This window comes from Scyliorhinus canicula, chromosome 12 (genome assembly GCF_902713615.1).
Source record: "Scyliorhinus canicula chromosome 12, sScyCan1.1, whole genome shotgun sequence".
NCBI classification, from domain to species: Eukaryota; Metazoa; Chordata; class Chondrichthyes; order Carcharhiniformes; family Scyliorhinidae; genus Scyliorhinus; species Scyliorhinus canicula.
In genome coordinates this window covers 64237966-64526323 of record NC_052157.1, presented here as the reverse complement: position 1 = coordinate 64526323, position 288358 = coordinate 64237966, and the positions used below count along the sequence as shown (strand labels likewise).

Sequence of the window (288358 nt, the reverse complement as noted above, 5' to 3'; positions counted from 1 at the left end):
TCCCGCGTGACAAGCAGGGATTCTAACCACTACACTAATGAGGAATTGCATTAACGAGGAATTTCATCAGAAAGACGGAGGCTGAGGGGTGACTGATTGAGGTCTACAAGATTATGAGGGGCATGGATAGACTGGATGGGCAGGCACTCTTTCCCAGGGTGGAGGGGTCAGTCACGAGGGGGCATAGGTTTAAGGTCCGTGGGGCAAAGTTTAGAGGAGACGCGCGAGGCAGGTTTTTTACGGGGAGGGTGGTGAGTGCCTGGAAAGCGTTGCCAGGGGAGGTTGAAGCAGATACATTAACGGCATTGAAAAGGCATCTTGACAAATACATGGATAGGATGTGTATAGAGATATACAGCACAAGGAAGTGCTGGGGGCTTTGGTCAAGGTTAGTATCATGACCGGTACAGGCTTGGAGGGCCGAAGGGCCTATTCCTGTGCCACATTTTTCTTTGTTCTTTTGTTATGGGATCAGGGGAATTCAGCACAAATTGCTTGTCTTCTGTGTATTCATGGGAATTAAGCAACTTTTGCCAGAGTGGTACAGGAACCCTGGACCGTCAGATTAAATGTTTGATGCTAACTTTTGAGTATACTCTTTTTTTAATAAACAATTTTAATGAGGTATTTTTCGGCATTGTAAACAGTAGAATTACAGAACGAGAAAATGAAAGGGCTGTACAGTAAACAAAGTACATAGTGCAATTGCCGTAGCCAGCCCCATCCAGATCTACCTAAATGACCCCCTATACTACATTCCCCTAACCCCCCCCCCCCCCCCCCCCCCCCCCGCCCCACCCTGCTGACGATTAATTCTCCGCAAAGAAGTCAATGAATGGTTGCCACTTCTGGTCAAACCCTAACAACGTTCCTCTCAAGGTGAACTTGATTTTCTCTAGGCCCAGGAAACTCGCCATGTCTGACAGCCAGGCTTCCGACTTTGGGGTCTTTGAGTCCCTCCAAGCTAGAAATATCCGTCTCTGGGCTATGAGGGAAGCAAAGGCCAAGACATCGGCCTCTTTCTCCCCCTGGACTTCCGGGGCCACTGAAACCCCAAAGATCGCCACCTCTGGTCTTATTGCCACCCTCGTGTTCAATACTCGAGACATGACGTCCTCGAACCCCTGCCAGTATCTCCCAAGCTTTGGACAAGCCCAAAACATGTAGACATTGTCTGCCGGCCCTCTCAGACAGTTTACACACCTGTTCTCTATGCCGAAGAATCTGATCATCCGGGACACTGTCACGTGGGCCCAGTGGACAACCTTAAATTGAATCAGGATGAGCCTGGCATATGTTGCAGTCCCATGAACCTTGCTCAGCGCGTCCGCCCACAGGCCTTCCTCAATCTCCCCTCCCAACTCCTCCTCCCATTTATGCCTCAGCTCCTCAGTCTGCATCTCCTCCGCCCCCATGAGCTTCTTGTAAATATTTGAGACACTTCCCTCCCCCACCCATCCTCTCGACACTACCCTATCTTGGATCCCCCCTTAGTGGCAAGAGTGGAAAAGATGGCACCTGCTTACTCAAAAAGTCCCGCACCTGAATATACTGGAATTCATTCCCCCTCGTCAACCCAAACTTGTCCTCCAGCGCCCTCAAGCTAGGGAAGCTCCCTTCCAAAAACAAATCTCCCATCCGCTCAATCGCCGCCCTCCGCCATACCCGGAACCCCCCGTCCAACCTCCCCGGAGCAAACCGATGGTTGTCACATATCAGGGACCAGACCGATGCTCCTGTTGCTCCCACATGCTTCCTCCACTGTCCCCAGATCTGAAGGGCCGCCACCACTACAGGACTGGTGGAGAAGCGCGCCGGAGGGAACGGCAGAGGCGCCCTAACCAACGCCCCCAGACTGGTGCCCCTACATGAGGCTGGGTCCATCCGCTCCCAAGTCGACACCCCCCCCCCCCCCCCCACTTCCTTACTATGGCTATGTTAGCCGCCCAATTATAGTTGCTGAAATTTGGCAGTGCAAACCCCCCCCCCCCGGTTCCACTTTTTTTTACTCGCGGGGACTTCCCAGCCCATACAAAGCCCAAAATGATCTTAAAAAAGGAACATGGAATGAAAATGGGGAGACACTGGAAACGAATAAGAACCTTGGGAGGACCGTCATTTTAACTGTCTGTACCAGCTGGGACAGGTTCAGCTTGTGCAGCCGACCCCAATCCCGTGCTACTTGTATTCCCAGGTACCTGAAACTGTCCCAAATAGCCGGAACGGCAGCTCCCTCAGCCGGTCCCCTTGACCCATCTCCTGAACGACAAACATTTTACTTTTAGACATATTCAATTTGTACCCTGAAAACTGGCCGAATTCCCCCAGGGTCGCCATGATTCCGTCCATCCCCGCCATCGTGTCCGAAACGTACAGGTCATCTGCGTACAATGAAACTCTATGCTCCACCCCCCCTCCGAACTAGCCCCTTCCAACCCACTGAAGCCCTCAGAGCAATTGCCAGTGGCTCTGTAGCTAGCGCAAACAGCAGTGGGGAGAGGGGGCACCCCTGTCTCGTCCCGCGGTGCAGTCTAAAATAGTCGGAAGTCGTCCTCTGTTTGTTGAGTATACTCTTTTAAGGTGTGACAGCCCATGCTGGGGACTGTAACGAAAAAAAGCGTAACTCACCAAACCAAAATATCAGGTCCTGGGGTGATGAAGCAGCCCAGACCCTGAGGCACCCACAGGTCACAGAAAGCTTGGAGAATTTATGTGTAAATGCGTGCATATAGAAATAATAGAAGCTTTCTTTTACCAATTTTTATTTGCATTTATATCTTGACTACTTTGAGATACAAAATGCTAAATATTTTTGGAATTGCCATCCTGCTAACATATAATAAGCTGAAACACGAGAAATCTAAAACATCATCGCCATTCTTTGAAAGAGGTGTGAAGCTTTAAGTCAACTTTCTTTTAAAAGGTATTTTATTCCAAATACATATAACATCAACAAAATATACAGTCCATTAAATTGCAATCCAGTGTGTACAATGTTTCCCCTTTTATCCCCTCCCGCGATAAACAACACCTCGAGTAGCGTCAAGAACAGCTACCACCGCATCTCAAGCCCTCTTCTGATTGCCTCAACTCGAACTTAATCTTCTGCAACCAAAGAAAGTTGTATAAATCCCCAGCAAGGCCGCCACCCCCAGCGGCAATCTGACCTCCAATTTAGTAGGATCCTTTGCTGAGCAATCAGAGAGGCGAAGGCCACAACATCGACTCTGTTCCCCTCTAGAAGCCCCGGCACTTCCGAGACCCCAAATATCACCACCATAGGGTCCGACTTGACCTCCACCCCCACTATCTTGGACAGCATTCCAAACACCGCCTCCCAATAGCTCTCCAGCTTCTCACAGCCCCAGAACATGTGTGTGAATGATTCGCTGGCCCCCAATCTATACTTCTCACCATCAACCATCCCCTGGAAGAGTCCACTTATCCTCGTCTGAGTCACGTGTACTCTATGCACCGCCTTGAACTGAATCAAGCTCCTTCTCGCTCAGGAGGAGGTTGAGTTCACCTGCCGTATCGTCTCACATCACAACCCCCAACCTATTTCCTTCCCCAACTTCTCCTCCCATTTACACTTGATCCTCACCACTTGCTCCCCCAACCACCCATATATATCTCCAATCCTGCCCTGCCCCAAGTCGTCAGAAAGCAGCATTTGCTCCAACAACGTGTACAGGAGTAGTTTGGGGAATGTCCTCCACTCCTTCGCGTAAAGTCCTGCACCTGCATATACCTAAATTCACTGCCCCTCAGCAGCTCAAACTTCTCCTGCAGCTCATCCAGCCCCAAATATTCACTCTGAGAACATATCCCTAACCCGCTCCAGCAACCTATCCCTCCACTTCCCATACATCCCATCCATCTCCACAGGCTTAAACCTGTGGTTCCTACACAGTGACGGACATGGCCGGTCGGGACCCGCCCCGCCATCAAGGTAACGGATCTTAATTGGACATAATCGATCAAGGTGATCGAGCTCTGATTGATTGATTGGACACTCACCTGGGACCACCCAAAAGGGTGCAAGAACCTCCAGGGGTAAAAGATGCGGCATAGCCCACCACTTGCTCTCAACTGCAGCTTTCGACAGCCAACAACAACAGTGACCTCTTTCACCAGCCAAGAGGAAGACCACCCACGCCATCGGAAGGACCAGAACCAAGGACAAAGACGACCAGCAACAGACTTCCAACACTGCCAGACAGCGGATATCAGATAGGGTCATATCTGCCAAGTACCAGTCACCTGGAAGTTAAGTTAAGGTCTTGTGTGTATTAGCTTAGAGTTCAACATGCATGTGTGTAATGATTAATGTTAACAATTGTGTGATAGTGAATAAAGTGTATTATTGTACCAAACAACTTGTGGTCATTTGTCCATCATATACGGGTTAAAGACACACTGCGGTTTAGGCACATTCAGAGGGATTAGGACCTGAAAATAGCTACAAGCCATACCTACTGTCCGATTGTTCCCAAAATATGGCCGCACAGCAGCCAGAAACAGAGAGGTGTCCCAAATGGGAAGAGGAGATATATTAAAAGGAAAGGATGGCCTCTATGGGCAAGATTGTGTTCTCACACCGAGATGGGCCCCGGAGCAAGAGGGCAGACTTGGTGGGAGGACTTGGCTAAGGTGCAGGCGAAACGTGCACAGAAAAATGAGAAACCAATAGCTATAGTGTGCTGTTTGGCGCAGCTGCTAGACAGCGAGGAGTTCCTAACGACCATCCGGGCAGCTAATAGGCAAACAGGACAAATTAAGGGCATTGCAGGAGGACAATCAGGAGGAAATAAACACGTTAAAAGATAACAGTCAGGCGGAATGAAAGAAATTAAAGGAGGAGTTAAATAAATTAAAAGACGAAAGGCAGGAGGAATTAAAGAAATTACAGGACAAAAGACAGGAGGAGATAAGTAGATTAAAGGAACAGCAACAGGAAAAATTGACTGAGAAAGACAAAAGATAAACGACTTGAAGCGAGTGAACCTGGCACATTTAAGCAGCTTCCAGAGCCAATGTGACAAAACCTACCAAGACACCCAACGGGCTGTTGCGGTAAGAGAGGAGGCAGAGCAGAAGGTCACTCGCCGAGAAACTAAGTGCACCAACCTGCTGGCAGCACTAAGAGCAGCAAGGAGCAGCGACAAGCAATCGCTGACCATTCTAAATGCCAGCGAGAGAGTAATAGACTGAAATCATTACTCTCGATTCAAAATGGATTTATGTGTACCTGCGGGACAGATGAGGGAGAGGAGGTGACAGATTGGGCAGAGTTACAGGAAAGCACCAAAATATATGTTATAGGAACCGAGAGTTGGGAGCAACAACCGCCAGAAATAATCACACTGACCTCACCACCCCACGCTGCAGAGAAAGCACCACCAGATCCAACCCCAGTATCGATGCAGCCAGTCACTATAGAAAGGATAGGGAATACCCCAGGTCCGGCTACCACAAACACAACCCTGCTCACAGTGGCCCAACTGAGTGACGCCTGCAATAAAATCACAACGTTTCAGCCGGCTGCTGACCCACACTGCTTTTTTGAGGACATCAGGCAACAGAAAATAATGAATGGGATATATGAAAGGGAAGAGGTGAAGTTGATAGTGATGTGTCTTAACCAGCCCAGGATATCAGCCCTACCATCCCCCCAAAACGTGGGAGGGGGACGTTTAGACAAAATGAAGGAAGCGATAGGCTACAACTGGGGAGACCCAGTCAACGGCTTAAACAAGTGTAGGCAGAGGAAAGGGAAACAACCGGCTGCCTTTGCCAGCTGCCTCTGGACACACTTTAACGCAGTGCATGGGGAACTAGAGAGCTCCAGCTTAGATGACGCCGAAAGCACTAAAGTGGCATAAACTTTAGTCTTCCACGTCACACAGCAAGGCAAGAAAGCTCGTATAAATTTCGACCCAGCAGAACACGAACATAATGAGGCATGGGTTGTACAGCTATCCCGGGTATGGGAACAGTCACTGCAGGAACAATCACCCCAAACTGGGCAGGAAGGCACCATGAATCCGATGAGGGCTAGTCAGGGAGAGCAATACCCGAGAGAGCCCGCTCCGCCATACGTGCCCCCGGGGAAGGGATAGAGGGACCTGTTGTAGCTGTGGGCAGCCAGGACACTTCGCCCGCGACTGCAGGAAACTTCCACCACCATATAGTCGAACCCAGAGACTGCCCGGACACCCCTTCCCACTACCTAGAACAAGCCTGAGACACGACCAAGAACGCCACCCCCACCAGTTAGAAGGACCTGTCTGCCCCATGCATACCGTAGACACCTATACGCGTGACCTCGTGTACGGCTCCCTGGATTGACGGTGCTTGGCGTCTCCAAACTGGGTCTGCGATACCGGATGTGACAGCGTAGGGAGACCCCAGGTCACCGTCGAGGTACGAAGCCATCTTGTCGAATTCCTGTGGGATACCGGTGACTCCCGAACTACCCTGAATTCATCCACCCTACACATGGGCTCCCCATGGCTGACCACAAGCATTATCATCCTCAGCGGATTTACTGGACAGATGCAGGAAGGCCACATCATGGAACCGATACAGGTTCACAGAGACAGTGTAATCATAAATCACCCCGTAATGTTAGTCGACCTTCCTCCATCGGCCAAACACATTCTGGGAGTAGATTTTATGAATAAAGATAATCTCTCCTTTGACCCAGTAAATCGCTGCATATGGCAGATGGCAACAATCACCAGAGCCCCGTCAACTCTTTCTCTCGGAGCATATGCTAATCGGGTCTGCACAATAGGGGATTATTGGTTTGATCCCTTAGCGATCGGCACAGAATCGACGATTAGGGAAGTCCTTGAAAGGAACAAAGGGGTGTTCCAACACACAAACATGATTGTGGTCAGATTGCAGGGGAGGTGTTAATTGAGGGGCCGGACCTGAAAATCCAGAAACAATACGGCTTCCCCAGACCGACAGAGACAGAGATAGCCAAGGTAATCGACAGTTTATTGCAGCAGGGGGTAATCAGACCAGTAGCCTCCACAAATCAATGCCCCGATTTGGCCCGTCAAGAAATCATAGAACATAGAACAGTACAGCACAGAACAGGCCCTTCGGCCCTCAATGTTGTGCCGAGCCATGATCACCCCACTCAAACCCACGTATCCACCCTATACCCATAACCCAACAACCCCCCCTTAACCTTACTTTTATTAGGACACTACGGGCAATTTAGCATGGCCAATCCACCTAACCCGCACATCTTTGGACTGTGGGAGGAAACCGGAGCACCCGGAGGAAACCCACGCACACAGTGGGAGGACGTGCAGACTCCGCACAGACAGTGACCCAGCCGGGAATCGAACCTGGGACCCTGGAGCTGTGAAGCATTTATGCTAACCACCATGCTACCCTGCTGCCTTGGTGTCTGACAATTGATTACCGAGAATTAAACAAAGTCACCCCACTCACAACTCCTGCTGTAGCAACAAACCCTGCAACCATGATGAAACAAGGGGTGCAGGTGAAATACTTCACCGTGCTGGACATCAGCAGTGGTTTCTGTCTATACCACTGGACCGAGCCTGTCAGTATAAGTTTGCCTTCACATTCCAAGGCTGACAGGACTTTTGGACGTGTCTCCTGCAGGGCTTCCACACAATTCCCGTCTATCTTCCACAGACAGCTAGCCACTGGCTTATCTAAATACTCCCATCCCGATTGCTTAGTGCAGTATGCGGATGATCTACTACTGCAGACTAACACCAGAGAGGAGCATGTGGCTTTATTAGACGAACTACCAGCACTGCTTTCGGATGTCAGGTCAACTCGAAGAAGGCGCAAGTAATGAAACTAAGGTTTTCCTATCTAGGCACCATAATAACACGTGGAAAAAGGATTGAGCAGAAAAGGATAGACACCATGGCCGGGATTCTCCCCTACCCGGCGGGGCGGGGGTTCCAGCGTGTTGGAGTGGCGTCGGGCCGCCCCAAATGTGCGGAAGTCTCCGCACCTTTAGGGGCCAAGCCCTCACATTGAGGGGCTAGGCCCCCGCCGGAATGGTTCCCATTCCGCCGGCTGGCGTGAACGGCCTTTGGCGCCACGCCAGCTGGGGCCGAAAGGACTTCGCCGGCTGGCGTAAGTCCGCGTATGCCTGGGAGCGTCAGCAGCTGCTGAAGTCATACCGGCGCATGCGCAGGGGGGGGAGTCTCTTCCACCTCCGCCATGGTGAAGACCATGGCGAAGGCGGAAGAAAAAGAGTGCCCCCACGGCACAGGCCCGCCCGCCGATCGATGGGCCCTGATGAAACAAGGGCCCCGGAGCCCGACCGCGCCGCCAATCCCGCCAGTCAGGTAGGTGGTTTAATCCACGCCGCAGGGGGGCCCTCCGACCTGCGCGGCGCGATTCCCGCCCCCGCCGAATCTCGGGGAGCGGAGAATTCGGGACACGGCGGGGGTGGATTGACGCCGGCCCCGGGCGACCCGGCCGCCGGGTTGGAGAATCCCGCACCATGCGAAAGTTCCCACTGCCCCGCAATGTCAGTGCCCTCTGTCATGATATGCAGACATGCACATAATGAGATACAGACGGGCAGCTAATGAACACAGAGAACAGGACACAACCAATCAGCAGGCACAACACTTGGGGGTGATTTCCCACTATAAAAGGCACGAGGCATTCACACTCCGCCTCTTTCCGCTGGGGAAGTCAACAGAGTGAGTCAGGATATATATCACATAACACCTACAGCACGTGGCTAAGAACTAGTCTGGTTCAGTCAGACAGAGTAATCACACTTCGGTTAACAGAGAGTCGAACTCACAGACAACTGAGCTAACTGTGCTACAGGTTCAATAAATCAAATTGAACTAACTTTAAGGTCTGGAGTGTATTTCAGTTATAGCTGCATCCAGTTGCAACCCGTGTTATCTCAGTGTGTTCAACACAACATGGTACCAGAAGACTGTTATCCCGAGGTGGGTTTACCTCAATCTGTTCCATAACGATCAGCAAATGTATCTCAGCACCATGGAGAAGATCCAGGCTCCTCAACAGCTGCGGACCTCCGGCAATCTCAGTGCCAACTGGCAGACTTTCACGCAAAGGTTTCTGCTCTACATCGAAGCCTCAGACTTCGAGGGTGCGTCTGATACAAGAAAGATCGCGCTTCTCCTCTCAACTGCGGGGGATCAAGCCATCCAACTCTTCAACTCGTTTAACTTCACCGAAGGCCAGGACAAGACAAAGTTTCAGACCATCCTAGACAAGTTTGATAGTCATTGTGAAGTGGTCACCAATGAAATCTTTGAGCGCTATATATTCAAACAACGCCTACAAGGTAAAGATAAATCTTTCAACTCCTTCTTAACTAACCTCTGCCTGCTAGCGCTGCCCTGCAACTTTGGTGATATTGCTGACTCCATGATCGGAGACCAAATGGTTTTTGGAGTTCACTCTGATCCTCTGAGAGAGCAGCTTTTAAAAATCAAGCATATGACCCTGCCAGTCGCCATTTAAACATGTAGAGTGCATGAGCACGCCAAAATCGGTATTCCCAATACAAATCGGCTGAAAATGAGAAACTTGTCTCCCACGAGGCAGAGAGTGTGTAGGCCATCGCCCGGATGCAGCCATTTTGAAAGCGGCCATTTTGTGCGCTCTTCCCGTGGCCCCACGCATGCGAGATGCGAATGGGATAGCGAAGCGGCCTATCATGACACTGCGCAGGTGCGAACGTCTGCCAACCGCACACTGCGCATGTGCAACAACGCACGGAGCGTAACGACGTCATGACGTGCCCGAACTGCGGCACTGCCCACTTAAAGAAACACTGAGCAATAGGCAGGCACTGTTTAAATTGCGGAAAGCCTGGACACTATGTAGCCTTGTGCAGGTCTGCACCACCAGTCAAGGGCCAGTGCTCCCAATTCCAACGCAGGCACGTTCGGAGTGTTCAACAAGGTTTCCAGGATTCTGATCCTGGCGGTACAATGGATCTAGAGGACGATTGCCTGGAGTCCCCCTACCATGTGGACATCATTACCACACGTGAACATGCCTCACCAACATCATCACGGAGCCTGCCAATCCTCACTGTGGATTCTGCGGGCGAATGGCGTGCGGTGATGCGAGTAAATCAATGCTCTATCCAATTTAAGCTGGACACAGGTGCTTCTGCCAATCTCCTCTCACAGGCAGATTACAACCGCATCAAGAAGCCACCCAAACTCCTTCCAGCAGCCTGCCAGCTCCTGGACTATAACGGCAATGCCATCACAGCACTGGGATCCTGCCATCTGCTCGTCTCCAACAGGAGCATTCACACAAGGTTAAGGTTTGAAATCGTCAAGCCAGACAGTGCCTCCCTGCTCGGCGCACATGCATGCAAGCAGCTAAACCTTGTGCAGTGGGTCGACACAGTGACCTCCCCCAATGTGGATCTTCAAGCCAGCACTGACGACATCCTCGCTCAGTATGCAGATGTGTTTGACGGGATGGGCACTCTGCCATATCGGTACAAGATCCTGCTGCGGCCTGATACCATGCCTGTGGGCCACGCACCATGCCGGGTCCTGGCTCCACTGAATGAGCGCCTGAAGGTGCAGCTAAAGGATCTTCAGGACCAGGGCATCATCTCCAAAGTTACATAACCGACTGACAGGGTCAGCCCGATGGTATGTGTGAAAAAGCCTTCGGGGGAGCTGCGCATCTGCATTGATCCCAAGGACCTTAACCAGAAAATAATGCGGGAATACTCCCCCATCCCGAAGCGGGAGGAACTCACAAGTGAGATGGCGCACGCCCTGTTTTTCACAAAGTTAGATGCGTCACAGGGATTCTGGCAAATCCAGCTGGATGAGTCCAGCAGAAGGCTCCGCACCTTCAACACACCGTTTGGCAGGTACTGCTATAACCGTATGCCGTTTGGCATTATCTCGGCATCGGAGATCTTCCATAGAATCATGGAGCAGATGATGGAGGGCATTGAAGGGGTTCATGTATATGTGGACAACGTTATCATATGGTCCACGACCCCCAAAGAGCACATCTCTTGTCTCCAGCAGATATTCCTCCGTGCCCATGCCAATGGCCTCAAGCTGAACAGGGCCAAGTGTTGCTTTGGCAGGTCGAGACTTAAGTTCTTAGGTGACCAGATATCTCAGCAGGGTGTGCGCCCAGACGCAGACAAGGTCAAGGTCATCGAAGCCATGAAGACCCCTGAAGACAAGAAGGCGGTGCTGCGCTTCCCAGGCATGGTAAACTTTTTGGGCAAGTTTATCCCAAACCTGGCCTCACACACCACGGCCCTCAGACACCTGGTGAAAAGTCTACTGCCTTTGAGTGGCAGGCAGCTCATCAGAGTGGTTAGAGCTGAAAGCCAAGCTCACCACTGCAGCTGTATTGGCATTTTTTGACCCTGACAGGGAAACGAAAATCTCGACAGATGCGAGCCATGACGGGATCGGTGCGGTGTTGCTCCAGCGCGAAGACACCTCATCCTGGGCACAGGTTGCCTACGCATCTCAGGCGATGACACCCACCGAACAGCGGTATGCCCAAATTGAAAAGGAATGTCTGGGCCTTCTCACTGGAATTCTCAAGTTCCACGATTATGTCTATGGCCTGTTGATGTTCATCATTGAGACAGACCACAGGCCTCTGGTCCACATTATCCACAAGGACCTGAACGTCATGATGCCCCGGCTGCAGCACAGCCTCCTCAGGCTCAGCAGGTATGACTTTGACCTCATGTACACACCTGGCAAGGAGCTCATTATTACGGATGCCTTGTCCCGCTCCGTAACCTTGCCTGCTAACCCGCCGGCATTCATCCAACAGATCGAATCACAGGTGGAACTGTGGGCCAGCAACCTCCGGCGTCGAATGAAAAGGTGATCCGCATGCGCGAGGAGACAGCCAAAGGCCCTCTTCTGCAGTGTGTCATGCAACACCTCGCCAATGGCTGGCAAAAAGGGCAGTGCCCTCAATTCTTCAATGTGAAGGATGACCTGACGGTGGTTGATGGCATCTTCCTCAAGCTGGACTGCATTGTCATTCCACTCAGTCTCCAGAGCTTGGTGCTCTGGCAAATCCACGAGCTGTACCTGGGTGTTGAGAAGTGCAGGTGCAGAGCCAGGCAAGCGGTCTACTGGCCTGGGATTAGTCAGGACATCTCAAATATGGTCCTCAACTGTCCCGACCTGTCAGCGCTTCGAGCCAACACAGGGCAAGGAGACCCTTCAGCAGCACAAAATCATGACCTCCCCGTGGTCCAAGGTGGGCATCGACCTCTGTCACGCCAATGGTCGTGATTATGTGCTAATCATTGATTATTTTTCCAACTACCCAGAAGTCAAGATCTCGGACGTCACAGCCAAGACCATCATCAAGGCCTGTAAGGAGACGTTCTCCAGGCATGGTATTCCACTCACTGTCATGAGTGACAACGGTCCTTGCTTCAGCAGCCAAGAGTGGTCAAGATTTGCCCAGATATATCAGTTTCATCACGTCACTTCCAGCCCACATTACCCGCAGTCCAACGGGAACGTTGAGAAAGGGGTTCACATAGTGAAGCAGCTCATCTGTAAGGCCGCGGATTCTGCTTCTGATGTCAACTTTGCGCTGCTTGCGTACAGGGCAACCCCTCTGTCTACCGGCATGTCACCGGCTGAACTCCTGATGAACAGGGACCTGCGGACGACTCTTCCAGCCATACACTTGCCTGACCTGGATCACCTCCCGGTGCTGCAGAAGGTGCAGAAACCCGGGGACCGGCAAAAGCAGGGCTACGATGCTCAGGCCACTGATTTGCCTGTGCTATCCCCGGCGGATGCTGTTTGGATCAAGCTACCTGATGGAGGCTGGTCAGCTCCAGCTGTCGTTTTCCGACAGGCTGCTCCACATTCATATGTTGTGCGTATGGCTGATGGCTCTGTTGTGCGGCGAAACAGCACGCACAACATGGTAGGGCAGCATGGTAGCATTGTGGATAGCACAATCGCTTCACAGCTCCAGGGTCCCAGGTTCGATTCCGGCTTGGGTCACTGTCTGTGCGGAGTCTGCACATCCTCCCCGTGTCTGCGTGGGTTTCCTCCGGGTGCTCCGGTTTCCTCCCACAGTCCAAAGATGTGCAGGTTAGGTGGATTGGCCATACTAAATTGCCCTTAGTGTCCAAGATTGCCCTTAGTGTTGGGTGGGGTTACTGGGTTGTGGGGATGGGGTGGAGGTGTTGACCTTGGGTGGGATGCTCTTCCCAAGAGCCGGTGCAGACTCGATGGGCCGAATGGCCTCCTTCTGCACTGTAAATTCTATGAAACAGACGGGCACTGTGCATAGTTGCCTTCCCGCAACCACATACTTCGTTGTTTCCATCCGTTATTGTGCCACCTCCTGATACCTCGAACCATGAGGCCACCAGTCAGGTTTCAATCCCGCCTATCAAGGCCCCGTCGTCCCCACCACCACCACCTCTCCGGTGGTTGACCAGGATCAGACGCAAGCCCCAGAGACTGGATTTATGAACATTTGTTTTGTTTGCTATGTTCTGTTTTCGCACATTAGACACCTGTTTTCACATGTACATAGAACAGTACAGCACAGAACAGGCCCTTCGGCCCTCGATGTTGTGCCGAGCAATGATCACCCTACTCAAGTCAACGTATCCACCCTATATCAGTAACCCAACAACACCCCCCCACACCACAAATTAACCTTATTTTTTAGGACACTAAGGGCAATTTAGCATGGCCAATCCAACTAACCCGCACATCTTTGGACTGTGGGAGGAAACCGGAGCACCCGGAGGAAACCCACGCACACACGAGGAGGACTTGCAGACTCCGCACAGACAGTGACCCAGCTGGGAATCGAACCTGGGACCCTGGAGCTGTGAAGCATTTATGCTAACCACCATGCTACCGTGCTGCCCAAATTTAATTTGGTTACTGTGGCTGTGTGCTGTGGTGACAATTTCCATGGAGCGTTTTTCTTTAGGAGTTCAGATAGCGTGACGGCTGTGGTGGCAAACCCATTGCTGTGGTTCCTACAGTATCCTACCAGGCCTAAAATTGATTGGAGGGTGTCGTGTTAAGCACACTGGGATAACACGGGCTGCACCTGGATGCAGCTATAAACGAAATACACTCCAGACCTTGAAGTTAGTTCAATTTGATTTATTGAACCTGTCACACAGCTCAGTTCTCTGTGAGTTCGACTCTCTGCTAACCTAAGGGGCAGCACGGTAGCATGGTGGATACGTGGGTTTGAGTAGGGTGATCATTGCTCGGCACAACATCGAGGGCCGAAGGGCTTGTTCTGTGCTGTACTGTTCTATGTTCTAAGTGTGGTTACTCTGTCTGACTGAACCAGACTAGCTCTTCGCCTTGTGCTGTAGGTGTTATGTGATACATACACCTGACTTACGCTGTAGATGTCCCCAGTGGAAAGAGGCGGAGTGTGAGTGCCTCGTGCCTTTTATAGTGGGTAACCACCCCCAAGTGTTCTGCCTGCTGATTGGTTATGTCCAATCAGGGGGGGAGGGGGAGAGGGGGGGAGGGGGGGAGGGGGAGAGAGGGGGGGAGGGGGAGAGAGGGGGGAGAGGGGGGAGGGGGGAGGAGGGGGGAGGGGGGAAGGGGGAGGGGGAGAGGGGGGGGGGGGGGGGAGGGGGGGTTGTTGGGTTACGGGTATAGGGTGGATACGTGGGTTTGAGTAGGGTGATCATTGCTCGGCACAACATCGAGGGCTGAAGGGCCTGTTCTGTGCTGTACTGTTCTATGTTCTATGTAAAACACACCCTCGACATAGCCCCAGCCCTACTGGTTCCTGACCCTGACTTACCCTGTGCATTAGAAGTTGCAGCCACACAATTTCAGCCCACTCCTGCAAGAACAGCACGACCAATTAGGCTGCGTAGCATACGCTTCCCGAATTATAGACCCCATAGAGCAAGATTTCTCTGGGTGCGAACAGCGCCTGCTCGGAGTCTTTTGGGCTGTCCAATATTTTGCATATATCACTGGGCTCAATCCAGTCACTACCCTGACAGAGCACACTCTGACCCAACTTCTATTAGAGGGGCAACTCAAAGACGGTTGGTTAGCCAGGTCTGTGCTGCACATTGGACACTACTCCTGCAGGGTAGGGACATTTCGGTAAAATGCACTAAAGATCCCACATTCCTTGTGGACAATTTACATTACGGAGGAACCCCACATGAGTGCCAGGTAATAAAGACCAAACACTGCACGGGACCCTTCATTCCCAAACCATTGCAACCACGAACAGGCAGCAGAAACGCAGCCACCCAGCACAGAGCAGTGACATTAAGATTTATGTAGATGGCTCCTCCATGATTGAGGATGGGAGGATAACCGGTTGTGGCATTTATATGGAGAACATGCAGGGACGCCCAGTAGAAGAAGTAGCCCTCAAACTAACCGGACACCTGGGAGCCCAGGCCGCCGAAAGCACAGCAATAGCTTATGTGGTCACCCACCCCGAATCATTCCCAATGCCCGCCGATATCCACTCAGGCAGTATGTACGTGTGCTCGGTGTGTAATAGCTTGACAGAGTTCGCTCCCCTATGGCAAACCTGCAATTTTGTATCAGCAGACGGCAAACCCCTACCATCAGCCCCATTGCTTAAATACATAATAAAAGAAGCCATTGGCCACACATACGGCATTACCAAAGTAAAGAGCCACCACCGGACCTCCCCACCCGGCACCTACAAGGCCGATGCCTTAGCTAAAGCCAGTGCCTGCAATGGGCACTTCTGGCAACCACCCGGAGGTGAACCAATAAGTGAGTGACCGTCTCCCAGACCAACATGGATGACTTGGCTTAGGCCCAACGCAGGGAAGAATCCCTCAGACAGATTCTAAATGGAACCTACTCAACCCCGTACAAGAAATGGAATGACAAACAGGACAGTTTGATTCTGAAAGATGGGAATTATGTAATCCCCACCCAGGACCGAAACCAGTTAATTTATCAATTCCATGACGGATAGGGACACCAGGGCATAGACACCAACACGGAACACCTTAAAACATTATGCTGGTGGTCAGAATTACGGGATGATGTGACTCATTACATTGAGAACTGCCTTATTTGTGCGGAGAATAACCCCGATAGACATGCCAGGAAGGGACAATTGAGACACATCCGTCAGGTGGAAGGCCCCTGGGCCAATCTCCAGGTGGATGACATTGGTCCGCTCCCACCATGTTGAAAAGGCTTTAAGTGTGTCCTGGTCGGGCAGCACGGTGGCACAGTGGTTAGCATTGCTGCCTACGGCGCTGAGGACCCGGGTTCAAATCCCGACCCTGGGTCACTGTCCATGTGGAGTTTGCACATTCTCCCCGTGCCGCGTGGGTTTCACCTCCACAACCCAAAGATGTGCAGGTTAGGTGGATTGGCCACGCTGAATTGCCCCTTAATTAGAAAAAAATAATTGGATACGCTAAATTTATTTTTTTTAAAGTATGTCCTGGTCATTATTGACACCTTCACTAAATGGGTTGAGGCATTCCCTTCCCGCACCAACACAGCTAAAGCAACAGCCAAGATTCTGACACACCATATCGTCACATGATGGGGTCTTCCCCACAGTATAGAGTCCAATCAAGGGACGCACTTTACTGGGGAGTTATGCAGAATGTAATGGCTATGTTCGGGATCAAACAGAATTTCCACATAGCATACAACCCCCAGTCCAGCGGCATTGTTGAACGGATGAACCGAACCCTCAAATCCATCATTAGGAAAACTGCAGCAGAATAACACAACCTGGGACACAGTGCTTCCCTTCGCCCGAATGATCATCTGAATTATCATTTCTAGCTCCACTGGCTTCACCCCTCACACACTCATGTCAGGCAGACCTATGAAGGGTGTAGAATATCTGTTGGGACATGACATAACCGACCCCGCTATCACAGCCCTCACATCTGAAAAAGCTGTGCAACAGATCACGGAAAATATTAAAGCAGCCCAACTGGCTGCTGCTGTCCGACTTGGTGCTAGGAAGAAGCAGAGTAAGCCTACTTCAACACAAAAGGTCCACCCGGTCGATTATGCAGTCGGGCAGCAAGTCATGATCTTGCTGTACAACCCAGGGTCCTTCCTATCCCCCAAATTTTCTGGCCCCTACACCTTTGCAGTCAAGGTGAGCCCCTCAGTCGACAAAATCGCATACCCTAATGGCAAGACCGGCTGGTTCCACATCAACCAACTCAAAGCCTACGAGCCCAAGGTAGCCACGCCCACCACATTCCATTAGCAATGGAGAAGACGCCCCACCCCCCCAGTCCTACGTCACGTCTCTCTCACAAACAACGGCCCCTCCCACACCTACACGCACCCAGCCTGAACCTGCGCAGAACGTTCCTGTTGTGCCGTGCACTCTTGAAAACTGGCGGGACTTACAAGAATTCCCCCACTCACCGGTTAGTATAAGCTCAGCCCGCCCCGGCCAGTAAAAAGGCGCCACCGCACCAAGATCACCCCCTGAATCCCCTTCGTGGACAAGGGATTGCACTAGAAAACTGGTTAGAATCGAGGAGGAACACGAGGGTCAGGGTGTAATGGCTATGAATCTGGTGAATTAGTGTAACCAACAGACGCGGGTCTGGCGAGCGGGTGAGACACGTTTCCATGGAAGAGTCTCTGCTGGGACTACTACAAGATCATATGTGGAGTACAGAATTCTGAGACGCCCAGATGATGAAATTCGAAAGCCTATAAACATTGCAAGGTACAAGAATTTCTGATTCCTGCTCCTGTCACCTGTGCTCCACGCACATAGTTTTTAAACATCTTCGACATCAAGCATGGCTACATTTTAACCGTCGTCATCCTATCCTTTTTCGTCATGCGATCTGCAATTCTAACTGCACCATGCCGAGTGTTCACACACCCCACTCCTGGATTTGCATTCCCCTGATTGTAATGTTCTCTGTATGCACGGTTGGCGAGGTCTTTGTGGTTGGAGTGATCAGAGAACATACGGCTTTGTAAATGAACAAAACTGTTTATTAACTAAAACACTAAAAGGTTTCTATGATGTCTACTAAGATTACATTTAGAACATAGAACAGTACAGCACAGAACAGGCCCTTCGGCCCTCAATGTTGTGCCGAGCCATGATCACCCTACTCAAACCCACGTATCCACCCTATACCCGTAACCCAACAACCCCCCCTTAACCTTACTTTTTACACTACGGGCAATTTAGCATGGCCAATCCACCTAACCCGCACATCTTTGGACTGTGGGAGGAAACCGGAGCACCCGGAGGAAACCCACGCACACACGGGGAGGACGTGCAGACTCCCCACAGACAGTGACCCAGCCGGGAATCGAACCTGGGACCCTGGAGCTGTGAAGCATTTATGCTAACCACCATGCTACCGTGCTGCCCATTTGGAGACGATGACTAAATATAAACAACTATGATTAACTATTATTAATTATTGTTGACTCAGGAGCTGCTTCGTGCCTGCTATCCAGGTTCTGTCTCTGCTGTCCAGGTTCGATGTCTCATATGTGGGTATCTTTCAGTGACGTTCTCCTGTCGCCACGCCACCTGTGCTCGGATGCTAGAATACATCCTACCTCACCTGGTGGGTGTCTTCCAGTGACATTCTCCTGCTGCCGCGTCACCTGTGGTCGGATGCTGGTATGCGTCCTGACTGAACATGTAGCCGCCTTCCAATAACGTTCTCTTGCCGTCATGCCACCTGTGGTTGGATGCTAGAATACTAATCTATACATACAGGCACGAATGTTTACATACGGTTTGGTTATTATATTATATACACAGAGGATAGTTCACATATCATCACACTGATTATCTCTCCTGATCCCATCTCCCCAACGGGATGATAATCGACGCCCCTCCTGTATTTATTCCTACATCTGGTACTAACCCCCACATCTGGTACTAACCTCCTAAATCTGCTCTTACATCTCGTCTTACCACTCACACATACTGTGGAGACACCACAGTTCTATATATTCCCTCATATCTGGTATTAGTACCCGCCGTCAGACTCCCCTCCTAAATGTGGTTTTATATCTGGCGTACATGGATCAAACTCCTAAATTTGTTCTTATATCTCAGATGCACCGACACCAATCCTGAATTTGCTTTTACATCGGGCATACATGCATCAAACTCCTATATTTGTTCCCATATTTCAAATACACCGACACCCAAGTAGGGATAAGGGCACTTCCCCCACCCTACCATGCGAATACCCACTCCTGGGGTATTCACTGGGGCACCTGTTCACAGCAACTGTATTACATGCTACCATCTTCCTCACAAGCAGTTTTCTGTCTGATAACCATTATCTGGAATGGTACTTACCACCAAACTTAACCCTCATGTATACTTGGGCAGGGCTCAACCCACTCCACCAATGCGCCACACTCCACAACTTGGTTGTGGGACGCAGAATGTATTTTTCCCGTGACCTGACTCATTGCAAGTTTAATGTCATAGACAAGTGCCATAATGAAAAGCAGCTTGAGGTATGTTTTTGTTAACACAGAACTAAACACAGACAATAAATTGTTTCTGCCAACAACAGTGCAAGCACATGGTTCAGAACATTTTAACATGAACTTCAACCACCTCATGCCACCTGCTGAGTTCCATAGCTTTGGTTACAAAGCCATTGACAAATGTTGCCATGCTGTCATATTACTGCACAGACAAGCAACGATAATGCTCTCATTCCGTTCCACTTTCTCTTTCTCCACTTTATTTTCTACAGGTCATTTTTGACCAATCCCACTTCTGACCTTTGGTGATTGCTGCTGCACGAAATCGGGCTGCCCTAAAATTCGGCCCTTCAGTGAACCAGTGTGCTCCGGGGACAATCCTAATAAAACCGACCACCCTAAAATTCGGCCTCTTAAGAAAAAAACCCTCAACCATTGTAGTTATGTTAAAAGATGGATGCGTCGAAGACAGTTTCCGACCACTCCAAGCCTCAGCCATTATAAGGCTGCGTTTGTTTCTTGAAAAAAAAAATAAAAGGCACAGTGACTATAAAATGCAGACATTAAGCGTACGATAACAACCAAAACTATGCCTGATCTCCTCAGGATGGTAACGGACGACAACACAGGATGAACCCTGGAATTCTCATCACCGGAATCTCTGGACTCAAACCACAGGACAATATAAACTTTCTATACCCTGGATATCTGTGGTTCGCTCCACCTAGCGTGGGGAATGTGAGGATGGTGTGCTTTGGATACACCCAATTAAAGTATTATGTGCGGTGCAATAACCAGAGGGTCATTTACAAAAAACCCAATGGGTCCTCAGATGAGTGCAATACGAGTGTCACAATAAAAGGGGGTTGGTGGGGATTTTCAAGCAACGGGTGTCCCAAAATTGGATGTCTATCTAATAGCCCCGAGAAAGGATTGTAACTTGGGAAAAGATGCCTCGGGTTACTCATAGAGAGTAAGTTTGCCCTATATGAGATCAGGACAGGACTAAAGCCAACCCGACACACCTCACTCCATTTGTCCTGAAGCCACCCTCGGACCCACAAAATAGTATTAAAACACACAGGGAAAATCCCTTACGACAACATCGTGGTCTTAGATGTAGCTGGGACCCAATTACCAGAGTGGTGCTCTCCTCAACTTAAACGACTATACCTCCATTTGGTATGGACTATATGGACTATAAACTCCATTTGACCCGTAGGCTGCTAGGATGCAAGAAAGGATGGACGAGAGACAGGAGAGGGTAAGGAGGGGACTGATAAATGACACAGCCACAGCTTATGGGGCAGGTGTATCAACAATTAACTACCTTGATTTGGCTAATCTGGATAACAAACTCAGACTCCTGACCCGCCAGGTTAGACAGATCCTAAATTCCATTAATAAGGACAACCAGCAAGATGCCGAGGGAGAATTGTCTGGGAATGCAGCTAACATCACATGGTAGCTGTGTTAGAAGGACATGTTAGGACCATTAACCAAATTATAAAAGAGAGGTTAGAGGGCAATAACCAACAGCAGAACCAAACTCGCTGTATCGTGTATGGGCAGTGGATGATCGAGCAGCTAAGGGAAAATTTAGACCAGGTCCATTGGGGACAGGTTCCATCTTGGATTAGTGACGAACAGATGGAGCACTTATTTATAGGGAGCAAAGACCCCAAATTATCTGGCTGCCAAATGAGACAATTGACTAAAGTTTGGTTCAACAACGACTGCAGGGGGACTCCAGGAAAGCCTTAGGAATGATCCTCGGACTTCCAATAACGGATGACCTGACTGGACTAAGGGTTTTTGAACATAGGCACAATCCACGATGCGATCTGGATAGGGCATGACAGCACTCTACAGTACGCAGTGGGAAAAGAAGGGAGGCTCATCTGCACTAATGGATATATGTCAGCAAACTGACAAGATAATCGCATGCCCATACCCAGTCTATTTATACAAGCATGCAATGTATGCCGTCTGGACAAATACCACCTTAAACTGGACCATAGAGGAACGCAGCCTGGACAAAGACATCACATGGGTAGCATTCAAGGGAACAGGGGAGTATTGCCTGACTACTTCCATGAAACAATATCAATACGGGACAGTACACTGCGGCATCATCAATAACACATTCTGCATCAAACCCAATATACCGGACAAAGTGGGCCTCATACATCTGATAGATATGCACCATAGTGAAAAGGGTGGACATCAACGCCACCGATGAGCTCCAGTAAAACCTGGGGGATTATTACGAAGAGTATGACACCAAACTAAAACCCCTGACTGAGGAACTACACCAAACTCGGCAAAAATTGGCTACAGCCCAAACTTTCACCAAAGTGATCCAGCAAATCAGGATGTGAAAAAACAAATCGCTGAAATCAAGGCCACCACTTGGAGGGATGTTTCTGGGACTGGGGCTCAAACATTCAGATACACCCCATCAGGCACCTTCTCTCACACATGGCTGTAATCCTGACACTGTTCACAATCCAATTCTGTAAGTGGAAAGCTAATGTAACCAGGCGTCAGGTCTTGGAATCTATGTTTGCAACACGGGCCCCTTTAATAGAACCAAATTAGAGGATTCCCTGGGACTCACTTGTTTTTGCACCTGTAACAAAAATCGCTACATTTGCTGGAATTTTGTCCTACTGTATTAGTTTCCTTTACCTCTTTGACTTTTGTAAGGGTATTTTGTTTTCATTTTTACCTGTGTATATTTCATAAGGACATTTTTCATTTCATATAATTATGCTGATTCCTCTGTATGTCATTTTATTATAATTTACCTATATATAGTATGTAATGTGTAACTGAGTTTAGTGTTGGGGCCTTCCTTGACGGACAGGTGACTGGGGATGCTGGACAGGTATTAATCCTGAGTCTATAATCCAAGACACACTTTTCGTTCAGGATCAAAAGGAGGGATATGTGGCCACCTAAAATGGCATCCAGCGATGGACGCTGGGAAAAGTGGCCAAGTTCAGGGACAGACAGACTGCAGCTTGCAAACAAACAAAAAGCTGCAGCTCAGATTTTTCTACCAGCCCAGGAAAAAGGCCATTGAAGGGCCATCCCATGACAATGGGCTTAAGTGGAAATCGACATAAAGTGGCAGACTTGGTGGTTCGATTTCCTTCTTTGAGAAGGCATACGTGCCTCTGACACCAACGGCCATGGCCAATAGGGGCATGGCCCACCATCAAAGACAGCACGGTAGCACAGTGGTTAGCACAATTGCTTCACATCTCCAGGGTCCCAGGTTTGATTCCCAGCTTGGGTCACTGTCTGTGCGGAGTCTGCACATTCTCCCCGTGTCTGCGTGGGTTTCCTCCAGGTACTCCGGTTTTCTCCCACATTCCAAAGATGTGCAGGTTAGGTGGATTGGTCATGATAAATTGCCCTTAATGTCCAAAAAAAGGTTAGCAGGGGTTACTGGGATAGGATGGAGACGTGGACTTAAGTAGGGTGCTCTTTCCAAGAGCTGGTGCAGACTTGATGGGCCAAATGGCCTCCTTTTGCACTGTAAATTCTACAATGTGATTCTATGATCAAGGTAGCGGATCGTAATTGGACATTATCGATCAGGGTGATCAAGCCCTGATCGATTGATTGGGCATTCACCTGGGACCGCTCAGAAGGGCACGAAGCTCCTTGGGATAAAAGGTACTGTACAACTCACCACCTGCTCTCTCGACAGCAACCAACAACGGTGACCCTTCATTGGCCAAAAAGGAAGACCATCCATGCCATCAAGGACCAGAGCCAAGGACAACGACAGGCAGCAACAGGCTTTCAACACTGCCAGACTGCGGACTCCGGATAAAGGCCTTATTGCCCGGTACTTGCTAGTCACTTGGAAGTTAAGTTAAGGTCTTGTGTGTATTAGCTTAGAGTTCAACTTGCATGTATGTGTGATTGACTAACAGTAACAATTGTGTGATAGGGAATAAAGTGCATTATTGTACAAACAACTTGTGGATATTTGTGCACCCTATACGGGTTAAAGACACACTGCGGTTTAGGCACAACAGCCGTACCTGAGACTGTCTATGTTTCCAAAGTCCGTAGCCCTCTCATCCTGCCGGGCCTCGTCCAGGTCAAAAGTCCAAGCCAGTTTTTTGCCTCCAGCAATATTTAGCGGCCGTTATGGGATTTGTACTTGTGGATAACTGGCCCGTTAAATCCCGCCACTGTGCTGTAGCGTGATGCCACAGGACCTCTGGCCCTACAGCCACACAAGCCCCTCAATCTGGGTTGCTGTGGGAACTTTTTAAATTAGTAAAGAAACATCCTCTACATTTGTACAGGTTTCCGAATAGCTAGTTTTACATAACTGAGACTCAAGAATATTAGATTACTACAGGAGCATAGTTCAGAATGATGTTTATGGGAGATCAAGGGAGTGGAGAAGTGTTATGGGTTCTGAGGAAACGTCCTAGCAGGGTACACTTCTTCCCTGTCATGTGTTTAATAAGGTGCCCAAATGAAGACTTGCTGCAAGGTTTTGGGCGTGTTCTAGGAAAGTATAGTAACAGAAGTAAAAACACTTCAAAACGCATGATTATGGGTAACTCTTTCTTTTCAGTTACAATCCCTCCCCACCTCACTGGAAATGTCGTGATTGTGTTTAATATCTACAATGAATTGATTGGTATCCACTGAGTCTTTTTTTAAAAATATTTTTATTCTCCTTTTTCACAATTTCTCCCACATTTGCACCCACCAACAATAAACAATAATCAGTAACGAATATAATGTCAATCCCCATATCAATAACAACGATCCCATCCTCCCACCAAGCCCCAAACATTAGCCCACATGTTAACATAAACAAATGACAAAAGGAATCAGGAATCACCCATAGTCACCATTAACACACCCAATCCCCCTCCCCCCAACCCTCCCAACCACCCCCCAAAACTAATGTTCGATGTTATCCATTTCTTGAAAGTGCACAATGAATAATGCCCATGAATTGTAGAACCCCTCCATCCTTCCCCTCAGTTCAAACTTAACCTTCTCAAGAGTGAAGAATTCCAGCAGATCCCCCTGCCACGCCAGGACACAGGATGGAGAGGCCGCTCTCCATCCCAGCAGGATCCGCCTTCGCGATCAACGAGGCGAAGGCTATGATATCTGCCTCTGCACCCGTTTCCAACCCTGGCTGGTCCGACACCCCGAATATGGCCTCCATATAGGGCCCGGGTCAAGTTTCACGTGCACCACTTTAGAGATTACCCTAAAAAACTCTTTCCAGTAATCCTCCAGCTTTGGACAGGACCAAAATATATGATCGTGATTTGCGCCCCCCACCCCACAACGTTCACCCACATCTTCTACCCCTTCAAAGAATCGGCTCATCCTCGCCCTTGTGAGGTGTGCTCTGTATACGACCTTCAGCTGTATCAGCCCCAACCTCGCACACGGGGTGGAGGCATTTACTCTCCGGAGCACCTCACACCAGAAACCCTCCTCCATACCCTCTCCCAACTCTTCCTCCCACTCCCACTTTGCTTTGATCCCTTCCAATGGTGCCTTCTTCTCTTCCAAAATAGCTCCGTACACCGCTGACACTACCCCCTTCTCCAGTCCCCCTGTCGTCAGCACCTCCTCCAGCAATGAGGAAGCCGGTTCCTCCGGGAAGCTCTGTATCTCCTTTCTGGCAAAGTCTCGAACCTGCATGTATCTAAACATTTCCCCCTGCTCCAGCCCATACTTTGCTTCCAGCTCCTTCAATCCTGCAAACCGACCCCTAAGAAACAAATCTTTTAGCGTCTTAATCCCCTTCTCCTCCCATTTACCAAAATTTCCATACACTTCCCTGGCTCAAATCTGTGGTTCCCCTGAATCGGCATTTCCCTTGACCCTGCCTCCAACCCACTGAGTGTCTTCTGATAGAAAGTTTAAAGTTGAAATTTGGCAATGGGTGTGAGACATGCCTCGCTATTCTAACCCATGATATTAACTGAGGAGATGGTTGCGTAGTGGGATGATACTCGACCAAGGACCTGGATTCAAATCTCACCACAACAGATGGTGAAATTTGAATTCAATTAAAAAAAAACATGAAACAACCATCGTAAAAGCCCATCTGGTTCACTAATGCCATTTAGGGAAGGAAATCTGTCGTCCTTACCTGGTCTGGCCTACATGTGATTCCAGGCCCAAAGCAATGTGGTTAACTCTTAGCTGCCCCTCTGAAATGGTCTATCAAGCCACTCAGTCCAAAGGATGAGCAGTAAATACTGACCCAGCCACTGAAGCCCACAGCCCACGGGCGAGATTCTCCCACCGGGAGGGTAAGTCCCGACGCCAGAGTAAAAACCGGAGTGTTTCACTCCGGCATCGGAGGCCGCTCCTCGCCCCATATTCTACCACCCCCGGGGGTCTAGGAGTGGCACCGCGTCATTTACGTGCGCCGGGCCTTGGCGTCACGTAAAAACGGCACCGCGTCAATTACACGGCGCGGACGTCACCCGCGCATGTGCGGTTGCCGTCCTCCCCGCGGGCGCCCCGCAAGAAATGTCAGAGTGATCTTGCGGGGCGGTGGAGGAAAGGAGGTCCTCCTTCAGAGAGGCTGGCCCACCGAACAGTGGACACCGAGCGCGGGCCAGACCCCTTTTGAGCGCCCCCCCCGGTGTGCTCTAATCGCGTGCGGGTGCCGGGGCAGCGTAGCGGGACTCGCCCGGCGCCCCAGCGAATCTCCTACCCGGCGTGGGAGGGGGGGGGGGGGGGAATTGTGCCCCATGTTTCTCATTCTGCATTCTTGCAACTATTTGAATTGAGTTTTCACCAGTTGAGTATTCATTTCTTCTGTTTTAGAATTGTCAACTGTGCCAGAAAGGCGGAGGGTCAGAACCTTTCAGCACCTCAGGACCGGCAAGCCTGAGAGCTGCTGGTCGGGCACGTTGATGAATACGCCAAGGAGCTTGGAATGGACTGTAACGTGGACAGCAAAACAAGAATCAAAATGTGAGGTTTCCAGACCAAAATTGGGAACCTAAGTCATTTTCTGATAGAGTATCAACGTTGTTTGATAAAGTGCCACGTAGTCAAATTGAAGCCTGTTGGAAGCATGGATATGAAAAAGGCTAAGGTGCAGGAAGCAGAGACTAATGTTGAACGGAAGGAAAGATTGGTTGTGCTGCGGTTGTTTTCCTTAGAACAGGAAGTTGAGGGGTGACCCAATTGAGGGGCAAAGAATGAGGGATTTGACAGGAAGGGCCTGTCTCCCCACCTCAGAAATACATCAGCAGCGGCGGCAGGGGGGGGACCAATTTAAGGTGATTAGTAGGATAAGAGGGGACATGAGGGAATACTTTTTCACCCAGAGTCGATGGGCGCGCACCTGAATTCACTGCCTGAATTGGTGGTCGAGGCACAAAACACTGAACTCATTTACCCAGCAGCTTGAGCTGCACCTGAAGTTCTCTCACCTGCAAGCCATGGACCAGGAGTTGGAAAGTGGGATTAAAATGAGTAGATGATTTATTTTATTTTCCCATTTTTTTTTTGCCCAGGCGCAAACTTGATGGGCTGAATGGCCTCATTCTTTTTCCACAACTTTTGTATAGATCAATGGACTGGTGTCAATCATACTGTGGGTCACCCAGTGGACAATGTTAGAACTCCTGATCTTTTTGATATCTGGACTTGGATAGAGAGGGCATTATTTTAATGTTTACAGCTGGTACAAAGCTCAAAATGGAGTAAACAGTGAAGAGGAGAGAAGCCAACCTCAAGATGATGTAGATAGACTGGTATAATAAGAAGTCACCGAATAAATGAGATTTATTGCACAGATGTGTGCTTAGAGGCAATATAAATTAAATAGTACTGTTAAAGTGGCTGCAGGAACAAAGGCCTGGGGCGGGATTCTCCGACCCCCCGCCGAGTTGAAGAATCGCTGGGGGCCAAGGTGAATCCCGCCCCTGCCGGCCGCCGAATTCTCCGGCACCGGGAATCACGCCGCGCCGGTTGGTGTCTCCGCCCCGCGCCGATTCTCTGGCCCGCGATGGGCCGAAATCCCGCTGCTTCTATGTCGGTCCCGCCGGCGTGGATTGAACCAGGTCCCTTACGGCGGGACCTGGCTGCATGGGCGGGCTCCAGGGTCCTGGGGGGGCACGGGGCGATCTGGCCCTGGGGGGGTGCCCCCATGGTGGCCTGGCCCGCAATCGGGCCCACCGATCCACGGGCAGGCCTGCGCCGTGTGGGCACTCTTTTCCTACGCGCGACCGTCAGCCTCCTCCATGGCCAACACGTAGGTGACCCCCCCCGCGCATGCATGGGGATGACGTCAGCAGCCAATGACGCTCCCGCGCATGCGCAGACTCCCGCCGGCTGGCGGAGTCCCTTCGGCCCCGGCTGGCGTGACGCCAAAGGCCTTCCACGCCAGCTGGTGGGGCGCCAACCACTCTGGGGTGGGCCTTGCCCCTAAAGGGGCGGAGGATTCCGCACCTTTGGGGCGGCCTGACCCCGGAGTGGTTCACACTACTCCGTCCCGCCGGGATCCCCCACCCCGCCGGGTAGGGGACAATCCCGCACCTGGGGATACACATAATCTAACCTTTGAAAGTGGCAGCCCAAGTTGGGAAGGGAATGAGTAAAGCACGCAGGATCCTAGGCTTTATAAATATAGGTACAGATTACATAAGCACAAAAATTATGGTAACCCTTCATTAAACAATGCTTAGGTCTCAACGAGAATATTTTTTCCCCAATTCTAGGCTCGAGTTGAGAGACTATAAGAGGGTTATGAAAAAAAAGGACATAGGGGAGCTGAGGAGAAATCATTTTACACTGCGAGTTGTTATATTCTGCAACGCACAGAATGAAAGAGGATGGAAGCAGTTTCAATAATAACTTTTAACAGAATCGAATGTACATCTGAAAAGGAAAATAATTGTAGGGATGCGGAGTGTAAGGGAATGTTAAAGTCGTACATGTCCCTGGAAGAGATAACGTGATAGCAGATGCGCTGTTGCTGGTTTAAGGGCTGATTAGTTACCAATGTACAAGTTGGGAATAACGGGGTAGGATGAATGGATATGTTTGTGATTTATGTCTTACATGCCTCATAATTAAACATCCATGCCCTGATGTTTCATTCCTTTTAGAGAGGGAGGATTGTAAGGGCCCTTCCGGTTGATTCCCTTAATTCCTAATTTACTTTGTTGTTATCATACTTGGTCCATGAATCTTTAATGGAGACATAGCTTTAAGTCAAGCAGAGGAAATGAGGAACTCAACATTTGCAAAATAGTACACCGTGCTATGAAGATTTAGATTTTGAGCAGAAGAACCCAGACTTTATGGCACCCAAGAGATTGGAGGGGTTTGGTTCAATTGGTTGGTTGGTTGGTGACCAATGGACTGGCCCGGGACCGTATTCTGCCCGGCAACAGACAGTGATTGGGTCCCGCCAGGTGGATATATTTTTCTCAGAGAATCAAGCAGATAACTCCGAGGAGAGGCTGTGTGTTTCCCAAATGTGTCCTGCCTGCTGTTTCTGGATTGACAGAGAAGTCTCAAAACCCTGATGAATGTACAGTCAAAAAACATGACAGACAGAAAGCCAAGACCTCATCCAACTGGAAGCTGGGATTGAAAGAATCTAACTGGAAGATCTACATCTGAAACAGAGACTTTTATCCTTTTACTATTATTTAGTATTGTTTTTACACTGCTCTTTCCACTCTGTGTTTGTTTGGCTTGTGTATGTGTGGGGAAAATTAAAGAAGAAGGGGTTAGAAATTAGAATAGTTAACCAGTTGTATTTGCTGCCTATTTAATACTGATTCTTGCTATTAATATAAGTTAAGTTTACAAACCTGGTGATTGTAAGGTAAAGTCGCCATAGTCCCAAATGACCATAGGCTGCTTTGCCCTTTGAGAGGAAGAGCTGACTGGTGGTGATTTAACCTGAGGGTCACCACATCTCAGGAGAAAAGCAGGTTGAGAAAGCGGGGCCTTCATGAATAACCTCAGCCAGTACAGGAATTGAACCCGCGCTGCTGGCTTCACTCACACGAACCAGCTGTCTCGCCAACTGAGCTACTGTAGTTATTGGGCAACCAAAGACCAATGACTTCAGATATCTCTAAAATTAAGAGTTAATTTCAACTGTGTTGCAACTCCATATCAAGTGGGGGTTGTAATTCACCGCGCACTAATCCAGGGTGTTTAGCAGGAGTGGTATTAATATGATAGCAGGGCTAGCACAGACAGTGTCCTGAGTGGCCTTCCGTTGTACTGTGTATTTCTGTGATAATTTACGAACTGTAACGTTTATGCTGTAGTCAGATATTAGGAAATAGGTGAAAGCTTGAGGTGCAGCTCAGTTCTGTATCTGCCCCACTATCTTTGTCTGGACAGTGGGTGGGTGGTACGGTTACCGTTAATATTCCTGCACTGGGAAAGAGTGAATGCAGCAAATATTCCCTTTCCGATCCCTAAGCAGCTACACATTGGTGTGTCGACCATCCTCAGCCGTCTCTGACACAAAAGTTGCATGTATTGTGAGATGTTGTGTGCAGTTCAATAGGTCTCATTAAGGAATTCATTGTTTTAAGACATTCAACAGTATTTATTAGATATTTGCAACTATATACAGTAAAAGGTCTAAGCTAGGAGTTGTCTCCATGCTTGCTTCTACACATGGCTGTAATAGACTAACCACTAGGTGTGAGTCACGTTCCTTTACAGCAGTGTAAGCAGTACTGAATTATACTACATCTCCCCGAAGTCTCAAATGTATTTACAATCCATTCCTGCTCACGTAACATATTTACACAACCCTCCCACCCAAAGTTTTTGAATTTACAGGTTCAGGGGGATTGGAGATCGTATATATATTTTTGTTCTTTGGTGTTGAATGACTCTTTGTCAACACCCACTTCCCCCATCTGGTGTTATGGATGGTCGTTGGGTTTATTCCAATCTTTACGGGTATAACGAAAGGGGCTCTGCACATCAGCAAGGCGTATTTTATTTTTCTGTTACATCCAGCGCACCATGATGCGTGCTTGGACGGAAGCTGACTCTTCTCATTGTGTGCAAACATCTGAATGGTTGGCTGGTCTGACCAGCTAGGGATCTCTAGCAGCTATCGGGAAAGTGGACAAACCAGCTCTGCAAAGAGTAAAGTCAATGCTGAGCTGAGCTCCCGGTCGAGAGCATCTTTCTTGCTGAAGCTCTCAGGAACTCTCAGTTCTGTATAAACCACAACAATGGTAGTTTGGTGCTTTCAGGCAAAGATTCAGGGCTACCACAGGCTCAGGAGAGAAAAGGATTGGTTTTGGATGACGTACGCAACTTCAAAGATTTGTTTGCCTTAATGGTTCCAGAAGTATGCCTATAGTCAGAAGTAGGAATCCTCCAAGCCCACAGAGTGTTGTGTCTGAAATTTGTAGCCAGACGTCTCTCAGCTACAGTTCTTCACCCGATGTCCAATTTAAAGTTTGTGAGATGGCCATTAACTCAGATGCCCATGTTCCAGAATGAAAATTCAGCACCTTTTATTCACCCAACAAGTATAGTTGTGTGTCCTCTTGGTGTGATATCTCGACCTTGTGAATCGCATACATTTGGATGCTTTGGCCTTGCATAGTTTACCAAAGTGCCTCATACTGTTATGGCATTATGCCAGACATTGATCCCACACGTGGGGGTTCTTAGCTGCACAGCGCTGGCATGGTCGCTCTGCTGGTCGGTTAGCCTTCCCCTGGCTTGGAATAGCTTTGTTTCTCTGCTGTTTCACTCAGTGGCATGTCATGGCATTCTTTAAGATGGATCCATGCTGGAAATGGATTTCAGATTACCTGGCAATCTGAATGGCCTTCTCAAGGGTTGGATCTTTCTTTGCTCTAAAGATGTCGGAGAGTGTGGCGTCCGCCACTCTGACCACAATTCTATCCCCAATTATCTCTGATTTCAGGTCACCAGCCTTCATCCATGCTGTACATTAATGCAGGAGTTAACAGGTTCACCAGGCTGTTCGTTAACTTTACCTTTCCTGGATCTTGTGATTTGAATGCGTCAAATAATTTTAAAATTTCATCACACTTTGTTGAGGATTTACTGATTTCTTATCTGGCCACCGTCTTGTTGGTTATTGTGCCTATCGGGTAAAAACAGTGTGTTAAAGCTGCTCAGCTTTTGAGTTTTTATCTACACCCAAGCAATCAAGTAGATAAGAAATCTCTTTCTCCAAAGTCTTCAATTTTGTGATTGATCTATAGGCCTTGGATGAATGCAAAACGATCTGGTGTAGATTTGTGATCCATGGCCTTCAGCTTTTAGAAGCAGGTACAGTTTTAAGAGCTGTTTGAAGATCCAAGATGGTGTCACTACATACTTCTTCACAATGGATTTTCCTGTACTTGCTGTTTGTGGCAGGCAATGGTGTTTACAAACCGAGAGCTTAAATTTTTTTTCAGCAGTGACTCCTTGGAAGGATTTCTCAGAGCATTCTCTGCCCTCAATAATTACTTTCAGGTGTTCGAATCCTGGCATTTGCTGGGTGTTTTTAGCTGCCGGATATTTTTTCCTTAATTATTTTTTGATTGGAGTGAACTCAGATGTTCACCCTGCACTTTAAAACGGCAATTTTGACGACTGCAGGCACAAAAGCTGTTCTCCCCTTGCACAACCCTGCTAGTTCTTCTGGCTCCACACTCTTTGGGTGCTGAAGCTGCACTTCCACGGGATCCAATGGAATCTGCTGCTCCAGGTTGGAGTTTTATTTGTCTTCAGTTTCCTGTCCTGTTTTGGGCCTTTTCTCAGGCCTTTGTTTCTTGAATTTTTCATTAGATCGGAATTCTTCCATTTATTTCAATCTTTCAGGTTTTTCAGTTTTCTACTGCAGCCTCTGTGAGGTTCTGGGTTGCTCCATTCGCTGCCACCATGCTGTGTAGAGTATGGTAAGCCTCGTTAAGAGATAGTTCAACAGTAAGTATTATTAGCTACCGGTAACATTTGTAGAGTCCAAGTGAGGAGTTGCATGGCTCTGTTCAGTAGACAGCCTCCAGGTGTGAGTCATTGTGTTCATTACATCACATTGTGGGCAGTACTGTACTCAGTCCGACGTTAACCCTTTCTGTTCCAAACCCTTATATTACAGTATCCATAGTAAAATAGACACTGTTGTCAGGGGCTGCTCTCTTAAAAACCATCCTGCTACCTCCTGAAAGAACTGCAGTTAGAAGCATTTTGACGTGTAGATGGTGTGCCAAAGCTCTTCAGATCCAATGCATGACCTTTAGAGGTGCAATCACAATTGTTATTATGGCAAATTGAACAATTCAGTTTGCACATAGGAAGATCCCAACATCAGCAATGAAATAACTAATCTGACAATCCGACCTGGTCAGATGGATGAACGTTAGCCAGGACAACAGGAAAACTCCCTGCCCTTCTTTATATCAGGTCAAGTAGTCGTTGTTGTTTATCTTAACAACAGACACAGATGCAGCATGGCCCGCTTTGAAAAGATGACACCTCTGACAGCACAGCATCTCCTCAGTGTAAAATTGTCGTACTGGCTTGGATTACAGCCAAAAGTCTCTCCAGTGGGACATGAATCCACAAATTTGGACTCGGAAGTGAGAAAATTAACTGCTGAACCAAGGCTGACAGAAGTGAACAAAACTTCACTTGCAAATATACCAAACCCCTTGATGTTTCAACACATGGACAACTCTCCTTTGTTCTCCTGCAGGGGGACAATACATGGTCAATCTTTGTCCTCATTGTAATGTTGTATTGACTACTGCAGATTCTCTTCAGAAGCACATCAGAAGATATTTAGGATCCAGTGGACACATTTCAACAGGACAAAATTCTCCTTTCAGCAACAGTCTCTTGCAGCATCAAACTGAGCAGAGATCATTCAAACAATTTAGAGGAGAGATCTTAAAAAATCAAATGATCTTCACTGGCATCAGCGGATCCACACAGGAGAAAAGCTGTTTTAATGTACTGAATGTGAGAAGAGTTTAATACAGGCTGAGGACTTCCATAAGCAGCAGATCCACACAGGAGAGACCTCTTATAAATATGTTGAATGTGGAAAGAGTTTCACACTGGCTGGCCACTTCCATAAACACTAGCAATCCACACAGGAGAGACCCCTTATAAATGTGTTGAATGTCCCCACTGCTGTTCGCCCTCGTGATCGAACCATGAGCGATCACTCTCAGAAAATCAAAAGACTGGAGGGGGATCCAAAGAGCAGAGTCTCAACCTATGCCGATAACCTGTTCCTCTACATCTCAGACCCACAAAGCAGTATGGAAGGAATCATCGCGCTCCTGAAAGAGCTCGGTGCTTTCTTGGGTTACAAACTCAATATGAGCAAAAGCGAGATCTTCCCACAAGGGGGAGGGGCAGTGCTGAGGGGACTGCCATTCAAACAAACTCGACACAAATTCTGCGACCTGGGGATCCAAATTGTCCATGACTGGGCGAGGGTTCACCAGTGGAACCTGAACAGTCTGACAGAGGGAGTCAAAAAGGACCTGTAAAGATGGAACACACTCCCACAACGACGACGATGACGGCGGCGGTCCAGGAGAGGGCTCCCAAACCTACAATACTACCACTGGACGGCAACAGCAGAACGAGTAACGGGATGGGTTAAGGAGCCAGAAGCCGAGTGGGTCCGCGCGGAGAAGCCCTCTTGCAGGGGGACCTATCTCCGGTCCGCGCCACAGCGGCACTCCCATTCTCACCCAAAAAACATTCCAGCAGCCCACTGGTGGTAGCCACCTTCCAGACCTGGAACCAGTTACGACAACAGTTCGGCGTGACCGAAATATCCAACAAAGCCCCCATCTGCAACAATCATAGGTTCGTACCAGCGTTCACCGATGCCACCTTTAAAAGGTGGAGACAGGATGGGGGATACTGACAGTCAGGGACCTATACACTGACGGAAGGGTCACAACACTGGACAAAATGATGGAGAGATTTCAGCTAGCTAAGAATTCAGGTCCCTGCAGCTTAAAAACCTCCTATGAACGGGACAAGGATGTACCCACGACGACCATTACTGGAGGAGTTACTGGACGCAAACACTCTAGGTAAAGGAAACTGTAGTGACATGTATGAACGACTGGTGTATATACTGTCTTTGTTAAAGACATGTATACATGTATAATGTAATTGTCTCTCCGGTGCTTCTATGTATATACACTTCCCCTGTTTTTACTTTCCCACCCCATGGTCATTTATGTATGTTTTTTTATTATTGTAGTGTTTTTGTTTATATTAATCTCTTTTTTTTCTCTTTATGTACACCTGTAAATATACCATGTGCAAAAAACCCAAAAACATCTAAAAAATAAATAAATAAATGTGTTGAATTTGGAAAGAGTTTCACACTGGCTGGCCAACTCCATAAACAGTGGATCCACACAGGAAAGAAGACTTTTCAGTGTGCTGTACGTGGAAAGACTTTGGACAGGCCGAGGATCTCCAGAAACATCAGCAGATCCACACAGAAGAAATACCCTTTAAATGCATTGAACGTGGAAAGAGTTTCACAAATTCCAGGAACCTTCATACACACCAGCAGATCCACACAGGGGAAATACATTTTCAATGCACTGAACGTGGAAAGAGTTTCACAAATTCCAGGAACCTTCATAAACACCAGCAGATCCACACAGGGGAAATACATTTTCAATGCATTGAACGTGGAAAAAGTTTCACAAATTCCGGGAACCTTCATAAACACCAGCAGATCCACACAGGGGAAATACATTTTCAATGCATCGAACGTGGAAAGAGTTTCACAAATTCCGGGAACCTTCATAAACACCAGTGGATCCACACAGACCTGAGGAACATGCTGGATGTAGAGACAATTACAGAGTCAGAGCACCTCCATAGATCGACACAGAGGAAAGACATTGTAGCAATGTACAGAATACACTTTCTCCCCGTGTCTGCGTGGGTTTCTCCGGGTGCTCCAGTTTCCTCCCAGAGTCCAAAGACATTCGGGTTAGGTGGATTGGCCATGCTACATTAGCCCTTAAAACTTTAGGTGGGGTTACTGGGAGAGGGTGGAGGCGTGGGCTTAAGTAGGACGCTCTTTCCAAGTGTCAGTGCAGATTCAATGGGCCGAATGGACTCCTTCTACAGAGTAAATTCTATCATTCTAATACAGGGGGAGCTTTGCTTATATTCGCTGAAATTTCACACTGGTTTTGAAACTTGTCGTCATGATGGGAAAGTCTTCAAAGACACTAGTTTTCAATGTTGAAATGAGAAAGTTTTGAAAGCTAATGAAGAAAACAGCATCTAAATCATAACTTTACTAAATTTGAATATCTCTTTCTATTCGAATGGCCTTGAATAATTACTGCTTATCTTAAACATTAGTATTATTGACATTTGCCTTTCACTCTTAATATTTCTGCATGGACAATACTGGAATACAAGTGTAAAAGTCATGTTCCTTCAGTGAGAATGGGACATTTGCAGCTCTGTTGTTCCAGCCTAATATCAGATATTCTCTGAAACAGTATTGTCAGTCTTAGTTTCAAAATGTTCCCTCCCATATAAATGCAGCATCTGCAGAATATATTTAATCTCTGAGAATGTTTATCCCTCTGACATGTCACAACCTCTATTCTGATAGTGAAAGGCTGCTGAGATCGATGTTATCTTGATGCAGTCTGGTGACATCTGCGTTGTTAAAAGGTGCCCATCACAAAATATATGGGTTGGAATTCTCCGGCCGTTGCGATTCACTTTTTCCGCCAACGCACCCTGCCCGCGGGTTTCCGCGTGGCGAGGGGTGGCATTGACAAGCAGCAGGAATGTAGAATCCCACCACCAGCGAACGGTGTATCACAAAGAAACAGGTGTCTGGGGATCCACAGCATCCAGCCCATGGTGTTATTAAGTGTGGAGACTGAAAACATAACTTTTGTTGGAAGTGCTGAAAACTGTTCTGTGCTGTGGACTCAGTGCTCCAGATACCTTGTTTAAAACTTCCACCCCACATGGACTTTTCAACATTTAACCATGAGATGATCAGTGAAATCCTGCTGTTGTAGTTTTCTCAAAGATTTGAGAAAACATAACTGCAATCAGAGTGTGCAGCTGAAAAGTACTCAGCTGCATCGTCATTGCAATCTTTTCAGTCCACTTTACACATGCAAACTGTTTGATCTGTGTCTATGTTGTCCAATTATAATCGGCGTTGGTGTTCAGTGTCATTGAAACGTTTAAAAAGAAAATTGCAATCGGCTCACCACTAAGCTAATAATATTCATGTTCTTAAACCTCGAGCTGGTTTGAGATCAGAAGGTTGCGCTTTGTTAAGTATCAGCCTGTGACAAAGCCTCAAGACGGTTGTGTAGTTGTGTAATTGTGATGACTGTTCCTTTAGGGGCACAACAGCCGAGTAAGGGCCACCTGGCCTTGGTGATTAATCGGGACTCAAGAGTGTGGAAATGACCCAGTGGTGTGATGATATGCAAAAGCAATCATATAAATATTAATAGATACGACCTCCAACCAGCAGGTGGCAGTAAAGAACAACCATGTGACACTGTTACCTCGGGGAGTCTGGAGATAGTCGTTGTAGTGGATAGTCGCATTTGTAATAGCTCTTAGATAATTTAATAATAGTAATATAGTAGTTAGTAGATTTTGATTGTTTTCTTATTGTATTCTGACCCACATTATTGTTTAACAATAAACACACAATTAGTCACGAACTAGATGTTCTCCAGTGCACTAATTCTATCCGGCCAAGCACCAGAATGTAACAAGGTGAAGTTCTCTTAGGCAGAGGCTTTCCAGAAATGAGCTGCAGACAGTTGCTGCTCTTGTGGATCCTTGCAAATAAATTATGTTGTTGTTGACTAATGAAGTCTCTGAAAGTGCATGACTGCAGTAATGGAACAACATAAAAGCATCAAAAGACTCCAAAAGATCACTGCAAGCCAGGGCCTGCTGTTACTTTAAACGAAAATAATAAAATGCAAGTGATTTACGTCAGGCATTTGTTTTACTGCCTTAAATTGAATGAAAAACAACCAAATGAAGCCAGGAACCGACGTCAGTGGATAAACCTGGGGTCCCAAAAGACCACTCCCCAAATGCAGACAATTTCGACTAAAATGGAGGCTGCAAACACTGCAGCCCAAAACAATTGTATGGCAGAGGCACACAAGAGGAACTCGATGACACTGGCACACAATTAATGCTCTAATCTAAGCTTGGAAATGCCTGAAAACGATGGGCGAGTTTTCCTGGCAAACAATGCTCAATAAAGTTCAAAGATTGCTTCCCTCCATCAGTTCCCTCTTGTGTTACCTCAGTTATTGGCTTGGAGTTCCAAAATTGCTCTCCATAAATCACATTCCTTATGTTAATTTGTTGTAGAATAGTGCTGCAATAATTCCCATATCAAAACTTTGCTTGTTCCGTGGGACAAGGTAATCGGCAAGAAAACATCAGGGAGAAGAGTGTTATGCAAATAGCTTAATACCAACAACTTGCATTTTTGGAGCAGGTTTAACGTGAGAACGTGTCCCGTGGTGGAAAATAAAATAAGGACCTCCTTCAGTTCAGCAAGGCTGTGTGCAGCTGGATGTTGGAGTTCAGAACCAAACATTTTGGTCTTAACTAGTTCAAAGTAACTTTGAAACTCAAGTGATCGCTCTTGACTTGCAAGGTTGCTTTTCAAAATCTACTGTTGATATATCGAACAGAATAAAGAAATTGCTTCATTTTTTGGTGCAAAACTTTTTTTGTAATCTCAATATTTTTGGGAAATAATTTTGTTCCCATCCCAAGCTAATATTTATCGTGGGTACTCTTTGCTGCCTCCACCAACTACAAATAATTTAGTTTTAAGGTGGCTTGATTGCTGTAGCTGGGGGGGGGGGGGGAACATTTGTGGTTGGGGGGAGCATGTAATTTATGGGGTATATAATGGAGGGGTGTGGTGGAGCTGGGGAGGGGAGTTTCTCTGTGGGGGATGGGGGTGGCGTGTAGTCTCGGCGATACGCAGTAGGTGTTATGATAATTAGGGTGATTGTGATAATGGAATCCAGTTATAGATACCGTGTGGGACACCCTGAACTTCATGGGGTCACCTGACTTGGAGGATGAAGGTCAGATAGCACATGTAAGAAAGATTCTAACAAAGCTGTGCAGGTGCCCTACAGTGGTGTGTTCATGATCCAAAAATGTGTTAGTAATAAAGTTAGTTCACAGCTATGGTGTCAGTCGACTTTCCGTGGCGGTCATGGAGTGAGAGGTCGCTTATTTGGTCGCTCCCGCTCGTGGGCACCTTTTTCCCCAACCTATGGGAGAATTTGATCAGTAGAATTGGGGACTAGTGAGGTAGAGGAGAGGATTCCCCCACCAGTTTATGGAGTCATGGACTAGAAGTGGTCAGCAAAAGAGAGATCATTGGGCAAAGAAGGGAGTGGAGTCCGCAGCACAGGGAAACATGGTGGAGGCTCGTGGACTGGGATTGCCGGCCCAGTGGTCAAAAGGTCAGCCATGATCTCATTGAATGGCGGAGCAGGCTCGAAGGGCCAGTTGGCCGACTCCTGCTCCTAGTTCTTATGTTCTTCCCATTTACAGCTCTTCGTCTGCATGGCCCACATCAAGATCTGTCCCTTGTCCAGGAATCGGCGCATTTGTGCCACCATCGCCCTCGGCGGCTCATTCATGTGCGGCTTCCTCACAAGGATGCTTGGCGCCATGGGCGAGGGCTACCACCTGAGCTGGGCGGGCTAGCTCACGGAAGCGCAGTGGGAGGCGAGCAGGTGACCAGTTTGATATGGGGGGTTGGGATTGTTGTTTTACTAGTGGGACTGGGGGTGAAAGGGAAGGGGGTGGGCGACGAGGCTGATCACATGAGAGGGCTGAATGGGCCAGTCAAGAGAGCTCGCATGTTCGCGCATTTGAAGAGGTTGAAGACGGACGTGGCAATGCTGCAGGAGATACATCTGAGGGTAGTGGATCAGAGTAGGCGGAGGAAGGGGTGCGTTGGGCAGGCATTTCATTCGGAGCTAGACTCTAAAACTATGGGGGTTGCGATCTTGATCAATAAGCGGGTGTCATTTGAGGTAGGAATATAGTGGTGGACTCTGGGGGTAGGAATGTCATAGTAAGTGGGATGTTGGAGGGGATGCTGGTGGTGTTAGTGAATATTCACGCACCAAATTGGGACGACACAGAATTTATGAGGCGGATGTGAGGAAATATTCAAGACTTGGACTCGCATAGGTTGATCATGGGGGGGGGGGGGGGGGGAGGAGAACTTTAATACGGTCAGTGATCCGAGGTTGGATCAGTCGAGTTCATGGGCAGGGAGGGTGCAGCCGCGGTGAGGGAGCTAAAGTGATGGAACGGATGGGGGAGGGGTAGACCCGTGGAGGTTCGGATGGCCAAGAGAAAGGGTTTTCTTTTTACTCCCATGTACACAAAGTGTCCTCTCGGATTGATTTTTTCATTTTGATCAGGCCATTGCTGGAGGAGGTGGAGAATGCCGAGTATTTGCCGGTTGTTGTTTCGGACCTGCCCCGCACTGGGTAGATTTACGGGTGAGCAAAGGGGGGGGGGGGGGGGGGGGGTCAGCGCCCTCAATGGAGATTGGATGTAGAACTGTTAGCAGATGAGGGAGTATGCGGGCGGGTGAGGGAGACCATCCAGAATTATTTGGAGATAAATGATATGGGGAAGTTTCGGCAGCAACGATATGGGAAGCGCTAAAGGCAGTGGTTAGGGGGAGCTAATTTTGATACGGGCTCATAGGGAGAAGGTGGGGTGGGCATAGATGGATAGGCTGGTTAGGGAGATACTCCAGGTGGACAGAAGGTATTCTGAAGCACTGGAGGCGGGGCTGTTGAAGGAGCAGCAGAAGCTACAGATGGAATTTGGTCTGATATCCACAGGGAAGGCCGGGGGGGGGGGGGGGGGGGGGGGGGGGGGGGGGGGCAGTTGAGGAAGGCGAGGGGGCGGTATATAATTATGGTGAGAAGGCCATGTGGTAGTGACCACTGTTGTGTATATATCACATATGAGGTCTATTACGGTAAGGCTCCTGTACTACAGGTACAGGGGTAGATCCCTGCCTGCTGGCTCCACCCAGTAGGCGGAGTATAAATGTGTGTGCTCACCGAGCTGTAACCATTTCGGCAGCAGCTGCGGGAGGCTCCACATCTGCGTAATAAAGCCTCGATTACTCTCTACTCTCGTCTCGTCGTAACTGATAGTGCATCAATTTATTACGCATATCAATTTATTACGCATATCTTACAACGATGGATCTCCGCATCAAGTATGATCGTCTGCAGCTGCACCCTGAAGCAGACAACGCCAAGTCGGCCTTCGCACTTTGGCTAGCTTGCTTTGAAGCCTACATCGGATCTGTGACAGAACCACCCTCAGAGACACAGAAGCTTCAGATCCTGTATACGCGGCTGAGCTCGATCAAAAGCGTTAACTATTTCAGCAGATAATTAATTGCTTTTTAAATTGCCCAGAAACTCGTGTGTTAAATTATTCGATATAAGATTTAAGTGTTGATTTATAGGAACTCAATGACGGCAGTTAAAAGCAGGAATGACTGACTGAACCTTACGAGCAAATGAATACGTGGATGTTGTAGTCATGTTATGGTTAATATGTATGTGTGTGAATGATGTTCATGTGTCTCTTTTCAAGTGTTGGATTGATCTTGAATTAAAATTTCTTGTCACGTTCAAAAAATAAGAATTATTCCTAACACCAATGACACAAGAAGAAAGACGGGAAAATTCTGAGATCAGAGTGTAAAGTTACGATTATTAAAATAAACGGGTCCCCTGAGAGGTGGCGAGGTAATGACATCCAATTGAAAACTTTTACTCCGTCCCTTTTTCAAAGGAGCAGAGAATTAACCCTTGCCTGTTAACTGCTAAAGTTGTATTTATATTTTTTTACAGGAATTGGGAATTACATATTTTAAGTTTAAATTGTCAGATATGTTCCGATTAATTAACCCATTTTGTCCCATGCAGAATGGATTTTTGTGTTTTATTTTACAGGCAATTGCAAGTTGAACAAGATTTGCAGTTAGCTGGTGTCCATGGACATAAGGACAAAGCCTTTGAAGAAGAGGAGATTCTACAATTTAAGACAAAGAAGAGATGAACTGGACATTAATTTTTTTTAAATCTGTTGTTTGAATTTGGGACAATTCTGGGATGTAGACAGAAAATGTAATTTAGCAAGCTACGTTAAAAAGATTTAATTTAGAACAAGCAATCAATATATTACTGCTTGGAATCAAATGAAATTGTTTGATTTCTGTTTCAAACATAAAGATATTATATTGGACTGCAAGGTTTCTCCAGGGCTGATAGTTGGGATGGAATTAAGTAATAGAGGGTGGACAATTGAGACAGGAAATCAAAACAGGAAATGGGAATTGGAATACTGGGTGCAGATCAATGGAATATTTCAATCAGGCAATAATACGAAGGAGGAGGCTAGTAAATTGATAAACTTTATCTTCGTAATGCTTGTGTCCTTGTCTATGCTTTTATTTAAGAGAACAAAGTTTGATACTCTGACCACCATCCAAGAAAGCGAGACCATACGTGGAGAGATAAGCAACAACTTTGCGATCTTTTGATAAGATCACAAGAGGTTCACGAATATGTGGTGTGACATTAGGGGCACTGCATGAGTGTGCACATGAGTTATGTGTGAAGTAACTAATAGGTAGGATTGCCATTATGCACTGAAAAACAGGCCCCATGCATGCACACTACTTGACAAACAGCAGAGCCGGAAATGGTCAATGGGGCTAACAAAGTGAAACAACATCATTAAGTGATCAAGAGAAACTGACTTTAAAACAACTGGGATAGAATCAAACACAGATACCTGTCAAAATGAGCACAATTGAATTGACAGGGTAGATTATTGGGATAAGAACAAGTAATGAGGATGAGAAGCAAAGCTTAAGAGCCAGAATGAATGGGATACATTAGTGGAAAATCACAAGTGGAGGAGCTTGGTATTGAAGGATAATGAACTTGCTGAGATAAGGGAGTTGATATTTGAAGTTGTGAGCCGACTCATGACTGTAAGCCGAATAGCCTTGAGAAACAAGGAAGATGGCCAGATGACAGGATATGAAATGTGGGAGCCGCTTGCAACTATAGCTAACACCTGCTAATTAAGCTAAGACTGCTACATACTCATGTGCCAATAGATAACCCCAAAGTCTGTAAAATTATATACGGAACTATTGCAATAACAAATTTACGCTTTGTAATGGGGGTGAGTTCAAGTGAATGTAAGGGACAGCCCCCTAACAGTACATATAAAAGAAGGATGTTTTGAGCAAAACTTTGGCACTCTCCAAGGTGGTTCCCCAGAATACCTAGAGGGCAGCCCCGATCGTAATAAAAGATATTCCAAAGTACGAACGTGTTCGAGAGTACTTTCTTCCGGACTGAGAGACAAGTAAATAAATCAGATTCACATTTGGTGGCAGCGCTGGGATCTCAAAGAGTCTCCGCTGAGACTGGCGGCATAAGCGACTGATCGAGTTCGGGAGTGGAGGAGGAATTGGGCCCCCACTGTGAGTAAAATTTTTGCCACTTTGGTATTCCCCTCCGTTGTACCGTCCGCGATTTGGCCCCGCTGTCAGTACTCAGGACACTCATACGAGATCCAGGTCAGTCCGGCGAACCCGTTTCTAGGAGGGAGAGTGGGCCCTACAGTTATAGCCATGGGCACGGTCAGGGACTGATGCATTAAAAAATTAAAGGAAGGAGAGTAGCCCCTACAGTTATAGCTACAGAAGAGGTTTTGGTATTTTCATGATCCTTGCTCTTATTTGAAGAGCCTCCGCGATAAGAGGCCTTAGAGGGAAACGCTACCACCCTAGTTAATCACTATAACGAGGACGCTATAACCTCGTAAGTAGTCAGTTTTGCAGGTGCGGATAAGCCTGCCTGATTGGCCAACAGGGTAGGATTACCCTGTTTAAATTCATGATTGAAGAAATGGTCTAGAACCATTACACAAAACAATAAATAATCACAAGGATCATTAACTACCAAGAGTAACGAGATGGGTAACACGTTAGATACGACCTCTGATAATGGAAGCGCGCTCCAGACTCTGAGCAATATCCGGAACATTCAAAACAGTTGAGACAATTGTCAGGAGAATTGAATAAGAATCTGGGACAGGGAAAATGGCCTTTAGGAGGACCAAAAGACTTGCCAACTATGGTTGAGGCACAACTGGTTATTTGGCGTAATAATCAGGGATCGGTAGCCAAGAAATTAATTGCTCTCTGGCGCGAATATTGCCAGAAGCTAAAAGATGCCTCCTTATTGACAAGCTGGCAGGCAAATGCCTTGAAATTGGGAATCGAACTAATAGAGGGGGGGGAATTGTTAAAACGGCGGAGGTATTGAGAAAGGAATGCCAAAACCATAAACCTCCGCCTTCAAAGCCGAAACCACCGGTTGTCAGTAATGTGAAGCAGGGTTGGGACGACGGAGACGATGGGGATGAGGAGCACCTATTTCATTGGCCAGGGCACCGTGGTGGGCCTTTCCCACCGGCACCACCATTCTCCTACCTTATTTTTCGGTGCCTCCAGAATCAACTCCAAACATTGCAGTTACAGGGAGGGTCTACCTTAGTCCAGTATGTTGACGACTTACTTGTCGCTAGCCCCTCTGAACAGAGTTGCAAGGATGACACTAACCAACTTTTGAACCACTTTTCTTTCCTCGGATATGTAGTCTCCCCATCGAAAGTTTTCATTGCCCAGCCTATTGTTAAATTCCTTGGTGTTGGAATATCTGCGAGTGCCTGCTCTCTTGAACCCGCCCGTGTTCGACCTGTCTGCGATTTTGCCTCTCCCAAAACGACGAAGCAAGTTCGACAGTGGTTGGGCATGATTAATTATTGTCGCCAATGGATTCCTCATGTAACCCTCGACACCCGTCATCTGACCTCCTACACTAATCAGATGGACACTTTTTCTTTATCCTCCGAGGCACAATCAGCCTTTGAGCGGCTCAAGTCTGTCCTACTCCAGGCTCCTGCTCTCTGGCGTCCCCTTTACGATCGCCCGTTTCAGCTCTATTGTACTGTACTCTCTGGCTGTGCCACGGCAGTTCTCACTCAGAAACACGGCGACCGACACCACCCTGTTGCCTACTATTCTTCCAAACTGGATCCCGTAGCCCTCGGTTACCCCGCATGCACCCAGATTTTAGCAGTCATATATAATAGCCTCCAGTCAGCTGCCAATTTAACCCTTCAGCAGGATATCAGGGAACTGTTTACAGTTCCCACTCTGTTACGGCCCTATTGGGCCATTTGCAGAACCAACACCTTACCATGGCACGGCAGAATAAGTATGAAATCTATCTTTTAAATAACCCTAAACTCCAGTTTCGTCACTGCATCACTATAAACCCGGCAAATTTTCTTTCCCATCCACCCCTAGACGAAAGCACTCCCTCCCACGACTGCTTGCAGCTTTTGAGAGAGGTCTCTGTTGTCCGAGAGGACCTTACCGACGTTCCTTTGGACGGATGTGATTGTACTTTTTTTCACCGATGGAAGTGCATCCATCGGCGAAAGTGGGGAGCGATTATCAGGATATGCTATAGTCAACCAGGGTGGGGAGACAGTAGAATCAGCAGCATTTGAAACTCCATTCTCGGCCCAGCAAGCAGAATTGTTTGCGCTAATACGCGCATGTGCATTAGGAGCAGGAAAGAAGGTAAATATATATACAGACTCCCGATATGCCTTTGCAGTTGTGCATGACTTTGGACAATTATGGAAGAATAGAGGATTTTTAACATCAGCTGGAACTCCGATTTCCCATCAGCAGCTAGTAACCCAGTTACTCCAAGCCCTTATGCTCCCAGAAAAGGTAGCAGTGATAAAGTGCACTGCCCAGACGAAAGGAAAAACTCCAGTAGATGAAGGAAATAGGCAGGCAGACCACCAAGCAAAAGAAGCCTCCCATTCAAAGGGAGTAACTATGACTCTCGTAGACAGGTCTCCTAGGAGAGTCAATTCTGGATAGTTACCTTTGTGGTGTTTTTACACGTTTTTTGATCACCGCATTGATAGGCGTGCCTCCCCGTGGCCCCGCTGGTAAAGTTAATAGTCTTCAGGACTATTGACTAACTAAACGCGGAGAGTTAAAAACGTGAGACGGCTGTGATCCGAGTGGATCTGATATCTTAGGATATTGATATTGAAAATACTTTGAATTATGCTATCAATGATAGATAAATCCGGATGGGCTATGTCCCGGACAAATAACAGCCCCGCAGAAGCATCAGCGGCAGCGCTCTGTGAAAAATGCCGATGTTGCACATGTTCTAGCCGGCCCGCCAGGCTAGCAACAACGTCTTCCTCAACCCAAACGTTAGAGGATGACGAGAGACCAAATAGACGCTATCTCATACCCTACTGGGAACTGGATCCGGGTGCCAGACCAAAAAGACCAGTATCTCCGGTAGTTGAGGACTTTGACTGTGCTATAGAAGAACCTGAGCGGAAGACCCAACCGAAAGGAAAAATAGTCACACAGATTTTCTATAGCAAGGCATTTAAAAGAGGGAATTCGGGAATGGAAACTTTAATAATTCAAGATACTCAAGATATGAGTAACGAGACAATTGATTCAACGGCCTTCTTTGAAGGGGTTGTCATTGAACCAAGTGGAGACCGAACAACAGCGAAAACGGTTACTATCCATTATCCCACAGATGGGTCATTCTGCGTTGTATGTAATTTGGTTCTCCCCAACATGGGATCATTTAATGGTCACATGTTGAAAATTCACCAAGTCAAATCAATCAAGACTAAGTGTTCCAGATGCGATAAAACGGGCGAATACCATTCAATCGCCTGTCACTATCCTAAATGCAAGGGAGTAAAGCAAACAGCTCCGGCTGGTGCTTACGGTTGTAGTCTCTGTGAAAAGAGATTTACAACGAAAATAGGTCTCGGGCAACATGAGAGGCATGAACATCCAGCTTTACGTAATAAGAAAAGACTCGAGACCAAGAAACTCGTAGTTGGGAGTGGGAGAAGAAACCTGAAATGGTCGGTAGAGGAGGTTGCCCTCTTAAGACAACTTGAAGGTCAATATGAAGGCGAACGGTTCATCAACAAATTGATTGCTGCAACCCTGAAAAGCAAATCTGCTAAACAAATTTCAGATAAGCGCAGAATCTTGCCAAGAGAACCCGTACCTGCCACAGCAACTACTGAGGATAATCTTTTGGAAGATATCCAAGTACCCGAAACTGAAGAGGAAACATGCAGTCCTCATACGTCTGATGAAAGACCTCGAAGAGTGATTAGACCTCCGAACTCTATCCCTAAACATAGGGAAATCGATGATCAGCTCTTGAAAGCTGAAGAATTAATGGACGTACGAAATGATCCCAACAGTCGGGCTGCAGGTATTGGGATAGTGGATAGCATTACTATTTCACTGTTAACAAAGGGGAAGAAGCCCCTGAAGGATAAAAGGCCTGACAGAGGTCAGGAGAGGAAAAATAAGAACAAGTGCATCCCTAATAGTGGAGCACGGAAACGATGGGCAACAAAGAAAGCAGTTTTTAAAATCAACACAACTGCTATATAACAATAATAGACGCAAACTTGCAAGACAGATTATGGGTGCTCCGGCTACAATTTCTTGTCCACTATCCATTGAACAACTGGAACGCCGTTTTACAGAGAAACTGTCAACACACAACAATAAGGCGAATCTGAGCAAGTTCGCCAAATACAGCGGAACAACAGATGAGGGTGATTTGATGGCTCCAATTAGAAAAGAAGAAGTATCAAAAGCTATTGAAGGCATTGATAAAGGAAGTGCACCTGGCCCGGATGGCATGACTATGGATGATATCAGGGAAATACACTTGAATGATTACACTCGACTTCCTCGTCTCTTTTCTCTTTGGATGAAATCTGCAACAATCCCTGACACACTCAGTCGGACTGTCTTGATCCCAAAGTGTGAGGATCCAGAACGCCTAAAAGATATAGATAACTGGAGGCCAATTACAATCGGACCCATGCTGCTTCGTCTTTTTACTAAGATAATAGCGAAGCGTCTCAGTGAGACGGTATGGATTAACCCACGGCAAAAGGGTTTCCTTGCAGCAACTCCCGGATGCAATGAAAACATTGCGATCCTAGAAAATATCTATAAGGGAGCTAAAAAGAACAGGAAAGACCTTTCAGTTATTTTTGGCGATTTGGCAAAAGCGTTCGATTCGGTTGGACACAAACTGATTATGAAATCACTACAAAGGATGAGGCTACCTGATAACTTCATCTCAATGATTACAGACCTATACTCCGGAAACACTACCTTGGTGGAAGGTAGGAAGACTAAGACCTCAGCAATACAAATCAAGAGAGGGGTCAAACAAGGTGACCCGCTTTCACCCATATTATTTAACATTGCACTGGACCCACTGATTTGCACCCTGGAGGAGGCCAACTCAGGAGTTTTATTACCCCTGGGAGAGGATCGTGTCAACTGCTCCGCGTTGGCCTTTGCGGATGACATTGCCCTGTTTAGTGACTCACATGCCGGGATGAATCAGAACTTGAAGATTCTCCAATCGTTCTGTATCAACACGGGTTTGGCGATCAACGTCAAAAAGACTAAAGGCTTTCATTTTACCTACAAGTCTAAGTCCTTTATTTACAATCACCGTGATAATCGGAGACTCGGGGATGATGTTATCACCTACATCCCCCCAGGTGACACCGAAAAATACCTGGGAGCCCGTATAGACCCATGGGCTGGCGTGACAGAAGGGGAGTGGCTGGACAAACTCAAAACCTGGACTGCAGCTGTGCAAGCGGCGGCTCTCCGTCCAGCGCAAAAAATTGAGGTCTTAAAGACCCATGTCATCCCGAGGATGTATTTCCACCTGATCCTGGCCGAAGTTTCGCAAAATACAGTTTGCAAACTGGATCAATTAATCCGAAATTCCACAAAGGAGATCCTACACCTTCCACCGCACGTTTCTGATGGGATCCTATATTCATCAAATAGGAATGGTGGACTTGGCTTGCCGAAGCTCGAAATATTGATTCCATCTGCGGTCATCCGAAAGCGTGAATCAATGGAGATGTCCACGGACACGATCATTATAGCATCGTTCCAGTACAGGAATGAAAGTAACACTGATACCATCGGTAAATTGAGAAGGCTCAAAGTGCTTAAGGAGATAGAAGATTTCTCTCCTTGTACTTAAAATAACAACCAGAACGAGGACACCTCTAATAACACCCAAGATGAGGTTAACTCAATGAACATGATCGCTGCGGTATGGCCAGGACTGAGAGCACAAGACCAGGCAGCTGAAAAACCGATGAATAGATACGCTGCATGGAGGGAGTGGGAGTTTCATAAGTGGAAATATTTAAAGAGCCAAGGAGCTGGAATTTCCTATTATAAAAATGATAAGATTTCCAGTACTTGGATAAAGCCGTTTCACAAATTAAAATCTCACCACTTAATTAATAATCTACTGCTTAGGGCAAATTTATACCCTACAAGGGCTAACCTATCAAGGGGACGTCCAAATTTCATTAAGACACGCAGAAGATGCGAAGCACCAAGGGAAACACTATCCCATATTTCTGGTTGTTGCCCATTCGTGAAAATGGCAAGGATCAAGAGACACAATAAAATCCTTGACCAATTACGGTTGTTTGTGTCAAAGTATGGCTGGACATCGTACATCGAGCCAAGACTCGTGGCCGGCAATGATTCATTGTGGAAACCCGACATCATCTTCCGCAAGGAAAACAAAATTGTTTTGTTAGATGTCACAGTAAGATTCGAGGACGATAACCTGTCGCTTGAAAAGGCATGGCGAGAGAAAAAACTGAAGTACCAACACCTTGGCCAAGAGATTACAGAACTTACTGAAGGCTCTGAACCAAAACATGATGAGCCAGGCTAAAAGCTCAAAAGGCAAGTCTCCCTCTGAAAAACCTATGCCGACCATTACTGACGTAATCCAGCTACAGGAGGACGCTCCTGCTAGCGATAAAAAGTTATGGGAAGAATTAGGGTGTACATATGATAAAGAAAATAAGCTGTGGGTCACCATGGCAGGGCAAACCTGTATGCCCGATGCATTAGCGGCCTCGGTGACCGAATGTGTATACTTTGCAGCTCATTGTGGTGCTCGCGCTACAGGTGATATATTGTTAAAAACCTGGTGGCATCCCAGACTGCAGGAGATAGCCCAACGAATTAGCAGTCGCTGCTTGATATGCCAGCAGTATAACCCTGGTAAGGCAGTGACCTGAGAGCCGGGAAAGACACCATTGCCTGAAGGTCCCTTTGAGACCCTGCAGTTGGACTACATTGAGTTGGAAAGATGTCAGTGTTACAAGCATGTATTAGTAATTGTTGATGTATTTAGTAAATGGATAGAGGCCTATCCCACTGTAGATAATAAAGCCTCGACTGTGGTAAAGGTTCTCATGCGAGAGATTGTACCAAGATTTGGAATTCCATATCGTTTAAGCTCTGATAATGGACCTCACTTTGTGGGACAGATCAATAAAGAATTCTGCACTCAACTGGGAATTAAACAGCAGTTACACTGCGCCTACCGGCCCCAAGCGACTAGGATGGTGGAAAGAGCTAAGCAGACTTTACAGACTAAGCTTTTTAAATTACAAGCTGAGACTGGAGCCACTTGGCTCAAACTATTACCTATTGCACTCTTTCAAATAAGAGCCACCCCAGCAGGAAAGACTCGATTAAGCCCTGCGGAAATCCTGTATGGAAGACCTCTCCACACTCCATGGGATTGTGAGATTCCCCAAGAGGTCTGTGCAGAGAGAAAATTCACTTTGTTTTTGTTTTCAATTCCAGTTTACTCTTCCCATAATAATTGGATTGATATCCCTTTCTCTCTGACATTCCCCATTTGCAAATCATCTCACTCAAATATCATTTGCAGCAGCGGTGAGCTCAGGGTGTGTGACCAGGAGGACTGGCCGAAAAAGTGAATGATCTATACCGGCAGCACGAGTGAGTAGATACCAATGCCCATGCTCCACACCCCCCTCCCCAAGGGCGCATACACCCCCCAACTCCCCATGCGACCCCAACCTTCCCTCCACCCTCCTCCCCTTCAGCCCCCCCGCATTCCAACCCTCCCGTCACACACCCTCTTCCCACCACTGTGAACCACACGTGTGGTTAACGATATCTCCTCTGTGCCTCCTCAGGAAAAGCTCTCCCGTAACTGTCGGAAGAAGTCCCTGACTGGCGACGATTTTCTGGACTTAAGAATCCACACCTCCTTCGGGGAGCGGGCTCTGAAGGTGACCCAAGCACAGAGGAGGCTGGCAGACTCTGCAGAGGTGAGGAACCATTGGGCTCCACCTGGGGGAACCTGTTAAACACGAGTTGTTATTGCCTTACTGACTGACCCATGCCTCCCAATGACCACATGTCCATTCTCCGGCAGGTCGACGGCAACGGTCCATCCCGGGATGCACCCTCTCCCGCCCCCCACGAGACCATCTCGGAGGAGAGCTCCGAAGATGCAACCATTATAGTCGCGTCACAGCTGTCACCTCCACCAATGCAGATACAAGCACCTCAGTGGGATATATTAGTGGTCAAGTTTCTGGGGCAGAATCTGGTGAGCACTACACTGCTGATGATGCACATCAGGTGGAGGCAGGACCACCAACCCCCCCCCCCCCCCCCCCCCCCCCCGGCAGTTGGAGGGCTGCTGTATCCCAGCACCCAGCTGGGTCCCAGCCCGATGCTGAACCTGTGTTACAGAAGTACCCGGAGCTGATTGAGACGATAGAGATCAGCCGGGACATTCAGAGGGAGATGTCAGTATCACTCCAGCCGTTCAATAGCCCCTTAGAGGAGTCCCAGAGGTTACGGACACGGGAGATGTCTCTGGCAATGCGTGGCACCGAGGCCAACACTGCTAGAGCGGCGACCGCAGTGAAGAGCCTGGTGCATGACATCGGCACCATTGGTGAAGGTGTCCAAGGCGTCGCAGAGTCGGTGAAGGCCATGGCTGAGGGTCTCAGCAGAATGTCCGACTCGCTGGGAGATCACCCAGTACCAGGCTGACCTTGATGGGGTTCTGCGGGACATGTCTTGCTCTCAGATGGAAATGGCCGAGGTGCTGCGGAGGTTGTCCCAGTCGCAGGTAGGCATTGCTAAGGCACTGCAGAGCATGTCCCAGTCACTGAGGAGCATTGCCGGGGGCGTCGAGACGATAGTGCAGACCATAGGAAACCACCAGGGCTGGCAGAGCCAGATGATGCAGGGGCCCCAAGGTGAACCCCAGGGTACCATGTGCACCGAGCAGGAGGAGAGGACGCCGCGTACCAATCTGGACCCATCCCATGGAGTGGGGATGGTGGCCACCAGCTCCCCCGAGGTTGACCTCTCTGATGAGGCCACGTCTCAAAGTCAGCACTCAAGACAGGGTGGCACCCCTATGCATCTGTCATCAACAAGTGCACGGGGCCTCCCGGCCTCAGAGCCCCAAAGGACACCCGCCAGGGGCATCGAAGGGCATGGTAAGAGATAGGGTGTTGGCTGCCTCCACCTCTGATGTGCATCCTGGGGAATCACCTAGATGTTGTGGTAGAGCTAGGAGGGCCAAGCACGTTGAGGATCACTGAGTGCACCGGGGGATGGGATGGGAGGAGGAGGGGTGGGGGGGTTGGGGGTGCGGCATCATCAGGCATCCCCTATACATGTGGCACCCACCCACCCTCCAGACATGGACATGTCCCCGGAGCTGTGTCCATTCCCCTTGGTGTTCGGATGTTGGCTGCTGTGTGTATGGTATTGCCTCCCAGTGTTCAATATCAAGGTGTGATTGGGATGTTAGGATGATTGGCTACACGGCTCGCCCACTCACTTAACCAAGATTGTCAATTCCCTGTCAGCAATAGTCTTCAGCCGCACGACCAGAGGCCTCAGCAGTCGATGGGGGTTATGGGTGGTCAGACAACGCGCGTGGAGATGGCGGACGGGCAGAGTCTGGCCCTGCCAGCTCAGTGGTCGATGGACAGTTGGTGAGCTTCCTGAATGAGAAGTTCACCCAACAGCGGAAGGAAAGTGCGGAGGACCTGGCCCGGGCGGGGGACTCGATCAAGGTGGTGGTTGACCGTGTGGAGACGAGACTGGCAACCCAGGGACAGGCGATCCAGAGGTTGGAGGAGCTGGCAGGGGAGCAGGAGGAACAGTCCACCTCGATGGCAACAGAAATGGGACTGATGCGTCACCAGCAGAAGTGACTGCTGGAGAACCGTTCTCGGAGACAGAATATCCGGAACGTGGGTCTGCCGGAGGGAATCGAAGGATCAGATGCGGGTGCGTACGTCGGGAAGATGTTGGAGAAGCTGCTTGGGGAAGGTGCGTTTGACCGGCGTTTGGAGGTGGATCGGGCCCACAGGGCACTGATGCACAAACTCAAGGGGGCTAGCCGAGGGCGATGGTGGAGCAATTGCATCGGCTCCTGGACAAGGAACGCATCATGAAGTGGGCCAGGTGGACAAGGCGATGCACTTGGGAGGATGTGGAGATTCGGGTGCACCAAGACCTGGGAGCAGAGCTGGCGAAGAGAAGGGTGAGCTTTAATAAAGTCAGGTTGGCCCGGTACAAGAAGAGCGTTAAGTTCGGAATACTGTACCCGGCCTGCCTATGGGTGCCCTATGGGGGTCGGGAGTGGCACTTTGGCTCGTCAGAGGAGGCAGCGGACATCATGAAGGAGAATGGACTGGCAGGAGGAGGACCTTGAACGTTGATGGAGGAGAACTGAACTGTATTGTGAAAAACTTTTGGTTTATGTTGTTTGGATCTTTTTCATTTTTTTTTCCATCTTTCGGTTCTGTTTGGGGTTAAGTCGGTTTGCAGTTCTTTGTTAAGGGAGATGGGGTCTGTCTCTGTGTTCGGACCTTGGGAGGGATTGTTTGTATGATTCTACTTCTTGCCTTTGTTTTGACCGTTTGCTCTAAGCGTGGGGTGAGGGGAATCAGTGGGGGGCGTAGGATGCTAGGCGCCATGGACGGGGGCTGCCAGGCTAGCTGGGCGGACTAGTCCACGGAAGCAAAGTGGGGGATGAGCTGAAGATCGATGTGGTGGTGGGGGGGGGCAGTGGGAAGGTTGGGTGGGGGTGGTGGGATTATGCTGCTGACAGGGAGGGGACTTTCAAAGTGGAGGAGGAGGAGGGTTGATGACGGTAGCTGCCCGAGTGCGGGCCGGGGGAGGTGCAGGACGTGGGCCGCAGACTGGCCTAGGAGAGATTATGGTTGATCGGTAGGGGAGGGGCGCAGGGTGCCCCGCCCGACTAGGCTGGACACATGGAACGTTCGGGAACTGAATGGGCCAGTTAAAAGGGCCCACGTGTTCATGCACTTGAGGCAACTGAAGGCGGATGTGGCCATGTTGCAGGAGACACATCTGAACGTGCAGGATCAGATCAGGTTAAGGAAGGGATGAGTTGGGCAGGTGTTACATTTGGGATTAAACTCGAAAACGAGGGGGGGGGGGGTGATGATCTTAGTTAATAAACAGGTTGCATTTGAGGAGGGCAATATAGAAGCGGACCAGGCGGGTAGAAATGCTATGGTTAGTGGGAAGGTGGAGGGAATGGCCACGGTATTAGTAAATATATATGCCTCAAACTGGGATGACGTGGAGTTTGTTAGACGGTTACTGGGGAATATTCCGGACCTGGATTCACATCGACTGATTTTGGGGGGAGATTTCAATACGGTCCTGTAGCCAAGGCTTGATAGGTCGAATTCTAGGTCTGGGAAGGTATCAGCTCTGGCAAAGGAGCTTCGGGGGTTCATGGAGCGCATGGGGGGGAGCGATCCGTGGAGATTTGAGAGGCCGAGGAGTAAGGAGTTCTCATTCTACTCCCATGTGCATAAGTTGCATTCCCGGATAGACTTCTTTGTCATGGACAAAACGCTGCTGGCTGAGGTAGCAGATGCTGAATATTCAGCAATACTGGTGCCAGACCACCCCCCGCACTGGGTGGATTTGCAGGTTAGCAAAGGAAAGGCCCAGCGCCCGCAAAGGAGTTTGGATGTGGGGCTGCTAGCGGAGGAAGAGGCGTGTGAGCGGGTGAGGGAGGTCATTCGGGAGTGTGTAGGGGTCAATAAGACAGGTGAGGTTGCGGTAGGGGTGGTTTGGGAGTCACTGAAGGCGGTTATTAGGGGGGGAACTTATCTCACTTCGGGCACATAAGAAGACTGAGCGGGCGGAGTTGGACAGACTGGTAGGCAAAATTTTACAGATGGACAGGAGTTACGTGGTGTCTCCAGATTGTAGTGACCTCTGTATGTGCATGTACACAAGGGGTTCTCTCTCTCTCTCTCGCTCTCAGGTGCACTGTGATCAGGGCAATATCAGAATAGTTCAGATGGCTAGGGGAGTTACTGTTGTTAGATCGTGTTAACCTTATCACTAGTATAAAAGTTAAAGTAAAGAACTAATGCACTTATTGTTATAGTTACTCAATAAACCTTTGCTGTTGGGACGAGTTTGAGTCTTCTTCAACAACATTCAGAGGACCTCACCATCAACCAAGGATTGAGTAGCACAAGTTACCTGCCACACAGGTAACACAACATGATACCAGGCGTGTTGGCCTTAACAAAAAACTAGTTAGATAAGGTTAGACAAAAAGACAGGAAAATTCAGACAGATATTTGACCAAGGAAGGCATCGCAGCATTCAGACCTTTTGGACACCAACCGGAAAGATGGACTCCAAGATGGCAATTCCAGTTCCACATCTGCTCAGAACCTCTGGTAATCTACATTCCAACTGGAAACTTTTCATTCAACAATTTAATCTCTTTCTAGAAATTAAGGATATGACCTCTGCGCCTGATTCTAAAAAGATAGCCTACGTCTTATCCATGGCAGGGACGCAGCCACTGACATATAATTCATTCACCTACGCGGAAGGGGAGGTCAAGGACAAGCTGGAAATAATCATTTAAAAATTCAAAAACCATTGAAAATCTGAGGTTAATGAGACATTTGAAAGGTTCAAATTTACCAGGCATCTACAAAAACCGGGAGAATCGTTCGGCAGTTTTGTCACTGATTTAAAGCTGCTGGCCCTATCCTACAATTATGAAAACCTCCGTGATTCTCTCATCAGAGACCAAATAGTTAATGGCATATCTGATGAGGGACTCAGAAAATCGCTCCTAAAACAAAAAAACCTGACCCTAGAAATGGCCATGCAAAAACGCTCTGCACATGAAATTACTGAAGAACGGTATGAACCATTTACTCACCGGGAACAAGACCTCCACCACGAGGTTGGATCCGTGAAAATGGTGGCCCAGGCATCTCGAAGGTGCTCCTCCACCGGCAATCCCACACGTGCGAACCTGGAAGTGGACCACGCACATGCGCAGTTCGCCCGAAGATTGTAACTGGATGAAAAGCGTGGAGGGACAGCGTGATGACGTGTCCTCACTGCGGACACGGCCATTTAAAAGGGCAATGTCCGGCTTTAGGCAAACAGCGCCCAAGGTGTGGGAGACGCAACCACTTTGCCTCTCAATGTAGAGCTGTGCTACAAATGACTACCACAAGACGAAAACTGAGGCCCTGCGACGTAAGGAATGTAGCATCAATGGAACACAAAACACCCGACGGTGATTACTTATCAGATGATGGCGACCTAGCGCGTGACTACTCATTTGGCGTGGACACGGTTGAATCAATTGAGGAACCTTGCATAACAATCACCACGCCTCATCCGAAATGCCCAAAAATAAAAAAACAATTGTTTTAAAGCTACAAAACACAAAATGTTTTCATTGAACGATAGAATGAAGCCCAAGCCTCCACCCACAGTTAAAGATTACTGCCGCACCATCCTGGAACAAGTCGTTTGCAACACACAATGAGGAGAGCACAATGACAAATCCAAAGTAAAAAGTGAGGATTTGTTCATTGACAATTACTACTCAGAAGATGAGTTCTTCATTGGACATATAAAGCACCATGACACATCCGAAATGGGAACACATGATCTGTTCAGTGCAGACTACAACTCAGAAGATGATTTCTTCATTGGACATAGAGAGTACAATGACACACCCTCAACAAGAAGAGATGATTTCTTTGTTGACAAATGCTACTCAGACATGGATGAGTTCTTCGGATTTGATGATCATTGCATCAGCAACATGGGTGCGAAGTTCAATATGAGTCTCATGGTAGAGGAATCCAGTACCATGACGACACGGCAGATCGTCGATACAATGGATGACAGCCACGTGTCAAATATCCGAGAAGAAGGTAAGACAGCACAGATCGACTCCACAGAGAGAGTGATACAGAGCCTCCACAGGGAGCTCATTGACAGACTCCAGAATGGATGCAATTAAACACTCTGGAGCGACAACCGTGCACAAGGAAGACTATAACGGTCTATCCGCCTTATATGAGCAACCAGCAGCAGACTATGAAAGTCTACATAGCTCATGTAACCAACGAGAAGACATTGTCTACCCACTGTATGTAAAAATAGTGACAATGTGATCACGATCGGCATACAAGGTGTGCAAGGAGGGCAACACGGTAGGATGGTGGTTAGCATAAATGCTTCACAGCTCCAGGGTCCCAGGTTCGATTCCCGGCTGGGTCACGGTCTGTGTGGAGTCTGCACGTCCTCCCTGTGTGTGTGTGGATTTCCTCCGGGTGCTCCGGTTCCCTCCCACAGTCCAAAGATGTGCTGGTTAGGTGGATTGGCCATGCTAAATTGCCCGTAGTGTCCTAAAAAGTAAGGTTGGGGGGGGGGGGGGGTTGTTGGGTTACGGGTATAGGGTGGATACGTGGGTTTGAGTAGGGTGATCATTGCTCGGCACAACATCGAGGGCCCAAGGGCCTGTTCTGTGCTGTACTGTTCTATGTTCTATGTTCTAAGATTATAGCGAGACTGACAGAACTCAGCTCGCATGTACAGAAGCACTCAACAATCAAAATGAAATCCTGAAGATTTTGATCCCAGAAAAGAAGCACCAAGGAATCAAAGAGGGATTACATCAACCACAAATGACTGGTGTCATCACAGTCCATGCAAAAAGAGATCATTCTCACAATCCTAAAGCAAAAACATTCAACGAAACATCAGCTACCAAAAAGGGCACTGACACAAACACCTTTGAGTATGACTCGAATTATCCACACAGCACAGTCAGTGAGCGAAACAACAACAAGACCAACAATGGCAACAACAAAGACAGAAACCACAAAAACAACAATGAAACAACGACCTGTACATCATGGAACAACTCTACACATGAAGGACAATGTAACAGCACAGTTCAAAACAATGGTAAGAGTACAAGCATTACATGCCATGACAACAAATCTCACAAATTCATATCTGCCCCACAGCAAACAACCAAACCAGCTTTCAAGAAAGATGACATACACCATCGCTACCGCAAGCACAAAAAAAATCAGGTCGGACAACAAAGATGACATACAGAGTCAATACCGCAAGCACAGGTAAAAGTCCGAGTCAGACAACAAAGTGCTTTGACTATTCAAACACCTCATGATGACTTGCTGGTCACTTAAACACAATAACACTGATGATGTTCACAATGAAATGACGACATCAACATCGCCACCTCAACAACAGAAGAAGAAAGCAACTCAACCAAATAAATTCACAACGTTTGGACTCAATTTTATTTTGCTAAGATTGGACTCTTAAACATTGATTGGCTTTGGATAATCATCAATACCATCACAAATTGTACACAGCATTATTTACCTACCTGTCTCAAGGAAACTGCATCTATTATGTTTGTTCAATTTTCTTTACAACATACAGAAAATATGTAACACAAGAAAAAGGGGGGGGAAATGTAGTGATCTCTGTATGTGAATGTACACAAGGGGTTAATGTGTAATCAGTAGCACCAAATGATCACTAGAAGGCCAGACCAACAGGAGTATAAAAAGCAACCACATTGGGTCTCCCTCAGTCTCTCTCGGGTGCACTGTGATCAGGGCAATATCAGAGTAGTTCAGATGGCTAGTAGAGTCACGTATAGTTAGTTAGATCTTGTTAACCTTATCACTAGTATAAAAGTTAAAGTAAAGATCTCATGCACTTATTGTTATAGTTACTCAATAAACCTTTGCTGTTGGTACGAGTTAAAGTCTTCTTCATCGAGATTCGGAAGACCTCAGCATCAACCAAGGATTGAGTAGCACGTGTTACCTTCACACAGGTAACACAACACGGATGACGGGCTTTTGAAGGAGCATCAGAGACTGCAACTGGAATTTGGGCTCCAGTCCACAGGTAAGGCAGAGGGAGAGCCGAGGAGGCTAAAGGTGGCGGTGTATGAATATGGGGAAAAAGCTAGCAGGATGCTGGCTCACCAGCTGAGGAAACAGGAGGCGGCGAGAGAGATTGGGAAAGTGAGGGGTACAGGGGTGGAAAGTGGTTCTGGATCCAGCGGGGTGAATGACGCGTTTCGAGAATTTTATAGTAAATTGTACGGGGAGGAGGGTCTGGAGTTCCCGAGGATAGATGAGGTTGGTGGAGGATTTGGGAGCCCCAATTGGACTTGGGGAGGTTACAGACGGGTTGGGTGCGATGCAATCGGGTAAAGCCCTGGAACCAGACAGATACCCGGTTGTGTTTTATAAAACATTTTCCGGGCAGTTGGGGCCGCTCCTGGAAAAGGCTTTTAATGAGTCAAAGAAGATGGGAGTTCTCCCACCCACCCACGTTATCACAGGCATTGATTTCCCTTATTTTGAAGCGGGATAAGGATCCGGAGAGCTGTGGTTTGTATAGGCCAAACTCCCTGCTAAATGTTGGTGCAATTTTGTTGGCAAAGATCCTGGCCACACGCATAGAGAGGATTATGTTCTGCCGATAATATTTGTTAAGGGATGACACCCAACGTCCAACATTAGGTGGCTCCAAAATGTAATAATGATGCCTGTGGAGGGGCGCACGGTCGAGGTGGTGGTGGCCATGGATACAGAAAAGGCCTTTGATCGGGTGGAGTGGAAGTATTTGTGGGATGTCCTGGGAAGGTTTGGGTTTGGGCAGCGATTTGTGGATTTTGTCCGGTTGCTATATCAGGCACCGGTTACGAATGTAAGGACAAACCGGGTTCGATCAGAATATTTTAACCTGTGCTGGGAAACGAGACAGGAGTCCCCACTCTTCCCATGACTGTTTTCCCCCGGCCATAGAGCCTTGGGCAATGGTGTTCAGAGCATAAAACATTTGGCGGGGGAGAGTGGGGGGGGGGGGGGGGGGGGGGGGGGAAGAGAACATAGGGTCTTGCTCTATGCGGACGATCTGCTCCTTTATATAACGGACCCGTTGGGAGGGGAATTGCAGGAATTATGGGGATACTGGAGGAATTTGGCCGGTTCTCAGGTTACAAACTGAATACGGGCAAGAGTGAGGTTTTTGCGATCCAGGCAAAGGGGGCAGGAGAGGAGACTGAGGGAGATGCCGTTCAAAGTGGTAAGAGCGAGTTTTAGGTACCTGGGGATTCAGGTGGCAAGGAACTGGGGTCAGCTTCGTAAACTAAATTTGGGCAGAGTGATTGAGCAAATGAAAGGGGGCTTCCGTAGGTGGGACGTGCTTCCGCTGTTGGCGGGGAGGGTGCAGACTGTGAAAATGACAGTCCTCTCGAGATTGCTATTCGTGTTTCAGTGTCTTCCAATCTTCATTCCCAAGGCATTTTTTAGGAAGATGAATGCGGCGATCTTGGGTTTTATATGAGCCGGGAAAGCCCCGAGGGTGAAGAAGGTCCTTCTTGAGTGGGGAGGGGGGCTTCGCCCTTCCGAACTTTATTAATTACTACTGGGTGGCTAATATATAGATGGTTAAAAATGGGTTGCGGGGGAGGGGTCGGTGTGTGAGCGAGTGGAGGTGGCACCTTGTAAAGGCATAAGTTTGAAGGCTTTGTTAACGGCACTTCTGCCATTCTCGCCAGCTATCGGTACTCCACAAGCCTAGTGGTAGTGGCAGCTCTGTGTGGGGACAATGGCGGCAGCACATGGGACTGGAGGGGGCGCTGGTGTGGTCACCGATCTGTCACAATCACCGGTTTGCTCTGGGGGCCTGGACAGGGACATCAGGAGGTGGCAGCGGGCAGGGATAGAGAGATTTGGAGATCTCTTCATTGAGGGTTTCCCGAGCCTGGAGGAGCGAGAGGAGGGGTTTGAGTTGGCGGGGGGGTACAGGATTTTGTTCAGAGGCAGGTACCGAGCTTGCCTCACCTCCCACTAAGGGCACTACAGGATAAGGTAATGTCTACAACTGGGTTGTGGAGGAGAGGGTCTCGGAAATATACATGGAACTGATGGAGTGGGAGGGGTCCCAATTGGGAAGGTGAAGAGGAAGTGGGAGGAAGAGCTGGGAGGAGAGTTGGAAGTCGAGTTATGGGACTTCCTGAGGAGTCAATGCATCCTCATCGTGTGCCAGGCTTAGCCTGATCCAGTTCAAAGTGGTCCACAGGGCTCGTTTGACTGAGGCCCGGATGAGGAGATTTTTTGAGGAGGTGGAGGACAGGTGTGGGAGGTGAGGGGGAAGTCCTGCGAATCATGTTCTGGGCGTGTCCAAGGCTGAGGGGTTTTGGCAGGGATTTTCAGATGTCATGTCGGGGGGGGAGGGGGGGGCACGTTTTGACCTTTGCCTCCCTGGTGGCCCGGAGATGGATTTTGCTGGCATGGCGGGACTCGGCGCCTCCAAAGGCGGGGGTTTGGATCAGTGACATGGCAGGGTTTCTTAGGCTAGAGAAGATTAAGTTCGCCTTAAGGGGGTCATTACAGGGCTTTGCTCAGAGGTGGCAGCCATTCATCGGCTTCTTCAAGGAAAATTGACCATCAGCAGTTGGAGGAGGAATGGGGTTGAGGGGGGGGGAATTGACCGACAGCAGGGGGGGGGCAAATGGGGTAGGGTGGGGTGGGGGTGATTGACCAACAGCAGGAGGGGGTGGAATGTTTGCCTCCTGGCACGATTTTCGTTTTTGGCCTCTCCTGCTATTCATCAGGCTCACTTTACTTGGGCAAGAGTGTAAAGAGGCCGGAAGATCGCGCCCATTGGTACAATATTGAGGAAAGATATTAGCACAGATGATGTGGAATCTGTCTGGGTTGAGTTAAGATACACCGCGGGGCAAAAATCATTCGTAGAGGCGATATACTGACCACCAAACTGCAGTGGTGATGTTGGGAATACCATTAGATAAGAAATCAGAGCTGCATTTGTAATTTGCATATAGAGTGGGTGAGTCAAATTAGTCACAGTACAATAGAGGAGGAATTTTTGGAGTCTACATGGATGGTTTTCTGAACCAAACTGTTGAGGAACGGGGGACTTCCGGTGGCGTAAGGCGGCCGCAGCAAGAAGAGCTCCCGCCGGTGGCCACGATTTGCGGCGATTTCCCCGAGTCATCACCCACCCCCCCCCGACTATCGTCGGCCTTTGGGGCCGTCACGGACAGCAAGCGAGGCCGTTTTAAAAACCAGCGAAGAGCCCCGCACGGGTGTCGGGGGCTGAGCCCAGCGCTGCGTGGAGTTCGGAGCAGCAGGGGCGGAGCTAAAAGGAGGCCGAGGCGGCAGGCACGAGACCAGGGCAGGGTGTAGGTGGGTTGTCCCACATCGGATGGCTCCCACCTAGGATGAGGTAAGAAGGCTGAAGTCCAGTCCCAGGGGAGCTCTGGGGGAATGTAGAGGAGAAGAGAAAGAAGGTTTAAAGAAGTTTGGTGAAAGTTTTTTTTTTTCTCCCCTTTTGTTTTTGTGTGTGGAGGAAGAAAAATTGTTTTTTTCAAAAAAAAAAAGAATAATTCAGATTGAAGGATGGGAGGGTGGAAGGGGAGAGAAAAGAAAAAAAAAAAGAAAAAACAATAAGCCGCTCAAGGATGCGAAGAGCAGCGTCAAAGAAAGGAGGAAACGTGGGTTCCCGCTGAATGATAGGATGAGCAAAAGTGCAGACAGGATGGCGGAAGCCGAAACGCAAGGCGGGGCCGCACTACTTATGGTGGAGAAGATGACCGAGGTGATGGCGGTGGAGCTGGAAAAGCAGTTCGCGAGACACATGAGGCCTTGAGGAAGGAGACGGCGGTCACATTGAAGTCATTGGTGGAGGAGGCAATCGCCCCGGTGAGGGTAGCGGTGGCAAAGACAATGACCGAGGTGAGAGAGCAGGGCGAGAAGATGAAGGGAGTGGAGGAAGCCATGTCACGACACAGCGACCAGGTCACCTCGATGGGGGATGAGCTGCGGAGGGTTGTGGAGGTTAACGGAGGACTCCGAGCAAAGCTTGAAGACTTGGAGAACCGCTCAGGGCGGCACAATTTGAGAATTGTGGGCTTGCCCGAAGGGACAGAGGGCCCAAGGCCAACACAATACTTTGCTAAGAAGTTGGCGGAGCTGATGGGGGAGGGTGAGGACCCCTCCCGGTACGAACTAGACCGAGCTCACCGGTCATTAAGGCCAAAGCCCAAAGTGAACGAGCCGCCAAGAGCAGTAATTATCTGTTTCTATAAGTTCTGCATGAAGGAGAAGGTATTAAGCTGGGCGAAGCAGAAGCGTGAGGTGCTGTGAGATGGTACTTCGGTCTGGATCTACCACAGCGGCGTGCAGAGGGGGGGGGGGCAACGGTGCGCTGGCCCCGGGCAGCCATTGGATGGGGGCAGTGGCGTGCAGAGCATGGATCGCGCCTGCGCACCGTGGTCGGCCAGAGCGAGCCTGCGCACCGCAGTCGGCCGGAGCGCGCCTGCGCACCGCGGTCGGCCGGAGCGCGCCTGCGCACCGCGGTCGGGTGGAGCGCGCCTGCGCACCGCGGTCGAATGGAGCGCGCCTGCGCACCGCGGTCGGGTGGAGCGCGCCTGCGCACCGCGGTCGGGTGGAGCGCGCCTGCGCACCGCGGTTGGGTGGAGCGCGCCTGCGCACCGCGGTCGGGTGGAGCGCGCCTGCGCACCGCGGTCGGGTGGAGCGCGCCTGCGCACCGCAGTCGCCGCTGGTGAAGAGGCAGCTTTGCACTCGGCGGCTGGAGAGGGAACAGAAAGGGCGCGAATTCTCCAGAATCGACGGCAATGCCACCATGGGTGAGTTTTATTTATTCTTTATCTTTATCTTTAGATCTATTTTAAAACTCTTCTCTGCACCCTCTCTGTAGCGGTCAACTTACTAAACTGTCGTGCCCAGAATTTGACATTTGGGCCAGGGGCACCCATTTGGGACAGAACCAGTATTTTATAAAGATTCATCATGGCCTCTTAACTTGTTTTTTATAGGTTTTTTGGTGATATTTAATGAAATATTTACGTGGGATGTAGTAAGAGTGAAGCCTGGATGACCAGAGGACTGCTATGGCATTTAATCTCGGAATAGGAGACATTTATTCCTTAACATGCTAATATTCGAATACAGATACCACTAATTTGCAAGTCTATGATATAAATTGCACAAAATTATCAGTGGAGAATCAGTGTGAAATAATTTGATACGAAGGAACAAAGAAACGACATATGGTTTATCCGTCTGCAACTGACCGATTGTTTACCATTTTCTTCCCATTTTTTTGAGATAGAAAATGAAATGTTACGAGTATTTTGTGTACAACCGAGTGGAGCACAGAACAGGAAAAAAAGAGGGCCAGAGTCGAAGAAGAGTCCCATCAAAGAGGGGCATTAGATGCATGGATAAAAAGAAGTAAAGAAGAAGTAGGAGAACCTGGAGAAGTAAAAGATGATGTGGGTGCAGAGAAGGATTTTTCTGCTACGGATTCAGCTATGTCAGAACATAATACTCTCTCTCCTCAGTCTCGTTGTCAGGATGATGATCCATGTGAAGAAAATAAAGAAGATTTTAGCATATTTTTGCAAAGAAGGGATTTTGGCTGTTTGAAGAAACCGATTCCAGATCATTTGAAGATGACAATATTACAACATGGCCCTGAAAGATGTCAGAATAAAAGTGGTCCATTTGTTGAGAAGGATGGGAGATCGTTTTCCAAACAGTGGTTTGATAAAGTTTCCACAAACGGAGAAATTGTGGAGAGAAAATGGTTGTTATACTCTCCATATCGGAAAGCATGCTACTGTTTTGTTTGCTTTTTGTTTTCAAAGGAGCATTTGTCGTCTGTGTCAAACTTTGGAAAGGAAGACGGTTTCTCCACTTGGAGAAAATTAAATCCAAGAATACCTGATCATGAGAAAAGCCCTTCTCATAGAGCTCACATGAGGGAATACCTGAACCTCGTAGTTCGACTCCATCATTCAACTACGATAGATGCTGAACTTCAACAGCAAATGTCTGCTGAAAAGAAAAGGTGGAAAGCTATAACTGAACGGATTGTCGAGGTTATATCCTTTCTGGCAAAACAGAATCTGGCCTATCGTGGACATCGAGGAGGAGGAATATCTGGGTTATCAGAGCCAGAGGAGACAGTCAGTGAAAATACAGGAAACTTTCTAGCAACAATCAGACTTTTGGCCAAATATGATGACATCTTAGCAAAACACTTGCAGAGCGGGAAAGAGAAACCAAAAAGTGTCACCTACTTGTCCAACAGAATTCAAAACGAAATAATCAATCTTCTTGGTGAAACTGTCAAGAAAAATATAATTTCCGAAATTAAGGACGCAAAATATTTTAGCATAATGCTGGATTCAACTCCAGATATTGCCCATGAAGATCAGGTTTCTGAAATTCTGCGTTACATTCATATTGATGAAAACAGAAAAGTAGAAATAAAGGAGACATTTCTGGGATTTTTTCAAGTCAACAAGAAAGATGCAGTCAGCCTGGTAAATAAAATTCAGGAAAAATTGGAAGAAGACAAAATTTCCATGAATGACTGTCGTGGTCAAGCATATGATAACGCAGCAGTTATGGCTGGAGTGAGAGGAGGTGTTCAACAAAAAATTCTTGAAGTTAACCCAAAAGCTGTGTTTGTGAACTGCGAGAACCACAGCCTCAATTTGGCCTGTGTCCATGCAAGTGAGGTGCAACCTGTTGTTGTTACATTTTTTGGCATTCTAGAAAAACTCTTTACTTTTTTTTCTTCATCTACTTCTCGTTGGGAAGTGTTAAAATCATTTGTCACTCGGACTGTGAAAAGACAGTGTGACACAAGATGGAGTTCCAGCCATGATGCTGCGCAAGTAATCCACGAAGAGTGTGACAACGTTATTGCAAGCCTTCAACACCTGCTGGAAGGAGAATTTTCAAGGGAAACTAAATCTGATGCAGGATCGCTACTTAACTCTATTCAACAGTTCCCGTTTATAGCTTTATTAAATTTTTGGTACTCAGTTTTATCATCAGTGGAGAAAGTCTCAAAACGTTTGCAGGATCCGAAAATGGGGTTCCATGAAGCTTCTTGTGATCTGAGAGGACTTATTCATATCTTGAATTTGAAGAATGACGAAATTATCCACAATGCAATAGATTTAGCCAATGAATATTGTGAAAATTGGGGAATACCAATTGCACGAACAAGGAGAAGAAGAAGAATGCCTGGAGAGTCAGCAAGAGATAGTGGACTGACGGCACAAGAAGAAATGAATAGAGTAATGGTAGAGATTGTGAACAGATTAAAAACTGAAATTGAAGACCGCAGTGTCCGTCTTCAAAGACTCAGTGACCGATTTTCTTTTCTTCTGAACTTAAATTCAGTAGTGATTGACGATGAACAAGAAAGAGAGAAATTAAAAAAGGAATGTTCAGACTTTGCAAATTATTATGACAATGATGTGGTTGCAATTCAGTTATATGACGAAATTATTGATTTTGTGATGCTCCTTCGAGCTGGAGGGAATAGAGTTCCCCCTGATCCTAAAGATGCTCTGGAGTCTTTACTGCAGTATGGGAGGGATGTCTTTCCGACGCTGTGTGTTTCATACAGATTACTGCTTACAATTGCATTTTCAGTCGCAAGCTGTGAAAGGTCATTTTCAAAACTGAAATTAATAAAAACATATCTGAGGTCTTCTATGTCACAGGAGCGACTGACCAACCTGGCTTTAATAAGCATTGAAAAAGAATTTCTCACAGCTGATGTAAAAAGTGAAGTAGTTCAGGTGTTTTGTGACAGGAGGTATCATTTGGGGAAAAGAACGTAATAAATTTGATTGATTAATATTAAAATCGAATAAAGCGTTTATTTCATGTTTCATCTGTGTTTATATATTCAAAATGTTTTCCTTTCTCATAATATTTCTCAGTATATTAGGCCTTATACTTGAGTCTTTGGGGCATATAATCAAGATTTGCCCCGGGCATCACCAGACCTCTGCACGCCGCTGATCTACCAGGACTTGACGGTGGAGTTGGCAAAAAGACGAGCGGCGTTTGGGTGAATGAAGGCAGCACTGTACAAGAAGGGGGTGTGATTTGTGGTGTACCAGGCGAAGCTGAGGGCAACGTATAACGCCAAAGACTTTTATTTTGAGACAGCGGAGGCGGCTGAGGCGTTCGTGAGGGCAGAAGGCTTGGGACAGACGTGAGGAGCGGAACTGGAAGAGAGACCGTGGACTGTGTTTGAGCAGCTGGAAAATGTATAAATGCTGCAACTTTCTTTTTACTGATGTGTATTGTAATTTACTTCTCTTTGCATTGTTATGGAGTTCAAGTTAATGGTGGGTTGATGGGCGTTCTGTGTTGCGACGGTTAAATCCTATGTTAGTGAATCGTATGGGTTGGATTGTTGGTTTTGTTTTTTTCTTTCTTTGTCTGGGACTGGGTGGAAGGGGACGATATATCTTAGCGGGGGAGCCACCCGCGCTAGCTGGCTGAAGTCGGCTAGTGAACGGAGGTGAGGTGAGAGGATGGTTGCTGACATTGGAGCCTGGATAGCAGGCTTCAATGGGCCTACGAGGCGAGTGAGAGGGAGGGGGGGGGGTTTTGGGACAGGGGGAAGGAGTTCGATGTTAACAATAGACAGGGGCGGGTCAGGCTTATGGGGCAGGGCCCGGGGGTATGATGATGGTGGATAAGAAAGGTGGGGGTGGGGGGGGGGGGGGGGGGGTGAGAGACCCCCCGTAAGGATAGTCACTTGGAACGTGAGAGGGCTCGGAGGTCCGGTCAAGGGGTCAAGGGTGCTTGCGCATCTTAAAAGTTTGAAAACCGATGTGGCAATGCTGCAGGAGACTCATTTGAGGTGAAGGACCAGGTGAGACTTAAAAAGGGCTGGGTTAGTCAAGTGTTTCACTCTGGATTTGATGGAAGGGCTCGAGGGATAGCGGTGTTGGTCAGCAAAAGGGGACGCTTCCAGATGGAGAAGGTGGTGGCAGATCAGGGGGATAGATATGTGATTGTGGCAGGGGCACTGGAGGGGAGATTAGTGGCGCTGGTAAGTGTATACGGTCCAAATTGGGATTTCCAATAAAGGTGTTTGGGGCCATTCCCAACTTGGACACACACGAGCTGATTGTTGCGGGGGGACTGGAACTTGGTGCAGGAGCCAAGGTTGGACAGATCACGGCCGCGCTCGCTGGTCCCATCAGAGGGGGCGAAGGCGCTGGCTGGGCTAATGGTGGAAATGGGAGGGGTGGACCCTTGGAGGTTCCTGCACCCAAGGGAACGGGAGTACTAATTTTTATCAGCAGGTATACTCGCGGATCGACTTTTTTCTGGTGGAAAAGGCTTTGCTGGCTGGGGTCAAGGGGTCGGAATACTCGGCAATTGCAGTGTCACTTGGGGGAACCAAGTGTTCTGTGAGAAAATTGGAAAGATAATTAAGGAATATGTAGGTTTCAACTGTACGGGTGAGGTGTCGAAGGCAGTTGTCTGGGAGGCTCTAAAGGCGGTGGTGAGGTATGAGGTAAATTTGTTTTAAGGCCAGGGTGGACAAAGAGATGTTGGAGCGGCAGAAGGTAATAGATGAGATGTTGGAGGTAGACAGGAGTTATGCAGAAGATGGGGACCCAGCGAAGCTGGAAAAGAGGAAGGAACTGCAGGCGAGCTTCGACCGACTGTCCACCAGGAAGGCGGTGCGCCAACGAAGACGAGCAAGAGGTGCAGTTTACGAACATGCAGGTCAGCGCCGGAGGGAAGCAGCGACAAGGGAAATTCTTCAGGTGAGGGATAGGGAAGTTGGTGGTTGCTCCGGAGCTGATTATCAAGGTTTTTGAGGAGTTTTAATGAGAGGTTGTACAGGTCAGAGCCATCCGGGGGAGACCGTGAGTGCAGGAATTTATAGATGGGTTGGATTACCCGAGGCTAGGGGAGGGGGATAGGGCTACATTAGAAGGAGCAATAGTGGAGCAGAAGATAAAGGATGCGATTGGGAGGATGCAGTTGGGGAAGGTGGCTGGGCCGGATGGGTTTCCGGTGGAATATTATAAAAAATTCAAGGATAAGTTGGCACCCCTGATGGTGGGGATGTGTGAAGAGGCGAAGGGGGGGGGGGTGTTGCTGCTGCTACCACAAACCTTGGGGCAGGCATCGATTTCACTGTTGCTAGAAAAAGATAAGGATCTGACGGAATGTGGGTCATATCGGGCCATATCACTTCTGAATGTGGACGCAAAAGTATTGGCAAAGGTACTGCCGGGTAGGCTGGAGGAGTGCCTCCCAAAGGTGATAGGTGAGGATCAGACGGGGTTCGTGAGAGGGAGGCAGCTTTTTTCAAACATTAGGAGGATTTTGAACGTCGTTATGGCACCGTTGGAAGGAAAGGAAACGGAGGTGGTTGTAGCATTGGACACCGAGAAGGCATTTGACCGGGTAGAATGGGGATACCTGATAACAGTTCTGGAGCAGTTTGGGATTAGACCAAGATTTGTGAACTGGGTAAAGCTATTATATAAGGAGCCGAGGGCGAGTGTACGCACAAACAGTATCAGTTCGAGATACTTTTCGCTCCACCTTGGGACTAGGCAGGGATGTCCTATGTCCCCCCCTGCTGTTTGCATTTGCGATTGAGCCGTTGGCCATCGCATTAAGAAGTTCAGGAGCATGGAAAGGAATAGTGAGGGGGGGGGGGGGGGGGGGGGGGGGGGGATAGAGCATAGGATGTCCTTTCCAAGGTGGTGCACATGAAACTGGACCCGGATCCCTGGAAGGCCGTATTCTGGGTGTCGGGCCAGCCAGGATTGGAAACGGGTGCGGAGGCAGATATCGTAGCCTTCGCCTCGTTGATCGCCCGAAGGCGGATCCTGCTGGGATGGAGGGCGGCCTCTCCACCCTGTGCCCTGGCGTGGGGACCTGTTGGAATACTTGACCCTTGTGAAGGTTAAGTTTGAACTGGGGGGAAGGACGGAGGGGTTCTACAAGTCATGGACAGTATTCATAATGCACTTTCAAGAACTGGATAACATCGAACATTAGTTGGGGGGGGTGGGGTGGGTGGGAGGGTTGGGGAGAGGGGGCTGTGTGTATTAAGGGTGACTATGGGTAATCCCTGATTCCTTCTTGTCATTTGTTTATGTAAACATGCGGGCTGATGTTTGGGGATTGGTGGGAGGATGGGATCGTTGTTATTGTTATGGGGATTGACATATTTGTTGCTGATTATTGTTTATTGTTGGTGGGTGTACATTTGGGAGAAAATGTGAAAAAGGAGAATAAAAATATTTTTTAAATATTTCAATAGCAAGATTACAATGGATTAAAAAAATGTTGAGGGACCAACAAGGGAACAACTTGGACTGGGTGTTGCGCCACGAGAAAGTATTAGTTGGTAATCTAGTTGTGAGAAAATCCTTGAGGATGAGTTGCATAATATGATAGAATTCTTTATCAAGGTGGAAATGAGATAGTTGATTCTGAGACCAAGGTCCTGAATCTCAATAAAGGTAACTATGATGGTATGAGACACGAGTTGGCTATGATGGACTGGGAAACATTACTGAAAGGGAGGGCAGTGGCCAGGCAATAGCGAGCATTCAAGGAACAAATAGGTGAACTCCAAAAGTTGATTATTCCCATTTGGCGTAAGAGTATAAAGGGATCTGCGGCCAAATCATGTCTTACAAGGGAAATTAGAGATAGTATTAGATTCAAAGAAAAGACATTCAAATTAGCATGCAAAAGCAACAGACGCAAGGATGGGGGACAGTTTAAAATTCAGCAAAGGCAGAGCAAGGGATCGATTAAGAAGAAAGTAAGGGACATAAAAACTGACTGTAAAAGTTTCTATGGGTATGTAAAGAGAAAAAGATTAATAAAATCTAATGTAGGCCCCTTACAGTCAGAAACTGAGGAAATCGTAAGCGGGAACAAAGAAATTGCTGAGGAACTACATTCGTACTTTGTTTCTGTCTTCACAAAGGAATACATGAATGATGTATCAGACAATCTGAGAAACAAAAGGGGAGCTGAAGGAAATGAGTGTTAGTAAAGAAATGGTTTGGGGGAAATTAATGGTATTGAAGGCGGAGGTCTAGGGCCTGATAATTTTCATCCCAGAGTACTTAAGGAAGTGGCCCCAGAAACAGTAGATCAATTGGCGCTCATTTTCCAAAATTCTTTGGACTCTGGAATGGTTCCTACAGATTGGAGGGTAGCTAATATAACACCGCTATTCAAAAAGGGAGGTAAAGAGAGAACAAGGATGTATAGACTAGTAAGCCTGACATCGACAGTCAGCAAGTTGCTAGAATCCATTATCAAGAATTTCATAGCACAGCATTTGGAAAGCAATGGTATAATCACACTAACTCAGCATGGATTTAAGGGAAATCATGCTTGACAAATCTAATGGATTTCTTTGAAGATGCAACTAGTAAAGTTGACCAAGGAGACCGAGTAGATGTGGTTTATTTAGACTTCCAGAAGGCTTTCAACAAGATCTCACATAGCAGGTTACGATGTAAAGTTAAGGTGCATGGGATTGTGGATAATGTCTTGAGATGGATAGAAAGCTGGTTAGCAGACAGGAAACAAAGAGATGGATTAAATGGTTATTTTTCTAATTCGCAGGCAGTGACTAGGAGGTACTGCAGGGATCTGTGCTAGGACCCCAACTGTTCACATTATTTATTAATGATTTGGATGAGGGAATTAAATATATTTCCAAATTTGCAGGTGATACTAAGTTGGGTGAACTGTGAGGAGGATGCAGAGATGCTTCAGTGGGATTTCGACTGGCTGAGTAGTGGGCACATCATCCAGCAGAGGGCAGCAGAGCAGAGCTACTGATCAGCTGTTCTGGGGAAATTTGCATACGTGCAGTGCGGTCAGCCTAATTTGAAGGTGTACCTGCGAAGGAGACCCGAGGAGTTTGAGTGAACGAAAGCATCCAGCAGAGGGCAGCAGAGCAGAGCTACTGATCAGCTGTTCTGTGGAAATTTGCATACGTGCAGTGCGGTCAGCCTAATTTAAAGGTGTACCTGCGAAGGAGACCAGAGGAGTTTGAGTGAAGGCAAGCATCCAGCAGAGAGCAGCAGAGCAGAGCTACTGATCAGCTGCTCTGGGGGAAATTTGCATACGTGTAGTGCGGTCAGCCTAATTTGAAGGTGTACCTGCGAAGGAGACTCGAGGAGTTTGAGTGAAGGCAAGCATCCAGCAGAGGGCAGCAGAGCAGAGTTACTGATCAGCTGTTCTGGGGAAATTTGCATACATGCAGTGCGGTCAGCCTAATTTGAAGGTGTACCTGCGAAGGAGACCCGAGGAATTTGAGTGAAGGCAAGCATCCAGCAGAGGGCAGCAGAGCAGAGCTACTGATCAGCTGTTCTGGGGAAATTTGCATACGTGCAGTGCGGTCAGCCTAATTTGAAGGTGGTTTGTGGAGGGGCTGTTGTCAAGTGACAGTTAAACCTGAAACACTTCGTCAGTGTTTCCCACCCTACCTCCTCCTCCAACCAAAAAAAACCCACGGTCGTTGGGAAGCGGGAGCAGGGGCCTTTCGTGAGGGTGAGTGAGTGCTTTTAAATTTGCATACCTTTCAGTGGGAGCAGGGTTTGAGGGAATATCAGGTAAGCTCTTCCTTTCTTTTTATTTTTCTTGTTTTTTTTAAATCTAGAGGTGATGTCAGGGAAGGCAATACAATGCTCCTCCTGCAGAATGTTTGAGGTGAGGGACGCCGTCAGTGTCCCTGCTGATTTCATCTGTGGAAAGTGCACCCAACTCCAGCTCCTCAAAAACCGTGTTAGGGACCTGGAGCTTGAGCTGGATGAACTTCGGATCATTCGGGAGGCAGATGGGGTCATAGATAGAAGCTTCAGGGAGGTAGTTACGCCAAAGAATAAAGATAGATGGGTGACGGTGAGAGGGGCTGGGGGTAAGCAGTCAGTTCCCCTTAGTAACAAGTATACCATTTTGGATACTTGGGGGGGGGGGGGGGGGGGGGGGAGGACTTACCAGGGGTAAGCCATGGGGTACGGGCCTCTGGCACGGAGTCTGTCCCTGTTGCTCAGAAGGGAAGGGGGGAAAGGAGTAGAACATTAGTAATTGGGGACTCAATAGTCAGGGGCACAGCTAGGAGATTTTGTGGGAGCGAGAGAGAGACTCACGTTTGGTATGTTGCCTCCCAGGTGCAAGGGTACGTGATGTCTCGGATCGTGTTTTCCGGGTCCTTAAGGGGGAGGGGGAGCAGCCCCAAGTCGTAGTCCACATTGGCACTAACGACATAGGTAGGAAAGGGGACAAGGATGTCAGGCAGGCCTTTAGGGAGCTAGGATGGAAGCTCAGAGCGAGAACAAACAGAGTTGTTATCTCTGGGTTGTTGCCCGTGCCACGTGATAGTGAGATGAGGAATAGGGAGAGAGAGCAATTAAACACGTGGCTACAGGGATGGTGCAGGCGGGAGGGATTCAGATTTCTGGATAACTGGGGCTCTTTCTGGGGAAGGTGGGACCTCTATAGACAGGATGGTCTATATCTGAACCCGAGGGGCACCAATATCCTGGGGGGGAGATTTGTCAGTGCTCTTTGGGGGGGTTTAAACTAATTCAGCAGGGGCATGGGAACCTGGATTGTAGTTTTGGGGTACGGGAGATTAAGAGTATAGAGGTCAGGAGCACAGATTTGACTTCGCAGGAGGGTGCCAGTGTTCAGGTAGGTGGTTTGAAGTGTGTCTACTTCAATGCCAGGAATATACGAAATAAGGTAGGGGAACTGGCAGCATGGGTTGGTACCTGGGACTTCGATCTTGTGGCCATTTCAGAGACATGGATAGAGCAGGGACAGGAATGGTTGTTGCAGGTTCCAGGGTTTAGGTGTTTTAGTAAGCTCAGAGAAGGGGGCAAAAGGGGAGGTGTGGCGCTGCTAGTCAAGGACAGTATTACGGTGGCGGAAAGGATGCTAGATGGGGACTCTTCTTCCGAGGTAGTATGGGCTGAGGTTAGAAACAGGAAAGGAGAGGTCACCCTGTTGGGAGTTTTCTATAGGCCACCTAATAGTTCTAGGGATGTAGAGGAAAGGATGGCGAAGATGATTCTGGAAAAGAGCAAAAGTAACAGGGTAGTTGTTATGGGAGACTTTAACTTTCCAAATATTGACTGGAAAAGATATAGTTCGAGTACATTAGATGGGTCGTTCTTTGTACAATGTGTGCAGGAGGGTTTCCTGACACAATATGTTGACAGGCCAACAAGAGGCGAGGCCACATTGGATTTGGTTTTGGGTAATGAACCAGGCCAGGTGTTAGATCTGGAGGTAGGTGAGCACTTTGGAGACAGTGACCACAATTCGGTGACCTTTACGTTAGTGATGGAAAGGGATAAGTATACCCGCAGGGCAAGAGTTATAGCTGGGGGAAGGGCAATTATGATGCCATTAGACATGACTTACCTGGATGTGTAGGTTGGAGAAGTAGGCTGCAAGGGTTGGGCACACTGGATATGTGGAGCTTGTTCAAGGAACGGCTATTGCGTGTTCTTGAGAAGTACGTACCAGTCAGGCAGGGAGGAAGGGGTAGAGCGAGAGAACCGTGGTTTACCAAAGAAGTGGAATCTCTTGTTAAGAGGAAGAAGGAGGCCTATGTGAAGATGAGGCGTGAAGTTTCAGTTGGGGCGCTTGATAGTTACAAGGAAGCGAGGAAGGATCTAAAGAGAGAGCTAAGACGAGCAAGGAGGGGACACGAGAAGTCTTTGGCAGGTAGGATCAAGGAAAACCCAAAAGCTTTCTATAGGTATGTCAGGAATAAAAGAATGACTAGGGTAAGAGTAGGGCCAGTCAAGGACAGTGGTGGGAAGTTGTGTGTGGAGGCTGAGGAGATAAGCGAGATACTAAATGAATACTTTTCGTCAGTATTCACTCAGGAAAAAGATAGTGTTGTGGAGGAGAATGCTGAGACCCAGGCTATTAGAATAGATGGCATTGAGGTGCGTAGGGAAGAAGTATTGGCAATTCTGGACAAGGTGAAAATAGATAAGTCCCCGGGGCCTGATGGGATTTATCCTAGGATTCTCTGGGAAGCCAGGGAAGAGATTGCTGAGCCTTTGGCTTTGATTTTTAGGTCATCATTGGCTACAGGAATAGTGCCAGAGGACTGGAGGATAGAAAATGTGGTCCCTTTGTTCAAGAAGGGGAGTAGAGATAACCCCGGTAACTATAGGCCAGTGAGCCTCACGTCTGTTGTGGGTAAAGTCTTGGAGAGGATTATAAGAGATACGATTTATAATCATCTAGATAGGAATAATATGATTAGGGATAGTCAACATGGTAGGGATAGTCAACATGGTTTTGTGAAGGGTAGGTCATGCCTCACAAACCTGATCGAGTTCTTTGAGAAGGTGACTGAACAGGTAGACGAGGGTAGAGCAGTTGATGTGGTGTATATGGATTTCAGTAAAGCGTTTGATAAGGTTCCCCACGGTCGGCTATTGCACAAAATACAGAGGCTGGGGATTGAGGGTGATTTAGAGATGTGGATCAGAAATTGGCTAGTTGAAAGAAGACAGAGGGTGGTGGTTGATGGCAAATGTTCAGAATGGAGTTCAGTTACGAGTGGCGTACCACAAGGATCTGTTCTGGGGCCGTTGCTGTTTGTCATTTTTATAAATGACCTAGAGGAGGGCACAGAAGGTTGGGTGAGTAAATTTGCAGACGACACTAAAGTCGGTGGAGTTGTAGACAGTGTGGAAGGATGTTGCAGGTTACAGAGGGACATAGATAAGCTGCAGAGCTGGGCTGAGAGGTGGCAAATGGAGTTTAATGTAGAGAAGTGTGAGGTGATTCACTTTGGAAAGAATAACAGGAATGCGGACTGTTTGGCTAATTGTAAAATTCTTGGTAGTGTGGATGAGCAGAGGGATCTCGGTGTCCATGTACATAGATCCCTGAAAGTTGCCACCCAGGTTGATAGGGTTGTGAAGAAGGCCTATGGTGTGTTGGCCTTTATTGGTAGAGGGATTGAGTTCCAGAGCCATGAGGTCATGTTGCAGCTGTACAAAACTCTGGTACGGCCGCATTTGGAGGATTGCGTACAGTTCTGGTCGCCTCATTATAGGAAGGACGTGGAAGCTTTGGAACGGGTGCAGAGGAGATTTACCAGGATGTTGCCTTGTATGGAGGGAAAATCTTATGAGGAAAGGCTGATGGACTTGAGGTTGTTTTCGTTAGAGAGAAGAAGGTTAAGAGGTGACTTAATAGAGGCATACAAAATGATCAGAGGGTTAGATAGGGTGGACAGTGAGAGCCTTCTCCAAATGACCTCTGGGTTGTTGATAGAGGTGGCTAGCACGAGGGGACATAGCCTTAAATTGAGGGGTAATAGATATAGGACAGACGTCAGAGGTAGGTTTTTTACGCAAAGAGTGGTGAGGCCGTGGAATGCCCTACCTGCAACAGTAGTGAACTCGCCAACATTGAGGGCATTTAAAAGTTTATTGGATAAGCATATGGATGATAATGGCATAGTGTAGGTTAGATGGCCTTTAGTTTTTGACTTCCCATGTCGGTGCAACATTGTGGGACGAAGGGCCTGTACTGCGCTGTATCGTTCTATGTTCTATGTATGGCAGATACAGCAAAATGTGGATAAATATGAGGTTATCCACATCGGTAGCAAAAATAGAAAGGCAGATTATCATTTGACTAGGTGTAAATTGAGAGAGATGGATACTCACTGAGACCTTGGTGTCCTTGTGCATCAGTTACTGACAGTATGTGCACAGGTACAGCAGGCAGTAAAGAAGCCAAATGGAATGTTGGCCTTCATAGCGAGAGGATTTGAGTACAGGAATAGAGGTGTTTCACTGCAATTGTATAGGGCATTGGTGAGGCCACACCTGGAGTATTATGTGCAGTTTTGGTGACCTTATCTGAGGAAGAATGTTCTTGCTATGGAGGGAATAAAGCGAAAGTTTATCAGGCTTATTCCTGGGATGGTGGGACTGGCATATGTGGAGAGACTAAATCGGTTAGGATTATATTCATTGGGGTTCAGAAGAGTGAGAGGGCATCTCATAGAAACGTACAAAATTTTAACAGGATTAGACTGGGTAGATTCAGAAGGAATTCTCCCGATAGTGGGGAGTCCAGAACTAGGGGGTCATAGATTGAGGATAAGGAGTAAACCTTTTAGGGCTGTGGTGGAGAAATTTCTTCACCCAGAGAGTGATGAATCTGTGCAATTCACTTCCACAGAAAGTAGTTGAGGCCAAAATTTGCGATTTCAAGAGGGAATTAGATATAGCTTTTGGGGTTAAAGGAATCAAGGGATTATTGGGGGAGAAGGTGGGATCAGGGTATTGAATTTGATGATCAGCCATGATCATAATGAATGGCGGAGCAGGCTCGAAGGGCTGAATTGTCTCCTCCTGCTTCTATTTTCAATGTATATTTCTATGTATCTTGGGCCAAACCCCACCGGAGATTTTGTCTTGTAGCCATGCCGGCCTCACCACTGAGGGTGGGATTACCCAGTCCACCAGCTGCGTGTTTCACAGCGGCACAGCATTTACTGGCGGTGGGATTCTATCTCCACCCACCCCACCGGATTGTCAATGGGATTTCCCATTGTAACCACCCCATGCTACCGCGAAACATACTGGCGGGTCTGCGCTTCCAGTGGGAAAGTTGATTCGCAATGACCGGAGAATTCCGACCCGAGATGTGTGAAGTGGAGGATTCAGAATCCGACATGAAGACTCCGACTTTTCAGGCGACAACCTCGTCAGGGAATGGTAGCAGACAGCCGGCATCTCAGGATGGTCCCGGCTGGGACTTGGACTGTGAATTTGTTACTGTATTTCTCAGCTTGAGTAGGAAATAATCTACTTTTGACTGTTCCTTTTCAGGATTCCTCACTGACTACAATAGCTTCCAACTGTGCCACAACTGCTATTTCAGTCAGTGGGCTACAACTTGCAGGACCTGCTCAAACTCAGACAGCAGGAGCAGAAACAGTACTTTGATCGAGGAGGCTGACCTGTCTGAACTGAACATGGGAGCTCCAGTGAGGAGTCAGCAGGAAGGGATCTGGAATTTGGCTGGTGTCACAGGGATCACAGGAGAACCAAGTTCTTGATGTGCAGACTCCAAATGGACAACAGTACAGGAGAAACCGGAAATTCCTATGGAAAACAAATGAAGCATGGCCCTGGTCTGAACCAGAAAATGTAGCACAAGATCAAGAACCGAATCCACAGTTAAGCAATAGATAACTAGACAAAGCCTGTGGGGCGAGATTCTCCGCAAATGCGGAGAATCGTAAAGGATGCCGTGGGACAGGCCGTGACCCACGGCAGCCTTCACGCCCACTTCCGGGGCCGATTCTCCTCCCCCCCGGGCGGGGCTAGGAGCGCGGCCCCGTGCGCATGGCCTTGACAACGGTCGTCAAGGCCGCACATCAAGCGTCATGCCGGCTGACGCGGCCGATGACGTGCGCAGGTTGGACGACGACAATCGGTGTCCACCGATCACGGGCCTATGCCCCCCCTTGGCACGGCCGTGCCAATCGGGCCCCCAGATGCCCCAAACAGGCATCTGCCGCCCGTTTCACAACGGCAGCGAGGTGTGTTTGCTGCCGTGTTGAAACGGGCGTGAAGGCCCGGCCGCTCGGCCCCGGAGAATCACCGCTCGCCGTAAAAAACAGCGAGCGGCAATTTGTGGCGTGGGTCGGGCGTGGGGAGAATAGCGGGAGGGCGTGAAAAATGTCGGGAGGCCCTCCCGCTATTCTCCCACCCGGCGTGGGGGGCGGAGAATCGCGCCTGCGAATCCTGAAAACGATCTAAGTAGTGGAAATGACAAAGCTGAAGAAAGGCCCTTGTCCTTCAATATCTGTTGTCATTCAGAACATCCAGTGGAAGAACTGTGAAATAAAACCTTAAAGATACATAGATGAGTAAAAGATAAAACAGGCCCATCAAAGCAGAGTGCGAAAGATTATAAAGTTATAAAAGATTCTTATAAGAAAGAATAGGTGAGACTTTTTGTACTTGCAAGCTTAGCTCACAGCCTATTTTGTTCCAACAGAAACTAATCTGAAATGTTTTGTTTGAAATGTCATAATAGGATGGTTGTAGCAGTGGACTCCAGTATTAGATACAATATGGTATTCTCTGTACTCCATGGATTCACCCGACCTGGGGGTCGAAGGTCAGATGGCACGTGTAAGAGAAGATTGCAACAAGGCTGCAGATGCCTTGCACATGTGCGTTCATATACTGAAAATCTGTTAATAATAAAGTTATGATGTGGAGGGGCAGCACGGTGGCCTAGTGGTTAGCACAACCGCCTCACGGCGCTGAGGTCCCAGGTTCGATCCCGGCTCTGGGTCACTGTCCGTGTGGAGTTTGCACATTCTCCCCGTGTCTGTGTGGGTTTCGCCCCCACAACCCAAAAATGTGCAAAGTAGGTGGATTGGCCACGCTAAATTGCCCCTTAATTGGAAAAAAATAATTGGCTAATCTAAATTTATAAAAAAAAAAGTTATGATGTGGAGATGCCGGCGTTGGACTGGGGTGAGCACAGTAAGAAGTCTTACAACACCAGGTTAAAGTCCAACAGGTTTGTTTCAAACACTAGCTTTCGGAGCGCAGCTGAGGAAGGAGCTGCGCTCCGAAAGCTCGTGTTTGAAACAAACCTGTTGGACTTTAACCTGGTGTTGTAAGACTTCTTACAATAATAAAGTTGGCTTACAGCAATGGTGTTGGTCATCCCGCAACATTAAACACGATGGGGGTGCATGTTAATTGGGTCTATGTGTAGGCTGGGGACATGAAAGGTTTGTTGGAGGTCAGTACAATAGTTAGTCAGAAGCTAGAAGTGGTTTCGTTCTTCTAAATATTTCTGGGTAACTTGCTGTAAGACAGTAGGAAACATCTAAAGTTTACCATTTAAAATTGCTTCATCAAACGGTTCCCAGTGTAGGAAACTTGCCCATCCGAAGACAGAACTTTACAGGCAATGATCATCCATCCGTACCTGGGATCCTCTTGGGGGTAGAGGAAGTTCCCTAGTACATCTTTGAGGTACCCCCCCAGAAACACGGTCCAGAGCTCGGAAGCTACAATCTAATACAGGGTACTTGATTCTCCGATTCTAGGGTTAATTCGCAAAACGGCTACCGATTCCCCATTTTGCTGGGGGGCTAGCAGTACAGCAGCCTAGAACCCCCGGCTCTAGCCCTGGAGGTTTGCTGGGTCCGTGGCCGCGCATGTGCACAGCGGCGGCCTTCAGCGGCCGCACCGTGCAACATGGCGGCGGCCGCTCGTGAACCTGGCCCACAAAGTAGTCCCCCCTCTTCTGCTGGCTCGCACGCCCCGGACCATCCCCCCCCCCCCCCTCCCCCCCCCCCCCTCCCCCCCCACACACAGTGCCCCCATCCCCGAATAGTGTGCATCCCCTGCCCGCGGATCGGCCCTCCCCCCCGCGGACTGAGTCCGCAGCCACCACGCCGAGTTTCCGATGGGTGAGACCATAAGAGACCCACGCCGTCGGGAATCAGCCAGTCGGGGGCAGAGCATCAGGCAATGTCCTGATGCTGTCGATATGTGGCGCAGATTACACGCTTTCAGCAGGAATGTGGATTCTCCGGCCGGTTGCCAAATGTGATTACGGCATCGGCGATCGGAGAATCCAGCCCTTGGTTTCCCAAACTTTTTCAGCTGCAGAATCCCTACTGACCCCCAAAAGCATCAGTGAACCCCAAACATTCTGATCATGTCCAGGACACTTTTTGCTGTGAAACACAGCAATAAAATGTACAAGTCTTTTCAAGCTATGCAAAAAGCTACATGGTTAGTGCATACCCACCCCAATAGCCCCCTCACATAGCCGCCTCTCCAATGCCCCCCACTCACATCAGCCTCTCTCATGGCTCCCCCTCACATCAGCCTCTCTCATGCCCCCCCTCTCACATCAGCCTCTCCCATGGCCCCCCTCACATCAGCCTCTCTCATGGCCCCCTCACATCAGCCTCTCTCATGGCCCCCCTCACATCAGCCTCTCTCATGCCCCCCCTCTCATGGGCCCCCTCGCATCAGCCTCTCAGATGGGAAATATTTTACCGTACAATTTGTCTTACTTATAATGTTCCTTGTCCTCCACTACCTTCACCACTCCTCCGATTGCTCCCTCCTTCACTCTTCTCACCCGCCGCTCTTATTTTCTCTTCGCCAACCATTTTCTCATTCAGGCATATGCTGCTGCTCTGGCCCCTGTCTCTCATTTTACGCTTGGTGCCCCGCAAGAAAAAAAAAGTCAAACTGGCCAATCAGAGCCTGATCCCCACGCGAGCTGGCTACTCAACCTATCGGAAGCCAATGCTCAGAGAGGCCGACCTCAGGTTAGGCAATTTGATTTTTTGTTATTTTTCCCCAATTTGTGGTCATTGCTCCCCCTCTTTTTTCACATCTTTGCTGTAAGGTTCTTTAATTGACACTATTTTGGGTGTTCTTTTGGAGGCAGGTTTAATAAAATTACTGGCCTTCTGCCAATCTTGATCTCTTGGCTCCCTGAGCTTCTGTGGACCTCCTGGGGGTCTCTGGCAGATCCCAGTTTTGAAAGCCCACTTATATATACTCCAAACAAACCCCTCGATTAGACTCCAGCTTCTAGATCATATTGAAATATTTGCTTTCTATACATCCCTGAGCTACTTGATTAGGTGCAGGTCTTATATTCAAACAAGTTGGAACACTCAATCTCAATTTAATTATGACACAACAATATATAATTTACACAGGGAGACTATTTTTATGGTTCAGTGATCTTCAGAAGGGGAGGGATATTCGCACGGTACATGGAATCCTTTCCAACTTGGGCTCAATTTTAGCATCAACACCCCATGAATTAGAGTAAAGCACCCTCTACACCGTCCCCATTAAATACTCCCGGGATAGGTACAACACGGGGTTAGATACAGAGTAAAGCTCCCTTTACACTGTCCCCATCAAACACTCCCAGGCCAGGTACAACACGGGGTTAGATACAGAGTAAAGCTCCCTTTACACTGTCCCCATCAAACACTCCCAGGACAGGTACAGTACAGGGTTAGATACAGAGTAAAGCTCCCTTTACACTGTCCCCATCAAACACTCCCAGGACAGATACAGCATGGGTTAGATAGAGTAAACCTTGAGATGGTGGTGGTACGCTGCCTTCTTGAACGACTGCAGTCCATGTAGTATAGGGCCATCCATTGTGCTGTTAGGAAGAGAGTTCCAGGATTTTGGCCCAGCGACAGTGAAGGAATGGACAAGATATTTTCAAGTCAGGGTGGTGGCTTGGAGGGCAACTTCCCTGGTATTTGCTGTCCTTATCCTTGGTGCTAGGGTCACAGGAGTGGGAGGTGCTGTTGAAGGAACCTTGGCGAGTTGCTGCAATGCATCATGTAGACGCCACACAGTCCTGCCGCTGTGCGTCGGTAGTGGAGGGAGTGAATATTGATGGTGGTGGATGGGCTGCCAATCAAGCGGGGCTGCCTTGTCCTAAATAGTGCAGAGTTTCTCAGACTTGGGCCTTGTAAATGGTGGACAAGCTTTGGGGGGAATCTGGTGGCGAGTTACGTTCTGCAGAATTCCCAGCCTCTTAACCTACTCTTGGAGCCACAATATCGATGTGGCTGGTCCAGTTCAGTTTCAGGTCAATGATAACCCCTCAGGATGGTGAAAGTGGAGAGATTCAGTAATGGCAAGGCCACTGAATGTCAGAGAGATGGTTAGATTCTTTCTTGCTGGAGATGGCCATTGCCTGGCACTTGTGTAGCACAGATGTTACTTGCCAAAGATCAGCACAAGCCTGAATGTTGTCCAGGTCTTGCTGCATTTGAACATGGACTGTTTTAGAATTTGAGCAGTGGCAATGGAGCTGAACATTCATCGGCGAATATCCCTGGTGCAGTACAGTAGTGACTACACAGAATTAAGCAGAATTTACAATATGGAATTAGTGTTGAGCCAGGATGCTCGGCGTTAAATTCTCATGATTCTGGTTTCAATAAAATATATTCTGCAATTAATAGGAATCTTCATCATCATCGTCATCGTCGGAGTCTTCTTTGGCATCTTCGGTTACCCACTTTTCAAGTACTGAAGGTAAATGGATTCCATTGAAATTCAGGGTGGGGTGAACAATCTCATCATCTGGGGAGATTACCAGTGATTCCATCCTGTCAGATCAAATGTAAAGAAGTGGGTGAGATGGCAGTGTCTCCTCTGAATACAAGACCGTGATGTATAGTAATTCAACAATTACAGAGAATTACATTGCTTCTTCCCACTTCCCACCCCAGAAACAGGCCATTCGACCATCTGCTCTGTACTGTTGTTTATGCTCCACTTGAGCCTCGTTCCTCAAAACCCATTTGACGTCTACGCGGATCACTGGTTTGATCTGAGGCAGTGTGAATAATCCAGCCGACAATGTCGGCTCGTCTCCCAGACTCCTTTCCAATCTGACTGACATCACTCAGATTCCAGGTGTGGCAGCTTCACGTATTGGATTCGGTTTATGAAAAAAAACTTGGAACGGTTTTGAAAAAGCTGCCACGCTTGTGCTTCTCTGCCACTCTCTCGGTGGAAAACAGGGCAGGGTGGGGTGCAAGCTGCCGGCCCCAAGGCTGGCTTCCTCCGCCATTTACTTAGCCACTCATTGGAAGAAAGGTTAAGGGGCAGGTCTCACGATTTAATGCCCGGCCTATCAGGCTTTTAAAAGGGACACCCCAGCTTTAAAACCTCCCAGAATTCCCCCCCACCCACTGCCACCAACCCACCCACAACAACAGCCTCACGGAATATGGCCTCTGCAGGATAAATCTCCCCTCCGGGGGCTGTAGGCTGCACTCATCTGCGTGTCTCTGGAGGGTTCTGCTCACCAGATGCAAGTCATTGGGTGGGGTGGGGGGACGGGACAGTTGTGTTTCACGTTGGCGTGAGGGGACGGGGCAATGGAGTGGGACACTAGGTGTAAATCGTGCTAATTATATTTAAATCTATGCAAATGGGATTCCTGGTACATCATTGGTGGGGGTGGGGCAGTCGATCAGGGATATTCCGCCCTTGTTAAACCACTTTTGAATTTTCCAGCTCTGCCACCTTTCCCACGCCCCCTCCGGAAACGGCAGCGGATAATACCACAGTCCAACTCGGCATGCCCTGCTTTTACCCCTCTGTCTCTCTCCCGATTCCTGCTCTCCCCTATTAACTCACCCATTCTTGATGTTCTGTGTTAACTCACACATTTCCTGTTCTCCCAATCTATATCCCAGTCCCTGATACTCCCTACCTAACTATCTCATTCCCTGACTATACATATATGAGGAATCTTACCTCTGCATAAAATCCATCATATCCTGCAATGCAAAGAATGATACATTACTATCTTCATCTAGAATTATTCATATACATATTTATACATGGTCCCTAGCAGAGATACCCACCAACCGCTCACACTGCCCACCCGGGGAAGAGAGAGAGAAAGAGAGACGGGGAGAACAAGTGAGACGGGGAGAACGAGAGAGATGAGGAGAGCGTTGCCCAGCTCCAAGCACATTCATGATGTCTGTAGGCAGTTTGCCTGCCTTCCCTCTGCTCCACCACTGTAAGAGAGTTGGGAATGACGTGGGGCGGGATGGAGGTCTAATACCAGGAATCCACAGATAATCGTAGAAATAATTAAAAATGACAGTTGAGCTGAAACATGGAGAGACAGACGGAATATAGCCATGAAAATATAGCACTCTAAACTAGACCACAGGGACACATAGGAGAGATTCGTGAACAGAATAGGACACATTTCTAGAGGAGACAAAACAGAGTCATAAAGAGACAGAAACAGAAACAGATCACAAGACTGAATCCGTGGACCAAGGGAAAGTCGTACTTTGACAAAAGTAAAGTCGTCCTGGACCCTGGATGCCTCCTGAAATGAGCCAATTGTGTTCTTGCAGTCCTCCAGCTTGTGAGTGGTCCGAGCCTGCAGTCCGTGGATGGAGTCCAGGTGGCTATTCCCAACATGTTGCATGTCGATCATCAGCCGTTCCTTCTCATTCTGTAGGAACTCGATCAGGCGGTCAATCTGGTCCTTGGTCTTATCCTTGGCTTCCGAGATCTCACCCTGTGCACATTTAAACCACCACAGTCAGTCAGTTAACTCTGGAGGACTAATTTTATAACTTACTCATATTTCTACAAATTCAATAATTTTCAAGAATCATTTTATTTTCCAGTATATTTTAGCTAATATTTTGAAGGACCCCCCTCAAAATTGTTGAATTCAACATATTGCTAGCGAACAGAGCGGCTAAATGTGCCGCTCTCGCCATCGACGGGGGAAATGGGGGGGGGAGGAGGAGGAGGAGGAGACTCGCAACGGAGAATCCAGCCCCAGATCACAAAGATCTCATTGAATGGTGGAGCAGACTCGATGGGCTGAATGGCCTGCTTCTGCTCCTATGTCTTATGGTCTACGAGAACTATGGAGAACAAAGGAGGCTATATGTTGAAACAGGCAGCTGGCTGAACAAATACGACAATAAATTCATACCCTGAACGAAAGCTGAGGCGCCTCCCAGGCATAGCAGAGGTCACTCCCCTGTATGTATACTGGTGATAATGTTTGCTTGATTTACCTACAAATAGGCATTGAGAGTGTCTTTACTTTGCTACTCTACATCTTACCTTAAATACCTTAGTAGTAGCTACTCCACTACCTTAAATCTGTGTCCTCTGGTTTGCGCCCCTCCACCAGCGGGAACAGTATCTCCCTATCTACCCAAACTACACCCATCACAATTTGGAACATTCTGGTCAAATAAATCCCCTCTCAACCTTCTCTTCCCCAGAGAAGAACAGCCCCAGCTTCTCCAATCTATCTGTGTAGCTGAATCTCCTCATCTTTGAAACCATTCTCATGAATCTTTTCTGCACCCTTTCTAATGCCTCCACATCCTTCCTAAAATGTGGTGCTCGGAACTGGATGCAGTGTTCCAGTTGAGGCTGAACAGGTTGATCATAATTTCCTTGCTTTTGTAGTCTATGTTCCTATTTCTAAAGCCCAGTATACTATTTTCTTTATTAACCACGTTCTCAACCTATCCTGCCACATTCAATGATCTATGCACATATACACCTAGGTCCTTCTGCTCCAGCACACCCTTAAGAATTTTACCCTTATTTTATATTGTCTATCCATGTGATAGCACTCAAAAGGGTCAGAGGAGATTTATCAGGATGTTGCCTGGAGAGTTTTAGTTATGAAGAGAGATTGGATAGACTCGAGTTGTGAAATGAAAATCGCTTACTGTCACAAGTAGGCTTCAAATGAAGTTACTGTGAAAAGCCCCTATCGCCACATTCCGGCGCCTGTTCGGGGAGGCTGATACGGGAATTGAACCCGCGCTGCTGGCCTGCCTGGGTCTGCTTTAAAAGCCAGCTATTTAGCCCACTGTGCTAAATTAGCCCTGATGGGAGGGACATGATTGAGATGGATAAAATTATGAGAGGCATAGATAGACAGGAAAAAAACTTTCCCGTTGGTGGAGGGATCAATGACCAGGGGGTATTGATTTGAGGTACGGAGCAGGAGGCTTAGAGGGGATGTGAGGAAAATCTTTCTTACTGAGGAGTTTGGAATTCGCCGCCTGAAAGAGTGGTGGAGGCAGGGACCCTCATAACATTTGAGTATTTATATGTGCACTTGAGATGCTAAGGCATCAAAGGCTATGGGCCAAGTGCTGGAAAATGGGATTAGAATACTTAGGTGGTTGTTTTTGACCGGCACAGACAAATGGGCCAAAGCGTCTTTTCTGTGCAGGAGTCATCTGCGACTCCAAAATGAATCACTTCACACTTCTCGGCATTGAATTTCATCTGTCAAGTAACTGCCAATTCTACCAACCTGTCTGTGCCTTTTGAAGTTCTACACTCCTCCTCAAAGTTCACAGCACATGCAAATCTCTAAATTTAGATATTGCAGCCAGTAACCTAAGTCTAGGCCAGTAATATATAGCAGGGTTCCTATGACCTGGGGAACTCCCCTGTAAATCTTCCTCTAGTCTCAAGAACCACCATTCACCACTACTCTCTGTTTCTGATCACTCAGCCAATTTCACATTCATGCTACCATGCTTAATCAAACTCAGGGCTTTTGGATTAGCAACACTTGGGAGCATGTGTGACCTGTGTATTGAGCACAGTAGAGCTTGAATTATGGTTTAAAGTCGCAGATGAGACAAGTGAAGCAGACAATCAACAAAGCACATACCTCCGCCACACTGTTCTAACTCAACGTTAGAACTACATACTAACAATTAATGCACTTCTAGCTGATCTTTGTGCCCCATAAAACATGTTAGTAGAATTTACAACCAGGTTTCCCTTCACCATTTCAGATATATTACAAATTTTATGTACTGGTAACGATCCAAATCTCTATGGATTTTGCAGTTCTATCCATTTCCAGCAACCTGCTCTGAAAACTCTGCAATGACAAATTCCAGCATAGCCCTGAAGCAATCCACAACATTTGAAAACAATCAAAAACATTCAAAAATCAAACAAATCAAAACATTGCAAAAGAAAAAGTAATCAAAACCCCTCTCCTCTCTGAATCATCAATTTATAATGTACCAGGATCCACATCTGAACCAACAACCAATCAGTTCTTCCTGGGCCGTATCGAACCTCTGTACCAAGTTTCACTGAAAGCGGTTCATTAGTTTTAGAGATGTATCTTTTTTCAGACGGACCAATAAACATGGCTTTTAATGGCAGAGGTAACAAACAAGGATCATCTCACCTTTGCTTTCTCCTCCAGCTCCGTGTACTGCAAGATCTGTACAGACAACTTTGCGTGAGTTTCTTCCAAACCCTCAACAATATCTGGCAGCATCTTCTGCTCAGAGAATGAAAGACTTTCATTTTATAAAACAACAGTTTGTATTAGTGGAGTGCCTTTGTTATCCTGAGGTACTTTGCGGAGATGTCAATCAAACGAACACTGGGACGTGCAAACTGCACAAACGCTGCATGGTTGCAGCACACAAATCCCAACGTAACGCTGTGCAGCACGGCACTGAAATCATGAGTGAACAAAGCACAAAAGCCGACACGACCTCAGGGAAAACTCAAAAGAAACATGGAGGTAACGGTGCACATAAGATACATCAATGCAGCACAGGCACAGCACTAAGGCAACACACAGACAGCACTAAACCCCCTCCCAAGCATCACCCACACTCAACTTGAACAGAATAATGAGGCAAACTAATATAAGCATTATACTCATTAGCAAATATTCCCCACCGATGTACTCCCGGAGCCTGTAGGATCCCCTGACTGTCCTTTACCTTCCAATCTTTGGTAATCTCCATCAGTGGTTTGGCGGTGTGGTCCTTGTGGCAATCGCTCGATACGCACAAGGGGCACAGGAGCTCCCACTCCTCGAAGCATAAATGAGTCACCACTTCTTCATGATGAAGCCGGCAGCCCCTCGCTCCTAAGGGGCCCTCGGTGGCATCATGGAAATCCCCCGCCTCCTCTGGAGAGAGAGGGAGATGAAAAGAGAATTCTCAATACAAAAAATGAAGTGAAATATCAAACACAGATAGGGACAGACATGAAGTAACACACCTCCTGGATCCCTGAAGCCTGTCTATCATCTGCAAGGCACAAGTCAGGAGTGTGATGGAATACTCTCCACTTGCCTGGATGAGTGCAGCTCGAACAACATTCAAGAAGCTCGACACCATCCAGAACAAAGCAGCCCCGCTTGATCGTCATTCCATCCACAAATATTCAATCCCTTCACCACCAACGCACAATGGTAGCCATGTGCATCATCTACAAGATGCACTGCAGTAACTCGCCAAGGTTCCTTAGGCAGCATCTTCCAAACCCATGGTTGCTACCATCCAGAAGTACAAGGGCAACAGATACATAGGAACTTCACCACCTGGACATTCCCCTCCAAGTCACTTATCATTTTGACTTGGAAATACATCAGCCATTCCTTCACTGTTGCTGGGTCAACATCATGGAACTCTATTCCTAACAGTACTGTGGACTTTTTTATCAATTAATTTACATGATGTATGCGTCGCTGGCTCGGCCAACATTTACTTCCAATCCCTAGTTGTACTTGAGAATGTGGTGAACTGGCTTCTTGAACCACTGCAGTCCCCGAGGTACAGGTATATCCACAGTGCTGTTAGGGAGGGAGTTCCATGATTTTGACCCAGTGACAGTGAAGGAACAGTTGATATATTTCCAAGTCAGAATGGTGAGTGGCTTGGAAGGGAATGTCCAGATGGTGAAGTTCCTATGTATCTGTTGCCATTGTCCTTCTGGATGGTAACCTAGTGGTTATCATAAAATCGCTACAGTGCAGGAGGTTATTTGGCCCATTGATTCTGCACCAGCCCTCTGAAAGAGCACACTACCCCCGTAACTCCATCTCGGGCCAATTTAGCATAGTCAATCCATCTAACATGCATATACAGTATTTGGACTGTGGGAAGAAAACAGAGCACTTGGAAAAAACCCACGCAGACACGGGGAGAAAGTGCAAACTCCACAAAGACAGTCACCTGAGGTCGGAATCGAACCCGGGTCCCTGGCACTGTGAGGTAGCAGTGCTGACCACTGAGCCACCCTGCAGCCCAAGTTACGTTACTGGACTGGTAATCCAGAGACCTTGACTAAAACTGCAGACAGCAGATTTCAAATTTCACCATGGCAGCTAGGGAATTTCAACTAATCAGCTAGTATATCTGTAATAAAATACCAAGCCCCATGTTTCCATTATCGTAACACGTGTGGTTCCATAAGGGAAGGAAGTCTGCCATCCTTACCCAGTCTGACCAACTTGCAATACCTGACCATCTGCAATGTGGTTAACTCTTAACCGCCAGTCAATTTAAAGGGCAATTAGGGATGGGCAATTAATTCTGGTCATGCCTGCGGCATCCACCTCCCAGGAATATGCAACACTACAGCACTCCTTCAGTACTGACCTTCCGACAGTGCGGCGCTCCCGCAGTACTGACCATCTGACAGTGCAGCACTCCCGCAGTACTGACCTTCCGACAGTGCGGCACTCCTGCAGTACTGACTATCTGACAGTGCGGAGCCTCCACAATACTGTCCTTCCGACAGTGCAGCTACTCAGTACGGACCCTCCAGCAATGCAACGCTACCTCAGTAGTGAACCTCTGGCAATTTCGCACTCCCCAAGTGCTGACCTCTCTGACACTGCAGCACTTTCTCAGTACTGACCATCCAACAGTGCAACGCTCCCTCACTACTGACCCATCAACAATGCAGTGTACCCTCAGTACTGACTTTCTGATTCTCGCCCTGTACTGGCCCTGCGATGCTCCCTCATTACTGACCCTGCGGTGCTCCCTCATTACTGACCCTGCCACGCTCCCTCAGGACTGACCCTGCCACGCTCCCTCAGGACTGACCCTGCCACGCTCCCTCAGTACAGACCCTGCCACGCTCCCTCAGTACAGACCCTGCCACGCTCCCTCAGTACGGACCCTCCATGGTCCCTCAGTACGGACCCTCGGCACTCCCTCAGCACCGACCCTCGGCACTCCCCCAGCACCGACCCTCGGCACTCCCTCAGCACCGACCTTCGACACTCCCTCAGCACCGACCTTCGGCACTCCCTCAGCACCGACCTTCGGCACTTCCTCAGTACCGACCGTCAGACACTGCTGCACCATCTCAGTAATGATCTTCCGACACTGCAGGACTCCCTCAGTACTGGCACTGGGAAAGTCAACCTGGTTCACGGTCCCAATCATTGGAGGGAGACTCGATTCAACAACTTGCTGACTCCAAGGTTGTGGGAAATGCAACCAACTGAACCTCAATTATTGAAGGATCCGATCTGGGTGAGGAGGGGCAATAAAAAAGGTAAGGGAAATTGTGCTTTACCTGGCTGTGTATAACACCGTTTATCTTTCATCATCTTGCTGTAGGCCTCCACCAGCCGTACTAGGACGAGATGCTTCGACATGACTGGCCTGTTTGGGTAGGACTCTCTGCATACGGGACACCGATAATCCTCCCCCACCTCCACAGTCTCAAAGACCTGCTCGATGCAAGCGCCGCAGAAGCTATGCTCACAGGGCAGACGCACAGGCTCCCGATAGAGTTCCATACAGACACCGCACGTCAGTTCTACTTCAAAAACGCTTCCCTCGGCTGCTCCATTCTCATCATCGCTCAGGCACTGGGCCATTGCTGCTGATAGCGTAGAGGTTCCCAGCCAGGTAGCAAGGAAGCAGGGTGCGAGATCTGGAAGAAACGAGAGATGTGCATTTATGTATCGCCAGACTTTGCCACCTCGGGACGAACAAAATCACTTTATCACTATTTGTGATTTCCCAGATCCCGAAACTGTCCTCTTCGACATGCAGGATGACTCAGAAAACATCTAGGCTTGTGCAGACAATCGGTAAGTAACATTTGTGTCACCCAAGTACCAGCCAATGACCATCTCCAACAAGGGAGAATCAAATCATATCTCCACGGCACTTAGTAGCATCTTAAATGGTGAAATTCTTTAAACAGTGGAGCTAAAAAGGGACTTAAAGGCAGTGTGGGGTCCAGGTCCACATCATTAAAATGTCCGGGGATGGTAGCACGGTGGTGCAGTGGTTAGATCTGCTGCCTCAAGGTGCCGAAGGCCCGGTTCAATCCCAGCCCTGGGTTATTGTCTGTGTGGAGTTTGCACACTCACCCCATGTCTGCGAGGGACTCACCCCCATAACTCAAAGATGTACTGGGTAGGTGGATTAGCCACACTAAAATTGCCCCTTATGATAGATGATCAGCCATGATCCAGCTGAATGGTGTGGCAGGCTCACATGGTCTGATCCAGCTCCTATTCCCTATGTCCCGAGGTACAGAAAATAACTTAAAAGGATAATGTAAAGCTCATCTTTCTACCTCGAGAACTAGAATACCAGGGGATTGAAGTCACAGCTCAGCTACACAAAGTCCTTGTCAGACCACACCCGGAGTCAGTGTGAACAGATCTGCGTCCCATACCTCAGGAAGGATATACTGACCATGGAGGGAACACAGATTTACCAGAATTATACCAACACTCTAGGTGTTAAATTAGGAAGAGGAATTAAACACAAACTAGACTTGTATTCCTTGGAATTTCGATAATTGAAGGGGGATTTGTGGTTAATAGTTTGTAAGGTCTTTATTTTGGGGTTCATAGTTTGTAAGGGCTATATTCTGCAGTAAAAAGGAACAGGGAAGAAGGACACTTCAAAAGGTTTACTTTAAAGGGGCAAGGGCTATATTCTGCAGTAAAAAGGAACAGGGAAGAAGGACACTTCAAAAGGTTTACTTTAAAGGGGCAAGTCAAAACTAGGAGAGCGCAAAGTCGTGGTCTACTGATCCTGCTCTATGTGGGAAGCCAGGAACATTTCCAGTGCTTTGGGCCAGCATGTGTGCATCAAGTGTCTCCAGCTGAAACTTCTGCAAGCCTGGGTTTCGTAGCTAGGGCGGATGCTGGGATACTGTGGAGCATCATCCGCGAAGCAGACAGTATCGTTGATAGCATATATAGAGCTATGGTAACAATGTAGGCTCAGACTCCATGGGCAGTAAAGAATGGGTGACCACCAGGTGGAGCAAGGGGACTAGGCAGGCAGTGCAGGAATCTCCTGTGGCAACTCCCCTGCAAAACAGATAGACCACTTTGAATATTGTTGAGGGGAATGATGTCTGAGGGGAAAACAGCAACAGCCAAATTTGTTGCACCGTGGTTGGCTCTGCCGCACGGGAGAGTTAAAAGTGTGGGAATGCAAGAGTTATAGGCGATTCAATTGTAAGGGGAACAGATAGGTGTTTCTGTGGCCGCAAACAAGACTCCAGGATGGTATGTTGGCACCCTGATGCTAGGGTCAAGCATGTGTCAGAGTGGCTACAGAACATTCTGGAAGAGGAGGGTGACCAGCCATTGGACGTGGTACACATTGGTACCAATGGCCTAGGTAAAAAAGGGATGAGGTCCTAAAAGCGGAATAGAGGAAGTATGTTGAAAAGTAGGACCGCAAGGGTAGTGATCTCAGGATTACTATCAGTGCCATGTGCTAATCTGAGTATAAATAGCAAGATATATCAGAGGAATATGTAGTTAAACAGATGGTACAGGGGGAGTATTTCAGGTTCCTGGGACATTGGGACCGGTTCTGGGGGAGGTGTGGCCAGTACAAATTGGATGGGTTGCACCTAGGCAGAACCAGTGTTGCCATCTGGGATGGCCACTTACAACCAGGAACAGAGAAACTCGCAAAGCACAGCGGGGAAAATGGACAAAGCAAGATTCAGGCAGGCTCACAGTCTGAAATGTATATTTGCAAGCAAGGAGTCCAGACGGTATCGAAACTCCGACCAATTAGTATTTTGATGGGCTGATTAGCATTTGATGGCCCATCTCTACCAAAGCAAAGGACTGGTACTCGAGCGACCAGTACAGTCCCAGACATTTCGATGCCACTCCCTGTTCTAGGGAAGCGTAATCAACGGGGTCAGTGACCGCTTGGGACACGCCCAGCCATCCAGGCCCCCGCCCATTTATTGGTTAGGAATCGAACACAGTGATCAGAGATCACCCAATTAGTGGGGTCCAAACTGAAGGACCGCCCAAAAGAGCATGAAAACCCCCAAGCATAAGAAGAGAGTCCGCCATATGTTCTTCTTCTTTTGGACCTGGTGCCCCGGCTACGGCCATCTCCAATTGTAGCAACACCAGAAGCAAGTCCAAGTTCAACGCCCGCTACCAGATGGATGAGCCTAGCTGAGCAGCAGTTACTTCTCCAGACTCGATAGATCCAGAATCGTACAGCGGCCACTGTTCCTCTGACCTAAGCTGGGTGGCTGAAGTTAAATACAGGTTGTCTTAGACGATAGGTGTAGTTAACTAGTAGTGTATGCTGCATGACCAATTGTGTGTGTAAATAAAGTACCCTTGACCTTGAACTAACAAACTGGTGTTTGGCTCTTTGATCGATAGCCGGTTGAACCTTGTGGTGGTATCATTTGATACCTGGTGACTCTGAGCATTAGAATATAGATATCAAAAGAAAGGAGGGCAAACTCACTGATTGTCGTAGTTAGAGCAGAGCCACAGAAAAGGCAACACCAGGACTGATGTCCTCGGGAGATTACTTGCTGGAGTGTTTGGGGAGGGTTTGAACTAAAATGGCAGGGGGATGGGAACCTAAGCAAAGAGTGGGAGTAGGGCAAAACAGGGACAAAAACAAAAGACAGAAAGGGGAATAAGAAAAGTGATAGGCAGGAATCAAACAGGGCCACTGTAAAAAACAATGGGAACAGAACAAGGAATGTTAAAAAGACAAGCCTCAAGGTTTTGTGCCTTAATGCACAGAGCATTTGCAATATTGTGCATACATTAATCACACATATGGGGTGCGATTCTCCCAAAGGGAGACAAAGTGCCGACGCCAGAGTGAAAACCGGAGTGTTTCACTCCGGCGTCGGAGGCGGCTCCTCGCCCCCTATTCTCCCACCCCCAGGGGGCGAGGAGTGGCGCCACTTCAATCTCACGCGCCGGTTCTTGGCGCTCGCGTCAAAGCGGCGCCGCCTGAATGACGTCACCCGCGCATGCTCAGGTTGGCCAGCGCCAACCCGCGCATGCGCGGTTGCCGTCCTCCCCGCGGGTGCCCCGCAAGATATGGAGCATTTATCTTGCGGGACGGCGGAGGGAAAAGAGTGCGTCTTTCAGAGACGCACCGATCACACACCGTGGGCACCGATCGCGGACCAGACCCCTCCTGAGGTGCTCGATCCTCCCTCCACACCCCACAGGCCCCACACGCAGCGGTCGCGCGCTGTTCACGCCGGCAGCCACCAGGTGTGGTTGGCGCTGGCGTGAACCGGTCGGATTAGGCAGACCGCTCAGCCCATCCGGGCCGGAGAATCGCCGCTCGACCGGAGCGGTGATTCTCCGAGCGGCCTATCGCAAAACACGACACGCCGTTTTGGGGGGTGGGTGGGAGAATCGCGTGCGGGTGCCAGGGAGGCGTGGCGTGAATCGCCCGGCACTCCTGCGATTCTCCCACCCGGCGTGGGGGGGGGCGGAGAATCACGCCCATGACGTAAATGGGTTATGATATAGTCGGGCTTACGAAGACATGGCTGTAGGTGACCAGGCCCGGTATTCTCCCCGACCCGGCGGGGCGGGAGGTCCCGGCGTGTTGGAGTGGCGTGAACCACTCCGGCGTAGGGCCGCCCCAAAGGTGCAGAAGTCTCCGCATCTTTAGGGCAGCAGGGTAGCATGGTGGTTAGCATAAATGCTTCACAGCTCCAGGGTCCCAGGTTCGATTCCCGGCTGGGTCACTGTCTGTGTGGAGTCTGCACGTCCTCCCCCTGTGTGCGTGGGTTTCCTCCGGGTGCTCCGGTTTCCTCCCACAGTCCAAAGATGTGCGGGTTAGGTGGATTGGCCATGATAAATTGCCCGTAGTGTCCTAATAAAAGTAAGGTTAAGGGGGGGGTTGTTGGGTTACGGGTATAGGGTGGATACGTGGGTTTGAGTAGGGTGATCATGGTTCGGCATAACATTGAGGGCCGAAGGGCCTGTTCTGTGCTGTACTGTTCTATGTTCTATGTTTAGGGACCAAGCCCTCACATTGATGTGCTAGGCCCGCGCCAGAGTGGATCGCACTCCGCCGGCTGGCGTGAACGGCCTTTGGCGCCACGCCAGCCGGGGCCGAAAGGACTTCGCCGGCCAGCATAAGTCCGCGCATGCGCCGGAGCGTCAGCGGCTGCTGACTTCATACCGGCGCATGCGCAGGGGAGGGGGTCTCTTCCGCCTCCGCCATGGTGAAGACCATGGTGAAGGCGGAAGAAAAAGAGTGCCCCCATGGCACAGGCCTGCCCGCCGATCGGTGGGCCCCGATCGCGGGCCAGGCCACAGTGGAGGCACCCCCCGGGGTCAGATCACCCCCCCCCCCCCCCCCCCCCCACCCCCACCCCAGTACCCCGGCGCCTGCCCACGCCACCAATAAGGTAGGTGGTTTAATCCACGCCGGTGGGAGGGGCTTGTCAGCGGCAGGACTTCGGCCCATCGTGGGCCGGAGAATCGCCGCGGGGGCCCCACCCACCGGCACGGTGTGATTCCCGCCCCCGCCGAATCTCGGGTGGCGGAGAATTCTTGACACGACGGGGGCGGGATTGATGCCGGCCCCAGGCGATTCTCCAACCCGGCGGGGTGTCGGAGAATCCCGTCCCTGGTGTGGGAACTGAACATCCAGGGGTATTCGGTACTTAGGAAGGACAGACAAAAGGAAAAGGCAGTGGGGTTACATTGCTGTTTAAAGAGGAAATTAACGCAACAGTGAGGAAGGATATCAGCTCTGAAGATGTGGAATCATTGTGGGCAGAGCTGAGAAACACCAGGGGGGAAAAATGACAGTGGGGGTTGTATATAGACCCCCAAATTGTTGTGTTGATAAAGAAACATCTGCAATTAGGGAGTCGGGATTGAAAGCACTAGCAACAGCGCCGCTCCCAACGGCCCCGGGGAAATGCTCAGGGAGTCCGGGATTAAAGTGCTGACGACGGGGGAGTGGAGAAGGGGGTAGTTAGTGTTGGTGGTTTACGGGGCTATTTTGGGAGAGGAGAAGGCACGGCTGGATAGGTTCAAGGCAAAGTGGGAGGAAGAGTTGGGCGAGGGTATGGAGGAGGGGTTCTGGTGTGAGACAACTGAAGGTGGTATATAGAGATCACCTCACAAGGGCAAGGATGAGCCGGCTCTTTGAGGGGGCAGAAGAACGTGGCCGGGGAGGAGGGCGCAAACCATGTTCATATGTTTTGGTCGTGTCCAAAGCTGGAGGATTACTGGAAGGAGGTTTTTCAGGGCAATCTCTAAAATGGTACACGTGAAACTGGACCTGGGCCCTCGGGTGGCCATATTCAGGGTGTCAGACCAGCCGGGATTGTAAACGGGTGGGAGGCAGATGTTGTAGCCTTCACCTCGTTGATTGCCCGAAGGCGGATCCTGTTGGGATGGAGATCAACCTCTCCACCCTGCTGCAATTCTTGACTCTTGAGAAGATCAAATTTGAACTGAGGGGAAGGATGGAGGGGTTCTAAAATTCATGGGCATAAAGTGTGTGTGTGTGGGGCGGGGGCTGTTAGGGGCTGTCTGTGACCATGGGTGATTCCTGATTCCTTGTTATTTGTTAATGTTAACATGCGGGCTAATGTTTGGGGTTTGGTGGGAGGATGGGATTGTTGTTATTGATATGGGGATTGACATTGCATTCATAACTCATAATTGTTTAGTGTTGGGTGTAAATTTGGGAGAAAATGTAAAAAAGGAGATATAGATGGGCAAATCACATTAGTAACAAGATCCATGCCTCAATTGGTGAAGCCAAGTAACCCGTATGCCTTTTTCACCACCCCTACTAACTTGCCCTTCTGCCTTCACAGATCTATGGACAAACATGCAACGGTCCCTTTGTTCCTTGGAACTTCCCAATGTCAGGCCATTCATTGAATACTTCCTTATCACATTACTCCTTCCAAAGTGTATCACCACACACTTTTCAGGGATAGTGTTTTAAAATAAATTTAGAGTACCCAATTGTTTTTTTTTCCAATTAAGGGGCAATTTAATGTGGTCAATCCACCTAACCTGCACATCTTTGGGTTGTGGGGGTGAAACCCACGCAGAAACGGCAAAATGTGCAAACTCCACACAGACAGGAGCCGGGATCAAACCTGGGTCATCAGCGTCATAAGCAGCAGTGCTAACCACTGCGCCACCATGCCGCCCACTTTTCAGGGTTAAATTCCATCTGCCACTTTTTTGCCCATTTGACCATCCCGTCTATATCTTCCTGTAACCCAAGACACTCAACCTCACTGTTAACTATCCAGCCAATCTTTGTGTCATTCGCAAACGTATTGACCCTACCTCCTACATAGTCATCTATGTGATTTATATAAATGACAAACAACAGGGGACCTAGCACAGATCCCTGTGGTATGCCACTGGACACTGGCTTCCAGTCACTAAAGCAGTCGGACATCGCCCTGTCTCCCATAGCTGAGCCAATTTTGAATCCCTTGTGCACTTGCCTTCTTTATAAGTCTCCCATGTGGGACCTTGTCAAAGGCTTTGCTGAAATCCATGTAAACTACATCAACTGCACTACCCTCATCTACACACCTCGTCACAGCCTCAAAAAGTTCAGTGAAATTCATTAGGCATGACCTCCCTATGACAATGCCATGCTGACTATTCCTGATCAAACCTTACCTCTCCAAGTGGAGATAGATTCTCCCCTTTATAATTTTTTCAATAGTTTCCCTACCACTCATTGGTCTGTAGTTCACTGGCGTATCTCTATAACCTTTTTTAAATTGTGGGACCACCATTAGCTGTTCTCTAGTCCTCGAGCACCTTCCCCGAGGCCAGTGAGGAATTAAAAATTTGGGTCAGAGCTCTTGCAATCTCCTCCCTCGCTTCCTACAGCATCCTGGGACACAATTCATCCGGACCTGGATATTTGCCCAATTTTAAGTCTGCCAACACCTCCAATACCTTGTCCTCCCTATGACAATTTTCTCAGGAACCTCACAGCCTGAACCTCTCTTCTGGAGTTCCATATCTAACCAATAAAATTTGGATAAATTTGAGGGTATCCACTTTGGTAGGAAAACAGGAAGACAGATTATTATCTGAATGGCTAAACTGAGAGAGGTGGGTGTGTAATGAGATCTGGGTGTCCTTGTTTACCAGCCACTGAAAGTAAGCATGCAGGTGCAAAAGGTGGTAAAGAACGCAAATGGTATCTTGGCCTTCATAGCGAGAGGATTCAAGTACAGGGAAGTCTTGCTGCAGTTATACAGGGCCTTGTTGAGACCACACCTGGAGTATTGTGTGCAGTTTTGGTATTCCACAGACTAACCAGCCTCTGGGAGAAGAAATTCCTCCTCATCTCCATCTTCAATGGGAGACTCCCTTATTCTGAAACTGTCTCCCCCCCCGACGAACCCTAGTTCTCGATACGCCCCCCCCCCCCCCCCCCCCCCCCCAACGGACCCTAGTTCTCGATACGCCCCCCGGGCCCCCCCTCCCCAGGGGGAAACATCCTCTCAATATTCATCCTGTCTATAATAGTTTTGCTACCCGAAGGTATTGAGGGATATGGGGCAATGGTGGGTTTATGGATTTAGTTAGATCACAGAGCAGTGTCAGGATCGCACCGAGTGGAGGAACAAATGACAAGTTGCTCGGGATCTGAAAAGGGGAGAAGCCTTTATACGGACAAGAGCAGCAGACACCTAGGAATGCCACCACCACCTGGAGGTTCCCCTCCCAAGTCACCCATCATCCTGACTTGGAAATATATCGGCCATTCCTTCAATGTCAATGGGCCAAAATCCTGGAACTCCCTCCCTAACAGCACTGTGGGTGTACCTACACCACATGGACTGCAGTGGTTCAAGAATCTGGTTCATCACCACCTTCTCAACGGGTAATTAGGGATGGGCCTAGCCAGAGTCCTTCACATCCCAAGAACAAATAAAAAATACAGACAAGTGCTTCCCACCATCACCCCACTGGCTCTTCTGTTCAAGGCTGTGAGTAGCAAAGCCACCAAGAGCAGGAGGGAATCAAAGTATGCTCCCCAAACCATTCTGATCCTGGGAAACTCCACTCATCCGTAAGTCACCCATCATCGACACCTTCCTACTTAACAACCTTTGCACTGAGACAACCATCACCGATATTTATTAACAGCCTTTGGACCTTTGACTCCAGGAGACACCCACCCCCACCTCCCCCCCCACCCCCAGAGTGACCCATGTCAAGGAGCATAACGAGAGAACAGACTGAAGTTAGGAAAGTTTCTTGGTGTGAGGGGCAGACGGATCGGAGAAGAACTGGAATCCATGTTTCTCGATGGATATTGTTTGTGTAATCTCTCCTTGCAGTTCAACCTCAGAGTCTAGGCATCATCCTGCACTTTCATTTGTATTAATTCACGGAATGCGGGCATCACGGGCTGGAACAGCTTTTTTGCCCCATCCCTAATAGCCCTCAAACTGAGTGGCTTGCCGTGGACCATTTCACAGGGTCTGGAGTCACATGTAGGCCAAACAAGGTAAGGATGGCGCATTTCCTTCCTTAAAAAGTGTTAAAGGTATGGGTTTCTAACACAATTAACAGTAGTTTCATGGTCATCATTTTGGATTTTTATTGAATTTAAATTTCACATCTGCCGTGGTGGGATTCGAACCCGGGTCACCAAAGCATTACCCAGGGTCACTAGAATAATAACAATAATAAAAATCTTTATTGTCACAAGTAGGCTTACATTAACGCCGCAATGATGTTACTGTGAAAAGCCCCTAGTCGCCACACTTCGGCGCCTGTTCGGGTACACAGAGGGAGAATTCCGAATGTCCAAATCACCTAACAGCATGTCTTTCGGGACTTGTGGAAGGAACCAGAGCACCCGGAGGACTAGGCCACCACCACTGCACTTACCCCGAGACCAATATATTATCCTCAAGGGTGACACGGTAGCACAGAGGTTAGCACTGTTAGCTCACAGCACCAGGAACCGGGGTCTGACTCCGACCGTGGGTGACGGTGTGGAGTTTCACGTGCTCCGGGTTCCTCCCACATGTGCAGGCTTGCGTGATTGGCCAAGCAAAATTGCCCTTTAGTGTCCAAAAGATAAGAGGGGGTTACTGGGTTACAGGGATAGAGTGGGGGCCTGACCCAAGGTAGGATGCTCTTTCAGAGGGCCGGTGCCGACGCGATGGGCCAAATGGTCTCCTTCTGCAAGATGACTTCTATGACTAATTAGATGGTTCCTGCCAAGACCCAGCATAGATACAATGGGCCAAATGGCCTCCCACTGTGCTGTGAAATTCTGTGCTGGTTTGGCACCGTGGGAGGAGCAGTTTTGTTATGGAGTCAGATCCAACACATTCTAGGAAACAGCAGCCTTTTTCCCCCAATGCCCACAAGCTCCGAGTATTTCGCTAAATGCTGACAAATCTCTAAACAGCACCACAGGGACACAAACAGTCGGCAAGTAGGAGCCTCGCAAAGCGATAAGTGACACACAATTTAAAATTCACAGCTGGAACACAGCTATTTGTGAGGCATTTTTACCTGCCGTGAGGAAATCTCTCTCCTGATTCTGCTCTCTCCGTCACAAAGATTCTTTCACTTTCACTTTGTTACTGCAGTTCCTGAAATGGTTGGGGCTTTTTATAATTTAAAGGCAGCAACACTGCACCATTGAGGAAGTGAAGCGACTGCACCGTCTGATAAGATGCAAATAAGCCCAAACTGAGTACTAGGCAATAACTGACTCCCACCAGAGAGGGTCTAACCAACCCCCCACCACCCGTGATGTGGCATTACTATCTCCAATTGCCACACCATCGCCTATCTCCTCTGACTGCCCCTCTCAATCAACGTCATAATTTAAAGTTAATAAACGGTCAAGTAATGAAATTATAAACAGCCTCTCACCCCACTGTAACCTTTCACTTCTGATTCTGGGCTGGACTTTGTTTCGCCCTCGCCTTCGAGTTTTCATCATCGAGTCCACAGCCAGGTGGTGTCTCTGACTGATCGCTACTCGCCCTCCAAACAGCTACAGGCAGACGGTCTCTGCGAGTGAATCCCACCTCACATCTGCAGTGACACACGAAGACATCTGTGCTCATCTCCCCACTCACCCTCCCAGAGGCAAAGGGAGATTGTAAATGTATCCACCCGGTGTGCAATGAGGCAAGAAAGAGAGAGCTTTTTTCTCTGTTCTGTACCTGTCCTGGGAGTGTTTGATGGGGGACAGTGTAGAGGGAGCTTTACTCTGTATCTCACCCCGTGCTGTACCTGTTCTGGGAGTGTTTGATGGGGACAGTGTAGAGGGAGCTTTACTCTGTATCTAACCCCGTGCTGTACCTGTCTTGGGAGTGTTTGATGGGACAGTGCAGAGGGAGCTTTACTCTGTATCTAGCCCCGTGCTGTACCTGTCCTGGGAGTGTTTAATGGGGACAGTGTAGAGGAAGCTTTACTCTGTATCTAACCCCGTGCTGTACCTGTCCTGGGAGTGTTTGATGGGGACAGTGTAGGGAGAGCATTACTCTGTATCTAACCCCGTGCTGTACCTGTCCTGGGAGTGTTTGATGGGGACAGTGTAGAGGGAGCTTTACTCTGTATTTAACCCCGTGCTGTACCTGTCCTGGGAGTGTTTATTGGGGACAGTGTAGAGGGAGCTTTACTCTGTATCTAACCCCGTGCTGTACCTGTCCTGGGAGTGTTTATTGGGGACAGTGTAGAGGGAGCTTTACTTTGTATCGAACCCTGTGCCCTGTGATTAGTTGATGGGGAGAGTACCTCCAAAACTGTTCCATTGCCCAGAACCCTACATAAGAACTGGGTCCATCATTAAATATCCGAACTATGTTGATTTATTTGGCATCATCACACATGAAGGAAGAATTATACATTCAAAAATCTTTTTTTTCGTGTCACAGAAGGCGAACAAACATATTTTCTTAAAAGTCCCACAGTAACAACTGTTTAAATACATAAAAAGTTTAATCGCACCTTGCAACAAACATCAGAAAGAAGCTGAACACTTGTCGTTAAATATTAAAACTGTTATAATTTAATAATTTAGATTTAAATTAAGTACGCTGACTGAGTCGGTGGAAGGCTAGGCACGAACTTGTCCAGTAGATAGAGCTCCAACATCTCTGGGCTGAAAGCTTTGCAGTTTCTGACCTAAACCTGTCCAAATCTCTCTCCCCCTTTCAAGCCACTTCTTTCACCAAGATTTTGACTGCCTGTCCGAGTGCCTCTCCATCTTTGCCTGGGTGTCACTTTCGTGTCTGACAAAATCGCTTCTGTGAAGCACCTTGGGGACATTTTACTGTATCGAGGGCACCAAATAAATGCAGGGGAGGAGCCAGGAATCAGCAAATGTACAAGGGTGCTGCAAGACAGATGATCACAACGAAAGGGAGAGGGGCTCAGAGAAAGGAGCAGCGCTGTCACTCTGACGATTTGATCCTCACCCACTCAGCATCAAAACAAACAAGAGCTGTATGTGCCTATATACACCCATACACTTGAGAGACCCACAATCTCAGACACACTCACATGCATTGACACACACATCAGAGACACACGAACGCACATAATATACACATTAAGTCAGGTGTAAAAGGTATGGTAAAGTTGTCATAGTCCCAGATGACCATAGGTTGCTTTCCCTTTTGAGGGGGAGAGCTGACTGGTGGTGATTTAACTTGAGGATCTTAATTAACTTTAAGCTTGTGAAATCGGTGGAACACGTTTCCATCTAATGAGTGTGATGAGAATCAGGTACATTGTTTTAACTTTACTATGAAGACAAAGACAGAACACAGGAACAGATACATACACTGACAGAGACAGACACATACACTGACAGAGACAGAGAGTAACAGACGCGTGCACTGACAGAAACAAAGAGATACATTGACAGGGACAAAGCGAGAGACACATTGACAGGGACAAAGAGAGAGACAAAGAGATGAAGAAACATCTCTTTGAAGGAACAGATACATATAGTCAATTAGAAACAGAGAGCGAGAGAGAGAATGAATACATAAAAAGACACAGACATTGACAGAGAGTCAGAGACACAGGAATGGACACAGACACACTGACAGAAAGACACAGAGACTGTAATACACACACAACAGAGAACTACATTAACAGAGAGACAAACAGAAGCCATCAGAAATAAGAGACAGACCGATACGGAGAGATGGATGTCAGAATTGGAGAAGGGAGGCACCGATACATGGAGAGATAGACACACGTACAAACACACCGACACCCCCACACGCCCATACACACGCATGCAACTGACACACACATGTACCCAAACACAACTGGCTCACACGCAGACAAAGGAGAAGCAGATGGACTTGTTCAATTGTTCCTCTCGTGGTCCTGCTGGTCTCTGGTCCCAGACTGGTTTATTCACTTTTAAAACCAATAAGCTGAGTAAAACGATTAGACAAACAGCGACATGGAGATGAAATGAAATGAAAAGAAAATCGCTTATTGTCACAAGTAGGCTTCAATGAAGTTACTGTGAAAAGCTCCTAGTCGCCACATTCCGGCGCCTGTCCAGGGAGGCTGGTACGGGAGATGAAGGAACCCATAGAGAGAGAGAGAGAGAGAGAGAGAGAGAGAGAGAGAGAGAGAGAGAGAGAGGGGGGGGGGGGGGGGGGGGGGGGGGGGGTGGGTCAGACAGGTATAAACATAGCTCACTCCATATGGAAATCTCAATTCATCAACATCCCTTACACTGATATCAACAACACAGGTGGGATTAATTTTATTTTTAAAAAGCTTACTGTTGTAGGCCAACCCACCAAAAATCACTGTTTAAATAATCTAAGGCCGTATTTTAGCGACAAATGTTTATATGTATATATTTATAAAACACACTAGCTATTCTGTGCATAACAATCTCCTCAGTAACCATTATCCTGTGTGCAATATAATCTCCTCACTGACCATTGCAATCCTTTGTAGTATGTCATTCATCTGCTCAAGTCCACTGCTGCTGGAGAAGTGAAGCAAGAGCCCACTCACTCCACTCCCTCGGAAAGAATCACTTGATTACAGGAGGTTCAAAATTACCAAACTGGAATCAAGACATTTTGAGATGGGCGGGGTAGAGAGCGCGAGAGAAGGGAGGGAACGAGAAATGGGCGGGGAGAGAGTGAGCGAGAGACGGGCGGGGTAGGAGAGAGATGAGGTAGGCAGGGATTGGAGAGAGAGAGAAAGAGAGAGAGAGAGAGAGGGATAGAGAGAGAGGGGGGAGGTAGGGTAGAGAGAGAGGTGGTAGGGGAGAGAGAGGGGTAAGCAGGGTAGAGAGAGAGAAGGGAAGGAGGTGGGAAAGAAAAGTTAGAGGGGAGGCGGGGTAGAGAGAGATAGAGGCGGGGTAGAGACGGCAGGTGGGGGTGGAGAAGAGAGGGAAGGTGGGGTTGAGGGGGGGGGAGGCAGATTAGAGAGAGAGGGAAGGCAGGTAGAGGCTGGGTAGAATGAGAGAGAGAAGAGAGGTGGGTTAGAGAGAGAGAGAGAGAGAGGAGGAAGTGGAGAGAAGGAGCGAGAGTGAGAGAGAGAGAAAGAGAGAGAGAGGCGGGGCAGAGGGAGATGGACAGAGGGGAGGTGGGTAGAGGGAGAGAGAGGGGGGGAGACTGGGTAGATAATAAGAGGGCAGGCGGGGTAGAGGCGGAGGCGGGGTAGAGAGAGAGCGAGAGGGGAGGCGGGGTAGAGAGCGAGAGGGGCATGGTTGAGAGAGGCAACGTGGTGGAGAGAGAGAAAACGGGGGTGAGAGAAAGAGAGAGAGAATGGGGCGTGAGAAAGAGAGTGTGGTGTGAAAGAGAACGGGATATGAGAGAGAGAGTGGGGCATGAGAGAGAGAGAGAGAGAGAGAGAGAGAGAGAGAGAGAGAACAGAGCATGAGAGAGAGAACGGGGTGTGAGAGAGTGGGGCATGAGAGAGAGAGTGGGGCATGAGAGAGAGAACGGGGCGTGAGAGAGAGAGAACGGGGCGTGAGAGAGAGAGAACGGGGCGTGAGAGAGAGAGTGTGGTGTGAAAGAGAACGGGATATGAGAGAGAGCGGGGCATGAGAGAGAGCGAGAGAACAGAGCATGAGAGAGAGAACGGGGCGTGAGAGAGAGAGTGGGGCATGAGAGAGAGAACGGGGAGTGAGAGAGAGTGGGGTTCAAGTGAGAGAGAGAATGGGGAGTGAGAGAGAACGGGGTGCGAGAGAGAGGGGAGGTGGGGGAGAGAGAGAGAGAGAGAGAGAGAGAGAGAGAGAGAGAGAGAGAGAGGGAGAGACACGAGAGAGAGTGAGCGAGGCGCGAGACGCGAGAGAGGGCGAGGCGCCAGAGGGGGCGAGGCGCCAGAGAGGGAGAGGCGCGAGAGAGGGCGAGGCGCGAGAGAGGGCGAAGCGCGAGAGAGAAAGAGGCGCGAGAGAGAAAGAGGCGCGAGAGAGGAAGGAGAGAGGGAGAGTGAGAACCTTGTCCAACTGAGACACAGCTTCAGTGCCGCGGAGCCGGAGGCAAGGACATAGAGCCCAGCTGTCCGATGTTGAGGGAGACGGAGGAGGTGAAGTTGGGGAGGCAGTGGCGAGGCGGCATTGGGCTCAGCACAGTGCCACGCAGCGTGAAGGAGCAGACATCTTTCAGTACATGGAATTTCTTCCCAGATTCTAGGTGGTCGAAGGTCTCTGGAAGAGCAGCAAGGAAAAAAACAAATCAGTGGCTCACCAAACATCTCAGGAGCACAAAGCTGACAAAGTGCATTATGAGGATGGGATAATTGGGATCCGAAGTTTATATGTGAAAGAAATGTCCTACTATTTATCTTGCAAATATCGAAGACAAAGTAAGAGTTTATGACGATCGCCGGGTATGCCGAGTGGATTACATGGGCGTAATTCTCCGAACCCCCAGAGGGTCGGAGAATCGCCTGGGGCCGGCGAAAACCCCGCCCGCGCCGTGGCCGGAATTCTCCGCCACCCGGAAATTGGCAGGGGCGGGAATCACGCCGCGCTAATCGGCATGCCCTGCGCGCCAATCAGCGAGCCCCCCCCCCGCGGCGATTCTCCGGCTCACGATGGGCCGAAGTCCCGGCGCTGAGAGGCCAATCCCGCCGCCGTAGCGGTGGGATTATCGGCGTGAGCAGGCCCCCAGGGTCCTGGGAGCGGGGCAATCGGACCCCGGGGGGTGCCCCCACGGTGGCCAGGCCCGCGATCGGGGCCCACCGATCGGCGGGCGGCCCAGTGCCGTGGGGGCACTCTGTTTCTTCCGCCACCGCCACGATCTCCACCATGGCGGAGGGAGGAGAGAACCCCCCTACCGCGCATGTGCCAGTGGTGACGTCAGCGGCAGCTGACACACCGGCGATGCGCGAACCGGCGAAGGCCTTTCGGCCAGCCCCGACGCTGGACGGCGGGCCTCAAAGGCCGTTGGCACCGGTTTTGCCGCCAGTCGGTGTGGCGCCAACCACTCCGGCGCGGGCCTAGCCCCCAAAGGTGCGGAGAATTCAGCACCTTTGGGGAGGCCTGACGCCAGAGTGGTTGGCGCCACTCCGCTACGCCGGGACCCCCTGCCCCGCAGGGTAGGGGAGAATCCCGGCCCATATCTGTGACCTAGCCTGTAGCACTTTGTTCTGTCAATTTGTCCTCTTTTAATCTATCTTTCAAAATGTTGACAGCCTTGCAAACAATAGCCAAATTTCCTCTTATTCGTGTTGCTTGATGCCCAGAGCCCTGATGGACTGTGCACAGAGGCTCTCACATTCAGACAGATTGATAAGCTGCATCAACACTGCACCTCCTGGCTGGCCAGACTGGAAATAGGACCTCCCCTGATACCTGTTCTTCAGGTTGTCTTGGAATGATGGAAGCCTGTAGAAAATGTGTGCGTCTATTTGAGGTCCTCTCTCAAAAGAACAGTTTTACCCTGAGGCAGCCATATTTAATGCAGGCTTGCCCTTGTGCCTGGCTTGCATCATCAGGGACATTGATATGTGGCTCAGGACAACACAAGCAACGAAGCTGAGGTCCTCATCATTCACTTTCTTTCGCCACACCTTCCAAACCCACGACCTCCACTGCCTTGAAGGACAAGACTCTGAACCGCAATCTGGAAGCTCCCCCTCCGAACCACACAGAGTCCTGACTTTCAAATATATCGGCTGTTCCTTCACTGTCGCTGGGTCAAAATCCTGCAGCTCCCTCTCTAACAGCACTGTGGGTGTGCCTACACCGCACAGACTGCAACGGTTCGAGAAGGCAACTCACCACCACCCTTTTAAGGACCTTTTACTGATTTAGCCAGCCACATCGAATGAAAGAATTTTTAAAAAGGGGATGTGGGATGATGACCCCCCCACCCCCAAATCCACCACCCCACCAGTGCTCAATTTTGAGATGCACACTCCAGCGTTAAGAAAATCAGTGGCTGTCCGCCAGCATTTTGGACACATACTAGCCCCTGGCTAATGTCCGTTGCCCACTCCACACATGCTCTGTGATCAACACCTACCGTCTTGTTCATTGGAGCCATTTCTGTTGCAGCTTTGCTGCAGGCCTGCCTGCAGTCCGTTCTCAGTTCCATCCGTGTGAAGCATCGCGGTCTGCTTGGTACCATCCAGGGAGGGTGTGGAGGGCGTCCCGCCGGCTGCAGGTCCGCCCGGTGCGCTGGCCGCAGGCAACAGGTTGGCAAAGGCCAGAGGTGCACCAGGCAGCTGGGTGCGGCCGCAGGAGGCATTCGGTAGGCAGTCCTCCTGGAAGGGGCCGGGGGATGGTGCGGTGATGGTGGTGGAGGGGTGGCCAGGAGCAGGTGGCTGGGGCAGGGAGCCAGCAGCGGTGGTCTGGTGAGGGCTGAGCGGCATGGTGCTGGCAAGTGGGGCTGGGCTGGATGACGGGGTGGGAGAGTAGCTGAGCACCATCAGCGCCTCGGCAGCTTCCTTGTGCAGCTGCTCCTCGGAGAGAAGGGAGGCGAACGAGAGTCTCCTCGGAGCACAGGGCGTCTTCCCTCTTCTTGCCAGAGTCTGAAAAGCAAAGGAGCATCGTTTACAGACAGTATTCACAGCACCAAATCAGGCAATGCAGCCGATCTGGGGCACGGCAGTGATACAGCAGATCTGGGGCACGGCAGCGATACAGCCCACCTGGGGCACGGCAGCGATGCAGCCCACCTGGGGCACGGCAGCGATGCAGCCCACCTGGGGCACGGCAGCGATGCAGCCCACCTGGGGCACGGCAGCGATGCAGCCCACCTGGGGCACGGCAGCGATGCAGCCCACCTGGGGCACGGCAGCGATGCAGCCCACCTGGGGCACGGCAGCGATGCAGCCCATCTGGGGCACGGCAGCGATGCAGCCCATCTGGGGCACGGCAGCGATGCAGCCCATCTGGGGCACGGCAGCGATGCAGCCCATCTGGGGCACGGCAGCGATGCAGCCCATCTGGGGCACAGCAGCGATGCAGCCCATCTGGGGCACGGCAGGATTTCAGCTCCCGGGACCCACCTCCACCCAGCCTCTCCATCTCTCCCTGTAAGCGTATCATTCTATACCTTTCTCCCTCATGAGTTTATCCAATTTCCACCAACAACATAACACATGTTCAAGGCATGGCTAAACGTGGCGTGGCTAATAATCCCCAAAACCACCCATAACAACCACAGGAAATTGCCCAGTTCTGTGGAAGCCCCTGACAATCCTGGGTCGAACTCTTCATTCAGGACGATCAAATCGCTCGCATATACTCAAACAATGAACTCCAACATCAAGCCCAGAGAAATCCTGGGGTAAACCACTGGCAAGGAGAAGAGTAAAGGCAAAGGGCAATCGTAGAAATATAGGAAATAGTAGACCATTCAGCCCGTCAAGCCTGCACCGCCGTTCAATATAATCACGGTTGATCCTCTATTTCAATGCCACTCATCTCAATCCTAAATGGCCTATCCCGTATCCTGAGACTGTGACCCCTTGTTCTAGATCCCTTCCAGCCAGAGGACACAACATTCTCCCCCCCCCCCCCCCCCCCCCCCCTCCCAATTTTTCTAAATTCCAGTGAATACAGGCCCAGCTGACCCAATCTCCCCTCAGGGGATAAATTGCCGCCCGAGCAATCAGTCTCACTGCACACCCTCTGTGGCAAGTTACATTCTCCCAATAGCAATCACACAACAACAGCAAGATAGCAAGAGACAGAGAGGAAACCAAGGACATTCCTGATACTAACCTGGTACGCTGTTCCAGTTCTGATAGGTGTGCACTCTGTCTGACCAGAGCTGTTGGTCTGGAATGCTGCGGGTTGTACCACAGCTGAGAGCTCATTGTCAGAGACGCTGGGCCTCATTGCCCTACAGCTGTAGGGTACGGGTAGCCTGGGGTCGACGTGCGAAGACGGAGGGGTTAAACTAGGTGTGACGGCTGGCAGCGGCAATCTGTAATGGTAATGAAGAAAAATGCAAAGGGTCAATTCACCATGCGAGAGCAGCTGATCTGCCTGCCTTTGACTGCTAAAGTGTTATAAATGAAGAAGTAGCCCTCCCTGCCAGAGTTTATAGGGTGAGGGCAGTACCTCAGGTGGGCCTTTTTTGTTTTATTCATTCTTAGGATATCAGCATTGACAGGAAACAAGACTTGCATTTCGATACCACCTTTCAGGACATCCCAAATACCTCTACAGTCGATGAAGTACTTCATATCATATCATTTGCCTGGGTGAGTGCAGCTCCAACAATACTCAAGAAGCTCAACACCATCCAGAACAAAGAAACCCCATTGATTGGCATCCCTTCCACAAACATTCACTCCCACCACCACCCACTCACAATGGCAGCCGTGTGCCCTACAGTAACTCACCAAGGCTTCTTCGGCAGCACCTTCCAAACCCATGACCACCACCATCTAGAAGGACAAGAGCAGCATATACCTGGGAATGCCACCACCTGGAGGCTCCCCTCCCAAGTTATTCACCATCCTGATTTGGAAACATATCACGGTTCCTTCATTGTCGCCGAGTCAAATTCCTGGAATTCCCTCCCTAACAGCAGTGTGGGTGTGCCTACTCCTCTGGGACTGCAGCAGTTCAAGATGGTGGCTCAACACCTTCTGAAGGGGGCAATTAATCAGGGATGGGCAATAAATGCTGGACCAGCCAGTGACACCCACATCCCATGTACGTGTGAAAAGAAATCTGTGTTATAGATTTCTGACTGGTGTGTAAATATTGTCCACAGGACATTTCAAAATGCATACAGAATCACATCCTTGGGCGACACAGTGGCACAGTGGTTAGCACTGCTACCTCACCGTGCTCAGGAGCCAGGTTCGATCCTGGCCCCGGGTTACTGTCCATGTGGAGTTTGCACATTCTCCCCGTGTCTGCGTGGGTTTCATCCCCGCAACCGAAAAAGCTGTGCAGTGTGGGTGAATTGGTCACGCTAAAGCTGTGCAGTGTGGGTGAATTGGTCACGCTAAAGCTGTGCAGTGTGGGTGAATTGGTCACGCTAAAGCTGTGCAGTGTGGGTGAATTGGTCACGCTAAAGCTGTGCAGTGTGGGTGAATTGGTCACGCTAAAGCTGTGCAGTGTGGGTGAATTGGTCACGCTAAAGCTGTGCAGTGTGGGTGAATTGGTCACGCTAAAGCTGTGCAGTGTGGGTGAATTGGTCACGCTAAAGCTGTGCAGTGTGGGTGAATTGGTCACGCTAAAGCTGTGCAGTGTGGGTGAATTGGTCACGCTAAAGCTGTGCAGTGTGGGTGAATTGGTCACGCTAAAGCTGTGCAGTGTGGGTGAATTGGTCACGCTAAAGCTGTGCAGTGTGGGTGAATTGGTCACGCTAAAGCTGTGCAGTGTGGGTGAATTGGTCACGCTAAAGCTGTGCAGTGTGGGTGAATTGGTCACGCTAAAGCTGTGCAGTGTGGGTGAATTGGTCACGCTAAAGTGCCCCTTAATTGGAAAAAAAACAATTGGATACTCTAAACATTTTTTTTTTAAAAAGAATCTTTCACATCCACCCAGCAAACAGGAGGGGCTTTGGTTTAACATAGTATCTGGGAGACAGCACATTTCACAGTGCCGCACTCCCTCATTCCCGCACCAGGACACCGTTTTTTCTCCTATTCTCCTATTTAGATGTGACCTCACTGGCAAGTCAGGCATTTATTGCCGATCCCTAAATGCCCTAACATATTTCTAGGGACCCTCCATAAATCACATCATAATCTCAGAGGACCCCCTGTAAATACTGACACACTCCCCAGGGACCCCCTGTAAATACCGTCACACTCCCCAGGGACCTCCTGTAAATACCAACACACTCCACAGGGACCCCATGTAAATACTGACCCAATCCCCAGGGAGCCCCTTTAAATATTGACACACTCCACAGGGACCGCCTGTAAATACTGGCAAACTCCCCAGGGACCCCCTGTAATTACTGACCCAATCCCCGGGGACCTCCTTTAAGAGGTGACTTAATTGAGGCATACAAGATGATCAGAGGATTAGATAGGGTGGACATTGAGAGCCTATTTCCTCGGATGGTGATGTCCAGCACGAGGGGACATAGCTTTAAATTGAGGGGAGATAGATATAGGACAGATGTCAGAGGTAGGTTCTTTACTCAGAGAGTAGTAAGGGCGTGGAATGCCCTGCCTGCAACAGTAGTGGACTCGCCAACACTAAACGCATTCAAATGGTCATTGGATAGGCATATGGACGACAAGGGAATAGTGTAGATGAGCTTTAGAGTGGTTTCACAGGACGGCGCAACATCGAGGGCCGAAGGGCCTGTACTGCGCTGTAATTTTCTATGTTCCTGTAAATACTGGCACCCTCCCCTGTAGATACGGACACATTCTCCATGGACCTTCCATAAGTACAAACAGACTGTGAAGACATAATACTGACATACATACTGGGAGCCCTGCAAATATCGGCTCACTCCCCAGAACCCTCTGTAAATAATAACACCCCCCCAGGACCCCCTGTAAATACCAACACACACCCCAGGACCCCATGTAAATATTGACACACTCCCCAGGGAGTGTAATAACACAAACCTGTAATAACACAATCTGCCTGGACACCCCTATAAATACTGATGCTCCCGGAGATCCTGTCAAATACAGACATACCTGTGGTGATTCCCTTCAGGTCCTAACTGACCCAAGGTGTAGAATTGCCAGAGAGTCTCACCTGACCTGGTTGGTGAAGTGTAGCGATGTGATATGGGGGCTCTGATACCAGTAGGGGGCGGTGTGCTGTTGTTGCAATGCCTGACCGGAATTGGGCTGCTGCGCCATGACATCACGTTGGCTGTGTCGTGGCGACACAACGCTCTCAATGGCCAGGACCACGTCTCCATGGCAACGCTCTAGAGAGAGGAAAACACAGTGGGGAGCGTGTAACAGATGTTTGTGGAATAAAGGAAAGTTTACCTCCACAGTTAGTACATATTAAGGCAACATTTTCTGCACATAACGCAAGATTGGTGGGTAGACAATCCGCATCATTTTTTTGCCCAGACTCTTCTCGTTCTCCTTCTGACCGAAATCTTCATGGGTCAAAAGAACTCCTGTAGCCGCTCCTCTCCTCATGATTGAATGCAGACAGTGAATGTTCACTGGGAGGCAATGGGAACCCCTAATCCTAAGTAACACACCAGGTGAGGCTGGAAATAAGAAATAAGCAGCAAGAAACTGCTGGAAATACTCACCAGGTCAGGCAGCATCCGTGTGGGTCAATAACATTTCACCAGAATGGAAGAAAGATAGGAATGTATGAGTTTTATGCTGCTGGGGGGAGAGGGAGGGGGCACCAAAGTCAATTAAATTTTCCAGTTTACGGCAAGTGCAGAAGGCAGCATTGATACAATCAGCAAATCAATGAGATGTTCTGAATTAGAAATCTGTGGTCCTATATTTGTGAGGAGCCTCTTGTAAATCCTAGTCAGTCGTTCCCCCCCCCCCCCCCCCCCCCCCCCCCCCAAAGCTGGCATCTCTCCTGAGATCTCTAGACATCTTGGAAGAAAAGATCTCTCTGTCTCTGTCTGTCTCTCACTCTCTCTCTCTTCACTCTTCACTGTAGTCAGTTCTGAACTGCAGAAAGAACTGGCCAGCAGTCAAGAGGAGTGGATGGAAAACCTGACTTTAAATTCGCAGGTAGAGAATTCTAATATTATCTGAGTGAGACTGAGAGCCAATCTAGTGGAGGTCTATCAAGTGAAAGTCACTCCCCGGAGGAAATTCTACAGCCTGTGGGTTCTGTCATGTGAGGGTCCCTTTAAGAAAGTGTGCTTTATCAAATGGCTGCAGCGATGTCACTGTGTGGGTGGAGCTGGACTGTGATTCTGTCTTTTAGTTTCGTTTTGAGCTGTAATGCTTTGTGGCTTGGTTTCGTTTGGATTGGATTGGATTTGGATTTGTTTATTGTCACGTGTACTGAGGTACAGTGAAAAGTATTTTTCTGCGAGCAGCTCAACAGATCATTAAGTACATGGGATGAAAAGGTAATAAAAGAAAATACATAATAGGGCAACACAAGATATACAATGTAACTACATAAGCACGGCAACGGATGAAGCACACAGGGTGTAGTGTTAATGAGGTCAGTCCATAAGAGGGTCATTTAGGAGTCTGGTGACAGCGGGGAAGAAGCTGTTTTTGAGTTTGTTTGTGCGTGTTCTCAGACTTCGTATCTCCTGCCCGATGGAAGAAGTTGGAAGAGTGAGTAAGCCGGGTGGGAGGCATCTTTGATTATGCTGCCCGCTTTCCCCAGGCAGCGGGAGGAGTAGATGGAGGTGTAGAGGTGTTTTCAGTTGAGGAGCTGCATTCAAGCAAGAAGGTGTATTTTTGTTCTTTCTCTAGACCACTTTATAACTTCAAAGTAATACCTGTTTCTATAAGGAATTCAAAGGAATGTTTTGTTTAAAAAGGGTGTTTGGTTTATGGATGTTGTTAGTAAAGTTATTAAGGGTTACCTATAGAGTACTGTATCTTTGGGGGGTATATATATTGGTAGTTGATAAGATGTTTACTGTGTGTTTGTAAAAATGTTAACTGGATTCATAGAATAAACATTGTTTTGTTTAAAAATACTTAAGATCTCCGTTGCATCACACCGGAAAGTAGGCCCTTGTGCTCCTTATAACCAAAATCTATTAAAAGTTGTAGGTCAGAAGGCGCCGGAGTGTTGAGTCACCGGGCTAGCAGATTGGCTAGTCAAGGAAGTCAGATGGGGGGGGAAGTAACAGCCAGTAGATGGCGGGGGTGGGGGTATCGGGGGATGGGGTTAGGGGAGGGGGGGGTTGTTCTGCTGACGGGAGAGGGACTTGAAATAGGCACTGGAAAGGAGGTCGAGGGTGGAGGCAGCCAAAGGGCGGGCCAGGAATGGCGCGACGCACGGGTCAGGGGCCGGCCCGAGAAAGGCTATGGCTGACCGGCGGGGTGGGGGGGGTGGGATGTGCCCCCCGACCAGGCTGATCACCTGGAACGTCAAGGGACTGAATGGGCCGGTTAAGAGGGCGCGGGTGTTCGCGCACTTGCGGGCCCTGAGGGCGGACGTAATTATGTTGCAGGAGACACATCTGAAAGTGTCAGACCAGACCAGGCTAAGGAAGGGCTGGATTAGCCAGGTCTTCCACTCGGACTTGGACTCGAAGTCCAGAGGGGTGGCAATCATGATCAACAAGCGCGTGCAATTTGAGGCAGAGGGCATATCTGCAGACAGGGGGGCAGATACCTGATGGTACGGGGCAGACTGGAGGGGAGAAGGGTGGTGCTGGTGAATATATATGCCCCGAACTGGGATGACGTGGACTTTATTAAAAGAGTGCTGGGGAAGATCCCGGACTTGGATTCTCGCAAGCTAATAATGGGAGGGGACTTTAACATGGTCCTTGACCCGACTTTGGATCGGTCGGGTCCCAGAACGGGTAGACTCTCAGCAATGGCAAGGGAGCTGAAAGGGTTTATGGGGCAAATGGGGGCAGTGGACCCCTGGAGAGAGGGACAGCCAACAGGAAGGGGCTACTCGTTTTACTCGCACGTCCATAAAGTATATTCCAGGATAGATTTCTTTGTAATAAGCAGGGACTGTATGGGGGAGGTAAAGAACTCGGAATACTCAGCAATTACCATTTCAGACCATGCCCCGCATTGGGTGGACCTGCAGTTCGGGGGAGCGAGTTATCAACGCCCGCAATGGAGGCTAGATGTGGGACTGCTGTCGGAGGAGGGGATCTGCGAGAGGCTTCGGAAATGTATAAAAAATTACCTGCAGGTGAATGACACTGGGGAGGTCTCAGCGGCGACCGTGTGGGAGGCGCTAAAGGCAGTAGTTCGGGGGGAGCTGATTTCAATTGGGGCCCACAAAGCCAAGGCAGACCGGGCAGAGATGGATAGATTGGTCAGGGAAATGGGCCGGATAGATGAAGAGCACGCGGAGTCCCCGGGGGAGGTTTTACTCAGGGAAAGGCGGAGGCTACAGGCGGAACTGGGGGCACTATCCACGAGCAGGGCCGTGGAACAGCTTAGGAAGGCGAGGGGAGTGGTGTACGAGTATGGGGAAAAGGCTAGCAGACTGTTAGCGCAGCAACTCAGGAGGAGGGAGGCGGCCAGGGAAATAGGTAGAGTGAGGGACGAGGGGGGGCGCAAAGTGGAGGATCCGGCAGAATTGAATAGGGTATTCCGGGACTTCTATCGTAAGCTGTATACTTCGGAGCCGCCGGAAGAACCGGAGGGGATGAAAAGGTTTCTGGACGGGTTAACATTCCCAACAGTTGGGGGGGGGGCAAGTGGAAGAGCTGGGCGCCCCGATTAGAGTAGAGGAGGTATTGGGGGGCCTAAAGGCCATGCAGTCGGGGAAGTCCCCGGGGCCGGATGGATACCCAGTAGAGTTTTATAGGAAGTTCTCTGAGCTGGTGGGCCCGGTCTTGGCGAGGGTTTTCAATGAGGCAAGGGACAGAGGGACCCTGCCGCCGACAATGTCACAAGCCACCATATCTCTGATATTGAAGCGGGGTAAAGACCCGGAGGTGTGCGGGTCCTACTGGCCAATCTCCCTGATTAATGTAGATGCCAAGCTCCTGGCAAAGGTACTGGCGGGGAGAATGGAGGACTGTGTACCGGAGGTGATTGGGGAGGATCAAACTGGGTTCGTTAAAGGTCGGCAGCTGGCGGCCAATCTGAGGAGATTGCTCAACGTGATAATGATGCCCCCGGCGGGTAGAGAGGTGGAGGTAGTGGTGGCAATGGACGCCGAGAAGGCCTTTGACCGAGTAGAGTGGGACTATCTATGGGAGGTGCTCGGACGGTTTGGGTTCGGGGAGGGATTGGTGGATTGGATCAAATTATTATATCAGGCCCCGAGGGCCAGCGTCAGGACTAACAGAGAAGTGTCGGAGTACTTTAGGTTGTACCGAGGGACCAGGCAGGGCTGCCCGCTCTCCCCGCTGCTGTTTGCGCTGGCCATAGAGCCGCTGGCGATGGCGCTGAGAGCCGCAGAGGGTTGGAAGGGGATGGTGAGGGGCGGGGTTGAACACAGGGTTTCTCTTTATGCAGACGACCTGCTCCTGTACGTGTCGGACCCAGTGGCCGGGATGGGAACTATACTGGGAATGCTGAGGGAGTTCGGCCAGTTCTCAGGATACAAATTAAATACGGTCAAGAGTGAAATGTTTGTGGTCCAGGCAAGGGGCCAGGAGAACAGATTGAGAGGGCTACCGTTTAGGCTGGTTGAGGAAAATTTCCGGTATTTGGGAATCCAGGTGGCACGAGACTGGGGCAGGCTGCATAAGTTAAATTTGGCCAGGGTGGTGGAGCAAATGAAGGGAGAGTTTCGGAGATGGGATGCACTCCCGCTGTCGCTGGCAGGGAGGGTGCAGACTGTAAAGATGACAATCCTCCCTCGATTTTTGTTTATTTTTCAGTGCCTCCCGATCTTTATCCCACAGTCCTTCTTCAAAAGAGTTAACGGGCTGATCATGAGCTTTGTCTGGGCAGGAAAGTCTCCGCGGGTAAAGAAGGCGATGTTGGAGAGGAACCGCAGCGAGGGAGGGCTGGCTTTGCCGAGTCTGGTCAATTATTACTGGGCGGCCAACATCGCTATGATAAGGAAGTGGATGGTGGGTACGGGGTCTATTTGGGAGCGGGTGGAGGCGGCTTCGTGCAGGGGCTCCAGTTTGGAAGCCCTGGTCACGGCTCCTCTACCGCTGCCGCCGGCCAAGTACACCACCAGCCCGGTAGTGGTGGCGACCCTGCGGATATGGGGCCAGTGGAGGAGGCATGTGGGGGAGATGGGGGCGTCTGTCTGGGCGCCAATCTGCGACAACCATCGGTTTGCCCCCGGCAGTATGGATGGGGGGTTCCGAGTATGGCGGCGAGCAGGGGCGGGAAGGGTGGGTGATATGTTCCTGGAAGGGAGCTTCGCGAGTTTGAGGAGCTTGGAGGAGAAATTTGGGGTGGTAAGGGGAAATGATTTTAGATACCTACAGTTGCGGGACTTTGTTCGTAGACAGGTCCCATCTTTCCCGCGCCTCCCGCCAATGGGGATCCTAGACAGAATAGTCTCTGGGAGGGATGAAGGGGAGGGTAGAGTCTCGGGTATTTATAAGGTGCTCATGAGGGAGGAAGGGTCCCAGACAGAGGAACTGAAACTTAAATGGGAGGAGGAGCTAGGCGGGGAAATGGAGGATGGGCTGTGGGCAGAGGCCCTGAGTAGGGTAAACTCGACCGCGACATGTGCTAGGCTCGGGCTGATCCAATTTAAGGTCGTTCACCGGGCCCATATGACGGTGGCTCGGATGAGCAAATTTTTCGGGATAGAGGACAAATGCGCTAGGTGCGCGGGAGGACCAGCGAACCATGTTCACATGTTTTGGGCATGCCCTGAGCTGAGGGGGTACTGGGAGGGATTTGCGGGGGTCATGTCCCAGGTGCTAAAAACAAGGGTGGTGATGAGCCCAGGGGTGGCAATTTTTGGGGTTTCGGAAGACCCGGGCGTCCAGGGGGAGAAAGAGGCCGATGTGCTGGCCTTTGCTTCCCTGATAGCCCGGCGACGAATATTATTGGCGTGGAGGGACTCAAAGCCCCCGAAGACGGAGTGGTGGCTTGCGGACATGTCGAGTTTCCTGGGGATGGAAAAAATCAAGTTCGCCTTGAGGGGTTCTGTGCAGGGGTTCACCCGGAGGTGGCAACCATTTATTGACTTCTTTGCGGGAGAGTGAGCGTCAGCAGGGGGGGGTTAGAGTAGAGTAGGAGGGAAAATATGGCGGGTAGTACCGGTGGGAGGGGAGCGGGCTTGTGCAATATGTTACGGTGGAAGTATTGAAAGAACGTGGATGTTTGCACATTTTTGCCTTTTTTGCTTCCTTTCTGATGATGTCTGTAACTGTTTATAAAGCCAAAAACCTCAATAAAATTGTTTATTAAAAAAAAAGTTGTAGGTCAGGTGAACTCCATGACATACTTTGGTGTTCTCTAAACCATGGCCCATAACAGTTCTAATTGAAGGTACAAACCAAGATCCGATCCAACCGGTGGGTTTCAACACTTCGTGTCCCAGGAAGATAGCTAACTACAGAGACTACAATCTCAACAGCAAAGATACTCCTCTCTCATTCCCATTTTAATCCCCGTTATTTTTATCTTTCCCTTCCTCACTGTCTTGTGTGTGTGTGTGTGTGTGTGTGTGTGTGTAGCGCGAGTGAGGCGGTGAAGGAGGACTAATTAGATTAGCAGATCGTTGTTATATTATCGCCATTACGTGTTTATTTCTTTTCTTGTTATAAATAAAGTTATTAAGTTTTACTTACAAATCTGGTACCTGGAAGTCATTGGAACAGTCAAGGGTCAAAGATCTCAGAAAATATATATAAATTATTAGTTAATTAACTTATATTGGGACTCCGGAGCCTGTGGGGTTGGAACTGACCGCACACATCCAGGGTGTCCTAACATATTTGGAACTCAGATTTTTGGACACGCAAGGAATTATGGGGAAAAGGCGGGAACATGGATTGGAGGCAAAAGATCGCCTACAATAATATTGAAAGCTGGAGAAAAATGGGGTATTCCTGCTGCAAATTCTTATATTCTTATGTACTTCGCTCCCTCTGGATCCAATCAGTAAAGTCAACTCAAAGGACCAGAACCTGGGAGTTACAGAGCTCATGTGGGGTCAATGTACTCACCCCCATCCTGGCAGATTCCATTATCAAAATGTGGAAATGAAAGCGATCACCCTAAAAACCCATCTGGTTCACTCACTAAAGAAATCTGCCATCTTTACCGGTCTGGCCTTAATGTGACTCCAGACCCACAATGGGGTTGACTTTGTAATGGCCGAACAAGCCACTCAATTTTCAAGAGCAATTAAGGATGGGCAACAAATGCTGCAATACAGCCCATGAAAGAATAAAGAAATAAAAAACTTGACGTTTTCACTCACCCAGTACCGTCTCCAGGAGATGTGGGCTGTGCTGAGGGAACACTTGGCAGAGCAGTGCATGGTGGCTGGGGTAACCATGGACCACGGTTGACGGAGGGACACTGTGCAAAGTCTGGGCACCCACGTCTGGACAGGATGTGCAAGTAATTAGTGCCGGTGGGAAAGAAGCATGCTGCTGCTGTTGGATCCTGCACTGGGATTGTGTCTCTCTCTGCAGTAAAAGCAACAACAACTGGTTAGTGTCAGTCACATGAGCGACTCATCCACCTGAGCCTGTGAGAAGCCCCGCCCGCCGGCACATTGAGATGCAGGGACACTAATTGCTGCTGCACTGGAAGTTTCAGCTCTCATTCTCCACAGTACAAGTCCACGCCTCTGCATTATTTCCAGTTACAGTACCACTATACACTGGAGTGAATCAGCATGGCATGTCAGAGATACACAACCCACATTGTGGATTTTTATTAGGATCATTTTCTTCCATAGAGGCATAAAAAACCCAGACAGAAACCCTGGAAAATACCTCTGGATAAATCAGTGAGTACTTGTTCGCAGCTGAGCAATCTCAATCTATCTCACTGTCTGACATTTTGAAATCATTCTTTAGAATATGGGTATCGCTGGCAAGGCCAGCATTTGTTGCCCGTCCTTAATTGTCCCTTGAGAAGGCAGTGGTGAGCTGCCTTCTTGAATCGCTGCAGTCCATGAGGTGTAGGTACATCCAGCACAGTTAGGGAGAGAGTTCCATGATTTTGACTCAGCCACAATGGAGGAGCGGCCGATATATTTCCAAGTCAGGATGGTGAGTGACATGGAGGAGAATTTGCAGGTGGTAGTCTTCCCATGTGTCCTTCTAAGTTGTACTGGTGGCGGGTTTGGAAGGTTCCGTTGAAGGAGTTTTGGCAAGTTTCTGCAGTGTATCATGTAGATGTAACACATGGCTACCAATGTGCATCGATGGTAGAGGGAGTGAATGTTTGTGGATGGGGTGCCAATCAAGCGGGTTGTTTTGTCCGAGACGGTATCGAGCTTCTTGAGTGTTGTTGGATCTGCACTCATCCAGGCAAGTGAAGAGTATTCCATCACACTATTAACTTGTAGATGGTGGACAGGCTTTGGGGAGTTAGGAGAGAAGTTCTCACCCAACCTTATCAACGTTCTTATCAACATTCTGTACTGGACTAATTCGGACAGCATTCTGTTCCGTGACAGTATGTTAAGGTAAGTAAACCCAGTCTGTCTTTCTCCCCAGCCATACTGTCAGGGTGGTGATGTGAAAGATTAAAAAATATATAGGCTGGAATTCTCCAGCCTTTCGTTGACTATGGGATTTCTGGTCAGAGTGGGGCCTCAATGGTAATTCCCATTGACAGAGGCAGGAGCAGTGAATCCCACCGCCAGTGAGCGATATTCTGCATCCGGTTGCCGAGAAACAGGTGGCCGGAGGCCACGGAGAATCACGCCCATATTAATTAGCTGGACTATTTTACAAAGTTTTGTTTTGTGCTTTTTCAAAATAGACAATGGCTGAGTGGACAAAATGGTTCAGCCAATCACCTGATGCCTTGCAGCAGTTCCAAACAAACAATGGCCACGTGAATGGGGAGTCTGGTCCACCAAACTCAGAACAGAGGAAAACCTTTGCAGGTCTTAAATCTCCCATAATGGTGCTCATGGCGGAAGTGTTAGGAGTCCTAACACCACGGTTTTGACAAACAGAGGGACAGTTAGTTAACCCGGCACCAGTGTCTCCAAATAAAAGGAATCCTGACTCCCATTTAAAATAGGGTTCCAGGACCTTCGGTGGCAGCCATGGAGCGAGTGGTCACACATTTGGTGGCTCTTGCTCAAGGTGTTTAGAAAGAGACAGCAGCTTGAGCAAGAGAGCAATTGTGATACAACACAGGAGAAAATAGCGGAGAGTAGATGAGCAGCGCTGCCCACCTGGTGGTCTACGGAGCAACTGGTGGAATTCCTCAATAGCAAGTTTCGGCAGTAAAAGGAGGTGGCCTCGGAGGACCTGCCTTGTTGGTGTGGCCGCTTAGGGTGGCAATTGAGTGCGTGGAGCAGAGGCAGGAGCCACAGGGCCTGGCGATCCAAAAGGTGAAGGGGTCAGTGGGGGAGCATGAGGATCGGTTGACCTCGCTGGAGGCGGAAATGGGGATGGTGACAAGCCGTCAGAAAAGGCTGAGGATGAAGCTGGGGGATCTCAAGAACCGCTCCAGGAAGTCAAACCTGCGGATCGTGGGGATGCCTGAAGGGATTGAGGCTGCCAAGTACGTGGCGAGCATGCTGATGGGGAGAAGCTGGTGGGGGAGAAGCTGATGGGGAAGGGCGTCTTTGACCGTCCTCCCCAATTGGATTGAACGCACAGGGTGCTGAGGAGGAGGCCACAATTGGGGGAGCCACCGAGGGCAATCGTGGTTGTGTTGTTTCCTTGACAAAGAGACTATCTTATAGTGGGTGAGACAAACCAAGAAGTGGACATGGGAGGAGAGCGAGCTGCGTATCTATCAGAATCTGGGAGCAGAGTTGGCCAAGCAGACGGCCGGGTACAACAGGATCAAGGTTAATCTCTTCAAGGGGGCGAAGCTTGCGGTTCTGTACCTCTCTCGTTTGTGGATTACACACCAAAAACAAGAATTTTATTCTGACTGACTGGAGCAAACTAAAGACTTTGTGAGAGACTAAGGACTGGGTGGAGTATGAGGACATTGATCTTTCGAGTGGTGTTTAGTCTAAAATATAGGCATGCAGGATGAGAGGATTGGCGAGGGTGAGTGTGTGCCTCTCTTTTTCCTTGTATGTTGTTTGGAGGGATGGGGATTGAGGAGCGGATTGGGGCTTGAGGAGTAGTCAGAGGCCCAAGGCGGGGGCCACCATGCTAGCTGGTTGGGTTAGTTAACAGGAGTGAAATGGGGTGTTTTGGGCTGGGGGAGTTTTGGAAGGGGGTAGCAAGGACGGTGTCGAGGGTGGTAGGATCCAGGGTCGAGCCAGGCTGGGGACTCGCAATATTTGGGATTGCAGTGGAGCCGAGAGTGCAGGAGGCGAAAGAGGCCGGTGTTCTGGCCTTTGCGTCCCTAGTAGCCCGGCGGAGGATCTTGCTCCAATGGAAGGATGCGAGGCCCCCAAGCGTGGAGGCCTGGATCAATGATATGGCAGGGTTCATCAAATTGGAGAGGGTGAAATTTGCCCTGAGGGGATCAGTTCAGAGGTTCTTTAGGCGGTGGCAGCCTTTCCTTGACTTCCTGGCAGAACGGTAGGGAATTAGGCCGGCAGCAGCCGAAAATTTCAATAAAAGTTATTTTTTTTTAAAAAAGGAGTGAAATGGGAGTTGCTAGGAGGAGGGAGTGTGTGTGTATGTGCGTGTGTGGGGTGCAAGAGATTGTTCTTTTTTGGTTGGATATGGGGAGGGGGGGGGGGGGGTGTGCTGACATGGTGTGGCGCAGTTGGTTAAGGAGAGACAGTGGCAGACGTATGGGGGCAGGCTTGAAGACGTGCATGACACAGACCGGAGGGAGCTGCCTAAAGAAGGGGTATGGCTGATCGGCAGAGGAAGGGAGCGGGGAGGCTCAAACCCTGCTGGTTACTTGGAATTTGAGAGGTTCAATGGGCCAGTCAAACGGTTGCATGCTTTCGTACACTTGGAGTTTGAAGGCGGACGTTGTGTTCCTTCAGGAGACACACCTGAAACTGGGAGATTAGACGAGGCTGAGGAAGGGAAGGGTGAGGCAGGGGTTCCACTCACCGTTGGACATGAAGACGAGGGGGGTGGCAGTGCTGGTCAAGAAGAAAATAGCCTTTGAGGTTGGCAGTATTGTAGCCGACCCGGGTTAGTGATGGTTTGTGGGAAGCTGGAGGGGACGTCTGTGGTCCTAGTGAACGTCGGTGCCCCAAATTGGGATGACATGGACTTTATGAGCAGGTGTTGGGGAAGATCCTGAATCTGGACAAGCACCGGCTGATAGTGGAAGCCAATTTTAACCTGGTTTTGGATCCGAGAACTGATCGGTCGTGTCCCAGGTCGTTGTAGGTATCGGCAGTGACAAGGTAGCTGAGAGGGTTCATAGACCTTATGGGGGATAGGGGGCAGGGATCCATGGAGGTTTGGGTGGCCGAGGGCGAAGGAGTTCTCATACTTCTCGCATCTGCACCAGGTGTACTCCAGACTGATTTTTCTTGTGATGGATAAGATGCTGTTGGAGGAGGTAGTCAATTCGGAGTATTTGGCGATCACGGGGTCTGACACTACCTTGCACTGGGTGGATTTGTGGATGATTCAGGGGGGGGCCCAGCAGCTGCAGTGGAGAAGGATCGAGCGGGGTGGGATCAAGCATAGAGTCCCGCTGTAAGCAGGCAATCGTCTGTTATATATCTCGGACCTGGTGGGCAGCTTTGATAGGATAAGGGTACAAATTGAACATGGGGAAAAACAAGGTGTTCCCGATTAATGCCAGGAGGAGGCTAAGGGAGTTGCCGATCCATGTGGGGAAAGCAAGTTTCGGTATCTCAGGATTCAGGTGGCGCGGAGCTGGACACAGCTGCATAAATTGAATTTGGTATGATTGATAGAGGGAATGAAGGCGGACTTTTAAGAGGTGGGATGTGTTGCTGCTGTCACTGGCTGGGTGTGCAGATGGTTAAAATGACAAGTGCTGCCCAGGTTCTTGTTCGTGTTCCAGAACCTCCCCATCTTTGTCTCCAAATATTTTTTAGGAAGGTGAATGGGGTGGCAGGAGGTGGGAATAGAGTACATCAGGCATTGTTTGCAGGCCTGTAAGAGCTGAAAGAAACATACGAGTTGCCTAAGAGGAATGGGTTCAGATATCTGCAGGTGAGGAATCTGTGAGGAGAGAGGTGTCGTCCTTCCCGGGCTCCGCTTCCGGTGTTGCAAGATAAGTTGTCTGAAGACGACATTAGGGAGGGGAGAGGGTCAGATATTTTATGGAGAGGGCGCACCAGTGGAGATCAAGCACAAATGGGAGGAGTAGTTAGGTGGGAGGTGAGGACAGAGTCTTGGAAGGAAGCCCTGTCCTCATATTATGCGAGGTTAAGTCTCATCCAGTTTAAGGTGGTGCATAGGGCCCACATGAAGGTTTCGAGGATGAGCCGGTTCTTTGCAGGGCTGGAGGACAGATGTGCGCAGTCTGCCACAAATCATGTCTTCATGTTCTGGGCATGTCCGTGTCACATCCGAGATTCTATGTGTAGGTGAGTAGGGGGTGTGGGTGAGCAACCTGGCAGAAATTCCTGTACTTGGAGAAGGTCATGTTGGCCTTGCGGGGTCGGAGGAGGGAATTACCCAGAGGTGGAAGCAGTTTATTGATTTCCTCAAGGTGAATTAGGGTGTCAGCAGGGCGGGGCTTGGGGGGGGGGGGGGGGGGGGGGGGGGGGCTTGTTTTCATTGTTTAGAGGGGAGGTAGAAGATGAAGGGGGGAATAAGAGAATAAAAGGGAGAGTTGTAGGCTTGGTATCACGGGTTTGCTGTGGGCCTGTGTTCTTTGTTCCTGTGGGTTTCTGATATTTCTATGTAGAAAACCCTTTTAATAAAAATAATTTTTTTAAAAACTAAGATTCCACTCATTCCGTGTCCACCATTGAGAAGATATGTCACATGAGCTCCCCCAAGCTGCACCGTGATCTCGTCTGGTGGAACTGAATCATGGCAGTTACTGTTTTGACCTCCAAAGTGAACATATCTCCAGGCAACAGCCTGTGCTGTCTACCCGCAAGCTGGTGGAAACAGAAATAACAGACCCTCATCAAACCTGCCAAACTGCTGGAACCATGGAACTCATACCTTCTGACTGACTCGTTTTGCATGTCTTCTTCTGTCATGCAAGCCTCACTCTGGGAAGACGCAACATTCTACTATCAGCCAACCTCCCCTCGGAAGGAACATTTCAGTTAACCCATATTTACAGTTTATTGTGCCCTGAACTCTCTTCCTTTATCCTTCTCCTCCATTATCCCCATGGGAGGCGATGGCATTGTCACTGGACGAGTAATCCAGAGATCCAGGGTAAGAACTGTGGCAGATGCTGAAATTTGAACTCCATTTTTAAAAAACGGAATTAAAAATCTAGGCATGATCATGAAACCATTGTCGATTGGTGTAAAAACCCAATTCTGGTCTGGCCAGCATGTGACCCCAGATTCACAGCAATGTTATTGGCTGAAATAGAGGGCAGTTAGGGACGGGCAATGATTACTGGTCCAGTCAGTAACGCCCACATCCCGCAAATAACAACTTTTTTAAAATTGCGAGCATAAAAAGGAATGGGCATTGCAAAACCCCTCGTGTGTGTATAAGAATAAACCAACTCTTTTATTTTCATCTTTCCTTGAGTTTGCTGTGTAAATTCTTCAAAGAGGATTTTTAAAAATAATAATAATCTTTATTGTCACAAGTAGGCTTACATTAACACTGCAATGAAGTTACTGAAAAATGAAAATCGCTTATGGTCACGAGTAGGCTTCAATGAAGTTACTGTGAAAAGCCCCTAGTTGCCACATTCCGGCGCCTGTCCGGGGAGGCTGGTACGGGAATCGAACCGTGCTGCTGGCCTGCTTTCAAAGCCAGCGATTTAGCTCAGTGAGCTAAACCAGCCCCTACTGTGAAAAGCCCCAGTTGCCACACTCCACCGCCCGTTAGGGTACACAGAGGGAGAATTCAGATTGTCCAATTCACCCAACAGCACGTCTTTCAGGACTTGTGGGAGGAAACCGGAGCACCCGGAGGAAACCCACGCAGACACAGAGAACATGCAGACTCCGCACAGACAGTGACCCAAGCCAGCAATCGAACCTGGGAACCATGAAGCTGTGAAGCAGCAGTGCTAACCACTGTGCTACCCTGCCGCCTTTTCAAATTTACGGGTTGGGGTACGTACACCACCATTTGTGACACGGGAAATCAGACTTTAAAGAAACACCTTTCTGTTTATGGAAGGGTAAAGCGTGGGGAAATCAGGCCTATTTAAATTGGCCTACCTCCTGTCTGTGACAACGCATAGAGCAACACTCTGAATGTTCAGCTGGTAAACTGTTGCCTTGCAGCAGTTTCAAAGTAACAATGGCCACGGTGATGGGGAGTCTTGTCCAGCTAACTTCAAATTAAGGAGAACCTTTGCCCTCACCCCCCCCCCCCCCCAATATTGGTTCTAATGGCCGAAGCATTAGAAGTCCGAACACAACAGTTTCAACAATGAGAGTGCTTTGAATGAATGCCAGCATCCATGAACATTTACCAGATGGACATAAAGAAACAACAGGATGAATCCTGAACATCATATTCCACTCTCTGTGCTATTACCTTGACAACAACCCCTGGAGTCTGCTGGATGGCGATGCACTTCATCACATCTGCTTCTCTGGAATCTGAAAGCTGAACTTCGCTCTTCACCCTGGCTTTATTGACTGAAATTGTAAAGAAACTGCATTGATATTATAAAATCTTCAGGAGAACCGAGAAGGTGAAATGACTCTTATTCCCCCTCCCCCCGCACGCCCCTTCTGGGTCTCCCAGAACACCCCCAGCTCGGCCACCAACGAGACCAACAGCTCCTCGTACTCCCTCACCGCCCCTACACTTTCTGGAATGCCCGGTCCTGGGACTCCACCCTTAGTTCCACTTTCTGAATCCCTGCTTTGATTGATTCCGCCATGTTGGCCAGGTCTTCCAGGGTCTCCTTTCTCTACCGGCTGAACTTTGCGTTCAAAAACACCACTAGCTGCTCCATTGACCACTGGGTGGACAAAACATGCCCTCCGCCATCTTATCTTGTGGCGCACCATGAAGACTCTCCTGAAGACATTGATATGTCAAGAGGCTGCAGGTGGCCATTGTGGCGTGTGATGGGGTTTTGTACAGTGTGTTCAAGGAAAATAAAGGTGTTTATGAAAAGGAGCAGAACTCTTGAATCTTTATTCAACAGCAGCTGGAAACTAACACTGCCTGGGAGGGTGGTAGAAGCGGGATGTTTCACACCGTTTAAAAATGGATGAGTACTTAACATTTCATAACATTCAAGTCTATGCACCAAGTGCTCGTCAGTGCATACTTGATGGGCCGAAGGGCCTCTTCTGCACTGTGATTCTGTGACATGTCCGTAGGATTTAGCACCAATACGACTTTGGTTGCTATTGGTGGGGACGGGAGCATATAGGCAATGGGAGTCGGCTAAGGGTATTTGCATGGGCGATACTCGAAGGTATCCTCATACACCACCAGCAGTAATGCCTATTGCTGAATCCTGACTGATGCTATCAATGCTAACACCTTGTCTTCTTTGAAGAGACCAAATAAGGGTTTGTGGTCCGTGATGATTGCGAAGTGCCGTCTGCTGACGTACTAATGAAACATTTCGACTGTGAAGATCATTGGTAGTCCCTCCTTTTCAATCTGAGAATACCTGCGCTCTGCACCAACCAAAGTTCATGGAGCACAGGCTATCGACCACTCTGTCCCATTGTCTCATCAATGAAACAACACCGCCCCAGTGTCATCTGGGGAGGCATCATGAGCGGTTTAGAAGGGTCATAATGTGTTAGCAGCTTAGAAGATAACAGTTGCCATTTTACTTTGACAAATGTATCCTCTTGTGGCACCTTCCCTGCGCATTTCTGATGTTTCTTTAAGAGCACATGCCAGTATGGTCTTCAAATTTAGAATTAACTTTGCATAATTAGTAAAATGCCCTCAGAATGACCCTAGCTCCATCGTATTCTCTGGCATTGAGAACCTTTTCTTCTACCGGGTAGAAACCATCCTTGCCTACACAGTACCCCAGGTATAGGACCTCTCACCTGGATGACGTACTTGCCCTTTTCAGGCAGGCACCTACCTATGGGAAACATGGCGGGCTTCCTCCAAGTTATTTAGGTATTCCTTCATGGTGGTTCCTATAATCAATAGGTCGTCCAGGTAGATTTCCACCCTTGGGAGCCCTTGAAGAATGCTGTCCATAACCCGCTAGAAGATTGCACAAGTAGATGATACTCCAAATGAGAGCCTAGGGTATTGACACCCTATGGGTATTGATGGTCACATATTTCTGGGACGCTGCATCCAACTCCAACAGGAGGTATGCATGGCTCATGTCCAACTTATGAATGGCCCCCAACCAACTTCGTACAAGAGGTGCACCATATGCAACATTGGGTACCCATCTAAACAGGAGGCCTTGATCACCATCATTTTATAATCGCCACAGAGATCTCGTCTGGCTTCAGCACCGGGAATACTGGTGCTGCCCATTCCGCAAATGAAACTGGGCAAATAATCCGCAAGTTCTCCAGTCGGATGAGGTCACGTCTGCTTTCAACAGTACGGTGTATCGATCTGGGCGGGCCCTGAAATACTTGGGTTGGGCCTCTGGGTCCACAGAGATTTTGGCCATGGCTCTCTTTATCTTCCCTAAAACCATCTGAGAAGATAATGAAATGAAAATCACTTCTTGTCACAAGGAGGCTTCAAATGACGTTACTGTGAAAAGCCCCTAGTCACCCATTCCGGCGCCTGTTCGGGGAGGCTGGGACGGGAATTGTACCTGCGCTGCTGGCCTTGGGTCTGTTTTACAAGACAGATATTTAGCCCACTGTGCTAAACCAGCCCCTATCTGCCTGTATGCATTCTGAAGATCTGTTGCCAGTCTAGACGGAGCATCTGTAACCAGTCACGGACCAAAGACTGGGTCCAGTCCCCTGCACTACTATTACTGGCATGCAAACTGATTGTTCTCCGTAGATAACCATCATTGTCCCAATGATGGTTAATGGCTCTCCCGTATATGTCGCCACCGTGCCTTAGTGTCCAGCCCCTGTATAGATTTCCATCTCTAATGGGTGACCATTTACCTGGATGGTGATCTTGATGGGGATACGTCTAGTGCTAAAATGAAATTTAGCATGCATTCATCTTCATCAGGCTGGGCTTAAGTGTAGAGCCCTGGCTGGGGGGTAGCTGTGGCATCTGACCAGGGCGATGCACTCGCAGTCGGTTCTAGCGTTACATGCCCCCACGGTTCCTGTGACAAGTGCAGTGACATTGCAAATCATCTTCCTGGACCGTAGGAGAGATGTCTCTTGGGCTGCGATGGTTCTTCGCCAATGAGTCTGACCACAAAGTGGCAACTGGTTCCCAGAGGCCCTGCTCTTGGGGGGGCATTACTCGCCTGAATGGGGACACAGCCAATGTTATGTACACCCATATCCATGGAGCCCTGGACTTCCTTTTCCATGTTTTCACACAAGAGGAATAATTATAAGGCCTTTGTTAAGTCCAAAGAAGATTCTGTCAACAACTTATGTTGGGTCGCCATGTTATTAATGCCACACAAGGCACTCTGGCAACATCTCTGGCAGGGATGGCTCGTAGTCGCAATGCTCAGCCAGCATGCAAGGGCGCGTCAGGAATTCCGTGACCGACTCCCCCCTCAGGGTTTGTCTGGCTGTGTTGCACTGTACGATCATCGAAGGTTTGGAGTGGAAATGGTCAGCAACAAGCACTGCAAGCTCAAAAGGTCTTTGAATCTGGGCTGCCAGGTAGGTGAGGCTTTTGATCAAGCTGAAAGTTGGGGCACTGCAGGCTGGGAGGAGTATTACTTTTAGTCAGTCGTCTTATATAATAGCATCTGCCCTCTAAAGAAATGCCGCATCCGTTCAGCATACTAATCCCAATCTTCTATACCTGCGTTGAAAAAGCCTCAAGTCTCCCAAAAAGTGGCATTTTTAAATTCGCTCTGACCTTGCCCTCATGCTGAGGAATTCAAAAGCGATCCAGAATCACAGCCATAGTTTTTTTCCTCGTCGTCAGTATAAAATCTTCAGGAGATGGAGAAGGTGAAATAAACAGGCTGCAAGGCAGCATACAGAACATAGTTCCCAACTGGGACTGACATCATGCTGGTCCCCAGTCTGGTCCAACTTTTAAGTGCTGGTTTCACGAGCCCTAGCTGCCAGGCCTCTGCCACTCAGCGGCGGAGCTCGTATTTCACAAGCCCCATGAGGAGATCAATTGGGTCTCGCATCAGTCATTAAGATATAACGCTTGAATAAATGCTGTGTTCTGGTCTCCGCTGGGGTCAGCCAAGATGAAAAAGTCAGGAAATCTACTCCGAAGCCTCTTCAAGGGTAATACTTGCAAGCATACTGGGAGGAAGTAGATTCTTCCAACAAATTAATCTCTGACCTTAACAGAATTTCATAGATACAGCAAAGGAACAGGCCATTTGGTTGATGATGAGCCATCAATTGCACGAGAGACGAGTTGCTTTACAAAAGTTAGGCTTTAATAAACTAGAACTTAGCCCTGCGGTTGTCTACAATAAAATGGACGACCGCCGGGCGTTTGACTATTTATACCTCGGCAAGGAGGCTTGGTTAACTCAGCCACTCGACCAATCGGTCGAGAGGCACATGACCGACCAGAGCCAACGGTAAGCCGGGTTCTGCCCTAATGGCAGGCAGCTATGCAAATCATATCACCACATTCATCCCTTACGGAGAAAGAAGCCGGGGGGTGGTGGGGGAAAGAGAAAACCGGTGATATGAGTAGCAGACGAGAGGACAAAAATTTTCTCTCCTTTCTTTTATCAAATTTGGAGGCTTCCCACTGGCCCAGACAATAAGCAATATTACACAAAGTCCCAACAAAGTCCATGGAGCTGTTGAAATTTAGATCGATTCGATCAGTCTTTTCGTAGCCCGTGACGTTCTGGCAGACCGCCGCAGCGGAGGAGGTGACGTCAGGTCGGCCGATGGTGGTGGTTCCGCTGACGTCCTGGAGCGATGGTCCTTGAATAGTCTCCGTCACCCGAGCTGGCTGTGGTGACGCCATGGATGGGGCAGGGGGAACCTGAGTGGGGCGCTGGGGGAAAAAAAACAGGGGGGGGGGTCTGTGGTGGAGGGGGGGAAGGCCGCACGCCGGCGGGTGCCAGATCCCGGAGGGAGACCGTGTCCTGCCGACCGTCGGGGTACTCCACATACGCATACTGCGGTTAGCGTGGAGTAACTGGACTTGTTCCACCAACGGGTCGGACTTGTGCACCCGCACATGCTTCCGGAGCAAGATGGGTCCGGGGGTGACCAGCCACGTCGGGAGAGGGGATCCGGAGGATGACTTCCTGGGGAAAACAAGTAGACGTTCATGAGGTGTCTGATTAGTTGCGGTACAGAGGAGTGAGCGGATAGAATGTAGGGCATCGGGGATAACCTCTTGCCATCGGGAAATAGGGAGATCTCTGGACCGGAGGGCCAGTAGTATGGTCTTCCAGATGGTACCATTCTCCCGCTCGACCTGTCCGTTACCCCGGGGGTTATAGCTGGTCGTCCTGCTAGAGGCAAAGCCCCTGTTGAGCAGGAATTGACGCAGCTCGTCGCTCATAAAAGAGGACCCCCGATCGCTGTGTATGTACGCGGGGTAGCCGAACAGGGAGAAGACGGAGAGGAGGGCCTTAATGACGGTCGATGTGGTCATGTCGGGGCAGGGAATGGCGAAGGGGAAGCGGGAGAATTCGTCAATTACTGCCAGGAAGTAAATGTTGCGGTTGTTAGAGGGAAGGGGCCCCTTGAAGTCAATGCTGAGACGTTCGAAGGGGTGGGATGCTTTGATCAGGTGTGCGCGCTCGGGGCGGTAGAAGTGCAGTTTGCACTCTGCGCAGATGTGGCAGTCATGGGTTACTGTCCTGACTTCCGCGACGGAGAAAGGCAGGTTGCGGGCCTTAATGAAATGGTAGAAACGGGTCAACCCTGGATGGCAGAGGTCTGCGTGGAGGGAGCGGAGGCGGTCTATCTGCGCGCTGGCGCAGGTACCGCGGGACAGGGCATCAGGAGGCTCATTGAGCTTCCCAGGCCGATACAAGATCTCATAGTTGTACGTGGAAAACTCGATCCGCCACCGTAAGATCTTGTCATTCTTGATCTTGCCCCTTTGTGCATTATCAGACATGAAGGCTACTGACCGTTGGTCTGTGAGGAGGGTAAACCTCCTGCCGGCCAAATAGTGCCTCCAATGTCGCACCGCTTCGACTATGGCCTGGGCTTCCTTTTCCACAGAGGGGTGGCGGAGTTCGGAAGCCTGGAGAGTTCTGGAGAAGAAGGCAACGGGTCTGCCCGCTTGGTTCAGGGTGGCTGCCAGAGCTACTTCTGATGCGTCGTTCTAGACCTGGAAGGGGAGGGACTCGTCGATGGCGCGCATCGTGGCCTTTGCGATGTCCGCTTTGATGTGGCTAAAGGCCTGGCAGGCCTCTGTCGACGGCGGGAAGGTCGTGGTTTGAATGAGGGGACGGGCCTGGTCAGCATAGTTGGGAACCCATTGGGCGTAGTATGCGAAGAAATCCAGGCAGCGTTTGAGGGATTTGAGGATATTGGGGAGAGGGAGTTCCATCAGGGGGCGCATGCGTTCGGGGTCGGGGCCTATCACTCCTTTACGCACTACGTAGCCGAGGATGGCTAGACAGTCGGTGCTAAACACGCACTTATCCTTATTGTATGTGAGGTTAAGGAGTTTTGCAGTTTGGAGGAATTGCTGGAGGTTGGCGTCATGGTCCTGCTGATCGTGGCCGCAGATGGTGACATTATCAAGATACGGGAAGGTAGCCCGTAATCCGTACTTGTCGACCATTCGGTCCATCTCCCGTTGGAAGACCGAGACCCCATTTGTGACACCAAATGGAACCCTGAGGAAGTGGTAGAGGCGCCCATCTGCGTCAAACACGGTATATTTGCGGTCACTCGCGCGGAGGGGAAGCTGGTGGTAAGCGGAGTTAAGGTCCACAGTGGAGAAGACCTTGTATTTCGCGATATCGTTTACCATGGTGGAAATATGGGAGAGAGGATACGCGTCCAGTTGCGAAAACCGGTTGATGGTCTGGCTATAGTCGATGACCATCCGGTTTTTCTCCCCAGTCCGGACCACCAGCACTTGGGCTCGCCAGGGACTGTTGCTGGCCTCGATGACCCCTTCCGTCAGCAGCCTCTGGACCTCGGACTTGATGAAGGATCGGTCCTGGGCGCTGTACCGTCTGCTCCGTGTCGCGACAGGTTTGCAATCGGGGGTGAGATTAGCAAACAAGGAGGGGGGGGTCCACTTTGAGGGACGCGAGGCTGCAGACAGTGAGGGGGGGTATAGGGCCGCCGAATTGGAAGGTCAAGCTCTGCAGGTTGCATTGGAAGTCCAGTCCTAGGAGTGCCGGTGCGCAAAGGTCAGGGAGGACAAGGAATTTATAATTTTTTAAAACCTTCCCTTCGACCGTGAGGTCTGCGATGCAGCACCTGGTGATGCGGACGGAGTGCGAACCCGAGGCTAACCCGATTTTGTGTTTTACAGGATGGACAGGGAGCGCGCAGCGTCTTACCATGGCAGGGTGAACGAAGCTTTCCGTGCTCCCGGAGTCCAGCAGGCAGCCCGTCTCGTGGCCGTTGAGGTAGATGAGCGTTGTCGTTTTGGCGAGCGTGCGTGGACGTGACTAGTCGAGCTGAATGGCCGCGAGCCATGGAGAAAATCCGTATTCGTGCCAGTCCCGGAAGGTGGTGGCTAGGATCCGCACGTGGAGTCGGGATCCCAAGATGGCAGCGCCCAGGACCCGCACGTGGAGTCGGGGCCCCATGATGGTGGCGCCCAGGACCTGCACGTGGGGTCGGGATCCCAAGATGGCGGCGCCCAGGACCCGCACGTGAGGTCGGCGTCCAAAGATGGCGGCGCCCGACTTGCGGGCCTCTCTCGCTCCTCCGGGCCCTCCCGGTCCCCTCCTAGAAGCCGCGCAACTCTTCCCCCCCACCCCCGCGCCTGGCCTGCTCGCCTCTCTCGCTCCTCCGGGTCCCCTCCAGCGCACCGCGCTCCTCCCAGCTCGCCACCCCCACAGCACAGGCCTGAGGGAGGTATGGCGGTGGGGAAGCGTGCCAGTAGGCCCGGCTGGGGACATAGGCGCGGCCGTTTTGATCGGCGACCTCCAGGGAGGTGGAGAGAGTCCGTGCCTCAGTTAAGCTGAGGTCGTCTCTCTCCAGCATCCGCTGGCGGATAGCGGGGGACTGCATCCCAGCCACGTAAGCGTCTCTGATCAGTAGTTCCATGTGCTCCGTAGCTGAGACTGCGACGCAGGAGCAATTCCTCCCCAGGATAGCGAGGGCCTGGTAATATTGGTTTAGTGACTCACCGGGGAGGTGTTGTCTGGTGGCCAGCAGATGTCGGGCGAATGCCCTGTTGACTGGTTTAATGAATTGTCCATTTAACTTTAGTATTGCTGCATCATAATCCTTTTCCTCCTTGATTATCGCGTAGGCGTCGATACCCACGCTGGAGTGGAGGATGTGCAGCTTCTGTGCCATGGTGGGGGGGCTGGTTGCAGATTCAAGGTATCCTTCGAGACATGCCAGCCAATGTTGAAAAAGTTCTGCAGAGTTCGGTGTTTGCGGGCTGATGCGGAGGCATTAGGGCTTGATCCGGAACTCCATCTTCAAAAATCTAGTTTATTAAATTGATGAGCCATCAATTGCACGAGAGACGAGTTGCTTTACAAAAGTTAGGCTTTAATAAGCTAGAACTTAGCCCTGCGGTTGTCTACAATAAAATGGACGACCGCCGGGCGTTTGACTATTTATACCTCGGCAAGGAGGCGTGGTTAACTCAGCCTCTCGACCAATCGGTCGAGAGGCACATGACCGACCAGGGCCAATGGTAAGCCGGTGTTCTGCCCCAATGGCAGACAGCTATGCAAATCATATCACCACAGTTGATCTGTACTGTGCTGGTGTTTCTGCTCCACACGAGCCTCCCCCAACGGCTCTTCATCCCACCCCACGACTATCTCCTTCTATTCATCTCTCCTCAAGTATTTATCCAGCGTACCCCCTTAAATACATCGACACTATTCACCTCAACCACTCCCCGCGGGAGCAGGTCGCATACTCCCTACCTCAATAACCTTTATACGGTCAAGCGCATGTGCCAATATACTTTCCCTCTCATCTTCTCACCATATCTTTCCACTGGTACTGTGAGTAAGCGAGCATTATTCGTGCCTAGAGAGTGAATGTTGGTTGGTGTGAACCGAACACAATCCTGTGATCATTTCCCAGGACACGTTTACTAAAGTACAGATCCTCATACCGGCATTCATTCTGCAAAGGCTGTCCAACACAGAGATCTAAAGTGCACTCAAATGTAGAGTGTCTGCAGAGTCATAAACGGCCCAAGACATTCAAGGGCTTGGACAACTAACCGTGCTATTAAATTAGCTTACATCCCAAAAGCACACCTGCGGAATGTGAGGGTATGCATCGTTTACAAATCCAAGATGAGTGTTGAAGTCAAAACCAAAACGGAGTTTTATTTTTATTAAATTGAGTTTATTGACTTGTGCAGTCTCACAGCTCTCCTCCCACCCAACCCAGTCTCCCAGCTGTCACCTATATGTGCTCAAAGGCAATTAATACTCATCACCTGACAATCTTTAACATTAACTATGTAACTTACATTAACAAACCTAATGAAACCCAATAAGACATTGATACCCATGCTTGTCCTAGGCAATTAAAGCAATAAAGGATACAACAGAATTGAGATCATCCGAGATTCACTGAGGGTATTGTGAACAGCCAAAATTAGTCCTTAATACCAAGAAAATCTCTCAGGTGCAATTTATGAAGCAAATTCTTTTTTTTTTTTTTTAATTCATTTAGGTGATATGGTCTCCGCTGGTTGGACTAGCATTAATTCCTAATTGTCCAGGCATTTAAGTATCAAGCAAAATGCTGCGAATCTGGAATCACATGGAGGCCAGACTGGGTAAGGACGGCAGATTTCCTGTGAACCAGATGGGTTTTTACGACAATGCATTCAAGATTATCATTAGATTTTAATTTCTACAGAATTTGCATAATCTGCCGTAGTGGGATTCAAACCCAGTTCCCCAGAACATTACCCTGATTCTCTGGATTAGTGGCAATACCATGGTACCATCACCTGTCTTTTTCTGTCACACTGACTTGATTTAATGAAGAGTATTAATCAGCCATATCAATATTTTCCAACTGATGGACACATGAATTATCCCATTATAACCCCACAGGGTGCAGTGAGGATATATCATAAAAGATCTTCTGTCGAATACACAAATAAACAATGTGGCATATGAATTTCAGTACCAGCGTGATGCCAGATATGTAGGCCAGATGCCACAGTGATCTATCAAGCAGTAAGTACATCCCTTCAGCTACTCCCAATCGACAGAATATTAACTTTATTCAACCAGGCTCAGAATACTCTAAGAACATAAGAAATAGGAGTGAGGTAGGCCACTCAGCCCTTCGAGCCCACTCCGCTTTTCAATTAGATCATGGCTGATCTTCTAGTTCAAGACTATTTCCTGAACCATCCCCATAATTCCTTAATGTTTTAATATTTAGAAATCCATCAGTCTCAGTGTTGAACATATTCAATGGGTGAAACGCCACAGCCCTCAGGAGCAGAGAATTCCCCTTGTGTAGCAAGCATATATTTCTTTAAGTAAGGAGATCAAAACTGCACACACACTATTCCAGGTGCAGTGTCACTAAGGCTCTATGTAATTCCAGAAAGACACTTTACTCCAAAAACAAATGCTCTTGGAATAAAGACCAACATACCACTTGCCTACTTAGCTGCTTGCTGTCTAACATCTAATAACTAATGTTTAATATTAGATGTGATTCCATGATTCTACAGCCCACACTGAACAATCCAGAGTGTGCTAAGAATTACACTAACAAGGGCACCACGCTGGTGCAGTGGTTAGCACTGCTGCCTCACGGCGCCGAGGTCCCAGGTTCGATCCCGGCTCTGAGTCACTGTCCATGTGGAGTTTGCACAGTCTCCCTGTGTTTGTGTGGGTTTCGACCCCAGAACCCAAAGATGTGCAGGGTCGGTGGATTGCCCATGCTAAATTGTCGTTTGATTGGAAAAAATAAACTGAGTACTCTAAATTCTCTGCACTGCCCAAGACTGCAGGAAATTACAAAAGGTTGTGAATGTAGCCCAATCCATCACGCAAACCAGCCTCCCATCCATTGACCCGATCTACAATTCCCGCTGCCTCGGAAAGGTGGCCAGCATAATTAAAGGACCCCACGCACCCTGGACATACTCTCTTCCACCTTCTTCCGTCAGGAAAAAGATACCAAAGTTTGAGGTCACGTACCAACTGACTCAAGAACAGCTTCTTCCCTACTGCTTTTGAATGGACCTACCTCGTATTAAGTTGATCTTTTCCCTACACCTTGCTATAACTGTGACGTTATATTTTGCAATTTCTCCTTCCTTCCCTATGTACGGTATGCATTGTTTGTACAGCATGCAAGAAACAAGACTTTTCACTGTATACTAATACATGTGGCAATAATAAATCAAATAAATAAATCAAATAAATCAAAATTTATTTTAAAAAAGAATTACACTAACAACTAATTTATGATTATCAGTCAGGCTCGCTCTTAGCTTGTTTGAAGATACATATATTAATATGCAAGTAAAAGTAACATGTTCCGGCATTGCATAGTTTTTGAATTAGACAAGCTTGGGGGCAATAGTTCTCTGGTACATTCTCCATGGCAACACTTTTCACCACAGTTAACGAACTAACACCCTTTTCTATTGCATTATAAATTGCTGCTCCCTTTGAAATTTGGCATTCTTGCATCTTTCCTGATAAGAGCAAGACGAAAAGCTGCAACAGCAAGTTTATTGGGCAATACTTAAGTTCTGTACTACCAAGTGACTATATGACACTATCCTAGAATACCCACACAAAAGGGAAATGGAATGATATGAGATTTGTGCATAACTTACCGAGTGGTTGCCTTCCAGCCCCTCCCAGCTTTCTCCCTGCCGCCTCGCCAAATTTCAGGAGGCCCTTTGCCAGCCGTTTCTTCAGTTCAGCCTCTTGCTGCCGCCGCAGAGCTACCTGAGCTGCCATGACCCGACGCCGTTCGCTAGGGCAGAGACAGAGGTACCTCAGAATCAGTGGAACCCATTCAACCAAATACTGAGTCAGAACATGGTGTGCTATCTAACAGGGCAAATTCAATCGAGGTTTCTGCTTCATGGCGGTTTTTAATTCTTTTGGGCACTGCATGTAACAGAACTGAAAATTTGGTCATTAAGGATCGAGACCCTTATTTGGCATCTGTAGGCAAGGCAGTACCTAGGGCTGATCTGTCAATAAGGAAGGCCATATTGAGCCGAATGGCTTTTGCCTGCTGTTCTCAATAAGCACATTCTTGTTATCACTCCCAAGGGAGGTACAGCAGGTTAGATACAGAGCAACACTCTCTCTCCACTGCCCCTATCAAACACTCCCAGGACAGAAGCAGCACAAGGTTAGATGGAGATTAAAGCTCCCTCTACACTGTTGCCATCAAACACTCCCAGGACAGGTATGACACAGGGTTAGATACAGAGTAAAGCTCCCTCTACACTGTCCCCATCAAACACTCCCAGGACAGGTATGACACAGGGTTAGATACAGAGTAAAGCTCCCTCTACACTGTCCCCAATCAAACACTGCCAGGAAGGGTACAGCACGGGGTTAGATACAGAATAAAACTCCCTCTACATTGTTCCCATCAAACACTCCCAGGACAGGTGCAGCACGGTGTCAGGTACAAAGTAAAGTTTCCCCCAAAATAACCCAGCACAGCAGACCCATAATTGAACATTGAATGTTTTCGTCAGTGCACAACCTGGGCGACAACTACTATCTTGCCCTGGTGGTTATCTAAAAATTACTTGATTCATGTTAAAAAGTGCTATTTAAAGTAGAATGTCATTGCCAATCATTAAAGAATATCTAAAGCAAATAAAGAACAAAGTAGAATCTTAATACTTTAATGGCACTGAAGATTGTGCAGAGTGTTTATGAAGTCACCCAAATCTGTTCAATTCTTATCTTAAACTTCATTATTCAGTTGCCACCTATCATTACTAGATTCCAAAACTTTGTAGCTACCTCATGGCTTCAGTGCTTTTGATTAATGGGTCAGATTTGAACTTTTGAAAGGAATAAAAATTAAACCCACATGCACAGATATCTGCGTCCCTACTGTAATTGACCAGGTTATTTTATAGTTGTGACTAACCCTTTCTGCCTGAAAGTGTAAAACAGAAATGAACAAATTAGCAATCTAGGTGACACTGTCGTACAGTAGTGAGTGTGCTGCAATGTCAAAGGTGTCGTCTTTTGGAATGGATGTGACAGAGACTGCGCTGCCAGGTGGATACGTAAAGATCCCACAGAAGTTCCTTGAAGTACAGCAAGGGTGTTCACCCCAGATTCCTGACCCATCTCCGCCCTCAACCAACATCATTAAAGCAAATTATACGGTTATTTTTACAATGCATTTTGCGGGATGCAAATTTCCTGCATTACAAGTGACTACACCTCTAAATTCAAAATATCTCATTGGGAGAGTGTAGACCCTCTGTGCCACTCTTCAAGCTCATATCCTGTAACTACACTTCTGCCAATTGTTTTTGAGACGCTCCACGTTCATTTGTGACAGTGTCTACCTTGGCTTGCCCTTCTACGGTCTTGATTTTTCTCTCTTCGTAGATCTCATTTGAAAATGTAATGTTTTTTTCCAAGATTCTTTCCAAATCTGCAACCGTTTTCTTCAGGGCTGTAGTCTGCTTCTTGGCTTCCTCCTGGAATATAGGACATTTCAGAGTCTTCTCTGCCACCTAGTGATTCAGAATGGCATGAAATTCAATTTGTTTCACTTCATCACTTCCCAAGGAACAAACTGTGATCTGAGGGATATTTGTAGCGTGTGAAAGTCCTTCAGCAGAAGTTTCTTTTAACTCCTCTTGTGTTTGCAAAGGGTGCATATTGGTCCTACAGTGTTTTTCCAATGTTGAAACTGCTTTAAGTATCTTTTTCTTCCTACTGTTGGCAGCACATATGGTTGAGTTTCCCCCACCCCAACTCCACCAGCACAATTTGACAACCATGGAATTGAGGGCCATTATTTCTGAAACGTCACAAAGGTACACGTAGACAGAGGAAGTGTGTTTTTCAGATCTTGAACAGTTTATCATTGAAGGTTTATTGTACGCTTTCAAAGGTTTATACCCAGCTTTAATCCATCTCTTCAAATCTTCCAGTTCAGCTTTGATATGAACATTTTCTGATTATACTTGTTTTTTCTTGCTCCACCTGTAGCAGGATTTAGTCCTTGTTGTTACCATAGAATTCCTATTCTACGGCAGAATCCCTACAGTGAATTCCTACAGTGCAGAAGAGAGCCATTCGGCCCATTGAGTCTGCACAAATCCTCTGAACGAGCATCGTAGGCCCGCTCCCCCGCCTATCCCCGTAACCACAATTAAACTGCACATCCCTGGAAACTAAGGGACAATTTAGCACGGCCATTCCACCTAATCTGCACATGTTTGGACTGTGGGAGGAAATCAGAGCACCGGAGGAAACCCATGGAGACACGGGGAGAAAGTGCAAACTCCACACAGTCAACCAAGGCCGGAATTGAACCAGAGTCCTTGACGCTGTAAGACAGCAGTGCTAAAAGCTGTGCCATTGTGCTGCCCCATAGTTGTTCACGGTCAGCTGCTAGGAGATTCCGGAAACATATTGAGTCTTCAAAAAGGGCTTTTGGAAAGGTGCCTGATCATCTGGTGTCCTCTTGTGGTTTGTTTAGGTACTGTCTTATTCTCTTTCATCATTCTGCTCTGGGTTTTCTATGCCTCTTTTTAAGTTCTGCAATCTTGAGCTTGAAGGTTAAAACTTGCATCAAATGCTGTTAACAGTCCCACGAAGCAGGTTGGGGATTCATCAATGCCATTCATTGGGATTGTTAGACGTAATCGATGCTGTGGTATGAAGAGACAAAAGTCCAGCTCCTTTTTCACAAACACCTTTATTTCACTTTAACAGACTCTGCACTAAACTCAATCATCACGTCACCAGATACAGAGTCCACCTGAAGCCCCTTTACATATCAGTGTCAATCATTGAACACTTAGCATAAATGAGACAATCATTGAACACTTAACATAAATGAGACAACTAATTGCAATGTCTCTTAACCCATTACTTAACAGTCTCCCCTTCCTTGGAGAAAAACAATTAGGTGAAAACAAAATTTCAAGAAACTAGAATTTCAAGAAACTAAAACACACACCTGATTCCCGCCCTTTTTTTTTTAAAAAGAGAAAAAAAAACAATTCACAGAAACAGGCGCCCTTCATTCACAATATCTAAAAGTTTCTGTGAACTAGCCCCTCTTTTCGTAAAACAGTCTGACAGTTGATAGCTACTGTCAACCCATTTAATTTTTGTTATTTCCCCTCTGTCCAACATCTGCTTCAAACTTGCGATGGCTATCCGTAACCTCTTTTCATTGACACTTTTTGTAGAGTGCACATTTTCACACAGGGATTTGTCAATGTGACAGTCAATAGGTATATTACCCAAATCCCCTAATTTCTGTCAATATCTGACTTATATAAAAGGCCATATCCACCGCTTCCACTAAACTTAACTTCTCAGCAGCCAAAGTGCTTTTGACCACTCTCCTTATTTTCTTTATTTCCCACACAAGAGGGCAACATTTACCATTATTCCCCAAAAGGAAATTTATAAAACCTCCTGCACTTGAAATTCCATCACATAAATTCGCATAGGATGCATCACTATAAACTATGAGTTTCAAATGCCCAGGATCACCTAAAACAGGAAACTTCAAAACACCCTCCTGCATTTTTAGTTTGGCCAACGCTTTATTTGCTCTTATTATGTCTTCCACTTTGGGATAGAACATAGAACAGTACAGCACAGAACAGGCCCTTCGGCCCTCGATGTTGTGCCGAGCAATGATCACCCCACTCAAACCCACGTATCCACCCTCTACCCGTAACCCAACAACTCCCCCCCTTAACCTTACTATTAGGACACTACGGGCAATTTAGCATGGCCAATCCACCTAACCCACACATCTTTGGACTGTGGGAGGAAACCGGAGCACCCGGAGGAAACCCACGCACACACGGGGAGGACGTGCAGACTCCACACAGACAGTGACCCAGCCGGGAATCGAACCTGGGACCCTGGAGCTGTGAAGCATTTATGCTAACCACCATGCTACAGTGCTGATCATTCATCTTTGTACACAACTCTAAAACATCAAAACTCACGTCCGGTCTAGTCTGTCTACCTAACCAGTTCAGTTGCCCAATTAAACTTTGCAGTTGCTCTTTTTCTATCTTCGAAACTATTGCGTCTTTTTGTGAAACCCGGCCACGACTAATTGCTATTGGGCTGATGCTTTCCAAGTAAGATTGCTGACGTAAAGTTGCCCCTAACTGAGTCTGTCCGATTTCCAGTCCAATATATTTAAATGCATCGGAAGCCTGACATCCAACCCTGAATTCTTTCCTCAAACCAGAGATTACAATGGCTTCAAAATCACTAGTCCCACCCCACAAAAAATCATCGACATGCATCATAAAGATGCCAGCAAGGATTTCCTTTATAGTGCCAGTAAAACATTGCAGGATCTGTTTTCAACTGGTAACAGCCTAACTTTAACAAAACTGACCTTACCGAAAAGTACCACACTCTATAGATGCATCATTTAATCCATATACACATTTGTTTAACTTCCACAGTACCCCTTCTGTGTTAGCTGTTTCTTTAGGAGGACGGAGAAAAATGTCTCTCTGGAGCTGATGCCCCTGCAAAAAGGCAGCTTTTATATCTATAGATTTGCATTCCAATGCCTTTGTGGCTAATAGAGCCTACAAGATCTTTAAAATAACCTTTCCTGCTGTAGGTGAATCTACCCTTAAGTCCTGATCGTCTAAGTTTTCTTTAAATCCCCTTGCCACAAGTCTGGCCTTTGCCTTATAAGTTCCATCTGGAAGAACCTTTTCTGTACAAATCCATCTGTGGGATAGAGCTTTTTGTCCCCTATCCGGTACTTCCATATATACCCCAAATTCACTCCAACTATGCAATTCTTGCTGTTTAGCATCTTTGATAACTTTTTCATCTAATTTATTTGAAGCCACCAAAATCTCACGTGCACGTGGGCTTCTACTTCTATTAGTATTCGTAGTCTTACTCCTGTTCCGAGATCTTGATAAAACTACGTCCCCTTTCCTGCCAGGTATCTCGTTCTGTACTGCTAGATCTTTCTTTTCTGTAACGGGATGTCCTTTCAATAGTTCTCGACCTTTTCCTGCGAACCTGTTCACTATCCGATGTACTATCTGAACTGGCACTGCGTTTCTGTGCCCTCCATTTTTGAACTTCGTTTTCCCAATCCATTGTCTTAACTTCCTCCCCTGAATGCTGTACATTCAACCAATGTTTATACTTTCCAGTGGCCTTCCCTGCTCTACTAATAACAGTTGCATCCTTCCATTGACTAGATCCTTCAGGCAAGAATGTCACTTTTGTACCAACCTTTGACAGTTGCCCTTTTGGAAAAATGGCCTGATCTAATTTATCAGAAGTGTCGTGTTCCTCTACAGAAACCCTGTCTAGATCAGTTAACTGGTCCTCATAGTTATGTAACAAATGCTTACCAGATGACTCTGGTTCCTCGTCATGTCTGTCTGCTCTGTCTAAATTTGAAAATTTGTAATCGGTATCCATTATCCTTGATGAATGTACCCTAACAGTTTGATTACCATGTTGCAAAATAAATGTTTTGCCATCTATGCCTATGATCTTCCCTGGGCCTTTCCATTCATTAGAATTGTCTCTCTTATAGTATACCATGTCTCCTTGTTGAAAAACGGCATCTGATGGCCGTACATTACGTCTTAAAGCTCTGCGAATTCTTTCAGAGACGTCTGCTTCCAAAAAAGCTTTTCTACTGCTATGTAACGCGTTTAAATGTTCAGCAAAACCGGAGCTAATTGTAGTCCCTTCCCAAGCTGGAGGCTGGTCATCCAAAATGGAGGGAATTTTAGGATTTCTACCAAACACTAATTGATAAGGACTATAGCCCCCAACCATCTGCAATGAATTCTTTGCATGTACCGCCCATGCTAAAGCTGAATTTAGCGTGCAGTTTGGTCGATCTCCCAAAATTTTCCGAAGCATGTCATCGATAACAGCATGATTTCTTTCACAGGCACCATTACTAAGCGGGCTTTCTGCAGCCGTGTTCATAACTCTAATATTCAAGTTTTCACACATATACCTAAACTCTCCCCCATTGTCCGTAAAGAATTTTGCTAGTGGACCCATTCTTGTCCCGATCCATTTTTCCACAATTTTATCCAAAATTACTCTTCTTTACTTCGTACAATCGTTGATTGACTAAGTCTGGTTGCTAAATAAATATATTATTTGCTTTATCCTAGATCTTAAGGTCCATGGCCGCAATGTCATTAAAATCCCTGGCCAACGGTAGGGTTACCATCGGTTGTGCTGGTGTCCTTCTGTACTTCCTGCAAACTTCACAGCGATCACTAACCTGTTCTATCAGCTTAGTATAGTCGTCATTCCTTACCCCTGCATCCTTTAATAAATTTTTTAGCCTCCGAGGAGACGGATGTGCAAATTGCCTATGCAGTTTTACTACAATAAGCTTTTTATCAGCTAAAGTTGCATTATCAACTGCCATTAACACATCCTTAACCACTCTACTTGAAACATTATTTGTCAATAATGGAATACAATTTATACAGTCGGGACATTATTGTAAGTCCATCGTCTTTCCAAAAACTGTTGCCTTATCTTGTTCCATATCCAGCTTCATGTGTGCTTTCTTCATAGACGGTCTGCTCAGAAGCAAAGGTATCTCACTTGATACAACATCCGTGCTAATGAAATGAAATGAAATGATTCACTCCAGCAATACTGCACGGGATCACCACTCTTTTCAGCGACTTCAGAGTATTATCATCCCCAAACCTGAAACTTGTGGAACTTTTAAATTCCTTAACTTTGTTACGATTTTCAGCATCCATTTTAACCAGTCAATCCCACTCACAATAGACGTGCAGCCACTGTCCAATACAGCACAGTTAAAAGATTCTGCAACCAACACCCTCATTACCAGCGTAAAACAACTTGTTAATAGGACAATGCCTTCTTTCTGGTCACTATCTTTTTCCTCTTCTGACTCTTCCGTGTCATGTGTCGCTTCAAATACTCTATCATAACGAGTTGGACAGTTGAAAGCATAATGGTATTGAGAGTCACATCAAAAACATCAATTTATCATGCCCCGTGCATTTCTGGGGTTCATCCTCCTATTGTAGGTTCTAACTGGGTTTGTGTCTTCATAATTTCCTTTTCTCGGTCTCCTTTTATAGTCTTGAGGCCTGTTCGTAGCCATACGATTTTGCCATCCTGTTAGTAGTGTATCTTCCATATTCTGCCTTATTGCAGGCTGACCTATTTGGGTAATCGGAGCCATTGGAATTGAATGTTTCCCCAAAATTGTTTTTAAAGCTGTTGTCATCTGTTCGAATAAGGTATCGTTATCCGTAAACTGAACTCCTGTCAAAACCAAGAGCCTATCCATGTTGCTCACTCTAGCACAGTCAAGTAATTTAAAGGCCAACACAGACTGTGGAAATTCCAGCCTGTGTTTCTGCAGCCTTTTATAAAGTCTGCCAAATTCCATTATGTAGTCTTCCATAGATAAATCCTCCATTTTCCAGAACTTATTAAAATCCAACCATGCTTCATACGCACTTAACAAGCCTACTTTCTTATAAATCTTATCCATATAAAGTAATAAAGTCGCCAGACCTTCTTCTGAGTCTAACTCTTCCAATTCCAGCTCAGAAAGCACTTTGTTTCGGATTTTACTGCCATACAGTAAAGAAAGAGCCAATGCCATACCTTGCTTTCTCTTTCCTAAAGCAGTCACCTTAGTCCACATAACTACCGCACTTCTCCATTGGTCGTATGATTCCCTTTCAGAAAATAAGGGAGGATAATCATATCTGGCCATCTTCGTCCTGGGTTCAGCCATATATCCCTTTTTTTTTTCACTCCTTGGTTTGATCTGGAAAAATTGTATTTTTCAACCCTTCACATTTACACAGCAACCGTCCTCTGATACCAATTGTTAGACGTAATCGATGCTGTGGTACGAAGAGACAAAAGCCCAGCTCCTTTTTCACAAACACCTTTATTTCACTTTAACAGACTCTGCACTAAACTCAATCATCACGTCACCAGATACAGAGTCCACCTGAAGCCCCTTTACATATCAGTGTCAATCATTGAACACTTAGCATAAATGAGACAATCATTGAACACTTAGCATAAATGAGACAACTAATTGCAATGTCTCTTAACCCATTACTTAACAGGGATTACGTCTGCAAGTTTACCAAACCAGGAGAAAAAGATATTAACCTGGACCTCTTCACATTTCTTTTTACTGAGACCTAATACACTCCAGTAACTTAAAAATTCTCATCTCAAGGAAGCCACATTTCCTGATGGGGAGTTTTTTTCAGTTACACTTTGTAGAACCTTCAAGCTAATAGCCTGTGTCAGTTTTTCCCCCTCTGAGCTGGTGGACCTAATTGAAGGCAATTTTCTTGTGTCTTTAGTATTTTAAACGTTCTCTGGAGCCATTTCTGTATTTTAAGATGGCATCACCATTCACTCACAAAGGGATTTCCTGTGCTTGCTGGTTTTGGTGACAGCACAATGGTGATGGCACTAATCTTGATTTTAAAAAATTAACAATGGTTGACTGGACCGAATGCCGACAGACTTCTTTTGTTCAGCTGTTCACTTTTTAACCTGTTGAGTGGGTCGAATGGAGCTTCTGCTTTTTTTTTAAACTGAGCTGGACAGTCATGGCGTTCCTTAAATAGTTCCTTAATTTTTCTTTTGTTTTGATTGAGATCGGACACCACGCTTTCAGCTTCCAGCTCAGCTTTTAGCTACGGGTTTCATTCAAGTAAGTAATTCAGACACTGAATTACTTTAACAAAGATTCAGGTCTTTCTGCAGCTTGGAATTTGAAAATATTTCACTCACCCTTGCAAGTTTGGTTGACAATGCACTCCAAAGATGAACATCCAAAAGAGCTTGAATAGAGTCTTCTGCTGCAATAAAGAATTTGAAGCCCCTGCCTTCAGCTTCCAGGTATTTCTCTGCAGTATTTTCTGACTACATTTCCTCTGTGCCTTTAGGAACCGGGGGGGGGGGAGATGCGGAAAATCTCACCCATCTTTTCTATGTCTACCCTATCAAAAACCTTTCATAGTTTCAAAGACCTCAACCTCCTCCTTTCCAGAGAAAAGGTGCCCCAGATTGTGCAACTTCACAGTTCTAATAATTCACCATTGTGAATTTCTTGACCATCTTCATAATGTGGATCCCAGACCTATGCAGTGCCATAAGCATGATCAAAACAAGCTTCTCTATAAGTTTAATATAACACCTGTTTGTTTTTAATTTTGCACCTGTTGCCGTAAAAATGTTTCCCAGTGCTTTATTTTTTGTTCAACGGCCATCTGAGTTACTCACAGGATTAGGATGCATTTGTCACACTGACATGTCTGCCACTGGCAGGTTTTCTTGTGTCCTTTCAGTGGCACTGTGATGCCATGGTTACGACAGCGAGCGCAAGTCGGGGAGCGTGTGGTCACCATCCGGTAGGCCATACCTGAAGGGAGCGGAGAGGCAAAGTTACCAACAATCCTCAATTCGTCGCCACTTCCAGTGGATTCTGGGTAAGGGGCGTTGGTTAGATTGTTGGCTTCCATTTCCCTTCTGGCCAGACCTGTAAAACAACAGAACAGTGTTATAGGACAGGACTGCACAACGCAACGCACTCGTTCTTAGTAACACACTACGAAAACGCCTGAACATATCGCTTACCAACACCATTAACTATGGAACCAGAAACCAGAGCAAAATGGATCTAAAAAGCATAGGAACAGGAGGAGACCATTCAGCCGCTCAAAACTCTCTCGCCTTTCAAATAGATAATGGCTAAGCCGTATCTTAATTCTCGGTAACCAAATAAAACAAAAAATAACATCTAAATTTCCAACTGACGCACCCCCCCCCCCTTGCCTCAACAGCTTTTTAAGAGGGAGAAGGTTCCACATAGAGGCCTGTATGAACATTAAAAGCATTCAATAATTTTTTTAAAGTTTAAATGAAGGCATTGCTGGTTAGGCCAGCATTTATTTCCCATCCCAATTGGCCTTCAGAAGGTGATGGTGAGTTGCCTTCTTAAACCATTGCAATCCCTGAGGTGTAGATACACCCACTGTGCTGTTAGGGAGAGAGTTCCAGGATTTTTTCCCAGCGACAGTGAAGAAACGGCGCTATAATTCCAAGTCAGGGTGGTGAGTGACTTGGAGGGGAACCTTCTGGTGGTGGGATTCCCAGGTATCTGCTGCTCTTGTCCTTCTAGATGGCAGCAGTTTTGAGTTTGGAAGGTGCTGTCTAAGGAACCTTAGCGAGTTACTGCAGTGCATCTTGTGGATGGTACACACGGCTACCACTGTTCGTCGGTGGTGGAGGGTCTGAACATTTGTAGAAGGGGGAGAAATCAAGCGGGCTGCTTTGTCCTGGATGGTGTCAAGCTCATTGAGTGTTGTTGGAGCTGCATCATCCAGGCAGGTGGTGAGTATTCCATTACACTCCTTTTTTTCTTGAAAAATATTTTATTGAGGCATTTATATTCTAAATTTTAACACAATGGACAACACCCCCCCCCAAACCAGCCAACCTGGCTTTACATAACCAACACCCCAACAAAAATTCCCCACTAACCCGCTCCCACCTTATCGCTTCCCCCTTTTTAATTACCCTTCCATTACACTCATGATTTGTGCCTTGTAGATGATGGACTGGCTTTGGAGGGTCAGGAGATGAGTTACTCGCCGTAGGATTCCTGGCTATTGACCTGTCCTGGTAGCCACAGTATTAATATGGCTGGTCCAGTTCAGTTTCTGATCAATGTTAACCCCAGGATGTTGATTGTGGGGGATTCAGTGATGGTAATACCAATTAATGTCAGCAGGAAAGATCAATGGTTGATTGAATCAAGACATTCCATTGTCAGAAACTAAATTAGAGAGTGTTTCCAGTGGTAGGAGTGTCGATAACCAGATTGAAGAGAATCAGGAAAAGAACCAGTGGAGCGAGAGGAGAAGATTTTTTATTTTTATTCACACAGCAAGTTGTTGTGATCTGGGTGGCACGATGGTTAACACTGCTGCCTCACAGCTCCAGGGACCAAGGTTCACTTCCGGCCTCGGATGACTGTCTGTGTGGAATTTGCACTTTCTCCCCATGTCTGCGTGGGTATCCTCCAGATGCTCTGGTTTCCTCCCACAGTCCAAAGATATGCAGGTTAGCTGGATTGACCATGCTAAATTGCCTCTTAGTTTCCAAACGTTAGGTGGGGTTACTGGGTTACAGGGATAGGGTGGAGGTGTGGGCTTAAGTAGGGTGCTCTTTCCAAGGGCCGGTGTAGACTTGATGGGCTGAATGGCCTTCAACTGCACTGTAAATTCTATGATGGAAGTTGCTGCCTGAAAGGGCGGTGGAAGATTCAATACAAGCTTTCTAAAGGGGGAGTTGGATAAATACTTGAAGGAGAAAAAATTGCAGGAATAGGGGGGAAAGAGCTGGGGGGGGGGGAACTAATTGGATAGATCTTTCAAAGAGGCAGCACGGCTTGATGGGCCGAATGGCCCTCTGCTTCTGTAAAGGAAACGATATTTGAAAGGGAGTGAACCTTAAAGCAACAAATAACCCTATCATGTTTTAGATTTATTTCACTCAGCTCAACAAATAAACAAAAATATGAAATTATATAGCATCATTCACACCCTCAAAATATCCCAATTCACTTTGCAGGAAGGAAGTGCAGTCACTGCTATAATATACACAAAACAACAACTAATCTGCACTCAACAAATCCCACATTGGCAATGTGATAATGACCCAAATCACCTGTTTTAGTGATGTTGGTCAATGGATATATATACTGGCCCCAGGGCACTGGGGAGAACTCCAACCCCTGATTGCTCCTCTTCCAAACAGTGACCAGGGGATTTTTACATCTACTTGACAGAGCAGATGGGGCCTCGGATTAACGTTCCATCCAACAGCTGTTCCGGCAACGCAGCGCTCACTGGGTGTTGACCCTCTGGCGGCACAGCGCTCACTGGGTGCTGACCCTCTGGCTGCACAGCGCTCACTGGGTGCTAACCCTCTGGCTGCACAGCGCTCACTGGGTGCTAACCCTCTGTCGGCGCAGTGCTGACTGGGTGCTAACCCTCTGGCGGCGCAGTGCTGACTGTGTGCTAACCCTCTGGCGGCGCAGTGCTGATTGGGTGCTAACCCTCTGGCGGCGCAGTGCTGGCTGGGTGCTAACCCTCTGGCGGCGCAGTGCTGACTGGGTGCTGACCCTCTGTCGGAGCAGCGTTCCCTGAAAGTAGTCACAGAGATAAAGGAGAGTTCAAGGGGCTGGAAAGAGGTTACAGAGATAGGGAGGGCTGTTGGGATTGGAGTTTAGATACAGGGAGTGATTTTTTTCAAATTAATTTACAGAGTGTGGGCATCGCTTGTTAGGCCAACATTTATTGCCCATCCCTAATTGCCCTTCAAAAGGTGGTGGTGAGTTGCCTTCTTGAAACTCTGCAGTTCCCGCGGTGTTGATGCACCCTCGGTGTTGTTATGGAGGGGATTCCAGGAATTTGACCCTTATTGGAGATGAAAGAGGACGCTCGGTCACAGGGAGAGAAGTGGAGAGGTTTTAGAGGGGGCGGGCATTCCAGGGTTTAGGACCCAGTGAGCAGAAGGCACAGGCGGCAATGGTAGAGCGATGGTATTCGGGGGATGCTCAAGAGGCCGGAATTGGAGCATCACAGAAATCGCAGAGTGTTGTCAGGGCTGGAAGAGGTTACAGAAATAGGAAGGTTGTCGGGGCTGGAAGAGATTAGAGAGAGAGGTTTTTAGGACCTGGAGGAGGTCACAGAGATCGGAAAGGGTTGAAGGTCAGAGATAGGAGGGGTTGGAGGAAGTTAGAGATAAGGAGGGTTGAAGGACTTGGAGGAGGTTGGAATAAGAAGCATTGTAGGGGCTGGAAGAGGTTACCGAGATAGGGAGGGTGGTCGGGGCTGGAAGAGATTAGAGAGACAGAGAGGGTTCTAGTACCTGGAGGAAATCAGAGATAGAAAGGATTGAAGGGGCGGGAGGAGGTTACAGAGATAAGGAGGTTGAAGAGACTGGAGGAAGTTAGATATGAGGAGCGTTGTAGGGGCTGGAAGAGGTTACAGAGGTAGGGAGGAGGTTACGCATTTGGGAGGATTGTAGGAATTGAGGGAGAAATCGGGAGTGTTGTAGGGTCCGGTTGATGTCTCAGAAGGAGGCAATGATGTAAGGGATGTTGGACGTTAGAGATAGTGCAGTTTGTATGGGCTGGAGGAGGTTACAGAGATAGGGAGGGTTGAAGGGACTGGAGGAGGCCACAGGGATAAGGAGGGTTTTTAGGATTGGCGGAAGTCACAGAGATAAGGGAGAATTGTAGGGGCTCGAATATGTGAGAGATAGGAACAGTTGTAGGGGCTGGAGAAGTTAACAGAGATAGGGAAGGTTGTACAAGCTGAAGGATGTTAAAGATAGGGAGGGTCGTTGGGTCTGGAGGAGGGTTACAGAGATAGGGAGTGTTGTAGAGCCTGGAAGAGGTTACAGATCTGGGGAGGGTTGTTGGTGCTGGAGGAGATTTACAGAGATTGGGAGTGCTGTAGGGGCTGCAGAAGTATGCCAATCTCAAAGTGTTGTAGGGTCTGGTGAAGGTTATAGCGATAGGGAGGCTGAATGGACTGGAGGAAGCTGCCATCACACAAACCCGTCTCCCATCCATTAACTCTATCTTCACCTCCCCCTGCCTTGAGAAAGCGGGCAGCATAATCAAAGATCCCTCCCACCCGGCTTTCTCACTCTTCCAACTTCTTCCATCAGGCAAGAGATGCAGAAGTCTGAGAACAGATTCAAAAACAGCTTCTTCCCCACTGTTACCAAAGTCCTAAATGACCCTCTTATGGACTGATCTGATTAATACTACACTCCTGTATGCTTCACCCGATGCCGGTGTCTATGTATTTACATTGTGTACCTTGTGTTGCCCTATTATGTATTTTCTTTTCATGTTCTAAATGATCTGTTAAAGCTGCACACAGAAAAATACTTTTCACTGTATCTCGGTACACGTGAAAATAAACAAATCCAATCCAATCCGATATAGGGAGGATTGTCAGGGGTGGAGGAGGTTACAGCATTTGGGAGGACTGTTGGGACTGGGGGAGAGATCGGGAATGTTGTTGAGTCTGGTTGATGTCACAGGAGGCACTGTTGGAGATTAGAGATAGCGAGGTTTGTAAGGGCTGGAGATTACAGAGACGGGGAGAATTGAAGGGCTGGAGGAGTTTAGAGTTAGAGAGGGTTGTAGGTGCTAGAATAGGTGACAGAGAATAGGGATAATTGTAAGGGCTGGCGAAGGTAGAGATAGGGAGGGCTGGAGGAATTGGAGATGGTTACAGAGATAGGGATGGTGTTGGACAGGAGGTTGCAGATAGGGAGGGTTGAAGAGCTGAAGTAGGTAAAATTCCCTAGTCGCCACACCTGTTTATGTCCATGTATACTACATCTAATCAAGTTGTGCCAATAACTATACACTCTAATGTCCAGAGTTATAATAGCAACTTGTCACGTTATAATACATCCTCCCACAGGTGGTGGTACAGTGCCTCAGTTTGTGATCTCCTAGCTCAACATTTTTGGCAAGAAAGTTCAGGGCCTCTCAAATTATTAATTTTTTGCATGTAGTAAAATAAATCTAACATATTTCATTGGGTTACGGATATCTGATTTTAAAATGGCGCCAGTGCAGCCCAGCCACATTGTCATTCCTCCCCATCTGCTACACCACAACAAATCAACAATGTATGTACATCAAATGTGAACACAAATTATATGGTCCAGTCTTTACGCATCTTCAAAGACCAAATAGAACTAGCATCACACAGAAAATCAAAATTTATTTAAATTATTTAGTGTCCTGTAACCAGATTTAAAAATCACTAATCGGTTTTGAGGTGGCCAAAAGTATTTTCTTCAAAAAATGATGAATTATCAAATAAGATATTATTAAAAATCAATTACTGAAACATCTAGCCTCGTAACAAAGCTTCGACGTATCATTTTACACCCCCTTGTAAAAACCTAAATCTGTTGCAATTTTAAGAATGTTTGGGCCTCTGAAGTACTAAATTTTATAACAATCAATTTTCTTTTTAAATTTGCCACTAAAATATCTACCATTTTACAGCAAACCATTTTTAAAACCAACAGTGGCCTGAAAATAAATAATAATTTATATTTTATCTATATACACAAATCTCAGCAACCTTTGCAGAACAAATGATTCACCTGAGACACACCACTTGAGACGATGGGAGATTGTCACTGAGGAAGATCCACCTCCTCAAATATTTCTGGTGACAATAAATAACATCTTTTACGATATGTTAAAATCCAACAATACGGTAAATATGATGGTAAGTGGCTTTATTTACCAAAATGAGGGTGGATTCTCCTCAGGTTTTGGCCGGATTATGTCTATCAGGAGAGATATGGAAAGGTTTGGTTCGCTCCCCAGCCCTGAAATTGACACAACAATAAAGCGGCTGTTGCAAAACAAAACGGAAAAGCGCGCCAAAATGGACATGAATCTGACGCTCGAGCGCCTCCCCGGACTTGCACCCCACTGCGCAGGCGCCATGCTATATCCCGCACGAGACCTCTCGCCCTTCTCCACGACGCCGCGACCCATCGCGCAGGCGCTAACAAACCATCCTACCCTTCCCGCTTGAACACAGCACGCAGACGGTCTCGACGGACCACGCCTCTTTGACGTCACCCCCAACCTACTGCGCAGGCAGAAACCGACCAGCGACCCCTCCCCTCGCCACAAAGCACCACCCCACTGCGCAGGCGCCTGGATCGACCACGTGCCACTGCGCCGGAGCCGACAGACCACCACGCCTTCTCTCTCTCTCCTTCGACCCCACCTGACTTGTCCGCCCGCTCCTCCTCCTCGCGGCGCCGCTCCGCCGCGCACGTGCTTGGAACCTCCCGCGTCCCCGATCCGTCGCCCTGGGGCGCCCTGTGCTCACCCCTTCCCCAAACCAATCGTCGACGCCAGACCGCGCACGTGTTTCCCAGAGACCACGCCCCCTGACATGGCCAGCCCAGACTGCCCTCTTGGGAGCAACCATTCGCTCAGACACAATGGGGGTGATGCAGAATATACTGGTGGAAATCATGGGTACTCAAGTATCACTGAAGGGCTATATTGGCAATGTTAAATTGTTCCTTTGTGTCCACAAAGGTGCAGGTTAGATAGGGTGGACAGCGAGAGCCTTCTCCCGCGGATGGAGGTGGCTAGCACGAGGGGACATAGCCTTAAATTGAGGGGTAATAGATATAGGACAGAGGTCAGAGGTAGGTTTTTTACGCAAAGAGTGGTGAGGCCGTGGAATGCCCGACCTGCAACAGTAGTGAACTCGCCAACATTGAGGGCATTTAAAAGTTTATTGGATAAGCATATGGATGATAAGGGCATAGTGTAGATTAGATGGCCTTTAGATTTTTTCCATGTCGGTGCAACATCGAGGGCCGAAGGGCCTGTACTGCGCTGTATCGTTCTATGTTAGATAGGGTTCTGGAGATAGGGTGAGGTAGTGGTGTACTCTTTCAGAAGGTTGTTGCAGACTCGATGGGCCGAATAGCCTCCATTTGCAATGTAGGGATTCTATGATTGCTCCTAATATGCGGTGCCCAGAATTGGACACAGTATTCCTATTAAAACCAAACCTTCGCTCAGTCGCCAAGCATAACAGAGGCTGGTTTAGCAAGGGTCTGGTTTAGCACACTGAGCTAAATACCCGACCTTTAAACCAGACCCGGGCATGCCAATTCCCAATCAACCCGCGGGTTCAATTCCCATACCAACCTCCCCAAACAGGCGCCAGAATGTGGCGACTAGGGGCTTTTCATAGTAACTTCATTTGAAGCCTACTTGTGACAATAAGCGATTTTCATTTCACAACCCCCAACCTTGTTGCTAGCCATTTTAACTCAGCACCTTGCTCTCATATTCATCTCTGGCCTGAGCATATCTGGAGAACCAGCAGCTCATCTAACAGTTGCCACTTTGCAGCCCTCAGGACTCTGAGTTTGGTAACAAAGGACAAAGAAAAGTACAGCACAGGAACAGGCCCTTCAGCCCTCCAAACCCATGCCGACCATGCTGCCCGACTAAACCACAATCTTCTGCACTTCCTGGGTCGCTCGTTCAGGGTGAGTGTACTTTACACTCAATTTGGCTCTGTTTTATTCCTTAGCTCTAGAGTCGCCAGGTATCGTTATGATACCGCCACAAGATTCAAGTTCAAGTTCAGACCAATAACTCAATACACCAGTTAGTAAGTTCAAACAAGACACGTTTATTATAATACAGTTATCTACTACTTAGGCATATAAAACTAAAAGACTAGGCTATTCCTACCACTAACAGGCCAATACTTATCTGGAATAAGGGAACTGCCGGATCAGGGAACAATGGCCTCTTGCTTTGTCCTGGATCCGCAGGCTTCCAGTTGGTGTGGACTAAAGGGCTCAGGAGTGTCTACTCTCGTAGTGTGCGTTGTATGACACTTACCTGATGGCGGCTGCTGACCAGGCCTCTCCTCAAGGTTTTCTGCTGCAAAGGGGTTCTGCTGGGAGGGCCGGCTGGTCAAGAAGAAAGAATCAGTCCTGGGACCTGACTTTTATAGGTCCCAGGGGCTTTGCGTCCTTCTGGGCGGTCCCTCTCTAAACCTGCAATCGATTGGGTCTCTTCCCAATCGATTGATTTGAATTTCCCCAATAACGGGGCTGTTCCTCGATCACCGGACGGTTCCTTCCACCTTATTGGTGTCCTTTGTCTCAAACGCCACTGGCACCAGGATGTCTGACCTTCTATAGAATGTAACGATTGCAGTTAACTGTTGTGTTCATTGTGCCTGGGAATCACCGTGAATCGCTCACTTAATATGCGCAGCTCGTTAGTTACAATTCTGTCTGGTTTCCTTAGCAGCTAGAATACAGGGGATTCTGCAAACTGCTTGTTTCTTTGCCAATATCCATTTTTCCATGTAACCTTTGCGTTCTTCCATTTTGTGTGAGGAAGTGGCCAACCCAGGTGGCTACACTGGGTCCGTATCCCTCTATTCCCATCCTATTCATGTATTTGTCAAGTAGCCCCTTAAATGTCATTATTGTCCCTACTTCCACCACCTCCGGCAGCGAGTTCCAGGACCCACTACCCTCTGTGTAAAAAACTTGCCTTGTACATCTACTCTAAACCTTGCCCCTCGCACCTTAAACCTATGCCCCCTAGTAATTGACCCCTCTACCCTGGGGAAAAGCCTCTGACTATCCACTCTGTCTATGCCCCTCATAATTTTGTAGACCTCTATCAGGTCGCCCCTCAACCTCCATCGTTCCAGTGAGAACAACCCGAGTTTATTCAATCTCTCCTCATAGCTAATGCCCTCCATACCAGGCAACATCCTGGTAAATCTCTTGCGCACCCTCTCTAAAGTCTCCACATCCTTCTGGTAGTGTGGCAACCAGAATTGAACACTATACTCCAAGTGTGGCCAAACTAAGGTTCTATACAGCTGCAACATGACTTGCCAATTATACTCAATGCCCGGCCAATGGAGGCAAGCATGCCGTATGCCTTCTTGACTACCTTCTCCACCTGTGTGGCCCCTTTCAGTGACCTGTGGACCTAGATCTCTCTGACTTTCAATACTCTTAAGGATTCTACCAGTCACTGTATATTCCCGACCTGCATTAGACCTTCCAAAATGCATTACCTCACATTTGTCCGGATTAAACTCCATCTGCCATCTCTCCGCCCAAGTCTCCAAACGATCTAAATCCTGCTGTATCCTCTGACAGTCCTCATCGCTATCCGCAATTCCACCAACCTTTGTGTCGTCTGCAAACTTACTAATCAGACCAGTTACATTTTCCTCCAAATCATTTATATATACTACGAACAGTAAAGGTCCCAGCACTGATCCCTGACCCTGCGGAACACCACTAGTCACAGCCTTCCAATTAGAAAAGCACCCTTCCATTGCTACTCTCTGTCTTCTATGACCTAGCCAGTTCTGGATCCACCTTGCCAGCTCACCCCGGATCCCATGTGACTTCACCTTTTGTACAGTCTACCATCAGGGACCTTGTCAAAGGCCTTACTGACGTCCATATAGACAACATCTACTGCCCTACCTGCATCAATCATCTTTGTGACCTCTTCGAAAAACTCTATCAAGTTAGTGAGACACGACCTCCCCTTCACAAAACCATGCTGCCTCTCACTAATACGTCCATTTGCTTCCAAATGGGAGTAGATCCTGTCTCGAAGAATTCTCTCCAGTAATTTCCCTACCACTGACGTAAAGCTCACCGGCCTGTAGTTCCCTGGATTATCCTTGCTACCCTTCTTAAACAAAGGAACAACATTGGCTATTCTCCAGTCCTCTGGGACATCACCTGAAGACAGTGAGGATCCAAAGATTTTTGTCAAGGCCTCAACAATTTCTTCTCTAGCCTCCTTCAGTATTCTGGGGTAGATCCCATCAGGCCCTGGGGACTTATCTACCTTAATATTTTTCAAGACGTCCAACACCTCGTCTTTTTGGATCTCAATGTGACCCAAGCTATATACACACCCTTCTCCAGACTTAACATCCACCAATTCCTTCTCTTTGGTGAATACTGATGCAAAGTATTCATTTAGTACCTTGCCCATTTCCTCTGGCTCCACACATAGATTCCCTTGCCTATCCTTCAGTGGGCCAACCCTTTCCCTGGCTACCCTCTTGCTTTTTATGTACGTGTAAAAAGCCTTGGGATTTTCCTTAACCCTATTTGCCAATGACTTTTCGTGACCCCTTCTAGTACTCCTGATTCCTTGCTTAAGTTCCTTCCTACTTTCCTTATATTCCACACAGGCTTCGTCTGTTCCCAGCCTTCTAGTCCTGAGAAATGCCTCCTTTTTCTTTTTGACGAGGCCTACCAAGGTTCCTGAAATTTGCCGTATTTTTCCTTCTTCCTCACAGGAACATGCTGGTCCTGAATTCCTTTCAACTGACACTTGAAAGCCTCCCACATGTCAGATGTTGATTTACCCTCAAACATCCGCCCCCAATCTAGGTTCTTCAGTTCCCACCTAATATTGTTATAATTAGCCTTCCCCCAATTTAGCACATTCACCCTAGGACCACTCTTATCCTTGTCCACCAGCACTTTAAAACTTACTGAATTGTGGTCACTGTTCCCGAAATGCTCCCCTACTGAAACTTCTACCACCTGGCTGGGCTCATTCCCCAATACCTGGTCCAGTACAGTCCTTCCCTAGTTGGACTGTCTACTAGTTCTTTTCTCCTCCATCTTAAACTCCTTTTTTAAAATATCCTGTACATGTATTGAAACACAATACATGTACATCTTCTCTTTGTTTTCCCCGATGGCCCTCCATATAAAGTCCAGGATGCAATCAACCCCCTCAGAGAAAAACAAAAGTAAATTAGGCAAAAATATCAGTGTTTTTTTTTTGCTTTAAAATAATCATTATTAGTGTCACAAGTAGGCTTACATTAACATGGCAATGAAGTTACTATGAAAAGCCCCTAGTCGCCACATCCCATAGGCGCCTGTTCGAGTACACAGAGGGAGAATTCAGAATGTCCAATTCACCTAACAAGCATGCCTTTCGGGACTTGTGGGAGGAAACCGGAGCACCCGGAGGAAACCCACGCAGACACGGGGAGAATGTGCAGACTCCGCACAGACAGTGACCCAAGCCGGAAATTGAACCTGGGACCCTGGAGCTGTGAAGCAACAGTGCTAATCACTGGGCTACTGTGCTGCCCTAAAGATCATCAAGATTGATTGGAGAAACTCGTCTGCTCCTTGAGAAGAGAAAACTGAGAGGAGATTGGATATAGTTGTTCAAAACCATAAGGGGGTTCAGGACAGAATAGATAAGGAGCAACTGTTCCAACAGACAGGAAGAGTGAAAACAAAGAGGACAGCAATTTAAGGAGATGAGCAAAAGAAGCAACATCGACAGCATTGTGAGAACACCTCCAACACGTACTGCAGCGGTTAGGATCGTTTCTCAGACTGTATGAGTCTGCACGTTCTCCCCTTGTCTATGTGTCTCCGGGTGCTCCGGTTTCCTCCTGCAAGTCCTGAAAGATGTGCTGTTAGGTAATTTGGTCATTCTGAATTCTTCCTCCGTGTCCTGAACAGGCGCCGGATGTGGCGACTAGGGGTTTTTCACAGTAACTTCATTGTAGTGTTAATGTAAGCCTACTTGTGACACTTATTACCTCTGATGTTCATCCTGGGGACACACCTAGATGTAGCGGTAGAGCTAGGAAGACAAAGCACATCGAGGATCACAAGGTGGAGGGGTTTCTTCCGTAATGCGGGCCGACAGCCGAATCCTAGGCCTATCTCCAGGCATCCCCCCTACCCATGGCCCTCACCCACCCTCCGGCCATGGACATGTCCTTGGAGCTGTGTGACATCTCCTGGGTGTTCGGATGTTGGTTGTACGTGTGTGGTGTTGGCTCCTGCAGTGTTCAAGCATCGTGGTCTGATTGGGATCCTTGGCAATGACTCCCACGTGCTACATGGCCCACCTACCCACAGGAATCCACTTGGGTTGTGTGAAGTTCTCACCTAACCACGATTGCCTATTCCCAATCAGCAATAGCCTTCAGGCGCTTGGCCAGAGGCCTCGGCAGTCTGGGGGTTATGGGTGGTTATTGGGGCAGATGGGCAGGGACAAGTGTTGCCCCCGAAATGATACACATGAGCCAGGGGTTGGCATGGTGGTACTGCATGTGGTTGCCTCCCCATTGCTTCCCCAGCGCTTCTCCACCCCATCATCCCATGGCGGTCCACCCTCTGCCGAGCACTAGGTGGCAAGCCCAACACGCCCAGGCTCTTTGCCTGCGAGCAAAGGTGGCTATTTACCTCCTCGACTCCCCACAGAAGCCCTTCTGCATGGGTCATATTTTTAAAAATGAGTACTAATTTTGCCCTTGTGACCACTTGCTGGGGAGGCGGATGAATGATGGGAGGTCGTTGGATACAGGATCACTCCCGTTAATTGTATGGAAATGGGGCTTAAGTGGTGATAATTGATTTCTCGCCACACTACGGTGAGATCCCGATTTCGCCAACGGGAGTGGGCCGGCTGCATCGCAAACAAGCCTGACAAGGTTCTTGTTTTCGGCCTCTTCCGCAATTCACTGGACTTGTTTCACTCTAGCGAGAGCACAACAAGGCTAGAGAATCGCACTCTCTGTATCTGACCCAGTACTGTACCTGTGGTGGGAGTGTTTGATGGGGGACAGTATTGAGGGAGCTTTACCTGTATCTAACCTCATGCTGTACCTGTGGTGGGAGTGTTTGATGGGGACAGTATTGAGGGAGCTTTACCTGTATCTAACCTCATGCTGTACCTGTGGTGGGAGTGTTTGATGGGGACAGTATTGAGGGAGCTTTACCTGTATCTAACCCTGTGCTGTACCTGTCCTGGGAGTGTTTGATGGGGACAGATTAGTGGGAGGTTTAGGGCGCATGTGATTCTCATCAACTTTGATAGTGGGGTGATATTCCTTGCAATTTACGAATGGCCCCAAGCACCAAATACATAAGGAACAAAAGTGAAGCAAATTGGCTACTGCCCATGTTGTGAAACTGTGAGTTGGGAACCGTTTATTTGCTGAAAAGTGAACTGAAGCACATTAATGTGCTGTGATGTGAGACATTGATTATCATTTATAGATCTCAGATGCACTTTTCAAAGTCCACATTATGCTCTGGTATCAATTTGCTTTCTCTTGGCAACAGCCTGTGCTCATCTCAGAACCTGACAACAGGAGACACCCTGTTGTCTGTGTGAATCCATCAGTTTATTTTTTACACTCCAACAGTTGCTAATGTTTGCTGTGAAGTATGGTGTCATCCGATAAGAGACTCTGAGTGCTTCCTTAATGCACATGCAGGCTTGTTTCCGCTGATCCCTTGCAGAACGCTACCATTTGGAACCGCGGCAAAATATGCCTGAAAATTCAAGTTATAGATACAAACTCACGCAATGGAAGAGAATGCAAAGTTTTGCCTGTGAGTTGCACTGAAGCTTCTTTCTCCGTGAGGGATAACAATAATGATTTCCATGATTATCCGTTTCTCTGTAACCCCCTCTACTTCTAATTTGCCTGTCAGGTTATCAGCATGTTAGTGCACTTATATACCAATCTCCTGTTAGTTTCCACTTAAGTTGTGAAGAGACGCCAGCACCGTAGCAAGTACGGAACCTTTATATTAGAAGCTTGGGAGGAAAAGACAGCATTGGAAAGTGACCTTGTGTCGGAAACGTTAACCGAATCAATGGGAGCGGACAGTCTCTTCATTGTTCTGGAGGCAACGCTCGCTGTTGGAGTCATTAGTATGAACCTGCTGGTCTGTGCGACTGTGTACTTACACAAAGAACTAAGGACCCTGACTAACTACCTGATCGCCTGCCTGGCCCTGGCGGATCTGAGCGTGGGGGCCCTGGCTGTCCCATGCTCCATCTTGCTCACCTTGGACCTCACCGTCTGTTTTTATGGCTGTCTGCTCCTCGCCTGTTTCCCGCTCATCACAACGCAGTTCTCAGTCTTTGTGCTGCTAGCCATCGCAATCAACACCCACCTGAAAATCCGCCAGCCAAGCAGGTAAACCAGCGAACCTCGTGCCATTTGATCTTATGTCAACCCTGACCAGACTCAGCTGCACTGACGCTCTCTCTCGGTCCGTTCACTTCAACTCATCCAGAACCTTGTTCTATGTGTCCGAACCTGCACCAGCTTCATTCACCTATCACCCCTCCCCGATGCTTGCTGAGGCACATTGACTCGTAGCCTGACGAGACATCACTTTTATGGCTTTGTTTTCAAATCTCTCTTCATCTCCTCCCTATCTCTGTAACCCCCTCCTCCAACCCTTCCGATCTCTGTAACCTCCTACAACCCTCCCTATCGCTGTAACATCTTCCAGCTCCTAAAACCCTCCCGATCTCTGTAACCCCCTCCAACACCTACAACCCTCCCTATCTCTGTAACCCCCTCCAACAACCCTCCCGATCTCTGTAACCCCCTCCTACAACCCTCCCTATCTCTAACACTTTCCGACAACCCTTCCGATCTCTGTAACCCCCTCCTACAACCCTCCCTATCTCTGTAACCCCCTCCTACAACCCTTCTGATCTCTGTAACCCCCTCCTACAACCTTCCCTATCTCTGTAACCCCCCTCCTACAACCCTCCCTATCTCTGTAACCCCCTACTACAACCCTCCCGATCTCTGTAACCCCCTCCTACAACCCTTCCGACCTCTGTAACCCCTCCTACACCTACAATCCTCCCTATCTTTGTAACACCCCTCCTACAACCCTTCTGATTTCTGTAACCTCCTACAACCCCGCCAACCCTCCCTAACTCTCTAACATCCTCCAGCCACTAAAACCCTCCCTATCTCTGTAACCTCCTCCAACACCCATTCTGTTCTCTGAAAATGTCCACCAGCACCTCATCCATCCCTATCTCTGTAACCTTCACCAGCCCCTACAACCTTCCCTATCTCTATAACTCTCTCCTACACCCCTTCCGATCTCTGGAACCTCCTCCAGCCCCTACAACCCTCCCTACCTCTGTAACCTCCTCCAACCACTCGAACCCTCCCGATCTCTGTAATCTCCTCCAGCTCCTATAACCCTCCCTAGTTCCATAATCTCCTCAAACTCCTACAACCCTCCCTGTCTCTATTACCCCCTCCAGCCCCTAGAACCTTTCCTATTTCTGTAACCTCCTCCAGTCCCTTACAATCCTCCCTTCTCTAACCCCCTCCAACCCCTACAACCTTCCTTATCTCTGTAATTTCCTCCAACCCCTATAACCCTCCCTAGTTCCATAATCTCCTTGAACCCTATCGCTATTTCCCCCTCCAGCACCGAGAACTCTCTCAAACCAAAGAGAAAATGCTGGATAATCTCAGCAGGTCTGGCAGCATCTGTAGGGAGAGAGAAGAGCTAATGTTTCGAGTCCAGATGACCCTTTGACAAAGCTTTGACAAAGGGCCATATAGACTCAAAACATTTGCGCTTCTCTCTCCCTACAGATGCTGCCAGGCTTGCTGAGATTTTCCAGCGTTTTCTCTTTGGTTTCAGATTCCATCATCCGCAGAAATTTGCTTTTATCCAGTGTAGAACTCTCCTGATCTCTGTAACCTCTTCAGTCCCGTACAATCTTCCAGATCTTTGTATCCTCCTCCAGCTCCTACAATCTTCCCTATCTCTATTAGGCACACCAGTCCCTAGAACCCTCCCAATCTCTGTAACCTCCTACAGCCCTCCCTATCTCTGTAATGTCCTCCAGCCTCGAAGCCCTCCCTATCTCTGTAACGTCCTCCAGCCCTGAAGCCCTCCCTATCTCTGTAACCTCCTTCAGCCTCGAAGCCCTCCCTATCTCTGTAACCTCCTTCAGCCCCAACGACCCTCCCTATCTCTGTAACCTCCTTCAGCCTCGAAGCCCTCCCTATCTCTGTAACCTCCTTCAGCCTCGAAGCCCTCCCTATCTCTGTAACCTCCTTCAGCCTCGAAGCCCTCCCTATCTCTGTAACCTCCTTCAGCCCGTACAATGGTCTGAGACATATGCGCTCCTCCAATTCTAGCCTCTTACACGTTCCCCAATTTCCATCGCTCAATTGGAGAGTCTGGAACTAGGTACTCTCAGGATAAGGATCAACCATTTTGGAGGGTCAGTACTGAGGTCAAGCTGCACTGTTGGAGGGTCAGTACTGAGGGAGTGCTGCACTGTTGGAGGGTCAGTACTGAGGGAGTGCTGCACTGTCAGAGGGTCAGTACTGAGGGAGTGCTGCACTGTCAGGGTCAGTACTGAGGGAGTGCTGCACTGTTGGAGGGTCAGTACTGAGGGAGTGCTGCACTGTTGGAGGGTCAGTACTGAGGGAGTGCTGCACTGTTAGAGGGTCAGTACTGAGGGGTGCTTCACTGTCAGAGGGTCAGTACTGAGGGAGTGCTGCACTGTCAGAGGGTCAGTACTGAGGGAGTGCTTCACTGTCAGAGGGTCAGTACTGAGGGAGTGCTGCACTGTCAGAGGGTCAGTACTGAGGGAGTGCTGCACTGTCAGAGGGTCAGTACTGAGGGAGTGCTGCACTGTCAGAGGGTCAGAACTGACGGAGCGCTGCACTGTCAAAGGGCCAGTACTGAGGGAGTGCTGCACTGTCAGAGGGTCAGAACTGAGGGAGTGCTGCACTGTCAGAGGGTCAGTACTGAGGGAGTGCTGCACTGTCAGAGGGTCAGTACTGAGGGAGTGCTGCACTGTCAGAGGGTCAGTACTGAAGGACCGCTGCACTTTCAGAGGGTCAGTAATAAGGGAGTGCTGCACTGCCAGAGGGTCAGTACTGAGGGAGTGCTGCACTGTCAGAGGGTCAGTACTGAGGGAGAGCTGCACTGTCAGAGGGTCAGTACCAAGGGAGTGCTGCACTGTCAGAGGGTCAGTACTGAGGGAGTGCTGCACTGTCAGAGGGTCAGAACTGAGGGAGTGCTGCACTGTCAGAGGGTCAGTACTGAGGGAGTGCTGCACTGTCAGAGGGTCAGTACTGAGGGAGTGCTGCACTGTCAGAGGGCCAGTGCTGAGGGAATGCTGCGCTGTTGGAGGGTCAGTACTGAGGGACGGTTGCACTGTTGGAGGGTCAGTATTGAGGGAGCGCTGCACTGTTGGAGGGCCATTACAGAACGAGCGCTCAACTGTTCGAGGGTCATTACTGAGGCTGAGGGAGTGCTGCACTCTTGGAGAGTAATTCTCAAGGGAGCGCTGCACTGTCTGAAGGTTAGTAATGAGGGAGTGCTGCACTTTCAGAGGGTCAGTAATAAGGGAGTGCTGCACTGCCAGAGGCTCAGTACTGAAGGACCGCTGCACTGTCGGAGGGTCAGTACCGAGGGAGTGCTGCACTGTCTGAAGGTTAGTACTGTGGGAGCGCTGCACTGCCAGAGGCTCAGTACTGAAGGACCACTGCATTGACGGAGGGTCAGTGCTGAGGAAGTGCTGCACTGTCAGAGAGTTAGTACAAATGGAGTTCTGCATTGTCAGAGGATCAGTACTAAGGAAGCACAACATTTTCGGACAGTCATTAGCGAGGGAGCGCTGCACTGTCAGAGGGTCAGTACGGAGGGAGTGCTGCACTGTCAGAGGATCAGTAATGAGGGAGTGCTGCACTGTCAGAGGATCAGTAATGAGGGAGTGCTACACTTTGGCCCCATTTACGTTTTCAATTTTTTTCCCCAGATACAGCATTCTGGTCACCAAGAAGCGTGTCACCTTGGCGATTGCCTTCTGCTGGATCTTGGCCTTGATTATTGGCTTCACCCCGGTGATGGGGTGGAACAGCTCAGGCACTTTCGTCGCCTTAACGACCAACTTCACCATTCCTGCCGAAAGGTCCATCCTGAGAGAGATCTCTCTTTTGGGATTCTTCCCCCGACCCTTCAAGGTCATGATACCCGCCAATCACAGCTGGACGTCCGTTGCGCCTTGTTCATTCCGCAGTGTGATTTCCTTCAACTACATGGTGTACTTCATGTTTTTCTGTTGGACACTCCTGCCCCTCTTGGTCATGCTCGGGATTTACACCGATTCTTTTCGCATTGTTCGCCAGTACTTCAACAGTCAGCAGTTCAGATCGGCCAAGCGCAGTGAGATCCAGACCGCCAAGACCCTCTTCCTGATGGTGGGCCTCTTCTGCCTCTGCTGGCTGCCCCTCAATGTGGTCAATAGCCTAGTGTTCTTCTGCCCTGCCTGCAGCTTGCCCTCATGGCTGGGGAACTTGGTGGTGGTCCTCTCGCATCTGAACTCACTCATCAACCCGATGGTCTACGCCCTGAGGAAAAAGGATTTTGGGAATGCATTGAGGGCGGTCTTTGTCCGTGTGATGTGTGCTGCCAAGTACAAATCTTGCATTTCCAAGTCGAAGGTCGGCCCTGTGTTCCATATGACGAGCCCCTAGTCATTGAGATGTGTCATGAATTGTAGCTGATGAATGTTCACATGGTGTGGTGACTTGGTCTGCCTCCCTCCATAAATGTGAGCTCAATCAAAGCTCTACTGCTCATGTCTTAATTCTTGTTGTCCTATCTTCCAGTTTACTGCTCTCCTACATTGGCTCCAAGTCTAGCAATACCTTGATTCCTGCCCTTGCTTCCAGACTGCTTCATGGCCTCACTCCTTCCAATGATGAAGTAATGGAAATCAGGGACGAACAGGGGTATAGAATTGGAAGAGCGCAGAATTATCTGCTGCTTGTACTGGTGGGAGATTACAGATATTGGGAGGGTTGTAGGGGCTGGAGGTTGTTACAGAGATAGGGAGGGTTATGGGGCTGGAGGAGGCTACAAAGCTAGGGAGGGTTCTTGGGATTGGAGGTTGTTACAGAAATAGGGAGGATTGTAGGGACTGGTGGAGTTTATAGAGATAGGGAGGATTGTAGGGGCTGCAGGAGATTATAGAGATAGGGAGGGTTGTTAGAGCTGGAGGAGTTTACAGAGATAGGGAGGGTTCTAGCCTTTGGAGGAGCTGACAAAGATACAGTGGGTTGTATGGGCTGGAGGAGGTTACAAAGGTTACAAAGATCGGGAGGGTCCTGAAAGACGTGCTTGTGAGACATTCTGAATTCTCCCTCTGTGTACCTGAACAGGCGCCGGAGTGTGGCGACTAGGGGATTTTCAGAGTAACTTAATTGCAGTGTTAATGTAAGCCTACATGTGACAGTAATAAAGATTATTATTAGGAGCTGGATGAGGTTACATGATAGGGTTGTAGGAGCTAGAGGAAGTTACAGAGATGGGGAGAGTTGTAGGGATCGCAGAAGGTTACAAAGATATGAGGGTTGGAGGTGCGAGAAGAAGTTACAGAGATATGGAGGGCTTCAGGGTCTGCAAGAGGTTACAGAGATAGGGAGGGTTTTAGGGACTGGAGGAAGTTATAAAGATAGGGAAGGTGTGAGGCTCAGAGAGATTTAAATATAAGTATGACAATATTATGTATGAAGCAGTGCTGGACCAAGGGCCAGGGAGCACAGGAGTGATGTCTTCAAAAAATGTATAAACTTCTCACAGATATTCCAATGTGTCATGGTGCATAATGTACGTGTGATTTTCAGGTAAAATCATTATCACAAGGAGTCCACAGCACAGGACAAATAGTGTAAATGATCAGACCATACTTTTTGTGAAATTGATTAATCAATAAATATTGGCCCGAGACCCAAGGGAGAACTCCCGCTGCTTTTGGTGGCTGTGGTATTTTTACATCGACCTGAGAGGTCTTGTTTTAATATTTAATCGCAAAGAGTGCACTGCCTCAGTACTGACCCTGAGACAGTGCAGCGCTCCCTCAGTACTGACCCTCCGACAGTGCAGCACTACCTCAGTACTGACCCTGAGACAGTGCAGCACTCCCTCAGTACTGACCCTCTGACAGTGCAGCACTCCCTCAGTACTGACCCTCCGACAGTGCAGCGCTCCCTCAGTACTGACCCTCTGACAGTGCAGCACTCCCTCAGTACTGACCCTGAGACAGTGCAGCACTCCCTCAGTACTGACCCTCTGACAGTGCAGCACTCCCTCAGTACTGACCCTCTGACAGTGCAGCACTCCCTCAGTACTGACCCTCTGACAGAGCAGCACTCCCTCCGTACTGACCCTCTGACAGTGCAGCACTCCCTCAGTACTGACCCTCTGACAGTGCAGCACTCCCTCAGTATTGACCCTCTGACAGTGCAGCACTCCCTCAGTACTGACCCTGAGACAGTGCAGCACTCCCTCAGTACTGACCCTCTGGCAGTGCAGCACTCCCTCAGTACTGACCCTGAGACAGTACAGCACTCCCTCAGTACTGACCCTCTGACAGTGCAGCACTCCCTCAGTACTGACCCTGAGACAGTGCAGCACTCCCTCAGTACTGACCCTCTGACCGTGCAGCACTCCCTCAGTACTGACCCTCTGACAGTGCAGCACTCCCTCAGTACTGACCCTCTGACCGTGCAGCACTCCCTCAGTACTGACCCTCTGACAGTGCAGCACTCCCTCAGTACTGACCCTCTGACAGTGCAGCACTCCCTCAGTACTGATCCTCTGACAGTGTAGCATTCCCTCAGTACTGACCCTCTGACAGTGCAGCACTCCCTCAGTACTGACCCTCTGACAGTGCAGCACTCCCTCAGTACTGACCTTCTAAAAGCGCAGCATTCCATCAGTACTGACCCTCCAGCAGTGCAGCACTCCCTCAGTACTGACTCTCTGACAGTGCAGCACTCCCTCAGTACTGACCCACTGACAGTGCAGCACTCCCTCAGTACAGACCTTCCGACAGTGCAGCATTCCCTCTGCATTGATCTACTGGCAGTGCAGTGCTCTCTCAGTACTGATCCCCTGACAGTGCAGCATTCCTTCAGTAAAGACCATCCCACAGTGCAGCACTCCCTCAGTACTGATCCTCCAGCAGTGCAGCATTCCCTCAGTATTGATCCTCAGACAGTGCAGCATTCTCTTGGTACTGACCTTCTGATAGTACAGTGCTCACTCACTATCCACTGGGAGTGTCTGCCTAGATTTTGCGTTCCATTCTCTGGAGTGGGACTTGAACCCATGACCCCGAGACACTGAGAGTCAGCCACCACTACAAAGAAATGAAAAGGCAACCTAAAAATAACAAGCAGAAATTGCTCCGTATTTTAACCTGGACATTAGCTTTGAAATGAATGGTGCATTTGATACTGTTAATCATTCCATGGAAAGTGTAATCGGCGTTGAGTAAGTTATGACATGAGTGATGTAATTTATTTGTCTACCTGTGAGATTAAATAAATGGAACCGTGTGATTTTTTTTTCCCTGGGTCTTAATGAAAAAACAGTTCCAGCCAGGAGCTGTGCATTGCCAGTAATGACTGCTATTTTGTATCACAGCCTACGTCATTGCAGTCCTGATTTTCTTTGATCGTTTTCACAGAGAGCTCCTGGGCTTCTTACAAAGTAACATGGCCGGGATTCTCCGATCCCGCGGCGGGTCAGAGAATCGCCGGGGGGGGGGCGTGAGAATCACCCCGGGCCACCGATTCTCTGGCGCCAATTCTCTTCACCACACGAATGGTCCCACCCGGCGGGACCTCGGAGTTCTGGCTGTGGGGGCCGTCTTGGTGGGAGGGGCCAGTGGGATCTGACTCCGGGAGGGGGGGGGCCTCCACTGTGGCCTGGCCCGCGATCGGGGCCTTCCAATTGACGGGCGGGCTAGTTCCGTGGTGGGGCCTATGTTCCTCCTCACCAGGCCCCTGTAGGGCTCTGCCATATTGCCCGGGAGCTGGCGCGGAGACGGGAACCCACGCGCATTCCCGGACCCACGCCGGCCGTGGCGGGCCAGAGCAGCGGACACCACTCCTGTGCCGTACTAGCCCTCTCGGAAGGGGTGAATACCTGGGCCTTGAGGCCCATTGACGCCAGAGTGGCTTGTGCCGCTTTTGATGCCGGCATCAGAACTTGGCTGCGGGATCAGAGAATCCCGGCCCTTGTATTTATGTTCCCTATTTAATGCAATGAAATGCCACTAGGCGCTTCACAGGAACATTATAAAACAAAATATGGCGCTGAGCTTCTGACAATCAAAGGGAAGTAAGTATTTGGAGCAGGGTCAGGAGATTTGGTCTCTCGAGCCTGCTCCGCCATTGCTAAGACCGTAGCTAATCTGATTGTGGCCTTTCCACCACTCTGCTGCCTGCCCCCAAAACCCTCGACTGACCCATCGACCAAAACTGTAGCTCGGCCTTGAACATATTCAATGAGCCTCAGCCTCCACTGCTCTCTTGGTGTATGTGTGTGTGTGGGGTGGGGGAGACAATTCCACAGACTAACCACCTTCTGGGAGAAGAAATTCCTCCTCACCTCCGTCTTCAATAGGAGACCCCCCCTATTCTTCATCTGTGCATCCTCCCATAGTTCTAGATACCGCCCTCCTCCGCAAGGCAGGAAACATCCTCTCAGCATCCACCCTGTCAAACCCCGCCCCCAGAGTCTTATCTGTTTCAATGAGATCACCTCTCATTCTTCTAAACTCCAATGGAAGTTGGAAGAGTGAATAAACCGGGTGGGAAGGGTCTTTGATTCTGCTGCCCGCTTTCCCAAGGCAGCGGGAGATGTAGACAGAGTCAATGATGGGAAGCAGTTTTGCGTGATGGACTGGACGGTGTTCACGACTCTGTAGATTCTTACTGTCTTGGGCCGAGCAGTTGTCCTACCAGGCTGTGATGCAACCAGATAGGATGTTTTCTATGGTGCATCTGTAAAGATTGGTAAGAGTCAATGAGGACATGCTGAAATTCCTTAGTTTCCTGAGAAAGTAAAGGAGCTGTTGTGCTTTCTTGGTCATAGCGTCGACATGGGTGGACCAGGACAGATGTGCACACCTAAGAATTTGAAGCTGTCAACCCCCATCTCCACCTCGGCACCATGATGCAGACAGGGTGTGTACGATACTTTGCTTCCTGAAGTTAATGACCAGCTCTCTAGTTTTGCTGACATTGAGGAGAGAGATTGTTGTCGTTACACCACTCCACTAGGTTCTCTAACTCCCTCCTGTACTTTGACTCATAGTTGTTTGAGATCCAACCCACAACGGTTGAGTCATCAGCAAACATGTAGATGGAGTTAGAGCCAAATTTTGCCACAGTCGTGTGTTGTTGTTTTGGAGATTTGATGTGAGCTTGGCTGGGATTATGGTGTTGAATAGGAGTCTGACGTAAGAGTCCTTCTTGTCGAGATGCTCCAGGGATGAGTGTAGGGCCAGGGAGATGGCATCTACTGTGGACTGGTTGTGGCAGTATGCGGATTGCAGTGGACCAAGGCATTCTGGGAGTATGGAGTTGATGTTTACATGACCAACCTCTCGAAGCACTTCATAATGTTAGATGTCAAGGCCACCGGATGGGTCGTTGAGGTACGTTGCCTGGTTCTTCTTCGGCACCCGTCTTAAAGCAGTTGGGAACCTCGGAATGGAGATGGAAGAGGATGAAGATGTCCACAAACACATCCGTCAGCTGGTCCACGTAGGATCTGAGTGCACGACCAGAGACCCTGTCAGGGCCCATCACTTTCCGAGGATTCACTTTCAAGAAGGCCGATCTGACTTTGGAAGCTATGATGGTAGGATGTATTCGTGACTACTGGGGCAGTCGACAGTGGTTTGATGGGTTCCTGCTCAAACCGGGCATAGAATGCATTGAGTTGAATACAGTGCAGAAGAAGGCCACTGAATCTGCACCGACCTTCTGTAAGAGCACCCAAACCTGTTGTGTTCTATGGCTCCCCTGATCATGAAGGCACACATAAAACATGAAGATGTGATTGTAATAAGTATTTATTCTTGACTCGCCGAATGGTAACCATGCAATTCTATGCACAAACAATTGTGTCTCCTTTACTGTGAAGCTAAGGAGAGCTATGACTGCCCCATTGTCCATCCTACTACCAAGTGCCCCTGTTTCGTCCGTCCCCCGGTATTTATATGTCTGTATGGGTGTCTGGTTCCACCTACTGGCGGGAGGTCATAACTGTCACTACTTGTATTCATCAGTGGCTGTGTACACTGATGTTGTTATATACAAATATATGCAACTATGTACAATTATACATAGATACAAGGATCCGGAGGTAGTGCGAGATGGAGTTTCATTGCAAAAGTCATGTTATTACACTTTACAAACTCCAAAAATACAAAATAAAAGAAGCAAAAGCGCAGGCATAAGGAAGGACAAAGGCAAAGAGAGAGATGAGACAGGCAACACTTGGGCTTGGGCTTATACCTATGTTTGACACCTCCCACCCCTTTTGCCCCCTATTGTATTTATAAGTATTAAAGTGTAACTTCTGAATGGTGGTCTTTACCATCACTCACATTGATATCTGGCTTACTGATTGTACTCCCTTTGCAGTTTAGCTGAGAGGCTGGTGTAAGGTTCCACCGCCAAGCTAACCTTGACTTACTTAGAAACTTGTATTTCAACTGCAGTTACAATATTTTTAAAACTTGGATTTTAACTATTTCCATTCAATCCCCACCTTGGTTCTTCTAAAAAGTCTAAGAGAATTAATCAATAAAATCTAGCAAGCAGGAAATAGCGCAAAGGAACACATTCACAGATGCCTTTGATGGTCCTTTTGTTTAGGAACAGCCTTCAACACTGAAATGGGTAAGCCAATAAAGTTTTACAAGCCTTTAAATATAGGAAATATAGGTAAAAGGGGATGATGAGTTATAGTCTTGAGAGGCATAGCCTTAGCAGGGGCTTTGGTTAGCCATTTAAAGCAATAACTTAATGAGAATAAAAACATAATACACAATGAAAACGAAAATTGAGCCCAGCCATCCAGATGCCCAGCTCCACAAGATGTTGGCTAGTGGTTGTTTGAGTTTCTTTATCTCCATTTGGCCTTGGGAACCTGTTTAAACTTAGCTTGGCTGGACTGGCTGGTTAAGGGAAAACCAGGAATGCAAAAACTGAAACTGCAAACAACCTACACAACAATATGGCTAAACATATAAACAAAATGTAAAACAAAAATTGGAAGAATTGTCTTTTCAAAAGATAGGAGTAAAAATTGTCTTTTTAATCACGGTGTGCTTGTTTAGCGTGAGGTGCGTAAATCTAAGCTTTCTTTCCCTGGACTTTAACAGCTCCTTGCATGGTCAGGAGCACTTGATAGGGCCCTTTCCACTTAGCATCCAGGGGTTCTTTTTGTACTTTCTTCATGTAAACCCAAACACGGGGGACGATACCGTGTCCTCCTTCTGGCGGGTCTTTCCCCAGGCTGCCAATACTTGTTGGGAAGCTGAACTAATAGCATTTGTTAGATTCTGACAATATTTTAATAAGGCATCACTCATTAAGTAACAATCGGCTTTTCACAAATCAGTTATTCCTGGCAGGGACATGGGTCTCCCTGTTATGATTTTAAATGGAATCAGACCTGTAGTTCTATTTGGAGTTGCCCTCATACTGCACAGGACTATAGGTAGTGCCTGGAATCAAGGCATGTCTTCCTAATGATGTTTGGCAAGTTGATGTTTCAGAGTTCTGTTCATTCTTTCCACTTTCCCTGAAAATTGTGGGTGATGAGGACAATGTAAGTCCCAGATGATGTTTAGTAGTCTGCAGACTTCTTTGCACACAGCACCCAGTCAATGCTGGTCGGGACTCCCCATCGGGGAATGTAATCCTTACATAGGATCTTGCCCATGAGATTGGCTGCGGCCCTTTTAGTTTGAATGGTTTCCACCCACCTTGAGAACTTGTCAACCACCACGAGAACGTTGGTGTATCCTTGAGATGGAGAAAGGGAGATATAGTCGACCTGTAAATGCTGGAATGGTCCCGCTGGAGCAGGGGACCTCAGTTGGGGCATAACCATGATAGGTCCAGGATTGTTCTTCTGGCAGATCACACAGCGTTCTGCGACCAACTGGGCATGTTTTTTGAATCCCCAAACCCACCAGCTTTTCTGGAACCGTGCTGTCATCTGTTGCAGGGCCAGGTGCTCCCATGAATGGATCTGTTGGGCTAAATAGGGCATCAATGCTTGTGCTGCGACTGGCGTGTCAGTTTCCCTTTGTCACCAGCTGACTTCATCATCTAGCTTCATTCCTGCTTCAATCCATGTCCACTTTCTCTTTGAGTGCAGTCACCTTGCATTGTCTGCATATCTCGAGTTAGACTGATTGCTCCCAGTCTGCATATTTGTGCTAGTTCCTCTGGAGGAGCGCATTGTGAGGTGGCCTCTTTGGCTGCCTTGTTGGTTAGGGTGTTTCCTTGTGCTTCTTTGGCATTTTCCTTCATATGGGCCCTACACTTCAAAATGAACACTTCACGTAGTAGTTGTATGGCCTCTAGTGAGTCTTGTACCTCCTTCCCATTTCGGCTCGGTGTACCTGCGGCAGTGAAAAATCCTCTTCTCCGCCACAACTGGTCAAAGTCGTGAGCAACTCCAAATCTGTACCTTGAGTCTGTATAGATATTAGCTGTCTGTTCTTTTGGTATCCAGCATGCCTCTGCCAGGTCCCGTAACTCAGCCTGTTGGGCTGATGTCCCTGAGGGCAGGCAACCCTTTGCCACAATCTTGTGACCACCCATCCTGCTTTTCGGATACAATTGTCAACGAAAGAGCAGCTGTCTGTAAATAGGATCAGGTCTGGGTTGTGCGATGGTTCTTCTGCTGCCAAGCTTGATTCCTCCATTTCGCTCAAGATCGCCACACAGACATGTCCTTCTTCTCCGCCCTCATGCTCCTCGGGAAGCGGGAGCATAGATGATGGGTTCACCGGGCTAGCTCGGACAATGTGGAGATTGGGGGCTTCCAGGATTGCTGTCCATCTTGTCCATCTGCAGTCATTCTGTTCATAGACAACACAATGTGTACGGTGTGGGGGTACTTGACAGTTATCTTCTGGTCTAGGTCTGGACGTGCAGTAGCCATTACAGCCTGACACGGCCTCCATGGCTCTTAGGCAACTTCCCCATCCGAGGGCTCCTGTGCCCAGTGCTGCCGATTTTGATGAGTGGAATACTATCCCACTAGCGTCACTAATAACTGTTGCCAATTCTGCACTGCCAATAATATTGCCCTTCTTAATATCGAGTAATATTGCTTTTCAGCGTCACCAGGTATCAGATGATACCATCACAAGGTTCAACCGGATATTGAACAAAGACCCAACAAGTCAGTTAGTTCAAGTTCAATAATGGTTTATTTACACACAAGACTAACTCACACATGCAACATAAAAACACTACAAGCTAAACTGCACCTAACACTACAACAACCTGTCCTTAACTTTCAGGCACCCAGCTTTGGCAGAGGAACAAGGCCTTTGTTCGGATCTGGAGTGGCCGGGTCTGGAGAAGTAACTACAGTTCTGCTGGGCTCATCCGTCTGGTAGCGATCATTGATCTTGAACTTGCTTCTGGTCGTGGTGCTGCAGCTGGCTTCAGGTACAGGCCAGGCCGAAGAATGCCCGTGTGCCAGGGCCAAAAGAGATCGAACATATGGCAGTGTCTCTCTTTATCCTTTGGGGTTTTGCGCTCTTTTGGGCGGCCCTTAGCTTTGGACCCAATAATTCGCCTACGATTTGAGCCAATAAAGGGGCGGGTGCCTTGATGACTGGGCATATCCTGGGCGGTCTTTGACCTTGGCTGTTTGGGCTTCCTGGGTGAAGAAAGTGGTGCCAATGTGTCTGGAATTGTATCTGATACCTGAGTACCAGTCCTTTGTCCTGGGGAAATGGGCCATTAGAATGCAAATCAGCTGGGGGTTTCGATACTGTCTGGTTCTCTGTTAGCAAATATACGTTCAGGCTCTGGGTTTGCCGGAATCCTGTATTGGCCATATTTCCCTTGAGTCTTTGCAAGTATCCATGTTTACTTTGTAAGTGGCCATCCCAGGTGGTTACACCAGTTTTCCTGAATAGTATCCAATGGGTTTCTGTTGATCCCCATGATCTTGTGCCAGTATGGCTGTCATGTAGCCGCCTTTCACACGGACAAACAATGTAAATGGCCTTCCATTGTCGGGAATTCCTAGAGCCGGTGCTGAACACAAGGCCATTTTTAACTGGTTGCACAGATCGACTAATGCTGCAAAGGTTATTTCTCTGGTCTCCCGCCTGAGCAGAATCTTTCATATTTTTGCCAATTCTGGTCTTAAACCAGTAATGAAAACAACTGTCATAGGTCCGAACGTGTTATCGTCCATTTCTTCGGGTCCCTGATTGTGTATTTCAGGTGTTCCAACCAGACAGATTGGAATCGCTTGTCATACTCTGGTGCTGTTATATACAAATATGTACATTGGTCCAAAGATGTGCAGGTTAGGTGGATTGGCCATGTTAAATCCTTCTGCACTGTAAATCCTATGATCTAAATTGCCCTTAGTGGACAAAACGGTTGGGTGGAGTGACTGGGTTGCAGGGATGGGTGGAGGTGTGGACTTGGGTGGGGCTCTTTCCAAGGGCCAGTGCAGACTTGATGGGTCGAATGGCCTCCTTCTGCACTGTAAATTCTATGATTCTATAACTATGTACAGTTATACATAGATATGTCTATACGTATGTCACCACAAAGCCTGGGCCCGGGCCCACTCCACCCCCCCCAATCCATCCATCCATCCCCGTAACGCCACCTAACCTTTGGACACTAAGAAACAATTTTAACATGGCCAATCCAGTCATCCGAAGCTGGAATTGAGCCTAGATCCCTGGTGCTATGAGGCAGCAATGATACCCACCGTGCTGCCCCAATGGACAGTTAGAAAGATGCTGGAAAGTCGTTGCATCAGAAATGTATTGTGGATGGAGAGGTTTTGTTGGAAAGTTGTTTTTGGTGGATAGTTGTTGCTCGAAATTGGTTACAAAGTTGTCGCTGGAAATTTGTTGTTGTTGCTAGGAGGTTGTGCGAAAATTATTGTAAAGTTGTTGTTGTAAAGTTGTTGTATAGTTATTGTTGGCGCTGCCTCATCATTCCCTTCACCAAAATGGCTTCCCCGAGCTCACGGATCCCTGAACAGCAGGGGTTTCCTTTACTAAAATGGCCTCCGCCGCTGGCCGGGCGCTGCGACATCAACGGTTACGCTGCACCTTTTCCAAGATGACCGCTTCTCCGGGGTTACTGCGCCCATGATGGTTACTGGGCACCTGCACGAAGATGGAGGACATCACGTCGTAATGACATAACGCTCTGACGTTCTCTCGCCGTACCTGCACCAAGATGACCACGTCGCCTCTCCGGCGTCACTGACGGTCCCACCACGCCTCGCCCAAGATGGCGAGCGCGCGTGCGCACCTGACGCTCTCCTCACCCCCCTCGCAATCCGCGATCTCGCGAGGCTACGGGAGCCGCCGGCCCCTGTGAAATGCGGGCGGGCGGCCCCGTATCGGCCTCTTCCTCCCTGGATCCGCTCAGGAGGCAACAGGCTGCAAGGTGAGAGGGAGGAAGAAAGCTAGTTATAGACTGGGGCTAGAGGGAGAGCAGGAGGCCGCATGATGAAGAGACAGAGGGGTAGTTAAGCTGTATATGTACGGGCTATAGAGAAGAAATATGAGGCAGTAGTTCGCAAGGTGAAGCGGTAATGGAGGAAGGGAGGGAGCAGGAGGCAGCATGGTGAGGGGGAAAGCCAGATCAGGATATATATGGACTGGGGATAGAGGGGTAAACAGCAGATTGATGAGGGTAGGACTAGATACTGGGGGTACAGAGCAGGCAGCACATGGTGAGAGATTACACATAATGGGGTTAAACTAGGGAAATATGGGATATATAAATGGGCAGATAAATAAATAGAGAGAGCACCCAGTAAAAGGGGGGGGGAAGAGAGAGATGCACCATAATGATTGATATTTATTGTCACGTACTGAAGTACAGTTCTGTGGCAAAGGGAATGTACATAGTAGACAAAAGCATAATCAACAGAATTCATTGACAAATTGATTCGTTACAGTGCGGAACAAGAAGCCAAACAAAGCAAATGCATGAGCAAGAATTCAAATGTTTTTACAAGGAACAGATCAATCCAAGGGGGGAGTCGTTGAGGAGTCTAGTAACTGGGGAAGAAGCTGTTCCCACGTCTGGATGTGTGACTTCTGTTTCTTCGTCTGGATGTGTGACTTCTGTTTCTTCTGCATGATGCCTTGTATATGGAAGGGTCTGGAAGAGGGCAAAGCCTGGGTGTGAGGGGTCTCTGACAATGCTGTCTGCCTTTCTGAGGCAGTGGGAGGTGTATACAGAATCAATGGGAGGATGGCAAACTTGTGTGATGCATTGGCTGAGTTTACCACACTCTGCAGTTTCTTGTGATCTTGGACCGAGCAATTGCTGTACCAAGCTGTGATGGAGCCAGATCGGATGCTTTCTATGGCACATCTGTGGAAGTTTGTGAGTCGAAGCAAACATGCCTAATTTCTTTAGCTTCCGTAGGAAGTGGGGGGAGAAGTGTACATGCTGGGATGGAGAAGGGGGGAGAAGAGAGAGAGAGATGCACCATATTGGGAATGGAGTTATACACAACAGATTAACAAAGTGGTTGGAGATAGAGAGAAAATGGAGAACAGTATGGGGGGGGGGGGGGGGGGGGGAGAGAAAACGGAGAACTGTGTGCTCCGAAAGCTCGTGTTTGAAACAAACCTGTTGGACTTTAACCTGGTGTTGTAAGACTTCTTACTGTATACAGTATGGTTGGGGGGGTATAATCATGTGTGATAGGGGATAATGGGAGATATCACAGAGAACAAACGAGATGACTTGGTGAGAGGGATACAAATATGCAGATGGGATGGGTGGTGGTGGGGATAGGAGGAAGAGACAGCATGATGGGAGGGAGCTGTACACTGGGGGATAGAGTGGTAGTCAGAATGATGGACATGGGTCTGGTGTTAAGAGGCAATACAAGTGGAGACAGCAGTGTAGAGATATCCACAGTGAGGGGTTAAACGAGGATGAGAGGAAACTGGGCACAACAGAGTGATTGTTGGGTGGGTGGTGGTGGTATGTAATGAATTTACCACTAGTTAGAAGAGAGTGAGAATAGGATGTTGCCTATAGAGGAGGAGAGTGATTGAGAGGGGAGATGTGGGGCAGAGAGAGGATGAAAATATAGGGAGGGGGTGAGGCAAGTGAGAGGGGGTGCAAGGATTATGGTTTATCCTGATTTTGGAGGATATCCTTCTCTCTCTGCCTTGCAGCAGGTCCAGAAATTGCAGGCCTCTTGTGGGGGAAGCAGGATGCAGTCAGACCTGGATAGGTGGGCCAGCGGGAATGAGTGGGATAGATTGTGGTTGGTAACAACTGGCCCAAAGAGAGCAGTGGCCTGTAAGGGACGGGATATAAAAGGTAATGTGTGTTGAGGCAACAAGGATTTTGCAAACCATGAAAGACAATAGAGGACCCTCTGGTTCAAGTAGGCTTTCTCTCAAATTTGGTTTCACTTTTTATTGTGATAGGCAAGTCACTGGCAAGAACAGCTTTTGTTACCCCTCTAATTCCCCATTGAAATTCTTATTCTTGGCTTTAGTCCTGTCGCTAATTCATGTGCCTATGCAATCAATTTTTAAATGTGATCAGGAAGCTACAGCTGTTTTTGGCAGTGACTTCCAGATCTGTGACAAGCTGGTTGAAAACAATTACTCCTCCATTTTTTTGTTCCCCCCCCCCATCTCCATCAATCATAGAACATAGAACAGTACAGCACAGAACAGGCCCTTCAGCCCTCGATGTTGTGCCGAGCAATGATCACCCTACTCAAACTCACGTATCCACCCTATACCCGTAACCCAACAACTCCCCCTTAACCTTACTTTTTAGGACACTACGGGCAATTTAGCATGGCCAATCCACCTAACCCGCACATCTTTGGACTGTGGGAGGAAACCGGAGCACCCGGAGGAAACCCACGCACACATTGGGAGGACGTGCAGACTCGGCACAGACAGTGACCCAGCCGGGAACCGAACCTGGGACCCTGGAGCTGTGAAGCATTGATGCTAACTACCATGCTGCCCCTAAGGGCCTGTTCCTGTTCTTTGTTCAATTACTTAAACTCTGTCGTCTCCTGGTTATTTGGTGGGGAAAGAGTTCAAGTAAATTCCTCTAGCTGAGGAACATAGCACAAGGGACCTTCAAGTGTGTCTCAGTGAGAAAGTGCTCCGGCTCTCGTTGAATGCAGTGTTCATAATCTCAGGTAATAATCCAATCCCAAGAATCCCATTGTGGTTATGTGGCCTGTTCCCCTCATTCATTTTTTTAAACCTCATTTGGTTTATTCCGAAGTCTACGGAATTGGCATAACAACCCATGGCTGGAATGTTAATCCAGAAAGGAGGGGGAAGTTTTGTTTGTGCCGCTAGTGAGTGGTGACAATCTGGAACTGCTGCCCACAGTGATTTCGGACAGAAATTGGGTGGACACTTGAGGGGAATAAACTTGCAGATATTGGCATAAAGTTTGTAAATGGGACTGTGGATTCTGTACTTGATGATAATTGTGCAGCCACAACTGAGACTTGAGGAACAGAATGTGCCTCTGCTCAGTAATGGTTTTGCATGTGATGGAGAGGGATCTGTTCCTACCGAGCGCTAATGTTGAATGTCAGGGGGTGTGCTTTAAATTGATTTTGCCTTTGTCTTGCAGTCCATTCATTTTATGCTTTTTTTTTACAGATGCCTGGTGTAACAGTTAAGGATGTGAATCAGCAGGAGTTTGTCAAAGCTCTGGGTGCTTTTCTCAAGAAGTATGTATTGAATATTTCTGGTGTGGGGGGTTGAATTGAAAAATGCTCTCAGGATAACGTATACGTGCTTCTCGAGCAGTTCTTCGGCTATTACTAAATTGTCATTGTTTTAGCCTCCATGAGATGCTGGAAGTCAGTCCCTGGGCTGAAGGGTTTTTGCTTATCCGAAGCTTCTGACTGTGCCCAGGTTCTGTTGGCCCGTGTTGCCTCCTGGCCAGGCAGTCTGAAACTTAGGATCAGAAGAAATGGGCGCAAGAGGAGGCCGTTTGGCCCTTGGGCCTGCTCTAATTTGATTGTGGCCTTAATCCACATACACCAAATATCTGCAACTCTGCTTTGAATGTGACCTGACCTCTGATGCTCTCTGGAGAGAAGAATTCCACAGACTAATGACCCTCTGAGAAGAAATTCCTCCTTCTGTCCTATTTTTATGGGAGACCCCTTATTTTGAAACTGCCCCTCATTCTAGATTTCCCCACGAGGGGAAAACATCCCCTCAGCGTCCACCCCATCAAATCCCCCCAACCCCTCAGAATCCTATGTTTCAATAAGGTCACCCCTCGTTCTACACTCCAGTGGGTACTGGCCCAACCCAATCGGTCTTTCCTTTCCCATAAGACCGCCACCTTCATCCCAAGAATCTGCCTGGTGAACCTTATCTGAACTCATTCCAGTGCAATTATGTCTCCTTTTAAGTATGGAGACCAAATCAGTGCTATGCTCCTGAAATGTAGCACAACCCCAGCTTTTGTATTTCATTCCCCTGGCAATGGAAGGCCAGCATTCATTTACCATCTTAATTACTTGCTGTGAACGCATGCTAAGCGTTTGCGACATGTACGTGGACACCCAGACCCCTCTAATAATATTTATTATTGTCACCAGTAGGCTTACATTAACACTGCAGTAAAGTTGCTGTGCAAATCCCCTAGTCGCCACATTCCGGCACCTGTTTGGGTACACGGGGAGAATTCAGAATGTCCAATTCACCTAACAGCATGATTTGTGGGAGGAAACCCACGCAGGCTCGGGATGAACATCCAGACTCCGCACAGGCAGCGACGCAAGCTGGAAATCGAACCTGGGACCCTGGTGCGGTGAAGCAACAATGTTAACCACTGTGTTACCATGCCATATTCTGCAGTTTCCATTTAAATCCTCTGCTTTTTTAAAAATTGGTTGTCTGGAATGGACAACCTCCCACTGTGCCAAATTGTAATCCTTCTGCCACATTTCTTGCCCACTCGTTTGCCTGTCTAGATCCCTTTGCAGATGCTTCATTTATTGTAGGGAGATTTTCACATTTGTCTCTATTTACAGGTCTGGCAAGCTAAAAGTGCCTGATTGGGTCGACACAGTGAAGCTGGGCAAACACAAAGAATTGGCACCTTATGATGAGAACTGGTTCTATACACGAGCTGGTGAGTGCAATTAATGTAATTTTCCCACTGGCTATCCTTTCACAGCTTGTTTACAGACCGTTAAAAGTCATGCACTCAGATTTTGAAATCTGAAGAGGTGGAGTTTTTCACAGTGTGTCCTTTCACAACTTGTGCATGATGGGATGGCCTCCCATTGCTCTCTGTGACAGGCTTGTTGCAGAGACCAATCTGGGCATAATAGACAGAGGTTTGAGTTTGTGTGGTGCTATCACACCCACTGGATGTTTCAATGGGTGCTCTTCTGAAGCATAGTCACAGTTGTAGGAAATGTGGCAGCCAATTGTAAGCCCCCACAGACAGCAAGCAATCTGGTAGTAACCCAGATTGATTTTATTTTTTGTGATGTTGATTTGAGAGCTAAATATTGGCCGGGACAATGATCAAAATGACATCTTTTGTAACCGCCCGAGCGGGGGGAGATCTGCTCTTGCAACAATGCTGCACTCCCTCAGTGTTCCACTGGCAAGGCGGCTTTGATTTCTATGCCTGGGTATTGGAGTAGAAGTTGAAGCTTTTTCGTGAGAGAGGGTCACTCTGGCACCACCTGACTTGGAAAAGCAAAACATTGTTGATGTCAGAAACCTGAAACAAAAGATGGTGGGAAACTTGCATCGGGTCAGTCAGCTTTGGGTTTCTGAGTTATGATAAAAGCCTGTTAACCTGAAAATGTTAATTATGTTTCTATGCTGAAACTGAGGGTGCTATTATGAGTGGAAGTAAAGATCCCACAGCCTTTTTGGGGGGGAAAAAATTATTGACGTTGGTTCTCCTGTCATTGCCATGTTCCTCCCTAAACTAGTCCTTTTTATAAAAAAAAAAGAACCAATTGTGGTTTTGTCCTGTTGAGAGATCTTGCTCTGTGTAGTAGATAAACTGTTGCATTTCTTACACAAGTGATTTCACTGTGGGTGCCTTGAGAATGTGAAATGCGCAAGTTTTTTGTTTCCTATTTTCCTACGTTTGTATTATTTGCGGTACTCTTGGTTGCTTTAAAGCTGCATGGTGAGGGTGGAATGGAGAGACACCTAACAGTAACCACCCTTTGACAGAAGTACTAGTTTACCGCTCAAAGAAATCTGGGCGTGCATGTCCACACATTCTTAAAAGTGACAGCGCAGGTGGAAATGGTGGTGAAGGCAGCATATGGCATGCCTGCCTTCATCAGACGGGGTATCGAGGTATATGGAACGTTGGTTAGGCCATATTTGGAATACTGTGTCCAATTCTGGCCACCACACTACCAGAAGGACATGGAGGCTTTGGAGAGAGTACAGAAAATGTTTGCCACAATGTTGCCTGGTATGGAGGGTATTGGCTATGATGAGAGAGTGAATAAACTGGGATTGTTCTTAGACAGAGGCTGAGGGGTGACCTGAGAGAAGTTTATAAAATTTGAGGGGTATAGATAGGGTGAACAGTTGGAGACTTTTTTTCCCAGGGCAGAAATTATAATTACAAGGGGGCATAAGTTCAAGGTGAGGGGGGGAAAGGTTCATTGGAGATGTGCAGGGGAAATTTTTTTAACCCAAAGGGTGGTGGTGGCCTGGAATGTACTGCCAAGTGAGGTGGTTGAAGCAGATACGTTAGTGACCTTTGGGTAGGCACGTGGACAGGAATACAGTAGTCCCCCGTTATACCGCGCTCCGCGATATACGGCGGGGGGGGCTTATGGACCCCAACCTACTTGATTCATTTTAAACTCTTTTTTTAAACAGCACCTTTTTTAGCCGCGATGATTAGACAGATTAGCAGCGATGATTAGACTGATTAGCAGCGATGATTACGTACTGTAGAACGATTAGCCGCGACCGATTAGCCCGATTACCCAGCCATAAAAGGGATACCTTTTCCAGTGCAGGTATCTTCGAGTTCAGTTACTGTCATTCAAAATGTTTAAGCGCAAGTCTTACACAGTGAAGCAAAAGATACATTTGATAGACCGGCTTCGAAACGGGGAAACAAAGGCAAAATTATCCAGAGAGACTGGTGTACCAGAGTCAACCCTCCGTGGGTGGGTGAAAGCTGAGCCCAATTTAAGAACATATGTTGGGACAGTTTCTCAGAGTAAAGGGCTTACCAGGAAAAAGGCAAGGAACGCTAGTGACATTAACTTGGAGAAGGCTGTGTTCACCTGGTTTGTCCAGGAACAGTCTGGTGGCACCCCCCTATCTGGACCTATCATCAGGACTCAGGCTGAGAAGTTCCATCACCAGCTCCACCCAGAGGACAGCAATTTCGTAGCCAGCAAGGGTTGGCTCCATCGGTTCCAGAAAAGACATGTGATAGGTGCAGTTACCATCAGTGGTGGACGGAGATCCGCCGACTCAGGAGCAGCAGCAGCCTTTCCCGACATCCTCAAGAACTACATGGTGCAAGAGGAGCTGACCCCAGAGCAAATGCAGATGAGTCAGGGCTCTACTGGAAGATGCTGCCTGACAAGACCCTAGCTGTCAAGGATGATGCCCACAAGACTCTGGGGTACAAGCAAGCCAAGAACAGGCTCACCATTCTGTTTGCCAGCAATGCCACAGGAACACACAAGCTGAAGCCATTGATTGTGGGCAAATTCAAGTCTCCTAGATGCTTTCACCACATCAACATGGAGAACCTACCCATTACCTACCGGAACTCTGGCAAAGCCTGGATGACAGCTTCCTTATTTGAGGAGTGGTTCTTCAAGTTCTTCGTACCCAGTGTCAGGGACCACCTTAGTGCCCGCAACTTACCGCAGAAGGCCACACTCCTACTGGACAACTGCTCAGCCCACCCTCTGGGAGATGTTCTCAAGACCAGGGATGGGCAGATCCAAGTGCTCTATCTCCCAAAGAACACCACCAGCAAGATCCAGCCATGTGATGCTGGCATCATTCAGACCTTCAAGTCTGTACAAAAAGGAACTGATCCTGGAAATGATAGACTCTCCTCTCAATGTCCCAGATTACCTGAAAGCCATCACCATCAAGGATGCCTGTTATCTGGCAGGGAAGGCCTGGGGAGCAGTGACGGAGAAGACCATCGACAACTGCTGGAACAAGGCCCTAGGAGCAGCACTCCCACGACCCCAACATTACCCGGATGAAGAGGACTTTGTAGGCTTTACTGAAGCAGAGACCAGGACAGCTGAGGAGAGGCTAGAGGACCACCTGGATGATAACCTAACACTCCAGGATTGGGTGAACAGGTGGGCAGCAGCAGAGGGCGACATGGCACCCACAGAAACATTCACAGAGGAGGAGATCATCGACCAGGTCACCCAGGAGGAGGCAGAAGAAGAAGAACCCCAGCCCACAGTGGCAAAGAGCCACTCGGATGCCATCACGCACCTGAAGTGGCTCATAGCATACACAGAGCAACAGGACTTCGACCCGATATACATCCTATACCTGAAGAACCTCTAGAGGCAAGCACAAGTCAAGATGAGGAAGGGGATGTGCCAGAAGAAACTCTCAGACTTTTTAAATGATTTTTAAAAATATGCTTGTACGTACAATTTTAAGTATATTATTGTATGTATATATTATTGTATATATTTTAATAAATTTAAAACTTGATTTAAGACTCGAACGAACTTTGATGTTTTTTATTTAAAACGCCCTTCCATTCAGCAATGTTCAGCACAGTCAGCAATGTTTCCTCTCGTTCATTCATTTGGATATCCGCGGCTCGGATACAACGCGGGTGGCTGTCTTCGACCCGAACACCCGCGGTATAGCGGGGGACTACTGTAGAAGGTTGCAGACGGTTGGTCTAGATAGGACATGGGTGCAGGCTTGTAGGGCCTATTCCTGTCACCTTCACACTTCTCAACTGTGATGTGTCTTGCCAGGTTTTCTTGGGGGGGGGGGGGGGGGATTTCCTCCACTCTCATCCCTGAATTTTCTGATCTCCTGTGCCTCTATTTTGCACCAATAGCCATTTATGTTAAACGTGTACCAGGGTACTTTTCTTCAGAGAGGTTACGGGTGATTTCTGTTGTGTCCTCCCAGCAGTCACCAGAGCGCACTGGGTATTTCCAGCACAGCAACTGTATTTATCCAACTTTCCTTTGAAAGCTACTATTAAATTTGATGCCACCGTCCCATCACAAGAACCGGGGTGGCCATTTGGCTCCTCTTGTTTGCACTGCCAGTCAATAAGATTTGTGTGTGGGTCATCTAGATTCTGCCAATACGATTGTGCGTGGATCATCTAGATTCTGCCAATAATCCAATTTTCCTGCATAACCTTTGAATTCCTGGTCAGTCAAAAATCTGTTGAGAATCGAAGAACTCTACAGTGCAGAAGGATGCTATTAAGTCCATCGAGTTTGTCGAGACCCTCGGAAAGAGCACTCTACCTAGATTCTCCCTGTAACCCCACCTAACCTATAGGACACGAAGGGGCAAGTTACCATGACCAATCCACCTAACCTGTGTGTCTTGGGGTGGCACAGTGGTTAGCACTGCTGTCTCACCACTCCATTGTCCCAGGTTCAATTCTGGATTTGGGTGACTGGAGTTCTCCGTGTCTGTGGGTTTCCTCGGGGTGCTCCGGTTTCCTCCCACTGTCCAATGATATGCCGATGATGTGGATTGGCCCCTTGGTGTCCAAAGGGTTTGGTGGTGTTACTGGGATGGGGTGCTCTTTCCAAGGGCTGGTGCAGACTTGATGGGCCGAATGGCCTCCTGCACTGTAAGTTCGGACTGCGGGAGGAAACCGGAGCACCACAGGAAACCCATACAGACATTGAGCGAAGTGTAAACTCCACACGGACTGCACCTGAGGCTGGAATTGAACTGTGGTCCCTGACGCTGTGATGCAGCAGTGTTAATTACTGTGGCCTTGAATAAGTTCAGTGAGCCAGTCTCCCATTCTGTCTGGGAGTTCTAAAGGCTCAATGGGCTTCTGAGAAGGGGGAGTGGTCGTCTGTCTTAAATGGGAGGCCCCTTGTTTTAAATTGCATCCATTAAGGAGACCAAAACTGTAGATGCCTTCTCTCTACAGCTCAAACAGTGTTTCCTTGTGTACTGTGTTGAAAGAATAGTTTGCACCTCCCACCCTCTTGTTTCTTTTACTGATTTTTCTTAATCTGTGTCCCTCTGACTACTGACTGCTGCCACTGGAAATGGGTTTCCCCATTGAAGTCAAATGCTATCAGTGTATTAATGGTTATTTGATGAAGCACGGTGGGTGGGTTCGTGTCGGCTCCTGTTCAAGTGCTGTCAAGTGACATTTAAACCATTTTTCTTGCATGGGATGTGGGCATCGCTGACAAAGATGATGTTTGTTGCCTATCTCTCGGAGGATGGTTAAGGGTCAACTATTTGCTGTGGATCTGGAGTCGTGTAGGCCAGGTGGGCTAAGGATCCTTTCTTTTTTTAATATAAATTTAGGTTACCCAATTATTCTTTCCAGTTAAGGGGCAATTTAGCATGGCCAATCAACCTACTCTGCACATTTTGGGGTTGTGGGGGCGAAACCTTCACAGACACGGGGAGACTGCAAACTCCACACGGACAGTGACCCGGAGCCGGGATCGAACCTCGGACCTCAGCGCCGTGAGCAGCTGTGCTAACCACTAGGCCACCGTGCTGCCCTCAAGGATCCCTTCTTAAAAGAAGTTAACAATCAGTGGTCAAGTGTTGTGGTCACCATTACTGAGAATAGCTTTATATTCCAGATTTATTAATTGAATTTAAATTCCAGTCAGCTGCCATGGTGGGACTTGCACTCCTTTCACCCAGTGCATTAGTCTGGGCTTCTTGGGTTACTGGCCCAGTCATGTTGCTGTTGTGCCACTATCTTCCTCCAACCTGCACATGGTGACCTAGCTGGGGTCTCTACAACACCCAATATTTCACTGGAGTCTTGAGTCTGTGCTCAGTCTGAGGCCCACCTGCCATGAAGGGTGGCATGGCTGTAACGTCACTAGGCTCATAAACCAGAAGTTCTGGCTAATGTCCTGAAAGATATGTCCATTTTATGCGAGGAAATTTGATTTGACCTACATGCAACTCCAGGCCCACAGCAATTTGGATGATTCTTCATTACCCTCTGAAATGGCCGAGTGGGAAACTTGGTTCAAGGGGAAATTGGGGGTGGGCAATAAATGCAATGGGATAGATGGGTGGCAGTCGTCTCGTCCCTTTTTCTCCCCAACCCACACTACGATGAGAGCCCAATCTCATATTGTCCTGCTTGTTTCAGCCTCCACAGTGCGTCACCTATATCTGCGGGGTGGTGTCGGAGTTGGCGCCATGACCAAGATTTACGGTGGCCGTCAGCGGAACGGTGTGAAACCCAGTCACTTCAGTCGTGGCTCCAAGTCCGTGGCCAGGAAGGTGCTGCAGGGTCTCGAGGGGCTGAAGATGGTCGAAAAGGATCCCAATGGGTAAGGCACAATATGATTGATATATGGGCAGCCAGGTAGAATCCTGCGTTTCCACACTGCAATAGATTAGTGTGAACACCTTGTCCCGATTTCTTGCCATTTAAGCACTGGGGTCTACTGAGCTGCGGTGTTATGTAGAATAACAGTTCTATGGTCTGCTCGTCTGTATAATTAATGGTCTTAGACTTGTAAGCCTTTTGGGCTGCCTTTTTTCTCATCCCCCACCCCCGGTGCCCCTTCTGATTATCCAGGTTTCTCTTAAATTGTAGAATGGGATACGGTAGGCAAGCCAGGTTTTTCATGTGTCGGTGCAGACTCAATGGGCTAAGGGCCTCTTCTATGATTGCTTTGGGTTTGGAGTTGCATTTGCATCAGACCAGATGAGGGTGGCAGGTTTACTTCCCTGAAGGACATATGAACCAGGTGGCTCTTTACAACCAATCGGCAATGATTTTGTGGTCAAAATTCGACTTTATGACTTCCGGTGGTGGTGATATGCTGAGCGGACACGGGCTCTCTTCCCAATTGGACCCAATACAGTGAATGTTTTTGGCAGGCATGGAACAGAGTGAGGAATAGTGGCAAGCAGCCACTCGGGCGGGGGCGGCTCCCTGGGCAAAGAGCCCCTGGACAAAGGGAGACCCTGGAGCGCAGGGGCCTGACCTTGTGGGGAGACTGGTGACCACGGCCATTTTGGACAGCCCCCTGACAAAGGGAAAGTCCAGAGTGCAGGAGCGTGTCCACCGGCTGTGTTGGAGGCAAAGTGCCCCTTGCTAGCGAGCCTGCAAACATGTTCCTTGGGCATCGGGCCAGGGCTGGTGGCTTTTTAAAAAATAAACAGGTCTGCTAGGAACCCGTCCAGTCCTGGGACCTTCCCCGTCTGCATGATTTCTTCCAGATCTATTGGTGCTTCCAGCCCCCACCCCACCAGTCGGCCTCTGCTATTCTTTACCTGTGCTGTTTCCCTCTTGGCTGCCTGCTTTCTCGGGTGGTGAGCCAGTAGGTGGCCAGCCTTGCCCATAGGAGGTCCCCTGCGTCTGGCAGAGTTGGTGCACTGCTTTCCTAGTGGATAGCAGGTTAAAGTCCATTTGTAACCTTTTCCTCTCCACCAGCAGCTCTACAGTCAGGAGTACCTTCTGTCGACCTCCAAGATGGAGTCGATCAGCTGCTGCCTGGCCGTCCACATCTCTGCATTCCTTGTAGGCTATCATCTCTCTTGGTCACGGCCTTCAGTGCCTCCCAGAATGTGGAGGGTTGAGGCTTCCCTGTTGTGGTTGTTAGTTCACATAGTCACTTATGGCCTGCAATGTGTTCTGGCAGAAGGCCTTGTCAGCCAGGAGGTCCGTGTCCTGCGGGACTTGAAAAGCTTAAAGGGCATCCAGAGAGGAGACAAGAGCGCAAACCAACGCTGCAAAGGGGGAAAATCAAAGGTGGCCTGGCATTACCAAATGGAGAGAGTGAGGGGATGGATACACTTCAATTCAGAGTGGGTGCGGATAGAGAAGGCCTCCTGCAAGGCGCCGACCCACAGGGCCCTGGCTGCGGTAGCACTCTTTTCAAAATATACATTAAGCCCAGTGGTAGTGGCTACACTGAAAACATGGGCACAATTAAGACAGCACTTTGGGCTGACCAAGATGGCCCCCATCTGCAGTAATCACAGATTCCTCCTCTCCCCCCCCCCCCACACAACCGCCATGCTGGACACCACCTTTTAAGAAATGGAGACAGGACTTGGGGTATGCTGACATTTGGGGACTTGTACATAGGAAACAGACTGGCAACACTAACAAACTGATGGAGGAATAGGAACCACCAACAGGACAGAAAATGAGGCACTGACGGTAAGAAAGGGGGACTCTGGGGAAAATGGGCAGACAGCTACTGGACAGCGTGAATACCACTGGATGAGACCAGATGGAAATGGGGGGGGGGGGGGGGGGGGGGGGTTGAACTGGGGACTCTGGAGTGAAGCACTGAGCAGGGCCAACTCCACCTCCTCGTGCAATTCTGAGCCTCAGACAGTTCAAAATGGTCCACAGAGCGCATCTAATCAGAACCAGAACGAACAGGTTCTTCCTAGAGGTAGAGGACAAATATGACCTGTGCCAGTGGGGCCCGGTCAACCACACCCACAATTATGGGCTTGTCCCAAACTTGCTGGGTTCTGGACAGCAATGTCCAAGGTTGTGGGGATGAGGGTGAAGCCATGCCCAAATGTGGCAATCGTCAGGGTATCAGAGCAGCCTGAGGTACACATTGGGAAGAGGGCCGACGCCCCTGCTTTTGCTTCCCCAATCTCACGTCGGAGAATCCTGCTCGGTGACAATTAATAGCGCCAGCCACAGACTGGCTTGCTGACCTGGTGAGGGGGGGGGGGGGGGAAGAGGAGGAGCGGCACAAGAGCAATGTGGCGGGAGGTACGGTGGGGGTACTGCATGCCGCGTCGGATGGCGACCGACTATGTAGAAAAATTCATGGGACGTAAAGGACAAACCTTATTGTATTGTACAGTAAATTAAAACGAACGGCAATGTATATAATATTTGAAAATTACAGTAAAAAGATTTTAAAAACATTAAGACTTCTTTCCAGTTTTTGAAAATTGAATTCAGAACTCGTCTACTCTGGTGGGGTTCGAACCTCGGTCCTTGGGTGGCACAGTGGTTGAATTCGTCACATCGCAAGTGCTGTTTTTTTTTTGTGTGAATGCCATTGCGCAAACCTTGCACAGAGTCTAGAATTTAGGTCTTTGGTCTTAATAGCAATTTGGAGACTTTTGTGGCATGGGTGGTGTTTGCATCATGTTAACCCATATCTGCCAAGCCCTATTCCAATATTGGATTGTGTGGGTAAAAGCACCGAATACCAAGTGTGATATTTGAAATGAACAGATGCCTCGGGCTCAAGCAGCGTAACATGATAAGTAAAATACTGATGCATTAATCTCTTTGCCACAGTGGCCGCAGACTGACTCCACAAGGGCAGAGAGACCTGGACAGAATTGCTGGTCAGGTGAGGATTTCCTTGTTAATTTTGGTTAATGTTAACAATTATAAAACTTGGATAAAGGATGATGGGAATGTTACTGAATGGTGTGTTAAAGCTATAAAATGTTACTTTGATTTTCAAACCTCAGTTGGTGAGTGATATACTTCTTCATCTCTCCTAACATAATCGGTGTAATGATTTTTAAGAAAAATAAATTTAGAGTACCCAATTCATTTTTTCCCCCCAATTAATAGGGCAATTTTAGTGTGACCAATCCACCTAGCCTGCACATCTTTTGGGTTGTGGGGGTGAAACCCACGCAGACGCGGGGAGAATGTGCAAACTCTACATGGGCAGTGACCCAGAGCCGGGATCAAACCTGGGACCTCGGCGCTGAGGCAGCGGGACTAACTTGCCGTGCTGCCCTGCACAAGTGTAATGTTGGTGCTTGTGCGAGTACTCCAGTTCAATGCTTGGGGCCCACGCTTCCAAAGGGGCGGTACAGTGGATAGCACTGCGGCCTCAGTGCCAGGGACCTGGGTTCAATTCCGGCCTTGGGTGGATGTGGAGATTGCACTTTCAGTTTCTGGGTTTTCTGTGATTTCCTCCCACTGTCCAAAGGTGTGCAGGCTGGGTGGATTGGCCATGCTAAATTGTCCATTGGTATCTAAAGATGTGCAGGTTCGGTGGGGTTATGGGTATCGGGCACGGTAGTGGACCTAGGTAGTGTGCTCCTTCAGTGGGTCGGTGCAGACTTGATGGGCCATATGGCTTACCTTCACTGAGAATTCTGTTCCATGAATTTGAGGCATTTCCTGCATTAAAATCTTATTGAGCCATTACGAACACAAATTGGACCTTCAACAAAAAAATATTCACACATTGGGACATCACATTCAAACCCGTGACCGTTCTCATCTCCGGACTAGGGAAGCTGACGTGGGAGAACGTCACCTATAAATTCGCCTCCCAGTCACTCGCCATCCTGATCTGGAACTATCTGCCATTTCTTCACTGTCACTGGATCAGAATTCTGGAACTCCTTCCCTAACAGCACAGTGGGTGTACCTGCACCACCTGGAATGCAGCAGTTAAAGGTGACTCATGGCCACCATCTTCTCCAGGATAATGCATGTTGGCCTGGTCAGCAACACCCACATCCTGCGGAAGAACTTTAGACACTAAAACAATACAGATGTGTTCAGAAGTTGGACTTGTGTATTTCTGGCCATATTTGTTTGAAAATCCTGTTTGTTTTTTGTTGCAGGTTGCAGCCGCAAGCAAGAAACATTAAATGTGTGTGTCCTATTCTCGAGAATAATAAAAGCCGTCAGTTCTAACTGCATCTTTTGGGTTTTTATTTCCACCTTTAGCCAGCTGTTTAGGTTGACTCGGCTTGTAATGTGATTTGTGGATCATTGCTGTCACTCTCTATACTAACTGTCTGGTCGAGTATAATTTCCTTTCAACAAATGCTTGCTGATTTGCATTTATTTATCCATGGTTTTCTAAATGACCTTTTTTATTCTGTAGTGTACCCAATTGTTGTGTTTCTTTTCTTTTTAAGTGTGAAAACAATTACAATCCTCCACCCCCTCTGGCATCATCTTTCACCTGCTGCCAACTAATTTCTACTAGTCAGTCTAATTTTTAGCTAATGTTTCCTCTATCTGTTCAATATTAAATATACATGTGCAGTAAATTAGGTTCTCAACTTCCCATATGGTCAGTATATTGCAGTATTTAAAGAATGCCTTGTGGCAAATGTCACTAAGTGTGACTCAACATGTTGACCCATTAACCAACAAGACATAACATACTTTGGAGCCAATAGGTAGAAAATCTCATTGAGGTTGTGCTTCCCTCAATGCCATCTGCAATGAATTCTTGCCTCACAGTGCTGCACTGAAATTCCCATTATAATGCCACTTAACAGTACATTGAATTACCAAGCTTGTACTGCAGTTTACTGTGACTGCACAACTGATGGGTTCAAGCTCCTGTTGCCAAGCTGTGATGAATTTCTCAGCAATGGATACAAAGCATCATGTTTTATTTTTACTCTGACAGGAGAGTTAAAATACATCAAACATTATTAGGACAACTAATGCATCTTTAGCACTGCTGCACCACAGCTCCAGGGACCTGGGTTCAATTCCGGCCTTGGGTAACTGGAGTTTGCACTTTGCGTATCTGTGGGTTTCCTCCCACAGACCAAAGATGTGCAGGTTAGGTGGATTGGCCATGGCAAATTGTGCCTTGGGGTTACGTGGATAGGATGGAGGCGTGGGCTTTAGTGCTCTTTCCTATGGTTGGTGCAGACATGATGGGCCTGCTCTGTAAATTCTATGAAACGGGTTTCACCGTGCAGCTAAAACATGTCTTTAAACTCTTTCTATTGTAGTACTGTTAATACATAGCATTTCAGGAACAGTCTCTCCAGTCCTCCAGCAGGGGTTTACTTCTCGCCATACCAGGTCAAAACTTGTCCTTTCATTATTCAACTCGGCCTCAAGTTTTCACAGATGCTTTTACCAACAGGAAGGCATTCCTATGTCTTCAAGAACCCTCTGTTTCTATTTGAGTTTCTCACATGGGTATGTCTTTGAGCTGAGGTGTTTCTGTTTTGAGTTAAAGATCCATATCAAATATGACATCTTGTGAAGCTGAAGTCACAAATTTTCACCCAGTTCCTTGGCTATTTTTATTATGTTAAAGGCAGAGTACCCAATTTTTTGCCCCAATTTAGCGTGGCCAATCTGTCTATTCTGCACACCTTCGAGTTGTGGAGATGAGATCTATGTAGACAGCGAGAATATGCAAACTCCACACAGTGGCCTGGGATCGGACCCAGGTCCTCGGTGCCATGAGGCAGCAATGCTAACCACTGCGCCACCGTGCTAACCGCAAGTAAATGAATTTAGGATCTAATCGAAAGGAATGACAAACTGGCCTTGGGTGTGTGAGCTGCAAAGTCTGCATGTCCAGCTATTTCCATTTAATTGCCTTTCCTATGTATCTGCTGCCCTTTTCCTTTCAGATGGTGGGTGGCATCATGGTTAACACTGCTTCATCACGGCACAAGGTCCTGGGTCTGTTCTCGAGTAGACCCAGAGTCCTCAACAGCTCATATGACAGTCCTTCATTCCAATGAACCTCCATTGGACCCTCTCCAAGACTTAGCACATACTTACGTAGGCAGCCCAAAACTGCTCACAATATTTCAAAATTCACAATATCCACAAAATTCCACAGCTTCAACAGTACATTCCTGCTCTTGTATTCTAGCGGTCTCGACATGAATGCCAACATTGCATTTGCCTTCCTGTCAATCCTAGCCTATCCAGGTCCTTCTGCAGCTGCCCTGCTTCCTCAACACAACCTGTCCCTCTACAAGGGTGGTATCATGACTGGTGCAAGCATGGAGAGCTCAAGGGCCTTACCTGTGCTGTATTCTTTAGTCATCTGCAAACTTAGCAAAAATGCCCTCCGTTCCTCCTTCCAGATCATGAATGTATATCGTGAATAGTTGTGGTCCCAACACTGCCCCCTGCGGAGCACCAGTAGTCACCGGCTGCCATCCTGAAAAGGACCCCTTTATCCCCATTCTCTGCCTTCTGCAAGTCAACCAATTCTCTAGCCGTGCCAAACCTTTTTGTCAAGCATGACCTCCCCTTGACTAATCTAATCTGACTCATTCCTATTTTGCCATGGGGCAGCATGGTAGCACATAGGTTAGCACAGTTGCTTCACAGTTCCAGGTTTGATTCCGGCTTGGGGCACTACAGAGTCTGCACGTTTACCCCTGCCTGCGTGGGTTTCCTCCAAGTGCTCCCGTTTCCTCCCACAGTCCAAAGATGTGCGGGTTAGGACGATTGGTCACGCTACATTGCCCCATAGTGTCAAAGTTGGGTTACGGGGATGGGGCGGAGGTGTGTGCTTGGGTAGGGTGCTCTTTCAGGGGCTAATGTAGATGGGCTGGATGGCCTCCTGCACTGTAAATTCTATGTAATCTGCAATCTCACCCTTAATAATCAACTCTAAAATCTTACCAACATCTGAATTTGGGCCAACCGGCCTATAATTTCCTGCCTTCTGCCTCAAGTGATTTCTGAAAGATCACCGCCAATGCTTCCACAATCTCCTCTGCTATCTTCAGATCCCTGGGGTGTAGTCCATGCAATCCAGGTGATTTATTCACCTTCTTAGTGATGGCCACTACATTCCCTTCTGGCCCTGACTTGCTTCAAGTATTGGTGTCTTCCACTGTGAAGTACCTATTCAGTTCCTCTGCTATTTCTTTGTTCCCTGTTACTACTACAGCCTCATTTTCCAGTGGTCCAATGCCCATTCTTGTTTCTGTTACCTTTTTTAATATTGACATTTTCTTTTGTATTGCTAGCTTACACTTTAATTTCATCTCTTTCTGCTTGCTTTTAAAGGCTTCCCAATACACTGGTTTCTCACTAATCCTCACCACATTGTATGTTTGGTTTTTTTTCCTTTGCTTTTATGCTGTCCATGACTTCCCTTGGAATGTTTCCTCCTCCTTGGGATGAATTTCTGTTGTGCCTCCTGAATAATTCCCCAAAACTCCTGCCATTGCTGTTCAACTGCCTTCCATGCTAACTCTCCTTTCAAACAACTGGCCAACTCCTACCTTGTGTCTAACCCCCAGGATGGTTCATGGGTGGCACGGTAGCACAGTAGTGCCAGGGTCCCAGGTTTGATTCCTGGCTTGGGTCACACGGTAGCACAGTAGTGCCAGGGTCCCAGGTTCGATTCCTGGCTTGGGTCACACGGTAGCACAGTAGTGCCAGGGTCCCAGGTTCGATTCCTGGCTTGGGTCACTGCGGAGTCTACACATTCTCTGCCTGCGTGGGTTTCCTCCCACCTGTCCCAAAAGACGTGCTATTAAGTGAATTGGATGTTCTGAATTCTCCCTCGGCGTCCCCTAACGGGCGCTGGAATGTGACGACTCGGTGCCTTTCACAGTAACTTCATCAGTGTTAATGTAAGCCTACTTTGTGACAAAAAGATTATATATGATGTGCTGAGGGCCTGGATCACTGTGTGGTTTGCACATTCTCCCCGTGCCTGTGTGGGTCTCGCCCTACAACCCAAAGATGTGCAGGAGAGGTGAATTGGCCATGCTAAATTGCCCCTTTAATTGTGGGGGGAAACAATTTGGGTAGCCTAAATTAAAACATATATATATATAAATAATTCTTGGCACTCCTGGCCAATGACAGTGAGGTAACTTGCGATGGAGCAGTGCACGTGTTTTTGCCAGGGAACACTCCAGATCATGTTTGGGGATATCCATGGTTGAATTAGAGCAATGATTGTGTGCCGTTGCTGTTCAATTCTTCTGCTAACACACTTCAGCATTTTCTGTGTTTGTGGAGCGGTATTACAGGAATCCAGGCATGACCACTGAAGCTTTTTCTTGACATTTGGTTGCATTTTGTAAAACCTAAGGCCAAAGACAGGGGTGGGCAAACTTTTCCGTGCAAGGGCCACATTCAGAAATTCACAATTTTAAAGGGCTGCATAGTATATTAAGTAAAATAATTAATATTTAAAATAGCCAAAATAAAAGGTTTTTTAAAGAAAAAAAAGCAATTAATTTTTATTAATTAATATTTTAAAGTAGAAACTTCACATGAGACATGTTGGGCCGAGCAATGATCACCCTACTCAAGTCAACGTATCCACCCTATACCAGTAACCCAACAGACCTTAAAACATTTTTTTTTTTTTTTAAATGACTTGATCTTGGTGGGCCGCGTCGGCCGTAGGTTGCCCACCCCTGGCCTAAGATGTTCATGTTTTACTTTTTAAGTTTAAAATTATACATTTGATGCCCTTGGGTTATATGGATCTTTTTGGATTTTATTTGAATAGTGTATCCTTTACTGTGGCTCAATTTCAACAGATACATCGCTCAGAATGTTCTGCTTCGTATCCTATTTATAGCTAACTGTTGGATTAATATCACATTGGCAATCCCAGCACCATTTTCGTCCTTGATAACATTAAAATAATACTGAGCAGAACAATAAGTGAACAATAATTTATTTATTTTTAAAAATATTTTTATTCTCCCTTTTCACAATTTTTCTCCCGAATTTACACCCAACAACAAATATCTCAAACCCCACAACAGTAACAACGATCCCATCCTCCCACTATTCCCAGACATCGGCCTGCATGTTAACATAAACAAATGACAAAGGGAAAAAAAAGGAATCAGGGACTACCCATAGCCATCACGGTGTCATGAGTTCAAGGTGAGAGGGAAAAAGTTTAAGGGAGATGTGCGTGGAAAGTTCTTTACGCAGAGGGTGGTGGGTGCCTGGAACGCATTGCCAGCAGAGGCGGGTACCATAGAATCATTTAAGATGTATTTAGACAGATACATGAATGGGCAGGGAGCAGAGGGATACAGATCCTCAGAAAATAGGTGACACTTTTAGATAAAAGGATGTGGACCAGCGCAGGCTGAGAGGGCCGAAGAGCCTGTTCCTGTGCTGTAATTTTTATTTGTTCTTCTAGCCCTGCCCCCCCCCACACAGCCCCTACTAGCTCCTCCCCTGCCCACACAAACCCGCCCCGCACAGCACCGCCCCCCCCCCACAGCACTGCCCCTCCCCAGCTCTGACCCCCCCCACACAGCACTGACCCCCCCCACACAGCACTGACCCCCCCCACACAGCACTGACCCCCCCCACACAGCACTGACCCCCCCCACACAGCACTGACCCCCCCCCCACACAGCACTGACCCCCCCCCCACACAGCACTGACCCCCCCCCACACAGCACTGACCCCCCCCCACACAGCACTGACCCCCCCCCACCGCAGCACCGAGCCCCCCCCCCCCCCGCAGGTTCGACCACTCATACAACAGTACAAGATACATTCCACCTTGGTACTGTTATACCACTAATATAGCTGACCACAGTCACCCTCTGTTTATAAAAAGTGTCCAGCGGGGGTGGTGGCCTTGCTTTTACAGTGGTAGAGGTTATAGCCTTACCCTTCGGTGCCTTCACATGCAATACACATATTTACAGACAATTATTTACTATCAGCCAGTCGGGGGCCCTGGTCGTCCTCTGCGATCGTCGCAGTCCTGGCGGTGATGCTGGCGTCGGCTCGGCATCTGTTGCTGTGGGAGCGTGTTGTCTTCAGCTTCATCGCATCCGGATGGGACCAGTGGGAGGACGAATCCTCCTGGGAAGGGGGCTGCGGTGGTGTGCGCCGGTGAAAAAATGGTTGGAGTTGGTGGGGGGGATGAGGGTGAGGGTCCGGTGGGGGCCAGATCCCGAGGGAGACCGTGTCTTGTCGGCCGTCGGGGTGCGCCACATCGGCGTACTGGGGGTTAGCATGGAGGAGATGTACCCTCTTGACCAGTGGGTCCGACTTGTGGGCCCGTACGTGTTTGCGGAGTAGGGCGGGTCCGGAGGCTGCCAGCCATGTTGGGAGCGAGGTCCCCGAGGAGGACTTCAGAGGGAAAGCAAGGAGACGTTCATGAGGTGTTTCATTGGTAGTAGTGCACAATAGTGATCGGATGGAGTGAAGTGCATCGGGAAGGACCTCCTGCCATCAGGACACTGGGAGATTCTTGGACCGTAGGGCCAGTAGGGCGGCCTTCCAGACGGTCCCGTTCTCCCTCTCTACCTGCCCGTTTCCCTGGGGGTTGTAACTGGTCGTCCTGCTGGAGGCAATGCCCTTGCTGCGCAGGAATTGACGCAGCTCATCACTCATGAAGGAGGACCCCCTATCGCTATGGATGTAGGCGGGGAAACCGAACAGGGTAAAGATGCTGTGGAGGGCTTTAATGACGGTGGCAGCCATCATGTCGGGACAGGGGATGGCGAAAGGGAACCGGGAGTACTCATCAATCACGTTTAAGAAATACGTGCTGCGGTCGGTGGAGGGATGGGACCCTTTGAAATCCACTCTGAGGTGTTCAAAGGGGCGGGAAGCCTTCACCAGGTGCGCTTTCTCTGGCCGGTAGAAGTGTGGCTTGCACTCCGTGCAGAATTGGCAGTTTCTGGTTACATCCCTGACCTCAGCGATGGAGTAGGGCAGATTGCGGGTTTTAACAAAGTGGAAGAACCGGGTGACCCCCGAGTGGCAGAGGTTGTCGTGGAGGGTCCGGAGTCGGTCTACTTGTACACTGGCGCAAGTACCGTGGGACAGGGCATCAGGAGGCTCATTGAGCTTCCCGGGATGATTCAAGATCTCGTAATTATAGGTGGAGAGCTCGATCCTCCCCCGTAGGATCTTATCATTCTTAATTTTGCCCCGCTGTGCATTGTCAACCATGAAGGCTACTGACCGTTGGTCAGTGAGGAGAGTGAATCTCCTGCCGGCTAGGTAATGCCTCCATTGCCGCACAGCTTCGATGATGACTTGGGCCTCCTTCTCGACGGAGGAATGGCGGATTTCTGAGGCGTGGAGGGTGGGTGAAAAGAAGGCCATGGGTCTGCCCACCTGATTGAGGGTGGCAGCCAGAGCTACATCTGATGCGTCGCTCTCGACCAGGAAGAGGAGGGACTCATCGATTGCATGTATCGTCGCCCTGGTGATGACTACTTTGATCGACTGAAAGCCTGGCCGGCCTCTGCCGCTGGGGGAAAAACTGTGGACTGGATTAGTGGACGGGCCTTGTCTGCATAATTGGGGACCCACTGGGCGTAATAGAAAAAGAAGCCCAGGCAACGTTTCAGTGCCTTGGGGCATTGGGGGAGGGGAAACTCCATAAGGGGGCGCATGAGTTCAGGGTCTGGGCCTATGACTCCATCATGCACTACGTAGCCGAGGATGGCTAGGCGATCAGTGCTAAACACGCATTTGTCCTTGTTATAGGTTCAGTTAAGAATTTTTGCGGCATGGAGGAATTTGCGGAGGTTGGTGTCGTGGTCCAGCTGGTCGTGGCCGCAGATAGTGATATTGTCGAGCTACGGGAACGTGGCCTGCAGACCGTACCAGTCCACCATTCGGTCCATCTCCTGTTGGAAGACCGAGACCCCATTTGTGACACCAAAGGGAACCCTTAGAAAGTGGTAGAGCCACCCATCTGCTTCGAATGCAGTGTACTTGCGGTCGTCCGGATGAATGGGGAGCTGGTGGTAGGCTGATTTAAGGTCTACTGTGGAGAAAACCGTCCCGGGATCTTGCATCATCCCGGGAAGCTCAATGAGCCTCCTGGTGCCCTGTCCCACGGCACTTGCGCCAGTGGAGAAAATGGTTGACCATTTCAGATATGCGGGGGAGAGGGTACGCGTCAAGCTGCGTATACCTGTTGATGGTCTGACTGTAGTCTATGACCTTCCTATGTTTCTCCCCAGTCTTTACAACCACTACTTGAGTTTTCCAGGGGCTGTTGCGGCCCGCATACGTTTGGGGTGATTAGGAGCCTTACGCACCCAGCTGCGCCGGACACCAAAACGTTTGATGAACTTGTGAACTTAGTGGGGCAACAGGCCATTCAAATAGTATTGTCCCGGGAGAGCACAGAACGAGGAGTGCAGGAGCTACAGGGAATGGAGGTGCATGCCTTGGGGCGCAACCCCTTCCGTCCAAAAGCGCCTCCTGCACCCCTGCGGTACCTTGGGCGAGGCGACGTTCGGATCGACGCAAGTGGCCGTCGGACATTCCTCCCCATAGGGAGTCTTCTCCAGAACCAATGGATAAGGAGCCATGTCCGTGTCAGACTTGTAGGCGCCGACCCCGTCGCGGACGCCGGTCCTGGGGGCACCAGAGGCGCCGTCATTCCGACTGAAACTGGGGCCAGCCCAGGGGCCGTACCTTTCATTTGGATGAACCTGTGGCGACTGCTCCGGAGAACGTAGAGACGGAGGATGACTGCCTGCAGCTGCATTGTGTGGCAGCTCCCCGTGTGGCCCCCATTAAAGTGACAGTACGGGTCAATGGTCACCCACTTGAGATGGAGTTGGACCCTAGCGCAGCAGTCTCAAGTGATCGCCCAGAGGACATTCGATGCATCAGGCAGGGTATGCAGACCCTTACATTAACCGACACACAGGCCAGATTTGCCACCTATATTGGGGAACCATTGGACATTGCAGGAACTACGATGACCCCTGTTGTTTATGGACGCCAGGAGGGGCGTTTCCCACTTATCGTGGTGCACGGCCATGGGCCCAGCCTGTTGGGTCGGGACTGGTTGCGCCATTTGCGGCTGCAGTGGCAGCACATCCTCCAAACAGTTTCTGGAGGGTTGACTGAGGGGCTAGGACGATACCCAGATGTATTCCAGCCCAGTTTGGGGAAAATAAAAGGGGCTGTAGCCCATATCCATGTCGAGCCAGGAGCCACACCGCGCTATTTCCGGGCGTACCCGGTGCCTTACGCCTTGCTCAAGAAGGTAGAAGGGGAGCTCACTCGTTTGGAGACTTTGGGTATTACCAGGCCCGTCCGTTCCGCTGACTGGGCAGCACCAATTGTACCTGTAATGAAGCCAGATGCCACAGCTTGCTTGTGCGGCGACTATATACTTGCAGTGAATACAGCGTCCCAACTCGACCGATACCCAATGCCTCGCATAGAGGATCGCTACGCGAAGCTTGCAGGTGGAATCTCGTTCACAAAATTAGATATGAGTTACGCCTACCTACAGTTGGAGCTGGACCCTGCCTCCCGGCCATATATAACGATTAATACACACCGGGGCCTGTATGAATATACACGTTTGCCTTTTGGAGTATCCTCTGCCTGCGCTATTTTTCAACGCGTTATGGAGGGCATTTTGAGAGGTTTACCACGTGTTGCTGTCTACTTGGATGACGTTTTGATCACAGGGAAGTCGGAGTAGGAACATTTGGAAAATTTGGAGGCTGTCCTTAGACGCTTTTTGGAGGCAGGAGTCCGTTTACGTCGCATAAAATGCGTCTTGCAGCCGAAGGAAATAGTCTACCTGGGTTATCGGGTGGACGGTGAAGGTTTGCACCCCGTCACAGAGAAGGTGCGCACGATTGAACAGGCCCCCACCCCAACTGACAATTCGCATCTTCGTTCGTTTCTCGGCCTCGTAAACTATTACGGGAAGTTCCTCCCCAATCTGGCAACTACGCTGGCCCTGTTGCACCTTCTGCTAAAGAAGAATCACATCTGGGTTTGGGGTCAGCCGCAAGAAACCGCTTTCCGGCAGGTTAAACAACAATTGTCGTCGTCTGGGTTACTAACCCACTATGATCCTGGAAAGCCTTTGCTCGTCACATGTGATGCATCCCCATATGGTATTGGGGCCATCCTGTCCCACAAGATGGAGAACGGGGCCGAGCGGCCGATAGCTTTCGCCTCCCTCACATTGACAGCAACGGAAAAAAAGTACGCGCAGATCGAGAAGGAAGGCCTGGCAGTGGTCTTTGCAGTGAAACGTTTTCACCAGTACGTATATGGCCACCACTTCACTATCATGACTAATCATAAGCCTCTGCTGGGACTTTTCAGAGAGGATAAGCCAATACCACCCATTGCTTCCGCACGGATCCAGCGCTGGGCTTTGTTGCTCACTGCCTACGAGTATTCTCTGGAACACAAACCAGGAACCCAGATGGGGAATGCCGATGCACTGAGCCGACTGCCTTTATCAACCGGCCCCATGTCGACCCCCACGACCGGTGAGGTGGTTGCAACCCTAAATTTTATGGACACCTTGCCTGTCACGGCATCACAGATCCGTGAGTGGACCCAGACGGAGCCAGTCCTGTCAAAGGTTCGGCACATAGTCCTGTATGGTGGGCAGCATAGACAGCTCCCAGGCGAGTTGCGGGCATTTTCCTCTAAGCTGTCACAATTCAGCGTGGAAGACGGCATCCTTTTGTGGGGGACACGTGTGATTGTCCCGGAAAAAGGGCAGGAGCTGATACTGAGAGACTTGCACAATAGGCATCCGGGTGTGACCAAAATGAAAATGTTGGCCCGGAGTTATGTCTGGTAGTCAGGCCTCGACACCGACATTGAGAAGGTGGCCCAAAACTGCTCCATTTGCCAGGAACATCAGAAGCATCCGCCGGCCGCGCCCCTACATCACTGGGAATGGCCAGGGCGGCCTTGGGCGCGCTTGCATGCGGATTTCGCCGGCCCTTTTCAAGGATCCATGTTCCTGTTATTAATCGACGCCCAGTCTAAATGGCTAGAGGTGCATAAGATGGGAGGCACAACGTCCTGTGCAACAATCGAGAAGATGCGTTTGTCTTTCCGTACGCATGGCTTCCCGGAGGTGCTTGTCACGGACAACGGCACTCCATTCACAAGTGAGGAGTTTGCGAGGTTCATGAAGATGAACAGCATACGCCATATCCGCACTGCCCCTTACCACCCGGCTTCAAATGGGTTGGCAGAGCGCGCAGTGCAGACATTCAAACAAGGCCTAAAGAAGCAGCCTTCCGGGTCGATGGACACGAGACTGGCTCGGGTTTTGCTTTCATATAGGACCACCCCCCATGCGGTGACTGGGGTAGCTCCCGCAGAACTCCTAATGGGCCGGAGACTTCGCACCCACCTTAGCATGGTTTTCCCGGACATTGGCGCAAACGTACGCCGCACACAAGAGCGGCAGGGACATGGTTTTTCTTGGCATCGGCCAATTCGGCAGTTTACGCCCGGTGACCCTGTGTTCGTTCGGAATTTTGCTGGTGGTGCCCAGTGGGTGCCTGGCATAATCTTTTGCCAAACGGGCCATATCTCTTACCAAGTGCAAGCCCAGGGTCGTCTCCAGCGCAAACATGTAGACCAGGTTCGGTCCAGAAGACCATCCCTTCCAAAGATTCCCTGCCCAGAAGCTCATTTCTACAGCCGCAGAGACCAGACACAATGGAAAGTATTCCTCACAATCTTCCTCTGGTGCCTCACTCAAAGCCTGCGCAGGTCGTGACAGAACCGTGTGGAGATAAAGATGCCGAGATGACGGAGGCAGCAGACTCTGACTCCAAGATGGAGACATAAGACACCTCAGAGGGGGAATCTTCGGGCCCACGGGCCGGGGATGTACAACCGTTACGCCATTCATCATGGAAGCTCCGGTCTCCATCTCGTTACACGCCGCGCGATCCAACGCCTCGTGCAAATGGTGTCCGGCCTCGGCAAAACGAGTCCAACGCCCTCCTTCGCCAGGGTCTTCGGTGGGTTCCTTGGACTTTGGGGGGGGAGGGATGTTATAACCTGCCTGCTTACCACCGGCTGGGGACTAATGGCAATCCCACAATCCTATGGGAGTATGAGCTTCCCCAATGAGGGGGGCGGAGAAACCATTAGCAGACTCCCTGCATAAATAGAGCTGGCCACTTTGGAACTAGGGAGAGAGAGGAGTGAGCAGCAAGTGAAGTTGCTGCTGCTGTTGTATATATATGTTATTGTAAATAAATGTTATTTTGTTGTAACCTGAAAACTCGTGCTGGATTCTTCGTGGCTCTCACAAAACATATATAAAAAGGTTTACAGGAGGAAATTATTTAAAGAAATCATATGAACTAAAATGTAAAGTCACATATTAACCATGACAGCAAGGAAAGCTGAGTGCTTGGGAATACACTTTTCCAGGATGGTAGCAATACAACCATGACCGAAACCAAAATCCTCCCCATATCAACCGCCCAACTACTATTAATTAGGAAGGATCAATATGCTTAGTAAGTTATCATCTTAAAGAGATGAAGATGGGATATAGTAATTGTACTCATTATTAAATGTTCTCCAACACTATTAGAGAGAGTTATTTCAAAGGAATTAGGAGCTTTCACTTTCCCACATTCACACCAAATCATTTTAAGAATAGAAATAAAGCGAGAAAAGATAGCGTCAGTACAGATTGCGCAAACCAGCAAAAGTTTCGATAGACACAACAAACCATAAAATTTAATGGAAATGAAATACAGGCTTGTGTCTCAAAGGAAAACTGTCTGTGAAAAAGCATTTTTACAAACTTTAAACCAAGGCCATTAAGAGCAAGTTGATAAGGATAAGTGCAGCTCCTTTTGCGATTACGAAGGGAGAAGCTGCCCTAAACATTCAGTCATATATTCTCCCTTCCCTTATACTGTGGAGCTAGCAACAGTTATAGTTAAAAATGTAACAAATGAATTTACTGTTCCCTTTGGAATACTAGTAGGAGCTTTGTTATTGTGTTTAGTTCTAAAAAAAAGTTTAAAATTAGTTTGGATAGGAAATTAAACTTCATGCAATGTGAAACTCTAATTTTAAAAAAACATTTCAAACCTCTAGGATTCAAGAGAGAGGTTTGAAAGTAAGCAACCCGTGTTTAGGTCAGTCTGTTCCAAAACAAAAATAAGACGAGTTTGGCAGCAATCCAATTTTAACTCCTCAGTCCATTTGGGTGATAAAAAAAAATGTTGAGAGTCAGTTCACAACTCATTTCACAGAATATTTCTTTCAAACACTGGTTAAGTAGCAAACATTGGAAATTTAAATCAGTTTAAAGAACAAGAAAGTAATTTAGATTCCTTGCCAAACTTATTCCTTTTTATTGGGATGCACAAGTAGCCAACGAATTGGATAAAATAACAACCATCATAGAAAAGGGAGCAAATTATACCCCTACTGTCCTAATTAAAGTTTCTGGCGAAATGTTAGCTACTCGAACTATGGCTTTACAGAATCGGATGGCACTTGACTATTTGCTAGCCGAAAAAGGTGGCACCTGTGCCCTGATTGGTGCAGAGTGTTGCACCTACATCACTTATCATTTACGTAGTGATCTTGCTGATCAAATGCGTTGGCCAATGTATGGCTACCCACAGTGCCCCACCAATCCAAGTGGTTCATAGTAATCCAACCGCACCATCAGCCCATGACATTGAACTAGGCTGTTACTATTGAACTGTTATTTACTGCATTATTATTGCAATGTTAACCAATTATTACTGAATCATATAATCACCTTCAATTATTAATGAATTGTTATTGTACGATATAATAATTTTTATTATTGAATAAGAATACTCCTAGGATGTTTGTAACGCATAGCTTTGCCCACTCCATTGTTGAAGGTTGTTCTCAAACAAGTGAACCATTAAAGACAAGGGGAATGAGTTCCTCTCTGCGCTTACTTCTCTCCTACCGCATTTCTTCCTTAATTTCTATATGTTATTTTTATTCATCTTATTAATCTTTCGAAGAATCAAATGGGGGGACTGTTCAAAATCAACCTTTTATCAGAAGTAAAAAGGTTTTGAGGAAGAAATTATTTAAAGAAATCATATTAACTAAAATGTAAAGTCATATATTAACCATGACAGCAAGGAAAGCTGAGTGCTTGGGAATAGATCAGATAAGCACATTTGTAAGTTGTTTTTGCAGACTGTTAGAGTCTGTGCAAGGTCAGGCTGCAAAAAGACCCTTTGCCTCACAAAGAACTGGGATGAAATCCTAGTTTTGTTTCGGTGGTAACGACCAGTCAGCACATTGGTGGGAAAGGTTTGTTTCGATGGTAACAACCAGTCAGCACATAGTGCTAATATTGGTGGGAAAGGTTTTCTTCGAGTGGAAAAATACAGAAATTACAACAGGCCTTTATCTCTTAATTTGACAGACAGACATTTGCTCAAATTGAATGAATTATAAATTATTTAAATCCAATCACAGCCGAAAAGGGGACAGAACTTTAAAGCTGTAAAGAGTTCAGTTGTCGGGATGAGTCCTCACCTCTTTTTCTATTTTTACTTAATTTCTTGAAACCTATTGCTCACTTTGCAAACCACCATTTTCTTTTATTTCATTTTTGTATTGTACGTTTTGATTTGGAGCTGTGTTACCACGAACTATAATTGTATTTTAAATTCAATTCAACTTGTCTGTATTTGCTAAGGACTAACAATCGATACATCTGACAACCTGCAGGACTAGTCGGACCTTCCTAAATTTTGTACTTGTCTGAAAACTGAAACTTACCAGTAGACACTACTAGCTTACAAAATAAAAGTTGCAACTTGCTTTTAACCCAAGAAGCTCAGTCCTGAATTTCTGTTATTTGGTATATGATACGGCGTTACAGATAGACACAGAGATCCCACACTATCCTAGCTCATCGTTTGATAACAGTCTGTCCAACCGTGTACGGTTTAGCAGCTGAGAGAACTAAAGAAACTCCTTTGCACAGATTGGCGACTGTACTTGCTCACCAACTGAAAATGCCGCCTAAGCTGGTTCCAAATCTCCAGGAATTCAAACATCACTGGGCTCGCTGTATATCTGGCCTAGGAGACCGACAGCAGGTCCTCAACCTGCGCCTTCAAACATGCCCCCTCGCAGGAAGCCTCTTTCATTTGTTCCCATTCTGACGCACAGCCGCCCACCTCCTCACCACCGCTACACCTTTTCCACATTCGCCACCCAGCAATAATCTAACAAATTTGGTAACACCAGCTCCTCCCACCGCGTGCTGCCTCCTCTGTAGGACAGCTCTCTGGTTCCTGGGTGTCTAACCCGTCTGTACGAAGGCCAAAATTAACCTACCCATCCTCACAAAAAATGCTTTGGGTGGAAGTTCTGGAGGGACTGAGACATGAACAAAAACTTTGAGAGAATGTTCATTTTTGTGGTTTGCACTCAACCCGCCAAGGAGAGCATCTCAACTTTTCAGGTCCCCTCTGACCCTGTCCATCAAGCTGGCCAAATTCCATTTGAACATCATGGCCCAATCGTGAGCCTCCTCACCCCCCAATCTCCAGCAGTAGAAAGAACCCAGGACTTTGAACCATCCCATCATCAAAAAAGGAAACACGTCCAATTGATATGGTGTGTTTTTTGCACCACGTTTTGGAGTTCAATGCTCATCTGAGTCACTGGAAACATACACTTGGAATCGACACCCTCTTTCTCAGCTTTGATGCTGGCTTTAGTACATTTAATCCTGTGAAAATTAAAATATTTCAATCACCTCCCTTGAGGATTGCCTGCATTTATCTTGGCATTAGTCGGGCAGCACGGTGGCGCAGTGGTTAAACCTGCTGCCTCATGGCACCGAGGTTCCAGGTTTGACCCCGGCTCTGGGCCACTGTCCATGTGGAGTTTGCACATTCTTCCTGTGTTTGCGTGGTTTACACTCCCACAAGCCAAAGATGTGCAGGGTAGGTGGATTGGCCACACTAAATTGCCCCTTAATTGGAAAAAATGAATTCGGTTCTCTAAATTTATTTTTAAAAACTTGACATCGGTTAAAGTATCTGTCGAATGTGACCATTTTAGATGATCATGTAAAAAGTGTTTTTTCTTCATTATTGGCAGCTCGATTTACATCCAGCCCAGACTGATCAGAGTTAAAGGGGTTTTGATGAGATGCTGCGGGATTGGGCGTAGAGCAGGAGTACAAACCAATGCCCTCAAAGAGCCTGTTCGACGACGTTTTCTTCACCACTGTATCACTGAACAAGATTGGACCCAACGTCGCGTCCAGTGGAAGGAGTGTTACATTTTGACTGCAGTGAAAGGCAATTTTTGGGTTTGCTGGGAAAAGCCACACTGGCACAGCGGGAAGTGCTGGATGAGAAACAAGATCTGTCTGATAGTCAAGTGTGTTCAGGAATTACTGACACCGTGATTCACTTATCGTTTTAAAAATCGGGAAACAGGCGTCATGATTGTTGAGGGGGGAGAGAGCAGGTGTGACATTTTCCCAGAGATGCGACCGTGGGCTGCCGATCCTGCCGCTGGCAGGGCTGGCTGGGGGTGTGGGGGAGGGCAGTGGGAAGGGGATGGGCCATGGGGTCGGAGCGATCCCCCACAGACCGGGACGTTGAGGCAAAGACCGCCATTCTCTCAGCCTGCAAGGCAGTCACCTTTGCTGCGCACCCCACTGAGTGCCCATCGTGGCACGTGGGCCAGAGTGACTCAAGAATCGGACCCACAGTTCAATCAAGCCATTTTTGCGGGTAGTATTACCGAATCTTGGGTGGGCTCCTCTAGCTTTTTGCAGCCTCCAGTAACTCCTTCTGCTGCTGTGGTGTAAGCTACTTGAATCTTTCCCAGAGGTCGTCACCATCAGAGGGTGTGCCTGGTTTGTGTATTGGGCTGTTTCCCTGATGTCCTCTTCCTCGTCCTTTTTCTTTGCACCTCCTGGCCAAGTGGTCTTCCTTCCCGCAGTAGTAACATTTTCCAGGCCGTTTACCTTGTGTGTTGTTAGGTGTTGCTCGTTCTGGATGAGTGTGCTTTACACTCAATTGGCTCTGTTTTATTCCTTAGCTCTAGAGTCGCCAGGTATCCTTATGATACCGCCACGAGGTTCAAGTTCAAGTTCATATCAATGACTCAATACACCAGTTAGTAAGTTCAAAACAAGACACGTTTATTATTACACAGTTATTTACTACTCATGCATATAATACTAAGACTAAACTATTCCTACCACTACTAGGCCAATACTTATCTGGAATAAGGGAACTGCCGGATCAGGAAACAATGGCCTCTTGCTCTGTACTGGATCCACAAACTTTCAGTTGGTGTGGACTAAAGGGGTCAGGAGTGTCTATTCTCGTAGCGTGCGTTGTATGACACTTACTTGTCGGTGTAGCTGATGGCCAGGCCTCTCCTTCTCACGTTCAAGTTCTTAGAGAGCTGCTGTAAAGGTGTTCTGCTGGGAGGGCCGGCTAAGAGAGGGAGCTAAACTTGGGACCTGACTTTTATAGGTCCCAGGGGCTTCGTGCCCTTTTGGGTGGACCCCGATCCTACTGTCCATCGATTGAGTCTCATCCCAATCGATTGGTATGAATCCCCCAATACTGAGGCTGTCCCTCGATCGCGGGGAGGTTCTTCCTAACTGGTTTGTTTCCTTTTGTTTCAGACCCCGTTGGCGCCGGGAAGTCTGACCTGCCATAGAATGTCCCAATTGTAGCTAATCGTTGTATCCATTGTTCCCGGGGATTGCTTCATTAATATGCAAACTGCTGGTTTCGGTGCTGTCGGCTTTCTTTGCAGGCAGAATACACATGAACTTCTGCAAACTGCTTGTCTCTTTATAATTGTCCATTTTTCCCTGTAACCTTTGCGTTCTTCCATTTTGTGTGGGGAAGTGGCCAACCCAGGTGGCTACATAGGATCCTTGGGTTTCCATCCTGCCTGCATGTTTCGGAGTTTAGCTCCCATATCCCGCTCTAGTTGGTTAAATCAATCCACTAATATTGCGAAGGATGTGCCTCAGCCTTCCCACCTGGGCAGGGTGACTTCAGCATCTTTAGCAATTCTGGCTTTAATCCTGCGACAAAGGCAGCTTTCATGTGTCCAAAAGTGTTGTCGTCTATATCCTCGGGTCCCTCTCCGTTCAGTTCCGAGAGTTCCAACCAGACAGATCGGAATCGCTCATCACACTCTAACACCTCCTCCGCCCCTTTTTGCTTGCAAGCCGCGATCTTTCCCACTCCGTTTTTACTCGGCTGAAAACCTGTAGCCAGTGCTTCATTGTAGACCTTCCTGCCCCTAATAGCTGCTCCTCGTCCTCAAAGACAACTTGAACCTCTTTATTTAATTTCTTCCCTTCTCATCTGGGTATCATTATCGTCAGGATCTGTACCCTGACCTAGGGGTGGAGATGATTAATGCTCTTTAAATGTTCAAGCAATTCCTATGTTTTCATTCTCCCTTTCATGGGGTGTAGTAATTCTTTGGACCATTTATCAATTTTTTCCGGGTCCACTGGGACGTACTGGGTGTATTTAGCTTTAATTATTCCATTAGGACTTCTGGTTGCAGCTATGCGGAGCTAAGTCACACGTTCGGCAGCTCCCGCTAGGAATGGACTTTTGGGCTCTTTTTAGGGCCCCCAGTGGTACTTTTTCGACATTTCCTGACGTGGGAAGGAGTCAGCAACATTTCCCCAGCAGTGTCTGGCCTGGACCAGGCGAGTAACAAAGTGATAGCGAAGCCAAAGCAGGTGCGAGGGAAGAAGCACAAGATGGCGGCGGGCAGAGACCAGGCGGTATGGATGCAGTGGCCGCAGGAGCAGCAGGAGGCTCTTCAGCACTGCTTCAGGGAGCTTAAAACGGAGCTGCTGGAGCCGATGAAGGCTTCAATTGATAAGCTGCTGGAGACCCAGACGGCCCAGGGGGTGGCGATCCGAGAGGTCCGACAAAAGGCCTCCGAAAGAGAGGACGAGACCTTAGGCCTGAAGGTGGAGGTGCACGAGGTGCTCCATAAAAAATGGCAGGAGAGGTTTGAGGAGATGGAGAACCGTTCGAGGCGGAAAAATCTGCGGATCCTGGGCCTTCCGGAGGGGCTGGAGGGGTCGGACGTGGGGGCCTATGTGGTCACCATGCTAAATTCGCTGATGGGAGCTGGGTCCTTCCAGGGGCCCCTGGAGCTGGAGGGGGCCCACAGAGTATTGGCGAGAAGGCCCAAGACTAATGAGCCACCACGGGTGGTGCTGGTGCGATTCCACCAGTTTGCTGTCCGGGAGTGTGTGCTCAGGTGGGCCAAGAAGGAGCAGAGCAGCAAGTGGGAGAACACGGTAGTGCGGATCTACCAGGACTGGAGTGCGGTGCTGGCAAAGAAGAGGGCCGGATACAACCGGATTAAGGCGGTGCTACACAGGAAGGGAGTGAAGTTCGGCATGCTGCAGCCGGCGCGTCTGTGGGTCACCTACAAGGACCGACACTTTTACTTTGAGTCCCCGGAGGAGGCGTGGGCCTTCATACAGGCCGAAAAATTGGACTCAAACTGAGGGTAGAGTACGGGGATTTGCGTGTAGCTGTGTTACATTTTGAGGGGGGGGGGGGTTCTCTGTTTATTGTTGGTTCTTTGGTTCTTTGTTGCTTTTAGGGTGGGTGGGGCACTGTTTTTGCTTGGGTCTGTCAGGGGGGCTCAGGGAGGGGGGCAGACCTGCAGTGTAGGAGGCTGATGGCGGGAAGGGGTGTTGGGGCCCCGCGAGGGGACCGGGCCGGTAAAGGGAGCGGCGTCAGAGGAGGCGGGGTCGGGCAGGTGGGAAGCGCAGGCTTCTTCCCGCGCTGAGGGCTGAAGGGGGCGGGGCCATAGCTGGGAAGCGCGGGCTTTTTCCCGCACTGAGAGCGGTAGGGGGAGGAGGAAAGCCTGCTGGTGGGCAATGGGGTCGAGGGGAAGCCCCACGCTGGGAGGGGCCGAAGGAGCGGCGGGAGTGGCCGGGGTCAGCTGACTTACGGGAGTGCAATGGAGGGAGCACTGCAGCTGCACGGGGTCCTAGCTGGGGCGGGGGGGGGGGGGGGGGGGGGGATACCGGGTTGCTGCTGTAATGGCCAAGAGGGAGCTGGAGCAGGTAGAGGGGGTCGGGATGGGGGTCTGCCGCCGTGGGGAACGGGCCGAGTCAGGGGCCCGGGCACGTGGTGGGCTGAGGAAGGGTACTGGCTAGTCGGCGGGGGAGGGAGGTAGATAGCCCCCTGATCCGGTTGATGACCTGGAATGTAAGGAGACTGAATGGGCCGGTCAAACGGGCCCGCATGTTTGCGTACCTGAAGGGGCTGAAGGCGGATGTGGTCATGCTTCAGGAGACGCACCTAAAGGTGGCGGATCAGGTTAGATTGCGGAAGGGATGGGTGGGCCAGGTGTTTCATTCGGGGCTGGATGCAAAAAATCGGGGAGCGGCGGCCTTGGTGGGAAAGTGGGTGTCGTTGGAGGCGTCGAACGTTGTAGCAGACAGTTGCGGGAGGTATATGATGGTGAGTGGCAAGCTGCAGGGGGAGCGGGTGGTGCTGGTCAACGTGTACGCCCCAAATTGGGGTGAGGCGGGTTTCATGCGGCGCATGTTGGGCCGGATTCCAGATTTGGAGGCGGGGGGCCTGATAATGGGGGGGGATTTCAACACGGTGCTGGATCCGGCACTGGATCGATCCAGATCCAGGACGGGTAGGAGGCCAGTGGCGGCTAAGGTGTTGAGGAAGTTTATGGACCAGATGGGAGGGGTTGACCCATGGAGGTTTGCGAGACCGAGGTCTGGGAATTTTCATTCTTCTCCCATGTGCATAAGGCCTATTCCCGGCTTGATTTTTTCATTATGAGTAGGGCGCTGATTGCGAGGGTGGAGGATGCTGAGTATTCGGCGATAGCCATTTCTGACCATGCCTCGCATTGGGTGGACCTCGAGCTGGGGGAGGAGAGAGACCAGCGCCTGCTTTGGCGCTTGGAGGTGGGGCTGCTGGCGGACGAGGAGGTGGGCGGGCGGGTCCGAGGATGTATTGAGAGGTACCTGGAGGCCAATGACAATGGGGAGGTCCGAGTGGGGATGGTCTGGGAGGCACTGAAGTGGTGGTTAGGGGAGAGTTGATCTCCATTCGGGCCCACAGGGAGAGGAGAGATCAGAGAGAGAGGGAGAGGTTGGTGGGGGAGATGGTGAGGGTGGACAGAAGGTACATGGAGGCACCGGAGGAGGGATTGCTTAGGGAGCGGCGTAGTCTCCAGGCCGAATTCGACCTGTTGACCACCAGGAAGGTGGAAGTTCAGTGGAGGAAGGCACAGGGGGCGGTGTATGAATATGGGGAAAAGGCGAGCCGGATGCTGGCGCACCAGCTTCGGAAGCGGGATGCGGCTAGGGAGATCGGTGGAGTTAAGGACAGGGGAGGGAATGTGGTGCGAAGTGGGGTAGGCATCAATGGGGTCTTCAGGGACTTCTTTGAGGAACTGTATCGGTCCGAACCCCCACTGGAGGGGGGGGGGGGGCATTTTCTGGACCGGCTGAGATTCCCGAGGCTGGAGGAGGGGCAGGTGGAGGGAGTGGGGGCGCCGGTTGGGCTGGAGCAGTTGGGCAAAGGGATAGGGAGCATGCAGCCGGGGAAGGCGCCGGGGCCGGATGGGTTCCCGGTCGAATTTTATAAGACGGATGCAGACCCGCTGGGCCCTCTGTTGGTTAGGACCTTCAGCGAGGCAAGGGAAGGAGGGGCTTTGCCTCCGACAATGTCTCGGGCGCTGATTTCCTTGATCCTTAAGCGGGATAAGGATCCCCTGCAGTGTGGGTCATACAGGCCGATCTCACTCTTAAATGTAGACGCCAAGTTGTTGGTGAAAATTTTAGCCCCGAGGATAGAGGATTGTGTGCCACAGGTTATTCACGAGGATCAAACGGGGTTCGTGAAAGGGAGGCAGTTGTATACTAACATACAGAGGCTATTGAATGTTATAATGATGCCGGCGGTAGAAGGGGAGGCGGAGATAGTGGTGGCGATGGACGCGGAGAAGGCCTTCGATAGGGTAGAGTGGGGGTATTTGTGGGAGGTGCTGGAAAGGTTCGGGTTTGAGGAGGGGTTTGTCAGGTGGATGAGGTTGTCATATGAGGCCCCGGTGACGAGTGTGGCCATGAATAGGTGGAGGTCGGAGTATTTTCGGCTATACCAAGGAACGAGGCAGGGGTGTCCCTTGTCCCCCCTGCTTTTTGCACTGGCAATTGAACCCCTGACCATGGCGTTGAGGGAGTCGAGGGACTGGAGGGGGCTGGTGCGAGGTGGGCAAGAACACCGAGTGTCGCTCTATGCGGATGACTTGTTCTTGTATGTGGCGGACCCGGTGGGGGGGATGCCGGAGGTAATGAGGATTCTCAGGGAGTTTGGGAATTTCTCAGGGTACAAGCTCAACATGGGGAAGAGCGAGCTATTCGTTGTTCACCCAGGGGACCAGGAGGGGGGATTGGTAAGCACCCATTAAAAAGGGCAGAGAAGAGCTTCAGGTACTTGGGGGTCCAGGTGGCCAGGAGTGGAGGGCCTTGCATAAGCTTAACCTCACGAGGCTAGTGGAGCAAATGGAGGAGGAGTTTGAGGTGGGACATGCTGCCGCTGTCTTTGGCGGGTAGGGTGCAGTCAGTCAAGATAACGGTGCTCCCAGGATTTCTGTTCCTGTTCCAGTGCCTCCCCATCCTTATCCCGAAGGCCTTTTTCAGGCGGGTTAATAGGAGCATTACGGGGTTTGTGTGGGCGCAGGGGACCCCGAGGGTGAGAAGGGTGTTCCTGGAGCGGGGTAGGGATGGGGAGGGCTGGCGCTGCCCAACCTCTGTGGGTACTATTGGGCTGCCAATGCAGCGATGGTGCGTAGGTGGGTGATGGAGGGGGAGGGGGCAGCTTGGAAGAAGATGGAGGTGGCGTCCTGTGTGGGCACGAGCCTGGGGGCGCTGATGACGCCGCCGCTGCTGCTCCCTCCAACGAGGTATATCACGAGCCCGGTGGTGGCGGCTACCCTCAATATTTCGGGGCAATTTCGGAGACGGCACAGGGGGGAGGTGGTGGCCTCGATGGGATCCCCGATACGGGGGAACCACCGGTTTGTCCCAGGGAGAATTGATGGCGGGTTCCTGAGTTGGCACAGGGCAGGTATTAGGAAGATGGGGGACCTGTTTGTGGACGGGAAGTTCGCAAGCCTGGGTGAGTTGGAGGAGAAGTTTGGGCTCCCCCTGGGGAACACCTTTAGGTACATGCAGGTAAGGGCGTTTGTCAGGCGGCAAATGGCGGAGTTCCAAATGTTGCCACCGCGCGGGGTCCAGGACAGGGTGCTCTCGGGGGTGTGGGTTGGTGAGGGGAGATTCTCAGCAACGTACCAAGTGATGCAGGAGTTGGACGAGGCCTCGGTTGAGGAGTTGAAGGGTAAATGGGAGGAGGAGCTGGGTGAGGAGATTGAGGAGGGGACGTGGGCGGACGCCCTGGGGAGGGTGAACTCCTCCTCTTCTTGCGCAAGGCTCAGCCTCATACAGTTTAAGGTGCTGCACAGGGCTCATATGACCGGGACATGGATGAGCCGGTTTTTTGGGAGTGAGGACAGGTGTGTTAGGTGCTCAGGGAGGCTAGCAAACCATGCCCATATGTTCTGGGCATGCCTAGCGCTGGGGGAATTTTGGAAGGGCGTAGCGAAGATGGTGTCGTGGGTGGTAGGATCCAGGGTGAAACCGGGCTGGGGGCTCGCAGTATTTGGGGTTGCAGAGGAGCCGGGAGTGCAGGAGGCGAAAGAGGTCGGCATTCTGGCCTTTGTGTCCCTGTAGCCCGGCGGACGATTCTTCTTCAATGGAAGGATGCGCGGCCCCCAAGCGGGGAGGCCTGGATCAACGATATGGCGGGGTTCATTAAATTGGACAGGGTGAAATTTGCCCTAAGGGGATCGGTGCAGGGGTTCTTTAGGAGGTGGCAGCCATTCCTAGATTTCCTGGCAGAGCGGTAGAAAAAGGCCAACAGCAGCAGCAACCCGGGGGGAGGGAAATATTTAGGACACTAGACCATAAGACATAGCAGCAGAATTAGGCCACTCAGCCCATCGGGTCTGATCCGCCATTCAATCATGGCTGATATTTTCTCATCCCCATTCCCCTGCCTTCTACCCTCCCCATAACATCCCTTTATTAACCAAGAACGTATCTATCTCTGTCTTAAAGACACTCAGTGAATTGGCCCCCACGGCCCTCGGCATCAAAGAGTTCCACAGATTCACCACCCTCTGGCTGAAGAAATTCCTCCCCATCTCTGTTTTAAAGGATCGTCACTTTAGTCTGAGATTGTGTCCTCTGGTTCTAGTTTTTCCTACAAGTGGTAACATCCTCTCTATGTCCATTCTATCCGGGCCTCGCAGTATCCTGTAAGTTTCAATAAGATCCCCCCTCATCCTTCTAAACTCCAATGAGCACAGACCCAGAGTCCTCAACCGTTCCTCATACGACAAGTTCTTCATTTCAGGGGTCATTCTTGTGAACCTCCTCTGGACCCTTTCCAAGGCCATCACATCTGTCCTGAGATACGGGGTACAAACCTGTTCACAATATTCCAAATAAGGTCTGACCAGAGCCTTCTACAGCCTCAGAAGTACATCCCTGGTCTTGTATTCTCGCCCTCTTGACATGAATGCTAACATTGCATTTGCCTTCTTAACTGCTGACTGAACCTGCACGTTGACCTTAAGAGAACCGTGAACAAAGACTCCCAAGTACCTTTGTGCTCCTGATTTCCTAAGCATGTCCCCATTTAGAAAATAGTCTATGCCTAAATTCCTCCATCCAAAGTAGAGAACCTCACACTTTTCCACATTGTATTTCATTTGCCACTTCATTGCCCACTCTCCCAGCTTGTCCAAATACTACCTGTCCCTCTACAGATCTTTGTATCATCTGTAAACGTAGCAACAGTGCCTTCAGTTCCTTCTTCCAGATCATTAATGAATATTGTGAAAAGTTGTGGTCCCAGCACAGACTCCTGAGGCACACCACTAGTCACAGACTGTCATCCTGAAAAGGACCCCTTTATCCCCACTCTCTGCCTTCTGTCAGTCAGCCAATCATCTATCCATGCCAGGATCTTACTCTTAACACCATGGGCTCTTAACTTATTTAACAGTCTCCTGGAAATAAATCACGTCCACTGGTTCTCCTTTGTCTAACTTCCTTGTTACCTCCTCAAATAACTCTAACAGATTTGTCAGACATGACCTCCCTTTGACAAAGCCTTGCTGACTCAGTCCTATTCTACCATGCACTTCCAAGTACTCCGCGATCTCATCTTTAATAAACAGACTATAAAATCTTACCAATGACCAAAGTCAGGCTAACCTGCCTATAATTCGCATTTTCTGCCTCCCTCCCTTCTTAAACAGTAGTGTTACATTAGCCACTTTCCAGTCCTCTGGGACCCTTCCTGCCTCCAGTGATCCCTGAAAGATCACCACCAATGCCTCCACAATCTCCTCAGCTATCTCTTTTAGGACCCTGGGGTGTAGTCCATCTGGTCCAGGTGAGTTATCCACCGTCAGACCTTTCAGTTTCCCCAGAACCTTCTCTTTAGTGATGGCCACTGCACTCACCTCTGCCCCCTGGTTCTCCTGCAGCTCTGGCATCCCACTGGTGTCTTCCACCGTGAAGGCTGATGCAAAATAACTAGGCAGTTCATCTGCCATTTCTTTGTTTCCTTTTATTACTTCTCCACCCACGTTTTCCAGTGGACCAATGTCTATTTTTGCCTCTCTCTTATCTTTTAGAATGATAGATAGAACAGTACAGCACAGAACAGGCCCTTCGGCCCTCGATGTTGTGCCGAGCAATGATCACCCTACCTAAGCCCACATATCCATCCTATACCAGTAACCCAACAACCCCCATTAACCTTATTTTTTAGGACACTAAGGGCAATTTTAGCCCGGCCAATCCACCTAACCCGCACATCTTTATATACTGAAAGAAACTCTTACTATCTTCTTTTATATTACTAGCTAGCTTGCACTCATACTTCATCTTCTCTCCCCTTATTGTTTTTTTAGTTGTCCTCTGCTCGCTTTTAAATGATTCCCAATCCTCTGCCTTCCCTCTAATCCTTGCCACTTTGCTTTTATGATTTTTTCTTTTGCTTTTATGCTGTCCTTGGCTTCCCTTGTCAACCATGGATGCCTTGTCCTGCCCTTAGCATGTTTCCTCATCCTTGGGATGAATTTCTGCTGTGCCTCCCGAATAAGCCCCAAAAATCCCTGCCATTGCTGTCCCACTGTCTTCCCTGCTAGTCTCCTTGTCCAATCAACTCTGGCCAGCTCCTCCCTCATGTCTTTGTAGTTACCCTTATTGAATTGTAATACCGTTCCATCTGATTGCAGCTTCTCCCTCTCAATCTGCAGGATAAATTCTATTATATTGTGGTCACTGCTCCCTAAGGGTTCCTTCACCTTAAGATCCTTAACCAAGTCTGCCTCATTACACATCACCAAATCCTGAACTGCCTGTTCCTTAGTAGGCTCTGTCACAAGCTGCTCCAAAAAACCACCTCTCAAACATTCCACAAATTCCTTTTCTTGGGATCCACAACCAACCTAATTTTCCCAGTCCACCTGCATATTGAAGTCGCCCATGATTATTGTAATATTGCCTTTTTTACATGCCTTCTCTATTTCCTGATTTATTTTCTGCCCCACATCCTGACTACTGCTAGTGGGCCTGTACATAACTCCCATCAGGGTCTTTTTACCTTTGCGATTCCTCAACTCTACCCGCAGAGATTCTATGCCTTCTGATTCTATATTGCTCCTTGCTATCAATTTAACTTCATTCCTTTCTAACAATGCAACCCCGCCCCCTTTTCCCATCTGCCTGTCCTTTCGATAGGACACATATCCTTGTATATTTAGATCCCAGCCCTGGTCCCCTTGCAGCCACATCTCTGTACTGGCCAATTTCAATGTGCGCAACAAGCTCATTTACCTTGTTCCGTATACTGTGCGCCTTAAGGTACAGTACCCTCAGTCCTGCATTGACCACTTCCCTTCTCACACTTGTCACCTTTTTTGCTCTGGCTGAGGGTGATGTTCTCTTATTTTTGTTCTTTTTTTCCCCATCAATTATGACACCTTCTAAGGTAATGCTCCAGTTCTCACCCCCCCGAGTGACACGAGCAAACCTCCCAGCCAGAATATCTGTGCCACTCGCGTTTAGATGCAACCCGTCCTTCTTGTACAGGTCACACTTGCCCCGGAAGAGATCCCAATGGTCCGTAAATCTGAAACCCTCCCTCCTACACCACTGGTTTAACCACGTGTTTAGCTGCACTGTCCTCCTATTTCGAGTCTCACTGGCATGTGGAACAGGAAGTAATTGTTTTCTTGCCACATTAATCAGTAGTTTCTTCAGAGGATTTAGCCGTGCAGAGGAGGATGCCTCCTCTGAACTATTTTCCCTGGCAGAGTCGCTCGAGGACTCAGAATCGGTTTCTAGACCGGCTTCGCGTAACTGCATTTCTCGCCGTTCCGCTTGTATTTCTTCAGGCAAGGGCACAAATGGGACGATTTACTTGTGGGTGATCCAAAGGGGTATCCCTGGCTTTTTTATTTGTGTTTAAGTTCTTTGTCTTCGGACTTAAGTTCTTTGATTTCGGCTTCTAACTTTTCGATTTTAATTTTTCCTTTTTAACTGTTCACGGACTGCCCTCAGCTGGTCTTTCACATTGGTCAGTGTTCAATCATGTTGGGATTGACTCATAATTTTGTTTTGCTGTCGAACCTGGCCCATGATGACGAGGGAGCATTTGGTTCATTCCTTTTCTTAAATGCGGGTCATTTTTCACCACATCCTTTTAATATTTTCTGAGGGCCATTGTCCTGTGAAGGTACCATACATTTCCTCAATATCGGTACGGGTTTTGGATAAGTGTCTCGTCTTTGGAGACGTCCGGCGGGGCTTGCCCGCCTTTGACTATTGTCGGCAATTGTTTGTTCTTTTCCTTTGCCATAATACCAATTATTTTCGGGGACTCAAGCCATAGGGCTTTTCAGCCAGGCTGGTATCTATCCTGTATACCTCCGAAATCCAGACATCTGTTTTGGGACTTCAGCCAACTACCATACTGGAGATGTTTGAGGTCACCTAAGAGGGTTACCGAGTCTAAACAACGGCCGAGAACATTTTTTAATAACGAGGTGTCCTTACTTCCAGGGCCCGACATAGGTCTGTGGAAGTGGATTACATTTATTGTCTTATTTTAACCTTGCTGTCTGTACTTAATATTAAGGTTCTGAAATATATCTGTGATAGTCAAGTAAAAGGATGTTAAAGGGTTAAGGGAATAGAATGAGAACAGATCTCTGTATCTGTTAGTGCAGAGACAGCAAAGATGAGTGTGTAAAACCTTGTCAACCGAGACAATGGGCATTGGAAGGTGAAAAAGCTGACTCAGGAGCATGGGAGAGAAGGAGATAAGGAAATTGGACCAGATGGCCGAATAGGGATAGGGGAACCCTCAGCAGCAGGAGTAGCAGCAAACTGTGTTAAAGATTACTAAGAATAACTGCCATACCTCGAGGAAAAACCACTCCATATAAGTACATGTTCTGTATCTTTGCCAAATCATTGGTGTATTCAGGGATTCAAGGGGACCACCTCTAAGTTGTAATTGTATATAGGGACAGCCCGCCCTCTCGGATTTTGGCACTTCTCGAAGGTGGTTCCCCCACTGCTTAGAGATTTGTCCCGGCCGTGAATAAACGAATATTCGCTACTGACGTGTTTGAGTGTTTTACTTCTGGACTGACGTACGGCTATGTGAAAGCGCAATTCACATTTGGTGGCAGCGGTGGGATCTCCAGAGGTGTCTGCGCTACCCAACTGGCGTAATCGACTGAGCTCTTTCAAAGTAGAGGACGAATTTGTCCCCCAACGTGAGTAAAAAAAAATTTTTCCACCTTGGTATCCGCCTACTACTAGTTTGATCGTTGCTCGGCCTTGCCGTTGGGTTGTCGAGAAGCCTCTGCGAGATCCAGGTCAGTCCAGCGAACCCGTTTAAGGGAGGGTGAGTGACCCCTACAGTAATCGTCACTGGGGCGGTCTGGGACTGCCGCCGTAATTCCGGGCAGTGTTCTCTGGACTACTAGGTAATTTCCGGGCAGTGCTCTCCGGACTACTAGGAAACGAGAGTGGAATTAGAATTCCACCATGGGTAATACCGTAGATATTTGTGATGACCCGGGCAGTGCTCTCCGGACTCTCTGTGCCCAATACCCCAAACACTCAAAGCAACTCTGACAATTGTCGGGGGCCCTCCATAAGAACCTAGGAAAGGATAAATGGCCTCTGGGGGGACCTAAAGACTTGGGTCCTGTCCTAGAGGCCCAACAGGTGATCTGGAAAAACATTCGCGGTTCCACCGCAAAGAAATTAATTGCTTTATGGAGGGAATACTGTCAGTCAGTGAAAGATGCATCTACACTGGCTAGCTGGCAGGCTAATGCCTCGAAATTGGGCATTGGCCTCACCGAAGGGGGAATTGTTAAAACAGTAGAGGTCTTAAAAAAGGAATGTAAAGAACGAAAGAATGTTACTCCTACCCCGGCGCCGGTCAGCAATGCGAAGCAAGGTTGGGAGGACGGGGACGATGGGGACGAGGAACATCTGTTCAATTGCGGGGGACGTCGGAAGCCTCCACAGCCACCACAGCCACCGCCTCTACCACCCCTCCCTAATGCACCTATCCAATTTATTATACCCCTCCCAAGTCAGAATCCACCACCTTATGCACCACCGCCGTCCCAACCAGCATATAAACCCCCGGCCATGAGTACAAGGTCGAGAACAAGGGGAGGAGGGGGACCATTCATGCAATTGGTCCAGTTAAAGGAACAAGTGGGAGAACAATTAGACACTCTTTTCCAAAATCTGGATGAGGACGGGGATTTCCCTCCTCCTCCTCCACCAGCCCTCGACCATCCCCTAGCCCCACCACGACAGATGCCAATGCGCCAGGTGCCAAATCCTACCTATGACCCTGTTGCTCCCGTGGGCAACCCTAATGCTGAACGTACCATGAATATTTATGTCCCGTGGAAACCCAATGAGATTATGTCCATACTAGCTGGAATACCAAATCGAAAAGAGTCCCCTGCTGCCTTTGTTGACCAACTCCAATGTACAATTCGTGTGTATGAGGCCGAAGCACGGGATTTATGGGCCTTGGTCCAACAGGTCCTGCGCCCAGAAGAACACGTTCGCTTCTGCAATGTCTTACTACAGCAGAATCCTACTATTACCCTCCCTGTGTCTTTAGCGTCCCTTAACGTGCTCCACCAGACGGACCAGCAACGCCAAGATGCAATTTTTGCTGCATTAAATACTACCCTTCAAAAGCCTGTGGATATTACCAAAATACTTGAAACCAAACCCCGCAAGGATGAGGAAGCCGACACCTTTTTAGAGCGTTTCAAGGTAATCAGGCTGGAGACACTGGCTACCGTGCTGGCCTTAACAGCCCACAGTATTTTGCTCTGCTCTTAAGCTGCTTGCCAACCTCTTTATCGGATGCAATCAAGACTAACAACATGGATTGGTCCGATAATAGCCCCACCCAAATGGCACACGCTGTGAGGTACTACTGGAAAAACGGCTCATCTGAGGGTCCGTCTAAAACAACCCCTAAAATTAAGACTGAATATGTCCTTAGAAAAGACGTCCAGGAGGTACTAATACCCTCTCGGGCGCCTGATAACACAGGCTACCAGATGGAACCCCAATTCTGCGCCCCTGGTTGGGTGACCCCACAAGGTGAAGGATACACCTCCCATCCAAACGGGCCCCAAGCACTGCTCTATGGCCCTCCGTATGCCCCTCCAGGAGCAGCGTCGGCCTATGCACTGCCCCCACCATACTCTTATGCCACACCCTACCAACACCCCTCCCAGCCACCACCATATTGTCCACCGATGCCTCCCCAAGCAGCACCTACCCCCACACAGCCATCACCACAAGCAAGGCTCTGTTATAGTTGCGGTAAGCCAGGACATTACGCTCGTAACTGTTACTCAAACCCTAATAATCGCGGCAGAGGGGGCCGTGGAGGGGGAGGACGGGGTAGAGGAGCGCCCGCGGTGGCCGCTCCAGTCACTACTCCGTTCACTCAAAATAACCCCTTCCAACAATACTAATTGTCAATGTTGCCTTCTCGTTTAACCTTCCCGGACTCTGAGCCTGTTCTCTCTTTAACCATTTATGGTCACTCCTATCCGTTTCTCATAGACACGGGGGCTACCATGTCTTCTGTACAGTCTCACCTCAACCTTCCCCTTTCAGGGGCTGGTTTAGCTCACTCAGCTAAATCGCTGGCTTTTAAAGCAGACCAAGCAGGCCAGCAGCACGGTTCGATTCCCGTACCAGCCTCCCCGGACAGGCGCCGGAATGTGGCGACTAGGGGCTTTTCACAGTAACTTCATTGAAGCCTACTCGTGACAATAAGCGATTTTCATTTCATTTTCATTTCATTTCATCTGAGACCCAACAACTATCTGGTTTCCAGGGACAGGCAGCTAGCTACCCCATCTTTTTCCCTGTACCCGTTTCCTACCAAGGCTATACCCTCCAGCACCAATTTATTGTTACAACCGGACTAGATTGTAATCTACTGGCCCGAGACCTTCTCTGTGCCTTTGGAATACATCTTGAATGTGGGGATAACGGGATCACTGTCCATTCGCCCAGCATACCACGCCAGTTGATCGCTCATGTGCACCCGCAATGGTGGGCACTTCATTTGATGCCTGAGCGGTTGTTCCACATCACGCTGGCCTACGATTCGACCGGAGCCGACCAGGGCCTGGTCGACTCTTACAGCCCTCATCTTGAGCAAGAATTCTCAGTCACCCTTTTTGCTACTGTGAGCAGCCCTCAAGGGACTGCGGATGCGGCACAAGTGCCTACCTAGCTATGGCGCCAAGACGGGTTCACCGCCCCGCACGTCACCCGCCATGTCCACTACCCCCACCATGCCAAGGATCTAGGGCCAATGGTCCGACAGGCCTTGGACCAGTCTGACCCCTCACTTCTAGAACCCCAACTTCTCCCTGGCGGTCTTACCATTACATACATGTCACCACCAGCTACACCCCGGTCCATTCTTTTACACCATCGCGCCCAAACCGATGCGACTGTATCTCCCCACATATGGGCCGCCGATAAATTTGATGTTGGTCTCGTCTCCACCCAGCCTATCACTATTCCTCTCCTCCCCGATGGTCAGCTCCCCTCGATCCGACAATATCCCATTAAGGCCCAAGCTCGCCGCTCTATCGATGCACTCATAGCTAAACTACTTGACCAAGGCATCCTGGTTCCTTGCCAGTCTCCGTGCAATACCCTCATCCTAGCGGTGCCCAAACCCGGAAAGCCGGATCAATATCGCCTCGTACAGGACTTACGTGCTATCAATTCTATTGTTCAGCCTCTCCACGCCCTTGTTCCTAACCCTGCGCATATCCTAGCCCAGGTCCCTGCAGATGCACTATTTTCTCCCTTGTAGACCTCCAACATGCCTTTTTCGCTCTGCCACTCGATCAATCATGCCAATATCTTTTTGCATTCACTTATAATGGCCAACAGTATACTTGGACACGTTTGCCTCAAGGGTTTATTCACTCTCCCACTCTTTTCTCCCGCTGTCTCCAACACCAACTACAATCCCTCTCCTTCTCCCAAGGCTCCACTCTTGTTCAGTACGTCGACGATCTCTTGATCGCTAACCCTACTGAGGAGGGATGTCGGGCCGATACTCAACTTTTACTCAATTTTCTGGCCTCCCTTGGTTACGTTGTCTCTCCCTCGAAAGTTATGATTGCTCAACCTACTGTTAAGTTCCTTGGTGTTAGGATATCTGCCACCTCTCGTTCCTTAGACCCAGATTGGATCCGCCCTATCTGCGATTTCCCACCTCCGACGACTGCCAAGCAACTCCGTCAGTGGCTGGGCATGGTCAATTATTGCCGTCAGTGGATCCCGAATATCACTTTGGATTCCAGCCTCCTTATCCCTTACACCAATGAACCCGATACTTTTACCCTTTCCCCGGAGGCCGTACTGGCCTTTGACCGTCTCAAGGCGGCCCTCCTCCAGGCCCCTGCCCTTGGTCGACCCTTATACGATCGCCCTTTTCAGCTCTATTGCACAGTCCTTGCCGACTGCGCCACAGCTGTCCTGACCCAACGCCACGGCGACCGCTGTCGCCCGGTCGCATACTACTCCTCTAAACTCGATCCGGTAGCCCTTGGCTATCCTATCTGTACCCAAATTCTTGCAGCTATCTACAACAGCCTGCAATCGGCTGCTAATATTACCCTCCAACAAGATATCACTGTCTATAGTTCCCATTCTGTTACAGCTCTTTTGGGACAGCTACAAACTCAACATCTCACGATAGCTCATCAGAATAAATATGAAATTGCCCTCCTTAATAATCCGAAAGTCCAGTTTGCCCACTGCACCACTATCAACCCTGCTAACTTCTTGACGTATCCTCCCACGGACATGCTCGCCCCAACTCATGACTGCCTACAACTGATGCGAGAAGTCTCCTCGGTCCGAGACGACCTCTCCGACATACCCCTCCCGGGTTCAGATTGTTCCTTTTTCACCGATGGTAGTTCTTACATTGGTGAAAGGGGGGATAGACAATCTGGCTATGCAATCATCGATCAAGACGGTGACGTAGTGGAAGCAGCAGCATTTGAAGACGGTGACGTAGTGGAAGCAGCAGCATTTGAAGTTCCCTTTTCTGCCCAACAAGCAGAATTGTTTGCATTAATACGAGCATGCATATTGGCGAAGGGAAGGAAGGTTAATATTTATACAGATTCCAGATACGCCTTCGGGGTAGTACATGATTTCGGGCAATTATGGAAAAACAGAGGATTTCTAACCTCTGCTGGGACACCTATCTCACACCAGCAGTTAGTAACCCAGTTATTACAGGCCCTTATGCTCCCAGACAAGATAGCGGTGATAAAATGCGCAGCCCATACAAAAGGCACGGGACTGGTGGAAACGGGCAACAGGCGAGCGGACGAGAAGGCAAAGGAAATTTCTAAATCTGGCAAAACAATGGTGCCTAGAATGATGAGGCAGACTAAAACCCCCTCGGAAAAGTCTCCCTCTGAAAAACCAATGCCAACCATTGCTGACATAATCCAAATGCAGGAGGACGCTCCTGCAACTGCTGTAAATATGTGGAAGAACTTAGGATGTATATATGATAACGAAAATAAGCTGTGGGTCACCCCGGTAGGACAAACATGTATGCCCGATGCATTGGCAGCCTGGGTGACCGAATGTGTACACTTTGCAACTCACTGTGGCGCTCGTGCCACAGGGGACATATTGTTAAAAAGCTGGTGGCACCCACGACTGCAAGAGATAGCCCAACAAATTAGCAGTCGGTGCCTAATCTGTCAACAGCACAACCCCGGTAAGGCCGTCCCCTGTGATCCTGGCATAACCCCCTTACCTGAGGGTCCATTTGAGACCCTACAAATGGATTACATTGAGTTGGAAAGATGTCAATGTTATAAATATGTGTTAGTCATTGTGGATACTTTTAGCAAATGGATCGAGGCCTACCCGACTACGGATAACAAGACCTCGACAGTAGTTAAGGTGTTGATGCGAGAAATTGTTCCGCGATTTGGAATTCCAGCCCGGCTGAGCTCTGACAATGGTCCCCACTTCATAGGTCAAATCAATAAAGAATTCTGTGCTCTGCTAGGAATAAAGCAACAGTTTCATTGTGCCTACAGACCACAAGCCGCTGGAGTGGTGGAAAGGGCTAATCAGACTCTAAAGACTAAACTCGCTAAACTACAAGCAGACACTGGGGCCACTTGGCTCAAACTCCTGCCTTTAGCACTCTTCCAACTACGTACCACTCCCGCAGGAAAAACTCGCCTAAGCCCAGCGGAAATACTATATGGAAGACCCTTTCGAACGCCCTGGGACAGCAGTGTTCCACGGAATGTTCAATTTCATTACATGACTAGCGAGATGGCTAATTACATATTAGCACTAACTAGAATTTTGAAAGGATTACATTCCCGGGTTCGTGCCACCCAGGAAGGGGTCCCATCCATTACCCATGACATCTCTATCAACCCTGGGGATTATGTCCTAATTCGAAATTGGACACGTAAAGGTTTGGAACCTCGATGGGAGGGTCCCCTACAGGTTCTACTCACTACCCCCACTGCAGTAAAAGTGGAGGGACGAAACGCATGGGTACATATGCACCATTGTAAGTTAATTAAGTATCCATGATGTTTTAAACTTTTCCTTTAAGTCTTAGGGACACGGACACCAGGATGAAGTTCCTCCTCGTCGCCACAATACTCGCCACTCCACTCTCTTTCACTGCATCCAGAGGGGGGAGATATCTACCTGGGGGCCGACGTCTACCTCTGTGCCAAGAAGAGACCTCACGATATGGAACAACGCCAGATCTCCGATGGATCACCACCCCTGGCCGCACCTGCACGACCATCATTCCTCCCGACGACCAGCAGCCTCGATTCCTGACTACGCAAATGTCTCTGATCTACGATCGCCACACTTGCCGGTGGAACTACCGGTGCACCAAGAAAATCAGGCTACAAGGTCCTGACCGAAGGACCATTCTCACCCACCCGCCTTCCAGGAGGAAGCGGGCAACGCACCATATAATTGCAAATTCATTTCTGTTTATGTCTTATGTCTATGCTAAGAAAGTGAATGTCTCCTCTTGTTGGGTATGTACACATGTCCCCACCCATGCCCATGGAGGCGTTCCCTTGGTGCCTGTTCCTTTTTCATTAGAGCAGACGGCTGAATGGGTTATATTCCAGAACAGGACAGTATCTAATCACTTTGCCTTACCAACCAGGTTCTCCAAGTCCTCCTCTGTTAACCACAGGAAAGCAGCCCAGGACTGGCAAAGCGCCGGTTACCAGTTATGTGCTTTTACTGGTTGGCGACAGCCACCCTACTCATCAGATCACACCCCCCCGTTCTTTCATATTCAGAACCCCCAGACCGGATCAGTCTGCTTACTCCGGGAAGTAAAAACCCCCGGAACCCACGTGTTAGGATCTAGTTCATGTAACTACACTCTTGGTTTTTCCAATTGGAAAGGCTTCGCCCTCATTAATAACATTGCCAACCACACAGGGGGTCCTGATTGGACTCAAATATGGACCTCCTCGATGGTAACTAGCCTCACACCCTATAATGGCACCTACTTTATTTGTGGCCATAAGGCCGACCCCTGGCTCCCCACTAATTGGGCAGGGTCTTGCTACCTGGGTTTCGTTGTTCCGGGCATTACGCACTATCCACAACTCGGACATCATCCCCACCATCGGGCCCAGAGGTCAGTACCACCATGGGAGGTGGTGACTTCCTTCTTCTAGCTCCAGATAGGCGCCATCTGGTCCCTCAAGAAGTACGTGCTCCTCCGCGACATATTGGAACAGGTTGCAAATGACACCGCGGAGGGACTTAGTGAACTCAGTGCAGAGTTAGTAGCCGTACGAACGGTAGCCCTACAGAATCGCATGGCCTTGGATTACTTACTGGCCAAGGAAGGGGGCACCTGTGCTGTCATAGGGACCGAATGCTGCACTTACATTCCTGACAGTTCAGAGAATATCACGCAGTTGGTGACCCATATCAGAGATGGAGTGCAGCGCCTGTGACCCACCAGTAATGATGACTGGTGGAACTGGATGTGGTCCAGTTCTTGGGCCACTTACCTATTCCACGGGCTTATTATTTTCGTTGCCCTCTGTTTGTTGCTCTGTATCATAGCTACCGGTGTGAAATGCCTGTGCAACCGTTTAGGTGCTGTTGCATTACCACAAATGCTTCAGAAATCCGCCCCAGACGAAAAGGAAAAATTGGTTCAACCTGCCTCCGACCTACATGAGGAGATGGCATCCCGCCAGAACCCAGTAGAGAAGGAATTCCTCCGCCTCGCTCACATTTCCACCTAACGTATCTTGAGTGTTGTATGATCATGGAATGATCAAAGGGGGGAATGTGGAAGTGGATTACATTTATTGTCTTGTTTTAACCTTGCTGTCTGTACTTAATATTAAGGTTAATATTAAGAAAACTGCATTTCTCGACGTTCCGCTTGTATTTCTTCAGGCAAGGCCACAAATGGGACGATTTACTTGTGGGTGATCCAAAGGGGTATCCCTGGCTTTTTTAGTTGTGTTTAAGTTCTTTGTCTTCGGACATAAGTTCTTTGATTTCGGCTTCTAACTTTTCGATTTTAATTTTTCCTTTTTAACTGTTCACGGACTGCCCTCAGCTGGTCTTTCACATTGGTCAGTGTTCAATCATGTTGGGATTGACTCATAATTTTGTTTTGCTGTCGAACCTGGCCCATGATGACTAGGGAGCATTTGGTTCATTCCTTTTCTTAAATGCGGGTCATTTTTCACCACATCCTTTTAATATTTTCTGAGGGCCATTGTCCTGTGAAGGTACCATACATTTCCTCAATATCGGTACGGGTTTTGGATAAGTGTCTCGTCTTTGGAGACGTCCGGCGGGGCTTGCCCGCCTTTGACTATTGTCGGCAATTGTTTGTTCTTTTCCTTTGCCATAATACCAATTATTTTCGGGGACTCAAGCCATAGGGCTTTTCAGCCAGGCTGGTATATCTATCCTGTATACCTCCGAAATCCAGACATCTGTTTTGGGACTTCAGCCAACTACCATACTGGAGATGTTTGAGGTCACCTAAGAGGGTTACCGAGTCTAAACAACGGCCGAGAACATTTTTTAATAACGAGGTGTCCTTACTTCCAGGGCCCGACATAGGTCTGTGGAAGTGGATTACATTTATTGTCTTGTTTTAACCTTGCTGTCTGTACTTAATATTAAGGTTCTGAAATATATCTGTGATAGTCAAGTAAAAGGATGTTAAAGGGTTAAGGGAATAGAATGAGAACAGATCTCTGTATCTGTTAGTGCAGAGACAGCAAAGATGAGTGTGTAAAACCTTGTCAACCGAGACAATGGGCATTGGAAGGTGAAAAAGCTGACTCAGGAGCATGGGAGAGAAGGAGATAAGGAAATTGGACCAGATGGCCGAATAGGGATAGGGGAACCCTCAGCAGCAGGAGTAGCAGCAAACTGTGTTAAAGATTACTAAGAATAACTGCCATACCTCGAGGAAAAACCACTCCATATAAGTACATGTTCTGTATCTTTGCCAAATCATTGGTGTATTCAGGGATTCAAGGGGACCACCTCTAAGTTGTAATTGTATATAGGGACAGCCCGCCCTCTCGGATTTTGGCACTTCTCGAAGGTGGTTCCCCCACTGCTTAGAGATTTGTCCCGGCCGTGAATAAACGAATATTTGCTACTGACGTGTTCGAGTGTTTTACTTCTGGACTGACGAACGGTTATGTGAAAGCACAATTCACAGGTCCAATGTCCAGATCTCCGTGTCCCTGTTCTCCAGTGACCCTGCTCACAGCGCCAAATTGTGGGATCTCTTATTTTCTAATAAAATTCAGGGTCCGGGGGTAGTTTGGGATTGAGTTTATTGCAAAACTCGGTCAGTTTCCAATATAAACAAAAGAAACAAAAAGCTCAGAAGGGCTAAAGAAAGAGAACAATTAAAAGAGAATAAAGAGGAAAGAAAGCAGCATGTGCACCAAGGGTTTTATAGCTGCACATTTTTGAGCCGCCCTTTCTCTGCACCCTACATGTTCTGAATTGTGACATCTGATTGTCGCTCCATACCAGCACTCACACTTGTATCTAACTTACTGCCTGTGTTTACATTAATATATTGTCACATTTGTGGTCTGGATTCCAAAAAGGTCCACTGTATATTTTCCCACCGACTCAATATTTTACATTGAGTTTTAATATTTCCCCACAACCACCGATTCCGATGAAAACTGGTGAGTGATTCGCCGGATTCGGGATTGGCACTGAGGAAGCTGGCAAGCTGCATCCGCAAATTCACACTGCACTCTCCACTCACACTCATTCCAGCCAACAACATGACAGTTCACACTGCACTCCCCACGCACACTCATTCCAGCGAACAACATGACAGTTCACACTGCACTTCCCACACACACTCATTCCAGCCAACAAGGTGACAGTTCACACTGCACTCCCCACTCACACTCATTCCAGCCAACAAGGTGACAGTTCACACTGCACTCCCCACGCACACTCATTCCAGCCAACAAGATGACAGTTCACACTGCACTCCCCACTCACACTCATTCCAGCCAACAAGATGACAGGTCACACTGCACTCCCCACTCACACTCATTCCAGCCAACAAGATGACAGTTCACACTGCACTCCCCACTCACACTCATTCCAGCCAACAAGATGACAGTTCACACTGCACTCCCCACTCACACTCATTCCAGCCAACAAGATGACAGTTCACACTGCACTCCCCACTCACACTCATTCCAGCCAACAAGATGACAGGTCACACTGCACTCCCCACTCACACTCATTCCAGCCAACAAGATGACAGTTCACACTGCACTCCCCACTCACACTCATTCCAGCCAACAAGATGACAGTTCACACTGCACTCCCCACACACTCATTCCAGCCAACAAGATGACAGTTCACACTGCACTCCCCACTCACACTCATTCCAGCCAACAAGATGACAGTTCACACTGCACTCCCCACTCACACTCATTCCAGCCAACAAGGTGACAGTTCACACTGCACTCCCCACTCACACTCATTCCAGCCAACAAGGTGACAGTTCACACTGCACTTCCCACACACACTCATTCCAGCCAACAAGGTGACAGTTCACACTGCACTCCCCACTCACACTCATTCCAGCCAACAAGGTGACAGTTCACACTGCACTCCCCACTCACACTCATTCCAGCCAACAAGATGACAGTTCACACTGCACTCCCCACGCACACTCATTCCAGCCAACAAGATGACAGTTCACACTGCACTCCCCACTCACACTCATTCCAGCCAACAAGATGACAGGTCACACTGCACTCCCCACTCACACTCATTCCAGCCAACAAGATGACAGTTCACACTGCACTCCCCACTCACACTCATTCCAGCCAACAAGATGACAGTTCACACTGCACTCCCCACTCACACTCATTCCAGCCAACAAGATGACAGTTCACACTGCACTCCCCACTCACACTCATTCCAGCCAACAAGATGACAGGTCACACTGCACTCCCCACTCACACTCATTCCAGCCAACAAGATGACAGTTCACACTGCACTCCCCACTCACACTCATTCCAGCCAACAAGATGACAGTTCACACTGCACTCCCCACACACTCATTCCAGCCAACAAGATGACAGTTCACACTGCACTCCCCACTCACACTCATTCCAGCCAACAAGATGACAGTTCACACTGCACTCCCCACTCACACTCATTCCAGCCAACAAGGTGACAGTTCACACTGCACTCCCCACTCACACTCATTCCAGCCAACAAGGTGACAGTTCACACTGCACTCCCCACTCACACTCATTCCAGCCAACAAGGTGACAGTTCACACTGCACTCCCCACACACTCATTCCAGCCAACAAGATGACAGTTCACACTGCACTCCCCACGCACACTCATTCCAGCCAACAAGATGACAGTGAGACGAGCAGCACCAAGTTTACAGATGTCGAATTGGAGACCTTACTGAACGCCATGGAGGAGAGGCGGACCACCCTGTACCCCGGAGGTGGGAAGGAGGCTGCCAACTATTCACTGGGCCTGGATGTGGGTGGCAAAGGTCACCAACACCATGGGCAACATCATGAGGACTGGCCAGCAGAGCCGAAAGAAACTTCACAACCTCCCCAGTGCGGCCAGGGTGAGGAGGCACCGCTGTGCCCCGAGCACCAACTCCCGCTGCGCACAGCCGTAACCCAAACGCCCCTATCCCTTCCCACCAGGAGGGTGACTGATCTCTCACTCTGTACCACATACTGGCCTCTCACCGCAGCAGAACAGAGGGCACTGCCCGTGGTGAGAGAGCCACAGAAAGGGCAGTTGCCAGGGCAGATGTTGGCATCGGGCAGATGTTGGCATCGGGCAGATGTTGGCATCGGGCGAGGAAATGAGACTCCACTAAATTGCGGTTCACCATGGAACTTGTGTCACACCCCCCACCACCACCAGCCCCACCCCCACACTACCCCACACCCACCACTACACCACCATACCCCTCTCCACCACCAACACCCACCCCACACATCACCCCCCCCCCCCCCCCCACCCCCAGCCCGCGATGCAATTGTACGTCTTGTCTTGTATCTTGCAGGAGCTTTGCGTGATGAGGCTAACCTTCTGGTGTCCCTGACCCCTACTACAACCACCTCCCCAGGTGCATGCAAACTCAGGTCGAGACCAGAGTGGGTCTCCAGGACTGGCAGGGCCAAGTGATGAGGGGCCTCAGAGGTTAGCTCCGCTCCCATCCCTGACCCATAGAGTAGCCTGGGGGTCACTGGGCACTGCAGGGGAGGCCTTTCACCCTCTGCAGACAATGGATATTGGAATTGTTGCTCTTTTAATAATGAGGCTCTGTTTATGATGTGATGTTATGTCCCAACAGTGTCGCCAATACTGTGGGTGTTTCTATTTCTCTTACTGAACCACACCTATCTACACCTATCAGCTATAACAACCTATATTTAACTTCAGGATGACCGGCACTGTGCAAGTGGATAAGGCCTTTATCTTGATCTCATGTGGCTGATTTGAAGAAGTGGCTCTGACTCTGCTGGGCTCATCCATCAGGTAGCGATCGTTGGTCTTGAACTTGGCTGGCTGTTCCTGCTACAGTTGGCTGGCACAAGCTGGATCCAAAAGAGGAAGCACACATGGCTGTGTCCCCTGTTATCCCTCTAGGATTTTGCGCTCTTTGGGGCGGTCCTTAACCTTGGACCCAATAGTTTGACAGGGCTCTGATCACTGCCTTCGATTTCGGCCAATAAAGGGGCGGATGCCTTGGTGGCTGGGCGGGTCCTTAGCGGTCATTGACCTTGGCAATTGGACTCTCTGATTAAAGGGAGTGGCACCGATCAGTCTGTGGCTGTACCGGTTTCTTGATTGGAGTCCTATTATTCTGGGGAAATGGGACATTAGAATGCAAATGAGCAGGGTTTCGATCGGGTCTAGCTACCTGTGTTTCAAATACACAGAAGCTCTGTATCTGCCTGAGTCCTGGGTTGGACATAATTCCCATGGTCCTTTGCAGGTGGCCATCTCAGATGGCTACAGAATGCAACCAGCAATGGTGACCTTTCTCCTAGTCCTGGGAGGTGCACTGCAGCTGTACGTGCTGGAACTGCTTGAGGAGGAAGAAGCTGCAGCAACAGAGCATCCCCAGAGGAACAGGAGGCAGCTGTTGAGGAGGGAGAGCCGGCCGGCCAAACAAGCTGAGGAGTAGGAGGAGGAGGATGTGCAAAGAAGGCGCTGCATGAGGCCTCACGTATACCAGTAGCGCCTGTCATCAAGGTCCTACCAGACCATGCATGTCGTCAATGACTACGGCTGAGTAGGGAGACAGTAGGGGACAGGGCGACACATCTGCCAGATCATGGTGCAACTGATACTGAGGCGTAATGGGAGAGAACACCCAATCCCGATGGTTGTCAAGGTGATGGCCCCCTCAACTTCTACAAAATGGCCTCCTTCCAGCAACAAGTAGCAACCTATCCAGGATCTCACAAAGCTCGGTGCACAGGTGTATCCGCACTGTAATAGGGGCCCTATATGTCCAGTTGGCACAATATATCCACTTCAATATGGACCGAGCCCACCAGGATGCCCCGCAGCTGAGTTCGCCACCATCTCCAAGATGCCCCCGTTCCAGGGGATGATTGACGGGATGCATGTCACCCCACGAGCACTGCAGATGACAGACCGCTCACGTGGTAGCAGAGTGGTTAGCACGGTTGCTTCACAGATTGGGTCACTGTCTGTGCAGAGTCTGCATGTTCTCCCCATGTCTGCGTGGGTTTCCTCCGGATGCTCCGGTTTCCTCCCACATGTCCGAAAGGCGTGGTTAGGTGAATTGGATATTCTAAATTCTGCCTCTGTGTACCCAAACAGGCACCGGAGTGTGACGACTAAGGGCTTTTCACTACAGTGCTACTTGTGACACTATTAAAGATTATTAATAGTTTTACAAATGACCATGGCACAGACACCCCCCCCCCTCCCCCCCAGCCCCCACCACCCACCGCCCTGCCATCTGCAACCCGCTTCGTCATACATACCTGCCCGCACTGTGGGCTGCTGCTTGGGTGTCCCAGGTGGTATGGTGTGGCTCTATTCTTCCCGCTGCCGACCAGATGCGCCAGGGACAAGATGGTGGAGTCCGAGGTGCTGCAGTGTTCTGGCACCTCCCTTGCGTGAGACCCTGGCACAGGTCATCACCTCCTCCTCCCTCGGAGGGGGGGGGGGGGGGGGGGCACCATGAGAAGGGGTGTGAGTGGAGCGATCCCCTGAGGCTACTCCGCCACCTGGTGCTGCCAGTCCTGGCTCTTGTCTCAGTCAGGGTCTGCATGCTTGCGGCCACGGAGCACAGGGTGTGGACCACCTCCATCTGGGACACCGCCACATCACGCACTGACTGTGCCATCACCTTCTGGGTCTGTGCCACATCAGCCAGTGACTGCGCCATCTCCCTCTGGGACTGGGCCACCTCCCTCTGCATCTGTGCCTCGTCGGTCAGCGACTGGGCAATGCCGGTGACGCTTTCAGCTACGGCCCCACTGTGACAGGGCCATGCTCAGGCCCAGGTTGCTCTGGCACATTGCTGCCTGTGATAGGGCAGCTCTGCCCTGGACCTCGCCTGCACAGATTGCCCATGTGCTGGACATGCTGATCCAGAGCCGATACTTGCCGCCAAGGCCTCCTCCGAGGATGCCACCCGTGCAGTGTTGGTGTGGGTGGTGTATATGGATGACACCACCTCCTACTGCTGCATATGGTTGGACTCCTCCACCTGCGTCTGCAGATGCTGGATGCTCGCCGACAAACCCTCACGTTGTCCCTGGCTCTGTGACTGCATCTCCACAAACGTCCCAGAAACCTGAAACCTGTCTGGACGTCAGCTAGACCCTGGGTTTGGGCAGCCCTCCGACTATCCACCCCCTCGGGAGTTCCTACCTCCACCTGCTGTACCGGAGCAGCTGTGTGGTCCGCACCAGATAGTCTCCCAGGAGCTTCTTCACTAAAGTGCCCAACCGAGGTGATTGTCTCTGGGGTGGTGGAGGGTGTTCAGCATCGGACTCGAGCTGAGGGTTGTCCTGGGTCTCAGGTTGATGGCTCCTGTCCGTGTCGGTGTCCTCATCGCTGTTCAGCACCCGGGACCCTGGCTCTGGCTGGGACGGGGGCACCAGAAGGACCCACCCCATCCCCAGCAGCTCCTGCAAGACACAAGACAAGGTGCATGATTGGACCATGGGCCGGGTGGGAGTGGGGGTGGTGGGGGTGCGTGGAGGGGGGTGGAATGGGTGTGGGGTTGGTGTGAGGTTTGTGTGGGGGGTGATGGCGGAGTGGGGGTGAGTGTGGTGTGAGGGTGAGGTGGGTTTGATGGTAGTGTGAGGGTGGTGAGGGAGTGAGGGTGGTGTGGGGTTGTGGGTAGTGTGTGGGTTGCGTGAGGGTGGTGTGAGGGGATGAGCGTGGTGTGGGGTTGAGGGTAGTGTAAGGGGGTGAGGGTAGTGTGAGGGTGGTGTGGGGTTGAGGATGGTGAGGGGGTGAGGGTGGTGTGGGTTTGAGAGTAGTGTGAGGGTAGTGTGAGGATTGTGTGGGGTGAGAGTGGGGGTGAGGATGGTGTGGGTTGGTGGTGGAGGGTTTGACACAGACCTCAGATCTCCACCCTGGGGTCTGGCCTTTCCTCAGGCCCACCGACCATGTCCAGGGCTCTCCGCTCTGCAGCGAGACTGGCGGTCCCCCTCTACTCACCCGGCAATGATGGGTTGCCTTTTCCTGGATATGGGGAAGGGGAGGGGAAACTGATGTGACCATCAATTCACACGACAAGTGGTTGGAAGTGAACAGTGGTTTTAATAATCTTACAATGGAGCCTGCCTGCGACGAGACGAACTGGCAGGCAGGCTTAGACTGCCAAGCTTTATACAACCAGTTGGTGGGAGGAGCCATGGGCGGAGCCAAGGGTGGAGCCCAGTACAAACTCCCGTACACTCCCAGTACATCTCCCCCTAGGGGCAGAGCTGCGCAACTGCTCATGTGCCGAGCTTACACAGACATGAATGAAATGAAATGAAAATCACTTATTGTCACGAGTAGGCTTCAATGAAGTTACTGTGAAAAGCCCCTAGTCGCCACATTCCGGCACCTGTCCGGGGAGGCTGGTACGGGAATCGAACCGTGCTGCTAGCCTGCTTTGTCTGCTTTAAAAGCCAGCGATTTAGCCTTGCGTACATCATATGTAATAACAGTGTGAATTACGCTACTGTGATTCACCACATTCACCCCTGTAAAAAATTGAGTCCAGCGGGGGGTGATGTGTCTACAATTTTCCGATTGTGGGTTACAGTTACAAGTTACAATTTACAGGTTAAGCCGATCCGGAGGCCGAGTCGTCCTCTGGGATCGACGAAACACCGGGTTTGCAGCCTCTTCTGGTGGCTGGGCGGTGGTGGTCAGCGAGGGAACCATAGCGGACTCCCGGGGTGATTCGTCCAGAGCTTTGTATCCAACTGTTTCGGCTGGCGACGGGGAGCGCCGGAAACCCAATGGCGTGAGGTGCGAAGCACGGGCAGCGCAACTGCAGGGGTAGGGGCGCCGAGCGTAGGGGGTTGGGAGCGGTATAGTGCGAGAGGTATCTAAGTGGAGGTAGTGTCGGAGTAGGATCCTGCAGGTGCCAGGACCCGGAGAGAAACAGTGTCCTGACGGCCGTCAGGGTACTCTATAAATGCGTAGTGTGGGTTTGAATGGAGCAGGAGCACTCTCTCTACGAGTGAATCAGTCTTGTGAGTCCGGACGTGCTTCCGGAGGAGAACCGGGCCCTGTGTCTTTAACCATGCTGGGAGCGAAACCCCCGTGGTAGTGCCCCTGGAAAAAACAAATAGCGGGTTGTGAGGGGTCTGGTTGGTGGCCGTACATAGGAGGGACCTAATAGCGTGGAGCGCGTCAGGGAGGACTTCCAGCCAATGGGAGGTCGGGAGCTTTCTAGACCGGAGGGTCAGTAGGACGGTCTTCCAGACCGTCGCGTTCTCCCTCTCCACCTTCCCATTCCCCCTAGGGTTGTAGCTGGTAGTCCTGCTCGAGGCGATGCCATTGTAGGTGGAGGATCGAACTCTCCACCTACAATTACGATATCATGTCCCGACTGGGGAAGCTCAACGAGTCCCCAGATGCCCTGTCCCGCGGTACGTGCACCAGCGCGCAAGACAACCGCCTGAAAGCTATCCACAATGACCTCTGCCACCCGGGAGTCACCCGTCTCGCCCACTATGTTAAAGCCCGAAACCTGCCTTTCTCCACTGAGGAGGTAAAAGCGGTCACCAGGGACTGCCCGATCTGCGCGGAGTGCAAATCGCACTTCTATAGACCAGACAGGGTCCACCTGGTCAAGGCCTCCCGGCCCTTTGAACACCTTGCAATCGATTTCAAAGGGCCACTCCCCTCGACCAATAGGAATGTGTACTTCCTGATCGTCATCGACGAGTTTTCTCGCTTCCCCTTTGCTATCCCGTGCCCCGACATGACCTCCCACACAGTCATCAGGGCCCTGCATAGTATCTTCATCCTGTTCGGTTTCCCCAGCTACGTACACAGCAACCGGGGTTCATCCTTCATGAGCGACAAGCTGCGCCAGTACCTGCTCGGCAAGGGCATTGCCTCGAGCAGGACTACCAGCTACACCCCCAGGGGGAACGGGCAGGTGGAGAGGGAGAACGCGACGGTCTGGAAGACCGTCCTACTGACCCTCCGGTCCAGGAATCTCCCGACCTCCCATTGGCAGGTAGTCCTCCCTGATGCGCTCCACGCTATTAGGTCCCTCCTATGTACGGCCACCAACCAGACCCCTCACGAGCGGCTATTTATTTTTAACTCCCACAGGAATTCTTCTAACGACTCCACGGGGTGCTGGCAGCGGGTCGTAAAAATATGGCGCGCGTAGACCTCGTTGATGGGCCTCACGTACATTCGATCTAGCATAGCTAGGGCCCCCTTTACAAGTTGGTACCATTTAGTTGAGTAGATATACGGTGGCTCACCCTTGTGTGCAGCAGGCTGAGTTTCTGCTCCTCTGTAGTTTCAGCAGTACTTGATTCAGCCAGGTAGGCTTTAAAACATCTGAGCCAGTGCTGGAAGATTTCTCTTGCCTCTGCAGCCTGCGGGTCGAGTTCTAGTCGGTCAGGTTTGAGGGCTGATTCCATAGTTGTTTCTTTGGGTTGTTTCTTCGATTTCTTCTTATCGATTTCATCATGTTTCCTAAGATTATTAAATTGATGTGACCATCAATTCACACGACACGTGGTTGGAAGTGAACAGTGGTTTTAATAATCTTACAACGGAGCCTGCCTGCGATGAGATGAACTGGCAGGCAGGCTTAGACTGCCAAGCTTTATACAACCAATTGGTGGGAGGAGCCATGGGCGGAGCCAAGGGTGGAGCCCAGTACAAACTCCCGTACACTCCCAGTACATCTCCCTCTAGGGGCAGAGCCGTGCAACTGCTCGTGTGCCGAGCTTACACAGACATAGTACATCATATGTAATAACAGTGTGAATTACGCTACTTTGATTAGTGTGTGGGTTGCGTGAGGGTGAGGGTGGTGTGAGGGGATGAGCGTGGTGTGGGGTTGACGGTAGTGTGAGGGGGTGAGGGTAGTGTGAGGATTGTGTGGGGGTGAGAGTGGGGGTGAGGATGGTGTGGGTTGGTGTTGGAGGGTTTGACACAGACCTCAGCGGGGCCTCACTTCCTCTCCAAAAGCAGATCTCCACCCTGGGGTCTGGCCTTTCCTCAGGCCCACTGACCATGTCCAGGGCCCTCCGCTGTGCAGCGAGACCCGCGGTCCCCCTCTACTCACCCGGCAATGATGGGTTGCCTTCTCCAGGATATGGGGAAGGGGGGGGGAAACATAAAACCACAGTGTTAGACAGTCCGACTCATGCAGCCCAGGGGGTGGGCACCTGGCATGTGGTGCAGGGTGGGGGTTTAGCAGCCCTCCGGGTTGGGGGGGGGGAGGTTACGGGTGTGCGAGACAGGGGTTGGTGACAGGGGCACAGTGCTGCCTACTCACCCTGGCCGCCCTGAGGAGATGGTGTAGTTTTTCCCGGCCCTGCTGGCCGGTCCGGACGGTGTTTCCTGTGGTGTTGCCACTCTGCCACCTGTGCCCAGGCCCGGAGAATGGCAGCAGCTGACAGCCTCATTCCTGGGCCAGGCTACAGGGTCACCCGGCTTTCCTCCAAGGCATCCTGCAGCTTCTCAAGCTCGGCGTCCGTGAATCTCGGGGCCGCTCTCCTTGCTGCCATTGTGTTGGCTGGGATGGTGGGCGGGGGGTGAGTGCAATGTGTATATGTGGATGCAGCTTGTCCTGAGTGTCAATCCCAAACCCGGCCAACCCCACTCCCTTTCTCGTTGGAATTGATTGTGTTCCACGTAGTGCCGGTGCTCGCCCCTCAACAGTCGCTGAATCGGTTCAGATGCAGCATCAGTTTTGTTGTGGGCGAAGTCCACAAATCCTGCCCCGGCATCAACAATTATTCTCAGGAATGGAGAATTCCACCGACTGATTGGTTTTGCAGATTGAGAGAAAATCCCAGACCACAATGCCGGGTTCTGATTCTCATTTAAAGCTGACACTGGGATCCTGACGCTTATGGGAAAACTCCTCACATGTGTCTGAAATTAAGAGCAGGATTTTCTGGTCAGGCCAGCAAAGGGCCTCGCCAGTGGTGGGACTGGGAAATCCCCAGCAGGGAGGTCTTCCAGATAAGTTTAAAAATCCAAACCAGAGGAAACACCCATTTCCTACAACATATACTGCAGGCATTCTCTCCTTCCCTCCCCAACGTCTCTCACACCCTACTCTCTCTGTCCCAGCTCCCTCCTTCTTATTACCCCCCTCCATCCCACCCTCATGCTTCCCTCACTCAATCCTGTGATCCCTCCATCCCTCATTTCCCCTCCTTCATGGTCATCATCCCTCCTTGTCCTCCCTCCCTCTCCCTCATCCGTCCCTTCATGTCCCTCACCCTCCTTCCTCCACCATTACTTCCCCAATCTCCCCACTTTTCCGCCCTTACCCTGTTTCCTCCCTTTCCCTCCCTCTACATCCATTCCCCCCTCCCCCGCCCCGTCCACACCTCGGACCTCCATTTATGGGTCCAGCTGAAAACTGGAAGTGATGTTTTCCAGTTGGCTCTGTTACAGATTTGTGGCTGGATTCTCCATTCCTGAGACTAAGTGTTGACGCTGGGGCAGGATTGGTGGAGATCCATGACAGCAAAACTGGATCCATTCAGCGACTATTGAGGGGCTAGAACCGGCGCCATGCGGAACTCAATTAATTCCAATGAGAAACGGTGCCAGATTTGCGATTGACACTCAGGAGGCTGACAAGCTGCAGCCGCAGATACACACTGCACCCCCCCCCCCCCCCCCCCCCACACACACACACACCATCCCAGCCACCAAGATGGCAGCAAGGAGGGTGGCACCATACTTCACCAAAGCCGAGCTCGATACCCTCCTGGACGTGGTGGTGGAGAGGTGGGCCACCCTGTGCCCCGGCCTGGGAAGGAAGCTGCCAGCTGCCGCTGTCCACTGTGCATGGGGGTAGGTGGCAGAGGGGGTCAGTACCATGAGTAACACTGTCCTGACAGTCCGACGACTGTCTCACACTTGTTTTCTGTCCCCCCCCCCCCCCACCCAGGAGAAGGCCGCCAATAAACGGCAGGAGCGGGAGAAATATGGAGGGGGACAGACAGACCTGAGGCCCCCACCATGGCTGCGCAGTGGGCCCTGGACGTGGTCGGTGGGCCATCAGGAGAAAGGGAAGTCGCCAGGGTGGAGGTCGGCCGCGGCTGAGGAAGTGAGACCCCGCTTAGTTGTGGCTCCCTGAGACACATGTGTCAACACCCCCTAAAACCAACCCCACCACCCTCAACCCCACCCTCACCCCCACACCACCCTCACCCCCAGCCCCTCTCTCACCCTCTCTGCAGCATCTTGGATTCGCACCTCCTGTCCCTGGTGAATCTGGTGGGCAGCGGGCAGAACAGTGCGGTGCCACACCACCTGGGACACCCAAGCAGCAGCCCAGTTGCCCCAGAAGACGCCCGCCAACGGGGACCCAGGTAGCAGGGCGGAATCTCAGCAGGCCGCCTCCACTCCTGATGTACCACCTGGGGAACCACCAAGGTGGATCGTTAGGGCCTCAAGGCCAGAATGTTAGACATCATTGAAGTTGCTATGGGTGCAGGGCACAGTTTAGTTATAGGAGCGATGGTGCATACATGTATATATTTGTGCCCATTAAACAAGTGATCACGCTGTTACAACCTGCCTCGGTGCTCTGTCAGATGGATGTATGGGGTGGGCTGGCTGACCAGAGAGGGGGTGTGGAGGGGGGAATGGGTGAACATCATGGATGGGCTCGTGCCCTACCCTGCCCCCGATCGACCCCACCTCCACTCCCTCAGGGATCCAATGGCAGGAAGGATCACCCAGGTGGACAGTGTGAAGTGCTATCGTGGGCAGGAGTCAGACATTGTAAAATGATGCGGAGCACCGCAGCTCATCGCACAATGGGTTGTGATCATCCTCCATCCCATGGGCCAAACCCGCTGTTATTGTCAACCTAGAGCCCACACCCCCATCGTGTGGCAGTTATGTATCACGGATGGGGTCGCAGGCATGGGGGTGGCTGGGGGTGAGGGGTTGTGGAGGTGGGATGCAATTTCTGTGCCCCTGGCCTGAGCTCTGGCACTGCCATCCTGGCAGGCTGGCAAAGACCCTATCAGTGCCATCCATGCACCCTGGGTGGCACTGCCAGGTTGCCTGTCTGGTACTGCCAGGGTGCCAGGCTGGCAGTGTCAGCCTAGTATCCTGTCCTGTCCCCGACCACCCAGAGGTCTCTAATGGCCTGTGAGACCCCCCGGCGTGCCGTCACACCTGGTCAATGAAGAGAGCAGGAGAGCATGCCAGGAACAACACCAGGCATACCAAAAATGAGGAATACGATTCACTCCACATGATATTAAGAAACAGCTGAAGACACTGGATGCCACAAAAGCTGTGGGTCTGGATAATATTCCGGCAATAATACTGAAGACTTGTGCTCCAGAACTTGCCGCACCCCGAGCCAAGCTGTTCCAGTACATCTACAACACTGGCATCTACCCGGCAATGTGGAAAATTGCCCAGGTGTGTCCTGTACACAAGAAACAGGACAAATCCAACCCAGCCAATTACCGTCCGATCAGTCTACTCTCCATCATCAGCAAAGTGATGGAAGGAGTCATCAGCAGTGCTATCAAGCAGCACTTACTCGGCAATAACCTGCTCACAGACGCTCGGTCTGGGTTTTGCCAGGGTCACTCAGCCCCCAACCTCATTACACCCTTGGTTCATACATGGACAAAGTGGTGAATGCCAGAGGGGAGGTGAGAGTGACTGCCCTTGACATCAAGGCAGCATTTGACTGGGTATAGCATCAAGGAGCACCAGCTAAACTGGAGTCAATGGGAATGAGGGAGAAAACTCTCCACTGGTTGGAGTCATACCTGGCTCAAAGGAAGATGGTTGTGGTGGTTAAAGGTCAATCATCTCAGCTCCAGGACATCACTGCAGGTGTTCCTGAGGGTCGTGTCTTAAGCCCGACTAACTTCAGCTGCTTCATTAATAACCTACCTTCCATCATAAGGTCAGAAGTGGGGATGTTTGTGGATGACTGCACAATGATCTGCACTCCTCAGATAATGAAGCAGTCCGTGTCCAAATGCAGCAAGACCTGGACAATATCCTGGCATGGGCTGACAAGTGGCAAGTTACATTTGCGCCACACAAGTGTCAGGCAATGACCATCTCCTACAAGAGAGGATCTAATCATCTCCCCTTGACATTCAATGGCATTATCATTGCTGAATGCCCCACAATTAACATCCTGGGGTTACCATTGATCAGAAACTGAACTAGACTAGTCACATTAATACTGTGGCTAGCTGGCCAGGCCAAAGGCTAGGAATCCTATCGCGAGTAACTCACCTCCTGACCCCTCCAAAGCCTATCAACCATCAACAAGGCACAATTCAGGTGTGTAATGGAATACTCTCCACTTGCATGGATGAGCGCAGCTCCAACAACACTCGAAGCTAGAATCTAGGACAAAGCAGTGTGTTTGATTGCTCCTCCTTCCACAAACATTCAAACCCTCCACCATCGACGAACAGTGGCACCCTTGTGTACCATCTACAAGATGCACTGCAGTAACTCACCAAGGTTCCTTAGTTAGCACCTTTCAAACCCACAACCACCACCACCTGGAGGTTCCCCTACAAGTCACTCATCGCCCTGACTTGGAAATATATCGCCATTCCTTTACTGTCCCTGGGACAACATTCTGGAACTCACTCCCGAACAGCACAGTGGGTGTACTGGTGCAGTGGTTCAAGAAGGCAACTCACCACCACCTGCTGAAGGGCATCTAGGGATGGGTAATGATTGCTGGCCTAACCAGCGATGCCCACATCCTGAAAATTAATTTTTAAAAAAGGAGAAACAGGTTCCCATGTCCAAATGTGCACTCTGAACAGGTCCATTTCCTTCACTGAAACTGATTAATAATAATCTTTATTATTGTCACAAGTAGGCATACATTAACACTGTACTGAAGTTACTTTGAAAGTCCCCCAGTTGCCACCCTCCAGCACCTGTTCGTGTACACTGAGGGAAAATTCTGAATGTTCAATTCACCTAACAAGCACGTCTTTTGGAACTTGTGGGAGGAAATCGGAGCACCCGGAGGAAACCCATGCAGACTCGGGAAGAACATGCAGTCTCGGCACAGACAGTGACCCAAGCCGGGAATCACACTCGGGTCCTTGGCGCTCTGAAGCAACAGTACTAATTACTGTGCTACTGTGCTACCCATTGTTCAGCCCCCTGCCTCCAATGTACCCAGTTGGTAAACTATAGTGAGGTTGATCTCACTGTGAGATGCATTTTGAGGTTGAGCTTGCACAGCAACTCCCGTCCACACCCAATGAAATTGTTTCTGGCAAAGAGCTTCATTTAGAACATTGCATGTTGCAAAATTCAGATATTTGTGGAGCATAAAGTCAATTTGGTGAAACTTTAGTCATCCACACAGGAAGACTAAATACCCCCAAATCCTGACTGATAAATCACATTGATTCACTGTAAACACTTCCACCATCTGATGGTTATTATTTTCAGGGTGATAACAGATAAATACACAGTTCAGTAACATGCTAGTCTCACATCAGCAGTACCATAGGCTTGCAGCAATTGAATGAATATTATTAAAAGGTTTGTCTGAATTAAACAAGGCACTGTTCTTCTCCATAATGGGGATCATTTGTTTACAATTATTGAAAGCTGCATTCTATTTTGTAGTATGATTTCAAATTTATTAAAAGTTTCGGGATTGTGAGCGGGAGAGGATCTAAAAAAAAAATCACTCAATGCCCAGGGCTACTGGTCCTCGTATCAAATGGTTTATTTCGCCGGCGGGGAGATGGCATCTGTTAAAGTCCCAGACCGTCTCTCCACCGAACAATGGAAAATATCCATTCTGGTACAATTTTCAAAACAGCTACATAGCCCATTTCGGCTGGACCTTGTAGAATAATATTGGCTGTACATTACATACATTAGTTATATTCCAATTAAATTTGACATTACGGAAAGTGGGATGGCCCCATATCAGCCTCTGACTACATGGAGAAGTCACTCATACTTCCTGGTAAAGTTATGTCTTCAGCCTGCACCTGGAGCTTGGGCAGGCGTGGATACATAATAATAATCTTTTATTGTTTCAAGTCGGCTTACATTAACACTACAATGAAGTTACTGTGAAAACCACCTACTCGTCACATTCTGGCACCTGTTCGGGTACACGGAAGAAGAATTCAGAATTCTCAGCTGAGACGGAAATTGAGCCAGCGCTGTTGGCCTTGTTCTGCATCACATCCCAGCTGTCTAGCCCACTGAGCTAAACCATCTCTTTGTCCCATGGAGCTGTTGTCACTCGCTGGTGAAGTACTTCCTAGAAACTCCCATGTCTGTTTACATCATTCTTGTCCCCGACAAACTCTGCTGTCTGTAATTAAATTATGTTATTTATACGAGTTTGCAACTTAACCCAGCTAATGGTTGATCAGGAATGTGGTAGTGTTGCACGTTTTACTTGAGTGTATTACGCGTTTATTGGAGTGTATTAACACGCCTCCGTTTAAAGGCCGTGTGCTTAACACTACTACAGCTCTGTGTATGTATTTTCAGCTCGGAGTCGCCAGGTGCCGTATTTAGACACCTCACAAGTATTTCTAGGTCAGGTTCAAAGTAATAAAACTATACACCGATTAGTAAGTTCAAACAATTGATATTTATTATACAAATATAATAAATACGCATGCATACGCTAAAGACTAATACTTATTTCTACTATTAAACGACTAAATACTTATCTAAGTAGGAACCAGCAAGGTCAGGGGACAAGGCCTTTGTTCCTTTCTGGGCTGCACCTTCTGTTCTCTACTAGTCGAATAATGTATAAGCAATGCCAGGTTCACGTAGCGAGCATCGTTTTGGCACTTACTGAACGATGGCTGGTGCTCAACGGCCGGTGATGGGAGACAGGATCTAGAGGCTGGAGTCGGAGTCAGAACAGCAAGCCGGAGCAACAACAGACAGCGAGGCCGGAGCAAAACAGACAGCGAGGCCGGAGCAAAACAGACAGCGAGGCCGGAGCAAAACAGACAGAACCATGTGCGGGGTCTACCTTTATAGGTCCCCCCAATGTCCGTGCCTTTTCGGGGCGGGCCTTTACCTGCCATGTATCGATTGGGCCATTTCCCAATCGATGTCTTACAAATCCCCCAATCTGAGGGTCTCTTCTCGATGGGTGGGGCGGTCTCTAGGGTCTTTTGTGATGGATACTTCTGGTGCCGTTTCGTCTGGGCGTCCACTCAAAGTATCCATTCAAACCCAAATGTTGCTATTGTGTGGGCCCAGATCTGGATCGCCTCATTACTATGCAAAGCGTTTTGCTATTTACACCTTTGGTTGAGATCTTTCACCTGGCCATAAACTAGTTTCGATACGTGCAGAATGCTAATTAGCCTTTATAGAATTATAGAACAGTACAGCACAGAACAGGCCCTTTGGCCCTCAATGTTGTGCCGAGCCATGATCACCCTACTCAAACCCACGTATCCACCCTATACCCGTAACCCAACAACCCCCCCCTTAACCTTACTTTTATTAGAACACTACGGGCAATTTAGCATGGCCAATCCACCTAACCTGCACATCTTTGGACTGTGGGAGGAAACCGGAGCACCCGGAGGAAACCCACGCACACAGGGGGAGGACGTGCAGACTCCACACAGACAGTGACCCAGCCGGGAATCGAACCTGGGACCCTGGAGCTGTGAAGCATTTATGCTAACCACCATGCTACCCTGCTGCAGACTGCTTGTCCTGGCTAAGACTGTTTTCTCCCTACAGCCTTAGCAGTTCTCCATTTTGTTAGCCCAGTGTCCATCTTAGGTGGCTACATTCCCTCCTTGTGATCCTCACAATGAAATTGTGAAGGATCACCTATGCACGTTGCTTCGAGTGCTTCTGGGTGCCTTCTTTGTGTTCCCTGACCTCGGCAAGTTCCTGGGCGTCTACTCTGTCCTTGACTATGGGAAGAAATTTTTTTTTACCTGACATCTCTACTTGGCGCTATGTCAAAGGGGACATGCATTGCCAAAACCGGGAACCTCTACCTATCACAACTATCCTTATCTTACCGTAAACATTTTATTACAGTCTAAACCTTATTCATTCATACCACATTACATAACATTTCCTGACTCGGCAGTCGAGTTCAGAACAATATAATACATGGGTATCTTTTATACACATAGTGCTTTATTCATTGAGGGGCTGGGGGGATTGGTGGAAACCGAAACTAGGGGATTGAACTCCATAGATGGTTGAGGGGCAGGAACGGGAGGCTCTCCTTTTCCACTTCCTCAACCTGAGGGTCTGTACGATTATGCAGAGGATTGCGATCACTAGCAGTGATTCAATCACGTATGACATGGAGTACCATGTCATAAATTTTGTGCACCAGGTCTGAACTTCACTGATCAGAGCTGAGCACGGGGAAGTTGGTGTGAGGGAAACATTGACGGCGGGGGTTGTGGGGGAAACGTGACTCGCTTCCACACATACAAATATAACATTTAACAGTAATAGGTAGGCTTCCATCATGGTCTTCTCTTCGTTCTCTTTCTCTTCCTCCTGTATGGCCGATCCTTGCTGTGAACCCTCTTTCGTCCTTCGAAAGCTATGGGATCAAGCACAGTATCTGTCAATACACAGTTTAATATCCATACTTGTTAGTGTATCTGTCCTCTTATTCCAATTGACCCATTAAAATGACTGGCCAAGTCACACCCTGTGACTCCCCTCATTTTTTTTTCAAAAGCGAATTTTAGGAACAGAATACACCTAACAACTTTCCTCCTGCAAGCCGTCTCGCAGGCTTTGCTAATTTACCATCCGAATGTTCCTGGATGTAAATAGCATGTGGGATGGCGGCCTAAGGGCTACCTAACGAAAAATGAAAACAAATTTGAAACAAAAGGTCGAATGGGTTGCGTATGGGCCGCTACGGGTAAGAATTGAATGGGGCCGTACCCGAGCTTGGCTGACCAAAGTGGGTTCTCAGACAGGGCGGGTCCTCAGTGCCGTTTGTCCACTGCCTGAGTAACCTGGATTAAACGGGCAAGAATGTGTTTACCGTGGATTTGCAGCCTCTATTCACCGAATAGAGGGGCACCTAAAAACAAGGGAGGAGCCAAGATGCTCCAACATCTGAAAACAGTGAACTGAAGTTCTCAGAGGTATCTGCGGACAAACTTAGTGTGCGTGTAAGGCGATCACAAGCCTTACAGCTGAAAAGATTTCCAATCAAACCATTGGGTTGGGAACCGAAGTTCTCAAAGGTATCGGCGGACAAGCTAAAGTGCGTGCGAGGTGGTCACAATCTTTTCAGCTGAAAAGGAGGTGTCCAGCCTCCAACTGAACCAATAACATTAAACAAACAAACATAAACTCACAAACAAAACATACGTGCAGGTTCCATCAGAAAGGAAATCGCTTCCCTCAAGCGGTTCCTATTTTACATCATCTGGACACCTCACTTTTTCTCTGCCTCTGTGAACAGGGTCACAAAGGGGTTGCCGTATCGGGATTCAGACACCGTGTCGTCCTGCTCTCCCGGATCCCACACCCTTGTGTGGATCAGGCATGTAATTTTGTAATTGTGTGACCGGGGGTCACTTTCGTCGTTGCGGACAAGTCTGTACGAATTGTCCCTGTGCCAAAGTGTTGGGTCTAAACTTGAATGGGCATTGTCGGGGTAGTCGGGGTCGGGTGGTGGGTCTGGATATTTGATATAGGTGACTTCCATGGGGTCACTGGAGTCGGGGTCATAGTCGCTGCAGTGTGGTCTGTAGTGTTGTGTGCTGTGGCTGTCCTCAGAGTCAGTGTCTGTATCGCTGTCTCTGCTGCGGCAGCTTGTGGGCGTTCCGGGGCGTGGTCTGTTGTGGTCAGTGGACGGAGTCGTGGGCGAGTCCGATGAAGAACTGGTCTGTGAGGGGGATGGTGGAAACGTGTCTCTAGTGGGCGGGGTGAGGTGTTCTGCTGCGTCTAGCAGGACATGGTGTGCATGGTTAGACTGTGTTCCATATGCCTTTAGCTGGTTAATATGGAACCACGCTGTCTTTCCATTGGGGTATTTTATCCTGTAAACTGAGGGGCTAATTTTATCCGAAATTGAATATGGGCCGGAATATTTTGGTACCAAAAAACTGCTGGGGTTATATACAGATAGCATTACCTGTTGCCCAACCTGGAATTCTGTGGGGTGTACAGTCTTATTAAAGCATGCTGTGCTTTGTCTACGCCGTTTCCCTAGTTGAACTGCGGCTGCGATCTGTGCAGACCTCACAGTCTCAACCAGGTCTTTAACTGCCTTTTCATGTGTGAGGGCCGTCACTTCGGGGCTAGTCATGTCCAGTCCTAAAAGGAATTCTGTACCTTTCATAGGGCGTCCGGTCATGAGTGTGTGTGGTGTGTATCCTGTGGAAGTTGAAACTGTATTTCTGATAAACATGAGTGCAAATGGGAGCACTGAATCCCATGTTGAGTTGTTCTCTTAAACCATTTTTCTAAGTGTGGATTTTAGGGTCCGATTCATGCGCTCTACAATCCCGCTGGACTGTGGGTGATACGCAATATGAAAGTTTTGTTTGATGCCGAATATGGTCAGGACGTTCTTCATGACACGTCCTGTGAAGTGAGATCCCTGGTCCGAATCTATACTTCTGGGTAAACCCCATCTCGTGAAGATGTGGTGGGTCAGGATCTTTGCAGCTGTCTTAGCTGTATTTGTTCTTGAGGGGAATGCCTCTACCCATTTGGTAAAGGTATCAATTACCATCAGAACATATTTCTAGCCATTCCTACAAGGGGGCAATGGTCCTATAAAGTCGATCTGGAGGTTCGTCCAGGGGCCATTAACTGGTCGAGTGTGCCGAAGCTGTGCCTTTTTAGAATACCTCTCCGGGTTATTCTGGGCGCAAATAAGGCAATTCTCGATGTAGTGGGTTACATCTGTCCTTAGGTTAGGCCACCAACAGAGCTGCCTGAGGTGCCTCGTGGTCGTGTCGATTCCTTGATGTCCATGCCCGTCATGGAACAAGGCAATCATTTGATTCCTGTCCTGCTGCGGGACCACATAAAGCTGGTCCTTGATGATCACACCCTCATGTGTGGTCAGTGCGTGTCTAAATTTGTCAAACTGAGGCACAAAGTTACCTTTAAAAATCTCCCTGAGATCCTCATCCTGCTTCTGTGCTTCAGCTAAATCCTTGATATCGGTCTGTGAGACTTGAACTGCGCTCACAGGGGCGCTAGCTGGGGGTGTCCACAAGTGTCCTCGCCTGGAACCTGCCTTAGCCAGTGCGTCGGCTTTTACATTCCCAGGGGGGGATGACCTATGGTGGCTTCTAACTTTTATGATGCCAAAGGTCCTGTCCTTCGCTTTATCTAAAATGTGGCGGAGTAAAGGGGCTGATGGAAGGGGTTTCCCGTCTGCGGAGACAAAACCTCGTGTCCTCCACAGGGGTAGAAAATCTGTCAAACTATTGCAGACATATAGACTGTCCGAATATATGTCCGCCGGGCTGGGGAAAGAATCGGGGTGGTCCACTATATAAGCTATGGCCGCGAGCTCTGCTGCCTGCGCGCCTAAGTGACCTGGCAATTTTAACGCTATTTCTTCGAGAGCGCGACCCTGCGCGTCCTCGACATAGATGCTGCATCCCGTGATACGCTCACCCTCTAAAACCGTGGATGAACCGTCGACGTATATCCGTAGTGGTCCACACGTGTCTGTGTGTTGGGGGCTTTGTCTTGGGTTCCCTATCTTCCTGGGGGGTGTCTTCGCTATGAAGGGTCCTGTGTTGTGTAGGGGTGCTACAATTTCACAATCATGGGGCTGTCCTGGATATTGGAGGTTGTCGGCGAAAAATGTGTGTGTCCGGGTCCGTTTTACCGTAATGTCCCGTCCTTGTAAGAGTAGTGTCCACCTAGCTGCCCTAATCTGGCTAACTGAACCGTCCTTCAGTCGACCGTCTAGGAGTAACTGTGTGGGGGTGTGCTCGGTCAAAATGGTGATGGGGTTGAGTCCGGTAATGTACGAGAAGTACTGAACTGCCCAGAAAACTGCAAGGAGGTGCCTCTCGCAGGCTGAAAATCCTTGTTCCACTGGGTCTAAGAGTCGGGAGGCATAAGCCACTGGTCTTAGCTGCTCGTGCCGTTCCTGAAGTAACACAGCCGAGAGGGTCAGATCTATGCTCGCTACCTCTATTGCATAGGGGGAAAGGTGGTCTGGGACTTGTAGCGCGGGTGCTGCGCTAAGGGCTCTCTTTAACTCCTCCACAGCCTCTGTATGCTGCGGAAGCCATTCCCAGGGGGCTCCTTTCTTAAGGAGGTCTGAGAGTGGGGCTGCCTTTGTCGCGAATCCATCAATGTGGTTCCGACAATAACCAACCAGTCCTAAGAACGACCGGAGGGCTGGAACATTCTGGGGAAGGGGCAATTTGACAATTGAATCAATTCTTTTGAATTCGATCTCGCGTTTGCCGTGTGTGATGACTGTACCCAAATACATCACTTTGTTTTCCAAAATCTGGGCCTTTCTTGGGTTAACTTTACAGCCAATTGAGGTTAAAAGTTCCAGGAGCTCGGCCAGAAGCGTAATGTGCTCTGCCTTTGTGTCTGTCTGCAGTAGTAGGTCGTCCACATACTGTACCAGACATTCGGGGCGGGAAAATTTTTCTAAACCATTCGCCAGCTGTCGGTGGAAAATGGAGGGGGAATTGTGGAATCCTTGTGGAAGGCATGTCCACGTATACTGTTGTGCTTTGAATGTGAAGGCAAATTTGTACTGGCACGCCTTTGCCAATGGGATTGACCAGAAGCCGTTGCTAATGTCCAATACCGTGAAATATTTGGAGTTGAGTCCCTGTTTGAGCATGGTCTCGGGACTTGTTGCTACCGTGGGGGCTACTGCTGGGGTTACTTTATTGAGCTCCCGATAATCGATGGTCAGACGCCATGATCCGTCGGGCTTTCTCACTGGCCAAATAGGGGCATTATTGGTCGAGGCTACTGTTCTAAGCACACCTTGCTCCAATAAGCTACCTATTACCTTCTCTATTTCTCCCTCTGCTTCTAGGGGAAATCTATATTGTTTCTGTGGTCGGGGGTCAGGTCCGGTAACGTGAATTTGTCCAGTCATTCTGCCACAGTCATGCCGGTGACTGGCAAATGCTGTCCTGTGTTTGTGTAATACTGCCTTTACTTGTCTGTCCGTGTTTAGTGTAGTCAGGTCAAATGAATAGTCTCCTACTGCGCTAATCCGGTTAGCGTAATCTCCTACTGTGAGAGTAGCGGGTGCTCTGTCTGATCTCGCCATTCGCCAGACACACTGGTTAACTGGGTCGAACGACAGGCTATGGGCATTCATAAAATCTATCCCCAGGATGTGTTCTGCTGTCCGGGGAAGATTTACTAGAACGACGGGGTGTTTGGTGGAAATGTTCCCTAGCTGGATTGCTACGGGTGCTGTAATGTGTCCCTGCTGCGAGTGTCCTGTGAAACCGCTAAGTGTGATGTGGAGGTGGTCGGCCACGTGTCTGCCTGTGCCGTGGTGGTGGAATTAATCGTGGTGCGGGACCCTCCTGTGTCCCAAAGTAACTCTATGGGCTTCCCTCTAACCTTAGCTGTGACTACCGGTCTTCCGGATTGATCCCAAAGAGTGTCACAGACCCAAGTGGGGGAGCCCGAACACCGTCAGTCCGTCCCGTCCACATTGGTCTGTCCTGACTGGATCCCTATACTATGGATCGGTTTGGCTTTATTCCTATTCAGAGTGCCTGTCTGCTGGCCTCTCTGTGATCTTTGGGGTGCATTACATTCCTTAGCCCAATGTCCTAACTGGCCACAGTTGTAGCATTCCTGCGACTTCTGTGGCGGGCTGTTCTTTCCTTCATTTACCCACGCGGGGTTTTGGTGCGCTCTCACTGCCTGAATGTCCGCTGCAGCCTGAGCTTCTTCTGGGGACTTTACCTTGCCTCTGCCCTGAACTGATTGCTCCCAAGCGCGGGACAATCTTTTCAGGACCCACTTCTCATTATGGGCCTCTTCTGAGGGGTCATAACTATTGCAAGCACTCTGTCCTGCATCTGTGGCATGGGAAATTATGGTGCGCGTCCATTTAACCATGTTTTCACGGTTCAAATGGGCTCTATTTAAATCGCCAAAAACTGCGTTAAAATGGATCCACAGCCTTCCTGCAAATGCTGTGGGGTGCTCGGTTTTCTTTTGTCGGCACTTGTTAAGTCCTTCTACTGGGTCACCTCGGTTATACCCTATGGCATCTAAAATGGAGGTGTGCATTTCCTCTAGGGTGCCTCCGCCAACGTTCTGTGGGTCGGGGAGGGCTGCTACAACCGATTGGTCTAAACTCAGAACCGTGAGCTTAACCTGCTCTCTCTCGTCCAGGCCGTACATGGTTGCCTGTTGCTTTACTTTTGCGAAACATTGGTGGGGGTCTGCGGTGGGGAGAAACGGAGTGATCTTTTCACACGCGTCCCTGAGTTGGGTTACAGTTTTTTTTTTTTTTAAATAATTTTTATTGAAAGAGTTTTTCCATACAAACATTTACCCCTACAAATTTTTTAAATTATTTACAACACAATCCCTCTAGGCAAATATCCCTCCCTCGCCCGCCCTCTCGCGCGCACCAGTCCTCCCCCCCCCCCCCCCCAGGCAACAACTTAACAAACAAGGCAGCCTACAGTTTCAGACATGAGCAGCGAGCAGACTTGCCCGCGTTACAGTCGTGCATGTCCCCCCACGACCCTTGCTGCCCCCCCTCCCCCCCCTCCCCTGCCCCCCCCCCCCCCTCCCCTCCCCCCCCCCCCCCCCCCCCCCCCCGGGTTGCTGCTGCCACGACCCCGAACGTCTATCTCTGATCTAAATAGTCAAGGAAAGGTTGCCACCGCCTGGAGAATCCCTGTACCAACCCTCTCAGGGCAAATTTGATCCTTTCTAGCTGAATATAGCTAGCCATATCGTTAATCCAAGTTTCAACGCTTGGAGGCCTCGCGTCTTTCCATTGAATTAATATCCTTCGTCGAGCCACTAGGGACGCAAAGGCCAGTATTCCGGCCTCCCTAGCCTCCTGTACCCCCGGTTCTACCCCGACCCCAAAAATCGCAAGCCCCCATCCTGGTTTGACCCTGGACCCCACCACCTTCGACACCGTCCTTGCCACCCCCTTCCAGAACCCTTCCAGCACCGGACATGCCCAGAACATATGCACATGGTTCGCTGGGCTTCCCAGACATCTGACACACCTGTCCTCACCCCCAAAGAACCGGCTCATCCTTGTCCCCGTCATGTGAGCTCTATGCAGCACCTTAAATTGAATGAGGCTCAGCCTCGCACACGAGGAGGAAGAATTGACCTTCTCCAGTGCATCCGCCCACGTCCCGTCTTCTATCTGCTCTCCCAGCTCCCCTTCCCACTTGGCTTTCAGCTCCTCCCCTGATGCTTCTTCCGCCTCCTGCATTATCTTGTAGATGTCTGATATCTTCCCCCCTCCGACCCAGACCCCCGAGAGCACCCTATCACTCGCCCCCTTACTGGGGAGCAGGGGAAACCCCTCCACCTGCCGCCTAGCAAATGCCTTCACTTGTAAATATCTGAACATGTTTCCCGGGGGGAGCTCAAACTTCTCCTCCAGCCCTCCCAGGCTCGCAAACCTCCCCTCTATTAAACAGGTCCTTCAGCTGCCGTATGCCCACCCTGTACCAGCTCTGAAATCCCCCGTCGATGTTCCCCGGGATAAATCTATGGTTCCCTCTTATTGGCGCCGCCAACAGACCTCCCATTTCCCCCCTGTGTCGCCTCCACTGCCCCCATATCTTGAGGGTGGCCGCCACCACCGGGCTCGTGGTGTACCTCGTGGGGGGGAGCGGCCATGGTGCCGTTACTAGGGCCCCCAGGCTTGTGTTGCCACAGGACGCCCTCTCCATTCGTTTCCAAGCTGCCCCCTCCCCTTCCATCATCCACTTGCGCACCATTGACACATTTGCCGCCCAGTAGTACCCCGAGAGATTGGGTAGTGCCAGCCCTCCACTGTCCCTACTCCGCTCCAAAAAGACCCTCCTCACCCTTGGGGTGCCATGCGCCCACACGTAGCTCATGATGCTACTCGTCACCTTTTTGAAGAAGGCCCTAGGGAGGAAGATGGGCAAGCACTGAAATAAAAACAAGAACCTTGGGAGGACCGTCATTTTGATTGACTGCACCCTCCCCGCCAGCGACAACGGTACCATGTCCCACCTCTTAAATTCCTCCTCCATCTGTTCCACCAGCCTGGAAAAGTTCAACTTGTGGAGGGTCCCCCAGTTAGTTGGGTTACAGTTAAGGGGGTGGTGTAAGTAATATCGGGTGCGCCTTCTGTGGTCGCCTTTCTTTGGGTGGTGACTGGGTTCATTGGTGCGGTAACTATCTGATCTGTGGGGGGTTGGGGTGCTTGTCTTTTCTGCTGCGCTGCTGGCGCACATGTTCCCTGAACATAACGCTGCGCTGTTTCGCTTAATTCCTTCCAGTCTGGGGCATTCTCCTCATCTAACTGCGTTCCAAAGGTGCTTTGGAACCCATTCTGCACTGAAAGCAGCGATTGCAGCTCCGCAATCTGCTTCCTGCATTTTGCATGGTCTACTGTACTCTGTCTTTGTTCTGTGGTGGCAGCATGGAGTGCTCTTAAAGCTGCCTTTAGGTCAGAGCATTGCCTCTGCAAAGCCTCTACCTGCTTCTCTGATTCTTCTCTTATCAGGACGGCACGTTGCACGTCCTGATAGGCCTTTTCGTACTGGGTCTGGGAACTGCTGAGATGGGCTAGACAAGACTGATGTGCCCTCTTGGCATCATCCACCTCTCTACCTGTCTCTGCCAACTTCCCTCTAAGATCCATATTTTCTTTCTCGATGTCCCTGACATCCACTTTGCTCATCCGATTTCTCTCTTCTAATTCTGCCCGGAGCGTCTGAACGACCTCCTCTGTGCTTCGCAATTGTGCCAAACAGGACACGATTGCCATCGGCTTGCGTGCTTTACTAAGGGTTTTCTTATGAATTTGAGAGAGGTTCTTCCACCAAGTATGTCCTATACTTCCGGGACCTGTCTCCTCATTCATACAGAACACTTTCCAAAGGGGATATCCCTTTCCTTGCAGATACTTGCGGAGTTCCAGCTCCCACACGGGACACTGACCTACTCGGCTACTGCTGGTCGCTGCGACCACAAACCGTTCTGGATTCATGAGGCGTTCCATTGCCTGCATGGCCATTTTCTCTGACTCACTTAAATTTGGAACAGGGGGTGTTGAGGTTATGTCTCAGGAAACGGGTAAGGCTTACGCTATGTTCCGTTCACAAAACTCCCGAAAGTTTGTCGCAACAAAAATGCTTTCAGGTTTTTCTTACAACCCTGTTAGTACGCATGCACTAAACACACTTCCGAATTACGTTTATTCGTTTGAACACCTTGAATACTTGTGATTTCTTTCCTTTTTCTTTACCAGATTTCTAATTCAAATTTCAGGGTCCTCGACGGAGTGGGGGTGCCACTTGTAACCGCGTCCCGTCAGGTTGTCGCCACTAAATGTTGCACGTTTTACTTGAGTGTATTACGCGTTTATTGGAGTGTATTAACACGCCTCCATTTAAAGGCCGTGTGCTTAACACTACTACAGCTCTGTGTATGTATTTTCAGCTCGGAGTCGCCAGGTGCCGTATTTAGACACCTCACAAGTATTTCAAGGTCAGGTTCAAAGTAATAAAACTATACACCGATTAGTAAGTTCAAACAATTGATATTTATTATACAAATATAATAAATACGCATGCATACGCTAAAGACTAATACTTATTTCTACTATTAAACGACTAAATACTTATCTAAGTAGGAACCAGCAAGGTCAGGGGACAAGGCCTTTGTTCCTTTCTGGGCTGCACCTTCTGTTCTCTACTAGTCGAATAATGTATAAGCAATGCCAGGTTCACGTAGCGAGCGTCGTTTTGGCACTTACTGAACGATGGCTGGTGCTCAACGGCTGGTGATGGGAGACAGGATCTGGAGGCTGGAGTCGGAGTCAGAACAGCAAGCCGGAGCAACAACAGACAGCGAGGCCGGAGCAAAACAGACAGCGAGGCCGGAGCAAAACAGACAGCGAGGCCGGAGCAAAACAGACAGAACCATGTGCGGGGTCTACCTTTATAGGTCCCCCCAATGTCCGTGCCTTTTCGGGGCGGGCCTTTACCTGCCATGTATCGATTGGGCCATTTCCCAATCGATGTCTTACAAATCCCCCAATCTGAGGGTCTCTTCTCAATGGGTGGGGCGGTCTCTAGGGTCTTTTGTGATGGATACTTCTGGTGCCGTTTCGTCTGGGCGTCCACTCAAAGTATCCATTCAAACCCAAATGTTGCTATTGTGTGGGCCCAGATCTGGATCGCCTCATTACTATGCAAAGCATTTTGCTATTTACACCTTTGGTTGAGATCTTTCACCTGGCCATAAACTAGTTTCGATACGTGTAGAATGCTAATTAGCCTTTGCAGACTGCTTGTCCTGGCTAAGACTGTTTTCTCCCTACAGCCTTAGCAGTTCTCCATTTTGTTAGCCCAGTGTCCATCTTAGGTGGCTACAGTAGTTCAGCTAAAAGCCATTTTGTGTCTTTAGTACTGCTACCTCGGCTAACAGCCATTTTGTGTCCTTTCTGATATTAGTAATTCTTAGGATATAATATCAAATCCATTTTTTTATACACTATCTATTCCTAAAAATTGCTTCTTATACAGGCATCTAAGCCTATGGGTACCTTTTGTCTAAAATCCTTCTTTCTAAATCTGACTTCAACAGGGATCAAGTGTGTTTTCCTTCAAGAAGCACAGCAGCACCAGTTTGTGGGTAAACACAGGTCTGGACTTCTCCCCTGTCAAATTCTTTATTGCTCCGTAAATGCCCTCCCCACCCAGACATTGTGCCATCTCACCAAATCCACCCTCCCAATAAATTCTTCCTGTCCTGAGGAACTGGATTGATTTCTTTGCACATGCGCAGCTCATCATTAGCACAATGTTCTCTTTCTTCAGAGTAAATATTTAAATCTGATTTGCAAAACTGTATTTTCTACTTTCAGTCTCTTTGTTGGTGGCGTCATTTGCTGACCCCAAAATCTTTCCAGTGAAAGCAACTGTGGAATAAATCAGAAAAAGAGTTTTATTCCTTGAAAGGTACGTTCTAGGTTCAGGAGCAGATGAAGATATTTAGATGACATTGCAAGACACATTATTATTGTAGAGGTCAGAATGTGAGCAGAAAATATCTCTCCCTCATTGATAAAAAAACCTCAAATTATTCAAAACAGAAATGTAATTTATGCACCAAATTTATCCTTTTACAATTCAAAATACAATCAAATGATTAGTTATAATCCTCACAACAGAAAATTATTGCAAAGTAATGTTCCTACTGTATTTGGAGAAGAGGAAGATCAATTCTGAAATAGATTTTCTTCTAATTTAGCAATTTACATTTTTCAATACAATTTTAAAATGTTATTGTAAATTATTTGTTAATGTGTTTTATTTTCTATAAATTATTATTTCCTGCTCTTGGTATTTGTTTATCATATTTAAACTGTTCCTGTGAATGATTTCAGGTTGAATCTGGCTTTAATTATTCTAGCTTTTTACTTTGAGTTCTAATCCCTGAGAATTTGAGCTAAAAGTTGGCCATTATTGACAATGATCTCTCCCTTGCACACACCCACCTCAGTGCACCCTCCCCTTCCCCCCCCTCCTCTCCCTCCCCCTTCTTCCCCGTTTCCTACCCATCTCCCTCCCCCTTATCCCCCCTCCTCCCTCCCCACCCCTCCTCCCCTCCCCCTATCTCTCCCCCCTCTCCCCTCCTCCTCCCTCACTCCCCTCCCCCCACCTCCCTTCCCCTGCCTTCTTCCCCCCTCCTCCCCTTCTTCCCCCTTCCCCACTTCTTCCCCCTCCCCTCCTCTCCCCCTCCTCTTCCCTTCCCCCTCCCTTCTTCTCCCACTCCTCCCCTTCTTCCCCCTTCCCCCTCCCCACCTCTTCCCCCCTCCCCCACTTCCCCCTCCTCCTGTCCCCCTCCCCCCTCCTCCTCCCCCCCTCCTCCTGTCCCCTCCTCCCCCTGTCCCCCTCCTCCTCCCCCCTCCCTCCCCCTCCTCCTCCCCCCTCCCTCCCCTCCCTCCCCCTCTCCTCCTCCCTCCCCCTCACCCCCTCCCTCCCCCTCTCCCTCCCTCTCTCCTCCTCCCCCCTCCCCCCTCCTCCTCCCAACCCCACTCCTCCTCCCCCCGTCCTCTCCCCCTCCCCTCCAGGAGGAGAGTGCGCGCGCAGCACGTGCCCAGAGGCGGAGCGCGAGGGCTTCATAAAAAGGCGCCAAGAAGAGGGAAGCGCGAGGCTGGAGCTGTCCTTCAGGGAGGGGCCGGGGGTATAAATAGAGGCGGAGCCGACGGACGATTGTCAGAAAGGGGGAGGCTGGAGGTGTGAGATTGGGCAGAGATATTGAACAGAGTGTGGCAGAGGGAGAAGATCATTCTCAATTCATGGGAGATAGTGAGGAATTGGAACTGAAAGACAGAACTGAGGACAGCTTCAGTTAGAATTGAAACTGATAGAATTCAGAGAAAAAATTTTCATATTTCAGCATTTCAGTCAAGAAAAGGAACTAAAATTTCCTGACGGACAACAGGAGCTGCCACCTTTACTTTTACTGAGAAAGAGACTGAGGTGGTGATAGTCTGAGGGAAAGTCAGAAGAAAAGACAGCTTCAGATATTAGTACCAGAAACATTATAAACTGCTGCTGGTAGGAGAGTATTTAACTGAGATTGCCCTTCATTTCAGACTGTGAGGGAACAAGAAAAGGGAGAAACAATAGACCCGGCACACAGCCATTGAAAAGACTGAGGGATAGACCAGGACACAGAAATTTGAGCGAGAGGTCGAGTGAATAAGGTGCCCGACCTGAGGAAGGAGATGGGTAAAGCTAAGAGTGACGGGACAGATAGTGGAGAGGGGAAGACCGTGTCTGAACAGGGGAAATCTGAGGTAAGATCATGGGGAGATTTGAAATGGAAACCAGATAGAAAATGCTGGGTCCGGGTATTTATTGCAGCTTCAGATGGGGAAGGTTCAGCTGGTCAGTCACATTAATACTGTCAGTACGGAGTGGGTGAGCTCCCCAAATTGTCAACGGGATGACAAATAATAATGTCAGAGAGACCATTTGGTCCATCTAGCTGATCCTCTCTGTGGAATTGTACAAAGTCCTTATCTAAATGTCATAAATTATTTGATTCATTTTCTTTCTGTTGTCTGACCCAAGCAACTCGTTCAGTTCCTGATCATTCTTTCTGTGTCCTTAATTCTGAATTTCTGTTTATCCCAGTCTTGTCTGGGGCTGGTTTAGCTCACCAGGCTAAATCGCTGGCTTTTAAAGCAGGCCAGCAGCACGGTTCGATGACCGTACCAGCCTCCTCGGACATGCGCCGGAATGTGGCGACTAGGGGCTTTTCACAGTAACTTCATTGAAGCCTACTCGTGACAATAAGCGATTTTCATTTTTATTTCATTAGAATTTGATTAAATGCATTGCCATGAATTTGTCTTCTATTTTTCCCAGGGTAGAGGGGTCAATTACTAGGGGGCATACGTTTAAGGTGTAAGGTGCAAGGTTTAGAGGAGATGTACGAGGCAAGTTTTGACACAGAAGGTAGTGGGTGCCTGGAACTCTGTTGGAGGAGGTGGTGGAAGCAGGGACAATAGTGAAGTTTCAGGGGCATCTTGACAAATACATGAATAGGATGGGAATAGAGGGATATGGACCTGCAAGTGTTGAAGATTTTAGTTTAGATGGGCAGAATGGTCGGCGCAGGCTTGGAGGGCCGAAGGACCTGTTCCTGTGCTGTACTTTTCTTTGTTCTTTGTTCTATTCCACTTGTTAGTTTTTCTCTGATCGGAAGCTGAGTGAACTTGCCTGGATATGGGGGTGATGTGATCGAGGTGGTGCCTCTTAGGCTTGTCCAGCTTTTTTTTTAGTGCATCATAGCACAAAGATCACAGGTGGGATACTCCGTTTCAGAGGGATTGAATTGGCAGACTTCAACGACAAGTAAATTGGCGTCGGTCCCTGAGCAATTCATGATCCATTCATGGGCTAGCACCAATGCCATGTGGAACAAGATTGATTCCAATGAAAAATGGTGTCCGATTCACCGTACTTGGGATTGCCACTTGCGAGGCTGACAAGCTGCAGCTGCTTATCAGCTCTTCCCTCCCCACACACACTCATCCTAGCCAACAAGATGGCAGCATGAAGAGCGGCACCCGGTTTGCAGACGTCAAGCTGGAGATTCTGCTGGATGTCGTGAAGGAAAGGTGGGCCACCCTGTTCCCTGGGGTAGGAAGGAGGCTACCATCCACTCCGCACACCAGGCCTGGGTGCAGGTGGTAGAGCCGTGAGCGCTATTTGCCAGACTGGCCAGCAGTGTGAAAAAAGCTGCACGACCTTCTCAATGTGACCAGGGTGAGTAGGCAGCACTGTGCCCCTGTCACCAACCTCCGTCCCACACAGCTGTAACCCCCTCACCCGGAGGGTGACTGTAACCTAACAGCCGGCAGTGTGCATGCTCCCAGCCCTGCACCACATGCCAGCACCCGTACCGGCTGCCATGGCCGGATGCCCTGACAACCAGCTGCTCACCCCTTGTGCTGCCTGTGTCCAACTGCCTAACACTGAGCTTTCTGCCCCTCTCCCCAGGAGAAGGTGGCACATAGCTGTAGGGAGGGACCAGAGGGGGACTGCCAGACCTGTGGCCCCTCAGGGCCGTAGAGTGGTGGGCACAGGACGGGGCTGATGGGCCCAGAGGAGATGGCAGTCCCCGACGTAGACCCAGGAGGACAGCATCGGGCAACAATGTTGGGCCCCCTGGGTTACAGTTTTCCGTGCATAACCCCCCCCCCCCCCCCCCCCAACACCACTCCATGTTTCATGTCTTGTGTTTTGCAGGATCTCTTGATTTGAGTTAATTTATTATCGTCACATGTATTAGTATGCAATGAAATGTATTGTTTCTTGCATGCTGTACAAACAATGCATAGGGAAGGAAGGAGAAACTAGAATATAATGTTTCAGTTATAGCAAGGTGTAGAGAAAAGATCAACTTAATACGAGGTAGGTCCATTCAAAAGTCTGGTGGCAGCAGGGAAGAAGCTGTTCTTGAGTTGGTATAGAACAGTACAGCACAGAACAGGCCCTTCGGCCCTCGATGTTGTGCCGAGCAATGATCACCCTACTTAAACCCACGTAACCCGTATACCTGTAACCCAACAATCCCCCCATTAACCTTACACTACGGGCAATTTAGCATGGCCAATCCACCTAACCCGCACATCTTTGGACTGTGGGAGGAAACCGGAGCACCCGGAGGAAACCCACGCACACACGGGGAGGACGTGCAGACTCCGCACAGACAGTGACCCAGCCGGGAATCGAACCTGGGACCCTGGAGCTGTGAAGCATTGATGCTAACCACCATGCTACCGTGAGGCCCCGTGAGTTATGTTATCTCAAACTTTGATATCTTTTTCCTGACGGAAGAAGGTGAAAGACAGTATGTCCAGGGTGTGTGGGGTCCTTAATTATGCTGGCTGCCTTTTGAGGCAGCGGGAATTATAGATCGGGTCAATGGATGGGAGGCTGGTTTGCGTGATGGACTGGGCTACATTCACAACCTTTTGTAGTTTCCTGTGGTCTTGGGCAGAGCAGGTTCCATACCAAGCTCTGATACAACCAGAAAGAATGCTTTCTCTGGTGCACCTGTAGAAGTTGGTGAGGGTAGCAGCTGACATTACAAATTTCTTTAGTTTTCTGAGAAAGTAGAGTCGTTAGTGGGCTTTCTTAACTATAGTGTTGGCAGGACAGTCTGTTGGTGATCTGTACATCTAAAAACTTGAAGCTCTTGACCCTTTCGACTTAGTTCCCATTGATGTAGACAGGGGCATGTTCTCAGCAAATTTGAAAATCGAGTTGGAGGGGAATGTGGCCACACAGTCATAGGTGTATAAAGAGTATAGTAGGGGGCTGAGGACAGAGCCTTGTGGGGCACCGGTGTTGAGAATGATCGTGGAGGAGGTGTTTGCCTATCTTTACTGATTGTGGCCTGTGGGTTAGAAGGTTCAGGATCCAGTTGCAGAGAGAGGAACCGAGGCCAAGGCCACGGAGTTTGGAGATGAGTTTCGTAGGAATGATGGTGTTGAAGGCCCCCCCCCCCCCTCCCCCGCCCCCCCCTCTCCCTTACTTCATATCATCGCAATTTGGGGCATAGACATTTACCAGAACCACCGGCAATCCCTCCAACTACCCCCCCCCCCCCCCCCCTCACCTTGCTGGCCCCGGATTGGCCACAATACTTCCCACCTCGAACGCTACCCGCTTGTGAACCAACATTGTTCCCCCAGTCTTCATATACATCCCCAACTGGAACACCTGCCCCACCCATCCCTTTCTCGGCCTAATCTGGTCCCCTGTCTTCAGGTGCGTCTCCTGCAAAGAAGCCAGGTCCGCCTTCAAAGTCCTCAAATGCGTGAACACACGTGACCATTTAATCGGCCCATTCAACCCCCTCATGTTCCAGGTGACCAGCCTGGTAGGGGCTCTCCGCCGTATTCCCCTGCCGATTAGCAATGCCCTTTCTTGCGCCACTGGTCCACGTCACGCGATCCACCAGGCCCACCCTCGGATGTCCACCGTCATCGATCTCTTTGAAAGTGCGATATACCAACCATACCCATGTCAGCACTCCTCCCCCCACCCTCAAACAAAAACCAACTCCCTCCCCCACGCCTTCCTCCTGGCAACCCCTTCACTCCCCTCCCATTAACTAGTCTGTCCAGCTAGCACGGTGGCCCTCGCCCAAGGCCTTCAATCATCCTACCTCCCTCCAATTCTCCTCCCCACCCAACCAGACCAACCATCCATATCTAAAGAGAAACAAAAGGCACACTCGCCATCGTTGCTCCCCCATGAAAACTTGCCCCAAAACACCCACCACTAAACACTTTAACAAGCAACCAAATACTCCTACAAAGTTCCATGTCCTCAAACTGCCCCTAGTTCATTGCCCCTCATAAATTCCATCGCCTCCTCTGGTGTGTCGAAATACCACTCTTGCTTCTGGAAAGTCGCCCACAGGCAGATTGGGTACAGTACCCCAAACTTCACCCCCTTTTTAAAGAAGGCAGCCTTAATCAGGTCAAATCCAGTCCTTCTCTTCATCACATCTGCACCTAAGTCCTGGTACACCCGCAACTCGTTTCCTTCCCATGTTCATTTCCTGGTCTACCTCTTGCATCGAAGGATCCTCTTGTCCAGAAAGCGGTGCAACCGCACCACCATGACCCTTGACTGCTCACCTGTGTGTGGCCATCTCCTCAGCGCCCTATGTGCTTGGTCCACCTCCAAAGGCCAATCAAGGGCCCCATCCTCCATAAACTTCTCCAACATCTTTGCCACATCTACTGCGGCCACCGCACCTTCAATGCCTTCAGTCATCCTGACAATTCTTTGGTTTTTCCTTCCAGAGCGATTCTCCAAATCTTCCACCTTCTCCCTCAAGTTTTTCTGGCACTCCCGCATCACTCCCATCACAGCCACCAATGAGGCCATCTGCTCCTTGTGTCCCCCACTGCCTCCTCCACTTCCTGATCACCAAACCCTGGTACTGCAGTCTCTGCTCCACCTGCTGAATCGCAGACCTCAGCGGTTCCACCACCGTGGCTAGGTCTTCCAGGGCCTCTTTTCTCTGCTGCCGAAACATATCATTCCAGAACTCCACCAACTGCTCCGTCAACCACTTAGTAGGCAGCGCGGCCTTCCTTGCCCTCGCCATATTTCCTTGTGGTGCACCACAAAATCTCTCCTGCTCCAACAGCACTTTCTTTCTCGTGGCGCTCTTCATCTGTGTATCCATTCACCACCCACAGCAGAGGATTATTACCTTCCCCAGGCACTCTTGTACCTTTTGCCCTCTAATACCTTGCCCTTCGGGCAGCGAAAAGGCAAAATAAATCTGGCTTGAGAGGGAGCCACCAAATGTGCGACCACTCACTCCATGGCCGCCACCGGAAGTCTCTGTTCTCGATTTTTGAAACCACAAGTGAAACCCGTCGTCGGTAATTCCCCCTGTTGGTGGCATAGCATCACGGAGGTCCTGAAGAATACTGGAACGAACCCATCAATTATATGCCAATGGCGTTTATGTGCGATGTGGAATACATTGATGCCGCTGTCGAGATGTGGCATTCCGTTGGGTGCCTGGCACTGGCCGCGATTTTCGGCTCACTTGTGGTCACCCGGACTGTGATTGAGCTGTGCATCGGGCTCCTCGAGATGCGGTTGCAAAGCCTTGACTGCTCCGATGGTGCACTCCAATGCATCCCCCCCGGAGGGTCGCTCTCTTTGTGGTGGGCTTCTGCGTCCTTCAGAACCTCGGGCAGCAGCAGGGAGACGAGATGGAGGTTGGTGGTGAGGAACATGTGGCCACCTCCGAGTACGAGGTGATGAGGCGATGCCGGACCAACAGGGACTGGAGGCTGAGCCCAGGAACCAATTGGAGGACCAGCCAATGACAAGCGGCAGCGACGAGGGTCTAGCAAGCCCGGAGGGGCATGGAAGCCCTCATACCCACCCGCTTTAGGCTGGGACCCAGCTGTGGCCTGAGATCCAGCTGACGTCAGACTGCTGCCTCGCCTGAGGGTTCCTGCCTCCACTTGATGTGCAGCAGCAGCTGTGTGGTGCTCACCAGATTGTGCCCCAAAAGCCTGACCACTAATATTTTCCACAGAGGTGTGTGTATCTGTGGTGGTGGAGTGTTTGGATGGCAGCTGTGGTGTTCGATCATGGCATCCTCGAAGCTCTCTGAGGTTGTGTTCTGGGAGGTTGGAGAGGGAGCCACCTGGGATGGGCTGGCGCCGTCGGCTGTAGGACCTGCAGGAGAATAGACATGTAGTCAGTGGGAGGGATGGGTCAGTCAGTAAGGCAATAACAACTCACATGTGACAGGTCTTCCAGGTGGGGCCTGATGGTTCCTCACCTCTACAGCTTCTGCCAACCTCCGGGTTGGTGACCGCCCTGTACACAGCCACCCCTGTCATCTCCAGGGTCGGTTCCTCGAAGGTGGTGAGGATTCTTAAGTTTGGCACCCTGCTGCCAGTCTGGCCCTCTCCCAGCGGTTGTGCGAGACACAGAGAGGGCATCATTAGCCACACATGTCGTTCACAGTGGGGTACACAGTATGTGTAGGGAGGGTTGGGAGGGGGGCTGAGTGGAGAGCGGAGTGAAGGGAGGGTTGGAAGCCGCATGGAGAGTTGTCGGGGTGAGGTTGTCTACTCACTCACTCGGTCTCGGTTGTTGACCTTTTTCAGCACTGGAAGCCAGTCCTGGTCACACTCCTGGAGCTTACAACTGCCTCATCCCAGGCCCTGTGATTCACCCTCCGGGATTCTCGGGGGGGACAGGACATCTCTCCTGGCCTCTACTGTGACTCAAAGCCACCCTAGGCCTGCATCGTCTAATCATGGGGCCGGTCTCCTAGGCACCATTGTTGCAAGCTGAGAGGTTGGTTGAGCAAGTGCTGCTCGATCTTGTAAGCGGGGGGCTGGCAAACACGGTCCTGGCGAATCAGCCGGCAAGCCTTGATTTGCGGTGTGAGGCCTCATTAAGTGAACATATTAACGTTGAATAGTGTTGTTGGCCTCTCTGGGCCTGGTTCCAGCTCGCTACCACACTTAGAAATCTTTCCGGTGAATCGCCCCTTGAATTGTTTGGTAGAGAGGCTGTTCTTTATGAGTCCTCTACCACTGATTATAGTACCAGCCCATTCTAGTGGAGGGTATTCTAGAAATCCACCGATGGCAGAGCTGGCGGATTGGCTAATCTTACATTTATGGAACTTGTGTTTGTGAACATTACTGATTCAGTGCCTGGATGTATTAACAATCCGAATCACCTTACATTTCCAGATTACAGACAAGTTTCAAGACATTGCTCCCCATTTTTCCAAAGGTGAATGGGCAGAATTAAGTGAATGGGAAAAGATCCGTTATAAGAACATGAAACGAAACTATGAGGCCATGCTTGCAATAGGTCTGTACAAAATTCACATTTCTCACTTCTCCTGAAAACTTAAATATCCACTGGCATGGTATTCATCTAATATTACAGCCAAGTGGATAATCGCTGAAGAGATCAGAGATTTTCATTGGGGTTCTCCATTTCACCACTGCTGACACACATCAGGAACGTATATCGAGGAATTCACCGTAATCGGCCTGTGAGTGCCTGAATGTTAATTAATGGCTGTGAAATAACCGGCTGAAGTTCCCAACGTGCCTTCCTCTTGTGCGTCAGGAATGCTGCAGTGAAAAATCGAGTGTTAGCAGTAATGTGATGTGGGAGATGGTGAAGAAGATGCATGCTCGTCTGACGGTCAAATTGCATGAAACCTGGAATTAATTTAATGATGATCATTAAACCATTGTTTTTTAAAAATGACCCCGATTGGATCACTAATGTTCTTTAGGGGACAAAATCTGTCACCTGCCTACCTGCGACTTCAGACGTGCAGCAATGTGATTGACTCTTAACTGTCCTCTGAAATGGCCGAGAGCAGTGTTTTTCAATCTTTATTTTGAGCGACCCATGTTTACAGAATTGCCGACTATTGCGACCCACGTCACATTCACAAAAGATTCTCCATACTTACTGCTGAAACGTCACAATCATTGTTGGCACTTCTGTGTTATTGAATGTAAATTTGTCAATTGAGTTGCTGTTTCGCTGTAAAACACAGGGCCATCCTGACTTTTTCCTAAGGGTGTTAACTCACGATTATTTGATTATTTTATTTCTTCACACCCATTGTTAGCATTTGTAAAATTGCGTGCAAAAGGCTGGAAAGATGAACAGGCTCAGTATTGCACAGTTTTATCAATGTCATGTTCACATGTTCAAAACCTAACACGACCTCGCATAGGAAATTAAACTCAAAACTTCAACTTCAGAAACAGGAGCCCAACTGTTGAATGAAAAACAAGGCAGAATGTCACTGGACACCTGTCAGTACTGTTTCCCAGGTAATTATGTAACAGACTGAACGCACACTTAAAAAAAACAATTTTGGTCACAGCTCAACTGACCAATATGCAAAACGTGCAGACACATTCCATTCCATCCACCTGCAATATTTTACAGGCTCCTGTTTGCACGAGTGTAGTTTAGTCGTCAGCTGATACCAGCTTTGGCGAACACTTCACGCCCTGATGAAGGTAGATACAAAAGTCCTTGCCGTAGAGGAACCAATTCAGCTGACAGTCCATGTGGCCACACGGCAGAGATGGATGCTTGGGGACGAGTACCTGGGAAGTGGGAGTGGATAGTGGCGGGGAACGTGATGAAAAAAAGAAGCGTCCTTGAAGGGCAAGAGCCCCGGTGTGGAGAGACAATTCGGAAGTGGAAATGGGGGCTTGTAGGGCTGGAGCAGGCTGTATGTCCAGGTTAACTGAGAAAACGATAATAGATGCACGGGGTTTGTAAGTGACACACTGAACTCAAGAAATAATACCACACTGAACTCAAGAAATAATAGAGATTCTGATGCTGAACACAGTAGCAGGATATACCACTCAAAAGAGAATTTTACAGGTCTCTTCCTGCAAACTGCCCAACTATACTCTGGTCCATAGAGGCAAAAGAAGTCCACGGCACCGGCTTCTTCATCAGCTTCGCGTGGTCATACACTAATGCAGTGGGAATTTACCTCGAGAGAAAATGGCAAACGTGGTCAGCCGATATTTTGCGATCCTTTTTTTTTAACCCATTCCACACCAGCAGGTGACCCATCCGTGGGTCGCGACCCCAATTTTGAAAATCACTGGCCTAGAGAGCCATTCAATTTAATTAGAGATGGGCAATGAATGTTGGCCCAGCCGGCCATGTCCAGTGGTGATTGAAAAAAAAAAGTAGTGAACAGTACTATTCTATTTCACTTGATGTGGAGATGAGTGGAATTGGATGAAAAATAGTGTTTGAAGCTTTCCTCCCTCCCTCCTCGTGATAGATGCTGGCTAATCTGGGGGTTGTTTGCAGCATTTCCTGTTCTTATTTCAAATTCTGTTTGTTCATTTTTCCCCAAAGTACACTTCCAATTGTACACTTCCAATTGTATCAGTGTGGCTTTCCCCAACGCTGCGTGCTAAGCCACTAAACCATACGCATTAGATACTAACTCAGGAATAAAAATTATGTTTTGGAATAATGGAGATGAATGGAGCTAACCGATGTCATTATTACCCTGCCTTTCCCTTGGACCTGCGAGTGACCACCAGCTGTCACAAATGTAGAACTTCTTTCTTTTGACTCTACAATTGCTGCAGTAGGGATCAGTGAGGTACCAGAAATAACATCTGTGATAAAACTCTCATGTGCTAGGTTTCCAGCATTCTAGCATCACATGTAATATTTTCATCTGATGAGTTTGGGCAAGATTTAAGTTCAGGTGCCAAAGATGGAAGGAAAGCCTCTCTACTGCCCTTACCAAAATATTCCAAAATAGTTGTATTAATTCAACAGGTACCTTCTAACAGCAAGGAAGTCGAAGTAAATACTGGAGGTAATTGGAATATTCTATTTTTTACAGGATTGAATGTACCAAAGCCAGCATTCATGTCAAGACATGGCAGGAGGCATCAACCCCATGTGGATGAATCTAGTGATTCGGATGAAGATTGGGCACCGAAACGTTGTGTGAAAAATCCACCACGTAAATTGAATATCTTTCCTTCATTAAAATATTTAAAGCACTTTTTGATGAGGGGCAGCATGGTAGCACAGTGGGTAATACTATTGTTTTGCAGCTCCAGGATCCCAAGTTCGATTCCTGGCTTGGGTCACTGTTGGTGTGGAGTCCCCATGTTCTCCCTGTGTCTGCGTGTGTTTTCGCCGGGTGCTCTGGTTTCCTCCCAGGAGTCCCGAAAGATGTGCTGTTCGGTAATTTGGGCATTCTGATTTCTCCCTCTGTTCACCCAAACAGGAGCCGGCATGTGGCAACCTGGGGCTTTTCACAGTAACTTCATTGCAGTGTTGATGTATGCTGACTTGTGACAATAAAGATTATTTTTTAAAAAATAACCCTGATTACTTTTGTGTTTTAGAGAGTTGGAAGATAAGGAAATTGAATGATATTTGTCTTAACTTCTCTTTATAACTCACCTTCATTCAGCATTAGTTGATTGTCTTGGTGTCTTCATGTGATTTAAAAATAATAAATTTTGAGTACCCAATTAATTTTTTCTAATTAAGGGGCAATTTAGTGTGGCCAATCCACCTAGCCTGCACATCTTTGGGTTGTGGGGGCGAAACGCACGCAAACACGGGGAGAATGTGTGAACTCCACATGGACCTGCCTTCATGTGAATTGAACAACATTTCCCAGAGTTTGACTGGGGCTCTGTGTCATAATATCCACTCATGTGTATTATGAGATGCAAACAGGCAGTGACTGACACACAGGCTAACCAATCACCAGACACAGAACAACCAATCACCAGACAGGACACTAACACTTTAAAACACACAAGGCATCAAGACACTTGCTCTTCTCACAGGACACAGCTACAGAGATAGTTAGAGTGCACAAGGCATTGAGCACCGTCTCCATGTGATAGAGAGCTAGTCTGGTCAAGCCAGTCAGAGGTTATCAGTTTAGATTAATAGTGTGTCAACCCACAGCAGATCATGTACAGCAATCAGCAGGTTCAATTACACAGTGTTGGACCATTTCCTGTGTTGGAAGCCTGCTTCTAGTCTCACTGGATCCATTTGCAGTCAATGCTAAACCAACTCATTTAACACATCATGGTACCAGGCAACTATTAACTCGAATGAACTTACCTCGAGTGAATCTGCAACGACCAGCAAGCAACCATCTAGCGGCATGGAAAAGATCCAGCCCCCTGCACAACTTCGGATCTCCGGCAACCTCGGCGCCAACTGGAAAATAGAAGTTTCTCCTGTATATCGAGGCCTCCGACCTCGAGGCAGCATCAGATGCCAGGAAGATCGTGCTGTTCCTGTTGACTGGGGGGATCACGCCATCCACATCTTTAACTAGCTCACGTTTGCTGAGGGCGAAGACAAGACAAAGTTCAAGACAGTTCTGCTGAAATTCGACAGCCACTGCGAAGTCGAGGTGAATGAGAGCTTTGAAAGGTACATCTTCCAACAGAGGCTTCAGGGTAAGGATGAACCTTTTCAGTCCTTCTTGACCCATCTCCGCATCCTAGCGCAGTCCTGTAATTGTGACTCGACGGCTGATTCCATGATCTGTGATCAGATCGTTTTCGGGGTCCAGTCCGACTCCCTGTGGGAGCAGCTCCTCAAAATCAAACAGTTGACCCTTTCCGTCGCCATCGAAGCGTGCATTGTCCATGAGCGTGCCAGAAATCGTTACTCCCACATCAGGCGGCAGAAACAGCAAAAATGGCCTCCCACGAGGCAGGCCAGCGCAAAAATGCAAGGCCTGAGCATCGAGGAGAGTGGCCGCTTCGCGCGCTTTTCCCAGGTCCCTACGCATGCACGACCAGGAGGACGATGAGGCCGAAGACCCTACTGTGAATGTGCAAACATCGGCCGACCGCACTGCGCATGCGCGAAGGCGCACAGAATGCGCTGACATCAGCATCATGACATGTCAAAATTGTGGCTTCGCCGATTTAAAGCGGGAATGCCCAGCCAAAGGAAGGCGATGTCTACAGTGTGGAGAGCCTGGACATTATGCGGCCCTCTGCAGGTCCGCTCCACCGGGATGCATCGCAGACATGTCCGCTGCGTACAACAAGGCATGCAGGATTCTGATCCCGAAAGCCCAATGGATCCCAATACTCACTGCCTGGAGTCTCCATATCGGGTGGGCATCATCACCACACGCGAGCTTGTCTCCACGTGCCTGCAAACCGCCTTTCAATTCTGAGTGTGGATCCTGACGACGAGTGGTGTGCTGCCATCACGGTCAACCAGTGTCGCATCCGATTCAAATTGGACACTGGCGCGTCTGCGAACCTCATATCCCAGTCATACTCGACAGCATCCGTGACCAACCTAGCATTCTTCCACCAGCCTGCCAGCTCCTTGACTACAATGGCAATGCCATAGCTACTAGTGGATCATGTCAGCTCGGTGTATCTCACAAGGCAATCAAGGCGACGTTAAGATTCGAGATCGTCCAGCCTGACAAGGCATCCCTGCTCGGTGCTCGCGCATACAAACTCCTAAATCTGGTTCCACGAGTCCATGCCATGTGCTCCACACCTGCGACTGTCTCGCCTAATGCAAATCTACAGGCTGAGATAGATGACATTCTCACACAATATCACAATGTGTTTGATGGGATGGGTAAGCTCCCATTTCGCTACAAGATATCACTCAAGCCGAATGCCACCTCAGTCATCCATGCACCAGGCTAGCTGCTGGCCTCCCCCATCACCTCTGAGGCGATCAACAAGAATTCGTTGCTCACCACAAAGACTGAATCTATAGACTTTAATCCTGTAAATTTTATTCAGTTTGCTCTGTATCTGCACACTAGACACCTTCCCATGTACATATGTTCGTTCTCTCACCACTTGCACATAGTCATACCTGTATATACAGCCACATTCCAAACTTTATTTCAAAAAGGGGAGATGTCATAATATCCATTCATGTATATAATGAGATGCAGACAAGCAGTGACTGACACACAGGATAACCAATGAACGCACACGACACAGAACAACCAATCACCAGACAGGACACTTAACCCAACAAAACACACAAGCATCAAGACTCTCGCTCTTCTCACGGGACACAGCTACAGAGGTAGAGTGCACAAGGCATTGAGCACCGTCTCCATGTGACAGAGAGCTAGTCTGGACAAGCCAGTCAGAGGTTATCAGTTTAGATTAATAGAGTGTTAACCCAAAGCAGATTATGTACAGCAATCAGCAGGTTCAACAAAACAGTGTTGGACCATCTCCTGTGTCGGAAGCCTGTTTGTAGTGTCACTGCATCCAGTTGCAGTCAATGTTAAACCAACTCATTTAACACATCACTCTGGACCATTAGATAAATGACTGATGCTAACTTATGAGTATATTCATTTGCTGAGACAAAAGAATCAATAAATTCAGCAAAAAAACATAAAATGAGAATAGGTGACATACTCTGATGGGAACTATAACTGGAAAACAACATAAAAAGAAACTTAAATAACTAAACCAAAATATAATTTCCAGAGGTGATGATGCACCCCAGCCCCCGAGGCATCCACCGGTCCCAGATGTCCTGAAAATTCTTTGTGTATATGTGGACATATAAAACTAATGCAGGCTTTTTCTAATTTTTAGTTGCATTTATGTTTTGATTTTATTTTGAGCAACAAAATGGCATTTTTGGAATTGCCATCCTGCTCAAATGTGAAAAGCTGAAATATGAGACAAGAGAAATCTAAAACATCATTGTCATTATTTTCAAGAGATGAGAAACTTTAAGCCACCTTTAAAGAATGAAGATACCAAGAAGACAAAGAAAGACAACATCAAAAAGGTAATTCAGTGTGGACAGAAATTCTTACAAGACAAATATATCAAATGGAAACAGACTGCTCGATATTCTCTCAACAGGCCTGTCAGCATCTGAAAGATATAGAGCTGCAGGGTCCCACCCGTAACATTAACCAGCCTTTCTCCTTCAGACTGAAATTGACCTCTCCATATTTTCTGCGTTCACTGCCTTCATTTTTTAAATATTGGTTCAGGGGGTGTGACCGGCTAGCCCATCCATAATTGTTCTTGTGAGGGAGGGGGTGTGCTCCCTTATTGGACTGCTGCTGTCCATGTGATGTAGGTTCACCCACAGTGCTGTTCGGGAGGGAGCACCTGGACCCAGTGGTTTCCCCTGGGTAATCAGATGATGGCTATTGCATCTGTGATGTTACTTCCTGCAGTACTCATGCACAGTGTCCAACCATCAAGGTTTGATTTGGATGTCATGCAATTGCCTCCACCAGCTACATGGCATGCCTACCCACGGGAATCTACTTTGGAGTTAATGTTTCATTTTATGTCTGTTACTTGTCTGCTTAGAATCCCTGGGAACTTGCTTGTATTTTTATTTATATTCCTGACCTGCATTTTGTCATATTTGAATTTCATAACCTGCATGTACTGTGTGCGATTTAATGGCCACGTTGGGCTTGAGCAAGAGTGCAATGGGGTCTTTAGATCATGGGAGAGGCTAAATTGAGAACCACGTGGGGCACCGATCAGTTTGCGTTCTAGCCAGCCTGCTCCTGTTGGCAAAATCAGGATCTCACCATGGCATGGCGAGAAACCAATAATCAAAACTTAAGGCCACTCTCCATGCAATAAATGGGAATGACCCCTATCTGACGGCCCCTGTGATCTAACCGCCTCCACAGCAAGTGGTCACGGGGGAGCTGATTAATACACCTTTTTAAAAATGTGAAGCTGGCGGAACGGCTGCTGCGAGGTGGTGTGGAAACATCTTCACTCCTGGACTATGAGCCTGAGGGCACTGGTGTAGCTTCCCATTGCTGGGGGTGGAATCTATGATTGGGGTGGGCCGCCACCATTAGGGTGGATCGCCCCTCGTTGGGGTGGAAGAGGGGTGGGTGTCTCAGCGCCAGTGGGTCCTCCATGTCACCCCTTGGATTGTGTGTGCCTGTTACATGGACAGCCCCAGGCCCATTCCTGTCTGTCTCACTGACCACCCATGCCTCCCACTGACCGTGGAGCAGTCTGGCTATGTCGTTGAAGGCCATTGCTAATAGGAACTTGGCAATTGTAGTTAGGTGTGCACGTCAAAACTCCCAAGTGCCAGAGGTGTCATATGTCATGGGTGTAACTTGTTTAATGCTGTCGATATTGTGTTATTTGTGTTGCTAATTTTAGGATGGTTTGCGGAATGTTCATAAAGATCACAAGTAGCTTTTAAATTGAACAAAGCTGTATATTTATTCACACTACTTTATTAGATTTAACACTCCGATATCATACACAGTTGATAATAAACATAATCTGCACTCATCTACTACTAATTTCTGCACTGTTACATTAACTATGATCTGCTCTCACTCACACTATCTTTCCATCAGTCTGTCCTCTCGCTTTCTCCTCAACCTCTCACCCATAAGGCTTAGCAACAATGCCTTATATAGTTCTACATCTAGCTCCCTCTAGTGGTTGATTTGGACATAACATTAACCCTTACAGTTCTTTACATTTATGATAATGTCACACATATGTGTCCCCAATTTCCCCGAGCCCTGATGGTGCCATCCACCTTCCCACCCCTGCCGACCCCTCCCCCAACTATTTCACCCTTTACCCCCTTCACCCCTTTCCAGGGCCCTCTCAGTGATCCTCAACCTGTTTAGCCTTCCATGCTGTACTGCTGCGTCTAGGTGTGTCCCCAGGATGCACATCAGAGTTGAAGGCAGCCTTCTGTCTATCGCGTCCTGTGGCCTACTGTTGGGAGCCCCAGGGTCGGTGACAGCCCCGCTAGTCTGAGCGTCGGGAAGCTCACAACAGTTCCTGCTCGCTACAGTTCTCAATGTGCTTGATGGATGAATCCTTCCAAAATCTGTGAGCAATTTGGAATATCTGCAGATTAGTTAGACGATGGACGTTAACTTTGTTTACATGAGGCTGCACAGCAGGGTTCACAAGGACAAACTCAATGATCACTGCTACATCACTGAAATCTCAAAGTTGCTGGGCAGAACCTGGATCACTGCTCTTTCGATGTCTTGATCTCTACTCGAAAAATATGGTTGTGTGCAATGTTGAAAGGCGCCATGATCTAGCTCTAACATGCTTCCAGAGTCCTGATTCTCCTGTTAATTTTTGTTGTGTACAGTTTTGAACAAGACAATGAAGGATAATTAGCATCTATGGAACATATTTTTATTCCTTCAGAAAAGCTGAGAGAATAGAAGAAAACCTTGTATAGTATCTGATTATTATTTACTCATATACGTCATACTCAATTATGGGTTTTTTCGTATTTTTAATTACCTTGTATAAATGCAGATGTGCTTTCATTCAGATAGAGCGAGGTTCCCCAGAATGAAGACATTCTTGGTTGCTTTCGTACCTCAGGTAGAAGTCAATGATGTTTATTGGACAATAATATTTCTCTCTCAGTGATTGTGCTTGGGTTAGCTACATTTGGGATATCTGTGAAGAGAATACAGAAGGGTGGTATTAAACATGGGAAACCGTCTAAAATGTGTGCCTTAGTGCTACACGAGGAATGACTGATTTTCTTAAATGGATCTTGGGGACCGTTTTTTATCAAATGTGATACAAATGTCGTGAGAGTCCCTTTGAGAAATGGGTGTTTATCAAATGGCTGCAGTGATGTCATTGTGTGGGTGGAGCTCAGCTGTCTGTCTTTTACTTTTGTTTTTGAGCTGGCAGCTGCCGTGTGTTTAGTTTTGTTTTCAGAGGTGGAGAGCTGCATTCAAAGCAAGCAGCTGTATCATGAGCTTTCTCTCTGCAAGCTAAAGAATGTCTCCAGATCATTGATGATTTCAAAGTAGTACCTGTTTCTGTAGAGCATTTAAACTTGCTGTCTTTATTTTTAAAATGATTTAACTTATGGATGTTGTTTGGGAGAATTTATTACGGGTTACCTATATAATATTGTATTTGGGAAAGTATCAGTGTTTGTAGTTGATACGATGTTTACTGTGTGTTTATAAAATGTTAACTGGATTCATAGAATAAACATTGTTTTGTTTTTAACATACTTTAGATCTCTGTTGCATCACACCTGCAAAGTGGGCCCTTCAGCTCCACATCACCAAAATCTATTTAAAGTTGTGGGTCAGGTGAACTCCATGATACACATTGGTGTTCTATAAACCCTGGCCCATAATAAATTGGGGACTCGTCCAGATTAAAAGTTTATTTTTTGTGATTGGATTGGCTCAATGAACTGAAAGCCAGTGAGGGGTGAGCATATTTGTGTTTGCTTTTCAGGCGTGGTATACCAGTTTAAGTAGAGAGTGCGTTGTGGGCAATGGCTCTTTCAGAGGCTCGGAAGTTTTTTGGGGGTGGAGAAGGTCACATGCAGTACCTTACAAAGACTAAAAAACGGCTTTTAAATTTGGCAAAAAACATTGCAGTTAGTGTTACCTGATCGAACACAAAATGAAGAGGTGCTTAAGGCGCTAGCTGAGCATTTAAAATTGTTTCAGATACATCTTACTCAGTAGAAAGGGTAAAAATTCAGTTCCAAATCAAGCAACTTGAACATGAAAAATAATTAAAGCAGCTTGAATAGAAAATGAGAGAAAAAGGGAGATACAGATCAGAGAAAAATAAAAGGAGAGAGAAGAAAGAAATAAAGAATAGCCCTAGCAGAACAAAAAGAAAAAGAGAGAGAGGAAAGGGAAAAAGAGAGAGTTTGAACTTCAGAAAATGGCCATGAAACATGACAGTCAGTTAAAATTGGCAGGTGTAAAGGGAAATGTACAGTTGGAGGATAGTGATGAGGATAAAGAGAAAGTGCGTCGTAGTCGAAGGCTTGGTGGGGATCTATTTAAACATGCCCAAGCATTACCAAGGTTTAATGAGAAGGAGGTAGAAGACTTTATCATTTCATTTGAGAAGGTGGCTAAACAAATGAAATGGTCACAACATGTGGTTGAGGTTTTACTGATTCAAACAAAGCTGGTCGGTAGTGAAGTGTTTGTATCACTATCAGAGGAGGTATTTGGGAAGTATGAGGAGGTGAAAAAATCCATCTTCAGTGCCACCTGCTGTCTTTATTTTAAAAATAATTTAACTTACAGATGTTTTTTGGGGAAGTTATTCAGAGTTACCTGTAGAATATTGTATTTGGGAAAGTGTCAGTGTTTGTAGTTGATAAGATGTTTCCTGTGTTTATAAAATGTTAACTGGTTTCATAGAATAAACATTAGTTTGTTTTAAACATACTTTAGCTCTCTGTTGCATCACACCTGTAAAGTGGGCCCTTGTGCTCCCCATAACCAAATTCTAGTTAAAGTTGTGGGTCAGGTGAACTACATGATACACTTTGGTGTTCTCTAAACCCTGCTCCATAATACAAGAAATAACGGGGAGGAATATGGATAAATACTTTGTTTTCCATATAATCTCTGTCGCAATTCAAAAAGTCTGGGCATTCTGCATTTCAGAACCAAAAAGTTCCATCGTCGATTACATTCCATTCAGAAGAGGATAAAAATGATGGAACTCTGGGCTTCTCGAATGACACAGTCACAGATAAGAAAGAGATCGTTTCTGTGAGAAAGATCAACAGAAAAACAGGTACCTTGGTTTGGTGAAGTGATGCTCGTAGTTAATCCAATGATGGTATTTGTCCTGTCATAAAAGATTTCAGTAAAGTATATTTGAGGACGTTTCAAGGATGAATAAATGCTTGACATGACAATGTGACCACTGCAGCAGTGTCTGAAGATACATTAATTCCGTGTCTTGCTGAACGAGATAAATATCTTCAGAATTGGCAGCTGCTGGGCAGCATGGTAGCACAAGTGATTAGTGCTGTGACTTCACAGCGAATGGGTCCCAGGTTCAATTCCCTGCTGGGTCACTGTCTGTGCGGAGTCTGCACGTTCTACCCGTGTCTGCGTGGGTTTCTTCCGGCTTCTCTGGTTTCTTCCCACAGTCCAAAGACGTGCAGGTTAGGTGGATTGGCCATGATAAATTGCCCTTACTGACCAAAAAAGGTTAGGGGGGGTTATTGGGTGACGGGGATAGGGTGGAAGTGAGGGCTTAAGTGGGTCGGTGCAGACTCGATGGGCCGAATGGCCTCCTTCTGCACCGTATGTTCTTTGTTCTCTTGATCATTCAAAAAATAAACAAACTTTACATGCACCAAGAATTACATTTAATTTATCATGTTCTGTCCATGATCTTTTTTATTTATTTCACAGTTGTTTGCTCTGGAAATACTTTGGGATCTACAAATGAACAAGTGATCAAAGAGACTGAAAGTAGAAGATACAGTTTGAGAAACAGAGAGAGAAAGGTTTATACCGAAGAAAGGGAACTTTGTGATGATGACTACCTGTGTATGTACAAAGTATATCCAATCCTTGGGTCAGGAAGAATTTATTGGGAGATTTGGTGTGATGACATTAGGCCTTGGTAAACCAGGGCATTTGCGATAAAAATGAACATGGCATTGTAGCAGGAGAGGAGTGCAAACCTGTGCTTGCCTGTCACTAATTCTTCATTATCTTAATCACAAAAAATATCCTAAATTATGGGTTATTATTCTGAAATATTGTATTGTAATAGAATCTGATTTCTTTTGTAAACTAAAGGCCTCTGATTTTAGGGAATAACAGACTCATTTATGTTTGAGTACATTTTATTACATTTATCCAATTACTCTGAGAATCAAGTATGGAGTCTTCAGTATTGGAAGGGATGTGGTTAGAAAATCATATAATTCAAAGTATAGTCTAAATTGTGGATTGGCTCTCGGTCCAAGTGTGATTTGTCTCAAGGTTTAGAAAAACATTTGTAACTGGCTCTGCGTTAGCTTCATTTAAATAATAAAACTGTAATCCAGAGGAAGTAATATCTGATTGCATTATGATCTTCACGCTTCTTTGAAATTCAGTCTCCACCTTCAAAATTCCCTTGCTATTTTTGTGGAGTAGACTATTAACCAAAATAATCTCAGGAGGCCCTGGTACAGAACAAACATTTATTAGCCAATGCGTTGGGAGAGCACAATCTCAGAAAAAAATCTGTGGAGCTGGCTCTATCCAACTGAGAAACCAAGTAATAATTATACATTGTAGATCACATAGATAAAGGCATAATTTACATTTGATCATTATCTGGTTCTAACTTTACATTAAACAAATTACAGGTGTTTACCCAGGCAGAGTGAGTATTTTCTCCCCTTATATTTCCCTGGCTCTCTCCCTAATCTCTTGTCAGCATGCTGGTTGTGTCTGTGTCTTTACATCTTAGAAAACTAAGTGTAAGATCTACACTTTCCTGTTATTGCATATATTAAGTAACGCCGACCATGCAACTAACAATGCAGAATCTTGTCTATCCGCTTCGGGTGCCAAGTAATTTTATTAGGTATCTATTGATCGATTATGACAGAAATTCGCGTTACAGAATTTACAAAGTTCTCAGTTCAGCCCTTGCCTGCAAAAGACTGTTTTGAGAATCAGATTCTCCTTAGTAACTTACAGAACAACTTGAATTCAAAATACAATAGCAGTAATTTTGGAAATAATGGAAATAATAGCCTAAAACTATTACCGTTTTAGGAATTTGTTATCAGTCTAAGTCAATCTATTCCTGCCCCTATAACATGCTGATTGGTTTGGATGGGTCTTCAATACATTTGATTTGATGATTGGGTTGTCAATCTTCAATATGCAACATTAACTTGGAATTATCAGTCATGTTGCATCTTCAAATTCTTTAGTGTGTATTGCTATGCAAAATCTGTTCTTATTGCACTGGTATGCGCTTTATCTTATGATTCTTTCTTTTGGACAACGGAAGGCTCATATGAACTCTCATGTCAACCTGACCTTCATTGGAAATGTTGCACTTGCTCAGCTCGTTGCGAGTTGTTCCTTGCAAACAGATATCCATTTTGCAGAAGCAAGCAATGTCCATTTTGTAAAGGCAAGCAATATCCATTTTGCACAGTCATGATGGAATCCATTTTAAATGGTTTCTGATAGAGCTTTTTAAGTCAATTATTAATTCAATTTATTAATTAATCCTCTTTTAATGACAAGAAATAGCTAGTTTCTTTCACCAAGTTAGACTGAAAAACATGTTATTGAGGGTCTCACAGGTGGCTTGGAAAAATAAGTTTTCTGAGGTCATTAAAATCCAGTTGGACTGAAAAACACGCCATTGAGTGTCTCACAGGTGGCTTCTATTGCTACGTAAGCATTTAATTAGTCCCATTTGATCTTTTGCTACATTGTGAAATTTTCCTCTACTGACTAATATGCTGATCAAAATCCTTTAATGGACTATAATTATTGTTTGCCCTGAAAAATCATTGTAATTAAACCATATTCATTAGTTCCCCTCCTACACTGCCCACTCATACCTTATCAGGTGGAGCATGGTTTTGGGAAACGTTTGCCAAAGTTTTCATTGTTACTGTCAGTGCTGCCTCTTTGGAATGAAGGACTGAACATACTGCCCAGAAAAAAATCTTGTGTACAACAGAGTGGGGAAGATCTGACTGGCACTGTGTGTAATTTTCAGCAAGGAAGGTTGTTGCTCGTTCTGCTTTCCCTTAATTTGCTCTGTTATAATTACCTTTGCTCAAGAGTTGCCAGGTATCTTTCTGATACCACCACAAGGTTCAAACTGAATATTGATCAATGACTCGATACACCAGTTAGTAAGTTTGATATCAATGCACATTTATTTACACACACATCCAATTATTACTCATGCATAAACTCTACTCGCTAAACTACAACTGCTACTAAAAGCCTATACTTAACTTCGAGTGCCCACTCAGTCAGAGGAACAATGGCCGTTGTCCGGTTCTGATACTGTTGGCTTCGAACTGGTATAGAATACTAGCTAGGAGCGTTTATGTCGTAGCGTGCGTTGACCTTAGACTTACTTGGTTGGTGCTTGGCGGGCCTCTCGTAGCTGAGAGCCTAATGCCAAGGTGAAGGCAACGAAGAGGAGTAAGAGTAAGAGCAAGAGAGCGAACTGACCTTGGGGACTCTGCTTTATAGCCCCAGTGTTTTTGCCCTTCTTGGTGGATCCTGGACTTGGTCCCAATTAATTGGACCATGTCCCAATCGTTTGTATCGATTCTCTCCAATAACGCGGTTGTTCCCCGATCGTTGGACTCTAGGTAACCGTTGGCCTGCCTTTGTTTTAGCCTCCACTGGCGCCGGGTCTTAACTGGTCATGCCGTTCCTGAAGGAGCATGGACGAAAGAGTTCGATCGGTGCTTGCTACTTCGATAGCGTACGGGGAAAGTGGGTCTGGGACCTGTAGTGCGGGGGCTGCGTTGAGTGCTCTTTTTAAAGCATCCACGGCATCAGTATGCTGCGGAAGCCATTCCCAAGGTGCCTGTTTCTTGAGAAGTTCCGAGAGGGGCACTGCTTTAGTGGTGAAACCGTCGATATGGTTTCGGCAGTAGCCAACCAGTCCTAAAACTGACCGGAGGGCTGACATTGTGGGGAAGGGGCAATTTGACAATCGAGTCAATCCTTTTCTGCTCGATCTCGCGTTTACCATGCGTGATAACTGTTCCCAAATATATCACTTTTTCTTCCAAAATCTTGGCCTTTTTGGGGTTAACTGTACATCCAATTTCTTTTAGGAGTCCTAGGAGTTCTGCTAGAAGTGAAATGTGCTCTGCTTTTGTGTCTGCCTGTAGTAGCAGGTTGTCTACATCTGGACCAGACATTCGGGGCGGGAAAATTTAGCTTATCCATTTGCCAGCTGTCGGTGGAAAATGGAGGGGGAGTTATGGAAGCCTTATGTTATGTCATTTAAAAGTGAAGGCAAATTTGTACTGGCACGCTTTAGCCAATGGAATGGACCAGAAGCCGTTACTAATGTCCAAAACCGTAAAGAATCGTGACTGGAGTCCCTGCTTGAGCATGGTCTCGGGACCTGTGGCTACGGTGGGGGCTGCTGCTGGGGTTACTTTGTTCAGTTCTCGGTAATCAATGGTCAGTTGCCATGATCCATCGGTTTTCCTGACGGGCCAAATCGGGGCATTATTAGTGGAGGCTACTGACCTCAGTACGCCATGTTCTAACAAGTTATCTATCACTTTTGAGATTTCTCCCTCTGCTTCTTGAGGAAATCCGTACTGTTTCTGGGGTCTGGGGTCAGGACCTGTAATCTGCACAGAGCCAGCCATTCTGCCACAGTCGTGCTTGTGCTGTGCAAATGCTGCTTTGTGTTCTTGCAGGACTGCCCTAACCTGTTTGTCTGCACTAATTGTTCTCGGGTCAAACCAGTAATATCCAACTGAGCTGATCCTATTTGCATATTCCCCTACTGTGAGCGTGGTGGGGGCTCGTGCTGCTTTTGCCATTCTCCAGACACATTTGTTGACTAGATCAAATGAAAGGTTGTGGGAGCTCATAAAGTCGATTCCTAAAATGTGTTCTGCTGTGTGGGGCAGATCAACTAACACTATGGGGTGCTTGGTTGCTATATTGCCGATTTGTATGGATACAGGGGCTGTGATGTGTCCCTGCTGTGAGTGGCCTGTAAAGCCGCTGAGGGTGATGGTGTCTGTAGTGGGCCATGTGTCCTTCTGAAACATCGTGGAGGAATTGAGCGTGGTGCGGGACCCTCCTGTGTCCCAAAGAAATTCAATGAGCTGACCCCGGACTTTGCCTGCTACGATCGGTCGACCGGACGTATCCCAAAGGGTGTCGCAGACCCAAGTTGGGGAGCCCGAACACCGTCAGTCTGTGCCGTTCATGTCTCCCTGGTCTGAACGGGCGCGAACACTATGAATAGGCTTTGCCCTATTCCTATTTAGGGTGCCTGTCTGTTGGGCTCTCTGTGGTTTCTGTGGCTCGTTGCACTCTCGTGCAAAGTGTCCTAATTGACCACAGTTGTAACACTCCTGCGACTTGGGCTGGGGTGGGCTGTACCTACTCTCATTTATCCATGCGGGGTTCTGGTGCGCTTTAACTGTATGCATATCTGCATTTGCCTGCTCTTCCTCGGGTTTCCTAAAATTGGTTTTGTTCTGAACGGATTGCTCCCAAGCGTGGGATAACCTTTTCAAAAGCCATTTCTCATTGTGGGCCTCATCTGAGGGGTCATAATTCGCGCAAGCTCTCTGTCCTGCCTCTGTTGCATGAGAGATCAAGATTCAAGTCCATTTTGCCATGTTATCTGGGGACAAATGGGCGCGGGCAAATTCTCCAAAAACTACAGTGAAATGAATCCACAAGAGCCCAGCAAACGCTGTGGGGTCCTCTGTCTTCTTTTGCCTGCAACTATTCAGGCCTTCTACCGGGTCTCCACTGTTATAGCCGATCACATCAAGGATCGCTGTGTGCATCTCTGCTAGGGTACCTCGTCCTACATTATGTGGGTCGGGAAGGGCTGCTACGACTGAAGGATAGAGGCTCAAAACTGTGAGCTTTACCTGCTCTCTCTCGTCCAGGCCGTACATGTGGCCTGCTGTTTAACCTTCGCGAAGAATTGGTGGGGAACTGTAGTGGGGAGGAACGGTGTGATTTTCTTGCACGCGTCCCGTAATTGGGTCACGGTTAAGGGGGTTGTATACAGGAAATCCATGTCTCCTTCTGCTGCTGCCCTGCGGTGTGTGGTTACCGGATTCATGGGGGTGTGTGTTGCCTGTTCAGTGGGGGGTTGGGGTGCTCTCCTTTTCTGGGGCTTCTCCTGTGTACATGCTCCATGTACGTATCTATGGGCTGTTTCGTTTAATTCCTGCCAATCGGGGCCGTTTTCCTGATCTAGTTGGGGTCCGAATGTGCTCTGAAAGCCATTTTGAACTGAAAGCAGGGATTGCAATTCTGCAATTTGCTTCTGGCACTTTACGTGGTCTACCGAGCTCTGCCTTTGTTCCGTTGTGGAAGCATGGAGTGCTCGTAGGGCTGCTTTTAAATCATTGCACTGTTTTTGCAATGCCTCTACATGCTGTTCTGTTTCTTGTCTTACCAAGACCGCACGTTGTGTGTCCTGGTAGGCCTTGTCATACTGGGTCTGGAAGCTGCTTAAGTGCGCCAGACAAGACTGGTGTGCCCTCTTGGCATCATCCACCTCTCTGTCTTTTGCTGCTAACTTCCCTCTTAGCTCGCTGTTCTCTCCCTCTATCTCGCTCACATCTACCTTACTCGTTCTATCTCTCTCCTCTATCTCTCTACGGAGCGTCCTAATGACCTCCTCTGTGTCTCGCAATTGTGCCAGACAGGACACGATTGCCATTGGCTTGCGAGCTTTTCCCAAGCTCTTCTTGTGGATCTCGGTCAGGTTCTCCCACCAAGTATGTCCTATACTCCCGGGACCTGTTTCTTTATTCGTGCAAAATTCGCTCCAAAGGGGCCATTCTTTCCCTTTGAGGTAGTTCCTTATTTCCTCTTCCCAAACGGGACACTGTCCTACTCTGCTGGTCACTGCGACATCGAATTCCTGTGGGTTCATAATGTGTTCCATTGCCTTCATTGCCATCTTTCCTATATCTGGGTTCTCTATGAAATTTGGAACATGGGGTGATAAAGCGGTGATGTCAACACGGGTATGGCTTACGCTAATTTCCGGCCTACAAAACTCCCGACAGTTTTACTCAACAAAATCTCTCAGGTTTACCTTATATCCCTGTTAGTACGCATGCATTAACACACTTCTGAATTCTGGAGGATTGATCAGTACTGCTTAAACTCTTGTAGTTTTTCTGTTTCCAATTGGATTTCTTTCTTTTTTTTATAAATTTAGATTACCCAATTATTTTTTCTATTAAGGGGCAATTTAGCATGGCCAATCCACCTACTCTGCACATTTTTGGATTGTGGGGGCGAAACCCACGCAGACACGGGGAGAATGTGCAAACTCCACACGGACAGTGACCCAGAGCCGGGATCGAACCTGGGACCTCAGCGCCGTGATGCGGTTGTGCTAACCACTAGGCCACCGTGCTGCCCCTCCAATTGGATTTCTAATTCAAATTGTGGGTTCTCTCGGAGTTGT

At 48.7% G+C, this 288358-nt stretch overlaps 5 protein-coding genes across 10 annotated transcripts in view; 3 read left to right on the top strand and 2 right to left on the bottom strand.

Annotated features, from left to right (window-relative positions):
• Positions 1-82087: 82087 nt before the first annotated feature.
• LOC119975281 (E3 ubiquitin-protein ligase TRIM39-like) lies at positions 82088-101277 on the bottom strand. The gene is made up of 7 exons (XM_038814995.1): positions 101163-101277; positions 90911-91273; positions 88315-88505; positions 87765-87860; positions 84849-85082; positions 84296-84318; positions 82088-83136 (listed from the first exon to the last, which is right to left on the bottom strand). Exons 2-7 carry the CDS (start codon positions 91215-91217, stop codon positions 82983-82985), a joined length of 1005 nt encoding a protein of 334 aa, XP_038670923.1. The 5' UTR covers positions 91218-91273; positions 101163-101277; the 3' UTR covers positions 82088-82982.
• A 4755-nt stretch (positions 101278-106032) lies between these two features.
• LOC119974690 (doublesex- and mab-3-related transcription factor A2-like) lies at positions 106033-154729 on the bottom strand. Of its 3 annotated transcripts, none has more exons than XM_038813816.1 (10): positions 154625-154729; positions 154479-154543; positions 148551-148806; positions 138869-139011; positions 127361-127464; positions 120046-120256; positions 112795-112972; positions 109831-110035; positions 108125-108632; positions 106033-106302 (listed from the first exon to the last, which is right to left on the bottom strand). In XM_038813816.1, exons 3-10 carry the CDS (start codon positions 148787-148789, stop codon positions 106115-106117), a joined length of 1776 nt encoding a protein of 591 aa, XP_038669744.1. In that variant the 5' UTR covers positions 148790-148806; positions 154479-154543; positions 154625-154729; the 3' UTR covers positions 106033-106114. The 3 variants fall into 3 exon arrangements, with proteins under 3 accessions (XP_038669744.1, XP_038669745.1, XP_038669743.1); XM_038813817.1 differs by having other exon boundaries at positions 148551-148689; XM_038813815.1 differs by lacking the exon at positions 154479-154543.
• Positions 154730-162578: 7849 nt separating this feature from the next.
• On the top strand, positions 162579-167248 carry LOC119974268 (adenosine receptor A2a-like). The gene is made up of 2 exons (XM_038813038.1): positions 162579-162904; positions 166531-167248. Exons 1-2 carry the CDS (start codon positions 162579-162581, stop codon positions 167246-167248), a joined length of 1044 nt encoding a protein of 347 aa, XP_038668966.1.
• Positions 167249-178127: 10879 nt separating this feature from the next.
• On the top strand, positions 178128-193699 carry rps19 (ribosomal protein S19). Its single transcript, XM_038813457.1, has 6 exons — positions 178128-178255; positions 181486-181556; positions 182877-182977; positions 189185-189368; positions 192329-192383; positions 193627-193699. The coding sequence occupies exons 2-6, from the start codon at positions 181486-181488 to the stop codon at positions 193651-193653; spliced, it is 438 nt and encodes a 145-aa protein (XP_038669385.1). The 5' UTR covers positions 178128-178255; the 3' UTR covers positions 193654-193699.
• A 68203-nt stretch (positions 193700-261902) lies between these two features.
• Positions 261903-288358, top strand: part of LOC119975213 (probable histone-lysine N-methyltransferase PRDM7) — a 29716-nt gene continuing 3260 nt past the window's right edge. The window contains exons 1-7 of one of the 4 annotated variants that reach the window (XM_038814832.1): positions 261903-261966; positions 262382-262585; positions 269558-269681; positions 272233-272355; positions 276106-276176; positions 280819-280951; positions 281581-281718. In XM_038814832.1, the coding sequence (XP_038670760.1) occupies positions 262514-262585; positions 269558-269681; positions 272233-272355; positions 276106-276176; positions 280819-280951; positions 281581-281718 (661 nt within the window). In that variant the 5' untranslated portion in view covers positions 261903-261966; positions 262382-262513. Of the gene's footprint in view, positions 262344-262381; positions 262586-263407; positions 263915-269557; positions 269682-272232; positions 272356-276105; positions 276177-280818; positions 280952-281580; positions 281719-288358 lie in introns of those variants that run through there. The other 3 variants (XM_038814831.1, XM_038814833.1, XM_038814834.1) reach the window with 3 other exon arrangements.

Excerpts from the sequence above, each read along its gene's own strand:
- LOC119975281 (XM_038814995.1), bottom strand. The coding sequence starts at position 91,217 with ATGGCCCAGTGCCTGAGCGATGATGAGAATGGAGCAGCCGAGGGAAGC. Across the intron at positions 85,083-87,764 it reads AGCTGGAGGAGAAAGCAAAG|GGTGAGATCTCGGAAGCCAA; the intron begins GTGAGATGATCC and ends AAATGTGCACAG. Across the intron at positions 83,137-84,295 it reads ATGATGGATTTTATGCAGAG|GATGGAATCACTGGTAATCT; the intron begins GTAAGATTCCTC and ends TTGATCTGACAG.
- LOC119974690 (XM_038813816.1), bottom strand. The coding sequence starts at position 148,789 with ATGGAAGCCAACAATCTAACCAACGCCCCTTACCCAGAATCCACTGGA. Across the intron at positions 127,465-138,868 it reads GGCTGGAAGGCAACCACTCG|TCAATAAAGCCAGGGTGAAG; the intron begins GTAAGTTATGCA and ends TTACAATTTCAG. Across the intron at positions 108,633-109,830 it reads GAACTGGAACAGCGTACCAG|ACTCTGGCAAGAAGAGGGAA; the intron begins GTTAGTATCAGG and ends TTTGCTTTTCAG.
- LOC119974268 (XM_038813038.1), top strand. The coding sequence starts at position 162,579 with ATGGGAGCGGACAGTCTCTTCATTGTTCTGGAGGCAACGCTCGCTGTT. Across the intron at positions 162,905-166,530 it reads AAAATCCGCCAGCCAAGCAG|ATACAGCATTCTGGTCACCA; the intron begins GTAAACCAGCGA and ends TTTTTTCCCCAG.
- rps19 (XM_038813457.1), top strand. The coding sequence starts at position 181,486 with ATGCCTGGTGTAACAGTTAAGGATGTGAATCAGCAGGAGTTTGTCAAA. Across the intron at positions 182,978-189,184 it reads CTGGTTCTATACACGAGCTG|CCTCCACAGTGCGTCACCTA; the intron begins GTGAGTGCAATT and ends TGCTTGTTTCAG. Across the intron at positions 192,384-193,626 it reads TGGACAGAATTGCTGGTCAG|GTTGCAGCCGCAAGCAAGAA; the intron begins GTGAGGATTTCC and ends TTTTTGTTGCAG.